The 288,358-nt window shown below is 41.1% G+C and overlaps 15 protein-coding genes across 31 annotated transcripts; 7 read left to right on the forward strand and 8 right to left on the reverse strand.

Moving 5' to 3' along the window:
• Nucleotides 1-7,197: 7,197 nt before the first annotated feature.
• Nucleotides 7,198-11,020, reverse strand: rhogd (ras homolog gene family, member Gd). Its single transcript, XM_051419610.1, has 2 exons — nucleotides 10,924-11,020; nucleotides 7,198-10,256 (listed from the first exon to the last, which is right to left on the reverse strand). Exon 2 carries the CDS (start codon nucleotides 10,225-10,227, stop codon nucleotides 9,652-9,654), a length of 576 nt encoding a protein of 191 aa, XP_051275570.1. The 5' UTR covers nucleotides 10,228-10,256; nucleotides 10,924-11,020; the 3' UTR covers nucleotides 7,198-9,651.
• Nucleotides 11,021-12,722: 1,702 nt separating this feature from the next.
• Nucleotides 12,723-22,673, reverse strand: fhdc2 (FH2 domain containing 2). The gene is made up of 12 exons (XM_051419609.1): nucleotides 22,467-22,673; nucleotides 20,708-21,304; nucleotides 20,543-20,604; nucleotides 18,498-18,600; nucleotides 18,177-18,262; nucleotides 17,826-17,926; nucleotides 17,448-17,518; nucleotides 17,122-17,229; nucleotides 16,532-16,602; nucleotides 15,905-16,022; nucleotides 15,597-15,761; nucleotides 12,723-15,475 (listed from the first exon to the last, which is right to left on the reverse strand). The coding sequence occupies exons 2-12, from the start codon at nucleotides 21,179-21,181 to the stop codon at nucleotides 13,517-13,519; spliced, it is 3,318 nt and encodes a 1,105-aa protein (XP_051275569.1). The 5' UTR covers nucleotides 21,182-21,304; nucleotides 22,467-22,673; the 3' UTR covers nucleotides 12,723-13,516.
• Nucleotides 22,674-42,670: 19,997 nt separating this feature from the next.
• On the forward strand, nucleotides 42,671-57,275 carry ogt.1 (O-linked N-acetylglucosamine (GlcNAc) transferase, tandem duplicate 1). Of its 7 annotated transcripts, none has more exons than XM_051419105.1 (22): nucleotides 42,671-43,054; nucleotides 44,893-45,073; nucleotides 45,907-46,150; nucleotides 46,517-46,585; nucleotides 50,010-50,126; nucleotides 50,230-50,309; nucleotides 50,686-50,881; nucleotides 50,970-51,122; nucleotides 51,251-51,351; nucleotides 51,539-51,692; nucleotides 51,974-52,075; nucleotides 52,190-52,369; nucleotides 52,758-52,916; nucleotides 53,062-53,151; nucleotides 53,326-53,451; nucleotides 54,031-54,201; nucleotides 54,301-54,417; nucleotides 54,625-54,795; nucleotides 55,176-55,328; nucleotides 55,430-55,682; nucleotides 55,817-55,940; nucleotides 56,020-57,275. In XM_051419105.1, the coding sequence occupies exons 1-22, from the start codon at nucleotides 43,018-43,020 to the stop codon at nucleotides 56,192-56,194; spliced, it is 3,153 nt and encodes a 1,050-aa protein (XP_051275065.1). In that variant the 5' UTR covers nucleotides 42,671-43,017; the 3' UTR covers nucleotides 56,195-57,275. The 7 variants fall into 7 exon arrangements, with proteins under 7 accessions (XP_051275065.1, XP_051275063.1, XP_051275064.1 ...); XM_051419103.1 differs by having other exon boundaries at nucleotides 42,672-43,054; nucleotides 52,190-52,387; XM_051419104.1 differs by having other exon boundaries at nucleotides 42,672-43,054; nucleotides 50,982-51,122; nucleotides 52,190-52,387.
• Nucleotides 57,276-58,097: 822 nt separating this feature from the next.
• gcna (germ cell nuclear acidic peptidase) lies at nucleotides 58,098-63,002 on the forward strand. Of its 5 annotated transcripts, none has more exons than XM_051420841.1 (13): nucleotides 58,098-58,185; nucleotides 58,534-58,639; nucleotides 59,168-59,348; nucleotides 60,053-60,125; nucleotides 60,225-60,271; nucleotides 60,417-60,489; nucleotides 60,587-60,657; nucleotides 60,745-61,140; nucleotides 61,239-61,395; nucleotides 61,533-61,677; nucleotides 61,775-61,910; nucleotides 62,059-62,263; nucleotides 62,384-63,002. In XM_051420841.1, the coding sequence occupies exons 2-13, from the start codon at nucleotides 58,547-58,549 to the stop codon at nucleotides 62,613-62,615; spliced, it is 1,809 nt and encodes a 602-aa protein (XP_051276801.1). In that variant the 5' UTR covers nucleotides 58,098-58,185; nucleotides 58,534-58,546; the 3' UTR covers nucleotides 62,616-63,002. The 5 variants fall into 5 exon arrangements, with proteins under 5 accessions (XP_051276801.1, XP_051276799.1, XP_051276800.1 ...); XM_051420839.1 differs by having other exon boundaries at nucleotides 58,105-58,280; XM_051420840.1 differs by having other exon boundaries at nucleotides 58,105-58,280; nucleotides 60,053-60,121; nucleotides 60,230-60,271.
• A 701-nt stretch (nucleotides 63,003-63,703) lies between these two features.
• Nucleotides 63,704-65,325, forward strand: LOC127375125 (olfactory receptor 4C16-like). The gene is made up of 3 exons (XM_051420960.1): nucleotides 63,704-63,919; nucleotides 64,046-64,147; nucleotides 64,738-65,325. The coding sequence occupies exons 1-3, from the start codon at nucleotides 63,704-63,706 to the stop codon at nucleotides 65,323-65,325; spliced, it is 906 nt and encodes a 301-aa protein (XP_051276920.1).
• A 348-nt stretch (nucleotides 65,326-65,673) lies between these two features.
• On the reverse strand, nucleotides 65,674-68,130 carry cetn2 (centrin, EF-hand protein, 2). Its single transcript, XM_051420811.1, has 5 exons — nucleotides 67,796-68,130; nucleotides 67,420-67,584; nucleotides 67,201-67,329; nucleotides 66,763-66,900; nucleotides 65,674-66,584 (listed from the first exon to the last, which is right to left on the reverse strand). Exons 1-5 carry the CDS (start codon nucleotides 67,796-67,798, stop codon nucleotides 66,495-66,497), a joined length of 525 nt encoding a protein of 174 aa, XP_051276771.1. The 5' UTR covers nucleotides 67,799-68,130; the 3' UTR covers nucleotides 65,674-66,494.
• Nucleotides 68,131-69,164: 1,034 nt separating this feature from the next.
• nsdhl (NAD(P) dependent steroid dehydrogenase-like) lies at nucleotides 69,165-73,116 on the forward strand. Its single transcript, XM_051418960.1, has 7 exons — nucleotides 69,165-69,387; nucleotides 69,496-69,657; nucleotides 69,961-70,107; nucleotides 70,245-70,373; nucleotides 70,813-70,955; nucleotides 71,655-71,757; nucleotides 72,387-73,116. The coding sequence occupies exons 1-7, from the start codon at nucleotides 69,367-69,369 to the stop codon at nucleotides 72,717-72,719; spliced, it is 1,038 nt and encodes a 345-aa protein (XP_051274920.1). The 5' UTR covers nucleotides 69,165-69,366; the 3' UTR covers nucleotides 72,720-73,116.
• A 2,158-nt stretch (nucleotides 73,117-75,274) lies between these two features.
• Nucleotides 75,275-88,333, forward strand: znf185 (zinc finger protein 185 with LIM domain). 3 transcript variants are annotated; one of them, XM_051418955.1, is made up of 34 exons: nucleotides 75,275-75,473; nucleotides 76,453-76,515; nucleotides 76,786-76,903; nucleotides 76,995-77,102; nucleotides 77,202-77,228; nucleotides 77,370-77,426; nucleotides 77,535-77,582; nucleotides 77,676-77,747; nucleotides 77,842-77,922; nucleotides 78,074-78,136; nucleotides 78,289-78,414; nucleotides 78,500-79,186; nucleotides 79,604-79,669; nucleotides 79,797-79,868; nucleotides 80,135-80,209; nucleotides 80,428-80,502; nucleotides 80,687-80,767; nucleotides 81,113-81,172; nucleotides 81,318-81,371; nucleotides 81,588-81,647; nucleotides 82,066-82,116; nucleotides 82,224-82,268; nucleotides 82,449-82,496; nucleotides 82,930-83,007; nucleotides 83,195-83,260; nucleotides 83,387-83,455; nucleotides 83,749-83,847; nucleotides 84,107-84,154; nucleotides 84,482-84,517; nucleotides 85,273-85,326; nucleotides 85,421-85,495; nucleotides 85,620-85,682; nucleotides 86,683-86,788; nucleotides 87,770-88,333. In XM_051418955.1, exons 2-34 carry the CDS (start codon nucleotides 76,506-76,508, stop codon nucleotides 87,869-87,871), a joined length of 2,880 nt encoding a protein of 959 aa, XP_051274915.1. In that variant the 5' UTR covers nucleotides 75,275-75,473; nucleotides 76,453-76,505; the 3' UTR covers nucleotides 87,872-88,333. The 3 variants fall into 3 exon arrangements, with proteins under 3 accessions (XP_051274915.1, XP_051274916.1, XP_051274914.1); XM_051418954.1 differs by having other exon boundaries at nucleotides 75,276-75,450; XM_051418956.1 differs by lacking the exon at nucleotides 78,074-78,136 and having other exon boundaries at nucleotides 75,275-75,450.
• Nucleotides 88,225-94,231, reverse strand: fut11 (fucosyltransferase 11 (alpha (1,3) fucosyltransferase)). 2 transcript variants are annotated; one of them, XM_051418959.1, is made up of 5 exons: nucleotides 94,085-94,231; nucleotides 91,946-92,284; nucleotides 91,454-91,834; nucleotides 89,516-90,138; nucleotides 88,225-89,349 (listed from the first exon to the last, which is right to left on the reverse strand). In XM_051418959.1, the coding sequence occupies exons 2-5, from the start codon at nucleotides 92,282-92,284 to the stop codon at nucleotides 89,199-89,201; spliced, it is 1,494 nt and encodes a 497-aa protein (XP_051274919.1). In that variant the 5' UTR covers nucleotides 94,085-94,231; the 3' UTR covers nucleotides 88,225-89,198. The 2 variants fall into 2 exon arrangements, with proteins under 2 accessions (XP_051274919.1, XP_051274918.1); XM_051418958.1 differs by lacking the exon at nucleotides 94,085-94,231 and adding an exon at nucleotides 92,586-92,743.
• Nucleotides 93,742-98,096, forward strand: rab9b (RAB9B, member RAS oncogene family). 2 transcript variants are annotated; one of them, XM_051418963.1, is made up of 2 exons: nucleotides 93,742-93,823; nucleotides 94,740-98,096. In XM_051418963.1, exon 2 carries the CDS (start codon nucleotides 94,817-94,819, stop codon nucleotides 95,426-95,428), a length of 612 nt encoding a protein of 203 aa, XP_051274923.1. In that variant the 5' UTR covers nucleotides 93,742-93,823; nucleotides 94,740-94,816; the 3' UTR covers nucleotides 95,429-98,096. The 2 variants fall into 2 exon arrangements, with proteins under 2 accessions (XP_051274923.1, XP_051274924.1); XM_051418964.1 differs by lacking the exon at nucleotides 93,742-93,823 and adding an exon at nucleotides 94,407-94,546.
• Nucleotides 98,097-99,199: 1,103 nt separating this feature from the next.
• plp1a (proteolipid protein 1a) lies at nucleotides 99,200-105,450 on the reverse strand. Its single transcript, XM_051418961.1, has 7 exons — nucleotides 105,335-105,450; nucleotides 102,976-103,162; nucleotides 102,678-102,834; nucleotides 102,150-102,318; nucleotides 101,193-101,266; nucleotides 101,019-101,084; nucleotides 99,200-100,608 (listed from the first exon to the last, which is right to left on the reverse strand). The coding sequence occupies exons 1-7, from the start codon at nucleotides 105,336-105,338 to the stop codon at nucleotides 100,528-100,530; spliced, it is 738 nt and encodes a 245-aa protein (XP_051274921.1). The 5' UTR covers nucleotides 105,339-105,450; the 3' UTR covers nucleotides 99,200-100,527.
• A 2,631-nt stretch (nucleotides 105,451-108,081) lies between these two features.
• pcdh20 (protocadherin 20) lies at nucleotides 108,082-111,318 on the reverse strand. The gene is made up of 2 exons (XM_051418957.1): nucleotides 111,209-111,318; nucleotides 108,082-110,698 (listed from the first exon to the last, which is right to left on the reverse strand). The coding sequence occupies exons 1-2, from the start codon at nucleotides 111,254-111,256 to the stop codon at nucleotides 108,167-108,169; spliced, it is 2,580 nt and encodes an 859-aa protein (XP_051274917.1). The 5' UTR covers nucleotides 111,257-111,318; the 3' UTR covers nucleotides 108,082-108,166.
• A 1,748-nt stretch (nucleotides 111,319-113,066) lies between these two features.
• On the forward strand, nucleotides 113,067-116,984 carry si:dkey-27i16.2 (regulator of cell cycle RGCC-like). The gene is made up of 5 exons (XM_051420697.1): nucleotides 113,067-113,233; nucleotides 114,235-114,399; nucleotides 115,050-115,130; nucleotides 115,753-115,815; nucleotides 116,362-116,984. The coding sequence occupies exons 1-5, from the start codon at nucleotides 113,212-113,214 to the stop codon at nucleotides 116,367-116,369; spliced, it is 339 nt and encodes a 112-aa protein (XP_051276657.1). The 5' UTR covers nucleotides 113,067-113,211; the 3' UTR covers nucleotides 116,370-116,984.
• Nucleotides 116,985-124,255: 7,271 nt separating this feature from the next.
• Nucleotides 124,256-242,695, reverse strand: nlgn3a (neuroligin 3a). 3 transcript variants are annotated; one of them, XM_051421181.1, is made up of 8 exons: nucleotides 242,363-242,695; nucleotides 219,488-220,207; nucleotides 218,360-218,419; nucleotides 209,617-209,676; nucleotides 201,710-201,859; nucleotides 170,019-170,204; nucleotides 141,921-142,710; nucleotides 124,256-130,191 (listed from the first exon to the last, which is right to left on the reverse strand). In XM_051421181.1, the coding sequence occupies exons 2-8, from the start codon at nucleotides 219,957-219,959 to the stop codon at nucleotides 129,333-129,335; spliced, it is 2,577 nt and encodes an 858-aa protein (XP_051277141.1). In that variant the 5' UTR covers nucleotides 219,960-220,207; nucleotides 242,363-242,695; the 3' UTR covers nucleotides 124,256-129,332. The 3 variants fall into 3 exon arrangements, with proteins under 3 accessions (XP_051277141.1, XP_051277143.1, XP_051277144.1); XM_051421183.1 differs by lacking the exon at nucleotides 218,360-218,419; XM_051421184.1 differs by lacking the exons at nucleotides 209,617-209,676; nucleotides 218,360-218,419.
• Nucleotides 242,696-258,665: 15,970 nt separating this feature from the next.
• On the reverse strand, nucleotides 258,666-261,282 carry LOC127375221 (uncharacterized). Its single transcript, XM_051421189.1, has 2 exons — nucleotides 260,538-261,282; nucleotides 258,666-259,148 (listed from the first exon to the last, which is right to left on the reverse strand). The coding sequence occupies exons 1-2, from the start codon at nucleotides 261,253-261,255 to the stop codon at nucleotides 258,907-258,909; spliced, it is 960 nt and encodes a 319-aa protein (XP_051277149.1). The 5' UTR covers nucleotides 261,256-261,282; the 3' UTR covers nucleotides 258,666-258,906.
• Between the last annotated feature and the right edge of the window lie 27,076 nt (nucleotides 261,283-288,358).

Below are 288,358 nucleotides of genomic sequence, written 5' to 3' on the forward strand. Positions count from 1 at the left end.
CAATGGAAGAGTTGGGTCACATGATGTTTCCTTTTGATGTATTTTGAGTCAATATTTCAAAAGATGTGCATTATATTAAATGATGCGTACATGAAGGCCTATTTGAGGGTTTATTCAGACTCCAGCTCCTGACATGTACGTGCAATATCCATGTAGTACTTTATGTTCAAAAACATGCACATTAGCAAGATATTTCAGTATTTGTGTACAGATAAAAGATCAAAGCAAATATGCTGAAGATATTAGATTTTCTCGGTTTTCATTAGGATTTTGGTAATTAAAGCACTGAAATGCTTTGGTATGGATATTAGTAGAATATTTATTCTCAAAATACATTAACAAAAGTTATATTTAGATACAATGTTTGTCAATGTTTTGTATCATGTTCTCACTTATACAACAAGTCCATATACTCTTACACCATAGTTTCCCTAGTTCACAAAGCCCATAAAGAAATGGCTTTGAGAGTTTTCTGTGGTAGAAATTGACACCTTTGGGATGACCTAAAATGACAACTGCGAGCCCAAGTCATATAAGCCAACATTAGTGGTCAACCACAGTAATGCTCTTAGGGCTGAATAGGAGCAAATCTCTGCAGCCAGTTTGTGATTATTGAAATCAATAATCATATATGGGTGTAAGGTTTGACATGAGACACATACTGTACAAAGACCTTTTGCAGGTCAGAGGTGTTTTAAAGGTCCAGTGTGTAAAACTGTGGGCAAAAATGGAATATAATATTCATAGGTAAGATTTCATTAGTGTATAATCACCTGAAAATACGTATATCTATAGGGCTTGAATTCAATCTGCCTATATTTGGAACTAGTGTCTATATTGTACAGGCCTTTAACTCCTTTTGCACAAGACTATTGCTCAACAAAGTTGGAAAATACTTTCAAATTGTTTATTTAAACCAGTAAGAAAAACATATCAAGTATACATTATTTGCTCATTTGAGACTTTGGTGCTTGAGGTTTCCTTAAACTGAACTGAACAATTAAGATGTGGAGTATCTAACCAACCTAACGATGTGCAGCATGTCAATATTGACAATGACATTTGTGTAGGCAATCTAAGCTTGATCTAAAACTTGAAACTTTCAAGTCTCAAATAGAGTAAATAAAGTCTTAGGAGGATCTATTGGCAGAAATGGAATATAATATTCATAGGTATGTTTTTATTATTAGTATAATGACCTGAATATAGGAATTGTTTTGTTTTTGTTACCTTAGAATTACCCATTTTTTGCTCACCTGTTAGAGCTGGCACCCATGTACTGAGTCCTTGCTGCAGCTGCCATGGGTTTGACTCTAATCTGTTGCCCTTTGCAGTGTGTCATCCCCTCTCCCTCTCCCCCACTTCCTGTCACTCTACAGCGTTCAATATCCATTAAAGGCAATAAAAGTCCAAAAAAGAATGAGCCGTTTATATCTACAGATGCGGGTCGCCTTCCATGCAGGCCACCATGTTGAACCACCATGTTTCTACAGTAGCCCAGGTAAACCAGTAATGGTAAAACCTTGGCTGTAGATAGGGCTTTTAGTGTTTTTCTATATGCCTGATGCCACTAAATCTTACACTCTCATCTTAATGGTCCTTTTAATTATTGAGCTTTTGATCATATCACATGATCTGCAGCAGCAGATGGATTTTGCCCAGTTGTCGTGGACTATAGATATTTTCTTTCCTTAGCGGGGAAATCTCGTCCAACTTAATAGCCGAATGTCAAAGTTCATTCATCATCTTGGAGACAACAGCTGAGAAAAAAGTCACGTCAAAATGTCCATTGGCTGTTCAGGGGCTTTCAATCAAATCTCATGATCTTTATCAGCAGATGTTTTCCATTGTCTTATATTTCTGTAAGCTGTACTCTGAGTCATTTTTGGCCTGTCTATAGTTCTTATTCCCCAAACTTGTCAAAATATGGTTTTAGATTCTACCAAGGAGGATAAAAATATCCATCCACCCATGTCTGGATCCTTCGGGTTTCCAAGTTAAAATCAGGACAAACACAATGAACAGAGCCAGCATTAACTGCATCCATTGGAGACAGAAACAAAGAGAAAAGAACAGGGGGAGAGATATAGAATATAGAAGGGGAAACAAAAAATTCTCTTTGCTTACTTTGAAAGAATCTGCTACCCCTGGGAAAGTTGTATTTTTCTTTTATGTGAATTAGTTCTCACTGGTTACCTAATTGCAGCTTAAAAAGACTCTAATGATAGTCTCATTCAAAGCACTAACTGCTGTTTCTCAACACAATGAGACAGACGTCAGATATTAGTCCTTGAGGGAAAAACTGTTTTTTTTTAAATCAGCAGATCATATTTCATTTTGTCTCTTTGTTGAAACACAGCTTCCACACTGCACTGACAGCAGGTTATGAGGTTTAGGTTTTGAGAGCCAAGTACAACAGTCTCCACGCCAATGACGTCTTCCCTGTCCAGAAGAGGCTCAACAGTGGAGGCTGACCTCTCAGTAATCCATAAACATCTCAGAGACAAACACACACACACACACACACACACACACACACACACACACAAATGCACACATAGAACCCAATCCCCTTTTCCTCACATGGGACTAAAGACAATTGGATTAACGCTTGGACTGTTAGGACTCTTTCCTTCACAGCTTACAGCACCCGAAAGTGCTGTAACAGTCTCAACCTCTATGACAACAAAACCCTGACAAATGAAACTGAACCAATAAGAGATGTGCAATTCAAGGTGCAGAGATCCGTAGTGAAAGGAGATTGCCTCTGACCACAGAAAAGGTCCAGGTGGGAAGAAAAATAGCTCCCCTCTTCTCTAGAAAGAATTTTCCACCTAGTTAAACCACACAATCTCCTTCAATGTGAGTAGAACAGTAAAACCTGCTCCTCAAAGACGAGACGGGTGAGATCAAAGCAGGCAAAGCGCTGCAGGAGAGCAGTAACCAAGGCAGCACAGGATGTTCTATCTCAACACACACGGAGGCCACAGTCCCAGAAACACCAACTTTCTCTCTCTCTCTTAATGGCAGAAATATATGCTGTTGCAGTGAAGCATCAAGACTGCAGAGAGGAACGATGTCTGATTCGTTGTATCCTCCCCTCGGGTTGCATGCTGAGTTTGCAGATGTATTCAGAGTTGGCAGCGTTTGGGTCGGTTCAGTGCTGGATGGCCTAAATTGCTGAGTGACCTTTTGCTGCTTGAATTGACAAGTTTGTGAAAAGGTTCTGCTCTCTTGCTGACAGATCCCAGGTGATAGCCAACACTAATGCACACCAGAAAGCCAAATGAAGGCAGAGAGAGGGGAAAACGAAAAAGGGGGGGGTGGAGAGGAATGTGGAAAATGTGGCTTGTTTGGACTTAACAGTGTTTGGTTTCACACTGTCTTGTCATTTTAGGGTTATGACAGCTTAGACAGAGCATAAAACCAAAGTAAGAGCTGGTAATTGGGTAGGGCAAAAGGCTCTCCCTGTGTGGTCTGTCATACGTCCCATCCAATCTTTAATGAAGAACCGTAAAGCTCAAAGTCAGCTCATCGATTGCTTTCACTTACATTTAACCACAGCTTGTCCGACAAAGTTCTCTCCTTTTCATTCTCTTTCCTTTTCTCACTTCATCACTCCAACCCCGCGGTGGTGTGAGCATGCAAACTGAAAAGTGTCAGAGTTGACTTGCTCTGGCACCCCATGCCATCTGGCCTCTCCCCGCTGTGGTGATACAGACATCAGTGAATGACAGCGTGTGAACAGCCTCTTGTGGATTTAGTGGGATTGCACATCAACAATGGGCGGCCACATAACACGGGACATCTAATCAGCCCGGTTTCATTCTGCTCTTGTTTCCTCAGCAGCACTCAGAAGAGGGGTTTGAGCAATGTGATGAGGGCACGTGAGGCCTCTATGTTCCCAGCGCTGTTACTTTAGTGATTCACAGGCAGCAGTTTCCCACCTCCAAGCTGCAAACCAACATAATTAATACTTGAGTAGACCTGGGTGCCTGTTCTTTTCTTCTCTCTGTTGTGCTCCTCTGTTCGCTCCTCTCTTTACTCTCATAACAATTCAGCGCCTACAGGTTTTCATTTGGTTCCACTCTGTCACCAGAGCTGTCGGCAGTATTAATGCAAACATTAAAATAAACTTTGGATTTGAAGTAAGTAGTCCCTTAATTTAGCACCTAACTCTAACCACAACATAACCCTAATTATCTGGCTGTTTTTTAATCCATTTTAACAAGGATACACGGAAACACAGTTACCAGATGACAGTACGCAACATGGTTAGCTTAGCTTAGTATGATAGGGAACAGGAGGAAACAGATAGCCTGGCTCTATCTAAAGGAGACAAAATCCAAAAAGTGAAGAATGAAATGAATGTAGTTTGATATGGGGTTATGTGCTACTTTTTAACTGGACAGAGTGACTTCCTGTAGTCCTGTCTTCACTGTAAGTTTGCCAGGAAGTCAAGAATAGTATATAGATAATTCATTTCTGACAATTATAATTTAATTTGTCAGGTTCAGAGATGCTAGTAGGCTTATTATGTTAACTTTGGGCAGAGCCAGGCTGGCTGTTTCCCACTGTTTCCAATCTTAAAGCAAAACTAAGCTAGATTAACAAACAATGGTATTTCCAAAAATATCAAACTATTCCTTTAAACCACCACAAGTAGAAAAGGGTCAGGTGCCCCTTCTTTCTTTATTCATCAGACTTTTCTCACCACCTACTTTCCTTCAGTTTACAATTGAAACAACTTGACTGAACTCCCCTCTATTCAATCATCATATACGCAAATTTGCTGCTTTTTCATTACTGCCTCAACACCACGCTCTTTCTCCTCGGCTCTGAGGAGTCCTATTTTGTTGCGAACACAGCCAACGGCCTTCACTCCCTTCTGTGTTCCTTTGCAATCTCATTTTCCCTCTCCCACTGCTGGAACAGTTTGATTTGAATGCAGAACCGCAGCTTTCTAAGTCTCGGTGTAGCTGCGGGCTGCCTATTAGATCAAGGCCTTTTGCTTTTTCATCTTTAGACAAGGAGAAGAAGAGGAATCTCCCCAGTTCCTTGACTGAATAGTGCCGGGAGCTGCCCGGCCTTTTGGCTTTACCCAGCACATCATCAAACGGACAGTGAGAAGGAGGAAAGGAACAAGGGAGATTGAGGAACGATAGACAGAGCTGAGATCAAGGTCCCGGCGGAGGCCAGTACTCCCACTCGCTCCACGCTGATGACTCACCGAAAGGATATCTGCTGGTGAAAATCTCACCCCCTGCTACGCTCAGACACAAGGTTCTCTGTGTGACTATGCAGCATGAAAAACTTCTGTATTTACATCATATACAGCAAACTAAACTTGTGTCTGCCACAAACAGATAAATACAAATGTGGAGCACAGGGCCTTGTCTGATTTGTTCGTCTTGGATGACGACATGATCATCTCTTTTTTGATGTTGGTGTGTATGGAAGCCTCCCCGAATACACTGGGGCAACAGACTCGTGGATATAAGTCTAATTTTATGTTCATTGTGCTTTACTTTGTGCCCAATATTGTTTCCAGTTTCCACACTTCCATTACTGTTATACAATTATTGATTGTGAGCAAATGTCATTAGGCCGTGAGTGATGTTTGTGCTTGATTGGTGAGGTTCTTCCCAGTGCAATAATCAAGATGCAGCATTATTGATTATAAAACCGAGTTCAGCTAATAATGCTTCTAAAGCTGTATTACATCACTTTTCTTCTGCCTGAGTACTCCCCAACTGAAAATTACAATCTACCTAAACGTATCACAATATACAGTTATTGTTTCAATCCAGCCTGCAAGACATTAAATATATTCATACATTTTAGCATTCAAATGACAAATTACCATCATATTACTATAGTTACATGGCATTTATGTCTTTCAGAGTATCATGTATGGTTGTTTAACTCTTTATTATTAAAAAAAAGATAATTACAAAAACAGATTTTAATGGTTTCTCAGTTCCCTACTCATTTGCATTTAAAAATCTAAATTTTCAGGAGCCATTTGTATTTGAAAATGGGTTTGTGTTTAGGTTTCAATCTAAACAGTCCCCCTCATGAACTTTATGAATGAACCTGCACTTGCTATGACAGCAGCTTCATATAATTTAATGCCCATTTTGAAGTACTGGAAAATTCAAGCTTTTGTGAAATTATCAAAAATCAATTCAAGCTCACAACAAATATACACATAAATTAAAATGAGGGGAGGGGTCTAATTTAACGACTATAAAAACAAATGAGGATGAGAGAAAGATTTTTTAAAAAACAGTTTGAAAACGACTAAATTATGTCTAATACACATCACTCAATTTGCACTCAATCACCTCAACTGACCCAAGTCTCATTAATCCACCTGCTTTAGTTAAGCTTATTCCAGACAGCAAAACTCAGTCATCCCTTCTCATCTCATTACAAACATCACACTACTCAGTTGTGCCTGTAAGCATTGTTTTCCCGAATGCCCTTACAAGTCATATGCTTGGTACCATTCACTGAAACAATATTTCAAACCCTAACACAGGCAGTAACAAAACTTTTACAGGCTGTAAACATACATTCGGCATTATCCTGGTTGTAAAACATTTAGACAGACTGCAGAGGAAATGGGCTCTAAATATTGCCGCAGTGATGTTGTAATGAGCCTCCGGTGGAGTTCAACACATCTGTCATTTGTCAGAGCCACCACCCATAAAGGTCAAGGGAATTTTTCAGAGTAAGCAGCATGCTGAGTTTTTAAGCCCCTGCAACTGATTGAACTTGTGGGTGTCTGCTAAGTTGAATGATGGCCCTGAAAACCAGATGGGTATAGACCATTAACTCCAAATGCACAGGAAAAAAAAAAAAACACAGGCTTTGAGGAATGGTACTCATTCTAGATAATGTGGAGCTGAGCTAGAGGGCTGTGTCCATCTAGTGTTCGGACATGGTAATTGTAGTATCATTAATATGACAGAAAATTAACTGGTACGTGTGCTGGTAGAACGTAGTGTGGTTTCCTGAGCTGAAAATACAAGTACCTGTTTAAAGTTGTGACTCAGTTCAGTTGTACACCTCAATGTGACTTTATTCTTCCATTAGCAGCTTACAGACTTGAAGTAATGTGCTGATGACGTGTAACACCAGAGTTTTTTGGTCACAAAATAGCAAAGAAAAACAATCTATCTTCAAACAGTGTCTGGTTTTAACCACCATTTTATTTGGCATAATTTAAAATCATCTCACTGTTAGTTCATTTATACAAATATGCTTTTGTTATATATAAAACAATTACAAACAGATTTCTACAAATCAAGTTCCCAGTGTAAAAGCGTAGTACCACGCACACGGTAGCATACAGCTCTGGGACACAGAGAGCCCACAGGTGTATGTTCCACTTCAACAGCATTATCTGAGTGAAATCAGGACACGGCAAAAAAAAACAAAAAAACAAACTCCCCACAGTTGACAGTTTGACATATTATGCACTTACATTCAACCCTCCACACACCGACCTGGGAAATTTTCACACATCCTTTGGCAGATCTCAAACCGCATTACTGTTGATACACAAAGTCTCCTGCTCGTGTTGCGTTTCGGTTACTCTAGACTTTACACAGGCCACAATCTAGGTTGACTTATAATACACCCCGCTCAAGTGAGTAAATGAAAATAACTATAGTAAAAAGGGTTGCTGGTATTTACTGGCAGCGTTAAGCACAAATTAGCAACCAGTCATTACTAAAAAAATATTTTTATAAAATGTATAAAAATCTTCAGATGTGACAAGGCACGTTCCACCAACGCATCTCTTGCTAACCGTATGTGCAAGTTGTGCTTGTGCCTTTGCCCTCACTGCAACGTGCAATGCAGGGATGCAAACCACAATCTGTTAAGAGGTGTGGGCCACGAGCACTGCCTTTCTTGTGCTCCGTTTCACAAATGCAACAGACTTGCCGTGCAAGATGTCAGTTTAGCACCTGTGTCTTACAAAGGGTGCTGCGAGAAGAGTGTGTTTACTGGCAGAAAGCTAGTGAAAAATGACAAAAATGAAGAGTTGGTTGGACCTGCATTTATATATTAAAAAAAAAAAAAAAAAAAAGGCCATGTGGCTCTCTCATCACTTTAATGAGAACCTTTGGGTTTGAAAAAGGAGCACTGCTATGGTCTTTGGTTTACATAAGGCACCGGACCAAACAAAAAAGCTCCTTCTATAATGAAGATAATCAGTCATTACTTGTCGTATTAACTAGGCAGCTATGACACAGTGCTTCTGATGAAGATGAAATGGTATTCCACTATCCAAGAAAATATAGGAAAATAAGTGTATATAGCCTAGCACAAGCCAGTTTAAACATATTCTGGTATCATTATACTGAATCAATTATGCAGTGGTCATAATCTGCTGACCTTAAATGTAAGGCAACAATGTAATTGGCATAGGGTGCATCATGGTGTTCTGGTTTATCAAATCTGAGTATTAACTATTACACACATACATCTTACTGATCAAATAAACATAAGCTATTACAAAAAATATATTCAACTTTGGCCATAACCACACTCGTCGGTTAAAAACATTTCAGGAAAAAAAGTCATTTACAGAGTAAATTCACCGTTATTAGACAAAATACAGTCTCTTTGACCCCCACCCCGTCAAAAAGTAATTCTTAGGCATGTTTTAATGGCACTCGGTGTGACCCCTCAAGAGTTAAGACGTAGACAGGGGAGAGCTGTACTACAACATTACTTCCCGATACGTCAGCTCAAGGAATCCTGTACCCATATGGGTTAATTTGGCGGAGGCCTTATGACACCTGCTCCTCTATTGCTGAAGAGGGCAAACGGTCGACTGCTTTTAATGGGTCCTGCTTATCTTCAAAGGCCTACTGGCTCTTCCATGCGTGGCAGTGAGAGAGCGGTGCAAGAGGCTGGAAGGGCAGCCTGCCAGACAGCTCTAACATGCCAGACTGGGCACAAGGAGAACCGCAGCTTGAGAGTTTAACCTCTAATCTGTGCATATAGGTTATGGGGTACTGGCATTTGTCCGAGAGTCATCACACCTTGTCTGGATTCAAGCTGCTTGAAATTAAAAACTTGTTCACCCTCTACTTGGCTGTTTATTACATGTTAATTGGCAAGTCAAAGCATCTTGATGGTGACGCTGCTTGAAACTCATGAGATGCAACCTAGGTGAGAGTATGAGGTAGTCATTATTTCTCCACCTGAACAAAGGCAGATCTCTTCTCTCCAGTCAAACAGGGTAGCTTGGTTGGTTGGTTTGGATCTTGTTATGGCTTCTGACAACCATGATCAGCATTTTAAAGGCAAAGCAGAGAAGCTATAAATCTAGAACAGATGTAAAATTGGAAAAAGTGTAAATATCAAAAGTTAAAATGTAAGAAAAATAGAGGAGATACGGTCAGTTGCCCCCATTTTGGCATTTTAGTCACTTTGGTGATGATGGCAACGGAGTGAAATCCTCCAGGAGATGAATAAGGAAGAGAGGAGTAACAGAGGTGCTGAAAACAAAGTCTAAACTGCTGGAGGTGGTATGGACGCAGCCAGATGATGACCTTCGTTCCTCAGCCTTCCTTTGCATCTGTGGATCTCCATCATCCCTCTCCACAGTCCAAATCTGGGAACCATTTATTACAACAGCACACACTTCTTCGGATTCTTTTTCGTTACTGGATACAACACTGCCCTCACAGCTTCAGCAAACACCTCCCTGACGCCATCCTGCAGCAGAGCAGAACACTCCATGTATTTAACAGCCCCAATCTGCTTGGCCAGGGCGTTGCCCTGCTGCTGGGTGGTAGGGGCCAGGCCCTGCTCCTTCAGCTTCTTCACTGTTTCTGCATCGCCCCTCAGGTCCCTCTTGGTGCCCACCAGCAGGATGGGCACGTTGGGGCAGTGGTGAGACACCTCGGGGTGCCACTTGTGCCTCACATTGGCGTGGGAGGAGGGGCTGCCAATGGAAAAGCAGATGATGAAAACGTTGGTCTGGGGATAGGAGAGAGTGCGCAGGCGGTCATATTCCTCCTGGCCTGCCGTGTCCCACAAGTTGAGGCTGACAGTGCGGCCGTCTACGCTCATCTGAGCACTGTAGTTGTCAAACACTGTGGGAATGTATTCTTCGGGGAAGGCATTGGTGGTATAAGAGATGAGTAGGCACGTTTTACCCACTGCCCCGTCACCCACCACCACACACTTTATGGTCTGCATCCTGCCTACGACCACTGGGTCTGCAGCACCTGACAACAGAAGGAGACAAAGAAAAAAACAAAGGCACCTGGGTAACTTCTAATTACAATGTCTCATCATCTGAGAAGCTAATCTAAAATGTTCAGTCAGTAAAAAAAAAAAAAAAAAAAAAAAGGTGATTATTAAACTTAACTACCAAAAAGTAAAAACACCGGTCAGTAACTTCTTTTCTTTACTATAATACAGTTTTTTTTTTTTAATCTACTTAACGTTAGCAGGAGAGCTAACCACCGCCAACGTTAGCTCATCGACGCAATTAACGTAACATGGGTTAGTTACAAGTCCACCGTCCGCTAATTAACAACATCTGGAAAGTTTACCGAACCACTCCTTTGAACGGAGGCCAACGAGTGAATCGAAAGCGTAACATTAACGTGACTTATCTGGCGTTTGTTATTTCGCACTGTTCATTTATGATACTAGGCGTTCCCCCCCGGTGGCTAGCATCAAGCTAAGGAACTAGCGCATTTGGTGGCTAACAAGCTAGCTAGTTAGCAAACAAGTTGAAACTTTATTTGCAGGCCACTTCTCGAGAAAGCTTTGTTCCTGGCCCATAACCTCCTACAAGTTACTCTAAAAATTCTATTATGTTCTAATATATGTCTCGCCAGCAGTAAGTTGCTGTAACGGTGAAATTTGAAGGGTTTTGTGACTTACCGCCACTCGGCTTTCGATCTCTTTTTGCCTGGTATAGTCAATCACAGCCGCATCCGGGGAGCTGTCCATTACGTAAAAGTCGACACGCGGAAACAATGCACGCTGGGAGTTGTAGTTTCGTTTTGTGAGCGTCGTTTGTGAGACACTAGATGGCGCTGTTAAACCGCCATGCTTTCCCATTTAGCTGTAGGTGCAGGTGTGATGACAGAAAATTGTAGTTGAAATTGTGATTTCTGCCCAGAAATATTGAGTTTTGTTTAAATGAAAGTAGCAATACTTCAACGTAAAAAAATACTCTTTTACAAGTCTTGCATTCATAATAGTACAGAAGTATATTGCAACTAGAAACAAAAGTGAAAGTACTCAACAGTGTGTTATTTCTGGATTTACTGTTGCATTAAAGTGTAAATAGCATTTCTATTTATGGTGTAGCCCGTCAAAGTGTTATTTGCTTTATGCTACTTTATATGATCTTGTATTTGGTATGTAAAATCTTAATCTACAGACGTAAAATAAATGGATGGTAAATAGTGCAATAGGCTATAAGATATTGAAGTAAGGTATTAGTATTATGTAGCAGGACTCAGCTAAAGTACATGTACCTCAAAACTATAGGAGTAGTCTATTTGAATACATTTATTTTCCCCCACTGCTCCTACCTACACAGAAAAACTCTCTAATTGTTTCCCCTCGCCAAAGTCATATTTAACTGCATTATAGATGTATGAATGTTCGGCATTATATTTTACCTGCAACAAACCATGAATGTGACTCCTTGATCACAATTATTAGCCTTTAGAAACAGAATACAACTTGTAAAAAACCATAGACCGTATAATCTGTCTCTGAAAAGTGCCAACTGCTGAAAAAGGTGTCCCTAAATCTTACTATCTAACACTTTAAATCCATTCAATCTCACTGCAGGTGAGGGAGGCTGTTCCTGGATTTCACCAGTCTGTTAACACTTGAGTCTGAGTGTGTGGCTTTCTGCTATGACTTTACCCTTTCTCTTGAACTTGCTACATTCTCACCATTAAATGCCACAGTGTCATCGTGTTTGCATACATACCTCACATACAAACAGGCCATAAAACAATCCTGTCCCCTGTCTTTTGGACTTCATCCTGTCTTTGGTCAGCACTGGTATTAAAGCCCATATATCACTTATTCACCTTCAAACAAGTCATTATTCTCACTCAGCCAGCGCTTTCAGGTCAATGCAGAATACACGAAGGCAGCTAAAAGAGGGATCACTTTAGACTACTCTGTCCTGCACCCCTGGAGACCCGTTGATGATGTCACCTCTATACACTGAGGCAGGTTAAGAGGCCAGCGCTGACCGACAACCGGACACTCAAGAACACAAAGAGGCACCGGTTTATTGCCTTTCCCAAGAGGTTCTGGCGTCACTGCGGCCTATAAAGAGAGAATTCCCACTGGGACCCTACACCCACAGTCACCCTCCACCCCAACCCTTGCACCCCGCTATTCTGCCAGGAGATTCCCCGCGACGTCTGTAGCATTTCCATGACAACAGCCACTGACAGAGATGGGGGTGACTGTGTCAAGAGATGCAGCAAGAGGGAGTTCAGATGAGAGGGAGGGAGAAAAATAAGGGTGACAAGAAGAGAGAGGACAGCAAGATGCAAGAGCAGCAATTTAAGAGGAAGAGCGGGGACCTTGAAAGTAAAAGTGCTCGTCTGAATACAAAACCGATAAACAGATGTGAACATATACCAACAACACAGACACTTTTTAATTCAACTGATGAGCACCTTTCTCAAAGACACACACTAATATTCAGATCACCGTCTTTATTCGTCTTCTCTTATTTATAAATCCACATAATACAGTGAATAACAACCAATGCTATTCAATAAAGTTATAGAATCTTTTGACATAAAATAAACATGACAGCAATCATCTCCTTGCGGCCTCTTCTTCAGTTTGTAAAGTGCATCAGAACGATGAGGCCTCTCAACAAGAGGATTAACAGTTCAATATTGTACCAAGTTCAGTTTGGACTGTAAGACCGCCAAGTGTGAGAACACAATGATCACTTAGCAGAAGGGACACAGTATTCAAAACATTTGGAAGATTTCCTAAAACAAACAAAACATATTTTTTCCCCCATGTAAGACAGATTGAAACTGTGTCCGGAATTTCAAAATTCTTTCAATGCACACTTGTACAGACTAGGCACAGAGTAATGTCACTAGGTTGTGTTTTACTGTCGTGAATTAACCTTTCCTACAAAAGTTACTTGGGTCTTCTTGTGGTGTCCTATTGCCTGCAAAGGACATGAATGAGTGTAAGAAGAGGTAGGATTTGGAGGATCTACTATTCAACTATCGGGCAACGCACGTGAGATACAGTCCCCACTGCTCCCAGTGCAGCTCACATATGTAGAACCTAAGCACTAAGTACTACATATACGAATTTCATAAAAGTTGAATGTAGACGACCTAGAGCTGATTAAGACGAGAAATCTGACTGATGACTCACACTCTTCATGAATACCCACACTGTATATATTACTGAAATGTATAAAGGCATGAAAAGACTGCACAGTACAAGGACTTATTCACTTCCATCACTTCCACAGTGGCTGGGCTGCTGCTGTGGCTCGAGGCATTTTGGGACCAGGTATCCGTGAAGCTGTGGGGATTTTAGAGCTAGCAGGAGAGGTGCTTGTGCTTGTTGTCTTGGCAGTTTTATTTCGGGCAGCAGATATGACAGCCGTGCGTATGGTCTTGGCCGTGGCGGAGGACGGGCTGTGGGCAGTGCGAGGCTGGGAGGGCACCTGAGTCTCAGAGTTAGGGGCGAGTCGTTTTGACACACGGAGAGGAGATCCTCTGATGAAGGCTGTCTGGGTGCTGCCTGAGACCTTCTCTGGTAAGGATCTGTCTGAGGTCCTGCGGGTCAAGGTGGGTTTTACTGGGGTCTGTGTCTCACTTATAGTCCTCTCACGTGTGCTATTACTGCGTTTCACCTCTGTCTGACTGATGGCAGGCCGTGAGACAGGAGACGAACGCATGGATATGCTGCGAGGAGTGGACAGCCGGGTGGGAGTGGGTGGGTTAGTAGGGGCTGGAGCTCCATTTGAAGGCTCAGTTTTGGAGCGCACCCTGGGAATGCTTGTGCTATTAGAAGGTCCCGTGCGTGACATAAGTCCCCTTTTGGCCCCTATTCCACTACGCACAGGGATCTTCATAGTTCGAGCCTCCTCCTTTGATGTAGGAGACCCTGGAGTTGTCCCCTCTCGAAGGTCAACCTCCCTCTCTTTCCTCCACTTGGAGCAGAGGCTCGGTGCGGGTCGTGGGAGTGGAGAGGTTGGGGGTGACAAGGCATCATAGCATCGGAGGCCTTTCACCAGAGTGTGGCACTCCAGTGTTTCACCCACACGCGAGTATGACCTTACTGTCTCCCTCTCAGAACTTGGCAAATCAGAATACTCCTCTGGCTGTGATTTGCTGAACTCAGGTAGACTGGAGGTCATCCAGTTCTCCTTCACAGGTGCGGAAGCTACTTCAGGGTTAGTGTGCTTTAAACCTGCCTCAGGCATCACAACACTTGTTGTTGTTGTTGTTGTGGTGGGCATCTCTCTCGCCTGTGGTTGTGACTGGACCCTCTCTGGAGCATTTACAGATGATTGTGATTGGCTCTCATATCTCTGGTACTTTAAGGACCCAGCCCTGGTGTCACTGTGGGAAAGTATTCCACTTGTATGAAGAGGTACAGACTCATCAAAACAGGAGACATTAGATTTAGTCTGAATAGAGTGAGTATTGTCTGTCACTGCCAGGCCAAACCTACGTCTATGAGTAGAGGTCTGGCTTTTAACACAAAGGGCAGTTGTATCAGCGGGTATAGCAGCAGAGTTCGTACAGGAACTTGGTGAAGATTCAGTGGTCATCGAAACCACGTGTTCATGTGAAATCTCAGCTTCTTTTTCAAGTCCTGTTGCCTTCGGATGGCCTTGCAGCACATAAGAAACGCTCTCAGGCCCGTGTTGCTTGACTGTGAAGCCACGTCCATGCTGAGAATGACTAAATGTAGCAACGTGTGAGTCCTGAACTGCGTCCATGCGCCGGTTAGTTGCTTGGCTGTCCTGAGACCTGCTCCCTCTACCCAGAACAGGATCTTGGTCGATGGGGGAACATGTGCCGTCTGTCTCTGGGGAGCTACAAAGCACAGCTGCGGTCTCATGGTCAGAGGAGCTGTTAGAGTGATAACTGGTTGATGTCGGACTGCTGCCCAGCTCAGGGAAGCTCTTGAACAGCGATGAGTTATGGAGATGGCCGTCATTGTTGAGGTGATGGGAAAGTCTGCGGGACTCGGAGCTTCTCAGGCTACGTCGGTTCCAAGTGTAGCTCAAGTTCTTCTCTAGCAGTTTCTCTAGCTCATCTTGGTTCTCCTGTCTGTGAGGCTCTCTGGCAAGGCTGAGGCCCAGGTCCAGCCCCGTACAGACAGCCAGAGAGCGGCGCTTTTCCCCCATCTCACGCTGACGCTCCAGACGTTTCTGCTCCTTCAGCTCCCGCTCCGCATTCTCCTGTAGAAAAGGAAAGGAATCATGTATTTGTCAGTGAGTCTTAGTGCTGAATTGTCTGAACTTTTTTAGTCAGTATTTATGTTTTAATCAATGGATATTTCAATTAATTTCTCAATCTAACCTGAACAGCTTTTTGGAAGCGGTGGCAAAACGAATTGAAGACCCTGCAAGCCTCCTCTAGTTTGAAGGTGCTGTCATCTTCACAGAAGAACTCCACCAGAGCCTGACTAGACATCCTCATGCCCTCCACCTCATCCTCCGCCTCCTTCAGACGCTCCTCAGCCACCTGCACACAGGCACAGTTTACACAGTCATCCTTTGAAATAAGTTCTCTGCATAATTCATTACTTTACCTAAAAACAAATGTCGGATGGACAGGTTGTAAACCATCAGATAAAGTTTTTATATATTACAGACTAGGTTTCATACCTCTAGGAAAGGTTGCGTGTGCTGTTGAATCTCTGCCTCAGTCTGGATGTTTGCCTTGAGGGCCACCACTCTGCTTTTTAACTTGGATAAGTCCTCCATCACAGACTCCTCAGACAACCTGCAGGAGATGACATATAATACAATTTTAATAAGAACTGTACAGAAAAAACTGTGTTACATGTCTTGAGAAAGGTGTCATAACCAAAAATAGGTAACAAATGAATGCAAATGACTTCATTTCTTTTACATAGACTGAAGTTCTAGACTTGAGTTCTGTCAATTTATATGCCCAGAAAGATTGCATTGCATGAGTGATATTCTTTACTTTTGAAAGTAGAATTAGGCTGGGCACTCCTTGGCACCTTGCAGAGAAACTCTCCAACAAAACTCTCCAGCAGAGCTTAAATATTGGCTTGGAGTATAAATGTTGTCATGACCCACTTTCACTCAGGGAGCGAGCTATTGCTAACAGCTGGGCGCCTTGTTCTGATACAAGAATGCAATAGATTTACAATACATTTGTTTTAGCAGCCTTGTGGGGTGTATTAATGTTATTAAGCAGGTCTTGTATATTCCCTCAGACACAGTTACTGTAGGATTTGATGGGATTTTTGGGAAGAGACTGACCTGGAGGCGGACCCAACATGGCCTAGTTGGCCGGGAAATGAAAGTAAACTCTGGTCTTTTTTCACAGCTTCCTGTGGAGACAAACACAAATGATTATTCAGCTATTGTTTCAAAAGAAGCAACACGTCATTTGTGAATGTTGACAAAATCATATGCTCTGTGGAGCAGTCTGGCTTGAGGGTTATGAGAGTATATTGTTCTCTTAAAACTTTGTGGTCAGAAAAGATAGATGGGGTTCATATCATTTTCAAAAACAGCCATTTTTATTTATTTTCCTAAATTATGTTTATATGCACCCATTGTTGCAAAAACGGTGAAAAGTATTTTACAAAAAATTTTTCAATCAACAATATTAAGGCTTTTTTACTATATAGCTTTCCACAAATACCGTTACAAACAATACATGTCCACTTCAAAAAGAAAAGTCTTTATGAACTTTAAAAAAAGGAGTTTGCTGGCACATAAACAGCTGTTTAAATAAGGAGGCGTACTTCATCTCCTTCTGTTGTCATGCGATTCCTGTGACTTACTTCAGCACCTGTTAGATTTTACAGGATACTGTCTTACTACACATACATTTCACATCTTACCATAGCTACAAAATGCAGCAAATTCATTCCCGGCTTGTTGGCTTTGGTGTCAGCCAGTTTGAGCAGCGATGAAATCCGGAAACCAGCGGCATTGCCTGCATACCCACCCTGAGAAGCCACATACAAGGTCAAAATAAAACAGACACGCACAACATGTGACAACTTTAAACAAATAATGATACAAAACCCAGGTGCACAGTCAGAGTGACGCCCCTGAACACACGCCCAGACCCCATAGCCACTGGTGTATTATACGCAGATAAAAGGACTGATTCTGCTTTGTCAGGCTGAAGAAAAGAAAATAAATAAAATAAAGAAGCACTCACAGCATTCATATAGTTTCCTGCTTTCAGCACCAAACGAAGGATGGAGTGTAATTCAGGACAGCTCAGCAGTTCTAGGAGAGTCAAAGACAGAGATTCAATATTCAGCCTCAAGGTTGAGGAATAATGAGTATGAATGTGTATGAAGCTAACATCAAGGCCTTAAAATGAGTCAGCAACTTTGTTTTGAAGAACTGACACTCAAGTTTACTGGCAAACTAAACTTAATATAACTGATACCATGTTTCTCCTCTATCAGTAAGTCACAAGAATGCATTCTGGGTCCAAACTTCTCATTCATAACAGGAGCCTTTCAAAGGGCCAACACAGACCAGGATCTTTATAGTGGTTGGGGACACGACTCCCTGCTGTTAACGTTACCTCTGGCCGCCTCCCTCAGACATCTGGCTGCCACACACAGAGAGGTCACAGCAGGGTCAAACTCTTGCTGTAGGATCATGGCGTCCAGACGAAGCCGAAAACTAATGGAAGAGAGACGGATGGATAGATGGACAGGGGTGAGTGATGACAGAGACAAAAAGGCACTCCTGACAGATCAATCATCAGTTAAACAAACACACGTCAACACAAAGTGAAGCATGTGAGCATGACCAGTGTCAGATACAAATAAACAGGAAGAAAAGCCTTTTTAAAATGCTTAAAAAACAATCAGTAGTAAAAGTACAGGGGATATTCTTGCTAATTGTATCCAATCTAGGGCTGAGGCTGTACCTGGGGACTTCCACCAACAGCAGGATGAAAAGATCAGGCTCTCCTAGCCAGCTCCGCTCCCCACTGAACCTCTTCAGGCGAGACTCCTGAGAGAGAACAGATTTTTTTTAAATCTGGAAAACTAAAACACAACATGCAGTTAACAGTCAATTCCAATATCTTTCAGCGTTGCCCTTCTCTGGAAACTGACCACATCACACGACATGGTGTAATGGCAAACTTTTGATCATCCTAACCAGAGCCAGATGATGAGTAAGAGAAGGAAGGGAGGGGGGGAGGGGGCTGTCATAGTTGTATTTGTACGCCAAAAAAAGGCTCTACCTCCTCATTGTCGGGCAGCAATTTGCAGAGCTCTGAGAGTTTCTCTGCTCCGTAACGGTCTCCGGCACCCCGCCTGATATCTTCAACTATCTCCTTAGCAGGCCTGCGGAAAAATAACACATGTTTGGTATGACATCATTGTTAACATGCAACCCAGGGTTGTCAGACTGAGAAAACTCCCGTTAAGAGCAGTATCAGCTCTTTGTTTTGCCTTGATCACACAATATTTAGGCTTATCCCACTCTTATCAGTCAGAGTGCTGAGGAGAGAGGGTTGTTTGACGCCACACTGGCGACACAAAAATGGCATATCCACTGGGCAAATATAAAGCAGACGTGCAGGGGAAATTTCCTGAGAGGCCTTGGGATGTCAAGGTGAAAGAGCAGAAACTGAACTGACTGAATGTTTGACCTCTGACTTACTTCCTCTGAGTGACACATCAGTCCTCTATTCCAGCAGTTTTCCATTATCTTCTCCCCTCCCCCTCATCTTACAGCCCATCACACATGCTCATACTCCATTATGTGCATGCTACTGTGTGTGTTTGCCTTTTAATCCCTAACCAACTCTCCTTGTTCAACATTCACATTTATACTTTAATTGTCTGACACACAGTTCCTATGAAGAAGCAGACGGTATAGAATTAATAATTTTTTATACTTCAACTTCAAAACGGAAACACAGTTTAACACTCTTATTATGCGTTGCGTTATTTGCCCAAACCAGTTCTACTGAAAACAAAATGCTGGGTGAAATAACCTATAAATAGAACCATCACATAATAATAAGATATTAATGTGACTACTCAGACACTGATGTCTGACAACACAAAACCATATTTTGTTTAAACTACACCCACATTTCAACAGAGGCTCTGTCTTTGTTTAGAACAGAGGGCAAATAAGCTCCCAACAAGACAAATGTTTGTGTACTCAATAGACGCTTTTCACATAATGGCTTCCCCTACAAGTCTTGACAAATCTAGTTTAGAAAAGAACCGCTCTTCAGTTAAGAGGCGCACAATTGAGTCTCCGTGAGCGTTTCACTCAGACACGTGGAGGCATGACAAATAGCCACTCAGCACTTCTTTCCCATGTCTTTGCTTCATTATTTCTACCGTGATTTTCACCATCAAAATGTTAATCACAATGTTTCAGACATTAAACTGAATGTAAGCATGCTTTAACGATGATTAAACAGCCTTATTCGTCACAAGAAGTGCAGCTTTGTTTGACCCAGGACAACATGCTAAACAGGCTTTAGAGGATGGATGAATATGACAGACCACCAGTGGGGTTTCTCTCGGTAGGGGGTAGCTTTAACATTAGACAGCCTTTAAGAGCATCAGCAGGTGTCATCTCTGACTCCCAAGGCTATACCCGGCCACTTCATCACCACCCTCCCCTCAAGACCCCCCCGAAACCAAGCCACTCAGGGTGCACCCTCCCCTACACCTGTCCCCTGCAATATACTTGTCTCCCCCTCCCCACCACACATCTTCACTCCTGATGAGACTTCACACTTGCACAAACAACACAGACACCCAGCCACCTTTGATATATGGCCAAACACTCCACAGTTCAACTCAAGTGAAGTACTGTTCCCCTGAGCACAGTTGCACACACTTCTGTTTCCTGCTCTTAAAACTACTTTCAGTTTTGACTGATGGCGACCTCCAGCAAGTATAGACAAAAAGACAGAAACTGTTCAAGTGTACCAGACTGTTAAGAATAGGGCTGTAACTTACGATTCTATTCATTTTGATTAGTCTGCCAATTACCATCTTCATTAATTAATTTATTAATTAATTGTTTAGTCTATGAAATGTCAAAAAATTGTAAAGAAAATGTCCGTAGCAATGTCTCAACACTCGATTGTGACTTCAAATGTCTTGTTTTGTCTAGTCAACATTTCAGCATTAACATACTACTAACAATGAAGAAGTTGGAATAACTGAAACAATCTATTATCAAAAGATTGTTGAAAATCGTCTGTTGATCAAAAGACTAATTGTTTCAGCTCTAGTTAGTAATAAAGAAGCTTACATCTTGAACTGGCGTAGAAATATTCCAATGTTCATACTGCGTTTGGAGTCCAACAGGGAGATCTGTAACGAGGCAAACGAGATAAATAAGGGGAAGAAAAGTGCAAAAGAGATCACCATCTTTATACATAACTTAAAATGAACACTGCCATTCCCATGATCTGACCTCTTCCGAGCTGTCCTGGGGGGATCTGCAGCGGAGCAGAGCAGACCTGCGTCTCAGGGTGCTGGTTCTGTCCTGAGGCTTACTGTCCTTCTGACCAAACAGCTCATCCAGAGAATGGAGGTCTATGGGGAACTCGTCCTCGCCTGGGGCTGCCCCGCTCCACACACTCTTCCTCCCCTCCACCTTCTCTTTGGGGATGCGCTCCCAGTTAAGCTTCCTTAGCCGGCTCCGACGGGCACTGTCTGTCCGGCAAAACGGCGAAGAGGAAGAGGAGGATGAGGATTCAGGCGGAGGTGGGGGTGGAGGAGGAGGGGGTGGAGGTGGAGGTGGTGGAGGTGGCGGAGGGGCGACCAGCACAGGACGCGAATCCATGGCTGTCACTTCCACAACGTCAGAGGCAGCAGCGGGAAGGGCAGACTGTGTTCCATGAAAGGCACGAGGTTCCTTGATGGCCACAGTCAGGTTGATGAGCATAGAGGCTGTCTGGGATTTAGAGGGAAGGGTAACACTGGGTGCAAAGTCTCTACTTAGTCAGTCAGTGACGTCTTTTCCAGTTCCCAGCGAGCTCTAGTTCAAAGGTCAATCAATAGCTCCAGCCTAGGAAACAAGACAACAAAAAAATCATTGTATCAGGCATTACGGAGCACAGAAAGAGACTGGATATCAGTGTTATCCCGCAGTTTTTGCAACAACAAGCCAGTGAGGTAGGCCAATGACCTCACCTGAGCTTGTCTGACACCTGGCCTTACTTCTCCTTTCATTAGCATGACTCCAGCGCATTGACTGATCTAACAAGTAGCTGGAGCTAAAAATTTAACCCCTGATTCAACTTTCTGTGGAAGTTCAAGGCGTTTTGGGGAAAGTACTACCTGAACAAGATGAGCTGCCCCCCCCTCTCTAGGCTGTTTGAACAGCTTGTCTCATCCTGTTCAGTTTCACCTCACTGCATGCACACACACCTCCGCAGTGCACCCTCTTCCTTCTAATTAGAATATATGGAGACACCACAGGCAAGGTGAGATACAGGGTTAACCACAAAGCTGGGAAATAGAGGGGTCTGCAACCTCTTGAAATCATGACTTTAAATATTCTTCCTCTCGTTAGGAAAGGGAGGTTAACATCTGAAAGCTGGTTGCACACACTTGCAGCAGCAAGTTTTAAACGGGATTAGTAATGCAATTAGGAATGACTCAGAGGTTTCAGGTGTCTGGTTTAAGGGGAAAGTCTTTAATCATGACACGGCTTTGCGCTTGGCTAAAAACACATCCTCCCTCGCGCTCCTAATATGAATCACAACTTTTGGCACAACTGTTGCAGGGATGCGCCTGATCGCCAAGCTGTACCACGGAGCGCCGCAGGAGCGCGCTGCACAGAGGAAAAAAAAAGGAAAAGAAATACCGCCCTCCATCATTTCATGCGATCTGTATCTTGACAAGCTACAAATAATTTCCAGTAAAATGCTGTTACTCAAGAACTCGTGGGAAGCATGAAAAGTATGGAGGGGGGAGTGAGCTTTCAAGCAAATAAAAAAAACACAATTAAGGTCAGTTATAATAACTTTTTCAGGAGATTAAAGAAAACTTTTTCTTTTTTAATGATGACATTTGGTTTAAGGTGACAGACTTTGTTCTAATGTCCCGGTGGTTTATTCCTGTGAAAGTTGAGCTTTAACTAACATTAAAAATTATGTCTCAATTATAGGTTGACAAAACATTGTAGGAGTTGATTCGCGACACCCCAATCAAGTTATTTAACTTACCTGCAGTCAACGACTCCACTTCTCCAGTGAGGTACCCGCACAAACACCAGCGAGAGCTTGCGGGTTAATTAATTAGGAAACGTTAATAAAAGTGCGCTCCCATCCGAGGTTTTTCTTTGCTGTATCTTCTTTATCCCGGTAACTTGCGCCGCTCCACTCGCTGCTGTCCTCTTGTCTTTCTCAACTTACAGGGAAACTTCCACACGATCCACCAGGAGCGCGCATGCGCGTACCCGCACTCTGATATGCCTTGTATCCTCCCAGTTTTCCCATGGGCGGATTTAGGGTTGTCAGGTAGCAGCGCACTTGAGTTTAACTCCACTTTTGTCCACTTTTAGACTTTGAAGATGTTGTGATGAGACTGAATTTCTGGTGTGTTAACTGTGTTGAAAAAAATCTAATAAAACTATTAAGATCCTCATCACAATCAATAACTATTGATACTATTTAAATTCTTGTATTTCTTTTAATCTTTCAGAGGAATCGTTTTAATAGCCTTGATACCTCATTTAATGCATTTACAATAATGTTTGCCAAGCCCAGATAAGATTGTACATGAAAGCTTGCTGTCAGGAGCTGTACTGACAACTTGATAAGTCTCTATTTCAGGCTAATCATCATAGTGGGCAGGACTCTGATCTGTAATTGGTGCAGAAGGCCTTGATCAGGCTAAGAAGAGTATGCTATTGAGAACCTGAGAGAGGGAGCAGATGGCTATCAGACATGGGAAATGATGTCTGCATCTCCTCCCTGAACCAAGAACGGGGAGTAGGTGAAAGCTAAGAGACTAGAAGTCCCCCTAGGGTGCTGAAATGGCCCAGGTGCTGGGACGTAGAACCATAACACCGACCTTTCATCCGAGGTGCTGGAGCGCTCCTGACCCACGTCACCTGGTGCTTCCGAGTCCGGCTCAGGTAGCCCCTTTCACAGGCCGCGCTGACAGGCCGTCGTCATCACTTCTGGGCTCTGCAGTAATTAGGGGGTTACGGCCTCAAAGATCTACCCATTGTTGTGCCTGTGCAGCAGGGCATGTTATAGTGTACCCGTGCCAGAACAAACCTCTCTCAGGAAACTTCACTTTCTATGCAGTCACTCACTTCTCAGAGTACAGTGCACTTCTCAGAATACAAGGAAATGCCACCGTTGAGAGACGGCAGCTTTATAGTCCATAAAGCCTCTGAAGAACCCTGCACATATTATGCCAGCATTCATGCAACGCGGTCATTGCGACAGTGATTAATGAAGAACAAGGAGTTAACCCTCACTTGTTTCGCCAAGACAGTTAAATTGCAAGGAGACAAAACAGTCTGTGATGTGTTTACAGGCCCACTCCCAGTCGGTTCCACTTTTGCATAACACTGAGCTTCAGAGCCTGTGCTTCACTTGGCCCATTCTCCAGTGAATGAATGTGTATGAGGGTGTTCATGTGTAAGATGTGTTTGTGTGAGCCTGTAGGAAGTGTGAGAGGGAATCCATGCATTTAAGTTAAATTGCTCTACATAGACACACAATGGTGAGAAATAGAAATTTATATCCATGACGTTTCTTTGATACCTGGAGGAAACCTACTACCTTTTCCTCTCAATGGAGAAATAAGGGTTAACACATGAGATCCCAACAGCAACAAGTCTTTAGAAGCTCCGCCCCCAGTGTGGTGGAGTGGTTGCAGCCATGCAGCAAGTGTTAGCCCTTCGCCATCTCTCCTTCTTAATCCCGCTTTGAAGTCCCAGAGGGGTTACGCAAAGGTGAAGGCTATTAGCTTCCTCCACCCCTAATTTACACACACATAATCATAGCTGTTCACACACACCAACAAAAACTCACAAAAAATAGCATTGGTTTTGCGTAGTACTTTTGCTACGGTGATCAAGTTCTTGATCGTGACCTCTGCTGCAATTGGTTTTTCACACTGCAGAAATGAATCCGGATGTAAAGAAATCAATACAATAGATTTTTTGCCCAGATGCCCCATTTATATAGCGTGTAAAAATGGCTGTAAAACTATTCCATGTGAAACTATTGATATAACCATATGGGGTCTTAGTGTTATTCTGCCTCTGGTGAGTCTGGTCTGCCTCCTGGGTCTTGGCCATTTCCATGGCGGAGTAAATAGGTCAGTGTGACTGTGGCTCTGTGGGGGTATCAAACACATGCATAGACATAGTGTGTGTATGTGTGCGTGAGAAAACCACACACACACACACACACACATACACACACCTGGGTCTGATCCCAGACTGGGACAGTAGGTCTGGGGAGGTATTCTTAATCAAACCCAGCTTCCTCAGATCTCTCCTGGTTTACCAGCTGCACTTAGATCACATGCAGTTATCCAGAACAGCCTGACAAGGATCTCTGGCTTTGGTCAGACCGCCGGCCTGATAAGGAGAGACAGCAAGAGACAGACAACACACATACACACACTTTCAGCCTCTTGCCCTCGCTTTCCCAAATTCCCTCACACATTAACTCATACATGAGTGTTTCATACATGAGAACTAAACGTATATCCACTCCCACACATACATATGTTATAAATGATAGTAAAAGACACAAAGAGGGGCTTCCACACACTGCTGCTGCACAATGTGACTTTAGGGGTTCACAGACAGGCCATTTGACGATGATACAAACATTATGGAGCCAGAAAGATGACAGTGCTGTGAGTCAGACTTGTGGAGAAAGGAAAACACGCTATGAAGAAAGAGCTTTCTGTAGAAGCTTTCACTTATTGGAGTTTTGATCACAGGCATGCATGTTTAGACATATTTTTATTTCTCTCTTTTAATGCTTCCTGTTCATTGATTGTTAAAGAATTTCCACTATGTGCTTTTGTAACAATATTGGCTACAGCTCCTGCTTTATTATCGATCAAGAGAGCAGACAAGAGAGGCATAACTGAACTCAATACCTCTTTGTTTTTGTAGACTGTCCTAAGTGCGCAGCTGACACCATGCTATGTTTACCAAGCTGCTTCTTGTCACAACAATTGGAGCACTGAATGAATGCGTGCACACGTGTGTGTCTGTTGAGATAAAGTAAATTTCCCCAGGTTGAATGGAGGGAATGCTTGTGGTCAGTTGTCCTTGCGTATTGTGTGTGTCTGTGTGTGTGAGCTATGCTTAAATTAAACTCAGCAGGGTGGAAGGGAGGCTGAGGTGCTTGTGGTCAGTTGTCCTTGGGGGTTGGGTTGACTCTGTTTGTCTTTGCACATCTGGCCACTAGAGCCACTTCCGACTCCAATTAGGATTTCCTGAGACTCAATAAAGGGGATTATTGGCTTGCAAAAACTCTAGCTCAGACTCTCCCACCCTCCATCGCCTTCCTGCCCCAGCTGCTACGGTCATTACACTAGTCAGGACTACAGTCGCACTTCACTAGAGTCTCACAATGACACAGTGACATACAGCGACACAGACAAATCAGACCTTTTCTTCCCCTTCTTCTCTTGCATCTCTTTGTCTCTTTTTGGTGAAATGTAAGTCCCCTCTCATATTTGATCCCTGTTTGAGTCTCCTCATATGTGAAATGAATCAACCGCTTCATAAATGATGTCAGCGAGGCAATGGAAACTACATTTCTCCCTTACTGGCTGATGAGAGACCACAAAAGTCTGTAGCCTATACCAAGCTTCGATTGGGCAAAAAGCCCTGGAGCAGAGTGCAGGGGAGCTGGGCTGTGAAGATAGGGGGTCCTGAGCGTCTGCTTGTGTGGCAAGAGTGATCACACAGTTAATATTCAAAGGGCCAGGTCTGTTGTAAAGAAGCCACTAAATAGAGGTTGACAAAGCGCATCGTACAGACAAAGGCTTCTCCCTAAGTAGGCTGTGTATATAGCACGATGGGCAGTGAACGGATGGGCTTTGCTGGGGTGGTCATGTATGGAGTCCATAGTGAGTTATTAAAGCAGGGCCTCCAGCTCTTTCTCCCCCAACATCACACTTAACTCCAAACCCAACCACATATACTTCATTTCATGTCTCTCTGGCTGTAAAACATTTTTGATTCACATTGTATGAGAAGTGTATGAGAAGGCTAAATGTTCAGCATTTTTTTGCTTGAAATGCATTGTTTGTTTCACCTGTTCCATAAAACCTTGCATTCACATGCATTATTTTCCCTGCACTTGAGTATTGATTGTAACGTCTACGTGCTTTGTGTTGAGTAAAGCCTTGCAAATTCCATTCTACATCACCACACACACACTCAACGTGCACGTACACACACACATGGTTGCTTCAACCATCTAAACCTAATTATTCTCCCCCTGCTTCTCTGTGCCAACCAGTGATGTCACCCACAGAGAGACAGTGGGGCTGTTGGCCCAATGCCTGAGGGCAGCCATGCTGGCAGGCAGGAGAGGAGAGAAGAGGAGAGGAGAGGAGAGGAGAGGAGAGGAGAGGAGAGGAAAAGAGAAATTAGCTGTTGAGAGGTTAGCAAAGTAAGAAAATGAGGGGCGACCCCCAGAGTTTTGGCTGGCCCTTGTGTTGGGGCTGCAGGGATTAACCAGCCTGCTCTGCTGCTGGACCCAAAGAACCCATCCTCCTCCTTTCTGCTCCCCCTCTGGGTCCGATAGACATCCAACCAACACATTTAAGGCTGAAAGGAAAACACGGAGGAGTTATGAGGGCCAGGCCCCAAGGGGACTCCCTCTGGGATTAACCTAGCTCTTACTCTCTTCCCAGCATTTCCACTGGCATTCACTGGGCCTGTGCTGAAATCCATTCATCCTTACTAAACTGTTGCATAACAATGCAGCCTGCCTTTTACTGCAGCACTGGAGCTGTTGGTAAAACAAGGGACCCTTGGGCCCCAGAACCCATGAGCCCAAAGCCCAGTTTCTTGTGTTGTGGGGAAACCTTTGGAGGCTGGAGCAGTTGTGAGAGGGACTGGACATTTAGGGCACACGTCATGGTGGAGGCAGGAATTAATGAGTGGCAAATGTTATATGTTAGCTTGAAGAAATGGTTTGACATTTTACTGAACAGATTCATTTGTTGAGAAGATCCGTACCTGTTTAATGTGAAATTAGTGCCACCAGCTTAGCTTAGCGTGATATAAAGGCAGCAAACAACCCAAGCAATTGACTGGCACCATAACCCACCATCAATTTACATATCATTTTATATACATATTAAACAAGCTTTACAGGTGTTTCCAGTCTTTATGTTAAACTGAACTAATCGGCTGCTGACTGTAGCTATATATTCAGCATAAAGACATGAGAGTGTTATCAATGTACTCATCTAACTCTGAAAGTGAATAAGCATACTGTGTTTCCCAAAAAGTCAAACTATTGCTTAAAATATGTATGAAAATATGAAATGTTCATTAATGCAATGGTCCACAGTCCTCTTAAACGTGACAGTAACAGCCATTGTCAGCGGTAACAGCAGTTATTGTCACATTTAAAATGACCAGATGATCTCGAGGCCATTAATGAAGAGGGACAGAATAGGGGAGAAATGACTTAATGTGGGTCAGATAAATGGGAAACAGCGTGAGGTTCATTCTACTCTCTGGAAATCACGTGCAAACCCTCTCTCCCTTCCTTCCTCTCTCCCTGACACAAGGAGATCTGGCATGTTTGGCAGAGGGAGAAAAGAGAGGGAACAAAAGGATGAGTGACCAATGCAAAGTTGCGATGGCCAGCTGAGTTATTTGGTCAAAACCCAGTAAAATGGAAGGACGGCTGTTGCTAGGTTGTGCTGTGAGACAGAGAGAGCACTCTGGCTGAGCTCATTGAAAAGAAGCAGGCCTCTGTTTACTCACACAGATATACCACTTTAGAAGCACTGCAATCACCACCAATTAGTATTATTACCCAATATTACCTCCTATCACTCTCTTTGAGCCTTCATTAACCACTCAACCCGCTGAAGGGGATCTAAAGGACTTACCAAGAGGCTGAGAGAGAGAGCCTAAATAGTAGTGAGTGATGGGTGGAAAAAAAACAATGCACATGGAAATTTACTATGCCATAAAAATGCAATCCATCTACACTGAGAATTTACTGTTTAAAGTATTTGTGTATCTCACTCAAATATAACAGGCCTAACTTATTCAAGCCACTCCTAATTTTCCACTTACACTAATGACAAGACTCTGAGTTTACATTGACGTGTTTGTACACTCTGTACTTTCATTGCTCTAGAAAATGTGAAAGTGGCTCAGAATTTCACTAAATTTCATAAATCAAAGGTCCAAGCAGGGTGTTAGTATAATGGCCTCTCTGTTCTTGACAACCAAAGCAATACACACCAAAACACACACAACTCATGCTTAGAACAAATCACACCCTTTATCCCTTGGATAATTCTGACTGCAGTGGAGTGTAAACATAAATGGTCACAATGGCAAGACTAATAAAATTTCAATTTGTGAATACCAAGTGGATTTTTTTCTCTTTTTTTGGGGGGTTTTGGTGACATATAGCTCAATGTTTTGAGTGAGGGACTGCTATGGTGAAACTCCTGGGAAACTACAATGATGAAAAAGTTGCAGTGATTGGACAACATTGCAATAGCCCAGAATTAATACACAGTGTTGTTTGTTTAGCTAAAGCATGATCTTATTCCTCTGTGTCATAAAGCTCTATTGTTGTCCAAAATCTATTACAAACCAAATCACAGAGCGACTATGTTGCACTGGGTTCCCTCATTACCTTGATCATTGACATTTGGGGGCTTTTTGCTTTTATTGGATAGGACAGCTCAAGATAGACTGGAAAGTGGAAACGGGGGTAGAGACAAGACATGACACGCAGCAAAGGGCCACAGGTCAGACTCGAACCCATAGTCGCTGCAGCAAGGACTCATGGTACATTAGACACCAGCTCTACCAGGTGAGCTACCAGGACGCTCCCACTGTGGTTTGTTTTTTGTTTTCTTTGCAATGAAATTGCGTGAGAGCGTGAGGATTGCAACTGTAGTTTATTTTGAATCAGACACACACGTTTTTCATTTTCCTACCTGGGCAATCATCTTGCAACCTTAATCCATGATTGATTGAAATATATATGATGGGAAGTACAGGAAATGACTAACATTTATGACTTGTTTTTACATCCTTGGATGGATAAAATGAGCTTGGGTCTGAGTGCCAGACAGACTTAAGTCAGAGAGTGTTGAGAGATGAACTAAAGACACCAGTATATTTCAGTGTGTGCACGACTACAAATGTCTTCCAGGAGAGACTGTCGGAAAATATGTAATGTTATGCCCATATTTAAATGATTATCACATCACCCTTTGTTCAATTTGGAACAGCTACAAACACTATTGCCTTTTTGTGTGGTTAGACAACACATTGGACAAACTAGTTATTTGCTAGCATAACTCAGGCCTAATGCAGAGAAATATAGAAAAATACACAGTACAACCTTAAAATGTTGTATTGTGAGAAACTGAGAAAAATAAGCAAACTTTGGGAATCTGTTTCATCGATAATTGATGTTGTGTCTGGCAAGAAATAGGGGAGGATCATGAAAGAAAATCAGATGTGTAGGTATCAGCTGTAAAACACTATACTGTGTACACAGGATAAGTATCGCCCAGCCCAGCGGAGGTTAGACAAACAGATCTATGCATTGCTGTTCGATCCTCACGTGTACACCACAGCAGCCTCTGGCTCTGCTTTGTGAAAACTGAGGATGGGCTCTAAAGGAAACAGACTCAAAGGATTATCTCAGACTGGCCCTAAACAAAAACCAGAGAGAGACGGAACAACAAGATAGAAGAGTAGAGAGAGCCCCAGAGAAGGCGAAAGCAAAACAGAGAAGGAATAAAGAAACCCATTAGGATATATGTGCCGAATCCCTAGAGGCCAATGTCTTGTTTGAAGAGCCCCGAGGTTAAGGCCAGAGGTCACAGGTTAGGCACAGAGGTTATCAGCAACCGTTTAGGGTTAACTACCATTGTCTGAGTAGATGAGCACTTCTACAGTCAAATGGATTAACTCAGTGAAGGTATTCAGGGGTTAAAACCAGAGTGCAAGCCCACATCCATCCCACAGAAAACAAACGCAGAGCATGCACACTCACACATTTAAAAAAAAAAAAAAGTAAATTGGCAGACATGCTAGGAATTGTATGCCGTGTTGCTCTGGGTGGGGTTGAATGCGGAGCTGGGGTGTGAGAGGAAGTCAGTGGAGAGCAGAGGTGTTGAACCCTGTCATCCTGTTGTTTCTGGTCACACCTGCCTGTTGTTCTCAGAGTGTAAAGAGTTAACAGGAGGTGCTGTGTTTGTGTATTGAGACCAATGAAATTCAAAGAGAGGAACCAGTTAATTATACCATAACCCAAATAGTACATGGAAATAACTCATTTTTGACTGTCCAGGGGCTTTGCAGAGTACATACACCTACAACAGACACAACAATCACCCCCATATGCACATACACACACTTATGTGAATGATAATGGCAAAGCTCTTGTTTTACGCCTCCCTCATTCAGCATGCTGGGGGACGTACTATAGTGCATTCTTAATGGTCTTCCAACTGTGACCTGAGCATGAGATGTGGAGGAACAAGAGGAGGAGGAGGAGGAGAGAGGGAGGTGTTTAGAAGAGAGGGAGAGGAGAAGAGGGAGACAGTGTCTTTAAAAACAAAAAGCTTTGGCTCAAATCTATGTCCTCCTCACTGGCCTAAGTCCAAGACACAGGATGTTTTATTCACTCGTCTGTTTATTGTCTTGGTTTTTTATCATGAATCAAAGTTGGAAAAGTTTGTTTGTGCATATACTGAATGCATTTGACTGAAGCTTGTTTTCTGTATTTTTCAAACACACTAATACTAGTCTGTGAATAGTATTTATCAGAATTGCAGTCAGACCCTCACAGCAGATCTGTCCATGTAGGACATCCCTCTCAGCTTCGTGTTGGCGTCATCATTGTTTTGATTCTTGTTGCACAGGAGACCCCACAGTGAATCCTGTGTATCTCAGGCTGATCTCAGTCATCTCCAGTGACCCGCACAGGCGTCACATATGAGACACGGCAGTCGTAATGCCCAGCTCTCGCCGGTGCTGTGATCAAGCATAAATAGAGCACGCCTGATTACTTCCATAGGACTCAATGACAATGTGGGAATCAAAGTAGAGAAGGGTGCCACTATGTGGCATATCAGAGCTGTTGGGTTCAGGGGCACAGATCTGGGCACAGAGTGGGTCTTTCACATGAAGGCCCTTTGAACCCTGACTGACATGGAAATTCCTTTGAAGTGCTGTTTGGTGAGGCCTAAACTCCAAAGCTGGTTTAGCATGTTGAAATGGATCCTTTGTATTCCCACTCAGTGATCACATATGCCCACAGATCTGACATATAGAGAAACACAGACGCCATCTCCCCCCTCTATGTTATGCCATGTTTGATTATTACTGATCAAAGTAAGATGTATAGAGGAGAGGCTTATACGAGGAGTTGTAATGACATGTTTGAGTCTCAAGGTTAATTCTTAGCCTATTTCCCACCAGGTGCTTGATGCGGGTGTAAAAACAGGGGAGGACCACAAGTGGTGCACCCACAGTGCTCCACAGGCCTTAATAACATAGTGCTCTCATAAAAATAGCAGCTAAGGGTACTTATTAGAGCTGTCAGCAATGCTAAAGTCTACTGTGCAGAGCATTGTAATGCTCTGGTCTCACTCTGTCAGATTAGATTATTAATAAAGAAACATGACCATTTGTGACGAGGCGAGCTGTTTAACATTCTTTATTATCATGTAAAAGACCACAAACATATTGTGAGAGAGTAACAATGAGACAAATCGCAATGCACTACATACTAACATGACTTCCATATAACCATTCATCCAGTAGTCCCTCTTCCACTCCCATTTCCCCAGGTGCACTGGGCAGGTCTTTGCCAAGCAATGCTAATTATGAGCTAGCTGGTTTCACCATTGTGTATCACACAAAGAGGATTTGCTTCCAACCATGCCAAAAAAACAGGCCTGTAGCCGCTGCATGTAAGCCAGGATGTTTGAATTGCTGGTTATGTCACAACATCATTTTTTTTTGTCCCCCTACTTAACAATAATAATAGCAACATAATAACAACAGCAACAGCAGGCCTAATAATAATATTGTTTAATATATTATACTATATTAAAGGTAAAACTAGCATTAAAAATAAGACAGCTAACAGATTAATGAGAGTCAAACACGTTAAACATGTCAAATGAAAACATAATTGTATGTCTATGAAAATGTTCAAAACTGATCACTGCCAGCCTCGGATCTTAATTATTCAAAAACACATCTGCTCAAGCACCTTCTGTCTTTATCCTAGCATCTATTCTCTGCCTTCTTGTGTCTTATGTGCCCGTCTTACTCCATATGAATTAATAAGTAGTTGCAGCCACCCAGTCCTGGAGCCTATCCTCGCTGTTCATCTCTACCGCCGGAGAAAGAAAGTCACTGAACCAGACTGTAGCAAACATGACAGCAGGGCTGCTACGGTCTCCATTGTCCTTCAGCTAAGTGTTTCTCTATTTTGTTTTGGCTTGCAAATTGCCACACTTCAAAGTGACTAAACATTTGGGTCAACATTTGTTATCTATCCTTTCCATGCTGTTGTTGATATATTATGTTCTCATTTGGACTTACTGGAACAGGCTACATCCTTCAAATCCTTCATATGGCTGTGTTTTTCTCTTATTTTCAGCAGAAAATTAATGGCCCTTATCTGGAACAAACATGCTCACTTGTAGTTGAGCCAGAGCTTCAGTGTGAGCCAGTATCCACTCCTTAATGTACATGCACTTCCCCTTTCGGGACTGTTTAGCTCTCTCTCACACCTCTGGGCCGTCAAAGCCTCACCCACCAGCCTGCTGTTCCAACAACAATATGAGGGCAGGCCCATGAAAATTACCCTCTGAATTGTTGCCCACATCTCACATATTGGATTCAAATAGGTAATAGATGAGACATATATACATATATACTGCATTGGCCATCAATCGTATGTCAATGTTGCTGCTATATTAGACTGGATAAGGCTTGTATACAAATACAATTAAATTGGGGATCTGCTCTTTCTGGATGAAAAGCACGAGTCATTTCTTTTAGATTGTAGACTTTTTTTTATTACTTGGATTTGTTTACAGGCCAGTCTCGCCTGGTCCAATATAACAGCAACGTTGACGACCAATGTGGCATCTGTCTATGGATGAAAACACCTCAGACACAGTGCTGGTGAAGATTGCTTGGCTAGGCTGACTGCTACATTAGCCAATTACATTATATTAGCCAAAATATTATCCACCACAATTACAATTCTCCTCTTGTCCCTAAAAACATGTGAGAAAATAGCTGCCTCTGGGGGAGGAACAGGAATCGTATTAGCTAATTAACTATCTTGCAATCTTAAGCTGTCTGTCGAGTACACACAGTCTTTAGCACATCCTCTTGATTAGATAAATTATTTGCATTGATATTTGTCTTGAAACAAAGCCTTACCTTTGTTTCTTTGGCAAGTGTCCATGTCACAGTGATAACTTAATGGAAGTCTTGACACAGGAAAACAGAAGAGCATTATTTTCCATTATCTACAGACCATTTTTGAGGCCATTTTTCATCACTAGATCATTTAGTTTTATCTGTGAGGGGAAGGTTTGATTTCTCCAGCAGTCAATGCAGCACTGCAGCAATGAGTCCTAAAACCCAGAACTGGGTTGGCTTTTTTGCACTTTACCTCACCTCAAAGTCACTGGGTTTTTTAAATTGTTTTTTAGATGCTTGAAATAAAGATCTTCACATTTTGTTCTACAACATAAAACAAAATAAAAATACGCCAGTAAATACCACCTGTGAATTTTGAAGCTTTTACGTGTCTTAAAAAGGGCTGTCAAAAAGGAGACCACAGAGGTGGATTATGGGAGCTACTCACTAGTTTGCCTTTACTGCCTGGTTGTGTTTATACTCTTGCTTTTGCAAACTACAGTTTAGTGGTGGTGTGGTTGAAGTCACGCTATCATGGTGTATTTGTTTATAGTGTGACTTCAAAATTCATAAAAGTGGTGCTCCTTTGTAAAGGTTGTCTTGCTGAACAAAACGTGTGATTATCATTAACTTTTGTTCACCACAGAGCTTATTTTCTGCAATAACCCAAAATCCAAAGGAAAAATGTGTAAAACTGACTTTTATAGAGAAAACCAGTGCAACGCTGACCATGTTGGCCTACAAAAAGACATCATCCCTGCATCACTCTAGGCCTTTTTCACATCACCCATTCGTAGGGTCAGTTCAGTTTCAGGGCTCTTGTTATGTGCATGCTAGTTCACTGACATTGCTTACTCGGACACTTAAATGGAAAAATGAAAATGGAACTGCACCTGCTAAAACAAATCTAAATGTCTGCCACAAACAGTGTCTATTAATTCTCGGTAATGGCCTGCATTATCTATGCAGTGGACAGAACATTACACATCATAAACTAGGCCCATTCACAGGTTTATTGAGTGCATGTAAACTTGGTGTATATTATTAAGTAATAAACTAGAGATTCAAACATATAATGAGTCATAGTCAAAAGGATTTGTGGTTAGATTAGACTTAGAGTCTGTGGCTGTGATGTTGAGGGTCACCACCCCATCCACTCCCTCACTGACCCTTGTTTCTGCATCAGCAACCCTTGGCCTTTCACCCGTGTGTTTCCCCCTGGTTGGTCCCATCTCCTGAAGCCTGTCTCCAGGGAGGGACCCAGAGCTGTGGACAGAGGGTTAAAGATCATTCAAGACCACAGAACTGCTGGTATGGGAGGTAAAATAGTTTTACAACACCTGAAGAACACTTCTCAACACTTTCGGATGTCAGCCACACAGAAGTACTGTATGTTCACCAGTATTCCAGTTATACTGCTTCATATAAATCTTGTGCATGCAAAATACAAAGAGAGCCTGACCTTGGACTCACTTATATCCTTATTGTTTTCACTTTTCATTCATACACTCACCAAGACAAACGTGATTCCTGTAATTGTTTTGCAAGAGATAACACAGGAAAAAGAGAGGATGTAATCCTCTGAATGTGAACAGCTTGCAGAAAAATAGAGAAATCATTCACTTATATTGTGACTTTCCAAAAAATAACTCTCTCCCTGTGGGTGTCACAAAGACAAAAGCTTTCCTTGCATGTAATATTAGAAATCTACAGTAGATTTCATTGCCCTGTGCTCTCTTGATGACCTTTGAACCTATGGGAGCCTCACCACTCCAGCTGTGTCTGAATACCATCCTTCACTGTCTCCTTTTACAAGAATAGTACAGACCCTTTTCCTAAAAAGCTTAATCTGATAAGGGCAAGTAGAAAATGAAACCAACCTATTTTGTTGCTTTGGATGAAATGTTCTTACAGGACTTCGTGTATAATTTGATTTAATTAATAGGTTATACTAAAGGGCGTGTGACTTTGAGTGGATAATGATATAATCACTTTCTTTCTAACAGCTCAATTTAAAGTCAGAACAGGGTATTATCAGTGCAAATCTGAGATGACCAGAGTGAGAGTGTTCTTGTGTTTGAACCATAGTAGCCCAGTCCCACACAGATTAGTAGTTGTACTCCAATTATCCCCTTCCCCTCCCTAGTTTTCATACCTTAAGTAAAACCCTTGCCGCACTCTGTGGATTCAGCCCAAAATTCTCTTTGTCATTTTAGCTGTGACATGACATTTTACAAGAGGAGGTCAGAACACCTCAAATAACGGTCATTATGGTTTCCATGTATATGTGTGTGCATAATTGTGTGTGTGTGTGTGTGTGTGTGTGTGTGAAATTGTCTGGCGTATGTTTTATTGCACCCTGTGGTAAGGGCAGTGGATTTGGTGGTCAACAGGCAGCAGTTACGCCTTTCCCTCCGGACTCCTTCCCTGTTCCTTCCACAGCCGCTGTGTTCCAACCCGTTTCCGACCTATGCTGTGTACACACAGAATAAACACACAAACTGGGCCAGACGTGACTGCACGTGCACACTCTTGCACATGCACACATGATTCTGTAAGTAACCTATAAGTGGCAATCTCTTTAAGATCCAAGTTGGCAAATGGAAAGACCAAATTCTGAGCAAAGTTAGGCTAAAGTGACAATATTTACAAAATCTTGTCAAAACCTTTCCTTCATATCAAGTGTGTATTGTATCTTGAAATGTGTCCCAGTTTCCGCAATATTTCTACAACTGTATGTGTCACATAAACAGGATACCTAGAGAGGAAAAGACTAGGGTGGGAAAAGACAGAGGCAGGCTGAGATTGGAGCTAAACTTTTCAAACAAGTGCATGAACAAATAATTGTACAATTACTCTATGAGAGGAAATAGTGATTCACCATGTGGGAGGAATAGCAAATAAATGAGAAGAAGACTCCAGACTAAACTGCTTTACCTGTTAATTATGGCTGGGCGCTGCAACTGGTGATGGCGAATGAGATTATATTAAACATAAACCACTCAGAGTTCAGAAACCCAGCTCTGTGCTGCTAGTGCTTATTATTATTATTATGAAGCTTATCTCCTCAAAGTTGGTCTAATCCTTTATTGTGGCATAGTGTGCGGTTACATAACTTGGAACAGCATCAATAAGACAGAGAGGGAAAAGTTCTCACACACAGAGGGAGACCATAGCGAGTTGGTCATGACGTATGAACAGTCAATCTGCAATACAAACAAGTTCAATAAGTAAAGTTCACACACGTGGGCTTCCTCTTGAGCTGCTTAAACGAAGGCAGCAAGTGGAGACCTTTGGTTTTAGGGTGAACAGTGGCGTATTGTGCCCTGAGCCTGGTGAGAGGCCGATTTCTACTCTCTGGCGATGACCTTCTTTCCAGACAAAGTGTTTCCCCCACCATGACTGACTCACAAGGTACAGCCTATTACGCAACCAAGTGGGAGTACAGGGGCTAGAAGAGGGGAGTGGGGTTAGTGATGGATGATCCATTTTTCTGGATAAAAGGTTTCACAAAGTGGATGACTTCTGCGTGAGAATGGGACACAACACGGTCCTATTTGCTCAAGGCTGGCCATAGGTCAATTATGCTGTAACTGTCACTGGTGGGGAAAAGCCATTTGAATGATGGAGAGGAACCGAGAGAGAAATCAAAAGAAGCAGAAACTGCCAGGTGAATGGCTTGCCGGAGTAATCTAAGGACCATCCATGGAATAGAACAGATGGTTGTTTTGTCTGGTAGAATCAGAGCAACATAAATCTTCCCACTTGTACATTGACTGAAATCACAGTGTTTGTAAAGCATGTACAGTAGGTAATTATAAGGTTAACCTCTTACAACAGCTTATTTGTGTTTTTCATTTTAAGGATGTAAGTTTCCACCTCCATTTGATCTTAAACAAACAAAGGGATAGGCTACAACAAGTGCTCTGTTTACAGTGGAAAAGAGGAGAGGAGGCATAGAGGAGTCGTGAGCATGTTCCCAGTGTTATATAGTGGAGACGCCTGCTTGGTGCCAAGTCAAGTTTGATTTTGATTTTGAATTAGAAGAGACAATAAAAGATTAAAAGGGTATAAAACAAATGATAAATATCTAAAAGAATGAGTTTATAACACTATAAAACAAACTGAAGATAAGACACAGAGATTAATTTTTAATGTAGACTCTGTTTTAACAAGCAAGTAAAAGTAAACATCACACTCATAAACTAGATTAAAACAAGTCTGAAGAAAAGAGCTGCAGGATGAAAAGATACAAAGTGTGTAAAACAGTAAGGGCAATAAAAGATGTGTGATTCAAACATGATTGTGGTTCTGCTAGTCTCAAACTGTCTGATCTAATGCTGAACACTGGTTCATAGAAGGTAGACTACGACAACAACACCAGAAAATCAAATGCACAACACACACCCACGCAGGAGAGCCTCTCAGATAGTCCAGGACCTCAGCCAGCCAGGGGGAGTCTCCTCTAATCATTCCCCACCCCAGACAACCCGTCTCTGGGATTGCACGCCACTCGATGCCCCTTCAGGTGGATCTAAATGAGATCTGGCAAAGCCAGGATCAGTGGGGCTTTCCATCCGATGAGACTTTTTACATGGGAGATTTAGTTTAAACCCTGGGAGAAGTCACATATCCACCATTAAAATACAGTGCAGTGTGCAATATATCCAGTGACATTACAAGAAAAAGGGTTTGAATAACAATTCACCACTTTCAGCAATAGGTGGACGTCTTGGGGAGAAAAGAGGGTCGGGTATTGGGTCACATGTAGGTGCTGTCGTAACTGGTAGAGATTCCCAGAGGGTGAATAAAAGCTAGAGTTGGAGAGGGTGTCAGTCACCAGTAATTGATTAGAGAGAGTGACAGCTGCTGTCATGAGAGGTGTCACCAGGTCCTCTGTGCTGCCTCGCAGAGAGGAGGAAGGAGGGACCCAGGAAAAGAGGAGCGGGCAGGGTGCAATGAGAGGGGGTCGGGGGGGGCTTGGGGGGTCAGAGGGACGACAGGTGATGAATACAGAGATTCAACAGAGGCACCAGACAGGCCCTGACACCTTCACTGCAAGCACCAGCCCTGACCTGTCCTGTTCCTGCTCTCTGACACTGGGTGCACACAGAAACAGACAGGGTTAAAGTATTAAGTAACCCGTTATATATGTCTGTATTTTTCCACCTGTGCTGGGTAACATTTAACAATAACCCTGGAGAGATGAGTATTAAACGTTACTTCAAACAGAAATAGTTTACAGCGGTGCATTTTTGTGCATAGTTGTGTCGTTCAGACACAACTTCCAACCACAAAATGTGTGGCTATAAAACATCAGTCTGCACCTGACAAATGTCTTAAATAAAGACCAGGAGCATGAATCAAACAGCTAGTACCTGATGATTAACCTGGCTGGCAGTTAGACGTCCGATATCTGCCTGCCACTCAGTGTTTTACACAGAGTGCATTCATTCTTAGCACACTACAATTATTTGAAAACTCATCTCTGCCAAAAATATGCAGTGTAGTGCCCTAAATCACGATGATTTTGAAGCTTAGCACATTTAAAAGTGACTCAACTTTGTCTCACTGTGTAAGTGTGTCAACAGTCACCGTAGGTATACTGATTTATGCTGCAACAGCAAAGATGCACTTGAGGAAATGCCTTTGTTCTGTGTTTCTTTTCTGTCTGTTTTACAGAGGGGACGCTTATAGTAACAAATATCTGTGCTGCTGCAGGCCATCTGGCAAAGCAATAAAGTGTTGCACTCATGCAGACATGATGGTTGTCTCCTTTTCTTACATTGATTTCATCTGAACCTTATTCCCGTTCTTTACCATTTATTAGCAGTCTTGTAAGTGTAGCCATTTAAGAGGCACATAGTCCATCTGCTGGCTCTTGCTTCTCATGCAAGTAATAATCGGGCAAGTCTAGCAGAAAGATGTAATTTTATGCAGCACTAAGTGCAACTGGTTCAGTTATCGTCATCAGTTTGATCTTGCTATGTCAGCATCATAAAGTGAAATTCAACTTCTGTGTGATTTTCCACTCCATGGCAATTTAAACAGATGGTTGTATCTAATTTTATCCAGAAAATGAAGATTATACTTTTTTAGCATCCCTGTGGGCCTGGAGTATCATATCTGAATTATAGAACCTCTGGAAAACATCAATAACTCAGCCATAAAATCAAGAGGAACTTATCGATCAATAAGCCTGAAACTGTAGATGACCAATGAGATACCATAATGGTTGTTCCAGATGTGTGCGAGCAGGAATCAAATCACTCATTACAGTAAAATATGTTTGTCAAGCACTGCACTGCACAGAGCATGAACAGCTCTCAGATATGAGTCAGGGTATGGAGCAAAAACATCTAACTAATGAACAAATAACTCTAGTTTACTGTGTGTCCCAAAGCAACCCTACTGAAGTATCTAGGAAAGTGTTCCAAAACACTGTAAATAATGTGGGTCATCACCATTGGATCTTAACCTAAAATAAATGGGCTGAAATAATTTAGGTCACTCATTTGGTTGCAGAATATTCTGGCCTAGCAATTAAACAGCACAACAAAACTCCCAATATCTCCAGGCTATGCTGAGATTTTAATAGCGACCAGTCTAAATTGACCTCTGAGTGAATGAACCTCTTGCTCTCACGTGCTTCCTAAAATAGCTTGTGTGAAAGCAGAGTCTGTTGTCACTGACCCTTTAGGCAGGAGAAGATGTGTTCGCGCTGACTGCTTGCACAAAAATAATGCATGTCAGTTGCAATTGCCATAGACACGCAGTGCCCATGACATCATTCTGTGCACAAGTGACCACTAAGCAGTGTGAAGAGTGAGAGCAAAGCAGAGGAACGTGTGGTAGAGTACACAAACCCTGCACCCTATGCATGCTTTGAGCACACAGAGAAAAGCCAACACGGGCAATGATGTCAACTACTTTCCCATAGAGGGACTATGGGAAAAAACTGGGGTGTAGCAAGCAGTAGCCCCCTTTTCAACATCTTCAGGGTAGAATGGCATGTTAATGACTTCAGGGGCCACATCCTTAAAACTGACATGTGTTAAACATGAATTAATTCAAGAGATACATCAAACCTCAGTCAGTGAATACTGACTGATTGTAATAAAACTGTGGAACTGGCCAAAACGCTTATAGGCTATATTAACAAACTGAAGAAGGAGCTCTCTCAGTGGTGTGAATAGTGCAACAACTATTTACCAGCTGAATACCATAGTCTCCAACTACAGACAGGTAAATATCATACTTATGGGACCTGCAGAAATAACAAAATCTAAGATAAAATCATGTTCAAAGCCTTTTTGCTCCAGAGATCTTTCTTTAAAATAGGCTTACAGAGGTTGCCCTCTGTTGGTGAGTATGAATCCTGCGTGCCATCTGCACTGAAGCTCACATATACTTTCACAGCTGAATTATCTGCTACTATTAGGACTATTCTGGTTAAACATTTTGGCTAAGCTACAGATCCCATAAATGCATTTAAAACATACAAAGGCAAAGTTCAGCTTAAGGCTCAAATGGACCCAGCTCAGTGTTAGGAAATCTTGCTTTTCTTGAATTAAATTAGGAAACAATATTTGATATTTGAATACTGTATGTGCCTGGATACTGGAATAGCACAACTTGTACACCAAAAAAACACAATGAAATCAAGTGATTGTATTACCTAACATAGTGCAATATGTGGAATTATGCTCTATTTATTACACTAATGCACTTTTGTAGATTTTTTAATCTTGCACATTGCAAATATCATTATATGACTCCCCACATTTCTATACAGCTCTTTACTCACTTATTTATGTATCCGGCCATTTTCTACATATTCTCTCTCGCCTTATATTTGTATATAGTGGCTCCTTTCCATTTTTATCTTTTATCTTTATTCATATTTTTCCACACTTGATTCAGATCCTTATGCTCCATATGTACCATGGCTTATCCCTTTTATGTGAAAACTTACTTGCCAACAAACCTGATTCTGATGTAATGAATTTGTCCCTGTCCTGCTTGATAAAGAAATGCATGGTTGTGCATGTTACCCAAACTGTTACACTATACAAAACGGCTCCAGTATGTCTTCCTTGTTTACTTTTGCAGTACTTGCGTCATTCCCAGAGGAGGATTAATATCTCAACTAACACAAAGCTACCTGCATTTTCTTTAGGCCTATCTTATCTATCATCAAAATGCAAGATAAATGATGGTGGAATCTGTATTCGGGTGCTGTAATGTATACAGGTTGTGTACATCATTGTGTTAAGGTAACATACATTTTATAATTTAAATGTACAGTGTGGTACATGCAGGCCTACAATATTAAATACAAGCCTACATTTTAAAGTAGGCTACTTTTAACAAACTCATTATTGTATGATATGATTAACCTGCAATGTTATTTTGATCTGTGACCTTTCAGACTGCAGACTACATATTTAGATGACATGCCAGCTTAAAATCTACAAGGAAGACATCCCTATGAATCTTTGAAGCACTGATGCTGCCTTTTTCTAGAACATTACTCATTTGCACTCTGTCTCACTGCACCAATGTGTTCTTCCGCGCGGTATCATTCATAATCGGTTTATTTTACCGGATGAAACTCATAACGCACGGTTAATAACAATACTTCAAACACGCATCCTGTGAATGATTATTTCGCTGGTACGACGTTTATTACATTTTTACACACACGTTTCCTCGTAACGGCGATGCGCGGATCTACTTTCTCTCATAAACTAGTTCCTCCCATTTCGCCATTTTATGCTCCATAGCTTAGCTGCTTTGTTGTGACGAGAAAATCAGCTCGGACCGTAAAACAACAGCACGTTTAATGCAGGTGAAAAGTTAGCTACTGTAGTGAGTTTAGTTGATGAATTATTACGCAGCTATATAGCGACCACTGGGAGCTCTTTACTGCGCGCTGTGCGAGGAAACGGTAAATCAAAGATTAGGTTAGCTTAGTTAGCTCGCCTGGCAACGTGTTTGCTGGCCGCAGCCGAGAAAGACGACGGCTCGTCGCACATTATATATTTCTCTGAAACTGTTACCTACCAGAAGACACATTGACGACCACCGTGAAAGACACGAAGACTGAGGAGATGGCGACCTCAGTGGGAAACGTGGCTGACAGCACAGGTAGGTTGATGGTGGCTAAAGTTAGCTTAGCATGATAGCTCGCGTTAACAATGCTACTTCGATCGAGCTCGCTGGTGAACAAATTATCCAGCCAGCGTTTATTAAAGCTACTGAAGTGTATTTATTCGGTTTTTTTTAAAGCTATTTAATGTTGTTTACGGTGGCTACACAGGCCCAGTTAATGTTAATGCGTGATCTATTCAGTCTCGGGCTAATGGTAATGTGGCTAGGTTAGCATGATTTGAAGCAATTCGTTTGCAAAGAACACATAAAAAAAATAGTTGACGACCCACGATTGTGTGTAAATGTTCAAACGCTGTGTTAACAATTCACAGACGTGACGTTATCACGTTTACGTAATGGGGTTTTTTTGCCTACAGACAGTTTGCATTAGCTAGCTATTTGAAGTGTAGCCCGAGTGACATCCAGATGTCGTTGTATTTCTGAGTGACCAGAGGGAAAGGAGGGGGGAAGAATAAAATAAAAATGGCTTCCACCGCCTAAAACATCCCTGCCTTTGCTTCTGATAACAGTTATAAGCGCCTGTGCTCATTATCGCCACAGACACAACCAGGGCCCTGCAGACATCACCGCTCGGCGCAGATTCCCAAGGTTAAAGGCTGCTGTTGTCTGTGCTTTCGTAGTTTATCCTGAAGCTGATATCAACGGGATTGATATCCGATCGTGGTCATTGATTGATTGATTAAACCGTGCGTTGTGAGCGGTCGGTTTATGTAATTGAAACTATCCATCCTTCTCGCACACACACACACACGCGTTATGACGTAATGGATGGATGAACCTGATCTACTGCTATTATATATGTAGGGGTTTTTTTTTTTTTCATTCGGCATTATAGCATTTGTTTGCAGGTGGGTGTGGATCCACTGTGTGTCAGCTGGAATGTCCCTAAACCATTTTTGCCACACCCAGAATAAATTCACCTCAAAGTGACTCTGCAGGATGAAAATATAATATTCAAATAAAATCCTCATTTACAGACCCAGTTTTTCTATTTTTAAGGCGGCATGCTATTGAAATGTGACTTGGCAGCTGTACTGTCAAGCTATAGATTCATCTTTTAAAATGTGAAATCCAAAGTATCACCAGCCCTTCTGATCCCTGCCAGTGTACCATTCCCCCCCTCCCGTTTGTTTTTTCATCTCATGCATCAATATTGTTGTGTTACCTTTTGCTTTATTGTGGGTGGAAACCCTGGTTTTGCTTTTATATGAAATAGAATTTGACTAAATATGTTTTACTGATATACAAAAAAAGGTTAAACTGTGCAAGAAAGCACACTGCGGTTCTGACAACCTCAAATAATTAGCTGCAACAAAGGTTTTTCCGCAAGGTGATCTTGTTTGAAATCATTCTCACACTAAAACGTTTACGATAAAGCATAAAAATTTGTGCACAAGTATGCAGTTTCTATTCTGAAAGGGAACTTAAATAATTTAAACATGTTACAGGCAGTTATGTGAGCAATTCAATTCAAAGACAGCTTTACATGTTATGCAGTAAAAAACAAACAATAATTGCTGCAATTGAAAAGAGAATTGATTTTTTTTTTTAATCCAATGGTGACCACAAGAAATAAAGTTAAAATGTAAAATTACCAAAGATTTCACATAATTGAGGCACTTGATCTCAGTGTTTCCTTTATTTTACCCAATGCCTTGTTTTCTCTTGAATTCAAATTGTTAGCCATTATCTGTCATTGACAGCATTAGCTTCATCTCTTTATTTATTTTTTGTTTTCTTTTGTCTGCTTTAATTTCTTCCATCACCTCTAACATGTTGTTTCCCCCCCTCCTTGGGCTGTGTTGGTGCTCCAGAACCGACAAAACGTATGCTTTCCTTCCAAGGGTTGGCTGAGCTGGCGCATCGGGAGTATCAGTCAGGGGACTTTGAGGCAGCTGAGCGCCACTGCATGCAGCTATGGAGGCAGGAGCCTGATAACACAGGCGTGCTGCTACTCCTGTCCTCCATCCACTTCCAGTGCCGAAGACTCGACAGGTGAGGTGTGGGGGGGCTGACTTAACGCACACTGAGCATGTGGCGTGGAAGTGGCAGAGAATAATGGGTCTGCTGTGACTTTCAATGCACACAACTGGTCTTGGGAGTCAAATGCAGCATCTGAGCTGTCACCTGGAAATCCTGTTGCTCGGTTTAATATGAACATGCTCTGTCCCTTCATGATTCTAACACTGTCTCGGTGGTGGCCATACTATTGCTTTGCAGGTGCCACGGTGAAGGTTTCGGGTCTTTCGATTTACAGGTTTAAACGTTTAATCTTGTTTGTTCTTTTACATCACACAATACCAACAGTATACTCCCAAGATAATATGAATTTAGCGTGTTTTCATATTACTGTTATTTGTACCATATAATGACACTCTGATTAGTGCGCTTTCATTGTTCATTAAGTTAAAATGTTCAACAGTAGCTAGTCAAAGCTTTGCCATATGCGACTATCAAAGCCAAATAAATATGGGGCATATTGTTGGTGATAGATGCACCGCTTGTTTGTCTCTGTTTGGAGTATACTGCCAGCATGGTAATTACTTAAAATAATGGGCACCTAAATGATAGATTTTGTTTGAACCTAAATTATGTTTTGGAAGATGGTAAAAAATGGTTGTACGGTTTGTCATGTATTAATGAATTCAACATTTTAAGGATTTTCATCACGATGTGCTGTTCAAATGTTTACCCATATGCCTTTTAAAACAGGTTTCTCTTTTTAACCACTCACACCCTGCTGCTGTCTCTTCATAATACAACGAGCCAGCACTGTCAGCCACTCTCTTCAGGATTGTGACCGTTCTGTATCCCTTCTGGCCCTACAGGTCCGCTCACTTCAGCACCTTGGCCATCAAACAGAATCCTATGTTGGCTGAAGCCTACTCCAACCTGGGGAACGTGTACAAGGAGCGTGGACAACTGCAGGAGGCCATAGAGCATTATCGCCATGCTCTGAGACTGAAGCCAGATTTCATTGATGGATACATCAACTTGGCAGCAGCTCTGGTGGCCGCAGGAGACATGGAGGGAGCAGTGCAGGCTTACGTGTCTGCATTACAGTATAACCCAGTAAGTGAAAAGCCTTATGGAAAACGCTACAGAGTAACTTAACACCAGGCTGAGAAGCAGTGCACTTCTGCCATTTCCTGTTGGAAGTCACAAGCCTGTTTCACCTCTAACCACACCCAGGATCACTAATAGGTATAGTTTGGTGTGGTCAGAAGTGTGCTCAGTTGCACCTTTTATCCACACACAACAGGGATGTTATGGCAACCTGAAATATACCTGTGCATCACTAACCCTAACCCTCAGCAGAGACAAAATTTTCAGGGGTGTCAAGTTACTCTTTAAATTGACACTTAACTCTAGAGTAATAAATTGATCTGTGGTTTATTGTAGCAGTACAATTAAAATGTTTGTTTGTTTTTTCCCCAGGATCTTTATTGTGTGCGAAGTGACTTGGGCAACTTGCTTAAAGCCCTTGGGCGTTTGGAAGAGGCTAAGGTATGTTACAGCGGGTTGGCCTTTGTATAGATGTGTTGTTTGTATTTTTGTTGTAGATTTTTATTTTTTATTTTATTTTTTTCCTTCTCTATACATTTTTGTTTTTAGTTTCCCCCCTCACTAAGGGCATAGACGACATTCCCTTTTCCCTTTTTGACAGTTTAAATCCAATTTGAGTCCTTTCCCTTCAACCCCCTTTGCTAAGTGAAGGACAGCAAAGAATAGCCTTTTCTGATTTTTCCCAGTTGCAGTGAGCCTTTCACCCATAACTTGCTAAAAGACTGGTGGGAGTATTGGACTGCATTTTCTGTAAAATAAAAAAAAAATAAAACAGTATTTTTTTATGATAGTACACACATTTGATTTGATTACTTTTTAGACAGCTTCATGTCTATTTTTTCAGTGTAGGACACTTATACATTTGTCCCCACCCTGTGTCACTGTTAGTCCCAATGTTCTTTTCTTTACCCCGACCTTTTACAAGAGGTCACCCCCTCCCCTTTCAGGAAGAAAGGCTGGAGCTCTAAAATTGAAAAAATTGAATCTGTATTGTCATTTTTGGACCTTGGCCCATGCATTTTCATATTGTTGATTTTGGAGGGAAAATGCTGGCTCGGTCTTTGAAGAATATATGAACTGATGAGAAGCTAGTATACCTTTGCAGTGCAAAAAATAAGATGGTTTCTAACCTAACCACTGTACTCCAATATAGCTTATCAAATGCCCATTGACAAGCTTTTGGTCTCAGTTTGCTGTCAGTACAGTTACTGCCAGTGGTGGGGTTGTTACACGTTCATTTGTCATTTAAAACTTGTCTATATGGGGGGGGCTGGGGGGGCCTGGGTTGGATCAAATCTGGAGATGTGGAGTTGTCCCACTGGTTACAGGCCATCTTATTTCGTGCTTGAGGGGGGTCAAGGAGTGGGGAGGAGCACCAGGGAGTCACAAGCTCCCCTGCTCTGTCGCTCCACCCCCCGCGCGCTTGCTGAGGATTGGTGGAGTGTGCGCGCTCAGAGCTGTCTTCCTGACTGTTAAGCTATACCCAGTCAGTGCTCAAGCACATCCCTTTTGCTTGTGTGCTTTTCATGCACACATGCATTAGATTTTCTTTTGTCTTTGGTGGATACTAAGAATTGAATCCAGCTGGTTATCTATTCTGATATCCACTGCTATTTAATAGTGTTTAATTGTGTGGGTTTAAGGGAGCTCATTCTCAAGTGCCTTGTCCAAATTACGTCAAGCAGACAGCTCACAATCTGTACTCCACCACCTGCGTCAGATGCTGGGTTAGAAAGACAGAAGCAAGCGCAGCAAGCGATGACTTCTTTATTTCAGAGCTGTGGAGGCTTCTAGATACAAATAATTACACCACAGATTTTTCTCCCTATCCCATTGGCCAGGATTCAAGAAAGCAGGCCAGGATAAAGAAATCAAAGTTTGAAAAATATTTCATGAACATGCAAAATGAGTAAAAGAAAAGAAATGATTAATACTTTTTCCCTTGTCCTTTTAAATATGTAATATTATTCCCAAAGAAATGGGATCAGTTCATTTGGGCAAGATCAAGCCAGTAACTGCCCTCCTGTAGTTTCATATGAAAACTGAATTGATCTACAGCTGGAAGCCTGACTATATTTCGATGTTAAACTGAACACATCAAAGCCTTTCTTCCCTCCCAGTTACCCTCAAAGCATTTCTTTTGTTTTCTTTGAAATGAAACATTCATTGCATGAATGAAAACTAAGAATAGTCTGTTATGTTTGTTGTGATTTGGAAGAACCAGTTTTATTTCCATATAAAAAAAAAAAGAAGAAGAAGAATGTATTGTTTGAAAACTTCTACTAACGATCTTGTTTTCTGATTTTGTCTCTTTTGGTTTTTCCACAACTGATATTGTTATTTAGAAGGTTTCAGGTGGGTGACACTATTCCTGCGTAGGTGCCTGGCGGAAAGGAACACTAGGGCAGCCTCAGTCCTCTCCTCTTCTTCCAGCCAGCTGCGGCCACCACTCTGACAAAGTCCAAAAATATGGTAACGGGTTTGTAACTGCCAACAAAAGAAAAACCACCTCACTTCATGCTTGAGCTCCTCTGTCTTGTGGCTTCCTTTTGAAGACCAAAAGAAAAAAAGTAACTTAACGAATTAAAGCAAGCATTTCTTAAAATATGCTTATACTAATTACCCAATTCTGTATTAAGTAAAAAGAAACTTGGATTTGGAAGCAATAATCGTGAAAATCAAGTAAGATCCCTCTAACTCTTACATGTTGTTTATTTTTCCTATTTTGTTTTGTTTTTCCTTCTTTATTTGGAGTTGCAGCGTTCTGATGATGCAGAATAGTGCGCTGTGAGTCTGCAGTAGCGCAGGGGCTGCGCAGCGATACCCTCGAAGCAACCAAAAAGGCGGCAAGCGCAAGCAGCGACCCCCACCCCCTCACTCCCTTTGGCCTGTTGGTTGCGGACCTCTCCCCACTCACAACCAGCCTCGCTCCCAAATGCCCCAAAATCTCAGACATAATTGGCTTTGAAAAACACCTAATTTGACATGTATAGGAAATCCCTACTAATCGCAAATGGCTGTTTATTTTCAAACGCCCAATGACATAACATCACAGTGCTGCTACTGGTTGATTACCCCCAAATTCCCCCAAAAATGCCCCCTTTATTCTGAGATACATTTTGGGTGCTGAGTGTGTGCCAGTCTGGTGCTGCAGGTGTTCTGCCAGGGGTTGTTGGTCTGCAGCTGTCTCACCTGGCCATTCAGCCGGCGCAGCAGCGAAGCAATGACTTTTGCCAGGTGCAAGGTCACGCAAGCAGCATTATATGGTGCATTGTGGTGGTAGTGGTGGCAAAAGACACGCACACACCGCGCGCTCGCGTTTGTTGCGCATGCATTACAGGGACCATCATTTGCACGACTTGTCCAGCATCCTAGGTTGTGAGATATTATGCCCACATACAATATACAGCGCCTATGCAGTTATTGCTGGTGTTTTTATTTGTTTTTTAAAAAATTCTATTTACTACTTTGGGTTATAACTAATCAGTGTTGATAATATTAGGGGGCTGCACACTGTACCTGATGTGGGGACCACTACATTTGGCGAGAATGTGGTCATAACTGAAGGATGAGGGCCTTTCGTGTGCTTGTTGGTTGGATCCGCGCAGCGTAGGAAAAAGCAATGCAGCTTAGCGCGGCAGACTTGTGCGCACACGAGCCCATGCTGTAGACTCACTTTTTGCCATGATGGAGAATAGTCACTAATTTTGCTTTCTCTGCCCTTTTTGTTTTTTCTTACTTTTATTCTCAATCTTCTATTCATTTTTATTTTACAACCCCCTACCCTCCCTTCTACATACTATACCTCTCCCATCCTACCTCTTCTCCTCCTTTCCTGTGGTTTTTTATTATAAACCCATTGAAGGCTTGTTACCTGAAAGCCATTGAGACTCAGCCCAACTTTGCAGTGGCTTGGAGCAACCTGGGCTGTGTGTTCAATGCCCAGGGAGAGATATGGTTGGCCATACACCATTTTGAAAAGGTCAGTTGTGTCATCTTTCGTAACGGTTTTCAATCCTACTACTTTCTGTCTTTGTTTGTTCTTGTGTCGTGCCATGTTTTTAATGTTTGTTTTCCATATTTAGGCGGTGACCCTGGACCCAAATTTCCTTGACGCATACATCAATTTGGGAAACGTCTTGAAGGAAGCCCGCATCTTTGACAGGTGTGTCAAACGTTGACATAGTAGACAGTATGATACTCCCTTTATACATTCATGTCTAATCTTTTGTCTTTAGGAACACCGCCCTTTCACACCCACGTGTAATTTTGAATGAGTCAAGAACGTTCCATTACGTCCTTGTCTGTGCTGTGATCTTTGTAGTTGTCACAGACCATGTTTAAGCCGCGCCGATTGCTTCACCCACAGATTCACCATCATGGTTAGGGCTGTAACTAAACTGCAGAAATAGTTTAGAAATACATTTGTGCTGTATACAATATGTTTTAACAGTTATGGCTTTGTTTAAAGTGTGTGCACAATTTTGCAATTACACTGTTCTTGAGCATAACACCATATCTTCCTTATCTTATGTTTATAGAGCTGTGGCTGGATACCTAAGGGCCCTGAGTCTTAGCCCAAACCATGCAGTTGTACATGGAAACCTGGCCTGTGTCTACTACGAGCAAGGCCTCATTGACCTGGCTATTGACACTTACCGTCGTGCTATCGAATTGCAGCCGCACTTCCCTGATGCCTACTGCAATCTGGCAAATGCCCTGAAGGAGAAAGGCAATGTAAGGCAGTGCTTTGTGTCCCATATCTGCACAATCCTAAGTGGCAATATCTTTAAGTTGGTAAGAATTTACTGAATTGAACCTAAAGTTTCTTTCACAGGTGTCCGAAGCAGAAGAATGCTACAACACGGCCTTGCGTTTGTGTCCAACCCACGCAGACTCCCTTAACAACTTGGCCAATATCAAGCGTGAACAGGGCAACATTGAGGAGGCAGTTCAGCTCTATAGAAAAGCACTAGAGGTGAGTTAGGAAATGTTTCTGTTTTTGATATTTTCCTATAGGTCTTTAACAAAACCATTATGATTGCTGTAAATGTGAGCATGGTATTCTTGTACTTTTCTTAGTAACCCTTTTTATTTCTCGTTCAGGTGTTCCCAGAGTTTGCAGCAGCTCACTCTAACCTGGCCAGTGTCCTGCAGCAGCAAGGAAAACTCCAGGAGGCCCTCATGCATTACAAAGAGGCCATCAGGTTTGTAAATCTATGATACAGGTACTTAGTTTGTATTAATGTGGTGGTGTATGTGAACATGTACTGTCCCCATGTTCTGTACAGTTTAACCTCAACAGAGACTAGTTTGATTTTTTTCATTCATTTCAACATAGTCAAGTAATGCTCTTGTTCATGTGTTTAAACCATTTTTCTTGTATGATTTCAGGATCAGCCCCACATTTGCTGATGCCTACTCAAATATGGGCAATACACTGAAGGAAATGCAAGATGTACAGGGAGCGCTTCAATGCTACACCCGTGCCATCCAGATCAACCCCGCCTTTGCTGATGCTCACAGCAATTTGGCCTCCATCCACAAGGTGGGACTGAAGGGCTTTATAAACTGTTGGAATTGGTCAATAATGTTGTACTGACTAATGGGGATCATGCTGGTTAAAATTGTATATGTAGGATATCACTTCCTGTCTTGGACAGTTGATAATGGATCATTGCAATATTACTGTCTTCAAATGAACAGTTTTTATAGCTTTGAGGAGTCGCATGTAGATAACGCACACTTGGACGTTACTACTCCTTTATGTGTAGTAGAATATATTGCTGTTTGTGTTGCTTGTATTCTAATATTTCTTTTGACAATTAGGATTCTGGAAACATCCCAGAGGCCATTGCTTCTTACCGCACAGCCTTGAAACTCAAGCCAGACTTCCCTGATGCTTACTGCAACTTGGCACATTGCCTACAGGTTGTTATATGCTCGTATCTTTGTCAAATATTTACAGTACATGTAAAAGCCATGTATTTATTTTTAACCCTGTTGAATTATAAATTGATTTTCTAACTTTTTTCTTCTTTCCAGATTGTGTGTGACTGGACAGATTATGATGAGCGGATGAAGAAGCTTGTGAGCATTGTGGCTGACCAGCTGGACAAGAATCGCTTGCCTTCAGTGCACCCTCATCACAGCATGCTGTACCCACTCTCACACGGCTTCCGCAAGGCCATTGCTGAACGCCACGGAAACCTTTGTCTGGACAAGGTACACGCACTGATAAAAGCAAGTAAACTTTAATTCATTTTTGGGGGGGGGCGGGCGGGGATGGAAGGTGGCTGGTGATGGCAGTGGCTGCAGGGATATGGGGGAAGGTAAGGGATGGGAGAGATACTGGATGTATTTAATGATTTTGTAGAAAAAGAGGTGAAAGCTGGTAGTGAATGGGTTGCTTGCAGGGATGAGGGTATGGTATAAGGTTGGACATAGATTTTAGATTAATGAGTGGTGGTTTTTTTATGGTGTTAGTCCATTGCTACTGTGTGTGTGTGTGTGTGTGTGTGTGTGTGTGTGTGTGTGTGTGTGTGTGACTAATTCAAACTAGAATTGTCTGTCCTGATGTAGTTGTATTCTTACACTGTTGCTTATTCCACAGATCAATGCACTGCACAAACCTGCATATGAGCATCCGAAGGATCTGAAGTCCAGCGGCGGACGTCTGCGTGTTGGTTACGTCAGCTCTGACTTTGGCAACCACCCTACTTCCCACCTGATGCAGTCCATTCCTGGCATGCACAACCCTGAGAAATTTGAAGTATGTGATATTTATTAATTCATGTTTTGCTTATTACAATCTTACCAGTAAACTATACAAGGAGTTTACTGAAATCATCAATCAAATTATGTATGAAGTATTGGTAATAGCATATGTTAATGCATGAGTCATTTTTTCCCTCAAGGTGTTCTGCTATGCGCTCAGCCCTGATGACAGTACCAACTTCCGCGTAAAAGTGGTAGCAGAGGCTCATCATTTCACAGACCTCTCACAGGTAACTTTTACAACTTGGGATTGTTTCTTCATCAGTACTTGTATATTTACTGAGCAAATATTAACCTTAAGGATGTTTTTTAACTGACTGGTCATTTCATCAAAAGTATTGTTGTGTGTAATGTGATGTCCAGAGCAAGCCATTTTTACTCAAACTGGTACCTCTGTCCTCCAGATTCCTTGCAATGGCAAGGCAGCTGATCGTATTCACCAGGATGGAATCCACATTCTGGTCAACATGAACGGATACACCAAGGGGGCCCGAAATGAGCTGTTTGCCCTCCGCCCTGCACCCATTCAGGTAAGTGCTACATACATAGCTGCAGCTATCAAATTTACAAAACAGAAGATAAGACAGATTTTTTATATTGTTTTTTTTAGCAATGGGCTGGTAACGTTAGGTTGCTGTATAATACCGTAGTTACCATGTGTTGTTTGCTGTTTTTAGCTGCTAGCTAACTGGCTTTTTGAAGCCCTGACGTTGTGCTGTTGTGCCAAGCTAGTTTGGTTTAAAAACAGACACACTTTACAGAGTTTTGGTTTTGTCCAGAGTTTGGGATCATTTCAAGCAGAAACAAAACCAAAAATGTATGTTTTCTCTGGCCTGTCTCTTTTGTGCGACAGTAATCATCCGTGCAAAACACAGTGAGCTATTTGGCTGTATGTAGTTATATGTATTAAACAAAGCCCTGATGCAAATAATTACTCAAGGAATCATTTAAGCCCTAATGATTTCTGATTTACAGTTATTTCCTTCTAATTGTCGCCTGTGCAAATAAATAACTGCACTTTTACAATCACATTAATCTGATCTCTCATGGGTGTATACAAAATATGGTTGGCATGCACAAATAATTGTTTGTTTCTGCGCCTTCGACAGTCTATGTGGCTGGGTTACCCTGGAACTAGCGGGGCGCCCTTCATGGACTACATCATCTCTGACAAGGAGACATCACCTGTTGAAGTAGCTGAGCAGTATTCTGAGAAACTGGCCTACATGCCCAATACTTTCTTCATTGGAGACCATGCCAACATGTTCCCTCACCTCAAGGTTTGTCCATCCTTACATCACTGCAGTTTCTTTGAAGTTTCTTGTTTAATAAAATCAAATCAGTGTTTGTAATGTTGGTTTTCTTTTATTGACCCACAGAAAAAGGCGGTAATTGATTTCAAGTCTAATGGACACATCTTTGACAACCGCATTGTTCTTAATGGTATTGATCTGAAGGCCTTCTTGGACAGTCTGCCTGATGTGAAAGTGATAAAGGTGAGTTTAGAGAATTTAGTTAGTATTTTGTGTTTGTATTATTACTTTGTACTTTGTCATTTCTGTCTTTGTGTTATGTTAATGAGAAAATATTATTAATATCTGCTTATTCAGGTAACATTTAAAAAAATTGAAATATGTCAATATGGATAATGCAGTTAAAAAGATAGTTTCTAATTATAAGTTGAAACTGTTCTCTGTGACTAGATGAAGTGTGACAACAACCAGGATGCTGCCGGGGACACAAATGGAGCTCTGTCCATGCCCGTTATCCCCATGAACACAGCAGCTGAAGCAATCATCAACATGATCAACCAAGGCCAAATCCAAGTCACGATCAATGGCTTCACTGTCAGCAATGGCCTGGCCACCACACAGGTATGTCTGAGTTGGACACACTTGAAACTAAATGTACAACTTAAGGGATTTCATATGGTTACAAAACCTCTACAAATGCAGAAACAAGCCAAGAGCAGCAATTTAATTTAGCTTGCCGCTTTTCCAGATCTTTTCAGCAGATGAGGTTGTAGTCTCTGAAACCTCCTTGCAGGTATGGCGTCTGCATGAACATAAGGTTAAAGCACAGAACTGTTGGTGAGGGGAATAGTTAAAATTAATATTACGGTCTTGGCTTTCCAAAAAGCATATACTCACTAGTAGGCTCATTACCATCAAGAGGCTCAAACTGTCAAAAAATCCCACTTAATAACTCTTCAGAACTCCACCTCTAAGCAACCCTGCATTATGCCCCATTTTAGATCAATAACAAAGCTGCCACTGGCGAGGAGGTTCCACGCACAATCGTTGTGACAACCCGCTCCCAGTATGGTCTGCCAGAGGACTCCATTGTCTACTGCAACTTCAACCAGCTCTACAAGATCGACCCCCCTACTCTTCAGATGTGGGCCAATGTAAGTTAGACCGGCTTTATTATAACAACTGCTTTGAAGGTTTCTTCAACTCTGCACTTAAAAATATGCTAATCTGTTTTAAAACTCACCTCTACCTGCAGATCCTGAAGCGCGTTTCCAACAGTGTGTTGTGGCTTCTTCGTTTCCCCGCCGTCGGCGAGCCCAATATCCAGCAGTACGCTCAGAACATGGGTCTGCCTGGCTCTCGCATCATCTTCTCTCCCGTGGCCCCCAAGGAGGAGCACGTGAGAAGGGGCCAGCTGGCTGATGTGTGCCTAGACACTCCACTATGCAATGGTCACACCACAGGCATGGATGTTCTCTGGGCTGGAACACCCATGGTCACCATGCCAGGTTAGAACACTAGGGACTGACTTAAAACCCTTGTTTATTACTGATACAATAAAACTATTTTAGTCATTCTAGAGAAGAAGTAAAAAAGAATTCTATTGAAGGTTGTTTTTTAATTGTTAAACCTCTTTGTAAAGGTGAGACCCTTGCCTCCCGTGTTGCCGCCTCACAACTCAACTGTCTTGGCTGCCCTGAGCTAATAGCCCACAGTCGCCAGGACTATGAGGACATAGCAGTCAAACTGGGATCTGACATGGAATAGTAAGTAAAATTTGACTTGACTATTGAAAAACATAGTAGTTTAACTGCGTAGTCTGACCGTTTTCTTTGTCTCCTTCAGCCTGAAGATGGTCAGAGCACGTGTCTGGAAGCAGCGAATCTGCAGCCCTCTTTTCAACACCAAGCTGTACACAATGGACCTGGAGAGGCTCTATCTGCAGATGTGGGAGCACTATAGCAATGGCAACAAGCCTGAACACCTGGTCCAGACAGTAGAGACCAGTGAGAATGCCTGAACTTGGAAGCACGCTGATTTCTTTTCCCTTATAACCCCAACCATGTTCAGCCCTCCCCACCATCTTTTTTTTGTTTTGTTTTTTTATACCATTATCAGCACCGTAGCTTGGAATAGGCCATTTCCACTCCAGCCTTCTCCCTGAATGACTGTCTCCATCTCTCTCATTTACTATTAATGGGACTCTTTATTTGTGAAGGAGCCTACAGATGTACACATTCATCCCCCATCACATTCGTTGTTGCATCACACATCTGCATTTCCTGAGCCAGATCGAGCCTGAGACTTTCAGGCACCTCATCTGAGACTCTTGTCCTAAAACACAGTATATTGGTGAGCATGAGAAGATTGTGAATGCCCTGCTTACCCCTTCAGTACTTGGATCAGTGGATTTTTATTTTTTTTCCTCCTGTCGGTGTGCGTACAGGACTAATTGCAGCTTGTGAAGGGAATGCCCAGCCGTCATTACTTGTTGATCTATTTATAAATGGATTAAGAGTGTTGTGTGTTTTAAAAGGACAATGTTGCACCATGAAAATTGTAACCCTGACTTAAGTTTCATCAGCTTTAACATACAATTGTAAAAAATAGGTTGCAACTGCTCTTTAGTTTGTCTTAAGCTGTTATTAAATTACTGCAATGAGTAGATGTGCGAGTCTTGAGGAATATGGTCTAGAATGAAGATTTCGTCCCCTCACCAAATGCCAACTTTTATTAATTTTGTTGTCAATCAAGGAATATGTTCAGTAGCTGTTGTCCTGTTTGATGTCACACTATGCTTGTAAAAATGATTGGACAAAGCTGGACAAAGGAGCTTCAATTCATTGGAAAGGGCCTAAATTTAAGTTTAGATGTCAGAGCTGTTCACAAATTGATCTTGTTTTTTAATCACTCAAACCAGGAACGGCCTAGGTAAGTATTTTCTAAGCAGTTTTTCTTTTTGTATTGTCCGTTAACTGTATGCTGTCAATGATGCCACGAGGCTCTAAATATAATAAAAAATAAAGAGATGGCAAAACTCTGCTGTCTTTTCCGGCTCACTTGATTTAGTTGTTGGTGAAAACAATAAAAAGTTAAAAACATCAGCCTTTGTTTCCTTGTTTTGAAAGCTATTATAGCATTAGTATTCATGTGTAGTAGCAATCTATTTTAAATGACAAATTGGTGGTTATTCCAGTAGATTTAGCCTCTATTGGTACTTGAGATCAATGGAGCAAAATGTATAAAAATGTTCAATCTGTTCCACCTAACCTTGTCAGTCACCATATCAGAATCAGAAATACTTAATTGACCCCCAGTTGGAAATTCTGTCATGTTACTGAAATTTATGTAACCATAGAGTAATTACAAGAAGGTTGAAAATGTGTGCATTACACTACAAAACAATATATATAGACAATTATGTGCATCATACTACACTTTTTAACTAAATATAAATGCAGGGAAATGGGATCTAAATGTGTTAAAATGCAAGAATAGTACAGTATGAATTCACTAGTATGTATGTATGTATGTATGAGCATGTGTGCATTCATATCTTTTACATGAGTAAATGTAGTGTACCACAGCACCAAAATTATAATGAAGTCAGCAAAATGTACTCAATTTAAAAAGTTCAAATGCTGATCATTGGAAAAGTCCCTTAGGTCTATGGTATGAACATGTTGAAGCTTGTTGAGCTAATTTTGATCATATACTGATTTAATAAACAATAATATATTATTTTTTTTTAACATAAGTTGTTTATATGTTTTCTATACAAAAGTAAAGTATAACACTGAATGAAAACAATATTACCTCTGCACCTTTTCAATCCTTCCATAAGGTGTTTGGTGGTGGGCGTGGACAGAACGTCATCCGCCGGCTCCGATTGGTCGAATCCTTCGTGATAACTTCCGGTCTAACGGAATAGAACACGATTTGAATTTCGCTTAGCTCCGTGTGCCACCGCGGTGCCTTTTATGTTAACTTACAACAACAGACGCGCGTTTGGTAATCATATCTCAAGTGAAATATGTTTTAATATATAGTCTATAGAGATTCATGCCATACATACTAACGGAAAAACCTGAATCAGTTTCAAAAAGGTAGCTAGAGCCCAAACAAAAGATAGCTGTTGACGCTAACGGTAACGCTAAGGTTTCTAGCTACAGTAAGCTAACTTAACTTATGTTGTTTGTGTGGTAAACTCTTGTTAATAGAGTAAAATGAACTGGTTAATTGAAAAGCATTTATTTTAACCACCAGCTAGCCTTACTTCGTGGTTTTATGACAGTTTGTTGTGCGCTGGACTTTAAATCTTAAACGACTGTCGTGTTTGTTTGTGTATTCTTTCCACAGAGCAAAGGGAACCATGAATGATAATACCTGCAAATTATTTGAAAGACTTGCTCAAAAGATGGGATGGACCGCGGATGAGGAAGGACTGGACGCTGCAGAAAAAAAGGTTTGTGCACACATTATTAACCTGCAGACAGTACCACGTTACAGGAAGGGTGGGGGGGTTGGCACCCTCCACCTGCCAAATGCTGGGGAAATATGAATGTGGCTGGATTTAATTCACAAAAGAATGATTTACTATTGAATGGCTGGGGAATTTGAACATTTTTCTGTCAGTGGTTGGTAGGTGTTCACATTTAAGATGATTTCCCATCCTGCTTACCACCATAGACAGTTGATATATATATATAATGTAATAACGCCTAAACTAATGGTAACACTAAGGATTGGTATGGTTTACTGGGAGAAAGACCAGCTCACAGACATATATTTAATTGCAACAATTAGATCATTAATCAATTAGTCAATTGACAGCTGCTTGATCTTCAACTATTTTGAGCATGGGTTAATCATTTTGGTCAAAGTAACTGAATTTAAAAAATGAGTATTTAAGTAAATAATAGGTAGTCTATTTAAATGTTTTGGATGTTTACATAAGTTATGATGGAAATCTGTCTGTTTTCATTGTTTCTAGCTGTTAAAAACAATTGGAAAGACTCGTCACGCTGCCACAAGTGTCCATCGATCGACCTCACCTGACCAGTTTACCCTTTCTGACGATGAGGATGATCCAGACAAGGAGAACCAATACTCCAAGGGCAACGATTACAGAAACAAGTCGTTGATCGAGTCTAGTGATGATGACTTTGACCAATGTGAGTTAAATTGTATGAATATTGTATTTTATATACGCCTGTCCCCGAACACTTGATGATTTGAGTTTCAGTTGAGAAAACCCAGAGCCGACTCGCATTTTGTCTGTCAAATCTTATCACTTTTGTTTTCTGGCTGCGTCATTGTACACAGTGCAGGAGCAACAACATGGCAGGCTGTAACCTTTACAATCCAGTCTCAAAATAACCACAAAACCAACTGTGATGGAAGCAGAGAAGAGTGAGAAGAGGGCAGCGTGACTCAGTCTTTTGGCTACTCCAACGCTCTCTGCTCTGCTGATGACTGTCAGTGAAGTCGGCTAAACCACTTTTGAACTAGACAGTGGTACAACCTCCCGTACGGACGTCCACTGTGATAGACTCTCTGACTGACAGCATTGTCAGCAGCCTGGCAGGGACACTCTGGGTGCCCAGGGATTTTACTGAACTACTGTATGAGCAGGATGCACACTTAAACTTTCTTTAACTTTGTGGAAATCTGATAGTTCCACATCACAGATGATGAAGAAAGGCATAACATGAGACTTATGGAAGCTGATATTGGAGTATAGTGTGACACTGAACTGAAAAAAAGGAGCAAATAGTCGAATCTTAGTATTGAGTCGGGTACAGCCCTAATTGTATTGTTAAATTGTGTGACTCAGCTTAAAAATATACAGATTTTCCTTCTTTTTTTTATTCCTAAGTTCTTAGGGAAAGGGCTACACCGAAAGCTAAACCTACCTCACAGAAACCATGTAGTGCTGCAAAGAAAGGCAGGTATGAAAATGGAGTTCCCTGAAAATGTCAACTTTAAGAAAAATTTAAAGTTTTATTCATGATTTACTACTAATACTTAACCATTTTTGTTCTATTTAGTTCAGATGTTCTTGTGTTGAGCTCGGATGACGACGATTTTGAGACATGTAAGTGGCCTTTTTCTGCATCTTACAGTCGTCTTTACCTCGAACCATTCACAATAAATCAAATTCCAACATCAGTTAGATGATAAGAAAATGTATATGGTTGGTAATATTTTTCTCTTGTATATCCTCTTTTTGCACATTGAAGTTCTACAACGAGTGAAAACCCCCGGTGGCAAGCCTAAGAAAATATCAGAGAGTGGGAGTGGGAGTGAAGATAGGTGAGTTTTTGATTTAATTTGTCCTCCATATGCATTGTCACTGTCTGGAAAAGTTTGTTTAAAAGAAAATCTGTTTTACCTTTTGTTTACTCTAAAGCCTCAAAAACTTCATAGTGGATGACTACTCATCAGATAATGACTTTATTGAGACAAAATCATCCTTTAAAGGTAACGTTGAATCAGTACTGACATTATATTTAAGAAAAGTAACACTGAATTGTATAACGGTGATGTTTTGCATCCACTTTTTTGCAGTGCCTACGAAGAGTACCACTCCAGCGGCCCACCGTCCACCCAGGAGACCACTGTCTCAGTGCGACTCCCCAGTCTTTGTTAGTGACAGTGATGATGAGGATAATATTGTGGTCAAGAGCACTTGGCGGACTCGTCGCTCAAAACCTAAGCCCTCGCCAAAGACTACCAAGAATACTGCTCTGCAGTGTGATAAAGAGGACAGTCCCTTCCCTTCTCCTTTTTCTCTCCTTTCCCACAAAACGCCAACATCACTGGCCTCTCCCAAACGCACTCTTTCAGCACCTTCTAAGCTGGATGAGTCGGCCAGTTCTGAGGAGGAGTTCACATCCTTGCTGGAGAGACTGAAGAAGAAAAACAACTTTACTGCCACTTCATTCTCACCAAAGAACACCCATGGTAACTGTTTTATTTGGATTGTCGCTTTCCAACAGCCCAGCTTATGTTTTCATTCTAGTTGTGAGGCTTACATCTATTGTTTTTGCTCGTAAATTTAGAATGCAATAAGGAGCCTCCTGTGTCTGTTCCTCGTGCAAAGGGACCAGCCACTAAGTCATTAAGGGAAACACCTCTGCATGTGAAGACACCAGGAAAATCCGCCATCTCGAATCCCACAGTCAGTCAGACAGAGCCCAGACACGGTCCCATCAGCAGGTACATCTGTTGACCAGATTTTATGTACAGACTTGAATGTTGGACAGACTTTTCCAAAGTTTTAATGTCTTATTGTATATTGTGCCTATCACCCACTCAGTTTGTCTGTTTAATTCACCCCGTTCTTTCCTTCCTAGGCTAACATTGTGTAAGACCCCAGGGTGCTTCTTGCAGTCCTTATCAAACCCTGGCACCAGCTATGGCCGCAATTTTAAGCAGAACAAGGAAGAACTCACTAGTAAACTCTACCTGCTGTACAATAACAGTGTGTTTGACAGTAAGGTAATGAAAAAAAAAATTCCGCTTCCATTCCATTTAAACTTTGTATCTTACATTGTTTTTAAATTCTTTGTTTTTTCTTGTGTGACATGACTTCTAGCTCCCCACCAATATGTCAGTGACTTGGAATAAGAAGATGCGGAAAACAGCTGGTTTCTGTATCACTGGGCAGGAGCGAGGTGGAGGGAGCCGCTATGCCCGCATTGAACTGTCAGACAAAGTCTGTGATTCTGCAGGTAATGCTTTAGTAGGCCAGATAAAGTAATGAACTGTGTCTGCTCAAAGGTCCCTGAATGTAAATATTTCATGCATAATAAAACTTTTCATGTCTGTTTACATTTGATTGAATCTCTTCATCACATTCTCATCGCTCCATCCTCCTAGATCGTCTCAGGGACACACTGATTCATGAGATGTGTCACGCTGCAACCTGGCTGATTAATGGTGTAAGGGATGGGCACGGGCCCTTCTGGAAACTGTACGCTCGCAAGGCCACAGTGGCGCACCCTGAATTGCCCATGGTCACTCGCTGCCACAGTTACGACATCAAGTACAAGTTCCAGTACCAGTGCACCCGCTGCCAGAACACGTACGTCTGACGGATTTCAGATGAATTAAAACCATTACACTCACATCGTTCATTATTCACCTTTTCATTCACAGACTTGTGTGTTCATCTTCCTAACACTTTACCACGATTCCCTCACAGGATTGGGCGTCATTCCAAGTCACTGGACACGCAGAGGTTCGTGTGTGCGCTCTGCACAGGACAGCTGATCTTACTGACGCCTGCCAAGCCGCGTGCCCCCACACCTTTTGCCAACTTTGTTAAAGAGAATTATAAGACTGCACGACAGGAGCTAGCAGGACAAGGCCACGCGGAAGTGATGCGTAAACTTAGTGCCGACTTTGCCTCCAAGACTAAATTGAGTCAAAGCTGAGATCTTAATGCTCACTGTACTCACAGGCATGGACTGAGCTATACAACCACAGGAGACTTATTCAAATTCTGAAATACCTCAGTCAACTAGTTTTACATTAGTGAGCAGCTATGATGATGAATATTGAATCTATTTTTTTGTGTGTTTTTCATGTCATTTCTGTATTTGTCAGTATGTGAATATGGACTCAATCTGCTGTAACTGGAAAATCTGAGCCAGCATTCCTGAGTGTGTCTGTGTGCACTTTTTGGTGTATTTGTTATCTGTTATCAGTTTAAGGAATTGGCATTGTACAGTACTGAGGTAAAGGTACGATTAGATCCATATAATTTTTATATTTGACTAGTTTTCCTGTTATGAACTCTAAATAAAGTTTTTAATGTGTGACTGTGCTTTAAATGGATATTTGACTTTTATGTATTTCTCAGTTTTTGGTTTTGGAAGTTTTAACCATGCATTACATACAACTCCATACCTTAACTAAACACTATGTATTTTTCCACACCAAGGGCTTGTTTATGTTACTTCTGATTCTGATTTAATGTAAATTACTTTTAAATGAATTGGCTACTTCCAGGTCTGAGGCATCTTTCTAAATATTTTACAGAAACATGGTAATGTGTTTGTGAGTGGGTGGCATTATGTTTTCCATGACTGTGCCTCTGCTATCAGGCAAATATTGACAGGTAGAATACAGTTCTGTGCAGATGTGTTAACATTGTCCCTGACTTTTGTATAAATAAGCAAATGTGATCCTGATAACAAACGCTAGCTGTTGACACATCACTGTCCCCGGGGATGAGGTTTTAAGGCCTGAGGTCTAACACGTTTACACGGTGAAGCTGAGTAAATGCACAGCCTTTAATGCTGGCACAGCTGGATGATTCAGTCGCAACCAGCCCTCACACCGTCACACCGGAAATGCTCAAGAGGGAAGAGCACCTTTGAAACGGATGCGAGGGTGAGTGTTTTACCATTTTCTTCCCCCCCTATTTGAGAAGAGGTCAAAGAGATTTTTTGTGGTTGAACTAGCCAGGTGTTAATGGCTTGTAATCATCTGTCGGACAGATCAGAGGGAGCTTTATGTCATGGAGATCCAATGCAATGTGACAACACTAGAGGCCCAGACACAGATCAACTCCACCATCTTCCACCTGGTTAAGATGGTCAGCATGTGTGTGAGCTGCACCTTCAACACTTTACTCAGTGTTCCTTTACTCCTGGTCATCACACGCTCCCCATCCCTGCTCAGACACACTCGCTTCCTGCTCCTCATGCACCTCCTCTTGTGTGACAACCTCCAGGTAGGTCCACACTTATTTGACTTTGGATTTTTACTAGACCATGCCACTATATCTTTTCATAATAACTGGGATGATAATATGCCTTTTGACTTTTAAGCTAAATGATGATTGTCATTACCATTTCAGCAGCTCCTCTGGACAATCAAAGCAGTTATCTTAAGATCCAGAGAAGGTATACCTGTGACCCAGTGTCTGATCTTCTGTGCTGCTACCCAGGCCTGCTCATTGGTTTGTAAAATATTGATTACATTTATGCATTTTTTTTTTTTTGGGTCAAATTGATTTACAGCTACGGTAAAGGATGAAACTAATTATACTTGTAGACCACTTGAAAAGGGCAACTTCCTCCTTTATTGGCCAAGAGGGGATCCCTTCCTAATGGGATTCCAATATACTTTAAGTGATGGGGGCGGAATCCACTGAACAACTCATATAAAATTTACCTCTCTAGTTAAACCAAAGCTAATATTCTGCTTCAGTAGTCACAGACATAGTTGATCTGAAGACCATGTCTCCTGGTTGAGCTCCAGTGGATGGATGGTGACAAAAAGAGAATATTGGACTAAAAGTACAGTGAAATTGCATTAGGAAGCAGTCTCTTCACAACCAGTATGGACAGGAGCAACATTTTTGACCTAAGGGCAGCACAGTTAGTTTATCAGTTCAATGAGTTTTTCCTTGAGCCTCTTTAAAAGATCTACTCTTTTCTGATAGCCTGCCTGCTCTGACTCACTTACTATGAACACTGCACTTCTAAGACCTTGACATAGCAAGTAACAGCCAAAACTGAGGGTTGCATCTTCACTTTTTTTGTGCAGATGGCCCTCTTCCTGAGCGCTGCCCTGGCTGTGGACCGCTTTGTAGCTGTAAAGTGGCCCCTGCGCTATGAATTTATGATGTGTCCTCAAAGGAAGGGAGCAACTGTTGCAGCCATATGGACTTTATCAGCTGTGCTCCCCAGTGTGGCTTTGTGTATCAGCCTCAACACCATCCAGGTCAATTTTCCCCTTCCCCGCTGTCGACCTCTCATTCTCACGCCCTGCCTGTCTGGGACATCGGCTCCGATACTTTATTGCACCTTGGTAAGTGCTGTCGTGGTGCCTCTGTGTTTTCTGACCATCCTCGGATGCTTCTGCCTGCTCTGCTGGGACATGAGTGCAGGACTGCTGTGCACCAAGAGAGCTTGGGTGACCCTGACCCTCCAGGTAGCTCAGACTGTTCTCTTTTCTGTTCCTGCGGTCATGGACAGCTACCTGATCCCTGGTTACCTGCACAGTGATGCTCTTGATATAGCAACCACCATCAACTATAACCTGGGGGTGTCACTCATCCCTCTGGTCTATGGCTACCGCTCAAGGGAGCTGCAGAAAAGGATACGGCAGGCTGCAGTTTGTCTTAAAGCCTGATAAACATTTATTTGTGGAGCTGCTATTAATAAAAAAAATTCTATGCCTGAATGCGAAGAGCAGTATCTTCCTGTATGGCTTTCCGCATTTATTGCATCACGCTTTGAATTTACTTGTTTGACAGTGAGGTTGAATAGATGAGTCAATATGCTGTGGTAAGGCAGCAGCATCTTCCTGTAACCCATTTGCATTTCAAAGGCAAACAATGTGTGTTTTATTAGCAGCAGTAGAATAAAATCAAGCGTTTATGATGTGAGTAAAAAAATCGAAGAGTCAAGCTGTTCAAACACTGATAACTACTCGAGGTATATGGACAGGACAATAATGACAAATAGAAGACAAAACATATCTGCTTCAATATATTTAATCTGTACCTTAAACACTTATATGCTGTATGTCTACTCATTAAAATCACTATGTATTATACAAAACATTCAAGAATACAGAGGGATAAATACTCAATGCTACGAGAAAAATACATACACAATCAATCAGATTTTAAAGATAGCGGGAAGATATGCAGGTGAGAGAGGTCGGGCAGCTTCCCTGATTGTGTTGATCACCCCTCTAAAGAGGCACAGGCACAAATCCACAGGAAGCACTGAGATGAGACAGCGCTCCCCAATCATCAGCGGTTAACCAACTGCTCACATTGTACATTTCTCTGGAAAACCAGCATACAAAAGCCAAAAACATGAAACACTGGAGTTACCAGTATAAACCAAACAATCTACATGTGAATAACGCACAAACTGTATTATTAATCAAAGCATTGGAATGTACTCTTTGTCACCATATTGACGTAGGCACTGAGAATTTTCTTGACAACAAATAACCTATATATTATCATTAATATCATGAGTGTATTCTTCATAAAAGTATGCAGCATTCCAAACAGGAAAGAGAGTTTTCTCTTTTGTTTTTGGCAAATGTGATGAAGATTATCAAGTAAATAAAAAGGAGGATAATTTGGCATTTGACCAGACTTTGTGCTCAAGTCTTAAACGGTTTCCTCTCAGTGTAGTATGTGACTGTTAAACCTCATTGTAAGTGAAAATGTATGGCACAACACAATATTAGGGAGATACAAGTAGATATATGAGCAGCATTACATGTAAAACCACCACTGGTCCCCTCCACATCACCAACCCTGATGTCATGCACTTCCTTCAGTACAGGCAGGTCTTCTTCATAATACGCAGGAACTCCTGCTGGTTCACTTCTCCATCTCCATCCCTGTCTGCTTCATCTATCATCTCCTTCACAAACACACAATAATAAGCGATAATGAAAATATGATTGGAGGGATGGAAGAGGCAAATCCACTGAGTTTTAAAGCATTCATGAGCAATAAACATTATTCAGAATTGGAGGCATGACGTTCGGCTGCATTCAGGTATCTGAATATTGTTTTATTACACAATTAAGTGCTTTTACCTGCAGCTCTTCATCTGTGAGGTTCTCTCCCAGCTCTTTGGCTACTCTTTTCAGATTCTTGAATGAGATCTTGCCCGTCTCGTCATCATCAAAGAGGCGGAAAGCTTTCAGGATCTCCTCTTTGGAGTCCTTCTCAGCCTAAAATCGGAGAAGATGGAGAGTAGTTTTACCCCAAACTGCCTTTCTGTAGGAGGTATGTGGTCATTGAAGGACAGACGAGAGGACCACCACATCATAAACTCTAAGAAATGTGGCCAGTTTGTGTGAAAGCAGGAGAGTCAGTGGGAAGTGAATAGGTGGAAAGTCCAGAATTAAAACCTGCTTTTTGCAATCTGAACAACAAGACCAGTAACTCAAATTTAAAGCTAAAAAGAAATGTGTGTTGAAGTTGCAGGCAATAGGAATGCATGTAGTATATTTCTTGACATAGATATCTACCATTTTCTGTGTCATGACAGCGAGGAAGTCAGCAAAGGAGATTTTTCCTATGCCGTCCTTGTCCACCTCACCAATCATCTTCTTGATCTCCTCCTTCTTCGGTTCAAACCCCAGAGCTCTCATCGCAACCTGGCACAGTGTGAGAAAGGAGGAGAGTGAAGCATAAGCACCCCCCAGACCGACACATGTTGATTGTGATTTGTGTTTGAGAACTTTTACCTTGAGCTCCTTGACATCGATGAATCCGGATCCATCGGTGTCAAACAGCTCAAAGGCCTCCCTGATCTCCTGCTTCTGCTCCTCGGTCAGCTCTGGTTTGGGGGTTGTCTTCTTGCGAGGAGGTGGGACAGGACCCTGCAGGGATGGTCTCTTGGCACTGGTCGCCTGGTGGGCAAACAGGAATGGAGGCAGAGGGGGGAAAAATGGTAAAAGACATGAGAGCCACTGCGTCTATGATGACATCAGAATTTCACCAGACCTATAAAAACCAAATGGTTCATATGGAATATGGAATAATGTAAATATCCATCACATATGGCTAAAATCTAACACACTAACATAGATTACTAGGTTATTCTGAATCATTTTCACTCACCATCTGTTGCTGTATATTTGATTGATAAAAAGGAACTGCAGATCTGTTAAGCAATCAATGTTTTCCCCTGTTTTCCTCTGCTATGAAGCCTCCCTATCATTTAGGGAAGAGGAGGAGGAGGAGACGATGCAACGGTTTACACTTTACATCAGTTCCTCGCATTAATCGTTTAACCACCTTGAATGAAAGATAGTCTCGTATTCCTCAAAACAGTCTATTTATTTCGCAGCAATAGTCGCTAAAATGTGCAGAAAATGAACGTTTTCTAGCTAACAGCATGCACAGGTTTCACTGCTCAGCAGCTGCTGGTGTGGAGCCCGGGCGTTTGATTTGTTCACCCTTGGTGCCAGCAGAGGAGCCAGTTGTTTCCTGGCCACTGAGGAGCTAAATCTAAAGTCACACAGGTACAAATGGGAGTGAAAATCAAACGCACCAGTCGGGCAAAAATATGATTGGTTGCTGACGACCACATGGCGCAAGACACGATCAGAGAACCCTCATCTGCTTTCCATGGAAATATAAAATACGGGAACAGAATATTGATAATGAGGAAGTCTTTGTACCATGCAAAATATATAATATTACATATACAATATATAAATTGAGCATGTTCTCCTGCTACTCTGTACCTCAATACAATAAACCCACCCTGTCAAATCAGAGCTTCTTCGAGTACAATAGAAGATGATTATCATATAGAGAATAATAAGATAATTGTGGTGAAAAGCAAGTAATAATACAATTTAAAAAAGCTAATAATCATATAATAAATGGAATAAGCCATCATCCACGGCCTCTGTGACCAAGAGGGCACTTCTGAAGAAAGCCTTTATTATTTAATAATATTATTACTGGAAAGGTCCACAGTACAGCAATGACATACATATAAATATCTGCTTGAACACTATTTTATACCAGTTTTAATGATACCATTTCTGTTAATTTTGCCATTATCCTCTTCTCAATATATAGTGTATTTGTTTTCTTCTATTACACGTTTCTCATGCAGTTGTTCCATTTGCACCGAAATAAACTGGTGTTTGTATGTTTTTTTCCTTTGTTTATCTTTTTTACTTAATAATACGTCTGACTAAACCAACAAATACTAGAACAAAATACGTTGCAGAAAAACATGAATATTGACGGTGATACATTAACCCACTGGCTCATTGGGCTGAGGCACGTCAGGGGGCGTGGTCTTCGAGCGAGGAGGCGGATGGAATCACTTTGTGGTCTCCGATTGGTTTAAATTGTGGCGTTCTTTGACGTATTCTGTACACCATTGGCTACACTCGAACGTCACATTTGTGCCGAGCGTTGGCTCGACCAATTACAGAGCACTCCTCGCTCAGCTGATTCAGACACTTCACGGTTCGTGCGCGGTTTTAGTGGCACGCGCCGACTGCAGGTAAAATAGCACAGTGTCGCGTGCTTCTTCTCACGTTAAAAGTTGTCACATTTGTTCCACCCGTGTTTTAGAGTTAGGAAACACTTTTAGTTACATTTTCACCACAGTGCCTGTTCCGGGGTCCAGGTAGTTTATCTCACCTGTAGGTCACTTCTCATTCATTATGGCCACGCGCGTTCGACCGGTGAGTTAAACCCCTTTTTATGATGCAAATCTGCTTTAACTTTTCATGATGCTAGTGTTGTTGTTTTGTTTATTATGTATTAATATTTGCTTTCTGTGTGTCATTCAGAGTAATAAACGCTGTGCAGTCATCGGGGGGTCTGGTTTCTTGGGCAGACACCTGGTGGAGAAGCTGTTGGATCGAGGCTACTCTGTCTCTGTGTTCGACATCCGTCAGAGCTACGAGCTGCCTGGTGTCACCTTCCACCAGGGAGACCTCTGCGACAAACAGGTGACACTCTCAGTCAGACTTAAAATCACAAAAATGGGGGACTTGAGACTTGACCTGACTGTTGAGAGACTTGACTCCCTAAAGACTAAACACAAAACCAAAAGCAGTCAAGTGTTGACATTTCTGGAACAATATAAAGTAAACAAGGCAGTGACATGTAGGAAAATGTTCAAATACAGTGCTGTTTTTAAGGATTTAGAGTGTCCCCAAAGACTTTAAAAAATATATTTCTGGCCTCGTCCAGTCACTGCGTCTGATGCAGTTGTCAATAGCTGTGTGGTTTTTGTCACATTCTGCCCCCAGGCTCTGCTGCCAGCTCTGAAGGACGTGTCCCTGGTCTTCCACTGCGCTTCCCCGGCCCCTGCCAGCGATGACCGTAGGCTGTTTGAGAGGGTCAACATCCAGGGCACACGCACCGTTATTCAGGCCTGCATTGAGGTCGGAGTACAGGTGAGGCAGTGGGGGGAGACGCAGCCAGGGGTTCTTTTTTGTTTTTTGTTGTTGTTGTTGTTGTTGTTTATGTCTAGGATTTACTGTTCAAGGATTAAAGATGTCATTAAAGTGGTTGATCTGTTTGCTTTTGCCAGAAACTGGTCCTGACAAGTAGTGCCAGTGTTGTGTTTGAAGGGACAGACATTAAAAATGGGAGAGAGGATCTACCGTACGCCAAGAAGCCCATCGACTATTACACAGAGACCAAGATTGAGCAAGAAAAGGTAGAGTGGTTGTTTCAATTTGAGTTTACTGGTTTCACCAGTGTAGCCCAGTGGTTGGCACTGTTGCCTCAAAACATTTGATTCATTTATTTGTGGAGTTTGCATTTTTTTCTCCACTTTGGCATGTGTTTTCTTCCTCAAATCAAAGTCAGTGATTATAATGTAATGGTGTAATAATGTTCTCCTTCCTAATGGTGAGATCAGATCACCTTATTTTATACAATTAGCACAACAACCCTATACAACAACATAAAATCATCTTCAGCAGTGGTGGGCGCATCCTTCCCCTCCAATATTTGTGTCATCTACCACGTGCTCTCCACAATCAGTCACACCAATGAGAGAGAGGGGAGCAAATGATAAGAGCGCTCTTTTGCAGCATCCTCTGTTTTGCAGTATGCAAAGTGTTGAATATTTTCTACTGCCTTTTGTGTTTTAGTTGGTCCTCGAGGCTTGTCACAAGGAGAAGGGTTTCCTCACAGTTGCCATCCGGCCTCATGGTATCTTTGGCCCTCGGGACCCACAGCTGGTTCCTATCCTTGTGGATACAGCTCGCAGGGGCAAAATGAAGTTCATCATTGGGTGAGTCGTGGGGTTTAATGATGCCAATGCCGATCCAGTTAGTTTCATATGCTTATATAAATAGAAAAGATGGCTCATTTCAGAAATATTCACTGTAAAATATAAAAAAAACATACAAATATGTATGACTTGCTGTGGTTCATGTATTGGAAGCTAAGATTCATTTTATAAATACCAACAGCAGACTGTCAGTACTCCCCAGACTCTAATGGCTGAATGTCTTCGTAAATATGAATACACAGCTCTATTAAACCTGTGCAGTGTGCAAAGTTACAAAATTGACGTGAAGTGGTGCACACTGCTAATTTAGCAATGGCCTCTGAAGGCAACACTAGCACACAGACACCAGTAGCTAGTCCTGCTAACCTTTCAAGCATCACTGTTGCTTGTCTGACACACTTCTAAGATCCTCATATGTGCATGTATTTATGGTCTTTCAGTGTTGGGGAAAATACTGAGTTCTGAAATGTTATGTCTAACCCACTTCTACTCCTACCTTTCCACTCCTAAACCACACTCACTCACTCGCTGGCCTACCCACTACTCCCCTGCCTCTTGAAAACTTTAATTTGTAGTGAGGTAGTGCCTCTGCCCACAGACTGTTGTGCTGAATGATTAACTTTTATTCTTGTTTTTTTTAGATCCTTGGTGCTTGTTTGTATATTTCTTTATTCAATTCTCTGTCTTTGTTTTCTTCAGCGATGGGACCAATCTGGTGGATTTCACATTTGTGGAGAATGTAGTTCATGGCCATATCCTGGCTGCTGAATGCCTGAGGTCAGACTCCCCCACATGTGGAAAAGTGAGTGAGAATAAAATCGAACGCAGAGCTGACCTCATGGTATCGCCGTTTTAAAGTATTCTGGGCATGAATTTATATCGCTAGTTACGCACCTTATCCTTCAGGGTCAGAATTTTTATTTGTACATGCTTTACAAACAGAATTTAAAGTAGCTATAGCAGACCTTTTGGCTGACCCTGCCAGACTGGGAGCTCCCAGTTAACAACATTGCCAGACCGGGAGCATCTGATGCCCGTTCTGTTGCATGTTAATGGCAGCTAAAGCAGCTGTGAGCGTTGAGTTGAGGCAGAGCAGCCGGAGGATGTCAGATTGAAAAGAAGACAGTATTTTCTAAATTAAATATGATCCAATTTCACTCAAATAAGTGATAGTTATATTTTTATACAGTAAAGTGAGGCCTAGACCCCAGAAACACTTTGGCAAAGAGCCGTGCTGTTGCTTACTCATGAATCTTCGGTCTGTATTGCTAAAAGTGATTGATTGATGGGTGGAAAATTGGATATTGATATATATTTTTGGCATAAATTGTTAAATTGGGGTACTATATGACTTGGGGTGTAATCTTAAAGGGATAATCTGCATTTTTTACTTAATCTCTGAAATCTTTGTATCATCTGCTTCTTTTTCAGGCATACCACATCACCAATGACGAGCCAATTAGATTCTGGGACTTCATGTCTGAAGTGTTGGTGGGTCTGGGATACGCTGCTCCCCGCTACCACCTCCCCTACACTCTTGTTTACGGATTGGCCCTGCTCCTCTGGCTGCTGGCCCTGATCCTGCGCCCTCTAGTGTCCTTTAAACCAACCTTTACACCAATGAGAGTGGCCCTGGCTGGAACCCACCACTACTATTGCTGTGACCGTGCCAAGCAGGACCTGGGCTACAAACCAATAGTCAGTCTGAAGGAGGGGGTAGCACGCACAGTGCAGAGCTACCCTCATCTCAGACAAGGTGCTTGATGGCAGAATGGAGGTGGAGACTGTTGTGACATGCAAGCCTGTGGGCGTTAGTACAGTTACACTCACAATGAGAATGAGATTATCAGCGCGCACTGAATGGACAATTCAAAATGAACAGTTTATCTTTATCCAAACCCCAGAATGTGTAGCATTTGTGTGCCTTTTCAACGTTTATGTACCATTTTCACCAGCAGATGGCAGCAGATGATCCTGGTTTCGGTCAACACACTGCAGTCTGCTATTATAAAAGTTTTAAAGCACTTAGTAAATGTTAAAAGCACCGTTTATGACAACTTACATATACTGACACTTATACTGTGAAAACTGCAAAGATGTACACACATTGAGATGCTGCTGTTTATGTCAAAATGCCTTAATACATTCTTCTAAACAACAAGTCTCCTGATACAACTTGAATGAAAATTATTGTTAAAAATGATGACTGGCTTTATATTATATGACCAAAGTATATGGACAAGGATGTGTACTTTTGGGGTGGGTTTATTTAGTTTTGGAATAATCACGAGAAAGCTACTGCAAGGCAGGCCTTTTTGCTGAAAAATATCAGTGACCAGGTCTGTCCTAAAAGTATACATCCCAATTTGTACATGAAACTGTTTTTGGTTGTTGTAATTGTTCCTGCGGTCCATACTGACCACAACAGGATCCCTTCCTAATGCTATTATAAGTCGATTATGTATATACGTCTATTAGAAGTCTTCATTATGATGGAAAGTTTGTTGAAAGTTTAACCAAAGCTAATATGAGGCTTTAGCAGTCTGAGATCAACAATTCAATGGGTATCTTCCAAAATGATTGTGCATTGTGTTTAGTGCATTATTATCACTTCGGTTAACTATCCCTCCATAATAGCTAAGCAAGGAAACACACAAAAAGAGGGAATTTAGCACTAAACACAAACTCATATTAGTATTGTATTTGGAACTCTATAATGGATATAATGGACCAGAGGAACAATTACAGCAATCAAAAGCTGTTTAAATGGTTTTAAGACAAACTTTACAAATGAGATGCTAAACAAACAGATATGTCACTAATATTTTTCAGCCATATAATGTATTTTCATATTCCTATTCACATGTTTCAAACACACCTTATACCTTCACTCTAACACTGCAGTATCTGTATATCATTAGGATGGCATGTGTTTCTATGAGTTAAGGAATCTGCTAGAATACTATTGAAGGACTGTCATCGAATACAATAATGGGATGGGCAGTGAGAATACATCATAAGGTACAATCTTTTTTTTTCCTCATTCCATCTGTCATTTTGATGATGACAAAGTCATAAAAACTTGAACTTTTAGACACTACAGTGTCTAATGTTCACAGTATTCATGATAAATTTATCAATCAGCTGCTACAGAGCTCTGCCTTTTCTAGGCAAAGCAGTTTTCATTCCTGTCTTGGTGTGGTGACAACAAAGTGAGGGTTAAGTTCAGATACTTTGCATTCTACTTTTAATTCTGCGTAAGCAGCACCCTAATGATTCACTGCGAGAGTCAGCACCAACGGGCAAGGCCGTCTGACTGGTTTGTTGTATAGGGGAAAGAGGGAGAGGGATCCATGAAGATAATAGACTTGAGCGTTTACACTTGCCAAAGTGCTCACTAGAGTGAAACTTTGGCTCTGACATGCTAATTTCCTCTTCCACTCTCTCTCTTCTTACATGTTGCAAAATCTATTCACACCCTTTTCTGATTTGAAAAAGCTTTGTAAATGTATGCACAGCATGTGTGAGAGAGCTTTTGTATAGAAACAGTGGTCGCCTAATAACCATGTTGTGTTTTCAAAGAGTGCATACTGTGGCCAGTGGCACAGAAAGTGCTTTTTGTTGCAATTTGTTGAAGAAATTGTTGTGACAATTGCAGGAGCATGGAGTTGTAATTTTCTTGTCTTTCACTTATACAAACATAGACACTCAGACAGAGTCACTCAGATTGAGCAAACACTTTGTTTATTATAGGCTTTCATCTGCCTTTACCTAGACTATGCACTACAAAAGGTTAAACTAAGTCAACTTGTTGTGTAACTATTTGCATAAAAACATGAAAAAGCAATTGTTTTTATTTCCAATCTAAAATTAGAATTCAATATATTCCATCTTTTTATGTCAAGATTGGCTTTTTATATGTGTGCACCAGTGTTTCTGTTCATCTCAGTTCAGCTGTGTGTGTTGTTCTTGATCTAATTTTAATGATGTCTGTGCTTTCTGGCTTTTCCTACCCAGTGAGCATGAGAGCAGCGTTCCCACAGGAGATGTTGCTGTGAGTCGCTTCATTTGTGTGTGCGCCGTGCTGCGCGCGCCCCTGTTGTCGCCCTCTTCCCTTCTGCCTCGCGCTCTCTCTCAGAATTGAGTGTCAGCCACCTGTACGACAGGTATGTGCTTGCTCGACTACCACGAACAAAGCACAGATGTAGTAAACAAAAAAAAAAGAGTTCTTAGCAACCTCTATTACGCACGCACACGCACACGCACACACACACACACACACACACACACACACACACACAGCTCCACCCCAAATCCACCTTCCATGACTAGCTGGGCTTGTTAGTGCTCACGCCCGTACCTGTTCTCCAGTACTGGGACCGAAACACCTGTCAGACAGAGAAAGACTTCCCCTCTGCTCACAGCAGCCACACTATCAGACTTTCGACTGAGCTGCGTGGACGACGTTGCTGTGCTGGATATCAAGTGAAAGCAGGTAGGGTTCGCTCTGGCTGGCAGGTGTGTTGATTTCAACAAGATTTAGCAAAAATGATCTGGATATATTCAGTATTTAGAGCTTCAGTAATCAGCAACTGTAAAAACAAGAATTTAAAAGTAATCAGTCATGCTACATAAACTGCTTAAAGCGTTAACCGGGGATTGTCAGTGTTTGCCCTCTCATTTGTCTGGGTGTTTCCCCCCGTCATGATTGCTTGTCAGTAGAGTTGTCTATCCTGCTCCTTGCTCGCTGAACGCTGTAGCTCTTCATCAATCATTTATCTTGCGTGGACTGATGTGTTAAACCTAAGATAAATATGCTTTCTGAGCCCTCAGTATATTTGCTCGGTCACCAATATTGAGGCCAATATCCTCAAGAGATATTATGGCGACGTGCTATAGAAGAAGTAGATTCACAGCCCCAGGAGTTCAACAAGTTATATTTGCATTCTGAATTTGGCAGTCATCCGCAATTTTGCATAAGCTGTAGTCTGCTCCTACTCTCAGATAAGGGAACACTCGTCTGTGTTTCATTAGTATTTTCCTTTTCTTATTCAGTTCCCCGGGGAAGTGGGTTTGCCTCTAAGCAGTTTGTTTTTGACCATAAATAACTGAGGGGTCAACTTATTTGGATATGTGTGAAAGGAAGCAATATTTGCCATATCACAAACATAATAATTCTGTGCTCATATATGTTTGTATCCAAACACAATATATATATATATATTTTTATCTATGTGTGTGTCTGTATGTGTGTGTCCATTCATATTTAGGCAACAGCAGTATTTTTTTTGTTTTGGAAAGTGGTAGGACAGGATCATCTACATGTCTAAAGGATGAGACTGAGGAATTCTTTACACAGCACATGTTCCGTATTGGGAGGGAACGAAGCGTGGGAAGAACTATTTCGAAACTGACTATGTTGGAAGAAATTCCTCCAAATTGCACAATTTCTTTTAACGCTGCCTCTGTCTTAATGCGGTTCCAATATATTTTTTAGGTGGCCTGTGAAGAAAACAAAAGAAAGAAGACAGCAAAACCCATAGGACAAGCATGTCAAGAGGTAAGCAGGCTGACTGATCTGATCTGAATGTGAGCAGAGGGCGTGTCTCTGTGCCAGACTGGTGACTGTAAATTCTTCGATCTTCTGTCATTGTCCTGATTGGATGCAAAAATACAAGCAGCTGACTATGTGGTGTGTGTCAGGGCCAAAGAGGACTGAATATCATCCATGCTATCAAGCAGATGCTGATTAAGATGTCATTATGATGCGGCCTAGAGTGTGTATAATATCTCAGATGGTGTGTGTGACATGCACATGTTTGTGTCTCAGAGGGGGATAAAGCAGCTGTGTTCCGCACCACCAAAGTGCGGACCAGGCTGAAGGGAGACTGCAGCTGGATGCAGCCCCGCAATGAACCTCAGGCTGAAACCACGGAGGAGAAACCATGGTAACAAACATGTTTAAATAGGGTCCTGTCAATGTTATGCAGTACTCGCTCACTTGAATAGGTAAAACCAGGTTTGTTTGCATCTATGCAGGGTAGCAGAAGTAAGGGCCAGACGTTTGAACGGAGCCCCTATTGAGACCAGTCCAGTGTCCTCACCGACAGAAACCACTCCACCACCCACCAAGACAGATACTGAAAGGTAAACACAGGTTTCTAATGTCACAGAGTTATCTACTGTTTGGAAATCTCCCAAAAAAAACACGATTGTGCTGATAACGAGTCTCTGTTTTGAATTTAGAGCACCAACATCAGGATTCCTGATCAGGTAAAGACCAGCACTTGCACATTTAGACACCCAATTTAAAATAAAATCAAAAGCAGATATCTGAACACAGAAAAATGGCAACTATGTGGTCACACCGGAGAAAGTAGTAGTATCAACTCACACTTTTTGTTTTTCTTTCAGAGGCATTTTCACTAAACTAGACAAGCCTGCTTCAACCTCAACATCTAACGGCTTAAGGTAAGAGCTTCTGTTACTTCAATAAGCAGAGTTAATCGTGTGACTAAATATGCGCCTTTTCCTCTCTGGTTCCTACATTAATGTTATCTGCTTTTTTTCTCTTCACAGCAAAACAACACAATTCACAAAAAAACCTTCAGAGACCTACAAGAAAATGTGAGCTCACACAAATCAGGTTCCCAGTTAGCTGCTGGCAGTTAAGTGAGAATTTATTTTCATGCAGCGTATGTTTGTGCTTCTGTTCCTTAGAGCTCCCTACACTGTGAGGTCCACTTTGGAGAACAAGGAGGGCCAGCTTAGCAACGAGGAGCAGGAGAAACGGTAAGACTCTTCTTGCGCAAAGAAACACAATCCAATTTGAACTCACATGCCCAGAATAGAGATTGGATTATCATCATAATGATTCATTTAACAGGACAGAGGCAGCCAGCAGTGTTCTGAAGAAATCTGCAGTCAGGCACCGGTCTTATGTACTTTCTGCTGCTAAGAAATACGAGTATGTATATCTTATGTCACTCTCCTAAAGTTAAGCTTGGCACTCAATCTGGAATTCTTAAATTTTAAAAGAAGTGAAAATCACTCATGTGAGTATAGATGGAGAGCATTTATGGAGGTATTTACAAAATCTGTGTTTTGAAAAACCTCAGGTCTCAAGAAAAAGCACTTGACACTTCACCAGTCAACAACATTCAATCATTTGTGGCTAAAAGGTAAACGCTCCCTCTAATATTTCTATACCCTCAAAAGAAAAAGTCCAAGTATGTAATCAAACGTCACTCTGTCTGTCTGTTTCTTACGTGTGTGCACACCCAAACCCCACACATGCATTCATGTGCACGTGTGCTTGGCTACAAATACGCAGGGTGGAGATTACCGATGATGATGAGAGTGCTGCGACTCCAGCACCTGCCAGCACTCCGCCCCCCTCCTTCCCCGTCGTCCCTGTCACATCTGTTGCCTCTGCGCCTCAGCCCCGACCGCGGAAAATGTGAGTCCTTTGCCATGTTTCTATTTCCAGTGCAACAAGTGACTCCTGTTCCTTCCATTTCATTCATTATCTGTGCGGTTTACAGAGTCGAAACCAGCGTTAAGACAGCTGTTGATGTCGCTGTTGATGAGCCGGTGGCACCAAAGGTGGAGGAGGAGGAGGAGGAGGAGGAGGAGGAGGAGGAGGAGGAGGCGGCGGCGGCGGCGGCGGCTGTACCACAGCCTGTGAAAGAAGACCCCCCTCTAGTGTCTGTTACAGAAAAAGACCCATTTGAAGACATGATACCAGGTTGCACCAAGGTGGCCACTCCTCTCCCTGAACTCATCCCTGAGTCTGTTAAAGCAGTTTGTAAAGAGCCAGAACCTGAAGATTCAGAAGCTGACACACCTTTGGTTGATCTCGCCCCAGCGTTACCAACCCCAGCATCACCTACTCTAGCATCCCTTGCTTCGGCTTCAGCTGTCCCACAATCACCTGCCCCAGTGTCTCTTACTCCACTGTCTCCTCTACCACTGTCTCCTGCCCCTGTGTCAGCTGTCCCACAATCACCTGCCCTGGTGTCTCTTACTCCACTGTCTCCTACACCACTGTCTCCTGCCCCTGTGTCACCTGTCCCACAATCACCTGCCCCGGTGTCTCTTACTCCACTGTCTCCTACACCACTGTCTCCTGCCCCTGTGTCACCTGTCCCACTTTCACTGGCACCAGTGGCTGCTGTAACAGAGATAGCAGTGAAGACTGAACCAGAACCAGAACCATCTCCAAAGCCAAGGTAAGATTTGCACTAACCAAATGTACATGTAATCAATTCCTATTTTTACCTATTACAACATTTTACATACAAAGATCAACAATAATATAAGCTTTTATCTAACATTATCAGAATCAGAATAAGACATACTTTAATAATCCCGTTGGGAAATTACTTATGGGGGGGATCTGAATAATTTCACCACTGCATAGTGTTAACATCAGTATAACATGTTATTTAGACTGTGATAATGAGTCTTAATCATCCACGTAATGCCCAAATGTGTTTAGAATTGAATAAATTAATTTCAAAGCTTTAAATGTGCTTTCAGCTGGTTTTCTTTGTGTATGTCTATAGTGTGTTTGTTCTCATTCTCTTCACTTGTGATTGAAAGCTGCCATGGAATTCCATTTGTTTGTTCTCTGTCAATTTTCACAGCTCCAGTGTTGACACGCTCACCACTTTGTCTGACACTCTCATTTCTTTCGACACAAGTTCAACCAGGTACTGGAAAAAGACAAAGATGAAAGCAGCAGAAACCAATCTGAAAAAAAAAAAAAAAGATTATCATGTTAGTGCCTCCAGCCTCGACAACATGCCATCTGATAATAAGACTTTATTTCCTCCCCAGCTTTAAGGATGATGAGCCAGTACTGGCAGAGGAAGAGGGGAGCTCAGCGGACAGTCGCACCACAGAGAATAGGTATAAAACCAACAACTTCCTCATTCATGTCATAGCAGTGCTGGCAGGAGAAGACATAATGGCTAACTGCCACTGTGTTCACTTCAGAGTAATCACAAAATAACCCACATCTCAATTTCAGGTGCTGAAATCTTCCTCACACAAGAGGGTGTCCCAAATTAGACTTGATTAAATGTGGTACTTAAAAATGTAATATAGAAATGAGTTCCTACGTGCCAAAGCAGGTGCAGGTGCACTGATATTTTTTTCCCGCTTACTCTCTGCAGTGTTGAACAGGAGCCAGCTCCTGAGCCCAGCAACTGTGTACCAATGACAGATGATCTCCTGGCTCTCTGTGATGGGTTTGTTAATATTACATTCTTACTGTGCAATCAAGCAATCCTCACATTTGAAATTATCCAACTATTATCCTCAAGGTGGCACTGTTGGACCTCCTATGATCCCCATCCCCTCTACCTCAAATGGCCTGTTCTTGCACTGAAATCTCCTCTGAATCCAAAATCCCCTTTGTTCATCACCTTCTCCGCTTCCTCTTCCTCTCCCGCTTCCATCTCCGCAGTCCAGAGGCGTCTGCAGAGCCGGTTCCCCCCAGCCCAGGACGCTGGAGTCAGGATCTGCTTAGCGGACTAGACAGGTATAGGAAGAGCTCTTTCCCACCCAAGCCCCAAAATGCAGAGTTATGTGAAGAATTATCCTTTAGTCAGAGGAAAATCAATAACTCCCTTGTCAGTAGTGGAGGCATTACCTTAACTTACCTTGGAGTTGGATATACAGTTTTAAACTCTGCTGTGTTTGACTTATGTGTTTGATCTCTTTAGTGAGTCAAACCCAGCAAAGACCAGTGGCACCCTGGATCTCCTAGCTAATGATGTCATCGTAATCAACACAGAGGCACGCAGGTGAGAAAGACGTGATGCCCACCCCCCCCCCGTTCCCCCATCCCTCCCTCCTTGTGTACCATTAATCCTTATCACTACAGATGAAGGGGCCAAGCATCCCAGCTCCCTGAGGTGTAAGATTTTTAATAAATCCTATCCGCCTGAAGTTTGATCCATAAATCAGGGCTCCTCTACTTCTAGCTTTCTATTTTAACCCCTGTGCTCCATGTTAGATAGAAACAAAGTCGCAGATTCCTGAAGCGACTGAGTAACAACAGAAAGCAACGTCTTATCTGCAGCACGACTGGAAATAGAAGAGAATGTTCTGTACTGATTAGTATTGCGGCTTTGTTTTGTCTCCGCCAGCCTCAGCATGCAGCGAGAGGAGGAGAAGCAGACAGATGAGACAGCCAAAGAAACACAAAGGTAGAGGGAGATGACAGGCTGCTCTTAAACAATTATCTATCTATGCAGAGCTGTTCCTGCTCAGAAATGCATTCTATTCAGATATGCCTTGTAATGATTTATACTAACTCTGCCTGTAACTATGCTGCGTCTCTCTGCCCGCCAGCCCCACAGAGACAGTCACTATAACCACCAAAACTGTGATCATTTCTGACAAAAGGTACGAAAACGCACACACGCGCACAGAAAGTCTGTTATGCACTTTATTCAGATGGTTTTTGTGCTCGTTAAATTGTTCAGTGGGTTTCAGACTGGCGTTGTAAATAGTGTATGAGAAGAACCACACTAACCTTTACTTGCCCTCTTTTTTCTTCCCATCGTGCCATTCATCCGTACCATCCGTACATCCTTACTTTTCTCTCTCGCCTCCATGCAGTGAGGAGGACATTGCAGATCCCTGGAGCTCACGTGCAACAACCACAGTCACTGAAGCAAGGTAGTTTATTTACTGCCACATCACATATGGGGCTAGTGCTTTAAGTGAAATTGTGTGCAATATGTATTCAATTGTAACATAGATTCTCATTACAGTTAAATGGGTAAGTTAGGTTTAATGTGGTTGATAAAATTAATTTTTTGTTGGTAAAATGTCTGAAAACAAGCCATCAATCAGGGTTCATTTTAGGTGAAATACACTGATTTTGGCATTCAACAGCAGAGTGGTCTTTCCATTTGTCAAAGACATCCAGATTCTGATTTTGATTGAGTTTGGCCCTGGGTTCCTCTGTGTTTCTGTTTACCATTCAAACTGCATTAAATCTTTCCATTATGAGTCAATGTGATCAGAATTCCTCCGACACAAGATGGGCCATGCTGACAATTGAGAGTGAAATCAGTGTGAAATTGTTTTTCAGCTCGGCTGATCCGTTTGATCCATATCCGATAGGGACCACATCCCCTAACAGGTAATCATATTGGTTTGGAGCTGTGACTGTTTTCCAGCCAGCCAGATAGCATCTCGGCATGCATAATGCAGCAGTTTCTGATTATGAGACACTTTTCTCTATTGCAGCTCCTCTGACCTGCTCCAGCCCCTCTCAGATATTTCCATCAACAGGTACGGGAATGATCATGCAAATTCCCTTTTTTTTTTTACATTGTAACCTCTGTTTGTAGCATAGATACTATCATGGTACAACATATGATCATAGTTACTACAACTGCTTCACCTTGTCGGTTATCACACTGCTTATTATTCATAATTCATCATTTTAATATTACATATTTATTTCTTCAGTTCGTCATATACTTACATGGAGAAAAAAGATCCAGTTCCAGCAACCAGGTAAGTTGCATCCAACACCTACTCTGTGAAATAGGGCTGCACCTATCAATCATTATCAATAATTTTGTGAGTGACTTCTTCAGGTCAATGTACAAATATAATCACATTACGATGATATAAAACAGAATAAAGAAGAAAATTCTTACATTTTAGAAACTGGAGCCAAGTCATTTATTCTTACTTGATAAATAACTGAAAATATTAATCAATCAGCAAAATTGCTGGCAGTCGAATTTTTTTTATGTTCGGTGTGAGTGACATATTCCCTGTGTGTGTCCCTATAGTTTTTGTTAAATCATTTAATGCCTTTCTTAGAGAGTTAGAGAGTCCAGGTGGATTTAAACAGGAGACATTGTGGTTCATTCTCAGTGCTTTAACACCCCAGACAACCAGGGCACACAATTTTGTTTTAACGTTTTTCCCACTTTTTCAGTGTGCGCTTCGACAGTACGAGCAATAATGCATTGGAATCCCTTGCAGACGACGTCATCCCTATAAACACTGACACAAGGTATTAAACTGAGTCTAGTGCCTACTGTGTTATTAATGTATGAGTGACAGCTGGAGGAGAAAAGAGGACTGTGGACCTGCAGAAATGAATCCCTCACACAGTGCACATTACCTTTGTCTGATATGCTTGATCTGTCATAACAACGTTTCTTCTTCCCTCCCTCCCCACTTTGGCTCTCCGGTCTCAGCACTCAGCGGTCATGGGCACACACATGGGAAACCAGAACACCTCGGCAGACTAACACAGATGAGAGGTGATGACACACTTTGATTTGCTCTTACACTTCCACACAATGTGGTCCACTGTGTTTCATTCATCTACATGCACCCATCCATGTCCATTACGTGCTAAAAGCCTTTCATTGTATGTCCCCTCTCAGTCAAGCAGCTGAACCAGAAGGCACATCTGAAGCAGCAGATCAAAATATGGTGGTCAAGTTTGAGAGAAAGTAAGTCATCTTTTTATTTAAAGCTCTGCGTGCATATCTGCTCCTTTTATTCCCATAACCTCCTTCCCTTTCACTACGGTGAAGTAACCAGGCTTTTGCAGCATCTACTCATTGAGCCAGAAAACATTGTGCACTGGTGCTGATAAAAATAGGTCAGATATATATTTGTTACAACCTCTCCTCACAACTGAAGATCCCCATTCAGCTTTTTTTTTTTTTTTTTTTTTACAACATACAAAGTGAATTTGCCATTTCCTTCATGGTACAATGTCATGTCTTTGTTTGTGCTCAAGGTCCACTGACAATGACTCCCCGTGGGACAGGTGGACATCACCCACTGTTTATACTATCACTACCAGTACAGACGAAGAGGAGGAGGGAGAGGAGGAAAGGTATGAGCTGGGCTCATTAAATGCATATTAAATCCCTTTATTTTCCAGAATTTTAGCAGGATGTGATTATTGCACCTTAAAATTCGGTGTCTGTCAACCATTTAATTGGAAGCAAGCTAAATACAAGTTGAAACTTCCTCACGGCTCAGTCTGAGAATAATCAACCTCCTCTCAACTTGTTGTTTTTACTTTAATGCTGACACTTCTTCACTTGCACTGCCAGACTTATTGTAATGCACGGATGTCCTCTGTTTTGTAGCCCCGAGGATACACAGACACAGACGGTCACAACCATCACCACTATCAGGTTGGAAAAAAAACATTGCAAATTCTTAAAACTCACATCTTAAGATCAAAAACTGGGGATATTGGAATGAGCGTAGAGTGGGAGAGGCATAGAGGTGATGTTTACAATTACAATGAATGCATGGGAGGAGGGTTCAGAATGAGGCAATTCTGCAGCAAAAACAGACCACACCTGGTCAATAAACCTCAACCCCTCTGGAGCTGTGAGTGAAAGATCAGTTTCATACACTTATAAAAACCGCAGAATTCTTGTTTACTGGATACCATCCAGGTTATTGACTGCTCCAGCCTACAGTAAAAGTCTAATACAGCTTTCTTTACTTTCCAGGGAGATGCACAGTGAGCCAGAGCCTGCTATGGATCGGTAAGTTTATGATCTTGTTAACGTCAGACAGCACAATGCAAGAATACTTTGTTCAGAATGTTATTTTCTCCTGTTTGGTCTGATGATTTTCTGATTTTGTGAAGACACTCTCCTTTAACTGGTGCTTTTAGTCCTTTTTGACTGTAAAAATATTGTAAGGATGTGGTACTGCATGGAAATAAACGTACCTGTTAATGTTTAATTTAATAAAATGTATTTAAAATCAAACACACATTTTTTAATATTTAGGTCATCTGGGCTTGCTTTACTTACCTACCTACCAAATCTGCTTTTGTCTCTGTTTGTAACAAAGCCGTCTTAGGGGGTGAGAGATTTAGGCCAAACCCTGTGGGAACACAGCTGTAGTCGCTTAATATACTGCAGTCGCGATCTAAAGTTACCTGCAACTCCAGTATGATGCCTGCTTAAACAGACTGCTGACTCAACTCTATCACTGAAGTTAAATGACAAGATCTGCTCTCCCATTGTCTTTCAATTTGCCCTCATTTCCTTCCATCTAATTATCAGTCTCCAGATGTCAGATTAATGATGTGTATTAGAGATGTCCTTTTGTCAAATCACAGCCCGTTAAACAGCATGCTATTAACAAGCGATGGCAGAAAATTATTATCTCCTGAGTTACATTTGACAGATGTGGAGTCCTTCTGTATAACCCATCACACTACTGTCATCTTTGAGTGAAAGATGAGACTAACGCTGCTGCTCTCTGTCTCCACTTATGAAACCTATTCCAGGACTGTGACGGAAGAAGACCAGCGTGTCCAAACACCAGAACTTGAGGCAAAAAAGTGAGTGATTTTACAAACATTTAAATTAAAGTGGCAGCTAATATTGTAACTATGCAGATTAACGCACTCTTTTCTTCATCTGCCTCCGCTCCAGGCCGTTTGTGTACGTGAAGGAGTATGTCAATGCAACAGAGCTGTCCTTGCATAATGCCAGAGACACGATCGATGGGTAGGAACATTACTATAATTATATTATTCACACAATGAAATAACAATATTGCTTCGAAAAAATATATAGTTGCGTATAAACCTTCTCTTTCATGATGACTTACTAACAGCTCTTTTTTTCATAGTGGGTCAGATTTGACATCAAGCTACACCAGTTACTCGTACAGCAGCCCATCCACTTACTTCAGGTAAAAAAACTATTCCCTAAACCTTTATTTATTTATTAAATAAACCTGAGCCCTTTCTTGCCTGACACTTCAGCTGCTTTCGTCTCTTGCTATTTAAACTGCATTTCAACTGCTTTCACCAATTACACCAACAATGACATTAAAACTGTATTGATCTGTTTATCAGTCTCAGCTCATTTCAATGCGTACACTTCAATTAACACTTCAAATCTGAGATCTGAACTCAGATTAACAAAAGAAAAACGTCTTCAGCTCTTCTAAATTCCTTAACTTCTGCTGTTCATACACAATTTACTTTAACTGCTTTCAGTGCTTACAGCACATCTGACACTTCAACTGATATCTTTTAGATTATACACTTGAACTGCCACTCATTTCTTTCAGGACTTTTACCTCAACTGACACTTCCAGCTCAGTTCATTACTTACACTTGAATGACATTTCAACTACTTTCAGCACTCCAACTCAGCGCTTACACTTCAATTTCAGTGTGTTTACATTTGAACTGAGACTTTTGTAATTTCAGTGTCATTTCAACTGCTTTCAGTATTTCAATTATTTCAATGTTTCATGATTCAGCTTCCTTTTTGTTCAAGCAGCTAGTACACATACATTTTCTTTAGTTTCTGAAGTGGGTCAGATTATTTGACATCAAACTCTGTCAGTTACTCTTACAGCAGCCCCTCCGCTTACTCCTGGTGACAACACAATTCCCTAAACCTGTTTTAAACAAGCTATAAGCCTGAGCCCTTTCTTCCCCTGCCTTGTTATCTTCAGTTCTGACGAAACTAGATATGTGTAAGCAGTAGGGCAGAAATTCCACCAAGCCTGCTCATTAGGAGGCTAAGCAGGGACATCAAAGGATTATTTACACTTATTAAGTTCCCTTGTGCAGGACAGAAAGGGTCACAGGTCATTGTACCAGACAGGGCTGCAATTGCACGAGAGCTGTTTGAGACATTGGCGAAACTAACTTGTCTCACTCGCTGTGTCTCCCCAGTGGCTCACTGTCATCCACATGTACATACTGCGGAGAGCTGGTGGGCAATGATGCCAAGATCTCCATTGAGCACCTCAATATCAACTGCCACCCTGCCTGCTTCAAGGTAATTAATCTGTCTTCTGAGATACAGTTCTGCTGAAGGTACAGTTTGGCATTTATTGCACTATAAATTGTTGGATATATTCACATGTCCTTGAAGGGACTGGCCAGGACAAAATGAGCATTTTTGTCATCTTAAACATAGTTTGACTTTTTAGTAAATATGTTTATTTGCTTTTCTGTTAGAGGAGAAGATTTGATATCACTCTCATCTGTATAGTAAATATGACATTATAGCCAGTTATAACTAAGCTCAGCGTGAAGACTGGAAACAGGAGAAAAGCTAGCCTGGTTCTGTCCATAGGTTAACAATCTGCACCCCAACAGCTCTAAAGCTTGATCAATAGCTTTAACATTTTATATCTTGTTTGTTTAATCTGTACAAAAACCAAAGAATAAAAACAATAACTTGTGGTTTTATGTGTGCCGGACAATTTCTTGGCCGGGAGCAGTCACTTCCACGAGTCTTGTCTTGTTGAAATAGCCACATAACCTCTTCTTAAACACAACATATTTTTTTGTAAAGATTAAACAAATGAGGTATAACGTCGGTTGAAGAGACTTTGGACAGATCCAGTTTCCACAGCCAGGCTTTTTGCTAATGATGATGCCTGTAGTTTCAGAAAACCATGAGAGTGGTATAGATTATCTTTTCTTCTTATCTTATTCTATCCAACTCTTGGAAAAACAGCCAATAAGTTTATTATCCAAAATGTCAAACTATTCCTTTACAATGTATAACTTACCTCTGTTGCTTATTAGTCATGTTAAGTCTTGAACTGCAAATTATATCTAGCTATTGCATAATGTCATTCCTCCAATCGAAGGCTTAACCACTTAATTGTGTTTTCAAAGCTTCAACTGTTTTGTATACTGTGTGTTATGGAGCAATAAATTAGTGAGAGAATTTCAAGGATAAAAACACTGCTCTTCGATGTATTTTCTCATAATTACATTTTCTAAAAACCTTCTCCCAATTTTTCAGTGTGCTGTGTGTAGTAAGCCAATGGGAGACCTTCTCGACAGTATGTTCCTACATGGTGGGAAAGTCAACTGTGAGAGCTGCTACTCCAAAGCCTTCGAGTGATTATTGAAGCTCTTCAGCAGCCTCTTATCCTCACCCCCTTCCCCTCATGCTCATTTGCATATAAAGTGAGAACTGGTCTTTCAAAAAGTTTAGACTGTATCCGGTTTGAACTGAATGATGTGGTTTAGGGTGACCAAAGAGGCATGTTTTAGTGAACAATATGACTACTTAATGTTGATCCTTGCATCAGGTTAAATTTCTAATTTCTCGAACATATTATACAAGCTTGTGTTTTTTTTTTTGGGTGGTGAAAGCTATATCTGCCTCAGTAAACTATGAAGGAAATGTCTGTAGAGCAACTGTGAACAGACTAATGGGCAGTGGGGTAAGCTATGATAATTTAGCAACAATAGTTATGCAAGAAAATGACTTTATTACAAAATGTTATTTTGCTCTTCTTGATACAAAATAGTGTGTTCACATGTATGATGATTTGTTAAGAAAATAAAATGATTTATATAATGCTGGTATAAATATGTGCTACCAAAGGCAGTGTGCTAGTAAACACACAGAACTGTCATGGAGTCTTTGTTACATGATTTAGAAAAGCATGATTAAAAAAAAAAAGATTGCACATAAACATGAACTTAGCATCATGTAACAGCAAAGAGTTATGGGCAATGTTATAAAAACAATTATATAATTAAATTATAAAGCACCTGCCACATGAATTCATTAGTTGAGCTATTCCTGAGAACTGCTTTTGCACAGGGGAGTTGTGGCTGACTTTATATTTCTCCACTCCTTGGTGAAATAATATTTCCCTTGCATTGTCACTTAAAACACCTGTGTACATAAATGTAATAACCATCAGCTACCTGCTGAGTAACTAAAGAAGCTAATGCAGTTTATTGGCTACTGGCTTGATGGTCTTCACACACAGTTAGGCAGCGCTCTCTTGGTACAGAGGACAAGTCTTTGGCTCTGCCCCAGTCTGAAAATCTGCCTCCTGTGAGAATGTGCCTCTGTGGAATAACTGCACTACATGCAGTTAATGTTAACAATGCAAGACGGAGTAAGGCCAATGATGGCACCTCAGCTATAGTAATAAAACGACTTGAAAATATTAGCATATAGCACTCTAAAACATTATTTTCCCATTACTGAGCTTGGGACAAAAGGACAAAAGTATCATGTCAGCAGAATACAATATGAAAATCTGTTATAGTATAACTAAACTGCTCATACGGGTAAATGGGTTTGGCTCAGGTGCAAAAATATAAGTAATTTCTAATTCATTCCCCCATTTAAACAGAGGGGATGCATAATATGGGACACCCCTGTAATCCTGGACGTGCTCCATCCTCTGTTTGTTTCAAGGCCTGTGTCAGTGTTTTCCTCTGGCTCTGCTCACAGCAATGTTTTGGATGTGCTTCCACAGCAGTGAAGGGTCTGACTCGTTATGTCTTATCAGAGACTCCAGCCCCTCTGCTTGGTCCAAGCTTTGCCAGTAATCCTGAGGCCATATTTGCAACCATCTGCGGACAGATATACAAACAGATTAAGCTCATCACAGAGGATATTTTAATTAGGCAATTAAAATAGGCTGATTTCTCTCCCCTCGGGACATTGTTATTCACATTAAAGTACGGAAAGTAGAAGGATTTCACACCTGGCACAGTGAATCATTAAAGGCAAACTCACCCATCATCTGCAGGTAAGTCCCGGACATGTCCGAACCCCGGGCTGGGCAGGGGGCACCCCATGTGAGCGTTGTTGGCCATTTTAGGCTGAGGAGGTTTGTTCTTCTTAGGGGCTTTCCTATACGCTCGTTCGGCTGCCAGTCGTGCATTCTCCTGGTCACACACGTAACATTCAAATCCATTCAGGTAGTTGGGCTTACTCATGTCATTAACTCCCCACTCACGGGTCTCCAGAGCCTCCAGTAAACGAGTGTTAGTAATGCGTTTGGGGTTCTTGAACTCTAAATATTTTGCATATTCACCATCGTTCCCATCAAGAAGTTTGAGGAATTCACCGAGAGCTTTCGGCGAGGGAAAGTTATCTATGATGATTACAGAGTGATCGTTGGGCATCCAGTCTGCCACCACAGAGGAGCCTCGATAGACGGGCACACAGCCCTGATGGAGAGGCCGCCACAGCTTCTCTGTCATGTAATCTGGACACAGGCCATTCTCCAGCGCCAGGTGAAACTTGTAGCGAGCAACAAAATTCATAAAGTTGTGATCTTCGCCAGTAGCTGTGGCCGTGTCCTCCAGATGTTCAGGCAGAGGTTTGTTGTTCAAGCATTTCCCATAAGAGTCCACCTACGGAGAGAGAATTAATGTGTGAGAAAGAAGAAGGATGGGGGCGTACTTGTGAAACATTTGGGAGGAAATTATTAATGTGACAGTGACACACTTTTAATGATCTACATTTTTCATAAAACCATAATTAGACATTTCCAATTGAACTCTAGCATTTCATTCCCTAATGGGAATTTACAAACATCACACTCAGGGCTATATTTACAAAACATTTACAGAGGTATTACTGCAATTGCATGCGTGAAGATGAATGACTCTCCTACCTTGTGTACACAAGTGTGTGCAAGTGGAAGCGAGGCAGACTCTAAGCTAGAGATTTTCAGTGCATGTGAGCCAGTTGATATTTAATGGAAAGAACGGCTATGGTAGGGTTCAAAATGATGGCGACAACTTAAAATGGCATTCAACACCAAGCAAAAACATGTCCTGACATCTGTACGGAACGGGAACAGAGGCAAAACAAGACAATTAAAAGAGAGCGTTCTATTTGAAGCAAATGTCAGAAGATAGACCTACTTAGATTATCGGCCTGGCAGGTTATCGGATCCGATATCCAGCATTTTTCTCATGATCTGTATCATTATTATTTTTAATCCGACTGTCAATAAAATGAATTTGATTATTAGATCCTGCTGGGTAGCTTGTTCTGTAATAATAAATGATCATTTATTAGATCTTAATAATATGAATCTGCAAAGTACTGTAACTAGTCATTTAAGTTACGAAATAAATGTAAAAAGGAAAATATTTACCTCCAAAATGTAGTGGAGTAGAAATATAAAGTAGCATAAAACGGGAAGAGAACAAGTAAAGAACAAGTACCTCAAAATTGTAGTTATGTACAGGACTTAAATGTACTTAGTTACAGTATGTTCCACCACTGGACACCAAGATTTTCATTCATACTGCAAATGTATATCGGTTCCAAATATAGGTTACTGGTTTCCTTGATTACTAATAATCAGTATCTATATCGGCCCAAAAAAACCCCATATCAAGATTGAAATAAATAGTAATCCAACAAATCACACAACAATTACCTTTACATTAAAATGTAACCTTAGATCTGTCTATGAGGTGCCTACCCACATCTGCACAGCTTGTTTTTGTTTATTTTACATACAGCAATGCTAAAGCCTGTGGATTTTAGAAGTATAATAATTTCTCATTAGTTATAATAACTGGAAAATTGCACCTCACTAAGCATACATCTTATTTAGGTCTTAATAAATGTGGCGTTAAACTAGAAACAGCTGCAGTCATCTAGCATGCCTCTTTGTAAAAATGGCCGTGAAGGAACATCTCTGTACTGTACCTGAATGTACTTCATGAGCTCCTGGACATATCTGTTTCTGTCTGATGGTACATCGCAGTGAGACTGCATGTAAAGCACAGGAGCCAGGCCCTCCCTCCTCAACCTGTTCTTCTCCTCCAGCGACACCGCCACCGGCATCAGCAAGTAGTCCAGAGAGGGCAGCCACTGCAGGGTCAGAGGATAGTCCGACTCCCTGCGAAACGTGGCAGTGTAGTTGAACAGCCTGATTCCCGGTCCATGGGAGAGGAAGTAGTTATTCATGGGTGACTCTTCATGGAACAGTGCCCAGGTCTGGTGGCGGAGACGAGGGAGCGGCGCCTCATATGCCCTGAAGTCTGTTCCATAAAAGATGATGGATGCTGTCCGTTTGTACAGCTGGACCTTTCAAGATCAAACTCAAAATTACTGGCAGAACAGCTTCAGATGATAATTATCATTAATACGAGCATGCATCTTCCCTCTGTCTGAGCCAAGGTTAAATATCTCTGGTACCTTGCGGTTGCTTGTGACCAGGCAGGAGGATGTGGCACAGTCAATGCGTTCAGTGTCACCGGGAAAATGAGGGAACAGCCCTACACTCCACCAGAGGAGAATTGGCAGCTCCTTGTTGCTGCGGCGGTCACTGTTGCCAGGTCCTGTGTATGAGCTGACGGAGGCAAACTCCATCTCTGATAGGGCACTCTGGGGCTGAAAGGCTCCACGGTCCACTGCATCCAAGGCCTCCAGGGCAAGTTGGTCGTCTGGAAAGGAGGCAAAGGAGACCCAGACCCAGCACAAGACACCAAACAGCCCCAGACACACACAGGGCACCAACCTGCCCCTACCTGCCATCTGCAAGGATGAAAAGAAAAGTCATTTTAGAGGCTTTAACTACTCAAGCAGCTCACTACTTTAAAACAAATCAACTTTCTTATCTAAAATATAAGCTAAAATGATTCTTTAGTCTCGCAAACAAAGTCACACCCTCTTTTGATGTTCATAACCCCACACGAAAGCGTCACGAACACAGTGATTTCTCATTGCAACTAACTTCGTTGAGCAAACACTAGCAATTGAGATTTTAACCATACGTGTCAGTGGTTTTCTGAGCATGCACCAATTACAATATCCAAACATTTACACAGTCTCCTACCATTGCTGCGGCAAACACATGGAGGTGCGTTTCTTAGTTCTTCAACCAAAAATATACAAAGTTTCTCCGTATAAATGGGTTTTGATGACAGGAGACTGAGTGAGAACAGCCAACGGTGCAGAGGGAATAAACACAGTCCGATTCTTCTTCTAAGTTTCTGCTTTTCATCTTGTTTGGGTCGAGAACCAACCCACGCTGCACACCGCCCCCTGCAGGTCCGGGGTGCACATTGCTCTACTAAGTGTCTGAGACCACTGCAACACTCGTTTGTTCAGTGTTCAATGTGGACGAAATGACTAGTTATAAGACTAATTTCTTGCATAAAACAAAATATGCTTAAAGTAAATCAATTATAACAAATACTTAAAAAATCTAAATGAGTCTTAAGTCAAAACAGCTTTGAAACATAGTCTCTGATACAAATGCAAAGCAGTCTCGTAGTACATACTACCAGTAGTTTGATATCTGCAGACGTAAATGGAAGAAGCCTCTATAATAAAGTATTGATTAAAAAATACCCATGTAATTCCTAATGCAATATTTTACAATTAAAGTTGTTATAATTTGTTTTTTCTTATTGCATCATTATTTCATCATCAGTATTTTAGTATGTCTGTGCTTGCTGATTGCAGTCCTTATCATTGTCAAATCTATCCAGCTTTATAGGGCAGAATTGACAGATATTTCCCTCTATTTTGGTGGATATCTAACTTAAGTAAAGTACAAAATGTATCATAAGTAAAAGTACTTATGTTATGTGGGGGTTATCCCATTATTATATATTTTATTATTGGTTGTTAATATGATTGCATTAATGTTTAGGTAGCATCCATCTACTTATACTGCTGGGTAGTTTGATCTATAGCAATGCATTGTGTGTTAGAAATTCAACATATGTTTTACATGGAGAATCTTAATCAAAGGGACTAGTGAATTGGCTAGAGCTGTCACATAATGTAAAAAGTACAATATTTCCCTCTGAAATGTTTTGGATGGATGCAGAGAATAGAAAGACCTCAAAATGTCCATTACAATAAAGTAAGCACACCCCCACAGAGACACTTTGTTGTGACTATTTATGGAGAGTGGTTAACTTTACGGGCTTTAGGACCCCGGTCGTCCTGAGCGGTGTGTGCACATGCAGCTCCTCGATGGGGGCGCGCACGTCACAACACTCAATCTCAGTCCGATGTAGAGGGGGGGGCGCAGAGCACGCAATATAAACTAATAGGAACAGGGTGAGTGACATGTTTAATCTCTACATAGTGGATGCATTAAATCACAGACACATCACCTCACTGCAGCTTTTGTTATTTCCGTCGCTTACAGTGTTTTTAATATTTGTTTTGAGCCGCATGTGCTCTGAAGCTATCGGTTAGCCTAACTGGGGAGGGGAATGTCAACAAGCCTTCAGACTAGCCGGCTAGCTTGCTAGTTGCCTGGGAGGCTTTGCCACACAACAAAACAGTTAATGTTGTTTGTTTTTAGGAATATGTTACCTTTTTTGGTTCCTAGTTAACGTCTGCTCTGGGGCGTTTCGTGAATAGCTCCGCAGAGACCTCCGACGGCAGTTTAACTGGAGTTTTAGCCGCCGGCCACAGTTGACAACAAGCTGGTACATGTTTGTGGTCTGCGCAAGTGCAGTGGTTGTTTCCAAGAGTCAGCTCATGATCCTGACTCGCCCCTGTTGTTGTGGCGTAGGACTCCTATACTCCACCCGTTATATAGCTCGTAAAGCATCATTTAATATCCTAAGCTATTGCCGGTGCATACATACTACAAACATAGTACATGTGTATATTATCCTGAGTCAGTATTTCTGTGTCTTGTAGTAAACAACAATGCTGTAATCATCATACCCAGAGTTTCAACCAGATACCTTTTGTCTGACATCTCGGTCCTTCACCCCTGTCATTGTGTCCCTGAAATTAGTCAACTATTATCCAGTTCTCATGGTTGAGGTGGGATACAAATGTTTCTTTTCCACTTGTTATCTACACTGAATTATCAGCAAAGTCAAGCCCACACACTGGTTTGAGACTTGAATGTTTTCTGAGAACTCGCCATATGTCATTTCATATTGTCTAATGGTGATTTTCATTTCCCTTTAACTGTGTAGTAAGTATCTATTCTTGCTTTTCTTCCTCTTTTTAGGTTAAATTGACCCTGGCTTGCCACCTGGTGTGGAGGCCTGTAACCTAGTGTGGAGGCCTTGCTGGGTGGGAGGAAACATGATGAGTGGGAAGAGCCTGTTGTTGAAGGTGATCCTGCTGGGGGACGGTGGAGTGGGCAAGTCCTCCCTAATGAACCGCTATGTCACAGACCGCTTTGACTCCCAATCCTTTCACACCATCGGTGTGGAGTTCCTCAACCGGGACCTGGAGGTAGACGGGCGTCTGGTTACTCTTCAGATCTGGGACACGGCAGGCCAGGAGCGCTTTAAGTCCCTGCGCACGCCCTTCTACCGAGGCGCCGACTGCTGCCTGCTCACATTTGCTGTGAACGACCTGCAGAGCTTCCAGAACCTCGGCTGCTGGAAGAAGGAGTTCATGTACTACTCAGACGTTAAAGACCCTGAGCGGTTCCCTTTTGTGGTTCTAGGCAACAAGGTAGACATGGAGCAGAGGGAGGTGGGGGAGGAGGAAGCACGGGCCTGGTGCGAAGAGAGTGGCTGTTGCCCTTACTTTGAGACCAGTGCTAAGGATGACACAAATGTCACGGCTGCATTCGAGGCAGCTGTCAGGGAGGTTCTAGCCACTGAGGACCAGATTGACCATGCACTACTGAGTAGTACTATCGATCTCCATGGCAACCGCAAAGCCTCTCGTGCATCTTGCTGCTGATTGGTCAGATGCAAATCCACCTTGTCTTAATCTCTCTGGCCGAAACTTGCCCAAGGCAGTTTTGAGAGCCATGAGATATTGTTTATGGTACACATACTGTAGGTACAAGGTACTGAGTACAGTATACGCTAAAGATAATGTGGATAAGATACAGCTGCTCAGGATGAGGGCCGTGTCAAGGATTCAGCTGGAATCTTAACTGTTGAATTATTGCTCAAGGTACAGGCACACTGTAACAGGCACACTCATGCTTTGTACTCTGTCTTCTTCCAGTCGTGTGGCACAAAACCATTTTTACCCAGCTTCCGCTTTGACTGCCTATGCAGGAACTTGTATCAAATAGTGCTTTCAGATGATTTGTTTTAATTGAAATAAGTGAAATTTTAGTTAATACAATGGAAGAGAGAATATAGCAATCCTCTCTTGAAGAGCACAGTCTACTTTCGGCACGGCAGCATAAAGTACAGTTGGTCTGGTAATTGCTCAGTCTGAGCATGAGTTGATTTTCCCAGCTTTTAGAGGGACTTTGAATACACCGTGACATTTTCTTGTTATCAGATCTTTTAGCAGAAGTGGATAGCTAATGTATTTTCTGGACACAGACAGTATAAGTGACCCAAACCAGGCAGATATTGTACTTGGGAACTCTCAACATCGGTTATGATGACCAATATGGTACGAGGAAGTTAAACGATTGCTGCACTCAAAAGGAAGATGACCTTGTTTGTCCACAGTGAGAAGGGAATTGTGAGCTTTAAATTTGAAGCTCAAACTGTAAGCATTGGGTACGAGCTATTGAAGTGCTCTTATTCATTTAACTATTATAACTGCACTATTGTGTAGCCGGAGGTGTCAGGTGTACGAGTTAGGCATATTCAGATAATTTTTATTTCCCGTGATTCACATACACGGGTCTGTTTACTAAGGTTCAGTGTTTCTTTCAGAGTAAAAAAAAATAATGCTGCTTTTGCTACTGTTGTTGATAAACTGCTGTTAATTTTTCTGTGAAACACATTTTCATCCACGGACGCGTTTTTTTTTTTACAGGCATGTGTGATATTTATATTAGGCTTCAGTGTTTGATCAAGGGCTGATTAAAGTATGTTTTCCTGATGTATAGAGGAGGTTAGAACTATTAAAATTAACAATAATTTTCATAATTATGGCATGTTTGTAGTAGTGTGATTGCGTGGCAGGCCTTAACATTCCAGTCATTTATTCTGACAGTCTCCTGCGCTTTACTGTTACATTACATACATATTGTGCTGTCAGTCTGGTCATTCATTCAATATGAAATAGCCTGAGCAAGAAAGGCTGTTGAGACCAGTAATGTGTGCAATGTGCATCACCCCGTTCATACAGTATTGTGTGAATTATATAACTTAGTATTCTCGCAACTTAATGTTTACTTGTTTTCAGCTGGATGGTACTTTACTTTTATTTCATTGTTTTTAAATACAGGTTTACTTGCATTTGAATTTGTCCCTTTGGTTTTGCTGCTATCGGCCAGAGGGCATTGTTGTTTGCCTGCACGGTTTGAGTAAATAATATGCCTGACATTCAATGCTTCAAACTGAGTTTAACATGGTCTAAATTCATTCTCATCAGTATTGTGATTGCTGCTGGAATATTATTTTATATTGCGTCTAGTCAAACAACCATACCTGTTGCAAAAATAAGATAAAATGTTTTAATCTCCTGGATACACAGAGTCCCCCATTGCGGTCCGTGTTCTCATACCGTTTTTCTGTTATGTTGAAGGTCTTGTGTATTCTCTCTGCCTGAGATCACATTATTTGCCTTTCAAGTTCAAAAATTGCATCATATTTCAGTGTGTGTGCAGACTAATGGTGAACTGTGAAAGTGAACCGGATCCAATCAGGTACATTTACTTATTACATGGTTCTTTGGTTTAATGTAGGCTTATAACAAATAGCTTGTTTGTATGATTATTGTTGACATTTTTATAAGATGTGTTGAGTACTGGTACTCACAGCTTATGAGAGAAACTTTATTAACTGTGAACTGAGTAGGGCATTTTAACAAAATCATGCCAGTAGCCTACATTAATTCAAAGTCAAAAATGAGGGCTGTTAGCTAATCATTTGTCAGTGTTAATATTTTATGGATTATACAGGATATTTTGTCACCTTACTGTACCATTTCAGTTTTTATCCTGTTCAGATAATGTAGCCTACCACAGTGTTTACCTGGAATCTAACCTACCTGAGAACCAGTGGGTACATAGAAGCTGGTAGCATAACCTTATAGTATGTTGCTCTCACGATGCAGTCTTATTTCACTGCAACCCAGTCTAATATCAGTATTTTTCTTTATATTGCTGTAATATTTATGAAAGTAAAAATACATTTCTTTGGGCTGTCCATGTTAATGGCTTATGTAAATTGCAAAGGGCATTCATTTTATAATAATGTACGAAATGACACTGAACGTCTGTTTCACCCTCAGTGCTCAACCCATGAGTGTGATTTAAGCTGCGTGAAAGTCAGACTGTTCATCTTGATTATGTGTTGATCTAATGGAGAACTTCCCTTTTTCCTCTTTATTGCACTACGGAGGATAAAACTGGGTGTGCCAACATGCTGGCAAAGTGGTGTATACTCTCCAGTGCTTGGCTACAAATAAAACATGCAACATACCAAATGGACACTATCTTGTCTGTGTTTTTTTGTTCTCATCAGGCCTTGAACATTCATGAAAGCTGCTTTAACAATGACTTTCAAGTTTTTAAAACCAAAAGATCTTAAACAATTTTTAAAACTGAAATAGGTCACTCAAATTAATCAGCATACTTCAGCTCTCCACCTTTCTGCAGTCATTTTCGGCATCAGGGGGAAAGAAAAGCCCCAATACTTGCAGCATTAAAATGAAGCATTACTCAGTTTCTCAGCAAGATAACAAGTAAAACACGGGTCTTGAATTTTTACCTCAAAAACACACCTTGTTTGAATTTCATTGCACAAGACCTTGAATGTCCTTGAATGACCAAGTATGTGTGGGAACCCAAGAGACATGAACACCGTTTATTTCCCCTTCATTAAAAAGGATATCAAGCATGCACCGCATACTGTGAAATTAGACCTGGGCAGAAGAAAAACAACCCTCTTTTTTTTCATAATTTCTGCCTTACAAACTAAGGAAATATAAAGAAAGTATAGGTTCTATATACACTGGTCAAATGCAGAACATTATTGGAAATAAGCCCAACTATAACCTATGGGTCAGTTCCCAAATTTTACAATTTTAGATGTAACACACAATAGCCTATATCTTCATGAAAACATCAAAATAATGAAGGGAATCAATTTAACAAATACCACCAAGTTGTACCAATAAAGTGGAAAACTTTACAAAACAGTATAATTTTGACGACCAGCTCAGCTGTCATTGTCATCATGGAAAACTTGAGGCTCTTGTCAGTTGATGTCAGGTGTGTTTGCAGGGTATGGAGAGCACAATGTCCCTCCTCTGTCTCTCTGTAGCCTACCATACAGGTCATAGCCTCTCCTCTCCTCTTTCGCCCTGTGCCTCAGCTTCCTCAGATACACCTGGTTCACAGCCAAGTGCAGGGAACAGTGCACCTGTGGACACAAGAGGAGAGAACACAAAACACCTTACAAAATACCTTGGCCCCCTAGGTGTGGCGGGAAGCCAAGAATGGAGCGCCAGTGAAACACTGTGACACTACACCAGACACCGCACTTTCACAGACTACAAACAAATGTTTTCAGATGCACTCTGCACAAATACTTCAAAGAATATTCTTTTATTATCAAATTTTACCAACACACACAAAAAAATCAAACAGCCAGTGGCCACTGGACAAATCCACCACTCACAGCTGGGTAAAGCTTCCACCAAATAGAATAATCTACTTATTATGTTGCAAAAGGTTTTGTTAGTAATACCCAAAGTGTAAAAGCAGTAGTAAATTGAGCTACAATAAGTAAACATGTTATACAATAACTACAATAACAAAATTCCTAAAGAATTAGAGACAAAACAAAGCTGTCCTATCTCTATAAAAGTACCTCAGTCATGCATTAACAGCGGGGGGGGGGGACTCGCACCTCAACAATGTGTTTTAGGTCAAATAACTTGAGGTCATGCGATAAGTTAGCACCTAGTGCTTTTGCAGTCTCAAAATTATGAGAACATTTCAGACCCTTCTAGATCAAACTAAACAAGTATGTCCCTTTGTCAGAAAGAAACTATTCAAAATAATCTAAAATTCCTTCAGTCCCCTCATTCTGAATCCATCATTTCCATTATTTAGAGGGGAGGTGGGGGTCATGCAGCAGCATGCAGATGGAGTTGTTTGTGTGTGGTTGCCGTCTCAGGAGAGCTGCATTGATGCTTTAGAGAGGTCTAACCCTCTCTTTGTCTGGAGGACCCCCTCCTTTGACATGTAATATAACCCTTGACAGAGACTCGTAGCGCAGGTGGCCCCCACAACTGGGTCCTCATTGGCTAGCTTTTAAAATCGGGCATGACTCCATTGTTGAGGCCTTTCTCGAGCCCGTGAGAAAAGTCCTGAGGTCAGTGTGAGACTGCAGATGCGTGCTTGTCTGCCACCATGGCAACCAGATGTGCGGGATGGTAACCATGGTAACCTATAATCCCTATTCTGTGTAACAGCTGCATTCTAGCTGCACATATGTTGCAAATTGGTGGTTATTTCTTACATATGTTAATTTATTAGTTGTGTTTTATTTGTATTTTTGAGTGCATGGGAACCAAAATTAATTTTAGACTGGCAAGTAACAAGAGCAATAATTTACAAATATTTTGGTGACATGGCATTGAAAATACTGAAATAAGACTTGCTGCATGTAAAAGCAGCAAGCAAACCTCACGCATATAAAAAAAACAAAAGGAAAAGGAAAAACCAAAATAACATTCCTCCCAATAAGAAAAGTAAAAATATAGGACATATAATGTATAAGACAACACCTAAGAGTCCGTGATCACAGGTGGTTTCTGTGCAGATGATGTAGAAGGAGAGTTGTTGCCATCCCTTTAGATCCTCATGTTGTTGGTGGTGAAGTAGTGATAGAGCAGAGAGGAAGTTGGGGAGCCTAACACCGTGCACCTATGCCCTTTCTCCCCAGATACCGTAGAACCGCAAAGTTATAGGTGGTTGACACAGTATAGGTCAGCTATGGAAGCACAAACAGAGACAGGAAGTGTCAGAACAGAAGTGAAAAGAAAAATCCACATCCTGAAACTCTACAAATAAGAAAAAAAAATATGATTGTCTGCTAATGACATTAATTTGATAGCCAATACCACCCGTATAACAGCTTCTGTAATGGAGCATGCAAGTATAATGGGTGTACCATTTGCCTGGCTGGAAAACCACTAGACATTACGGCATTATTATGATGTTTGTGTCAGCTGAGAAAGAGGAACAGAGAGCAATAGTACAGAAGTCATCAGTCATGGAGGCCTGAGATGCCTCGCCGCCCACACTTTGAACGTCACTAAGTCACATGAGCCATAACGCTATTGTTGTACCCCACAGTGGAAGCGCAGTCAAATTGGCCACAGCTGAAGCATAATCACTCACCAGAGCCAAGAGAGTGATGCCCGCACCGGCGAAGGCAGCAATGTAGAGGTCATAGGTCATTCGGAACTGATAGGAGGAGATTTGCATTAATGGTGATTACATGTCATCTTCATTTCATGTCAAGCAAACTGTAGAACATGACATCCAGAGCTCCAATTATTTGCTGGTTCTTACCTCTCTGGTCTTGCAAACAGTGGACAGAGTTATACCACAAGCTTTCCCTGGCACTGCATTCCATGGCAGGAGCCCTGTTAAAATCAAATGTCTCTATTCAATTCTCTCTCTTAAGTACAGATACAATCAAAAGTATAAAGATGGCTTTATTCTACGTTTCTGTTATTGTCCACAAATCATATAAAAAGACCAGTGTCCACATTCATGGTAATGAGGGGACATGTCACCCAGTGCAACAGTGTTGGTCACTGTGGGATAAAAATGTTTTGTTAGCCACACTCTAGGGCTCTATGGATGGGAATGTTGGTCTGTGGGTCCAGACTGAAATATCTCAACAACTATTGGCTGGATTGCTACAGAATGTTGTACAGCCATTCGTGGTCCCCAGAGGATAAATCCTAATGACTTTGGTAATCGCCTGGTAATCCTTCACTGCGACCATGAGGTTTCACCTTTCCGATTCTGGTGAAACGTCTCGACTATTGGATGGATTGGCAAAAAATATGGTACAAATATTCGCGTCCCCATCAAAAGATGAAATGTAATATTTCATATATCACTTTTCAGGTTCATGAGCTGCAAAACTAATGATATTCCCATCAGTCTCAGTTATACTTGTTGTGTTTAGTGTTCATTATTAGCAAATGTTAGCATGCTAACACACTAAAGCATGATGGTGAACATAGTAAACATACCATGCTAAACATCGGCATGTCTGTGAGCATGTAAGCATGCTGACTTTAGCATTTAGTATCTGTGCCTAGGGACAGCTTCAGAGCTACTGGGATGGCACAGAGGAATGCGTTTTGGTTGCACGGGCTGTTAGTAGGAACAATTCATTGTTGGTTTTGGTCTTCACATGGGATTTGTTAATAAGAAAAATATAGAGTATCACTAGACTTATCCCCTAAACTAAAAAACAGTCTCATAGATTGCCATTACTAGAGGTCTTCTTACCGTATTGCCTGGCATCAACACACAGCTGGTTGATACTCGCTGGGGTCTCAGTCAGAACATCAATGGTGTGGCAGGTGGCGTCCATGTTGTAGAAGAAGTAGACAGGCAGGGCCGAGAAGGCAAACACCAACAGCCACAGCACAGCTAGTACATAAGTCATCACTATAAACTGTATGAGGAAGGAGCAGAGTAAACATTAGGGTGCATCGTCATAATAGACTGATCCACACAAGTAATCTAAGAGAGTGTTTTTTATTAGCAGTGACTCACTTAGTGACCACATTTACTTTTTACGATTAGCTTTCCCTATTATCTCACCCTCTGTTCTCCTTGTCTTCCGACCACTCAGCTCCCCCCCCCAAACCCAACCGCTCAAACACACACTGTATGCTTATCTTTGCATGTCCCCAAAGGTTTTTAGCAGCTTTAAGATTTTCGGCTCAGCACCCACCAGGGAGTGATATGTGTATTAATCCTATCCAATCTCTCCAATCCCCTTTACTTGTCCCACTCTGGGCCCTCTCTCACCGAGGAGCTGAGGCAGCGGCCACACATGGTGCTCCTGAACTCTCCAAAGGTTTGCTTGGCAACGCTTGTGGTATAGAAACCCTCCGCCAACAGCACGATGCAGTAGAGGAAGAAAAAGGAGGCCAAACCATAGATGACATATTGGAAATATTGAATGCTGAGGAGATGCAGAAAAAGAAAATTCATAGTTACAAAGAAAATAAACCTTCTCAATAGAAACTACAACTTCAGAAATCCCATGGTCATGGTAAAAAGATCTCATTCGAATGATGAAAGTGTTTTAAAATTTACCACTCACATGTAGGCGAGGGTGATGTAGTCCTGAAGGTTACGGGCAAAGTAATTCTCGATGAGTCTCTCTGTCTCTGTGAGTGCCTGGTGCCCACAACCGCAAAAGAGGGCAATGCCAGAGAAACACAGCAGTGTGGCAACCAGGGAGCAGTACGGCACCCCACCCAAACAGCGCATACAGCAGTCATAGCAACCTGTTAGTTAAGGCACAGCACCGTGAAAGTCAGGGAACATAATTAACTGATTCAATATGACAGACAGCATAGAAGAAGTACTCTGTTCCAAAATACAAATTATGCACAGTATATACAGTGGGGGCTTTCTTGACTTAGTTAAGTTAATATGGACATGCTGTGCTAAACCAACAAAACGTTTGCCTTAACCAAATTATGAAAAAAAAAACCCACAAACAACAAACATTTGCTAACTTAAGTGGTGGTGGCCATGCAAATAGTTTTGGTTGTGATTTCTCTGGTTTTGAGAGTTCCCTGTGAGTTTTTCTACTGATTAATCTATTATTCTATATTCTAGAAATTTCCAGAAATAGTGATTAAAAGGACTAGTGTGTAGTATGTAGTGGCATATAGTAATGTAGTTGCAGATTGCAACTTCCCCACTCCTCCCCTTCCAAGCGCAAAGGAGAAACTTACGGTGCCCGCATAATGTGATAATGTGAGTACTGGACTACTGTAAAAACATGGCGGCCTCCATGGAAGGCAACCTGCAGCCTCTGTAAATAAAAACGGCTCATTCTAAGGTAACAATAACATAACGATTCTTTTATTTTCAGGTGATACACGAATGAAAGCAAATGATAACACAAGTCGTTGATCTACACTTTATGTACAGAGTAACAGGAACTTACAGGAAGGATTCTTTTTAATTGGTGTGAACACCACATGGAATTTCATTGGAAGCAGACATCTTGGAGATTTCTCAAAACCTGAGCACATAAAACCAAAACAACCAGCATACCTAGAAAATACTAAAGATTTTATTTAAAAATTAGAACCAACTATTTAAAGAAAATTAGCTAATTCTATTTTGTCACTACGGATCGAGCTGCAGCTGTAAACACTCCTTTATTAAAGCTGTGCATTCTCCCTAATAGTCATGTGCTGTTTGAATGGATGCCAAGGGCCAAGGGCATGGGGATGTGTCTGCTCTGACCCCAGCTCACACCCTGACTCCATTCACCACCCAGCATGGGGAGTGTGAGAAAAGGGGGAGGACGGAGAGGAGAGACAAAGTGAAAGAGAGAGAGGCTGCTTTTGTGACTGCAGAGACAACAGTCTTTGTCCCACAGCATCATGGGGGTACAAGGGCCACCAATGTCAAGCAAACAAAGACCAGAGGCACCTCTATGCTTGACACACACAGCGCACACATGCACACACTCATAGACTTCCTTCTGGAGAGACATGGGAACAAGAAAGCGATAGTGGGGTGCTGTCTGTGCTGGAAGAGGATGGAGAAGCGAATCTATAAACAAACAATGCAACTGTGTGCATGTGTGCCATTACACGCTTGCATGCGTGCATCCACACAGACACGCACAATGGAAGCAGACAGACTGTGGTTGGTACCATTACAGTAAACACAGATGGCAGGAGGGGCAAATAGATAGCTCTTTAATTGAACACATCTACATGGCTGTGTTGGCTGTGTGTGTGTGTGTGTGTGTGTGAGTGTGAGAGAGAGGCAAACTGTGATCACTGTCATTTTACTATGCTTGAAGAGTGAGTTTAAAAAGCTAAACTGTGAGAAAACTAGCAAATATTTTCAGTATTGTTACATTAGGAAGCAATTTGTGTGTGCGCTCAGAGAGTTGTTGTCATCACAAGCACAAGTAGCCCAACATTACGCACATAAACCAGAACTTCAAACATGATACACCCAACATTAACGCGCATGCCTTCAGATACACCTTGCGCCAATTAACTAATTAATGACATCAACAAAGAGCTGAAGCCCTGTCAACCAAAGCTGCCCACAGTCTCTCGATATCAAATGAAAATACAGGCCTCGTCCTAGTAAAAAAAAAAAAAAAAGAAAACATGGCCGAGGCCAAGTTCGGCTCTTTAAAAATTGAGAAAGATTGCGACCGAAAGCAAATGCGACAAGGCTCCTCTGAAAGTAGTCCTGCCATCTCAAGCATGAAATAAATCTCATCATATCAGTGGTGCATCAGCCGGTGAGTGGCCGACCTCTAAACTGACAAAAAACCTAATAACTTGTGATGCCCTCTCACAGTCCCATCCATATAAGCGTGCAATCACTTCAAATAAAATGCAGATTTGATAATGTGAAGTATTCTATCTGTTAAAAGTTAATAGAGGTAGATCCCAGTAGCTGGAGTTTCTTACCCATGTCTGGAAGGATGCGTTCAGGACTTGTTGGCTACTGCTGCTGCCTGCACTGCAGCTGGTCCGCTGATGATATGCGCAACTTGTCTTCGGCCCCCGTATATCAATCTCAACTCTCTTTCTGTTCCCCCAACAATGGACAGACCCGCTGATGACTGCGAGTGAAATCTTAAAGAAACAATGTCGCTTTTCAATGAACTTCAAGGCGGAGAATAATGAGGAGGTCAAGGTTCTTACGCTTGCAGAAAGGTCCTTAGTTCATTGTTGACGCATATTTGCATATAGAGAGAGAGCAACTTGCAATTTATGCAAATATAGAAGAAGGAAAGTTATTTGTCCATGGAAAAAAATTGAAAAACTTTCCCTTTACTGTGAGTTGGATATCCCAACTCTAGGCCATGCAGTCCCTGGTTTGCCAAGGCCTTTTGTTAAAAAACAACAAAACATGGCAACTGATGAATAAAACCAAATGAGAAACGGCTCATGAATCATGCAGATGGCCTATGATGAGATGCTGCATGCCCATGGACAGTGAAGGTGATTTGTCTGAAGTTACACCATCAACATGAGCCTGTGGACAGTCAGGTTTTGCTCACCAGTCTTTACTGTCAGCTAATGTCTGTTTGACTGCAGTGTCTGAGGTACTGAACACGAAAGATCTGATATCCCAGCTGGCTACGCTGATATGGGCTTTACTATTTATCTCTATCCATTTAGTTTTGGGATGTGCCTTTTAAAAGCAAGCTCAGAATGGCATTCACATACCATGAATATGTGGATAACACAACTTCTGATAAAGTCAAATATTCCCTTTCAAGCTGGATGGTTGAGGACCAATGAGGAGTATTTTCAGCATCACTACAGCAAGTTTCTTTGATAACAAAAACATCACTGGTATTTTAATTGGACTCAATTGTTATGTCATTTGTGATCATAAAACCCCTGATGTGTATCTCATAAATAATCTACTGGGTATTTGGTTCTGTGCCAGCTGGTTTCTTTGTCCATTTCAGCTCATGCAACCCCATAACCCACTATCAAATGTTCAGCTTGAGAAAAAAAAAGATTAAAATTAGATGTGCTGTGAATGGAGCGGAGCAGAGCAGCGTGCAGCAGGGAAACATCACTGATCTCAGGCGACCTGACTGTGGCGGAGTGAGAGACTGTCCTCTGATTCATCTCCACCCTCTGGCCAAATACCAGAAATAAAGAGCCGGATTTGGCTTCATCTGTGCCCAGTAGATGGCAGGCTTTCCCCTGCCACAGCACAGTCTTGTCCCTCAATACTGTTAATTTTTTCAGAAAAGTCAGTTTTGTTAAGAAGCATGGCTAAACATGATGCTCCAAAAAATAAATCCACCGTCAGAATGTTGTCAACCAGGTCAAAAATGGCTCTTTTCATCCACAATGATCCTGTTTATACATTAGGTTGTACATGTCCTACTGGAATCTTACAATTACAAATTAAAGCAGCATCTTTACATAAGGAATTATCCTTTTATAATTATTTTACATAAGGAATTATCCTCATCTAAAGATGCTTCTTTAATATTTAACTTTGTTATGGGGCTCTCTATTTCCTCTCAGCTAATATAGTTAGTCTCATTTTACGACCCTATTAGATTATTTATTTTTAAGCTGCTAGCTGAGAAGTCCTCAGAGAAACACCACTCATGTTATACAAGCCCTGTTCTCCACTAACCAGGTTGTTGTACCTTGTGTTTTACAGGCTCTGACTCGTGGCTTTCCTCCTTTCCTGTAACACAGGTGTATCTTAAAAGGATTGTTCAATAGTTTATGATACAAAGATATGCAAAGATAAGAAATGTTTTCCTAAGTGAAAGCTAAAACAATTAGCCTGCCCTCTTTGTGTAATTGTGTGTTCACAGATTTGTAAACACATTTTACCTTGACGCGTTCATACTTTATGCATCACTTAACCTGGTTTGATATCTCAATTGTTCCCCAGCATACAAATGTATCACTAACACATGAGAGCAACTACCTTTTGTAAAGATTTCTTTTGAACAAGGTGTGATTTCACTCCAAACATCTGTCATCAAAACAACAAGCCCGTTATTGGCTTACTGGGTGCAGCACAGTAGGTTTTCTGCTATTTAGGTGAGATGCAGCTCCGTGTGTGAGAAGCAGCATTATCAGGTAACAGGTGTGAGGCGGTGACTTGAGATGGCGGTGTGCTTTCCCTCTGCCGCCTCTCGCCTGTCCACAGCTGTGCTCCGCCCCCTGTGGTCATCTCAGAGTTGTTTCTTGAGAGACTTTCATCACCTCCCCACTGGAGGAACATTAAACCCTTTTGTGGGTCTAAATACCTTAGACCCCTCCTGTCACTCAGAGTTAGAAATCTGAGAAAGGCCCAATCAACTTAGCGGGCCATTACCTCAGTCTTCTTCACGCTGTAGAGGTCATGAAGAATGATCCCTAAAGAGGACTCTGGTATTTTAGCAATACCTTGCTGTGATATAATCTATGTTTGTGACTAATGCTGTGCACATCACCTGTGTCATTACAGTTCTACAGTTCATGCACAAGGACTCTGCTGGTAACCCAAATATTTAACTAATCAGATCACCTTTATATACTTTCCTGGTAACTTACAGGGATCTTTCTCAGAAAATGGATCAACTTTATTTCCACAGAATTGTGCAGTTTTGCTGCTGACAGAATTTTGAGTACACTATCAGAATAGTTCAATAAATTTGAGTATTAAAATACAAGAAGTCTTTGACAAATATTCAGAATGTCTTTAATTCACAGACGGATTTCATTACTTGACACAGTGTGAGTGAGGATTACATGCAATGCTTCATTCTGTTAGTCATCAGAGTAATATTTGTGTGTGATCCGGAGTGGAATCTCGTTCTCCTCAATATTCCCCCTCTTGTTCTGCTGTAGACCTCTTCTCCTCTGTTTCAGGTATAACACTGCAGTCACCACAAGTAAACATGTGGATGCCAGCATCATACTCAGGCCTAATAGCAGTATCAGCTGAGCCGATCTGGTGTCCTCCACCTCACAGATGGGGGCCTTTGAGGGGGTGTGAAACAAGTCAGATGTCCCTGTCCATGTGGGCACCCTGTCCAAATGGCAGGGCTCCATGCTCTCATTGACCAACAGATTAACCCAGACAGTGGTATAAAGCGGAGCTGGTTTCCCCCCATCTCTGACCACAATGAACAGGTGGTGCATTCCCAGGTGCTTTTGTAGAAGTTGCTGCGTTATGGTGATGTTCCCTGACCTTGAATCCACCCAGAAGGGGCTCCTGTTTTGCGCTGGCTCTGGCACCACAACAGTGTATGTAATCTCCGAATTCAGCCCTGAATCCTCGTCGATGGCATAGATCTTTGTTACAATGGTGCCTGCAATGGTTTCTGGAGAGACAGTCAGGCATGAGGAGTTGCTGCTGGGAAGGATCACTTTTGGCTGGTTGTCATTGATGTCCTCCACAAAGATAGTTATCCTGGCAGTAGAGGTAAAAGAGACTGGGTGCCCATGATCGCTGGCCAGCAGGTAGAGTTCATAGCGGTCCTCTGTTTCGCGGTCCAAGTTGGTGGTGGTGCGCAGTGTCCCCTGGGTGCTATCCACAACAAAAGGTCCACTGCTGTTTACAACATGCAACTCTGTGTTCCCATTTTCCCCTTCGTCTGGGTCTGTCACCCTTAGCCCCCCCACCTGAGCGTATGGCGGTACATTCTCAGGGATGAAAAAGATAAAGTGAGGGGTTAGAAAAACAGGTGCATTGTCATTCTGGTCCAGAACACGAATGGATACTGTGGCCACGGACTCCAAGGGGGGAGAGCCTCTATCTTGTGCAAACACAGTGAGTTTGTGTACACCCTGCTGTTCCCTATCCAGAGAGGCTGATACAGACAGTTTCCCTGTCTCAGGGTCAATGTTAAAGATGGTAGATGTGTGTTTATCCAGCCTGTAGGTCACCCTGCCATTGTATCCACTGTCTGCGTCTGAAGCTGAGACCCGCAGCAATGAAATCCCTGGTCGGTTGTTTTCCTCCACCTCCAGCTCATAGTGAGACTGGAGGAAATGTGGAGCATTATCATTGACATCTCCCACCATCACCCTGATCACATACCTGAAATGAGCGATCACAGTCCCTTCAGAAGATCTCCCGTGCACTACCACAGAAATATTATGTTCACTTTTCATCTCATAGTCTAGGGGCTTTGATGTGGAAAGAAGATATTTGCCATTCTGTAGGCTCAAAGTGAAAGGCACTTCGCCCTCAATGGCAAGAGATGAGTCTCTAAAGCTGCTGTCACCCTCAAGCTCTAAAACGGCTAAGGCAGCGGGGGGCTGGTTCTCTAGTAACACCATAGTCTGGTTTTGATGCTCCACTATGAACCCGATCTTGACAGTCAGCTCTTGGTTCGCCTTGGGGAGCACGGATACGGTTACCTGAGTGTCTGCTGGGGGGCAGTGATGGCCGCTAGCTAACACTTTCAACAGCAACTCCTCTGAGTTGTCACTCTCGAGGTCTTGTGTTAGTCTGATGTACCCAGTGAGGCTGTCGAGGCTAAAGAGCTTCTTGGCCCGCTCAGAGACTTTGGGACTGAGGGAGTAAATGATGGCAGCATTTGGGCCTAAATCTGGGTCTGTGGCTCTGACCTGAGCAACTAGCATGTTCTTCGGGGAGTCTCCGGGGATGGTGACACTGCGGGGGCTGTCAGAGCTAAAGCTTGGACAGTTGTCATTAACATCTGTCACTGTGACTATTAAAGTTGCTGTAGCACTTAAAGAGTCTGAGCCGCAGTCGGTGGCCACCAGCACTATCTGATACAGGTCCCGAGTCTCCCTATCCAAAGCTGTTTGCACCACCAACATGAGAACAGACCCGTGTTCCGCGACTTTTAAACTGAAAACTCCATCAGAATCTTGTAGGTGGTAATGCAGCTCGCCGTTAGGTCCAGCATCCCTGTCCTGAGCCTGGTCATCCAATAAGAAACTGGTCCCCACAGTCACGTCCTCAGATACCTTCAGGTGTATTTCACTGTTTTCGAAATGAGGTGCATTGTCGTTGATGTCCTCTATGATCACAGGAAACTGTATAAGGTCTCCTAAGGGCCCCACGACAGCATTGTGTAGAATAATGCATTCCTCAGCTTTTGTCTCCTCGGGGCAGAGGGCCTCGCGATCCATCTTTTGCTCAGTGGTGTAGAAATTCCCCGTGTTTTTGTCCATCCACAAATACTCCTGGGTGAGAAGCTGGTATGGAGGTGAGAAGTGTTTACTAAGTGACCCAGCCAGAATACCAGAATCCTGTTCCTCTGGGATAGAAAACCAGACAGAACCACATATGATCTGCCGGAGGTGGACCACGACCAGCAGATTCTGATGAGAGAAGAAACAAACTGTGAAAACTTTTATAAACACCATGATTTTGGTTATGACATAACAGTCTTTTTATTGCACTCGAAACTGACTGTAAGGTTTTCCCTGGTGGTGATAAGGTTTAAACTTCATGCCTCAGTGAGCTCTTTTAAAAGCAGACAACTGCACAATGAAGGTAATGTGATGCCCCTCACTTATCTTCAACCAATTACTCTCATACACAAATACCACACAAACAATAAAAAGAACATTTTTTGTGCATTTTCACAAATATATCAGTTTTTCTTTTAATATTTAAGAGGTTCTGATTGAACATCATTTTTATATAACCCCCAAACTCTCCAGTGTCTCTCCGAGTGCTCTATCACACATTCAGTGTATTTATATCTTTCAAAATCGCACACTGAAGAGTAACATTCAAGTTATACCCTTTCACTCCATAGAAACACTGAGACAGTAATTAGATACCATCAGAATGGAAAAGCCTTGAATTGCTATTGACTCACTGACCTGCAGTAGTCCAGCCCAGTTCATATTATCAGGAGTCCCATGGCCCATCGCCCTCACACATGTTACCCAAGTTCCCAGGCAGAGAGTGAGCGCTGAGGACAGAAGCAGCAACCTAAACCTGCAAGGCATAATTCATTACATGCCCCTCCTACAAACACTTACCTTGCGTGCCAGACTGACACAGGAGAGGTCAGAAGAACAACAGGTTTATCTGCATGAGATGAATACATGTATTTGCAGCAACTCATGTGAAAAAAAAAACAATGAGTAAGCATGGGGCTTATGTTATGTACATATCCTTTATTTATTCTATCTTTTAACTATATGGGACAGGATTAATGTGCTAATACCAAATGTGCTTACACACCTCTTTTTATTAGCACACCTGCCACCTTTTTTTAACTACTTCATAATGTTTTAACTGCCTCTGGATCATTTTTCTCTTCCGGTGCTGTTTTCTTCCGCCCAAATTTCCAGAAGCCTCTATAACCCTTGGGATCAAGTCTTTATAAATAACACCAATAACAGTGTTTACAATGCTTAACTGTTGCTGCATTCACATGGGAACATACTGTATATAGACATAAACTGGAAGTTTCTTCTATAGGTGAACATCAGCGGTAAAAAGTAACTACTCAAGTACAATTTTGAAGTACATTTCAGAGAGTATTATTGTAACTTTATTGCATTATATTTATCTGACACCTTTGGTTACTAGTTACTTTGTAGGTTTCCCATTGTTGAAAAATTGTTTCTTTTTTTAAACATAAAACATAAATTCTATTCGAATACATTTACCTTTTCTTATTATATGTACTGTATCTACAGTAGACTCATATCCACCTACCTCATGTACATAAAGATAGTATGTGTTTGTACATTGAGAGCAATGTGTGTGTGTGTGTGTGTGTGTGTGCGCGCACATACCTGGCCAGTAAAAGTGATTCTAATTCTGTTTCTGATTAGATTATAGATTCAAAACGTATTTTAAAATAGGATGTATTTTCATGGCATAAACTTCCCAATAGTATATTAAGCAGATACAACATTAAAATTCTACACAATAATGTATAAATTATTACACACCGATATAATATGATATATAATTGGTAATACTATTTAATATATATCAAAAGGGGTTATTCTGCATTATGGGTGCTCTAATGGAGTATTTTACACTGTGGTATTATCATTACTTTAGTAAAGGATCAAAATACTACCACTATTGACACAGCAACGCCACTTCACTGAACACTGCATATTAAGACTTGAACAGCTGTTTTGTGGGAGGAATTGCACATCAGGGGCCTCTGTCGACAGAGCAGAGTACTGCACCGCTTACAGCAGAATTATTTATTTTAAAAGTTTGGTTTTAATGCATAAACAGACCTCTCTTTTTTTAACTCTTTTTTTTAGCTCTTTATTCGCAAGTAATAAGGTAATAAGTGAGTATCCACCACAAAGAGAGAAACTCAGGTATACATTCAAACAATGAAAACTACGTAGCAAAGTAAAAAAGTCCCAAATTTTGATATCACCATGTGATCATCATCATCAGTTTATATTCCTAAATAAAGCCTCGCTCAAACTCAGAAGAACGCTTTAAGGTCCTCTGTAAAATCCTATTGAAGCAAGCTGCTTGCGCCCTAAACAGGATAAATCACTTATGAAAAACGAGTAACTTTTAAGGTCTACACAAAGTTTCCGTCTTAATGTGAAAGCACGGCGGGGGGGGGCGACTGTAAGCCTCGACCTGAGTTGCGTAACGGATTATTTCTGTCTCATTTGCTTATGCTTTTCCTTTCAACTTTCCGCCCACTTTTTCCAGTTAAGAGCAGAGCAGCTCCAGACCTTTGAGGTTTCTCTGCGACCTGATTGGCTGGTCCGGCCCGCTGGCTGAGCGGGTGTGGAGGTGCTTTATAATAAACTGCATCAGTTTGTTGTCAGCTTGTAACCGTTCAGACACACAGCAGCCCGGTGGTGTTTTATTTCACTGCTTCAACATGTCCTCAGACATTAACACAGGTGAGTCCAACGACTACTTGAGCCATTAAATAACGATGCAGTGATGTTTGTGATCATAACAAACAGCTAACACCAGGGTAATGCTCTTAGAGAGGCTGTAACCTTTATTTTAACCTCTTAAAACCCCAGACTTGCCTATCCTTTCATATTATATTGATATGAATTAAAGTTACACTGAGGGAGTGAGCAGTTTTTTTAAACAATGTAGTCTGCTATGTTTTTAATTGACATGTTTTACACTATATTCTATTTGTTGGTATGTCTTCCACAGACTACATGGCACATATCTGTATTTTTTCATTATTTTTTAAAACTTCTATTATTATTTCTTGGATGCTGTATTCTTTCACAGCTTTTTGAATATTTTTTTTCTTGCTGTGTCCTGCTACTTTTTGCCTTCCCATAGGGAACTGTTAAAGCTCTGTCATATTCATGTTAGTCTAATAAAATAACTTTGTGATGAAATGGTGGGTAAACTGAAATGCGTTCATCCCATACTGCCTCCCTTGTTTTATGACTCTGTATTTATTCAAGAAATGGCCGAAAGTGTCTCTTTATTACAGCCCAAAGCATAGAAGTTGGACTTAAAATGTAATATTTGTTTATCACAGTTTGCAGACCAGGTGTTTTACAGGCTGTTAGATGTTTTATATGCCGTATGGGCTGTTAGGTTTATTATCACACATCAAGTTATCTGATACAACCCACTGACATAAACGTCGGCTGCAGGGTTTGGCTTATAGCTTCTGTTTAATTCCATTCTCACCCAGAAGTCAAATCTTAATGATTATAATCTTATATTTGGGACATATCCAGGATCTTTGATATGTTTTTTGTTTGTTTTATATAATAAAAGATTATTCTAAATAATCAGGTCTTTAAAATGCTATTTTTTTCGCAACTCTACTCATGTACTTTTGGAAATAACCTGGGATGATCTTAACATTTCCTTTCAGTGGAGTAATGTGGTTTCTCTCCAACTGCTCTCACATTTTCCACAGACTTGGAGCTCGAGCTGGGCGAGTTGCTGCAGGAGTTCCAGGATGTGGTGGAGGAACTGAAGGCCCCTTCTCAAAGCAGACCTCATGCGTACCAACACGTTCTGCACGAGGCCAAAAGTCGCACAGGGCTGGGGGACGACAGTGGAGTGGAGGACTCTGATTACAGTGAGTGACATGATCATCACCCTAGAACAATGTTACTGTGATCAAGATAATGTTTGCTTATTGTTCAAAGTGCTAGTGCATCATTTGCTGGTGAGTGAGGTTGTATGGAGTCCCCATGGGTGCTGGTTGAGCCCCTTTATCATCCCAAACAACTGCAGCTTGACACTTTTAATTTGCATGAAATTAGTGATACAAGAGGACACCTCCCTGTACACTTCTATTAAAGTGTCTGTTTTGCTCATAACAATACTGTAGCTGTGTACTGGAAAGAATTGCAATTATGGATAACCCATCTCCTGTAATTGTCTAGGTTTTTTTCTGTTGCTGTTGTGCGTTTGTCGACGTTTATAAGATAAAAGAAGAAAGTGTGTTTTTCTGCTCCCATGCGTCGTCATTATTGAGAGTATTTTGGCCCCCTAACGGTTCGAGAGGCAGGCTGTTTTTTAAAAAGCTGACACTCGGGAGTCGCTAACAGTGAACACGTGTTTACCTTCATTTTAACTGCATGTTATCATCATTATATGCAACTCCAGCATTGTGTTAAAATTGTTGTCATTGTTGTTGTTGATCATTTGCATCGGCTGGCCTTAGTGCTTGTCTTCTTTTTATTGTCTCCACTCACTCCCTCATCGCCTCCCTCTCCCCCCCAGGCAGTGAAGCCTCTTTGGGAAACAGTTTGAACACCAGCGAGGAGGAGCTTCACACAGCAGGCATAACGCTGGCACCGAAAGGTACTAGAGTCTCCCATCAGCTCCATCTCCATCCAGATAGCCCTCAGTCTTACAGCGATCACTATCACTTTTGCTCTGATCACTATCACAGCTACAAAAAAAAACTCTCTACATTAGGCTGTGAGCTCTGTTTTTTAACACAACAAAGCCCCTGCCGCTGTGACTGCAACCCCCCCCCCCCCAAGTCTCCTGCAGGGGTTATTTGTGCTGTTATGCTATGTGGAGACTGGCTCAGGTTTGTTTAAATGACACAGAGTACTGTTAAATATCAATAGATGAAAATGAAAAGGGAGGTCTCATTCAGTCTGTCTGTGTTTACCCAGAATACCTTAACATATTTACAACAGAGATCCTGGTTGGATTCGTCAAGCTGTCCAGGTTTTATAGCGCTTAAGATCAGTTTTATTTCAGTTTGTAGAAAAGAAGCTAAAAATGTTTTTGCCTGTCCAGAAGCAGTTTGGTTCAGTACAGTAATTCTGGGACTTAGATTAGTTTTCAGCTTTTGGGTCCAAAGGAAATACCATCGAACTGAGCCGCATTTCTCCACAAAAATGTTCCACTGCTGTCTTTTTTTTCCTCTATAGCTTCTCAAATTCTTTTTCTTTCTGTCCTTTTTCTGCAGCAAAGCTGGGGGACACGAGGGAACTTGAGAGTTTTATCAACATGTTGGACAAGGAACTTGCAGGTACAAATTTAAGAGAATTACACCCCTACCCCTATCACTCAATGTTTTCTTTATTCATTTTCCACTTAAGCTGACAAGCCAGCTGGCTGACAGAGTAGTACACATTGAAAAACAGTGCGTATTAGTAGCCACTTTGTTTCTACCCTGTACTCCCCCCGCCCCCTCCCACCCCAGTTTATCTCTGAGCACCTCTTGTGTGTAAATGCCATGTCTGGGGACTCAGGTGGACTATCTACACAACCTTTAGTGATAATAGCAGACTTCACTACACAAGCATCAGGGTCCTGCTATCAGCACTAAAGCAGTGGTGTTTCAGAGGCCCGTGAACACATGCATGGCCCTGTGCAAAACACAAAAAAAACATACATCCTCTGCTATCAGTGGTCTCAGGGAGAATTAAGGGTACAAATGAATTGTAACTCCCCCTGTATCTTTACAAGGCAAACTTATTAGTCAGTGCATGTTTGTGTGTGTGTGTTAATATGCCCGTGTGCTTGTTCTCATGTTCTGAGCTTTTGTATTTTTCTCTTCCTCTCTCTTCTGCAGAAATGTGAACTGGGAGCCACGTAGACGGGGGGAGAAAGAGGCCGGGGGCGACATGGCCGGCTACTGCCGAGCAGACAGGCAGATCTACACCAGAGCAGATCTGAGGGAGCAAAATGCTCCCCTGGCTGCTCCGGGGGAAAAGGTTAACATCAGAAATTAAAAGGGCACTCTATTCCAAAATGCAAGAACACCCTCAGACCCCATGGCGACGCCGCATCCAGCCAGCAAGACGATGTCCCCGCAGCATCAGATCCAAGATGTGTGACATATTCCTGAACCTAGACAAAGCTGCCATCTGTCCAGGAAGAGAAAAACGCTGCTGAAAGTATAGGAAGCATATTTCTTGCCACATTTAAAATTCCCACAAGTATTATTCCAGTAAAGGGCCCTAAATCCTTAGTGCCATATTTTTCGATAAAGGGGGCTGATCTTTGTTTAGTTCAAAATTACTAATGGCACTTTAGTTTTAAAAAAAGTCCAAGGGGTTCAGCTCTGCTGTGTAATATCAAATGTCATTTATGTGACGACATTTCGAGTGTACAGTTCTTGTTAATATTCTTTTTTTAAATATGAATTGTTGTACAGATGAATGCACATATAAATAAAGCAACATTTTGATTGAATGTCATAATTCATTTCTTTTGTTGATATATATAAAACTAAATTTGATCTTGTTACAGATTCAGTGCAGACAGACTGCTGGCCTTGATGGCCACATCTGATTCTATATACACACACAATGTTGAAAGCCTTTCGCTTTTCTAAAAAATACTCCTGACAGCACTGACAACAAATTATATTCAATGTGCCTACACCTTCACTATCCCATAAATTGACTGTTGCTACTGTCACACCAAATGTCTCAGAAGCCCTTCACCCATTCTTCTTTGTTTGTACCTATGCTTCCTGTATGTCTGTTCTGATTGCGCTTTGAGTTTCACTTCTGCCACCAAATCAGGAAACCCACAAATTTAGCTCAGACACCATATGAAGACAGCTTAAAAAGGAAGTGCGTCAGATGTGCTGTGAGAAACAATGCTCATTTAGACTTTGTGCTGTAATTTGTATGCGGGGGCTTTGACTCTGCTATAACTTATTCCCACAAAGCCACGCTTTGAACAGAAGGAAGGAAATTGTTCTGCCTCGGTTGAGTCGCCTGTAAAAAGGCATCTTAGCAGTTTCCTTCCTGTGACTTTTCCATCATGGTTGTGTTTATACTCTGCTGTCATTTCAGTGTAGTTTAGGTCTACCATGTGTCATCCGTTCACAGGTTTCTCCTCCTTGTTGTCAAAGCAACACTGCTTAGAGAAACAGACAAGGTCGAGGTGAATGTTGTGGTTGTAAAGTGTGATTTTCACTTGTGACAAAGTGGTATAATCCAGCTGAAGTATGCAAAATTATTTTTAGTCTGTTGAACTGCCAGATTTGAGTTGAGGATGAGACAGAATGAGGAACTACAACCAACAGTCAAAAATCTCTTAAATATTTTGCTACACAACTTATTGTAATCACTTCAAACTTAGACTGGTTTCAGGGTGATGAAAAGTAAAGGAAAAGTTTTGCCCTTTTGGAAACAGAGATGTCAAGGCCCAGCAGTTTATTGAATTGTCAATTGTTTTCTCCTTAAAGATCCCCAGACAGCTGGTTGATATGACCAGTCAACTATATCACCGACCCTGGTGATATATTATGGATAGACTGTTCGGGTGGAGCTGCATGTCAGTGGCAGTGGTCAAAGGAAGGAAGGCTGGACATTTAAGATACTGTTCCTTGTCTGTTTGTGTCTCATTAAAAGACACTTTGTTCAGAAAGTTCACTGCTCTGAACTCTGGCCAACTATTTAACCCCTCTGACCGGGACCAGAGCTGGCGCTGGTCTGGGGAGAGAGGGAGAGAAGGGTGAAGTAGTGAGAGCAAATGAGCTTAAAATGTGACATTACTGTAAAGCAAAGAGGGACAGTGTGAGAAGAAAGAGATCAGAAAGTAAAATGAGAGCGTTCGGATAATAGGGAAATACACAAGGGTGGTGTAGAGTAACCTGCTCCTCCTGTGTTGTCTGTTCCACTTAGAGAAAGGCAAGGATGACTGATTGAGGCCACAGCTGTTCAGGATAGTAACAAACAAAGTTGGCTTTGACATGATGGAACTTCCTTCGCAAACGAAGGACACATCCTATTTTCAGAGACCGATGGCGAGGAATTGCAACAATGCAGGAAATGTGCCCTGTAGCACAAATGAAACTGAAAGGCATTTTATTGGAATCCTCACTTTGTGTGCCCCATATATATGTGTATATGTGTTATGTATATGTATATTGGAATTTCCCCATTGTGGGACCAATAAAGGAATATTTTATCTTATATATTACATGTTATATGGCATGTTTCCGGTCTCCCAGGGATCTGTATCCCGTCTGGTATTTGACATTGCTGCCATGATTACCTGCTCTAATCCACATTGTCATTTCATTGTACACAAAAAGTCACCAGCAGCTAATTATGGTGTATGATTTTTATTAGATGGCTCTTCACTGAGATCTGATGTAATATATCAGTTTGTCTTATGGGAACACCTCCCCATTGTTTAGCTAATTACTACGAGACTGGCATTTGATTGGCAGCACAGCAAAGTAAGAGGCCAATATGTCAGCCAGTTGCCTTGTTTAGATAACAGACAAAGTAAATGATGAATGAACTGAGTTCATTAGCTGGTAAATTAAAACGAATTGATGTTATGATGAGACAGTGAATGGTCTTGAGAGATGAAGACATAATAAATATGTTGTACCCCTTTCGTCCCTCACCTATAGACTCAGGCATCTTGGCAATAAATGTCACATAGAGTTAAAATCTCTACACACCATTCTGGTTTGTTTTAAGCTAGTTAGCAGGCTAATGAAGATGTAATTGAGTATAGCAGAAAGGAGACACTTGTTATTATCAGACAATGAGTAAATGAAGCAGAGATATGGCCTGTGCAGTGAGGCTATCATGGCCGAGATGAGTGCAGCATGCAGAGCACGCAGTCTTCTGTCATCTGCCTGATGAGAGACTGGAGCAACGCCTTTCCCCTGAGAGCTCCCCAAATGGTCCAGGCTAACAACGCTCTCCCAAGGAATTAACTGGCTCAGTCGCCCAACACACACACACCCGACCTACCCCGCGTCCCAACACACACACACACACACACACACACAATTGTCAGATTCTGACTGGGTCTTACATAACTGAGGCCAGTCCCTGAGCCTGGATAAAGGACTCAGATCACTGCTTTGTTATTCTTGCAGAACTCACCAAAGGCAGATCATGGAGCTTGAACCATAAAAGGAGTTGATGGTGTGCTGTGAAATAACATCTCTCATATGACACCACTTCAAAGGCGTGTGAGATATTCACGAAAGCCCTAAATACTGTAAAACCATATAGCAGTTATTTACATATTGTGACATAACTGGATAGTAAACATTGATCTGATCCACAGCAGCCATAACAACAGACTACTAACACCATGTTAGCAGTGTTTTCTATAGCATGTAATGTCAGTCTGTTGGTTGGTTGTTTGGTTGGTCCATTATTTTGGTTTGGAGTTAAACATCTCGACAAATATGGGATGGCTCCATGTATACAGACGATCATGGTTACCATTCCCAGTGCGTGTATCCTAATTACTTTAGTGATACCCTGACATTTCCTCTAGCACCACTCGAGGATGACATTTGTGGTTTTGAGTGAAATGTCTCAACAACTATGGGATGGATTGTCTGTTTCTTTAGAGGTCCATTCCATCCAGGATCTATTGGCAGAAATGGAATATAATATTCATGGTTAGCCTATGTTTTATAGTGTATAATGACCTGACTATAGGAATTTATGTGATTACCTTTAAATGAACCGTTTTTATCTACAGTTGCCGCAGGTTCAGCCCAGAACAGACAAACGAAACACTGGCTGTAGATAGGGGCTTTCACTTCTCACAGTCACCATGGTTTCTCCCACACACAGCCCGTTCTCATTTCTAGGTCGTCAAATACAGACGTGGGCAGTGTTTTCAGTTAGTTGTTATCTACAACTTCACTGCTAGAATCCTACACACTGGTCCTTTAAAGCCCTAAAAGACCACTTCTTTCTTAGAGGAAGCTTACCAAAGGGGAGCAACTAATTCTTGTGAGGACTGGATCTTATCCGCTTGCCTCCTCAACGACATATGACAGCTAGTAGCTTGGAAAATAGTGATTTGGGGTGCAGAATTGAAGTCAATGTTTATCGGACCATAAATTTGACGAAGAATTAAGATGGAAAAACGATAGAGGCTAATGCAGAGTGTTTCCGGGGGCCGGGCCTCATGATGACTATACAAAAACACAACTATAAAACTTTATTGTAGCAGCTAATGGCAGCTACATTTAGCAGTAGTTAGTGGTTACTTTAGCAGCGTAACAAGCTTTCTGTCCATCAGGAAACTCTGTAAATCACCAAGACTTGAGGCAGAACAGTCGGAGGACATCAAAGGGAAAACCAGAAAAATTACTTTCCTTCACAGCCGAAAAAGCTGTTTCTACAAGACAAACTGAACAACCTCCAAAAAGTAGTCTGGCGCAGGGTGGCTGAATGACTAAATTGGGTGGATGGGTGCGTCTTGGAGCAGATGACAAAATCCACAACAAGCTGACGTTGGCTCCTTGCGTAAAAGAAATTGCTCACAGGGATTACTTTTACATACGTTTCCCCCCGTTATTTGAAAATGTGGCCACGTTTATGAACATCAGACATTGTAATGTTACATATATATGACAAAGAATTTATACATAATAGGTCTCCTTTAATGATGCAAAATCAAAAGCATTTTGTTTCCTAACTTATCATAATTAAACCCATTGGCGTGTTTTTCTGCTGTGTTCACAAAAATCACTGATATAAACAAACCTTTCACAGTATCAGCATTAATAACTTAAATTTCTCTGTGGTTTCTAAAGTGAAATAGATCTACAATGCAATAAGCTACTCAACTCATTCAAGAGAAAAATCCCTAATTTTAAAGTCATTATTGCAATGGAATCATTTTAATGCCTTATTCGGATTTTTGAGGTTCCTGTGACGTAAATCCAAGTCTCTACCAATGTCCATGTAATTTCCTGTTTTGCCCTCTGACTCTGCAGACCTCATTGTATGCAACAGGAAACCAGTGCAATTATTTCTAGAGGAGTTCATTTCCAAAGAATGTGAATCTTTCAGTCTTCCCTGGACTTCAAATGAGCCATTATATCACTGCTGACTGGGGATTTCTTGATGACACTTCACGCTTCCTCTTTCAACTCAGACAGACAATTTACAAGAATTCTTAACTGAAATCCAGGCAAACAACATAAAACATATCAAAGAGCTCATATATAGTTCTAATTGCATTATTGCATTATGGCACTTAAGTGCTAGTTATATATTGAACACTAAGTAGAAACAAGCTGAGAGAAGATTTGGATGCGTGAATGGAAGTTACAGTGAACATAATTTTACCAAATGCCATGGGCTACCTAGTGGGCAGGAGAAATTATGTTCTTTATTGTAATGTACAAAGGTAGTAAGCTGTCAGTCACACAGGGAGGCCTCAGTGCATCTTTAGAGTGTTTCCAGTGTGTTAGTAGTTTCAGTAGAGCAAACAGAAACAAATGTGGATCCAGGAGTTGACTTGAGAGTTGTCCGTGGTTATTGCTCAATTTCCTATGTACGTATTTCGGTGTGGAACATTTTTGTGACTGAGATGATGCTTCTTTCTAATATATTGCTATGGACATATTTGTGCCACAGCTAATAATATCTGACCGTAAAACAGGAACTTAAAATCTATTTTAAAGTAATTCATTTGTTTACAATTTGTGTAAACACTGAAGGCAAATTAACCGACATTTTGAGATATGGTGGATTCAAATTAGATTCCCATCAGTAAAACTATTGAATCTTTAAAAATAATTTTGTAAAAGTTTTATGAGGTCAGACGTTTATCAAACTTTATGATTAAGTATTAACAATATCTTGGTCTATTTGGGTAACATTTCTATGCAAATATCTGTTCAATTTGTCAGAAAAATTGGAGAATTCACTGCACTGGACTAACATAAGGCATCACTGACAAATGAATGTCTTTGCCTCTTGGGGTAAAAATAGGCTTAACTTCAAAGGATGTTTCCAGTCTTTCACAGAAAAAAGGGTGCAGGATTTTTTTTGGGAGTAAGCTCAGATATTGAAGTCAAACTCACACTGTATTTGATCTGTAAGATCTGTGAAAAGCCTGGTAGCCTGGATTAGTACTTAAGATGAAACTAGTGCCAGTGAAAGTCATTGTAATGTGATCTAAGTGATAAGTTACTTTCGGAAGGCCTCTGGGAGTCTTCTGTAGTCTGTACCGGAGCAGCACAGGCCAGGAGTTCAGACACCAAAGGTCCACTGATGCAACCTTCCCCTGCCACCAGTAACCCACATCTGAGAAAGGCATTAGTGGACTGCCATCTGATGGTGAACTCCAGCTGATGCAACTGAGAGATAGCGCTGGGCCTGGCCTCAGCTGGAGAGGAACGACTTTGCAAAATAGCTCTGAACCTGGAAGATAATGCTGTGAATAATGAGAGGAGTTAGAGAAGAAATGAAACATCCTGGAAGTTGTGAATCTTGCCATGAAACTTGTTCCCCCATCCCGCCATCAGAACTAGACCAACTAGTAGAAAAAATATGCTGTCAAGTAGCATCTCTTGGTAACAGGGTTTTCTGGACAGGAAACAGGATAGATACCGTGTAGAGGCTTAGAATGTGCTTGTTTCCCGCTGTTGTTAGTTCCCTCACACACACTGGGAGCATACACGCTTTAGTCTCAGCAGCCTCAGTGGTATCTCCAGGCCATCCATCTTACAGAGGGCAGATCATTATGTAGTCGACAGGCAGCTTTAGGCCGGGGGCAGGTGGGACTGCTTGTGCTAGATGAACTATAGGCTGCTACTGTTCTTTACTGGACCTCCATAAAAACCAAACCAGCCTCTTTTACAGTTGAATAGTACATTACATTTGAGCTTGTTCCGTTGTTGCAATGCTGCTATAGTTTGTTCCACCCAAAGCTGCATTTAATGGATCACTCATTATTTTATCCCAACAACAAATCCTAACAAATCCCATTAAAAGACCAAAAAATGAATTTATCCTGCTAACAAGTGCTGTCTGTGTAGCCACAGCTTGTAGCTTATGCCTCTGTGCCACAGGACTCCATTGTCATCCAAAAACCATTAAAAACACATAAAACAGCCATACTATTGGATGATACTCCAGTTTATTTTGAAACAACTCGGCAGCAGCATTTTCTCTGGACAGTAGCTCCATGTTGGGCACACGTCACTGAGCATGCTGGGGGATGTAGCTCCTTGCTTTGCTGGTTTGACGAGCAATGAGGAAAGAGCTACACTCTCTGTGTTCATTGTAATTAAAGGATATGTCACCAATGCACCAGTCTGGCTCTTGTTTGGCTTTTTTCTGTCTTTTTAATGTTTTTTTGATGATGGTGAGTTCATAGCACAGAGACATATGCTACATCTGGCTGTGGCTTCATAGTCAGTACTTGTTAGAAGGATAAATTCATTGTTGGTTTTGGTCCGTTTGTGGGATTTGTTGATAATAATAAAAAAGATAAAACATGCCGTCCTTATCCTTTAATGCAAAAAGCGGTGGTTTTTTTTTTGGTAGGAACAGAGCACTCAAATACAGCCCTTACAAAGATGCTCTCTTGGATTGCGGTGCTCTCTCTATAATCATTTTATAGGATGAAAAATATACAAACACCATTATCAGCACCAAACTTCTTGGTCTCACACTCACTGAAAATGGATGTCATGTTCTATATTCATGAGAACCACAATAAGATACAGAAAGAATAGATATTTTATTTTGATTACTCCAGTTTGCGCGATTATAAATACATTCTATGGACATAAACATAGAAGTAACAGGGCATCTTTAGTAATCTGTACAATGACACTGAAAGAACAGAGATTTATCATGATGTATTTGAGCTCAAAGACCATTGGTTTTGTTGATTTCAGTCCTAGGTTCTAGTGAAAAATAAGTAACAGTATCTGGGTTTGATGCAACCATAAAAGCTGTAGTGCATGATGCTCCTTGTTATGAAACCTGAAACATATGCCAATGATGTCTTTATACTCTGTGGATACAAAAGAAAATTGTCAAGAGTGCATTTTTCACATGGAAATAATAGATTATTGATGTTTTGACAAAATGCATGATGATTTCCCTTTGGAGAAAAACAGGCTATTTAAATTTAAACTACAAGAGTTTTGGTTCAGTGACTGGTTCTACTCTGCTTCCCAATAAGTAATGTTAATTAGCTTCTTAGTCCATAGAGAAACATAGTAACTCAAGAAAATTACACCTTAAATGATTTGAAATGAGCAAGTAGTCAAGATTATGGCACTTGCCAAGGAGAAGAAAGAGAAAATGAGCAAGTCATGTCTGTGCGAGACAGAGGTAGAGCTGCTCAGATTGCGTTTTGTGCGAGGGAGGATAAAAAAACCTGCATGAAAAAAGGAAGAAGAGAGCAAAGACGGATGAGACACAGGAAGAGAGAAATGAGGGTGAGGGAAAGGGTGAGAGAAAATATAGGTAACAACACGTTCACTGTGGTAGAAATAAAATTCTCAATATCTGCACACACATACTGCACACACGGACTCTCTATCACACACACACACACACACACACACACACACACACACACACACACACACACCTGCAGCTCTCTCCCAGCGGGTGGCACTGTGTAATTTGGCACATCCATTTCCTAGGCTGGGTTTGTCTTCAGTGCTGTCGAGGCAGTCACAAACCCCATCGGGGTATTCCAGCCAATCTTTGAATGATGTCACTTTCGAAACACACTCACTGAACTGCAAACAAATCTTGTCTGTGGAAAAGTGTTTGGCTCATAACTGTCCCATCTTTCTACTGGTGGTGACTCTTGTCACAGGAAGTTTGGACTAATTTCATCGGGCCATCAGGTGTCTGATTGCTAAAGGAGTTTGACCCCGTTTTCTCTTGCTGCACAACACTACTGCACTTTCCATGGTCTTTCCCTTTGGTCCGGCACTTAATTATGTGGCTCTTCACAGAGCCATGTATCCCAAACTGTGTCCCTGAGGCCACCAGGTCTACCCCTGCCAATACTCAGTGACATCTGTTCTGCTTTACCGGCATATGGGAAAATTACATGGCAAAAAACAAGTTGCCCTCCCATGACATTTCTTCCCTTTGATAGTTCACTCTCAACTTCACCACTCAATTTTAGCCCTGTGCCACTGTATGTGTATGTGCATGTGTGTGTGTTTGTCGGAGCCAGTGGAAACTGACCTCCCACCACTGCAGACGGATCAGAAGAGGGGACAGTCTACTTTAATTCAGATCGTGTCTTAAAGGGTCAGTTCACCCAAATTACAGACAAACAAATCAGGAGGTTTCAGCCACATCGTATGGGCCTCAGCAGCGGATTGCTTTTGCTTCTAATAAATAATAAATATTTACTGCATGAAATGGGGGATGAAAAAGTTTGTGGTGCTAACAACATTAAAATTATTGGTTTGATAACACTGACATATTGTCACCTTTTCGGTTGACATGGCAAACTTATTAGCTAAACAGTAGCTTATTTACACACCCAGCAGATACAGAACAACTTTAGCATTAAAGTGAGCTGATAAAGGACTGCAGAGTCTATGAGCAACCCCTTGAACCAGTCATTTGAACCATTGTCAGAATAAAAATACTGATTAAATTAGCTTTAAAGAATTCAATAGCAACTTGTCTTTTCCACCACCTTTTTTATTGGACTACTTTCAAACAAAGAAATAGTCCCTAACAAAAGTTAGAGGAGAGTGTTCTCTGGATTGTCTGTTGTAACAAGGATGTTTTTAATTTTTCTGGAAATAGTTGTCATATTTTTGGACTTTTAAAAAAATGTGCTGTGAGCACCTCAAATGAAATTCCATTCACTTTCATTGTATTAGCGAGGCCGCAGAAAGAAACAACTTTCTCAAAACCTTGACAAATAAAACTATCTAACTAATAGAACTATCGGCATGGTTAGATGCCACAATAGGTCAGTTAATATAAAAAAACAAACAAAAAAAAAAAATATTTTTAGGTAATTTGGGTGAATCAAATTTTTAAGGACACATTCCATTAAGAACAGCTCACATGTACTTCAGGAGTGCAAAAAAAATTTGCGCTCATCTTATGCCAGAAAACAAAGCACCACTGATATTATTGCTACTGAAACAAGTCTAACTATTTGCATAGTCTACTCCTAACACAAGCACAAGCACAGAGGCATTATTAAACATTTCTGTATGTATCAGACAGCTCCAGGTAGAAACCAACTGCTTGTTTCATTCTTAGTGGCTGCGGCTCAGTTGAAGAGGGTGACTGATTAGAAGGTGAGCCCCATATAAGGCAGGATGAGCAAAAACAAGATGACTCATATAGATCAGTCTCCCAGCAATTTGCCTCAAATAACCCCTTCTCTCTTTCTTCTACTGGCAGGATCAGTGATGAGCTGACCAGACTGTGCTTCTTGCTCTGCTGCATCTCCAATCATTAAATACTAGGGGAAGTTGTAATGGAATACTTCATAAAAATGTTAAGGTCTATGTGCATGAAGTATCTAAGAATGGTAAAACACTGATCTGGGATCACTGGTCAGGTCGCATTACTGTACAGCGCTGTAACGCAATAGACAATCTGTACTATGCCAAGATACTTAATGAAAATTGTCAGTTTTACTCGCAGAATCAATAACTCCAGTTTTCTCCCCGAGAATAACATATAATAGAATGCAATGTGAGTACATCAAGGCAATCTTCTTACAATATCCCATTGCTGCAGCACTACTTTGCATGAATTACAGCAAAATCTGGAGTTACGCACGCAGATAGGCCCCAAGCTGTTAGCCTGTTTTTCTCAAAGGTTTCAGCGAGAGAAAAGGAGAGAGGGAGGAGGAGGAGGAGGGGAGAAAGGAGGAGGGGGGTAGACAGGAAGTCCTGGGGGGAGAGTGCACTTGCTGCAAGAATATTTCTTTTTTAACTCATTCAAAATGGAAATAATAAAAAGTCATAAAAAGGAGGAAAATAACTTTGATCAAGAGAGAAAAAAAGTTTTGTGAAACTTTATATTCTTCATTTTTTACAGTTTTAATTTGGCACATGGCACAATCAGCATGTATGCATCTGGTATACATAAATAAATATTAAATATTTTATACATAAATATACATATAGAGCTCTTACAAAGACACCTAGAGCGGTCTTGGCTTAGTGTGATGTTTCAAATGACAACAACAATACATAGAAATTATTTGTCTTGGTGCTTTGTAGTCTGAACAGTATTTTAATTGTTTTTTAAATGGGAGTGATATCTCCATAGAAGCCCTATACATATATGTATGTATGCCCATATTTATATATATATATTCAAAGAAATACAAGTGTGCACTGATGTAGGTTTATTCAGTGCAAACAGGCCACTGTCTGCTTTTGAAGAGGATCTCTTACAAAGTCAATGGAATCATGTCAGTTAGTTCAGTTGAATCTTTAGCTATTTTTTTTCTCTTACACGTAAAATAATAGATTTATTTTGTAATCTTTAAGCAAAATTAGACATATATAACTTTGAAAATAACAAAAGTGCTATTTCGCAAAGACAGACACCCAGAGACGCAGCAGAAACACTACTGGTGGTGAACCAAAATCAACAACATGAGAAGGTACTCAGCCCCCCCCGAAAAACCACATTATACAACCTACAAACAAAAAAACAGGTGCACGGACACACACACACACACACACACACACACACACACATACATACATTCTTTCACACACTCTCTCACTCACACATACAGACTCATTCCCTCACCGCTCTTGCTTTTGCAAGTTCCGACAATGTGTCTCTTCCTCTTAACCACGCTTGCACACAAGAAACGATAGATCATTTTCACATGCACACAAACACACAGGTGCTCTAAGCAGCATGTGTACGTGCACACTTTGTGGAGATAATATCAGATAGCTTAACAGATAAATTGGCTGTAAAAGATGCACTTTTTTCTTAACAAAACAATCACAGTAACATAGTATTTATCTCTGCCTTCTCATCTTCCGGCAAGAGCTGTCCCAGACAAATTATTTCTATACGAGATAAAAAAAGATAACACCATTTGTGTGGTTGTTGTGTTGGTACGCAACGAAAAGAAAAAATGAGTTGCCCAAAATGGGTTTAAAATCTCTACATCTGCATATCCTCTAGGTTCCCATCCTGGATTCAGTCTCTCATCTTTGAGTCTCATCGGCTTGTAACACACTCCACTTGGAATAGTCTCAGGGAATAGAAATAAAGACAAAAAGAACAAGCTTTGTAAGGCATTGAAACGTAAAACAAAACAAAGAAGCAATTAAAAACATTTTGCGAATATTGACGTAGAGGCCATTGTTCGAGATGTGTCTCCCGCAGGAGGAAGGGATGGGAAATAAAAAGCACTTCTCTTTGTTTTTGTTATGAATTCAAGAAAAAAAGTGTTGATATCTCCTCAGTCTGCTTAAAAAGGCTTTTAAAATGATTATTTTAGAAAAAAACACTGCAGAAAGACCCCCTCCCCCGATCAGGAGAAGGGAAGCAGTTTGATTTTGGCAGCTCTGCACAACTTGACATCCATAGAGAGCTCTCAGCAACTCTCCTCGTAGTAAAAGTCTAGTTAAATCTCTTCACGTTTTAATCCGACTCATGCCCTTCCCCTCCCCTCCCCCTTGCAGCCCTCCCTCTCCCTGTGATATTTATAAAACACAATCCTCTCCTCCGTTCGTTCATCCTCCTGCTCCTCCTCCTCCACCACCACCGCCTCCTCCCCCGCCTGCGCTGGCTGCCCCTGGCCTCCTTAAAGCTATACGCGGGTGGTTGAGTGGGAGTGCGGCAGGCCGGTAGAGTTGAAGCCGGTTGTGAAAGTGTTGTATGGGTGCAGGTTGGGCATGCCCACCAGGGAATTGGGAATCATGGTGATGGTGTTTGGGGTCATGAGGGGAATGTCGTCCGGAGAGCGCCGTAGAGTGAGCGTGTAGTCGGGCAGCGAGGCCAAGCGCAGTGCCCCCTCGTTGCTGTTCCCTGCCTCGCACTCATGGTGTGTCTGGTTCATCTGCAACGACATGATCTCCTCCTCCGGCGCGTGGTGGCCAATGTCGTTGGAGGTGGTCTGGCGCTGCGGGCTGGGCTGCCCATGGCCGGAGTCCTGCCGCCGCTTGTCCTTGCGGTAGTAGAGGGCTGCGAAAGCCAGCACATTGAGGAACAGCAGTGAGGCTCCCACAGCAATAGTGACACTCAACTCTGTGGAGTAATCCCGCGGGTTCTCCACCACCAGTGGCCCCGTCTCCTCGTCGTCGTTCCAAGAGTCTTTGTCCTCACTGTTGTAAGCCGGAGACATGGGAGGCCGCTTGGTGTTGAATGGCCAGGAGGTTTTTCCGTTGGGCCTCTTGGTGGACAAGGTGTTCTGGGTGGTCTCTGGCGGGGGCACTTTGGTGGTGGTGGAGGTGTAGTGGAACATGTCATGGAGGTTGTATAGGTGGGGCACTAGGTGTTTCCAAAAGGCCACTTTGGTGGCGCGGTAGTGGTCACGGACACGTGGCTTCAGGCCGATATGCAGGTAGAGCTGGTCCTGGGGGTTGTACTTGGACCAGGCTACCTCTTCAAAACGGTTGGCCTTGGTGTGGATGAACTTGGTGTCTTGGGGAACCGGTTTGTTGGGATCGCTACAGACAGAGAAGAAACAGACGTGAGTGTTTAATGAGATTCTGACAGTACATTTAATTATTCATGCTCTCACATTCATGTGGGAATAGGAAGTACATATAAACACTAAAAACAAAACATAACAGTATCAGTCACAGATTATATTTTTGCGTGAAAGGGTTTTAGCCACTACTGTAGAATTCATTAATCTTGCTTGGCAATACCCACAACAGCAAAAGTACAAACCCACAGCAGCAACCAACTGACTGCAGTTAATAATTGATCCAGGTGTGTATGGTGTGGTGTGTATCTATAGCTGCACTGACTGGCACTGATATCTCCTATCAATTTATTTTCCCAATCAACTTCCATTTTTATTTGTACCACAAGATCCCCATGCAGCATGACCCCCTCCCTCTCCTCTGTCAGCCACCTCTTTGTGGGCCTGTCTGTCTCTCCTTTCTCCCCAGATGTTGTTCTTAATTCAGTTCTGATGCAGCCCACCCACAAAAACCAGGGCAGAGGCTTTTAAAGTAAACACATATGAATAAGTCAGCAGGCTTTAGGGCTCGCGTCAGGAGGCATCTTGTTGTTGATAATCCAACGCTGGTGGAGCCCCTCCGCTAATTGCTCTGGGAAGGCAGCACAGTGTGCATTGGCATCCAGTGTACTGATGTAAAGTGGACCATATTAATCAAGACACTAAGAGGAAACTGCAGAGCCACGCGCATGTTTGTGTGTGCTTGCATATAAGGATGTTTGTGTGTGTGAGACTGAAAGCGAGAGTCAAAAGGGAAACGTGAGAGTGTGTGAGACAGATATGTGTATACATATGTATATATGTTATGTATATATATATATTATGGATGCAGTACCTCTTTTTAACTATAGAGTTCACTGTTCGACTTTTCAGTTCTCAACACGTTGCCTCAACACCGGATGGCCAACCATTTCAATTACAGTGAAGCTATTGATTTATTGAATGAATTAACATATAGCAATCTCCCACAATCACACAACTCCTTGTTGCTGTACAATGTCAGGAATGGGAGTTGTGTTGGTTCATGCTGTTGCTTTTTGTACTGATGAAATGACTTTCTGTGGAAAAACCTGAAGAATAGCACTGCAGCCTTGAAAACACAATAATTGATGTTGGAGTAGAGCAGTTAAAACTGTATTGTTGCAAGGAGGCAAGGCTCTGCACGACATTTCTCTAAATGTCATGAAATATCCCTTTGTGGGTCTGATTGCGATGTCAGTGGCAAGCAAAGTTCAAAGCTAGGGATATAGCGGCTCCAGTGTTTTTTTGGCAGAGGCTGAAAAACTTCCAAACACAGCCAAGAGAATTAAAAGCCATGCCAGAAGAATTCACCCTCCATCCTCTCTCCTGTTCGTTTCTCTGCTGTCAATTTTTCTTTTTCAGGTCAGTGCTTATGGGAGAGGTGAGAGAGAGAGAGAGAGAGAGAGAGAGAGAGAGAGAGAGAGAGAGAGAATGAGGTGAAGCAAATTGAGATGGCTAGAGCTGAATCCCTGGACCTGGGCCGGTGTCAGCAGAGCAGCCCGTAAATAACCTCTTTTATTAGGCCCTTAATGATCCCCAATGAATATTGACAGCCAGGCTATGATGACTTTGTAGCTGAATATCAGTAATTAAGTTTCAAAGGAGTGGGTGGTGGAGGTAAGGTCATATTGATCTCCCCGTGCGCAACATGCCAGAGAACAGGACGTCAATGGAGCAGCCTGAGACGTGGTTGTCTGCAGCCTGCATGCTTCATGAATTCTCACAGCATTCTTGTGCTTGCCGTCACACACACGTGCAAGCAAATTTTCTCCCTCACTCTTTCTCTCACACACACATATCCATACACGTACATGACAACAATGATAGAGCTCAGAGCAATCTCAGTTAATGGGAATTCCGGGCACTTCCATAACACTGCAAATGCTCTCTTTTCAGATGGGTCAATTTGTTCAATTGTGATGGCAAAAATATTGAAAAGGTACTTGGCTAAATCTCACAAAACAATCAGTGTGTGCAGGGAGAAAGGGAGCAGTGGCATAGAGGAGCTAGAAAAGCTCTTTGGTGGCTGGCTGGCTGGTTCACTGCAAGTGAAGATGAATAATTTAAGGAACACAAAGAAATCAATGTGGCATCTTTAGTTAATTTGATTTGCCGCATTAGAGAACAACTGGCTGCCTTATCTAATTACACACACATATGCTTGGGTAATTGTTGCAAAGTCAATAGTAAACAGGCTACATTCCTTTGAACAATTTCTACCACTGCTGCTCAACTTTGGGCTGCATGTTGGCTTTGAAGTCCTGCCCTGAGCTGTAGAGTCAGAGGTAGTGATCCAAGTCTGGTGTGTGCCCCTCAATGCGGTGAGGACTACTAGAATTCTCTGCTCTATTTGTACTGAGGAGCACTGGCGCTATGTGATGCAATGTAGTCTTTTTTTTATTTATTATTTATTGGGCTTATTTTAAATTTCCTTTATTGATAGGAGCAGCTGATCAGAGTGACAGGAAAGTGGGGAGAGAGAAAGAGGGAATTATATTCAGCAAAGTGGGTTGGAATTGACCTGCTGCAGTAAGGACTAAGCATTTGTACATAATTTTGCTACCAGGGCAACCCCAGATCCACGTTAGTCCTGCTGTGTTAGCCATCTGAACGTGCTAATATAGTTTCTGCAGGCGGTTCGCCTCATAACACCTGTACAATATAATCCAACACAATTGTCTGATTATGTGAAGCTGATGATATAGACTTTTGTTGAAAATCTTACAGATATCTCACAGGTGTTATTTTCTGTTCCATATTTGCAAGGACCAATAACATGAAAAACTTAATTAACAATTTAGGCAAAGCTGACACACAAAAAGCTTCACAAGATATATTTTTTCCTACCCTTTGTAGAGACTAAATAAATAAATAAATAAGGTTTTAAGTTCTTCTACCTACACACTGAGAAATCAAGTAGCAGGAATGGACCTAAAAGGATACAAATGCTTTGTCGCTCCAGCTGTACCCTTGCAGGGTACAATCACTGTACCTTTGAAAATGGTACATTTTGTACCTTCTTTTCTGTACCTCTAACAAAACATTTCTGTACCTCCAGTAACAAAAATGTACCTTTATGTCTGGGTACAAAAATGTTCCCATTGGAAAGGTACAGAATTGGTACCTAATGAAGTACAGCTGGAGCGACACACCATTTTGTACCTTTATGTGGCATAACCAAACTTCAAACTTAAAGACAATGAAAACTACTTTTTTTTTTTTTTACCTTTATTTATTAAGGGAAGGTTCACTGAGAGGAAGCATTTTGCAGGAACACCCTGATCACATTCGCACTGTTACACATTCATACCTGGAAGCTGCCCTGTACAACCGGATGGGGTTAAGGGCAAGGGCACCTCAGTGGTGCAGGTGATGTCACTTTTCCCATCCAGATTTATCCTGCCTGTTCTGGGACTGAACCGACGACCTTCCGCTCACAAGCTTAGGCCACCACTGCCCCTTTACATCTTTTAACACTTTTCAGTACCTTTTCTTTGTATTGTTCAGCTAGAACTGAGGGCGGCCTAAATCTAGTTTTAAACTCGTTAAGCTTCAGCAATGCCGACTTAATGCAGACTGCAGGGGAAAGAATGGGCTGCACTACCTCAGCAGGGAGGGCCACAGTATACAATAAAGTGAAATAAATACAGAAAAACGAGTCCCCATGGAGCAATGCAAAGAATAAGATAATAGATTAACAATAAAACAGTGATAATACTTAAATTAAATAAAATTGGGAGTAATGGTAATGGCTAGTGGAAACATTTCACTCTGCTACAGTGACAATTAACTACTTGATTTAATGGAAACTATAACTCAAATAGATCCATTGTGAACTCGCCAATACATGCTGAAGAACGGTGTCTTGCCCGAAACGTCCGTGTGGCAAAATTAAAAAAGCTGACTGGAAGTACCGCCCTAGTTCTGTGCTCATGAAATTATTCCCAGGCCACACAGACCAAGAATTGAATGGAAATTTACTAGTAGCCTATTTTATTTCAATAAATCTAACTCTCTATTTCTCTCGCTCTCTCTCTATTTGTGCTAACATTTTCCTGTACCTTAAGCTTGTGAAAAGTACAATTATGTACCCCTTTCTGTCAGCCATGATTTTGTACCTTTTTCTTACCTTACAGGGTACTTTTCAGACAAACGTACCTCTGGATACAGAAATGATACCCCTATTTCTCTGCGTGTATACTGTGCAGAGTGTCTTAATCTCTGCAGTGAGCTCCATGAGTGTGTGAACAGAGACGCTTTGTTTTGGCTCTGTGCTCTTAATAGTTTGTATGTGGAACAATGTAATGGCCATGAAGTCAGCTGAGACTAGTCACAGCTGAACACTCCGAGATACAAACAGAACAAAATCGAACTGAATAGGCTGGAAAGAAATACTTGATGATAAGATATCAACAGTCGGCTGATCTTGATGGGCTGAAGACTTTTAGAAGTTGCCGCACAGTAAGGAATTTTCATTTGAGATAAAAACAAAAAAGGAAAACACTTATTGAACATTATCTTTAGTCATAAAAGATTTTGGCAAGCTGAAATAAAGGGTGTGTGGGGGAAGTAAAACAAAAAGGCTGGACTTCTTTGCTTGTTCATTTGATATGCCTGAATAGCCTGAAATTAGAGCTGACACTCTAACCTCTTGGTCATCGTATCGTTTCACATTCAAATATTATAACAGTCTGGTGATAAAACACTGAACAGTGCGTCGTTGTCCAAACACTTCCTGAGCTGGCTGTATGTGTTCAGCTCTATAGCAAACGCCTCATTGTGACTTGTATGAACAGCCCTGGCATAATGTGGTGTTTGTGGTCCTGTTGGGCTCTCAGAGCTCCCCCTGCATTAGCTGATAGCCTGCCTCCTGTCAGACCTCCCTCTTAATCCGGATGGTCATTGGAGCTGTGGCTGGACTCCCAGGCAGAGGAGAGGGATTATTACACCCATAAAAGCAGGCGTTTTAATGGCCTTTCAGATTTCCTCTGATGTGTTCATATGGCTGTGGTACTATAAACCAAACTGCGTTCATCTCCTCCTCCGCCACCCCTCCTTCTCGTCTCATGATGACCTGCTGACCCCTGCTAACCTTGGCCCGCCATGCGTGTTTAAGTGCTCCCAAGTGTTTGTATCTGTGATTGACTGGGAGTATGTATGTGTGTGTGCTTCATCTCCAGTCTTTCAGCTAGTGTACCTGTGTGTGTGTGAATTCGGAGTGATGACCTCTGGGGCCACACAAGTGCAACACTTGAACACAAGACATGTCACATTTCACAAAGCAATACATGCTTTGTAGTGGTGATGACGTGCCTCTCCAGGCTGATAAAAGACAAAGCCTTCAGTAAGTGTTAAACTGCTCTTCTATACAATGCAGCAGCACCTGCATGACAGACATGACTCCCAGCCCTACACATGTGGCAGAACAGGGACTGAGCTCATTACCTATTCCAAGCCCTATCTGCAAGCACTGATGTAAAAGGTAGATAAGGGGGAAGAATGAATATCATTTTCTTTCTTTTTTTCATTTCTCATGTACCTCCTTACCTTTTTCATCCTGATGTAATTTGAAGCGCTTGAATGATCATAGACCTAGCCATCACCAAATCTGAAAAGACACGTTTAGGTGCCCTAAGGCAGAAGACAAGAATCTATTTTCACTCCACTCAAGGTCTTTGGATCCTGAGATGAGTATAGCTTCTTGATATAAAACAAGGAAGATGCATTAATTCAGTGGCACTGATACTCATTTTGCTAAGCCGCTAAAATATGCAAAGTTGAAGCCTGTTTTTTTCCAGTTATTGTTGTTACTGTTGTGTAACAAATTCATCCCCTGCAGTTGTTTATCTACTTACCAGGTAACACAAAGTAAGCAGCTAATTGTAATTTTGAACTCCAACGGAAGGTTCCTAACACCTTTCCCCTGCATTCTGTGTAAATGTTTTATAAACGCACTCAATCTAATGTTGGTAGACTTAGTCTTGGTGTGGCGTAGGGGTGCAACTTCTGCACTGAGCGGGCAAATTATCAGGCTGTGCTCTTTTACCCTTCATGTAGTCTCATGCTGGGGCAGAAGGCTGAGTAATGCGTGGTTCATATCTAATGGCAGCCTTCGGTTCAGCAGGCTAAGTGATGCAGGGCGAGGAGCTGTGACTTTGGGGCGTGCAGAAGTGCTGGAGGACACAGCTCGCGAACCACTCCTTATTATGGATGCTATTGATTTGTTTGATTAGATGAGTGGCAGGAAACAAAACACCTTCTCCTCCCCCAACACCTTCCCCACATTCCCCTTCACCTTCTTTTAATAAATTAGCAGTTTTTTAACACCTCTGAATTTCTATTTTTTAGCCTTGAACATTTTTAGTATGTATCGTAGTTTTAATTATACAACCACTTACTTATGGATGTACACATGCAGATCTGCTTCCTTTTCTCCCCCTCTCCCTCCGTCCTCCTCTCATTACATTCAGCACACAGCATGGACACCGATCAATTGCAGCCAGCCCCCTTAACAAGCCACACCACTTCCTTACCTTCTCTAATGCAAATCAGGATATTGGCTACAAATCTCCTATCAAGTGAGTGCCTATTTAATGGAGTAGGTAGGTTGCTGTTCAGGGCTGTGCTGTTCCACAATGCCGAGCATTCACAGGCTCCTGGTACAGGTTGAGTTGGCCCTAACGAAGGAAACTGAAGGGAACGGGGGATAATCCGGAGAAAGGACAAGGCGGGGGGGTAAGGGATGAGTGATGTAACTACTAGACAGCTGGGGTGAAAAAAGGGCTGAAGCAGTGCATGAATGAGGTCAGACGGGAGAAGCAGTTGATGTATACGTGTTGTTAAACCTAAAGAGGAGAGCCGTTCGATTGACAAGCGGGAGGAAGACAAAAAAATAAAAAATGCAGTAAATCAAAGTGTTAAACTGCACTATAGACTCACTGTAGTTACTCCTATCTACATTTGTTTGGTCGGCAGCCCTTGTCAGTAAAGACAAAGCAATCAATACTGCATATTTTAGCTCATGTTGTGAATGTAAAACATGAGTAGACTTTCTTTTTTTGTATAGAATAATGAGAGAGGGGGGGATGGAGGAGCAGTGGAGGAGAATGAGGAAAGACACATGACAGCGCTCTGCTCTTTAACTACCTAGCAAGGCCCTGCACAGCATGTGGCACAGTTCACACGCAGAACAGGGGAAATGAGCACCAGCCAGCAGGAAAAAAACAAGAAGTGGGAAGATGGACCAACATATTTATAGCACTAATGATATATGATGATTGATCTTTTCTAGGCTTTTCATCATTCTGTCTTTACTGAAGGGTTCTGCCAGTTTTTTGTGTATTGCCGCGTTGCTGTGTTTGCATTTGTGTTTGAGAAGTGTGGAAGTCACAGTATGTGGACTTGCTGCAAAAGTTTTAGAGAAACTGCTTGGAAGACGTTGTTGTGGCAATAAAGCGCAGGACAATTTTGCCTGTCAATAGTAAAACAAGTGTTGCAGCCAGAAAAATAACTCTGAGCTGAGTAAATCCCCGGCTTCTGAAACATCCCTAACTCTCAGGAAAGAACAGCCTCATAGTGTAAACACACACTCTCACAATCGCACTCATACACATGCGCACACACACACTAAGAAGATTTGACAGCGTGCACTCTCTGTATGCTTTTATGCTTCACTGACACTGATGGAGGAGAAAAAAAAGTGCATGGGCAGGGATTTGCCCTGTAAAGATGACACATAAGAGCCAGGGACAGGAAGAGCTTTGGGGGGGAACGCTGCTATGATACACACTGTTGACATGTAGCCCAAGTGTCTCACACATGTTTCTACAGCTGATTTAGAGAGGGGGCAGGAAGTGCAATCTGGGTCAGTTCATTACGAACATCTGGAATGGGGAGCAAGAGCTGCTTTACAGATATAGGGAAGACGGCTGTTGGATGGGCCAAAAAGGCAAAGAGAATTCAGCTGCGCCTTAATTAAAAGGATGTTCTCTAGAGCCAGATTGGGTTGGGTGGTGTTGGAGGAGAGATCTATATCCTCTAGGGCGGTCTAAATGAGGAGGATGAACTTGAGAATCTATGGGAAGTATCTCACATCCCCCCCCTCCCCCCCGCAAGTTGATGGTAGAGTCCTTTACATGGGATTGGGTAAAATTAACCTTTGGAACAGCACACTGAGTTTTATATTATCCGGGCATCTAATCCCAGGCTTTTTACCATCTGAGTGACTAATTGTGGTCTGCATGTAATCCCCAAGTCTGGAGTTATGCCAAGGTGACACACCATAGGGTGGATGCTACCCGTAACATGGCGAGCGTGGATCTAGAACAGTTTACTCTAGTCCTAGTCTCAATCAATAAGTGATGCAGAAATCTACAAAACTGACATGGGGTTGGAAGCAATTTGTTATTTCAACTTTTGCTGCTTGCCAGGGTGAAGGCCAGGTTAGAGTTACGGGCCAGCTTACTGCCCATGGCACTGTGTTGAATCTGAGTGGTTGTAGGTAAGACAGACAGGCTGTCATCATCTTATCAGAAATAATTTCTCTGACATCGAAAGTGCATAAGCACTGTGCAGTTTTACCTTGAGGCCTCAAACATTCCTCATTAAAATAAAACACACCTTTTCGCCTTATAGCAGCAGATAATATTCTTGAAAGCACAAGAAAATCCATCTGTATCCACAAATTGCAGCTTTGTATGTGTTGACACAAGATGTCTGCCAGGCAGAGGAGACAGCTGTTCAGTCCGAGCATCACTGATGGACCTCAATGCTTTCCTTGAGGAGCCAAAACGGCCGACATCAGTCCATCTGCACTAGTCTGCCATTAGCAGTTCAAGGATCTAGCCGAGCTGGCGGCCTGGGGTGCAGCCTATCAGCCAGACGACTGGATGTAAATGCCACCTGATTGGACAGCCGATGATATAGAGACAGATAAAAACAGAACAAGATTTCAGACTGCATCCCATTCAGGATGGGATCAATACCTCTCTGGTAACAGGGATTGTCAAATTAAATTTCAGTTGTTAGAAATGATTACTAGTAGTCATACAAAATGGGCAGGCTTAGTGATGGGTGGGGATGAAATTGAGCATTGTGGGGAGAGGGAGTCACCCGGGGCACGAGTGATCGACTCGGTCCAAGCTGAGGGAATCGATACCGCCGAGGGCAAGAGTTTGATATGTCTCCCTGATAAGTCTCTGTGTCTTTTGGGCCTCCGTATAATAGAGCATAGATAGTATTTCCAGCCAAACACACACAAACACACACACACACACACACACACACACACACACACAGACACACAGACACACACACACACACATTAACACAGAAGTATACAGAAAGGCAGGCAAGCCATACACACATACTCTACCCAAACAGTCAGCCAAGCACAAAAAGCACAGCACACACTCTGGAGGAACATTTAATCTTCCTCAGATTCAATATGTCTCAGGTTTTCAGACTGGGACCCAGGAAGTCCAGGCAAAAAACACCTCTGAAAAAATGTCTTTGTTGAAAAATGCCTTTTCTGTCCTATACTATCCATTGTAGAGCTTCCTTTTTTCCTTTATCTGTAGCACACAAGTCCTTTTAATAGGACTAAAATAGGATTTCTCTCTGTGATTTTCTATTAATAAGAAATGTGTAATTTTTTTTGCTGGTTTTACTAATTTGCAAGTACTGTTTTTCAACTGTGTGAATATGTTATGTTGTTACTATTATTAGATATTAACCCTTTATAGGGCACTCATTGAAATACTTGGAAATTTAAAATTTCAACCCTGGAGTGTTATTGGTGGATATAAGAAGACATTTTTTCTGTTTTGATTTTTTTTTAAAAAGTCAGTTTTAGTCTGAAAATCAAAGTCAATGATATCTACGTGGGCTGGCACAACAACAATCGGTGGCACAGCAGGCCTCCTCTTCCCATAGAAGGACTGAGCAGACAGAAATATGCCACATCAATATACTATGAAAATATGTAATAAATAAGCCATAAGCAAATCAAGATCAAGCCCACTTTGAATTATTTGTGAAAGAAAGCCGTAACATTGAAGTGTATATTAGTATATCACTCATAAAAAAACCCCACCAAAATATGCCATAGAAGTGTAATTAAAACTGTCATAATGAAGTGACCATATATGGTTCCTCGCCCGATAAAGGGTTAAATTATATCTGATCTGAATTGGCATTAGAGAGAGATACTGAGGACTGGTGTTAAATTGGTACTGACTGGTTCCTGATTAGTCCAAATCATAACATTGTCCTGATCAGAGCCGGTCCTGACCTCCCTGGGTCAGTCTCAAAATATCTGCAACAAGCCCTTCAAACTAAGTATCCCAGAGTTCCTTTTATACATTTTCAAATATAAACTACTACTAATACTATTTATACTATGGCTTGACTGAATAATTGATGGTTACCATTTACTTAGAGATGTGCAACCCTATTGTCCACTATGCCCTGCTAGTCAACATTTTAAATTCAATATCTAATCAATAGTCAATGTCAGTAGATTGCTTTACATCTCACATTACAGAGTTGTAACTAAACCTTGACTGAGAGACCAGATAATCATTGTCTTGTTTAGAAATGATGTGCGTCTGTGAGGAGACCATCATGTATAGTATAATAGCTGTTGTGTGTAACAGGGATGAAATGTCATATTCACAGTATTTGACTTTCTGACCAAAGTGGCTGCAGCTCCATCATCACTGCATCTGTTCCACACAATTATTAACACTGTCAACTTTAACAAAATGTTTAAAGACTATGTTAACTTTAGCTAGCATGATTAAAATCATGCAACTTTCAACTCTTCAATGTATGCCATACATTTTTAAATGTTTCCTTACTTCTGATGTGTTTTTGTAGCAACCTGCATTTATTGAGTCCCTGAGTCAACACATAAAATGGTTTGTTGTTTTTTTTCTTCTTCAACGAGTTAAGTATACAATATGGAGGCGTATTGCATTCACTTGAAAAAAAAATATATTTTCCTGTTTTTCTGAGAATTTTTTTCTGTTTTTCATGGTAATTTTTCCCCCCTGTTGTTCGGAGTAATTTTTTTTCTGAATTATCGAGATACTCCCGCGAGAACCTCTAACCTGAAAGTGACTCCCATGGACCTGTGGTGACTCCTGCCCGCACATACATGCCCCATCTTCAACTATCTACCATACCGGGTCAATGATAATACTATCTATATGACTTAAAGACAGGACTATCTCCCAGTGTCTTAAACCTGATCGAGCTCTATATAAAGGAATGAATGCCTCTATTGTTTCAAATGCTCTCTAAACTCAGAAAAAAATGACTCTGAAAAACTGAAAGAAATACTCCTAAAAACAGACAAAAAAAATGACTCAATTGTTCAATTAATTAATTTTCAAGTGAATGCAATATGCTTCTGTAATACAACCAGCCATTGATCCATATCTTATTCACAAATTTTCTCTTCCTCCAGATGAACAACAGTGTATCATGATCGCGCTATGAAAAAATGAAAAAACAGTGGTGCACCTAGTTATAAATTTCAAGCCCATTAATACTAAGGAGGAGTACTGATAAGAGTAACAATAAGTATCAGTACGGATAAGTAACACTTGTGTTGATAAAATCTTAACAATATGCATCCCTAATTGGGATAACTGCTGATAATCGAGATAGAGTCATTTTACTCACCCAGTCTTGGCAAAGTTGGTCCAGTAGGTCATGACCACAGCACTGAGCATGACATCGTTCTTTGAGAAGTTACAGGGGAAAAGGTCAGTGGGACCAATCATAGGAATTCCAAAAACATAGGGCACCTCGTCCCCGTGGGCGGCATCTGACCAGGCTGGCTTCATCAGACTCTGGCAGTGGTGGTAGAAGGCGTAGAAGTAGGTGGGTGAGCCGTAGCGAGCATGGAGATCAGCCGTCACCACTGATGGCTCCACCCACTGGTGGTCAGTAAAAAGAGCCACCAGCGTCTTGCGCCTGGTCTCTGGATTGTCTCTGTCTGCCCAGTCTGTGTACATGAACTTAATGGTCTCCCTCAGGGTGTCCTTGCCCTCTGGGTACCCATATAGACTATCCACAAAGTCTGACACAGAGAAGTCAAAGTCATTTCCAGACACACCGTCCTCTGAATCCACCACGTTTTCCACAAACCGCAGCCCCTCGCCCTGGTTAACCCCCAGCATGATGTCGTAGTTGAGGAACTCGCCCTGCTCCATCAGGATCTCGGGGTCATCAGGGATGACATCACCATCAATTACAGGTCCAAAGGCCACGTGGTACCTCGCTGGTTGTATGTCCTGCTCCACCAGCTCCCTGGAGCTCTTCTTCCTCAGACAGTCCACCATGTCTAAGGTGTCTAGGACATTACAGCCCACCTTCTCCGCCAAGAGACGTGTATACTTTACCGGCTGGTAGTTTACCGCCCAGCTGGAGAGAGCTGACCCGCTCTGAATGATGGCTCTGTGGAACAGACCTGCACAAGGACACAGGAAGAAGAGACAGGATGATGTTTAGTGTGTCACTATTACAGAGGATAATTCAGTTATGTGCTATACTACATGATCATTTTTAATTTTGTTTCTGCCATGACCAAAAGGGGGCTGTCAGCTACATAGCTGATAAGAATAACAAAGGCCAGACAGAACAAGTCCTTGTTGCCACACAGAACAATAATGGAATCATGGCTGCGATAATGAATGTGCAGATGGCCCGGTCTCACAGACAGCTCACAGACAGAGGAGGGAATCAGCACTCTGTCTGTCATCTTCTTTTCTTCCATCCATCTCTATATACTCTTTTGGTAATCATCTCTGTATGTTTGTCAGGAGCAGAGACTACCAATATGGCTCTATAGGCTTTTTTGAAAATAGAGGATACATTTAGGATGCTAAAACGGACTATACCATACCAAGAATTCCTTTGCTTGTATGAAATGCAGGAGTCAGATTTAAGTGTTCTTGAATATATGAACCCTGTGCATATGCCCTCCCTCTGGTAATGTACTTTTCAAGGTAGCTTACATTGGATGAACCTCAAACACTGCAATTATAGACACAGATGCTCCTTTTTGCAGTCATTACACACTCTCACACAGTGCCTCTGCATCAGTTATGCCATGTGTGAGTTAAAAGTCATTTTTTTTACCTGAAAGATCACTAAATTCTACAGGAGTTTGTGGGTGGATTGCTATAAATAAAACTAGACTCCTACTCCCTACATTTGCAGAAGAAATGGAGCTGCACATATTCACCCAGCATACAATGCAACATGGTGGCACACAATGAAAGAAGACCAAGCTGAACCGAACACCATGGTCTCCTGCTTGTAATATACAGAAATAGAGACTAAGAGTCAACAGACCATCTATTATGTGAATCTACATAGGAGTTTGGCATTTGTGTGTGTGTGGGCTTTAGAGGGGGTGGAGGGGGTTCAGAAACCAAGGCGAACAAATCTACAGTCTCATGGGGTGCTCGCACAAATTAAATTACATTTTGGTTGCAGTGCAGTATGAAGGGAATCTAAAATGACTTTTCACCACAAGGAACAGATCCCAAATAACAAACATAATTTCCTCAGAAATAATTGAATTGCGTCCCCTTTGAAAAATGTCTCCTTACAGACAGAAGAGTGAAGGTGACGTGACATCCTCTCTGTCTCGGGTAGGCCTCCGTCACATCATCTTGCAGTCTCGGACAGCACCACTCATCCTCCTGATATGGTTTTCAAAATCACAAGTGCTGTTTTATCAATCTCAGAGAAAATCAGAGGTGAAGCTCCCACCACTTGACCGTGCCGCTTTGTTGCTCATGGCAGTTTCTCTGCCAGAGTCAAGGAATATCACTGAACTCATGATATTGAAAGCAACAGCAGATAAAACGCTCATGAAATGGCACGCATACAAAAAAAGTCATTAGATGAATCCACATTTAAGCCACGAAGACTTGCAGAGAAATATACAGGCATGCAGACTCAGTTTGTGATATTTCAGCGTCAGTGTGGGTGGCTGTGTTGAAGTCTTTGTGTTTATGAGGTAAACAGCAGACTTAAGTGCCAGATATATCACTTTGGTAGTCTTAATCAGAGGCAGCGGGGGGCTTATTTCTTCTTGGCGAAGATGAAGTGTTTATTTACAGAGCTATTTACATTTATTTGTTCGCAAGTAGTAAGTAGAATTAATGTGTCTGGGTGAGTGAACTGTGAAATGTTTCTGTGGTGAGTGTGTTTAGTCTAAGCCACAATTTGTGTATTTGAACAATGATTTGGGGTCTGAATGTGGCTGTTTCAACAGATGTCTGAATATAAGGTTTTGATTTAACAATTTTGATTTCTGATTTTAAAAATTATTTTGTTTTTCTGCATCTCATTCTACGTAGATGGAGCCATCAGCTTTCTGCGGCCTTGCCCTGCTGCTGCTCTTTCGAGTTGTCCTGTGGTTATGCGTCTCTGCAGGACGATGGCCTGTGCCGTGTCCCAGCGAGCAGAAGCAGATGTCGAGGGTTTCACCCACTTGAAAGCATTAGAGGGGCAGCCGCAAGATGAAAGATGGCCACTCGGAGGCAGAGAGGGGGGCTGGGGCTTAATCCTGCCATCCCTCCCTTCTCCTCCTCCCCCTCCCTCCCTTCCCCTCCCCTCACTCTTTAGTGGTATTGCCTCTCTTCACATTTCAACTCAGATTGCGCTGTGCAAACAGAGCCAGTCATGGTGCAGGGAGTCTGTCCTGAATCCCAATGCTGCCAGCCATGCCACAGCCACTTTCTAAATGTCTTTGATCAGAAGTTGCTGTAGGAAAACGTTTGCCAGCAGAGCAGCTCCTCTGATTGCCAAGGCGATTTGACAGACATACCTATATCAAATCCGTTTGCCGTAATTGAGGAGAGCAGCTTGAATGCAACTAGGCTTGGTCCCCTGTCCGTTTGCACCCAAACGCACACATGTCCAACTGCTGAGGAGGCTGCATCCAGGTTGACACTTCTAGATTTATTTCCCGCTTTGGTTGATGAAAGGAAGGAAGAGTGACTGAGGCTTTACTATTGTTTGTGGAGAAACATATAAATCCAGCGCACATGGGCTGTCACCAGGCCGATAAATATGTATTAGAGCTGTGTGTGATGAGCCCCGCTGTGGTAGGAAGCTCACTGGGGAAGGTCAGAGAGAGAGGAGAGAAGAGCACAGGGTCCATCACCCACTGAGGGAATCCACTAATTATCCACACTGGGAGGTGTACGTGCGTGCCTGAGTGCATGTGTGTGTGCATGCACGTGTATTTGTGCTGACTTTGATTGATAAGATACAGAGATGATGAATAGACCGACAGACGACAGGCATCATCATGATGGGGGTTAACCATTTTTGACACTGTTTTGTCTTCAGCATCTACTCTAATGTCTATGTAGTGAAAAATTACTCAACATCCCGTCGAATTAAAAAGAAAGAGCGTGATGCAAAGGCATCAAACACGTGTGTCACATTCATATCTAGCATGTTTTACTTTGTAAAAGCAACAGATAGCCCTGAAATTATCTGCCTGTGTTTGACATCCGAGGACCTGACATCCAAACTGTGAGCAGATCCATCAAACCATAGCGTTGCTGGCAGATTGAGGTCACACTGAATTATGACTGGAGCTCAGAGGTAATCACTCATTGGGTCCCTGCTAAAATGCTGCCGCGACGCTCTGCAGCCGCCTCTGCGCTGCGGTTTGTCGACCTCGACCGCGATGCCCCCTCACTAGATACCCGTTAAATGGGCATGCGGTTCAGGCCCAGGATTGGTGGAGTGGCTTGTAGAGATAATTCACCGCTGATAGGAAAAAAAAAAACTTGACCTTGGGGGTATGATGACCACCGAATAGGTTAGAGAGCCACAGTCGACACACACTTAAACATTCCAGCAGGCTCAAACAGACAAACACACACACACACACACACACACACACACAAATTGAGGCTATGCTTTGACAACAGCAATATGGATGAAATGCTGATATTAACAGGCCAATGCTGCTTCACTGGAGAGAGAGTAACATGACTTGGCTGTGCTTTGGATCACTGCTGATGAATTACGTGGCAACTCTGGGAATGTGCCTGTTTAGTCCGTGTTAATGGACAAGGATGCTCTGCTGGTGATGATGCCAGTAAGCGCCATAAATGACTGTACTTTGTAATCTGGAACAGCTGGCGAAAATCACTGAAGCATCAGCGGTGAGTTTTATCAGTCTGGCCCTGAGATAAATGTGACTGTAAAGTGCATCCTGCAAAACCACTACAACCTTAACAATGTCATCCAAAAAAAAAAAGGAAAAACTTAACAAAGACAACAGCGGCGTTAATGCGACGACTGTCAGATGACCTTGAAAGTTTGGATTGGCTAAGTCCCATTTTACAGGTCAATGATTCATTTTCTGAACAATATTCCACATGACTTTAAGAGCTAATAGGGGTGAAAATATGTAAAGCAGAAAAATCTTATCAAAATTCTTCTCATACACATAAAAGCCATCGCAAGAGAGGAATAACGTGGCCACAGGGACATGTCTTTCTTTTTTTTCTTTCCCATAACTCCTACCAGATCTTGTACTTTTTTCTCGCCTTCAATCCTTCTGCTCTGTTTTTCTGTCTCTTTCTATCTCACTCTCCCTGTCTCTTTTTCTGAGGGACCATGCTGATTCCCTCCCTGCTGATTATTAGACATAAGCCTGCGTTCAGCGGAGCCTGAATCCTCTGAGTCATCTTACCTCCACCATCTCTTCACTGTAAGCAAATCTCCACAGACCCGAGGACTATGCAGAGCCCCCTCTGTTGCAAACATTTCTCTCCGTCTACAATCAAACTAGGCTAGCACTCAGTTGGACATACTCAATAAATGTTGCTCTGCCTCTCTTGCTGCATTTATACACTGACTCTTTTCTTTCTCTGTCTCAGAGATCCACAGTGTTAATGTTTTTCTATATTATATAGATATATGAAGTGGTTTAATGCCACCTGAAATATTTAAATCCATCTGGGTAATGAATACTTAAAACACTTGCCTAATTGTATATCCTTGGCCACTTCATAACACAGGGTTAAAGCTGCTGTCTCCATGGCTACAGCCTACAGTACCACAGGCTGCATCCACTTAAACACAAGTGCCTCTGGTCTGATCATGCATTAGTCCATGGATAATTTCACATTGGTCTGGCAGCACTGAAACAACACCTACATTGTTTTTCTGTTCCATTAAAATTTCTGCCCAACATCGAACTCGTCAACTCCAAAATGAACAGTGGTGTCGGAATCCGGAAAAGGGCAAGGTGAAGCTTTCTGAGACAGTAGTAGTGTCATTGAATACACTTCCTGGATTCCTTCAGGCTACAGGGAGACACTGTAAGTTAAAGCACAAAAACATCCATGCAGTGTGTGCGCGTGTGTGAGCATTAATCCAAGCAAGACTGTTATTTGCAGTACTTGTTTGCTTAAACATCAGAAATGAAACATGACATAAAAGACTCAAATAGAACGTACTACTTATGATTCATAGCATTCATGCATGATTTGTTTTCTTGCTATTTTATGGCTGCAACTATTCTTGTTACCTGGCTTCACATTTCCTCTAAACCAGATTTACTCTGGAATGATTTCATAACAGATGATCCAACAGGATAGCTGCCAAAGAAAATGCATCTTCCTCCCAAAAACCGACTGTTTTGTTTTGCATGGATCAGGACACAAAAGCAAACGGTTGCCTAATTCCTACAAAACTTAAGTCTGTCTTACATCCCGGGAGGTGTTGTAGCAATACTCAAGTGAAGAGCAGTGGGCTTTGAAAACAGAAGGACTGCCCTGCTCTTGTTTCATCATGTCCATATAGAGGCAGTGTTTGAGGGGCCAGTGTTTTCATCTATCAGTGTGAGACATGCTTCATGCCAGCCCTATATAATGTTGTTTGAAGCTGTTGGTCTTCTGCTCCAGCCTCTGTAGAGACTGCCTGCTTGCCTGCAGGCTGTGGCTTAGGCCAGATAAAGAGTTTGATCCATGAGGGTGGATGGAGGGATGAGGGAGGGAATGGGAAAGCAGAGCAGAGAAGAGACAGAAAAGAGGGAAAAAAAGTTTAAAAAAAAGGATGTGAGGGGAGAAGAGAGGAAGGAAGAGGAAAGAGGAAGGTGTGAATGAAGGAGAGAGTGTGAAATAGTAGGAGGCTAAAGGGGAGGAGGCAAGAGTAGGAGAAGAGAGGAGGATAAAAATGACCCCATTGACAGGCCTAACCCAGGTTCCAGGATCGATGTGCATCTGAGCCCAGAGAGTGTGATATCTCCTACTAATCACAATGTGACATCCACTGGTCAATACCACACACTCCAGGCCTCATCATCACACGCACCCTGGCCTCCCTCGGTCTGCACGCACAGCACAACAGGGCCACTGCTCCTCCTTGAACTCATCAATCTGGCTGCTAATCACAGGCATGCACACCACACCTGAGTCAAACAGTAATTGCAGACTAATTCACTGAATTATCTCAGGCTAGAAATAGGCGTGGGTGAGGGTTTTACTACAACAGGACATTTCAGATTAGTGCATGTTGTCATTCGCAGTAAAGCAGATTAAGCTGCTGTTTCAAATACTTCTCTGTGATTGTCTAAACTTTTTGGTGCATCTGTGTTGTATTGTCCAATACGGCAAATTGGATCTGGCACTCTTAGTAGGATAACATTGCTATTTATTTAAAAATCCTATGTGATCCAGTTATGGTGCCCACAGACAGAAGCACAAGCATAAACAGGCATGTCCCCACACACTTACTACTGGCTAGAAAACATTTTATGACACAATAAAATTTTGGGCAGATTTGAAGTACTTTGCTATAGTAGTTAGTAAAGTGTGTGATGAGTATTTGATGAATGCAATAATCACAGGGTGCAGGTAGGCTCTATTTCCTTTAGTTATTTATTCTATATTTTCTTTTATTTTCCTTATGTTCTTGTAAAAGAAAATATTTTTCATGCATAATCTATGAATAGAAACATTGTTATCAAGGAAAAAGATATAAAAGTTTCAACAAAGCAAGATCAATCAATAATGTTCTATTATTATTGATCTAATTTGCACTTCAACCATGGCAAGAACATACCCTTTATTGCACTCACTATTCATTCAGCTTATTCCTGTATCTTTTGGGAAGTTATCGGTGCATTCTCCCAACAACACATGCATGTACGCATACACACTGAATTGATTTTTGTCCTGCTCTTTCCTCGCAGCGTCCCTGCCAAACCAAGAGAAACAGAGAGCCTGCACGGTGAATTTTTCCATTTGCACTCATGCATGTGTCACTAATGCTGCAGCCTCTGAAAAGCAGAGAATGCTATCTCCGTGTCCTTCTATTGCAGCTCTCTTTGTGCTGTGGCATTCGGGGGGTGGGGGGCTGTGGTGTTTCACCAAGCTCACTCCACACTGCTGCAGTGCCTAGATTGGCCTGATAGCTGTGTATGCACAACAACAACACGCACTGTCAGCGAGCCTTGACTAGGCGTCGATGTGGAAATGGGAAGAATAATGAGTTATTACAGGGTTATCTGTGTGTATCTCCATGTCATGACTGTGTAAGCGGCTCTGCTAATCTCATTAGATGGGACAAGTTGTTAAAGATGTTTTCTGATTTCCTCTCTCTTCTCCTACTGTGTCCACAAATAGATTTCAGATCAGTGTGCTGAGAGGAAATGATTAGTGCCTTTAGCTCCCGCAGAAACCGGTTTTCATGGGAGAATTGTGCAAGTGGCTGCTGCGTAGAAACAGTGCAAACATCTGACTCCTGTTGTTTCTAAATATATGCACCATGTTTTACACCCCATCTGCATTGTATAGCAGCCCCAAAGCCGGCTTCATTTTTATATATGCAGCAAGCAGTGACAGGCAAAGACAAAGAGTGCACTCACTTCAAGGGAACGATGCTCCATAAGTACAAATCAGATGTAAAATGTGTCTACCATGGGAGGGTCAAAGACATAAGTCACACACAAATATGACAATTCAGCCATGAAATGTGGAAGGATGGGAAGCTTCTATTCTTGGCGACATCTTGCCTGTGACAGCCAGATGGGATGGCTGAAACTCATTTTTGGGCCAAGGAAAGCCACGGAGAGGGCGCAGTTGCATTTGTGACAAATTATCGCAAGGGGTGTACACCCCCCTGAGGGGAATCAGAGGGATTCAGAGCAAAGAAGGAAAGAAAGAGTGACAGCAAGAGAGTGAGTGAGTGAGAGAGAGAGAGAGATAGAGAGAGAGAGAGAGAGAGAGAGAGAGAGAGAGAAAGAAAGAGAGAGAGAGAGAGAGAAAGAAAGAGAGAGACCTCGGTCTAAGTGCCTTAGTCTTGCAGAAACAAATTAGCTGTGAGCTGTAGGGGTATGGGAGGTGAAACTGAGATGGATACGCACATGCTGGCTAAAAGCAGGAGGTGGGTGGAAGCTTACTGCTTACCCTGGCCCTTTTCACAGTCTTCCAGTACAGCAGATCACTAGCTTACAAGCTTTTGAGTGTGGTTCAGAAAAGGATATGTCCCGATTACATCTGATTGTAGCTTACATACAAAGGCAAACAATGTGCATGGTGTTCTTGCACACACACAGTGTGAACATGTTGGCTTAGCTGCACATGTGCATCACCTAAATATCAATTCATTGAAGTCCAAATCCTACTCTAGCTACACAGAAAATACCTACAGGCAACATGGTATATAAGTATCCTATAAAACTAGGGCTTCACAATACGGTAAAAAAAATCATATTGTGATTATTTTGACAGATATTACAATTGTGATATGATTACAAGTATAAACCTATTGTGAGTCCCATTTTGAAGCCAAGAGTTTGGCATTACGGGTGTCGCCATGTTGGGTTTTTTTGCAGCCAGTAGCAGTGACATACTGAGAGTTGAGCTGTGCTCATTCGCTGGGCAGTTTTAACAATGATGGCTTGCCTGATCATACACATTCTCTTATTACGGATAAACTGTACTCTAAAATGTGTTTTCTAACATTTTAATCAAGGAATACACAATGGAGTGACAGAATCTTGATTTATATTTTATCAGTACTGCCTTGTTTGACCATTTGATCTGAGTTTGGTGCGTTGTACAGGGCGGGCTCACTGAGAATGGCTACGTCAATCACAAAGTAGCCACATCCTAAAGCATACCCTGCTTTATTGCCTGTTTTACTATAAATTGGACCATAATTGACAAAATGAATATCAGGTTGTGTGGGAGAAGACTTGAAACTAGCAACTAAGACCATAAACTCCTTAGGAAACTGTTTACTGACCTATTATATCAACTGAGAAATTGGGTCATTTCTCTGTAAGACTCCATATTATCAGACCATTTTTTTTGCAGAAAATGAAGCTGCCCCCTACTGGCCATTAAATAGAATGCATGTTTAAGACTTCCACGTTGGCTTCATTTCACAGACCCGGAAGCTCTGTCCACTATATATACAGTCAATGCATGACTCAAAATTAGTGGGAGTGATACATTTTTGCATGCCAATTTTCATTTGACAAAAAAAATATTAAAATTATGATTATGGGACATTTTTTGGGATCTGTACCAAACAACGTGTTTTCTTGCATCAGGAGAACAACATTGGTAGGCCAGATTTTACCTTTATCAAAAAACTGCAGCTTCTGCAGTTTGGATATTGCATATTGGCCATATTGCGATTATGATAGTATTTCTGTTAATTGTGCAGCCCTATATACAACCCACCCATATAAATGGTATCAGCATGCATGCACGCACGCGCGCGCACACACACACACACACACACACACACACACACACACACACACACACACACACACACACACACACATATAATTCAGGAAGCTCATTAGGCACCACACACAGAGCACCTAGTAGGCAGCAACCTTTTTTCTCTGACCAAGAACATCAACAACTCTTTTAATCTAAACCACCATTAATGAAGCAGAACCAGAGGAGACGTTAGAAAAAAAATACTCCCCTGGATGCGCTGTAATTCCTGCGCCCCACTTGTAATTATAGTGCTCTTCCTATTAGGAAGAGTCTCCCTGTTACCGATACCTTTTAGGGTCAGTGGTCACACCAGCAGTAGCGTCCGAGCCGATTAACTATTGTACCAGGCATGAACGTGTCAGGCTGGGCGTGGGCTCCAACAGCGTAAACATATTCTTCTAGCTGTGTCTATGTCACTCTGTGTGTTCCTCTCTCACAGTGTCTGACACCACTGTTCCCTACTCTGCCCATTGTGCTAGTAGCCCTGCAGCCAGAAGCCACACAAGCTCTGCCTAATTCAAGGCGGCACACCATGCAAACAGCGGACAAAAATAGGATGGATATGTGTCGCCCTTGCTCGCCCTCATTCTTGGGCACACATTAAAGATTGAGAGCAAGAGAAACTCAGGGGTCTGGGAATGGGACGGCACTCCAAACGTGATCCTGGTACCTGACTGTGGAATTACCTGCTCAGAGGAGAGGCTGCTGTGTTTGTGCATTTACTTAGTGTGTGCGCATCTGCTTGTGTGTGTATGACTGTCCCGTATAACACTGTGGAGATAAAGCAGCACTGTCACAAAAGCCCATCCCAGGAGAGCACTATGTCTGCCTTCCCTGCCTCATGCTTCATACTGTAAACTCCCATTGAGTCAATTACTGTGGCAGACTCTTTAGCCACCATAGCCACTTACTGTAAGTGAACGTTGAGACAATTGGGTTATGACATGTCCTGCTGTATGTCCATTGGCAGCAGCAGCTCCCTGAAATTCTACTCCAACAAATCAAGTCAACTGGAAATCCCAACAATTAAGAGCTATTTGTGCAGCCTATCTGAACTCAGCATTTGGCCACTGAGCATCGATCTGCTGCAAAACAAATCTGAATCAATCCATTCAAATGTTTTTATTTTGATTAGGACATACACTGAGTTGCTGAGATGTTGACTTTAGTAATAGAGATTAAAAATGTGTTGACCAAAGAGTTCATCAATCTGAGATCCGTCATTTCTGCCTCCTCTGAACAAAAGCGTGCTGACTACACATTTATCTGCGCTACAACCTAGAAAATATGTCTTAGCAAACAAACAGACAGACATATGGATGAACTAGGCTGCCGACATCTATTTTCATTGTGTCACAGACGGAGAGCGGAGGGAGGAAAAAAGGGAAGGTCAGGGGAGGATAAGAGAATTCGGGAAAGAAAAGAAATGAAAGAAAAAAGCGAGAGGACTCTTAAAATTCCTCAGTGGGTGCTATTGTCCCTGGAGAGTATTCACGGCAGGAAAAGGCTCTCTGCATAGGAAAATGGCACTCTGCATGCTAACTGTGACTTTGCATTCATTGTGAGGAAGACACAGGCATCTCAATGCATTGGGTGACTCATGCAAACCATTTCATCTCCAATATGCGGTGTTCTCGGGCTCAATACAAAGGCTCTGAAATGATTTCAGAGTGTGATTTGGTTGAATTAAATTTCAAAACACCAATATGGGTTAGAAATATACCTCAAATTTATCCCTTGAATTGAAGACATCTATTTCCCCCCTGATGTAAATTTGTCAGACCTATTCAACAACAATTTGATTTCTATTGAATCTAAGACAATGAGAAAACCTAAAATGTTGTTTTATTTTTATTTTTTTTATGGGCTTTGGGCTGTTTTATTTCTTATGACAGTTTAAGCCCATGCAGTGAAGAAACAACTACACTCTGAGCTAGTCCATAGCTAAGTAGCTTCAGCTGGCCTTTCGGAACAGTTTGCTCAAAGCATTTTCATTTAACTGTATTTTGCGCAGATCTGCCACCTCTCTATAGGGTCATATTGGCTTATGATGCTCTGCAACTGTGAGTAAATATAAGGCTGTGTATTAGATTTGGGGCCTGAGATGAAATCTAATTTCTGTGAGCTATGTGAAAGAGATTGCTTGCTGATACACATCCACACATCCAAGGCCACATCTGGCAGGCCCTATCAAATATACATGAACCTCGGGACATCATGATATGGCTGCACTCCCATTATTTCCTCAAGTTCAAAACACGTTATTGTTCCGCGTAAGGTGTCTGATACCGACAGTGACATTTACTTTGATATTTACCAACTTTGTACAGATAAACATGCCGTGACATCTATCTTTTCTACGTCTTGGTTACTGTCCGATCTCATGAGGATACAATTTAAGAACTGAATATTGTAATGAAGGCAATAAAGCATGGAGATGACTTGGCTGATATTGAGAAGTGACAGTTAATTTGAGTCATTGGTGTAGCCAGCTGATAACAGATTGATAGTGTCACAAACCGTAATGGACAAGTAATTAATATCTATTGCACAGACTCCATTTGGAACACTAATGTATCATATTGAATTTCAGTTGAAACAAAAAAACAGAGTGACAGAAAACATCTCAATGTCTGGCGCTGTGTCAAACTCATTTCAGACCAGCCGGCCTAATAACAAGGACTATATACATTCTCTTTTCAGTGGCACTCCAGCCATTTTAAATTTTGGCAAGTACAGAATGCAGTGTATTTTTACCTCCAGTCCCTTCTGTCAAGCTCTGAAAAGGCCAAATGGGTAGTGGTGGACAGTTTCTTCACCACCTCAATACCCAAAATTGTGTTGGCTGCTTACAGTGAAGTGGTGGTGCAGGGAGTAAAACGCAGAGTGACAGGCCGAGGTCCCGGCACAAGGGCAGAGAGCTGTGAGCTGAGCTAGGGCGAGGAGCAGTGCGTCCCCGCCCTGGCAGCCTCATTCACTATTTATTTGTGTGTCTGTGTATGTGTGTGTGTGTAAGAGCATACTGCTGGCTACAGTTATTCTATTTGCTTATGTTGTGTGGGTCCTTGTGCGTATACACGCGTCTGCATTCTGGTGAACTTTGTGGAGCTGTGTGACTGCCTCACTGAGGTAAGAAAGGCATTCAATAGTTGCCTTTCTGCCTCAGCGGTCACACTTCAGATTATCAGTCTTTTACATTCAAACCAGGCTGTAGGCAGCAGAGGAGAGAATAGAAAAAAGAAAAGAAAAAATATCACGCTCATTCGAGAGAGTGCACAGGTTCCCTTCTAATGTTTTTGTCCTCTTTTCCATGGTAACATGCCTTTCACTGCAATCTGTCCGTTTCCATATCTTCCCCCTATATTCTCTTCTCTCTGTTGTGTCTCCTGCTGCCAGTGCCAGTAGGCACACAGCTGTAGCCACATGAAATCCCCTAGAGTGGGAGAGTATGTGGACTTACATGTACACATGGACTCTGTGTGTGTGTGTGTGTGTGTGTGTGTGTGTGTGTGTTTGCATGTGTGCGGAGCTGAGCTGAGCATGGAGGAGAATGTTTGTGCAGGCCATCCTTTAATGACAGTCAATCCCACAGGCCAGGGACCTGCCATAGTCAGAGCAATGTGTATGTGTTGTGTGTCAGAACGTGTATAGCAGTGTTTGTGCACGTATGTACATGTTTGTGCAGTATCGATGTGAGTCTGTGGAGATGAGTTATGTGTGTGTGAGACTGAGTGTGCTCGTCTATCAGTTAGGCTGCATGCTGGCACGCTCCACTTTCTCAGTGTCAAGCTAACACATATTCAACAGCAACTAACGTCACAACACTTGACACATATCTCACCCACAGACATTCTTTTCCAGCACACATTCAGAGTGGCATTGGTAAGCCTATTGCCATTACTATAGAATGTGTCATTGTCAGCTTCCATCACCACATAAAGAAGTGACGCACAGGTCTAGTCTGTAGCACACAGATTAGAAATGTACACTTCTTTCTGTGGCTCTCAAGTTTGAAATTTTGAATGTAACACATTATCATGATTACAAGGTCCTCAGCATGTTGGAAATATGTATCTTTATTGCCCTTCAAACACCAACTCAATGTTGGTTTTAAAGGTCAAATATTACTTTTTCATTTAAGAAAAATACATTAATTTACATGATATTTTATATATTTAGATGATCTGATTGTTATTTTTTCATTTCTGTAGTCACAGGATTATGTATACAAGGCTTATGAGGTAAGGTACTGACATGGGTCTGGATTTGTGTTGACAATTTCTGCAACAGGCATTTTTCATAGCAGACATGTTGACATGTGACAGTAGGAAAAACCCAGGGGTAAATAATCAAATTAATGCTGACTAAAATCTATTCAGCTCCAGGGTCCTGGTATTGTTAATGCCGACTCACTGTCACAACTTACTGGGCCACTTAAAATGGAAAGAGCTGTCGTTAAAGTTATGAGAAACACCTGCGCTTTTCCTACTAAAAAGGAAGTCAAAATGTCTGCTATGAAAAATGTCTATTGTAGGCTGTTGATTTTCATGTACCAAAGATATAGCACATTTTGTCTCATTTCTATTTCCATTTTGTACATGAGCATTGAACATAAATACTTAAAAATCTCTTCAACATCTATTTTACTTCACCAAAACGTAACCTATAGGTATTTAGGCCACTGATGATGAACTCAACACTCAGCTCTACTTGGTAAACAGTAACAAGGTCATGTTGCTTGGAACTGCAAGGTGGTATAATATTGATTTGCTATTAATGGACTAACCTACATATAAGACAATGTCTTCTCAGAGTAAAATCATTTTAAACACAAAATGTGTGGATGACACATCATGCCTTCAAACTCTGTGTCTCTGTGCTATCTGTGTCTCTCCCTCCCTCCCTCTCATTGGTAGAACAGAAATAGTAAGGAGGGAAAATATCTGGATCAACTCCATTTGCTGCTTTTTTTAGAGTGCTGATGATGGTCAATACACAAATACACTGGTTAATGCTGACTGGTTAAATGGTAAAATTGAATCGGATGGATACCGTTACTCTACTCTTCTTTCACAGCTGGACGAGAAGTCCTTAAAGTGCTGTGGAGAAAATCTTAACAGCTACTGAGCTCACATGTCAATAGAACCATCTCCATGACAACCGAGCAAACTCCATCTGCTGATGAAATTGGTTGAAAGCTCCAGGAAAAGGTAGTATGCAGACCTTGAGTTGTGATAGTTTTGTCAAACCAGTAGACTATAGTTTTTTCTACTCCATTAAAAATATAATCACTCTGTTTTAATGTATTTTAATTGCTTTAAATGTGAACATGCATTTAAAAAAGAAGAGAGCAATATGGACAAAATCCACTATCGCTGTCATATTGATGTTTATCATGAAGCAGTACAGACAAATCAACTGAGAAACCTTTAAGGAATAAAGTATCCAGACAGGAGTGTCTGTTTTTGGCACATCTAGCAGATTAAGTACCTGACAAATCAGGACACTTCATCACATTGATGCAAGAATCATATAAAAATCTAGTTTTACAGAAAACATTGATGCTTATTGATTTGCAACAGTGCCCACAGTCAAATAACATTATGTCTCACAGTATAAATCATTATGTTCCCCAACCTTAATTTGATGTTTTTAAGATATCTGCCTACCTTGCTCATTCAGAGTGCATCTTATCTGAAACAAGTATTTATCAACAATCAGGTTTGTGCAAAAGGGAGCATTGTCTTATTCAGTCTTAGATTTGGCCAATATGGTATTATTATTCATGGTATTATGTATTCTGTGTATTCCTCAGTACATTTCCACATGACTGTAGAGTCTTCAGTTGCTGTCACTGTAAATAGCTTGGAGCATATCAGTTCTACCACACATTGTCTCCCCCATGTCGCTCTGCACTTTGTTTTCCTGCATTTCTGCAGGGGGAATGTCAGCAACTGGCCTGTGTTAATTCAATGAAGTAGTTCCATGGTAACATGTTTTCCTGTTTGAATTTTAATCAAACATTGGCCACCCTTTTTCAGCCAGGGATGTGTTTTGGCTGTGACAGGGGGGGGGGCAGTGTTTTTGGCTCTGATCTGTAGCTGTTCCAGTGAACACCATCAGATATTCACAGTGCCATCTCTAATGTCGGAGCTTTCCCTCCTCCACGCCAGCTTCATCAGTTCTGACACAGAGAAAAAGACGTGTGCTTTTGGGTTCCTGACAAATTACGGCAGCACAATCTACAGTGTTTGAATAATTTAACACCACACCACTTGGGGGGAATTTGCAAAAAAAAAAAAAGAAAATAGATAAAAAGAAAACCTACACAAAACTAACCTCTTCTCTCTTCATCGCTCAAAGCAGAAGGCATCATCTGACTGTCCTCTGGGATTTTCAAATCTTGTATCTTTTAGTATCTCTTCCAAGCGACAAGCATGTTTTGGTATCACAAAGGCTGGTGGACGTCTCAGAGGAGAACTCAGATACCCATACACCCCCTGTCTTTCCCAGGATTTCAGGGTGAGAGGTCAAGATGGGCTAGATAGGTAGTTGTTCCACAGAGGGAAGCTTTATTCCACACAGCTTTTTAATAGAGACCAGAGGGAAAGGAGGAGTAGCGAATGCTGGTAGGGCTGCAGCAGAGTGGCGCTGTTTCCCATCGAGTCTCCCTCCCCTCTCCTAATGAGCATTCTATTAGCAGCTAGGGGACGGATTTAGGCAGTTAGGCATACGGAGAAGGCTGGCTAACAATGCAAGTGGTTAGCTAAACAGCTGTTCTCTCTCTGCTGCCACCTCCCATCCACCGCTAATGAAGCCCTCACCGATGTGCAGGAGTCCCGGGACATGCCTGAGAACAGCCACAGACATCCAGACAGGGGATCTCAGTCACTCACAGGCCTCATAAAAAAGGTGTGTATGTGGAGGATAGCTTAACCGATAAGACAACCAAGGCTCCAATTAGATAGTGGCTCTAAGGGGAACCCTAAGAATAGCACATTGGGTGAGCGCAGACATTTTTATGAGCACTCTGTGCCACTCTGTGTTTGGAAAGTAAACACTCCTTTGCATTGTTTTTCTGAGTGGAAAACGGGAGAGGCCATGATGCCTTTCATAATGGATAATAAACAGATCAGAGTGATGATTTTTCTGAAATGTTGCATTGCTACATTTCATTATCCTCTACAGTGTAAGTAGTGTTCACAGTGTGGGCATCGATCAAGATTAGTGGCATACCATATGGGTTTGTCAACATCTGAAATACTGCGGAGGATGCATGCTCTCCAAACAGCCTTCACTTAAACAAGGAGAAATGTTTCAGGAGTGATGCCTATTTTTCATTTTAGAAAAACTTGTTACAACATTATGTTTGGCTGGCAAAAAGCAGTATTTGTTTTCGTTAAATAATGAGTCTGTCAAAGGCTTGATTGTCTGTCGCTGGCCCAGGTCACCTTCAAATGATACATGGGTTAAGATTTACTTTGCAGGTATTGTTTTTGCCTTTGTTGAGCAGTCAGTTTAGCTGTCAAGGTTGCTGTATGCTTGAAATGAAGGGCTGTTCTGAATGTGGGGCTGTATCAGAGCTCAACCAAGAGATTCTGAAAGTCTACACTTATATTTTGCAGCAATTAGCCAGGTGTGCCTAGTTATGAAAATAGGCAGAGCTGCCAGTACTCTGCAATTTCTTTTTTGTTCCTTCTTCATACAACTACGCCACTGTGTTGAATACTAAACAGCTTATCATGGACAGCTTTGAGGAACTTTGCTTTTAGTGTTTCCTTTAATCTGCAAGTGTTAGCTCACGGTTATATCATAGGAGTCACATTGGGAGTTTTGTTTTACTCCTAAATTTGTGTTCTTACTTTTCTTTTTAACAGATAGGAGCCTCACTGGTTTCTGATTCTGACTGCTGTGCTTTGTCAGAAAACAGTTCCTCAGCACTTCCTGCAGCTGTTTCACAATAAAAGCCTTCGGGGGCATAATCAGTTTTGTTGGTAAAAGCATTTTTCTTGTTGCTTAATTGTGGTATCCCTATCATTCTGTTTTTTTAAAATGCTAAAGGGCCTAAACAGACCAAAAGTTTTAAACATTGAAACCTGTGTAGATGTTTTATTTGTGTATAAGATAAGATGTTCCTTTATTGATCCCCATAGAAGTAATTCAAATTAGACACAGCAGCATAGGGGAATGTAGTGCAAAAAGTACAGAAGTGCAGTACAATCACAAAATAAGTATATTATAAAATATAGCAGAAAATATAAGACTATAAGGAAAAATATATACACTATATGCAATATGCAGTAAAATGGTGTGCAAAATATTTTACCTGCAGTAACTTGTAACATGCAGATGCTAATCTGAAATAAAGTCTAAGTGTCTATCTGCATTTTTGTCTTTTTACTCTTCAATCTGCAGCGACGAGTAGCCTCTCAGTGTAGATGTTAAGCAAATATGAACATTGTAACTTGACGTAGCATTTCCTGTCCAGGTGAAGAAAATTGTCTACAGGTTGTGAAATAGCACATTAGTAATATTGTTCTCTGACAGTTGCATTCGATTTGGTGGGTCACTCTCTTTTACCACAGAAAAGGATCTTTAGCTTATGTTACCTCTCTCTAAGCTAAAAATCTATTAAAGCCTTGCGGGTCTGAGAGCAAAAGATTTAGTCTTTTTGTCAGGTTGCACGATGTTGGCCCTTTATAGGAGAGGTTTCTGCTCGTCAGCATGTTTGCTGAAGTTCCTCTCATTGGGGATTTCATTGTGCTCAGACTATGCAAATTTCACAGCTAAGGCTAATGCATTTGCACTGCCCAGAATTGAACGTCTTGGTAGGCAGGCTACAGCTTGTGACTGCACATGCACATGCACACACACACACACACACACACACACACACACACACACACACACACACACACACACACACACACACACAGAGGACAGTTAAACACAGTATATTATGTCAGCGATAGGGATCCAGGTGGCATACATGAATTCCATTCACTATATCACATTGTTATAGGCTCCTACCAAGCAAATCACACCAGCTTAGTCCTATAGCAAAGTAATTGGACTGATGTTTTCCCTATGCAACACTTCTTATCACACATTGAAAAAACAATTTTCCTTCCAAATCATTCTGTCTGTAAGCACAGACTGTAGCAAGCAGGCTCTGTGTAAACAGAATGATATATTTCTGGATGCCTATAATCATGCAGTAAACAAGTATTTTTCCTCTCAGTGCAGATGAAGCGGTTATATCAGAATTAAGTGAGCACAAAGTCATACATTCCCTATGTCAAAATAATTTAGAAGTTTCAAAAACATCGCCGGAAACAGTTTGACACACCTGGTAATGTCCCCTTTCCCATGCAGAAGATGTATATAAATCACATATTATGCAAGCCTGTGAAATTGATGAGGAATGCGATGGAGCTCTCGAGCATAGCGTTGCTTCATAGCAGCTCCACAGTACTCTTTTGTTATGTATGCAGAGGCATTGAGCACTTTTCTCTCAGCAGAGTTAAACAGATGTATAGACACCGAAGAACTGACCTAGCTAGCCGCAGAGGTGAGCTGTCAGCAACAACAAGCAAACACAGAGTGCTCATGGTCATCGCTAAAGGGCAAAGTTCAGCTAATTACATCGTAGTTGTTCATCTGGCAGACAAACAAGGAAACAACAGTCTATTTAACAACCTATTCAGTCAGCCGTGTTGCCTAGTGTGGAATGCCTAATGAATAAACACGTATACAATCATGAGTAAAAAAAACAAACAAATAAAAATGCAGTAAAGAAGACAAAAAGAGAGAACAGACAGTGTAAAAAAAAGATGGATCGACATAATGAAATAGTGTAAGGGAAACTAGTGAGTGGTGGGAGAAATTGGGCCAATATGTGTGGAACAACAGGGAATAAAGGGAGGGAGAGGGAGAAAGCGAGAGATAGAGAAGGTGTTAGAGGAGGAGGGAGGTCAGTAGAGATGTGGAGATGGGCGGGGGAGGAGGGGGAGAGATGAACCCCCAGTGCTCAGCTGTCAGTGCTTCCTCTGCAGGTGGGGCAGGAGGAGTGCCAAGTCCCTCTCTCCCACTCACACAGACACCCATGCATCACTCTATAATGGATGCTTTACACTGGTGCCAGAGAGAGAAAGACTGAGGCAGAGAGAGGGAGACATGGTGAGAAGACGAAAGAGAGACATGGGGGAGGGTGGGTACTGGAAAAAGAAAGAAACTGCTATGAGGTACAGGGGGAAAAGGAGCTGAAGAAAATGCCTCAGAGATTAAGGCAGTGGAGTCGAGGCAAGTCTAGTGGGGAAATGGATTGACAGACAGACAGAAAAACAGACAGTCAGACAGACAGACAGACAGACAGACAGACAGAGACCTCCATCAAGTCATTAGACCAATCAAGAGAGGAAGCAGACGAGACAGTGTGGGAACAATATGATGCAGCTATTGGTTTAATTGATCTAAAAGAGGTTCAAAGAATGGCAGGGTACAGACAGGAGCTGCAGCCACCGTTCCCCCATCCACCACGACTGTCACTGTCCATTAGGAAGTGTATGAATGCGCCCTTGACAATGATTTATCAAGAATGATTCATAGATGGCATCTACCTGAACTAATGACTTGCCAGTATCTTCACAGGGGATTGCAGGTCATCAACAGATGACATATTCTGTAGTCACCTCGTTCATCAGCTGCGATTAGATTCCAAAAGCAATCTCGGCGATACATCACCAGATGGGTCTCATTGTATTGTCTTGGAGGATATTGCTGAGACAGCCCATGTGTGCCACATGTCGCTCAGGCTGTTGAAGCCCATTCGTACAGTTGTGGATCTGGGGCTACAGGTATATGCAATGCTGTGAGCTATTACCTTGGTTGATGGAGGCATGGATTTACTAAAGTACTCAATTATCCCCTGCTTCTTTCTCTGACCTGCTGCTCGGCTCTTTAACACCTATAACTCCATGCTTTATAGGCTCAACTACCTGCTGCAAGCCGAGACAGACTGATGGCTGGACTACCTGAATGAACTGCCTTCACCGTTTTCAGGCCATTTGTCAATTCTTCATTCCCCTGCTCTCTTCTGGCTAGGAATAGGTAAAGCTGCCTCCTTCTGATGGACAGCACAACTGGATATTATTTTCTAGAGTGTTACCACAAATTGGCTATCTGACCTCAGTGGAGTCATCTTTACCCCTAATACACCCCTCCCACCACACTTTACTCTGCAGGGCCTCCTTTTTTTCTTCTGCTCAATACAACTTTGGCTTAATTTCTCTTTGCAACGGTGAGTAGTTAAAAGAAGAAACCTATTTGCTGCCTGAATAAGGTCATTTCCAATTTATTTCGAGTTCAAAAGAGAGAAAGTATTACCTCTTAGCTGGTGAATAATCCACCATCTTTGTTGTTTAAAAATAAAGCAATTTTGCTCCGCTGTACAAAGTCAAAGACATTGCCGTTCAAAGAGTGACTGAAAAATGCCACATAGGCCACTTGTTAAAAGCAGTTTACTTTTTCCACACAATGATGGCCACACTATATGGCAGACAATAAAGCCGAGTAGTCAGCGTAAATAAATACAAGCATTCTTGCTCCGCAGAGATGGCATCCCCCTGGTTTAATTATCGCTCTTGTCAATCGAGGTGGAAGAATACGACACCTGACAAGGCGCGTCCCCATTCTCTCATCTCGCATAGGCCTTTTTCACACCCTGAGATGCACAGACACCCTTCAGCAAACAGCCAAATCAAACCTTTAGATGGAGGCATTCTGTTGCCCCAAACACCCAGGTAACTTTACAGTGTCGATTTGCTGAATGCCTTTGACACCTCAGAAATGGGGTCTATTCAACTTCGACAATTGTCCCTGGTTTTTCTCAAGCACAAGGCATTTGCACAACAATGGCAGCTGCATCGTGTATGAATAACATCCCAGGGATGTGGTTATGCAGCTATCTTTCCTGGTGACTCCAATTCACATTCCTGCTCTTGCAAGGTGCCTTTATTTGATGCTTTAACTCCACAAGCGATGGATGGCTGCTACAGGATGCCTGAGCCCACAGAAATTAAGTCAACACTGAGTTTGGATGGATCGCACCTCTAGATCTGTACGGTGAGATCTCAGCACAGGGACATTATGAAGTGGGGGTGTACAGGCCTGTAGGGCATTCCACAAGGAGAACCTCCCAGGGGTCTCGTTTCAGAGAGGAAACCCACACGTGTTATTTTCAAAGGTCAAAGCCAGATGTAACATTACAGTTAAAGCAGTGATGTAGTGTAACACTCACACACTCTTCATCTATATGGCCTGCTGGCCTTCTTCTTCACTCTGTAAGATAGGGTAATTCAGAGCAGCATTTCTATTAGCCTTAGATAATGTGTCGATATCTCAAGATTCAGCAATGAATGAGTGTACAAGTTCTCAAAGCTTAACACAGCCTCACAATTCCCAGCAGCCGTACTACAACAGTGTTTGTGTTGTTCCCTCTAAGGACAACTACAAGCCTGCATGTACATGGTAAATGATTGTCAGAGCAGAGGTTAGGTGCTCATGGCAACGCCTGCTTTGAATCCCACAACGGCAGCACTGTATCAGCAAGATTGACACAGGCAGATTGATTCGAGGTCCAATAAACATTGTTGTCAGTCTTGTTTCCTTCCTCTATAAGTCCACAAGTTAAATACATGCCAGAAACAGCACAGCAGTCATTTACACTCATTTGTGCACTGAAATCACAGAAGGGCCCTGACAAGGCCTTGTTCCCTAACCTTCTATTTGCACTAATATGTATTCAAACTACTATGAAACTATGCATAAATAATTACTATGTATGAAACTATACATGCATACAAAGAGCTCATGTTGAATCTAGTGCATCTATACTATGAATGGAAGAAAAAGACTACTCAAATAAACAAAATAAAAATAGACTAAAATGAATAAAAATGACCAATTTAGTCATCGCCCCACGAATCAGCTCCATCAGACTGTGTTGTATTTGAACACTGCTTGTCTGGCATTTTTACACAAATATGTAAAGCCAGTCAATCTCATAGTGAAGCATAATTTAGACTAATGAAGCAATTATACGATTAATATGAAAAAAAATATATTTTGCAAACTAATCAATATGATTTTGTTTAGGGTCCATATTCATACTAAATATCCAGCCTTAACCCATAATTTAATATTACATTATCATTATTATTCATTATACAACTTTGACTTATTTGTTATTTGCTTCTGTATCAGTATCATTTCTACATGAAATATTTGTTTTGTTTAAACTACAGGGGGAATACGGGGAGGGTGGTGGTGGGGAGAAAAATGTGTTTTAACAGAAATGACAAAACTGTGTTACTGGGTGTAAACACCGAACACTGTAGATGTTTAGAGAGAAAGAGATGTCAGACAAATGCAAACTCAGTGACAAATGTTTATGTATTTGTAATGAATATCACAAAGTAAAATATTCAGTTTTCATTAAACTAAGTCTTTATCAAGTTGAAATGTGAGACAAAATGTATTCACTGTATACATTTATGATGATTTACATGATTTATACATTAATCTACTTTGTTTTATCATTTAACCTAATAATCCTAAAAAAGTACAATTCTAAATTTCCGCCATATAACAGACAGTAATAACAGTGACAGCGTATTACGAGCAAACTGTCACATTCACTACGATGTGTGTGTAATTTTAGTTGTTTTCTTGACAGCCATTTTGCTCTCAGATGATTCACTGACTGCACACACTTGACCATTCAGGACATGGCAGCTTGTGTCTCACTGTAATCATTACATCACAATCAAGTCACTGGAACTAGTTTCTCACCCAATCAGCTGAAGGAGATTGTACAGTAATACATCAGTTCCTATGACTTCCAAGTCACATCCTTTCCAAGACAGCATGAGTCATAAATTCTAGTCAGAAAATCCACAGCAAGTAGTTCACTATGTAGAGCAGCAATTAATAAAGTTAATATTTCAGATTTGATTGGAAAGAAATGTCCTGCCACGCCATTAGATTTTTTCAATCTCTCTGATCCTCAATATTCACATACGCCATGATGCATTCCTTCACTTAATCACCTTCTATGCTATCCTTCACTCTAAATGGATTCAAAAACTTGTTGCCCTTTGCTGAAAACTGAGTACCTGTCACACTGCCCTCTTAATACTCATGGTTCATGGGGTTTCAGTGTTTGCAGGTGGTGTCTTGCATTAAAAAGCCTTGGTAGTCATTGCACTACTGTAATAAAAACCCAAGCATTTAACATGCACATTTATGGTCCTCAATAACCCAGAAGTCTTAATAAAAATGAAAGCTGACATTGGCATGAAGGATCCTCCACACTAGCTGTCTTTAATGTCCAAGACGTTCCATTAAAAGGGGAGCACTTCCTCAGAAGCGGAGCTTTTATCCTGATTGCTTACAGGAAGAGAAGAAAAAAAAAAAGAGAAACCAAACGACCTTCAGCGGCTCCACAACCAGCCCTTCCCTCATGTGTGCTCCGTGGATAGATACGCCTGTGTGCACATATGTGGACAGCTGGGATACGCACAGTGATGCACACATGTGAGTAAGAATAGAGAATCTTCTCTGTCTCTGAGAAGGGAGAAAGATATATATCCACTCTCTTAGATATATATGTAGAAATACACATGTCTGAGTCACTGGCTACTTGGTATTCTGTTCCTGTGCAGAGAAGCCATCTCACTTTTTATATCATAATGATTATTAGGAGATAGGGAAAAAGCCAAATCTGCATGTTCAATTAGTGCCTGCGCGATGCCAGATAGATAATACATGGGACTGGCTAATGTCCTTGCTTCTGAACTTCTTCAGCTGTTTTCTGTTTGAAGCCAGAGAAAAAGAAGATGGGGACGGAGATTTCCCTCTGTGGGACCACAACTGTTGAGCTACATTTAATAAGCTGGTCAAAAACACTCTCCTGCCGAGAGAGACTGCGCTTTTAATGACCATTCTGGTTCCAAAGTCTCAGATGTGCAGCTAGATTGCTTGCCACAAAGCAGACAAGGCAGCCATCTTATTAATAGCAACACACCACACATGCTGCAGACTAGGGAGCAGAAACCCAGAGAGAGAGAACGACACGCTGGCACATGGAGAGAAAGCGTGTGTCCCTCGCATGCTTTTACTGTCTGTGAAGGCAGGGAGACAGATGGGTGCAGTGAGGAGGAGATTAGATGGAGGAGGCAGGGCAGAGACCGGGGTCTAAAAAATCCAGCCCTCACGAGAGGACGTCCAGGCCAGCCTCCATGCAGGCCAGAAGGGGGAGGGGGGGTTGTGTGATGGATGTACCCTGTGACTGGAGCCCTCGGCACGCCCACATGGAGACGACACCAAGGCCAGGCCAGAGGAGCAGGCAATCAAAGAGAGAGGCCGTAGGGCTAGGATGATATAGGAGGATCCAGCTTATTAAATAGGCTTCAGGAGGAACATGGAGCATCTGAAGTAAGTTGTCACTCTGCCTCCAACAGGCATAAAAGGAGTCTCTGTTAGATGGAAAGTCTATGCACTGTAGGCAGTGATGACAGACTGTGTACAGTAAGAGTGGGAATACTGTCATTAAACACACCGACACACCAGGGAGCTCCGGAACAGTGTGTCATTGCTGATTTACTTTTTCTTTTTGTCTTTTCTTTTTTACCTGGGCTTAGGTGAAGGAAGATGTTTGTGTACAATTGTGTGCACGTGCGCGCTTGTAGACATGTGTACTCTATGTTATAATATCATATCTTATGCTACTCCTGAGTTCAAACACGCCTGATTCAATGTGACACCACTACTTCTATTTCTACAGATTGAGTATGAATTTTTATTCGCAGGCAAGTCGAAATAAAAAGTCAAATCAAGAGATGGCAGTGGGACCACGATACATTGTTTATAATCTTGTTTCCTGACTTAATTTCCATTCATTCAGAGTGCAAACTAGGAAACTCAATATAAGATGCTCTTCCTGAGATGCTACAGTAGAAAATGATTACAGAAATCCATTACTAAAGGCCACCTGAAACCAGGTGTGCTCATGCCACAGTGTATAATTCATTTGATTATAGATTTTTACTTCAATTTTCACCTCTATTCGGATCCAGTCACTTTGATTCCTTTCTTGTTTATTGCGTTGTCCTGGCAACAAAGACATACTACCAGTTTTTCACTTAAACTGGTAAGACTATAGGAGAGGAGGAGGAGGATGAGAAGAGCAGGGGTAGAGTACAGCGGAGATTGTGAAAGCAGGTGCAAAAAGACATTTCTTCACTTGGATTTCCTGTCACATCCTGCAGCCCACTCCAGTCCTAAACTTTATATAATTACAACAATCTGTGCTCCGAGAGAGACTGTGTGAAATCTGATTGCCATTGGTAACATTCGCAGCAAGAGTCCTGGCGTGATAGAAGGCTTCCTGTTTCAATTTCCTAGGATCCCTCAAGTTTTACTGGCTCTTTTTTTTATCCCATCAGTGGGGCATACATTTCCATTCAGGGGAAAAAACAGACCCGGTAATATCCAATTTACTAGGAGGCAGAGGAGATGGTTTCACTGGCAGTATAATAACATGCTACATGGAGCGTAGCATTATGGAGTATGAATAAAAAAGGCATTTATGGTAAAAATTCAATCCAAAAGCAGTCATCATTCATCGGAGGAAATCAAGGCAATTAGTAACACTTTAATGCAAATTGGAGAACGCAAAACACATCACAAATCCCTGGCACTGTAATGGGGACCAAAGAAGAGCAGCTCAAATGACCTCTTTCAAATGCACATTGGAGATTTCACTCTGCCTAGTGACAAGAAAAAGAATTGTGTGTGTGTGTGTGTGTGTGTGTGTGTGTGTGTGTGTGTGTGTGTGTGTGTGTGTAAGAGTATGTGTGGTGGATAGCTTTCTGACCACAGTACTGCCTAAAACCTATCCTCTATTTAATGCAAGAGTGATTTCTTTAATGCAATTCACTTCCATGTAATGTACAGCAAAAGCCCCGTGTTACATTTCTAACCCTGTGTGTCCAAAGCAGCATGTTTGTGGCTTGTTAACATGTTCCCAACCAGGCTGTATGCGTGGCTGAATGTAAAGATTTCTCATTTAGAATATTACCACCACATAAACAGTTCAGGAAAACATACACATTGCTCCAGAACAACACCTCCATATCATGATAGCCTGTCATGTACACAACACCGCTATCAATTAAACGCAAAACAAACAGCCAGCTTTTAAACGGATGGACAAGTACGTGACTGAGTGTAAAAATTCCGGGTTAAGGATGATGTGGCTCTGCAGGGTTAACAACAGTTAAGCCAAAGCACTTCCTGCAAGAACTTACTTATAAGCAGTAAGGCTCTATCTTAATTCAGTGATGCATTAGGAGGAGCAGGAGAATGAGGGATGTTTATCGCATGTCCAGGTTAAACGCGCATGCTGCATTTAGTATTAAAGACATGGCCAACATGGGCAGTAAATCATCATGAAGTAGCATTAAGGTAGCCAGCAGATAAACAACATCGCCTACAAAGAGAACAGTGTGAGTGTGTGTGTGTGTGTGTGTGTGTGACATTTATCATGACTGTGGATGCCACTAAAAAGCTCTCCCTGGTACACCATGTCCTTTTGTATCTTGCTTACCAAGATGCATTATACCTACATGTTTATTTCTGACACAGAAAGGGATACTAGCAAACCAGCAGAGTACATCAAGTCCCACTTGAAATCTGCCGTAGAGTTTCAATTTCTGGATGGGAATGAACATCGCAATCATTTAAATGCAAACACCTGCTTCTTAAAGCATTTGTTATGCTGCATAGTACAGTAGAACACATTACTCAATAACTCGCTAGCTGCATCGCCAGTTTCTAATATCAAGCAGCCTACACACCGGCAGGCATGAGCTCCACAGCTGTATCCCCCCACCCCCCCCAGCCCACTCCCTCGCTCTCTGCTGTACTGTACCTTCAGAGTGGTGGGAGAGGGTGAGCAGGCTGACGCAGGAAGCTCCAATCCCAGAACCAAACACAGTGATGCGGTTGGAGTCTCCGCCGAAGAAGCCAATGTTCTCGCTGATCCACCTTAAAGCCTGGATCTGGTCCAGGAGCCCGTAGTTTCCTTTAGCAGCCTGGTCGCCAGTGCTGAGGAAGCCTGCAGCACACACAGAAATGATGAGATTAAAAACTCAGACAGAGACAGCTAATTAAATAAATCACATGGTTATGCATACTGAAATGTGCACTTGACCAACATAAAAAAAGGAAGGTAGTCTGAAACTTGCACATGCAATATGGAATTTATTTTCCATGGATAAAAGGTTTTCTCCAATGGCTAACCCAATCCCGACTTTGTCAAAGAAACCATCATGTCAGGTGACAGCAGCGGTGAAATCATGACTTATTGGATGACACGGCTGTTGGTAAAATAGGAGTGCGTGTGACCACATGTCATCTGCACCTTATGGGAAATCAATGCCATGTCTCCCCGGGTGAACACCCATCATCAGATATATTGAGTAGTCCAGATGAAAACCTTACAAATCTATGAAAACTCTGCAGACAGAGAGAGAGAAAAAGACCTGATAATAAGATTTAAATTAATTTTGATGCTTTAAAACCCTCAATATGGACAGCAACTGCATTATATATGCAACCAGTTGCCACCTTCCTCTGACATATTTTGATTCTCTCTTACATTCTAAACATTCACAACAGGCACTGTCTGTGTAATCTGCTATATGATGTCTGAGTTGGACAGTGGGTTTCTCTTGGGTACATCAGAGCTCATGTTAACACACCACCCTCTCCCAGCTGCTCTCCGGGGCCTAAGCCCTGCTGAATGATGGGTAATCGAGAGTCGTGGGAGAAGATCAAAGGCAAGCAATCCCTGAAGTCCCCATGGTGGACTCAGTGTCCGTCAAAGCCCAGAGCATGCATGTGAGGTGACAGCTAGGAGACTTGTGTGGAAACCAAGACCCCCCCCCCCTTTTAGTGGCAACACCGCCAAACATTTCACAAGCAATAAATGTGTTGGTGGTGAATCCTCGCAAGCCTGCATTGATGGTCCTTCAGCATCTCAGCATTGTTTATATGGAGGCATAGACTATTTCATGGTGTATGCCTCCATATAATGATTAGCTCTGTGTTTAAGTCCTAAGGGGGGGAAAGGGGAATAGCTTCTATATCAGCAATGCAAAAAAAACCAAACAAAACAAAGATCAAATGTGTTTTTGGACTCAGGTCAGTACAGAGATGCTCACTTTAGATAAACACAGATTAGAAAGCAGCTGCTCCGGGCTCATTAGCTGTTTATGGTATGTATGTACAAAAGTGAAGCATGTCTGCCAATTCCTATTTTCTTTTTTAATGTGAATCAGAGACCAGAGGGCACAACCTCCTGCCCCATCCCCAACAGCACACCCGTCTTGCCCAGAGTGCCTGTTGGCAGCAACAAAGAGGCTGGGCAAAGGAAAGCCCAGGCCTGATCATCGATAGGAGAGAGGCAGAGGCACAGGAAGCAAAGCAGGAGACAAATGGATCAACAGATGGTCTCCTTCAGACGCATCCCTGAGGATGACAGAGCAGCAGGGCACATGCAGAGAGAGAGTGAAAGAGACAGGCAGAGGAACAGAGACGGACACAGACAGAGAGAGAGGAGAGAGGAGGACTCCAATTGAAGAGCTTTTCCTTTTCTATTTCTCTTGCGGCTCCTCCTCGCGTTCTGTCCTAACTAAAGGACAACAGCTTTTACAACCCTCTCCCGGGTGCTGCGGCAAGAGAGAGACGAGACGTGAGTCTCCCAGAATAACCCTCATTTGCGAAATGGTTCGCACTTCACCAAGTGTATGTCAGATGGGTTACGAAATGTCAGGAGACTGGCACGTGAAAAGGATTCTGTGCAACTGTTAGCCTAATTGAAAAGATATAGTAAACATTATCCATTTGGCATTGTAATATGAGGAATTACTAAATGACAAAATGCAAATCATTAGAGTTGGATCCCCAGCTGGCAGAATAAAGCACTGCTCCAGTCTCTAGTCTTTTGTGACTTTTTGTTTAGCCTTGTTGATTTCTCTGCATCTATAAATGAAACTGGTCATTAAAATGTAGAGGTGGAATCCAATATCTTAGACAACAAGACATGCTGCAGGCACCATTTAAAAATATATCAAATGTAGCTGCTGGTTATGTTTTAATTGGAAAGGTGACAGAAAGTATTTTCTTCGGAAAACAATTAAGATAGCAAAGTAATTGTTTTTATGCATGGCTATTTCTATTTTTTACATTTATAGCAGATTGTTGTGTTTATACTTGTGCTCTGGAGGTGTTTTTTGTTTGATGGCAACTTCTTTACGTCCATCACCTATGCATTACCTCTGGACATTCAGTCTACTGAATAATGAGGCACAGGAACTGACTATTTCAATAATGACAAACAATACAGTTTCTCATAGTCTCTACTACGAGTTTCCTAAATTTCCTTACTCACCAAGGATTTGGTTATAGATTTCCAGATCTAGCAGATGATCCCTGTCTCATCAGCACTGCGTGGGCTTTGGCTGCACATGAACCGTGATATGCAGTGCACTATCTGTTCACAGCTCACTCCTACACAGGACCTTGGGATTCTGGGCTGCAGCTCAGTGCTACTGAACTATTTGGTCAGACTGGTTATGTGCTTGACTGTGCTACTCAACCTGACATTTAATTGAGATTTTTACTACACACTAGGTGCCGCTTTACAATAAGCATTTCATTATAAAGTGCAATCATATTATATCCATCTTTGTTAGCTGCATGAATTCAAATTAATATGCAAATTCTCTTTTAAATGATCTGACCAATTAACTTTGGCACAAACAGTACACACAATTACAGTGTCCCAAGTCAAGTTGATTCAACAAACATAAAACAACCATTAAACTGTAAATAGTTCTAGTTGATCTGATACTTTGAAAGTAAAGTACATACAAATTAATTTGTACTAATTTATTTTTCTCTGTGAAATTATTAATCTTGCCTGTTGTGAGTTTTGTAACAAACTGTAGATTGAATTCGGAATGTTTTTTCCATCCACTCTCAATAACCAAAGCAAAGCCCAAGCCTTCAGGCTGAACACCAACATCATATGGATTGTCTAATGTTTTTTTCTCTTAAAAAACAAGATATTGTTATGTATATCAAGCACAAATGTTTTGTTTGGATAAAGGAAATAGGCACATCAAGAAAGGGAAAATGCCCTGAAGTTGAAATACACTGGAGAAAAGGAATCTGGAATATAACTGATCTTCATTTAAATCAACCTATGCCAAATCCATAATGTATTTAATAAGATCTGCTGACAGAACAGGTTATATAAGCACCACTTGCAAAAGGTCATGTCAACAAATAACATCTCAAATAGTCTTGAAACAAAGATTTCCAAAAACGGAATCTAACCTGTCTACACATGTCAGCTGTATTAGACATGAAATTTGCATGAGACTTCCTTATTCACCGCAAACAAACTGTATGAGTTAATAACAGTGATTCTGTGCTCTTTCTCTGCATGTTAGAACTGTAATTTGTCCTGACTGATTACATGATGTGTTTTTGTACCGTGTCTCAAAGCTGTTCTTCCTTGACAGTGATGTGGTGCACTTCAGCTGTATGAAGAACTGATATTTTCTCCTTGTGGCAGCACAGAGTCAGAGATTCAGTCCTGATCTCAGCCGGAGTGGCAGCGGTGACCATGGTCTGGTCGCAGCCAGGTCAGGTCGCACCTGTCACCTTGCATCGTCCTTGCCGGACAAAACACTGTGTGTATGTAGTACAGCTCCCCCTACTAGGAACTTAGCTGGCCTTGTCACCTTAACATGACCAGAGGGTCAGTGAATGTATACGGCATGACAGCGTCCACTCTCTGCAGGGTTTGAGCTTCAAGCCACTGTGCCGAAAGCAATACATGAGTTGCAGACACCGATGTTCAGAGACCACGAGATCACTGCTCAAATCCAACACCTTTCTATTTCCACACATTTTCACACACCAGCCACAATCATTGCATCACCTGAGTATCTGAGAAAGTGAGTTTATTTTTCCAAAAAAGCCAGCGCCGAGCGTGATGCCACATAATGCATTTTGCGCCTGGATCATATTTTATCAATAAGCACGCGCCACTATCTTGGTCCATACTAAGCGTCTTCGTTTCCTCCTGAGCAGCGGCAGTGATTTCCTTTAGCCATGCCTCTCAGCATTGATATTACTCTATTGATTATGATTTAAATGTCTGTTTCCTATACGGTGGGCTATAACTCACAGTGTAGCGGAAAGAGGTGATGATAATGATCGCTCCGACCCCAGACATCTCTCTTAGCCTGGTCTCTCAGATAATGGAATGTGTGTAAAGTAATGGCGGAGGGTGAGAAGGGGGTGAGGAAGGGTGAGGGGGAGGGCAAAAGCTTGTTATTGAGCTAAAGAGTGGGCTTACATAGGGACAGATGGAGGGAACGGATAGGGAGGAGAAGAGGAAAAGAGAGGAGGAGGAGAAGGAGGATGGGAATAACAGCGGTGACGTAACTGAGGGAATGTTTTTTGGCTTTTTGCTAGATTCATTCTCACTTTTACTTTGCCTGTTCCCTGTTTCTTTCTCCCTCTCATCCTCTCCCTCTTTGGGGGTGCCGGTTAACAAGGCCGTCTGTGTCCAAACTCTCCTTTGGTACTCCCCCCCTCCGTCTCCCTCTTGCCCTCTCCCTCTATCTTTTCTCCCCCCTTCTCTTCTCTGGGGAAATAAAGGCCCACACAGTCGCAGCCTTGACAGCCTCCCCTAAGAATCCCCCACTACAAAAGAGCTCCAACTTCCCCCCAGCCAGGCCTGGGCTGAATGGGAGCCTCTGGGGTGTGGATGAGAAGCTGAGGAGGGAAGGGGCCACCCTCCACACAGCCACATAAAGGGCCTGTGTGTTAGGCTCACGATGAGCAAGGGACATACCCAGCGGTTCATCCTCAGCACAGGGAGTCATTCCCACAAGATTTTTCATCGTCTTTTTTTAGGGCGAAGATTTCAGCACGCCTACAAGACTTGGAAAAAAAAAAGGAAAAAAAAGGTGGGAGGGTGAAGGGAAGGGGGCAGAAGGGGGGCGTGGGCCTGAATGAAGGTGATTGCCACTTGGATCAGTGTACAGCTCCTGTTTACAGCTCGCTGCCCAATAGCATGGCTGGAGCGCAGTCTGATCTGAGAGCAAGAGGGCGAGAGGGATAGAGAAACAGAGAGAGAAAGAGAGAGGGGAAGAGAGAAAGAGAGAGAGGGAGAGAGAAAGAGAGAAGGGCAGGCAAGCACAAGAAAGCCTCTTTATGGCAGCCTGAACACTGAAGGCCATTTACCCAACACCACATCCTTGTTTCCGGTGGAAGAGAAAATAAAGACTTTAAAAAACATACTTTTTGATTGTCACTCCTACAAATTACTAGTTCCAAATGAATGAATACTACATGACAGTGGAATAAAACAAAAAAATGGTGAAAAAGAATTTATGTATGAGCCCCTGATTCCTGCTGGCCTCATTACGAATCAATAATTAAAGAAAATATCAGACCGCCTTGAATGGCAACAAAGTCATCTAATGTGTCAAGGACCTGCCCCTCTAACCTGGGCAAGTTGAAACTGAATGATAACACGCCCGCTAAATTGCAGGTCTTTGCTAAAGTGAACAAACCGATGAATAACAGAAACCTAAATGGTTCAGCTTTAATATTAGTCTCAGTTGCACCCTATGACACAGATAGATGCAGCATATGAAGCATGAACAAACACTGCAACTCTACTATGCGCTGAAATGTAGTTAGATAGATGCTGAAGATAGAGCATCATACATACTGTGCTACTGTATACAGACTGAGCCACTCAAATGGAAAATATGGTTTGTGTGCAACAAAGCACAAAAAAAAAAAAAACCTCCAACAAAATGTCAAAAAAGAAAATCTGCGCCACACAAACGCAAAAGCTCATCTGACACATATCTGAGCCCCTAAAACCCAGATCTCTTACAGACAGACAAGAGCCTGTTGTAGCAGACAGGGATGAAAAACAGATACTGTAAGTCAGCACTGGTGATGCACGTGGCAGCTGTTGGTCGTCCTGCATGTGACTTCGGGGCCGCTTAATCTGATTGTGTGATGTGTCCCGGTGGTCAGGCAACACAATTCAAGGGCTCTGGTGAACAGCAGCCCTGGCAGCAACTACAAATGAGCAGTTTGCATATGTATGACCCCTGGCATCTGAACGCCACTCAATCAATCACACATCGGCTATAGCGGCTGTCGGCTTTCAGTTTTGTTGTTCCCCTTTGCTTTCTCTCTCACTCTCCCTTCGCTATCTCTCCCTTGCTCGATCTCCCTGTCATGTTTCCTGTCTTCCTCTGCTCTCAGTGTCTTTCTCTGTTCTCCATCTGTGCCTCCACCCCCCTCCCCACTACCTATCACCTTCCCTCTTCTCCGTATCTCTCAACATCTTTCCTTTCAGTGAATAGCGCAGACAGTGGATTCTCAAAGACAGCGAAATGCTTTTACATTAAGCGGAGCTTTGCATCTCACAGCTGGTGCGGAGGCGGGCCTGCATGCTCCCACAGAGGGAGAGAGAGAGAGACTGGTGTTGGAGAGTCACAACTGTGAGGTTAAGCAGTGCTTTGGTTCTACTTGGAAGAACATGCATCGTAGGAAGATATTTCATAACAATTTCTCTTACTTAAGTCCGACGTTTAAAAGAAATATTACAGCATACTCACCGTCCTTTGTTCAAACAAAACAACATTGTATGCAGGATGCTCTGTCTCACTTTTTGCCCTGTGGTTGCACAAGTTCAAAGGCATAGTGTGAAACATGACATCAAGTCTGGGTGATGTAATTTGAGGGCGTGGTGAGAAAGTTTAGCACCACCCAGCTCCAAAAGGACAGGGGAGTGTGCAGTGATGCGCTGCGATGCCACAGACGAGATCAGAGCCTGGCTTATCAAAGCACATCAGTGGAGCAGAGTAGGAGAGAAAGGTCATCATTTAGAATATCTTCAAAGCCCAACTCCTCAGGTTGGAGTAGCTCTGATAGCTGGTCATAATGAGCTTAGTTTGGGTTGACCCTTCCTCGCGAGAACTTGTGAAATAAGCCTAGGCAGCTCATTCTACAGCTTTTATTCCTGATACTGTATATCCTGTCTTCTCTTATATTTGTTCATTTCCAAAACCCTGCCAACTTCAGTTGTAAATCAACAGCAGCAGTTTAAATGAACATCTGTTTTCTTGAGGTTTAGTACTGTGGTGTGTACTGTATGAGTGATGTTTTATTTGTCTTCAGAAGGGTGTAATATTTTTGGCTACAAAAAGTAGTGCTGCTGCCAGTGAGGTTGTGTTCTGATTTGGAACTGGTTCCAAATTTATAAGAAGGAAGAATTTGTTAGGAAACATGCTTTTTGATTGTGCTTGTGATATATAGAAAAAAATAAGTTTGGGCCTGCACTGCTTTCATCTAGATTTCTGATTATACATATGCCAATGTAGTACAGTATGTGTACAGTGTTTACAAGATGCCAGAGAATAATGAGCAATAAAAAAGTAAAAAGGATAGGTCTGGTAATGTTCTATATTTTTCTCACTGTCAACAGATGTCATGAAAAGACAAAAACTAACAATGAATTGATCACACTAAAATACTGTCTGTGCAGTCAATATAGCTAGTTTCACCCAGATGTACAAAAATTGGTGGGCACATGTTCAGACGTACAAAAACACCTCTTCGGCCATTTTGAATTTAGTGGTCTTTTTTGGGCAAGTTGCACATGTTGTATTTAAACAAACTCCTCCTGGGGAACCAATCGGATCGCCTTCAGATTTGGTCAGTGCATCACGATTAAAAGTGTGTGTGCTCTTTATTGACTGTGTGTCCGTGGCATGGCATCACAATTCGACATATCGTATTTGATGACAACTGCAAGTCTCATCCTTTAAACTTCTCAGAAGACGGTTATTATTAATATGGGGATGAAACAATTAGTAGATCAACAGATAAATAACGAGTAACTACTTGATAATTGATTAAAAATCCATTTTTGTTTGCAATTTCATGCAAGAATGCTACACATTCCCCCTAGCATTTCTCATTTGTGATGATGATTTGCTTCTTTTCTTTCTCTTATCAAATAGTAAACTGACCATTTTATATTTCAGATTTAGAGATTTTTGACTTGACCTTGACCTTATGAAACTGTGATGTGATCACAATTTTTGTTTTTTAGACTAAGAGATTAATCGATTAATCAATCATTAATAATGAAAACAATCGTTAGTTGCAGCTCTAAATTATTGCACTGATTTCTCGGGGGAAAGTCTGTCATGGCAAAGTGTTCCTTGCCTCATCATATAAGAAAATAAGGTTTTCCTTTCCCATCTTAGTGATTATGAATCAGCTAATGCTAACATGTGCAGTATAATATTAGCAATTGCCTAATATTTACTTTTTTACCAGAAATAATCACAAAATACCTGAATTAAATTGAAATAAACCTATAAATGTTTGGCTGTACCAATAGAAGAATAAAGAAGAAATAAGACCAGGACCAGGATTCAATAAAAACTGGAATAAAATAAATTTGCTACCGAATCACATATAGCAAGGACAGTTTGTGTTTGGAACAATTAGGAAGTTTATGTGTGTGACTGGTTGGGGCCCTGGGCTCCAGCCATGTGTGTATGAGAGAGTAAATGGGAGTGCCATGGCACTGAGTGTGGGTGAGTGCGCAGCCACTGTGTGCATAAGTGAAGAGGAGGGCTTCCAGCAGAGTGTGTGTGAGTATTTGTTTGTTTGTGGGTGTGCATGTGTGGAGCAGCAGCAGTGTGCAAGTACTCGGAGGGGGGGAGTGTATGCAGTGCAGTGAGGGAGGTATGGATATTAATCACCAGGAGGAGCATGGTTCTGTGGCGCCGGGCGGAGATGGATGGGGTGTGAGTGCAGTGATGTCACCCTGACAAATGGACCAGCCATGTTGGCTGAGACTTGCACATCGCCTCTCATTTCAATTAGTTCTTCACACAACAACCCACCTAACCCACAATCTGCAGGTTACACACGCAAAAACACATACAATTTGGCCACAAACACACCCCCTCCAGTGCCCCAACCCATAGCACAGCCCTAACAAGATGCACTGATCTGTAAGAATACAGTGGAGCTCCTTTAATTAATCTAACTCAATTATGACAGCACTTTTGCATTCAATCCCAGCAGCCAGTCACTCATTACCATTCATATTATCAGCCAAGCGCACTGACTAGGTCTACGGCCAGCACACTAGCCAGTGGGAACTGGCAGAGAGTCTGGGTGTGTTTACGAACTAAAGACTGGGCACTGCCCGTGTGTTTTCCCACAATATCAATTTGATGAAGTGCCGGAACGATGGCAATGTGAGCATTCGCTTGGGCCAATGGTAATAGCATGCATTTACTCTCTGATGTGGAAAAAGGTATAAGGTCTGTACCAGCCCATCACACTGAGCAGCAGTACTGACAAACTGAGTTCAGGTATAAAAGGTCTAACCACCTCACTAACTGTTTATAGCCTTGTTCTTAAAAGCCTGACACCACTAACTAACAGAGCCAGGGGTTATTTTGAAGTGTCTGTCACATAGAAAAGAAGTGTTAAGCCCTGATTTCAAAGGTCTGATGCCATTAACCAGAGGCAGTAAGCCTTGTTTCAAACTCCTGCATGTCTTTAGTGAACTTTGACATTGGAGAACTTCACTATACTGTGGACTTTTCTCTTCCTAGTCCTCCATGTTAGAGAACCTCTCAATCACCATCTTACTTCTTCCACACCTTCTTGCTTTCTGCTTCCTCCCTCTTCCTCCTCCATCTGATCTCTGTCTCTCTCTGCTGCAATCCACCTCTTCTTCACACCAGGAAGATGGTGCAAGAGGATCACTGTGGTACAAGCTAGGGCAGGCTGGGCCATGTGAGGCTGAACTAGGCTACGCAGTGCACAGTGGAGCGCTAAGTTGTGGATTTGACCAGAGCCTCATGGGGCTCCAGCTCCAGTTCCAGCTTAACATCAGTCGAGGGTATCTCTTCATCTACCCATGAAAGCATCAGGAGGTTAATACCAACCCGAGAGAGGAGTGAGAGGGGGGAGGACTTTCATTGTGCCATAGATTTAATCAGGCCCCTCCACATCTGCATTTAGCACATTAAAGCCACTTTAAAGCTTTAAAAAACAAAACACGTTTAAAAGGTAATTTCCATTATTGCAGATGTTGTATGACACAAATGCATATACCCTCCTGTGAACTGTGATTTCTTTCATTACATCAAAAAAGGGTAAAGAACTGAAGTGCAACGAACTAAAAAAAAAAGCAATCAAGGTGGGTGACATGGGAGTAAGAATCTGGGGTTACATGGTTTGTCAACTAACACTCACCAACACTGAACATATTTGACATGTCGATATTAGCAGTTGGCCATCTCATAGAAAGTGAAACCACTAGGTTTGTACATATGCAGAATTTATTACCTTCTACCTTGTGAAGGTGCTTGGCTTCACATATTCCTTTGTTGATGAAACATGCCTGTTCTCTCACCCCGAGAACAGTGGGAAATGAAAAATGGATGAAAAGCTTTTGAAATAGTGTGTATGATTACCATAACACTTCTACAATAGAGGGAGTGTGCCTGTCATGTATTGTTGCATGTAGCACAAGGGCCACGCACTATACAAAAGACACTTGTACCGATGTCCTACAAAGGATTACAATATTTGCTTTATTTTCTTCCCTTTTCAATTGATATTGAAGTCCTGTTTCCAGTAAGGGCCTCCCATATTCCAACAGCTGAAGTGATTCCTTTTTCATTTCACTTCACCATTCTTCCTTTTAATCTAGCAACACTAAAGAACTAGGTTCTAGCAACAACAAAAAGGTTAGATCTCGCTTTCTGTTTCATCTCGGCCTCCTGCGATCCCCAGGGACGTCTCTCTGAGCTCGTCTGCACTGCTTGGCGATGGGAGATTGTGCCAGGGCTCTGTTTGTTTGGCTTTCTTCCCCCTCCTCATCGCGCTGAAATCTGCCTGACAGTTCGGCAGCATGGCTCAGGCCCCACAGGAGCTACCGTCAGATAAAATGTCACCGTAGCTTTGTTCCACGCGCCCTGTAGGCTGGCCAGATGCACTGTACACCTGAGAACCTGGTGGCCAAAGCACAGAGCATGAGCTTGGTGAAAGGTGCGATGTGGAGACGGAACAGGATCAAGTCTTGTTAATTTTGCTGCACGTGCCATAGCCACATTTTGTTAACTGCCTGCCTTTTATCTTCATTGACTAAATCAACTTTGATAGACAATTAGATTAGAGGATTTAACCTAAGAGCTATATTATTAAACCACAAATAAATCATATATGGTTGACTGACAGCAATAATTCAGCTTCTACGTTGCAGGGAGATGTGATTGGATAAGAGCCCACTATGCTCACCATCGCTTAACATAACAGCTTCTGAGCCTCAAACTCTTGACATGTACAGTCAAACCTGATCCATTTTTCTCTGAACGGCAGCAGCACCAGACCCAGCTCCTGTCTCTGAGCCTCAGATGACTCTTCTCACTGTTTCCCTAACGAGGCTCGAGCGTAAAAGCCGACTGGTCCTCTCACAGCCGAGCACTAGGGCGGTTGCCACTGTCAGCTCCTGTTAGCTCAGTCCTCTCTGGTTCACGTTTCAGAGAGCACAAACACACTCATCCCAAAGGAGCTCATCCGTGCTCCTTCGCCCACCCCGACTCCCCTCACCCCGCCTCAATAAATTAATAAAAGAAGGAGCAGCTCTCACAGGTAATTTGATTAAATACGACATCCCTGCTTTAAAGAGTGAGCTGACAAAGCAAAAATAAGACGGGACATTGTCAGAAGAAATTGTCACTGTACTTGCACATGACCCCCGCCCAGGCAGCTACGCTCTCCTCCCTCTCTATCAGCTGAGCATCACCACATACTCCATTTTCCAAGGACATCTCTGAGTGTTATTAGATGAAAAATGCTATATGCTCCAGATTACTGGGCTTGTCAGTCACCTAATTTGATGCTATCCCCACCAGATCTCTTCCCTTAATTGAGTTTCTTTTGCTTTATTTGATAGCAGATGTTTATGAGTTAATGTGTTCGAACCGTGGCTGCATGCTGCATGAGCCTATGGGCTTATCTAGGGCACATGCTCAGACTTTTCAAAACAGACATAGTGTAAACAGCAACATGAGCGCAGACATTTGCTATACACAGGACATAAATAAGTGTAGCCAATTTCTGCCAAATGTGCTGAGGGAATTGTATTAGCATTTTGGAAAAAAAGAATTAAAATGGTAAATTCTCATATTTTAGTTAACATGGTTACTGTAATTGCAATGTTATTATCAAAGAGACTGAATCAATGTGATAATTAATTTCATTTATTCTATGGTGTATATTCCCTTTTCCTCTAGTGAGCATGTTATCTTTTTCCGTGTTTATGTCATCCCCACTTTCTTCTCCTCTCCCCTCAGGCTTGAGAGGGCTGACTAGAGTTGGGAAGGATGTATCGAGATATGACGTATGAATGGAATGACAAGCCATCTCAGTAAGAGGGGAAACCACTCATTATACAGATTGCTTTATGGTGTTTCTAGGTAGTCAAGGCCAATGTCGCCTCTCCTCAGTCTGGCCACAGCCTCAACTGGCATCACTGCCCCCCACTCGCAATCTCCAAGTTGACACACTTTGTTGTTAACTCTGTATCCTTCATAGTCCGTTTGCCTTGAGGTTACCAGGGTGGATTACTGACCCAACAACAATGCCGATAATGGTAGAGAAACAGACATGTCCTAATGGGAGGAAGGATACTGAATCTTATTAGCAGGACATCTTGTTTCAGTCAGTGCTCCAGTTGCCCCCTCTGGCTCTACGATAGCATCAGCAGCAAACAGCTAGCAGGTGCAGAACAGAAATAAAGCCAATTGTGTTGATTGAATCATCCCCCGTTTTACCACCCCTCATCTATTCCTTCACTTGAGTGTCCGCTAACTGGCTGTGCTATGGATCATGCTCTCTAATGCCTATTAATGCTCTCCGTTGTGCTATCAAGACATATGCTGATGACAATACTTACCTCTTGTCTTTGATAGGTAAACTATGCTGCAATAGCTCCCATGTTGGGAGACAGGTGGTTAACAGCTCTTCCTGTCTCTAGTCTAGGAGAACTGGAGTGTGTTGTGGCTCACTGTCAGTAACATCCCTACCTGTGGCTAAAAATCCAGCAGCCTTGCTACCTGTAGCAGTCGTGCAATGGTGGCAGGTTTGTACCATCCTGAGTTGAGCCTTATCTTCCCCCCAGCCTGACAGCCCACGGTTCTGTCCTCGGGATTGGCATGGGGAGCAGCCTTGGAGTGGCAGGCTCCTGCTCTAATTAAACCAGCAGAAGCATTAGTCCCGCTTGTGAGCGGTGTGAGAGTTTTCATAATTACCCGTGCAATTCATTCATTATTTAACTTAACGAGGTAGCTCAGTGGCCAAACATACAGAGGATTGGAGGCCTAATTTGGGAAAATGCCATAAAGATATTGGATAACTGAGGTTTTTTGCCCCAGTCACCTGTAAAGCTTCTGGATGACAGGGGATCGGGAATAATGACTGAATATTTGGTCTTATTAATTTTCAAAGTGTCTGCTGGTGATGTAGGCAAACACGGAAAAGTACTCTTATTGCAATGTCTATTAAGTTCAAATGAAATGTAAGTATGACCTTTCTAAGCTCCTTAATTCAGCTAAATTGGCTCCAGAGGAGGCTAATTTAGCCTTTTACAACATGGGGGGAAATGGGCATTAGAGCAGTGGTGCCACCAGCAAATGGCACTGGACCCTGACTTGTTTGCACAGAAAAAATGTGTTAGCTCTGTCTCAAAAAGATAGGACTTTCACTGTTCTTAAAAGCCTTTTTTTTTCTCCTTCAGACTATTTATTCTATCCCAATTGTGGGTATTACTATTATAATTTTGACCACAGTGGTATTGTTAGTAAATGTAAATGGGGGTTTACATTAAAATGCAAATGCAGCAGATAAAAGCATGCAGTCAGCATTTTATAATCCTGCATGAAAAATGTTACCTTAGGACGGCCATGCATTTAGATGCCAGAACTAGGATACCAAATCATACCGGGCTGTTCTGTCTCTAGCTGGGGAGATAATTGATACACAATTCATGTCTAAAATGACAGGGGCAGATGATCAAGTTAGACTGGTGTGATACAACCCTGCAAAATTATTGAGTCAAGAGATAATCTGTTTTGATGCAGCCTTTATACCACTTATGATAATTCATATCGTTCCATATTCTCACTCATACATAGCAGCTGGATCCACTGATCACAGGCACAGCTTGAGTCATCCTGGCTATGTGCGTTCATATTTCATGAAGAAAAATATTAAGGTGAAACATCCTCCATATATTGTTGTTGTCGGGTGAAAACTTGTAAATCCCGTTCTGGTGATTTTAACGTTTCCTGTCAAAGAATGACATGGTTCCTGTGTGAGTCAGGAAGAACAGTGACACGCAACTTTAACTGTGAATTCAACTTGCATGGTCTGACACTTTTAACAGTAAGTATGATCTGTGTCATTGAATTTCTGCCACTCAGGAATCCATATCCATTTTAATCCCTGTCAAGCATTGTTAAGTTGTTTACTGCTATATTAAGCACCTGATATGCTGCCTCAGAGAGGTACTGTATATAGCCTGTGGCAAGTTACTTCCAATGAAAGCATTAGGCTCACAGCAGTGTTACAAAAAGAATGAATTAAATTACACATGTGTTTTTGTGTAGTCTGTAGACCCTGTACTTTTGATTGCATTAAATATTTATGGAATACTGAGGTCTATTTTCTTGGAAATATTACTTGAATTGGTACACGATGTACTGTGCATATGGGAAATGATGGCCATGTTTACATTAGGCTTAGCTTCCTTGTAGCTGGGTTACTGCTCAGGCATTTGTATTGTCAGTGCTGTGTTTGCAGCACAGCTTGCTGTTGACTTAAGGACTACTGACTTTGGGAGAGCAAGATTAGAATATACAGTATAAAGTAAAAGCCTGAAAATCTATGGCATTGTTGCAAGTGTAAACCAATTCAAACAAAGCAGCATGCATGGTGTTTCCAGCACAGAGATATCACATCACAAATCAGTTAAAAGCCAGAGTAAAGCCACTTCCTTACCCTCGACTGTTGGGAAATAGAATAGTATTACCAGACTTGTAGCTGTGCTCCAGTGACCCAGAAACACATATTTCTAATTGTTCTAGCTGGCCTCTGGGGCTTCCTTTACAAAGCTATGACCTCTTTACAATCAGACCACAGCGCACAGCCCATCAGGACCCAAAGGAGAGCCCGACTGCATATGATCCCCTCAGGCATGGGAGTTCTCCCCTGAGCAGACGACTCCAAATGCCACCTCCTCGTCTGTCTGCAAGTATATGTGGCTGCACAGACACAAGTGCTTGTACATCAAACACGCAAACACACATTCGCACCCACACGCACAAAAAGTCAAACACCCTCAGACAGCTCTATTTGTTCTCCCTATCCCCTTGAAAGTGCACCGAAGACCAAACGAAGGCGAGATGGACTGTGTATGCTTTTTCAACCTTTCTCCTTCCTGGGCAATCTAATAACATCAGACTGCGGTGATGCAGCAAGGTCGGCTCTGGTCCAAGGTCACTCACAGCTGGGTCCATGGCTGAGGAGGTGTGCTCAGAGGAAGGGAGGGTAGCGGAAAGCACACGGCCAGTTCGATGAGATCTGATCCCAGAACCAAGAGCCCCTCCAATTACAGTATAATACATTTATAATTGAGAGTGATAAGGTCTGTGCCATTTCGAATGTTTCTAGTGTGCTGCTGATAATTAGTGACCCTGGAGAACAGGTGGTCTGTTTTTCACAGTACAGCGAGAAGCGCGTGCTTGTGATCAGATCCTTGCTGATGTTGACAAAATAAAAGCTACCTAAACAGCTGAGAGATGAAGAATTAAGCACTTATCAACAATGATCTTATCAGCGTGCAAAGTACAATTTGAAAAGAGAGCTGCAACGTCTTTTGCAATGCTGCTTGGGGCTTGGAAACAATAATCTCTATACTTTGGAAAATATTATCCACCAGAGTCCTCTCTATCTGTTTTCTGGGGGACATGTCAGGGGCTAATTGTTAAGAATTGAGTTATTGAGCTGTATGCCCTTCTTCAGCCCCTGAAGGACTAACACCAATACAAATAGCTTCCAAACACTATTGGAATTCCACTGGAGTGCCCCTGACTTTCCCCAGCCATAATATTGTTCTAATAATTGGAGCTCACAGGCCATCAAATATCATGCCGGTTTGTTCAATTGATTCAGACAGGGTAAAGGAGGGAGGAAAATAACGTGCATTTGCAAAATTCCCATTTGTAATCCAAATAGCATTCCTCCGTTCTGTTTTCTAATGATGGAAAATTCTGCGAGGCGAAAGCATTTTGTAATTTGTCCTCTGGCTAACTTTTTGACTGGACTACAAACAAGTACACATGCAAACAGTATGCACAGCTAAGCTGTATCATTTGGCTCCAAGTACAAAGTTGACATTCCTCCTCCCTTACAAATGACAATGCATTGATGATAGCTGCACCAAAACACTGTAATTGGATGAATAACATAATCAGGTATTTTGATAGGATTCATTTTGATAGTGTTCTGTTCAAATTTCAGTTCTGACAAAGCAGGAGTGGGGTGCAAACAGCCTGTTCGCCACATTCTGCAGCTGTCGCTGCGGCGCTGAAATGATGAGAGCTATATCACAGTCCATCAGTAAAGGCAGTGGATTACTTTTTGCGGGAGACTGCTGACTTGACACGCAGCAGAATGAGGTTGAGTGAAGGCAAGTGGCAGAGCCGGGTGATAATGAAAATAGTTGTGATAAAGATGTAATGGGTGTGGGATCGGGGTAAAAAACATTCATGCATAGTATCATAGGGATGGCGTGTGACGTGGATTGACTTGGTTTGATTACACACAGACAATCTGCACTTTAAAATACATCCCTGCCGACTCCTTTTGCACACACTGCTCTTATCATCTGCAAACAGGACGGAAGCAGCAATGTGTGCTATCAAACAGTTGTCGTTCATAAGTGTTTGAACATGTTTTAAAGAATTTCAAGTGCAAACCGAGTTTAATTAGAATGGTTGCTGATTAGCACTGCTGTGGATAAAGACGAATGTCCAAAGAATATCAACAGTCGGTGCCACAGCCACAGTGTGTGTGTGTGTGTGTGTGTGTGTGTGTGTGTGTGTGTGTGTGTGTGTGCCTCTCGTCTAGCTGGGGCTCTAAACATCAAAGTCAAAAAAATGGAACAAATGCTGTTGTATGAAAGAAACTGTGACTATAGTGAAGAGATGAGACTAATCAATAACACAAAAAATGTGCATTTGATGGTTTGGTTTGTTTGCACTTTTGTATGCTTTTCAAACTATGGCACAATATAGTGCTAAAGCCAATTCATGTGGGTGTATGTAGTGGTAAAGAGGGATATGTGTGCCTGTGAGATAAAGCAAAGCGAGCATGTTTTTTCTGCTGGTGTGTTGCTGCATGCATAAGAGACGGTTGTAACTGGGTAGAATATGCACCATTTTTATATTTCACATTTTTGTGTTCCTAAAATGTCTTTGCTGCTTTCTCTCAGCAGCAGCTAAGTGCTATAATTGTGGAGAGTAAATGTGCTAACTAGCTCTGCATCCCTGCTCCCCGGTATACAATATACCCAAAGGGAAGCGTGAATAATAAAGACTTCAAATGACAGGCACGCAGCAGGGTTAATGATAAAGGTCAACTTGCCAGCATGCAACCAGTGAGTGTAAAGGACAAGTGGCATGGGGTCACAACTCACATGGGCTCCTGGCCAATATATGGGAGCAGGACCCACAATTCTCCAGAACCAGATGAGAGCTGCTACTCTGCGGCAACCATTCCCTGAGCGACTGCCATGTGCTGCGCACTTCACTGATGCTTTTATTAGCCCACTACGTCGTGTTAGTGATGACAGAAACTAATACAGTTTGATATGTGAAAACACAGCAAGGCTCATATCTGTGTAAACAAAACAAGAACAGATGAAACCTTGAAATATGAGGGAGGGAACCATGGTATAGTATGCTCCTAGTGAGGTTGTGGATTTTCAGTATTAGAATCACATTGCAGAAGAGAAGCAGGATATTCAAGTGCAGAGACTGTGCTATAGAAAAATATCACGGAAAGAGACAGAGACGGCGCTCCAGAGGCCCAGCACCGGTTTGACTGGCAGCTCAACAGAGAGAATGTCAGCCAACACCTGAAGCGACGCAACTCCAACAAGACATTCAGGATTTATCAACACATTTCACTGCTATTATTCATGAGGAAACTGGCATTCTGCAGCACCTGACGCTCACATCAGTCCCGCATGATATTTACAAGAATCCCTTGAACTTTTTTTGCCTGTGAGGAACAAAGCCTCTTTCTGTTCTATGGACTAATCTCAATTAAGCCCTGCTGTTGATTAGGTACCTTGTGCACAGTTTTTGAAAATCAGTACAGAATGGACACTGTAAAGATGAAAAATAAAAGAATCCAACAGTGTTAGTCTGAATTAAATATTTTTTGTCTGTCCTTTTTCCATTAAATTTAATTATACTTCTGTAACTTACTGTTTTAAATTGCTTTGTGCATTTTGTTTTTATTTCAAATTGAATACCTGGTTCAATATGCAGCATTTCATCACCCATCATCACACAGTCTTTTCTTGTGATACTGTGATTTACAAAAGTTGTCTTTGTGGTGAACAACCCTTTAAGCTCTTTTACTGGGGAACCAACCCCTTGAAAAACATATTTAATCCTCTGATAAACATAACAAATCAAATTAAGTGATACAAGCTAAAAAAGCAGAACTGTGCAACATGTGTGTAGTATCAATAGTCGCACATTTTCATTGTATTTAAGCCATGTCTTGACTCACACACACATGCACACACTCTCATGTGCACGCAAAACCGCTTCCTTTGTTAAATTTGATTCCCTTTGCATGATATGAAGCCATTTTAATTTGTTTCCCTTTATTTTTTTCCAGGTTATATACAAGCAAACCATGTCAGACTTACTCTGTAAATATGTAATTTTCAAATGAATTGTTAGATATCAACCATCTGGTCTACTCCCCTTCCTTTGTAAGCCGCTTTGTCATGCTGTAATTTCATTTCCCCCCTTCAGGCTGCTGTTAAGACATAACTTTTTTGTTTTTATTGTTTGCTTACATTAGAATAAAAACAAATCAATCTTTAGAAATACACTGATGATAAGTTTGTAATTCTGGTGATGAAGCACCAACGGCAGGTCCGGATGAGATTCAGGTGTGCAGCTGTGAGCTACTCAAGTGCTTTGTGCTGAGGTGCTGAACGTGGATACTGATGCAGTTTATTTTTTTTTCAATAAATGCTCTTATGCATGATTATTTCACATTTAAAATTTAAAATATTTTAAACTACATCAAAACCATTTAACACTGACTGAGTTCAAATCATCAAATGCGTCTTCTGTCTGTCTGTCTCTTTCACCATATCTGTAATGATAATTCATACAAAAGTGTAGCCACAATTTCAATAAGTTAAATCATTGAACGTCACGGCCGCTGTCCAGGGTGCTGAATCCAGGGCTGCCCAGCGTGTTCGCTAACTTTCGCTAATCCTGCTGGCAGGGACTGATACCTAATAGTTTGCTTTGACTGATCAGCCTCATTATTTGCTTCACCTGCCGAGCTCACTATACATACCTTGTTGATTCAGATCCTAGTTACTAAGTCCTGGAGAAACCCTTGCCAAGCTCCCTCCAATCCAGTCAGTTCTGCCTCATTAATAGAGTGTTTTAGTTTGTGCCTGCCCATTCTGGCAGTCTTGCTTTGTGTGTGCCCGAGCAAAGAAAATAAATATAAAGTTTGAAGTTTGATTTAGAAGTTTAGTTAGTTAGAAAATGACGTTTGTGGTGTGTTCTCTGCACTCCGATCCAGTTTGGCAAAACTGCACTAAAACATACAGTATGTTATTGTTCAATTTTTAATGCCTACAGACATAGTAGCTACATTCACATTGTAATTTTGAAGTGGAAGAAATAACGTAAAAAATAATTCAACACATTTTGGGGATTTGGGGTAATTTTTCATGGTAATTTTGAATTGCACCTGAAAATTTGTAATTGCTTTTTTGTTTTTACATGGTCTCAGTTCAATATGAATGGTTGGGTTCCAAAACATCTGACTTTTACTTTACCAACACTGGTCTCTCTTTAACCATGAGTATCTTTCACTAACCTTAAGTAGTAGATTTAGTTGCCTAAAGATAACCATATATTAACCATAATGTATCAGCCATAACCACAATCTGTCCCTAAACTAAACATTGCAGTTTAATGTGGCTTTATCCTATCAATAGGGGTGCCAAGTCACTAACATGCTCATATGGGTCATGTTTTGCACTGACTGAAGTAACTTTAGGTTTGAGTAATTGTTCTGATGCCAGATTGTGTGTTTCTATCCACATTTCCACAAATGATACAACTAATCAAGCAAATAATGATGCCTATAGGCAGACACAGAAATGGGAAATGACTACCTGAAATGACTGCAAAAGTTACATAAGCAGAAGGCAGTCAGGCAAAGGTAGTGCCCACAGAATTCCTTGTACGCTGGCTTACTACAACAAAGTCCTTCCAATGTGTTCTAATTCTCTACATTTCCCTCCAGAGTATCTCCTCCTTCATGGGGTTGAAAAGACTGGTTGGGCAAAAGAGATGGTGGAAAATCCCACTTGGATCAATTTTATACCAATCAAGGCTCCTAAATAGTGAAGGAGATGAAGTTGGACTAAGTTGGACTGTAGCCACAGCTCCATTCACTGCATACTATAAAGATATATTGCACCTCTGTTTCACACCGCAGCAGAAAATTACTGTATTTTCTCCATAGCGGTTCAGGGGAAATGCCCTCCCACAATGTTTATAGACCTCCTTGGGGTCACAACACATTCAAAATCACATATGACCCTATAAAATTATCTCTCATAGGAGAAAGATGGTACTAGCTTGATGTGTAATATAACCTGTCATGGATATATTGCCTCCAATTTGTTCACTATCGGCCTTCTGTGAATACTTTGTTTTAAGTATAAGCACTACACTGGATATCTGGCTCTGTATTCTGCAAAATTAACAGTACCTTACTCAAAGCTCCAAGCAGTCACGATTCTCCCTGAACAAGCATAATTCTCACCTCTGTCCTATTTTAATAATACCAAACTCCTACTCAAGAGGTGTGATTAAAAGCATTGTGACCATACCCTGTTCACACGCTGTCCTTCCCAACCCTCTTCCCTTTGATTGGTTCAGTTCCACCCACTGTACCAGTACATCACATGCTATTATTTTGCACCCCCCCCCACACCCTAAAGCTGTGCTGCCCACTTCAATCCATTATCCCAAAATGTCCACCTACCTTTGCTTAGCAATCTCCTTCACTACCACCTCAAGTGTCACTCTTTACCGACCACACCCCCGGGGTCGTCACTAATCCAACCTTATTCTCCTCCCCGTTTTCCTCCTCCTCCCACTTTCACCTTGTCAATTCAACATCCTGCTCCTCACCCTCTCCAGACTCCTGCCTCCCGCCTCTGTTAGCCCCTCTGCAGCAGTGCTTCGTGGTGGCAGCTGTGGAGAGTGCCTCCCACACATGCGAGGACTGCTGACCTTGGCGGTTAGGCTTGGCCACTGCTATGATTAATGCCTCTACAAGACACGAAGCAAGTACTTCTACCTGCCTGGCCAATATATATCTTCTTACACACATCATTCCTGTCTCAGGACACACCTGATGATGGGCAAATCTTAACCTCTGTCCTTCCTCTCACTGCACCTCTTGCTCTAATCCTCCTCCTTCCTACACTTCACAATGCTGCTGAGAAGGAGTAAAAAACTGAAAAGGAGGGAGTTTTAGATTCACACACTTTTTTTTTCTTGTCTGAATGATCAAACATGCTGCACTGGGCTCATCTGGAAGGTGTACATGCTGGCTTCCGTTCGATAAGGCTGTTACCTGTATGTATTTTGCCCTGAGGAAGAAGAAGCGCCTGTGTGTTTTTTGGTTGTGAAGTTAAAAATCCCTCAAGGACAAATGCACTAAGAAGAAAAGCTGTGCTGCCATTAGGAGCCCCATACTCCCTCCTAGAGCAGAGTATGAAGCAAAACAAAGCATTCAAGCAATGAATCACCACAGATAGATCTTTCAGGAGGCATAAACAAGAAGCCCAATACGAGTTGGGAATAGACTAAAGTTATAAAAAGTCTCAGAAATACAAATATTCACCTTCGGGTATACAATATATCTTGCTTGTGCCATCTTCTGACAGAGTGATATTTGTTCAAAGACCTCATACAATGATATGTACTGTTTTCATTTAATTGATTTTCAGTCCCTGTGTCAATATTTCAGTGGAGAAACAAAACAGTCATTTGCAGTTCTTATTGCCTAGACTGCATTGTTTATTCTATTTCTTTTTCTGTCTTTTAGTGCACTTTAGTTTGGTAATACTAATGATTTAGCATTATTTAGTTCTACAGTCTGATCCATTTACCGTTTTATTAGCATCTACAGATATGTTCAGAAATGTTGAGTTCATTATTTATTTTGTTTAGTAAGACCTAGGGAGTACCATAATACATCAATTACAGTTTCACATTCCACAGTCAGGATGTTATATGTTATATGCTATGCAATGACACATTAAAGGTTGTGGGGACCTTCAATTTATATCCATGAGAAACCAAGGTCATTTTGAAATTACTGAGCAATAAACCAGTCCAAACACGACTAAGCAGGTCACACAAAAGCCCATGTTGGTGTGAATATATTTTGGGATTTACTGGTGTGGCTATTAAAAGGGCATCTGGCTCTGAAAGAAAAGGCAAAGGCCAGCTGGGGATTCACACAAAACTCTGAAACGTCTATTTGTGCAAGTTAATAGCCTCTGCCACAAAAACCAAAGGTGAAAGAATAGCTTAATCACTGCATTGGCAACACCTGCCACTGTGCATGCATTGCATTATGAATTGCCTATTGGGTACTTTATTTGAGTCTCACACTCAAATACACTCAATTTAAGGACCACTTGAAAATATGAAAAAAGTTCTGGCAGCGAGTGGCATACCTGGAAATAGCAGCGCTACCCCTGAATCAGTATTAGGTCAGATTGTGCTGAGGTGGAAATGGAAATGCCATCTCTTGTTGCTCTGCCATGCCATGTCACTGTGAGCAAAATAGCTGCTTGGTAAATATTAGTCTTCTCTGTTTGTGGAGCCACTCAAACCTCTACCCACAAAACTCTAATTTTAGTGTGGCACTAGACTGAATAGGAATACTGAATGTTTAGGATGCAAATGAAAGCTTCGCAAGAAGCGCATCTTCCATCCCTAACAGTAAAGGTCAAACATCCATCAATAAAGCATCTCAACCACAAACACTGACACTAGGTTGACATTTTCCTTCAGTGAACCGCCGTTCCATCTGTGCTCTTCATATTGCCATCTTTGGGTGAAGTGTTCCATTTTTACATGAGACACAGCAGAGGACCCCTTGACCAGATGAAAGCAATTGTCGGGTTAGCTCTTTGATGTCTTTGTAATGCATATTTACTGTTTTGGTGAAAGTACTGCGATCATCTAAACATGTTTTCATCTCAGGGCAGTGCTACAGCAAAGCTTGTTTTGAATAGCGAAAAGCACTACTGTACCGTAGAAATTGATTTCTTAATGTCAGTTTTCTGAAATGTCATGCTTATGAAATATAACGAGCTTTGTTCCTGTTCCCATTTGTTGTAAGATGAAAAAGAAGGACAAATTCTCATTAAAAATACATCAGCAAACTGAGTTCAAGTCACAACAGTGAGAGGAAATTCATTGTTCATTCAGTGTAGAACATATTTATACAACGCTGCTATGATGATTGCAGGTAGTTAGGCTTAAAGAGTTTCTAAAAAACATCTTGAAGGTATTTCATATACCAACCGCATGCGTCATAGCAACTGGATATATCTGAAAACACAAAACATTTCTGATTTAAAATTGAGCAGAATCTAAAAGTTGGAGGCAATCAAAATGGAAAAATTAAGCCCAAATAAGCCCAAATACTTGTTTTTGTGCGATAAAAGGTGAAAAAAACAAGTTACCTAATATACTGCTTTAATTCCACTGCCTCACTCTGTCCATATTTCACTTTTTAATTAGGTAACTGTGATTTAAAAATTTTTTTTTAGCAGATGTAGCCAGTGAGACCAAATGAAAACAAATGAATTCGCCACAGCTGTGAGCTCAAAATGATCAGATGGTAATTGTTTTGGGGAAAATAAACCAATGATATGCAATTTGCAGATTGTCATGTTACTGTGTTAGTGAACATGATCATGTTTGCTAGTTAGACACTTTGAATGTGAGCTAGTGGCCGTATGAAACGTACATACACCTCTGATATGACTGCGGGAGAGTGAACAGTAAACAGTGAGGCTGATATCGATAAAACTAAAAACATTAAAACTGGATTATATGCATGCATCATTTCCAGTGAATTTCATTGTGTGGGTGACTAATTTGAATGGTGGACCCTGCCACTAACAATGAAAACTACTATATAGCGAGGTAATTACGGAATGTAAATACATTAAATAGCTATTACTGATAAAATGACAGCTATAAATAGTTTCAAAAACAGGGAATGATTTCATGAAAATAGAATGGATTATAACTATATACTATATATGGAAAGTGACCCAAGGCATCTGTAGATATTAACGGCTCATTCTAAGGTAACAAAACATAACGCTTCCTATATTCAGGTGATTGTACACTACTGAAAACATACCTATGAATATTATATTCCATTTCTGCCAGTAGAGCCTCCTAAATGTTATACACTAACAGCTTCAAAATGTCAGTTTATGGATACTGTTTCATGTCTTTCTGGGTTTAAAAAATACAGCATGAAGGCAACGCTGCAAGGAAACCCAGTTGGAGGTTCCAGATTTTGGTCTTTCCCATCAGTGTGTGAAAACACAATTAGTCTTGATTGGTTCCCCTCCCTCCATAACTGACTAAATTCTTTCAATCAGTGAGGTCTCCAGCATTTGAAATGACACACTCTCTGGATGTGGTGGAGGTTGCTCTGTCTGCCAATCAAAGCTCAGCGCCACGACTGAAAACTTTTCAAATGAAATGAATAAATACAGGAATAATAATTGAAAATAATGTAATAGTTTTTCAGAAACAATATAATCAAAAGTAATTTCAAGAAAAGTAAATGACACAGAACCTTTAATAGTTTGAGTCATGCTACATTTAAAAATCATCATACATGAAGAAGAGTTCTAGGTCCTGCTGCGAAAGTGCTGTTGGACATCAATTGCTCCGTTATTGCTAGGGACTCAGCCCTACTCAGCATTATTCCCTCTCAGTTTTAATCAATACTTTTTCAAAAATTTTAAACTAGAAAGGAAACATCTTCTTGGGGACAGTGACAAGCAGCGCAATAAGAAACAATAGGTCCCATCTTGGCCCTGTCTTGCTGAGCCAGACGTTTGTTGCAGTGTTTCTGGCAAGAGCGGCTTAAGAGTTAATTTCCTGGCAGTGATTTGTAGGAGAGCAGCATCAACAAGCTGCTGCAGACTGGAGCATGAAAACCATTACTTCAATCCCTCACTCCCTGACATTAATAGGATGAATAAATGTTTTTGTTCTCTGCTTAATTTGGATGAATTCATCCAAATGGCAATGAAAACAAGTAAATATCCATCTCAGCTCCCCTCCTGATAAAAGAAGACAAAGAGAACTCACTCTGCCTTCGCTTTTCCTTCCACCTACTGTTTGAAAATTCCTCTGCTCGGCGCCAAGCTCATATATCAGATGATAACCGAAATGACTGAGACTGGGAACACTTACTGAGGGAGGCTCTTTATTTTAAGTCGATTCACCCTCGCCACACAGGAGGTTGTCATGTCGAATTTTATTCCGTAGTAACTCACAGAGTGATTTTTGTGATCCCCGACATCGGATGTGACAAATGAGACGCACCCAGACAGATTATATCCTGCACATGGACTTGTAGTAAAAGAAAGTCATTTTCACAGTCATCATTTTATAAAAACGGTACAATAAAATCATGGAGGCAGGGTAAGTATTACTTATAACAGTTTTCTTTAATTGCAGTATGGCCACTTTTACTTAAGTAAAAGATCTTAATACTTTATCCACCACTGATGAGCATACAGAAGGTACACTGTGTTTTTGTAGTGTTTATCACCATTAAATGATCTGTGTGGGTGATTTTTGACAGCCTGTAAAAACAATCAAACTTTCATCCATATCCATATGATTGTGTTAGTGGTTATTAGATAGCTAACTAACTGTTCATTTTTGTACCTAAGCATTACCACAACCCTCTGAACTTCAGGAGGACCAGCCTTGATTTGCATGTAACCAAGGCAGATTGCAACCAGATTTGTGATCTGGCCAAAGGGGAGGTGTATACTTGTGGTTAAGTGTAAATGGAAGTATATTCAATTGCATCTAGACTTTATCAGGATATAAGGCACTTGAAATGACAAGAGCAGATGTTTTAGACCGCAGAAAGGAAGTTTTCAGATGACATCCTAGATGACCTGCATTACTACTTAACTAACATCCAGCAGAGTACAGTGTCTGAGTCAGAAAGTCACAAGCCCACTGGGTGCTGTCCAGCTCTCAGTGGAGCTCGGCAGTACTTCTGTATGAAAAACAACTATACAAACTTGTGTGATGGACTGTCTGTTGCTCTACAATATTGTTCACACACAGCCACAAAGATCCCCCGCTCCCCAAATCCTTGGTTGAATTACCAACAGTCACCATCTTTAGTTTAGGAGAGGAACATAACAGAAAGAAGCAGAGTCACTTACCACGCACAAAATAACTCTGGCAATTGAACAAATCAATGCTAAATCACCTGCGCTGATGCTTCAGTGCTGAGAGCGCCGCTTTCACGCACACTCATACAGTAGGTTGAGGTTATTTTGATTGGATCTGAAATCTTTTGAAGGCCTGAATAACTTGGGTAGACTAAGGTGACAGTCCATAGCGGCGACGGTCCCACCATAAAATGGCTGTGATCAAAGAGATATGGGAGATAGACATCAAAGGTCACAAATAAACCCTGTCAGAGGTGAAAACTTCTCAAGTACAGACTGTACTTGACCATTCTCCTTTTTAGAGCAGCTTTTTAGAGTCTCACCTTGGGTTTTGGCAAGAGATGCAGCCTTTGTTAATTTTTAATGCATTTGGAAACTAGTAATTAAGTCCCCCCCCCCCAATGGACTGGGAAATTGACATGCTCTGGAGAGCCAGTGAGTAATTATATTTGTAAAGAGCAGTGATACAAGATACTCCCCTCTGACTGGGACTCATTACACATCATTAGAGAGGCGCGGCAACTAAGCACGCGCACCACGTGCACGGACCACACACATCCACCCCTCCACATGCACGTGTCACACACTTTGAGACACACACAATGTCTCTTTCTAACACACACACGGATCAATGAGCAGAAATCCAAACACTGTTTCTCTTTGGTAAACAAACTCTTGCTCTTCAGGTCCCTGACCAGAGCAGAGTGTGACGAGTCCTAACAGGACAGTCTGGACTGTGTAAAACTCTATTCTCCATATCTCATCTGGTGATACTCATACTGCGGTGGGTCAATAAGTAATTAAAGATTAAATCTGATATGAATTCTCATTCATCTAAATAGTGAAAGGTTGAGATATGAAAGTTTCCAAATGGGGCCTCAGGAGAATTGTGGTCCATCCTTTGAAGCAATAATTACCATTACAGCTGCGTAGGGCTAAGAGCTGCAGGGGGATGATAGAACAGCACTAGAAACTTAGTGGACTCCTCTTTAATTGGAACGGGAGTGGCAGCGACTCGACACATCAGAGTCTCCGAATAGGATTTGTACAACTCTTCTCCATGTTACCTCTTTTTATAGTATTTCTACTTTCTCTTTTTATCCTCTGTCTATTTCTATTTCTCTCTGCAAGTGTATTTTCAACTTGTGTTGTAGTTACTGTAGAATCTGCAGCGGCCATGCACGTATTATAAAAACATACTGAAATATAGAGCCAAATCTACTGTGGCCTGTGCTTCGGAAAACACCAAACAACTGCTACATCTATATTGCACAAACACACTCAGCACTATATATGCACAATAATTTCACTCCTTTTAAGTAAAATCTTGAAAAACCCTGTAAAGCTGGAAATAATATTACCACAAAAATGATTTAACACAAATTTAATTAATACAGTAGGTAAATAAAACATTAATTGCTGACATTTACTAAGGTTCGGTGCTGTTCAATTTGTTGAAATTTGCTGGTGAAAATGTTTAATGTGTTCTCCACATTAAAAATGCTTTCAGTACAGATCTGTTAGTGAGCGCTGTTGTTGCCTAATAGTTTAGCCCTATTATTTCTGTGAAAGGAGTTAAATATTCAGATTGTTGTGTGTATTTCAAAGGTGTTTACTGCATTATTAATGCCATATTCAGATTGCACAGGGATGGTGGGAGAGCTATATTAGTGTCAGAATGCGCAGTTTGAGTTGCCTTGTCTGCTTTCACTTTAAACTCATTATCTTGTCTAATTCTCTCTGCCTCCATTATTCCCTCATCCCTTTAAGCAGCCTAATTAAAAGAGCTTTCATTTTTTCATTAATATTCATTTATTTATTTATTTATTCAGCATTTCAACAAGAAACTGCTTCACCCTGCGTAGAATCAAAATTACTGAAGTCTTTTTTTTTATTATTCAAATGAAGGGAGTCCTGCTGCACAGTACTTGAGTTGAAGCCATAGAAGAAGTAAAAATTGGAGTATTTGCTCTCATCCAGCTGTCAGATGCCACAATATTACACTGCAAGTGTATAGCTTTCAACTGTGTGTGCTGTGGCTAATGTACAGTGTCCAGTACAAACAGTTAGTCTACTCCACTTAAAACTGTCTAGACTAGATTAATGAACAAACTGGTAGCAACACTCGTTTTCAATAAAAAAGAACCCACTGCAAACAGAAATAAAATAAAGACATGTAATTATGATTTCTCATGTTCTGAGTATTGCAAATCACACTTTATGGCTGAAAATGTTCAGACAGCTTAGTGTTAATTGGCCCATCATGGTCTGATTTCTCTCTGGCCTTGGTTTTTATTTGGTTTATACGAGTGTGTCTGTAATAACAGTTTAAAGCCGTACCATGGGGAGATTATCAGACCATGCTACAGCAATGGACATTATCGCTCAACTACATGCATCACTTCTTCTTTGCTCATTTCTCAGAATGGCTGCTGGGGAGCTCACCAAGAGAGCTGCTTTGTGGACTGTATGTGTATGTATGTCTGTGCGTGTTTTTGAGAGTGTGTGTTTTTGCGTGTTGGCAAACTGCATCTGTATGTGTAGATTGCTTTTGCTCGTGTCTTAGTGTTTGTGCTCACTGCGTGCTTGTGCCAGCGTGCACACGTATTCGTATGTGGTGTTGGAGGGTGTGTGTGCATGCATGTAGAATGACATTTAGCGAAATGTGGCAGCGAGGGGAGAAACATCTGACTCATAATTGAAGTGCCATAAAGAAATATGATCATGAATCTGTATTAGGCTTACGTGCTCAGCTTTAAACCAGAGGCAGGAGCACGAGGTAGCATGCTCAGCCAGTACTCCAACTACCTTACCACCCTGAAGGCTGATTACAACGCTCAAAATGATACTCCACAAAAATGACAGAGCAAAACACAGCGCATTTAAGGTGAGTGATCCTGATGACAAAATCGATAGGCCGTAGCGCTCTCATCTCCATCAAAAAGAGAGTCTGGATGAATGTAGTTGTGCCTGTGTGATTCAACCACACCAGTCATCTCAGTGTCCTAGAGGATAAAGCAGCAGTGCTTCTCAGTCACCCTCCTGCTTTTGACGTGGAGTTCTCTGAGCAGCAAGGTGAGGCAGACCATTCCTTTAAGGATAAGGTTGGTGATATTCTTTTTTTTTGTTGTTGTTGTCAACAAATGCCAAAAAAGACCAAAGCAAATATGGGACTAACAAGGAGCCAAAGTCTGATGCAGCTCAGTGGTCCCTAACCTTTTTGCCTTTTAAAACCTGTTCAAATTAAGCCACGTCTAGTTATGAGAATCAGATTGTTTACTTGAGTCAATGCTGCATACACTGTCCTGCTGCTGTAAATATTCACTAGCACAACAAATGTGTACTGAAGCAAAACTATGTAACTTTTGAAAGAAGAAATTCATTATTTTACAAATAAGTGGCTTATAGCTAATACAAGCAGGTGTTAGAAAACTTTAGATAGATATTGCTTTGCAGATAGTAGCCTGCAGAGTCAGTTTGCTGACTTTATGACTCTTCTCTGCTGGTGTTGCACTACATTTTCGCTTTTACCATTATTCCATAATTACCACTAGCGGTAGCAAATATTCACTTATATCTGTGTGTGTCTGTCCCCAACAAAAGCAATAGAAACTTCTTTTTGTGTGTGAACTATAGTGTCCATCTGTTTCAGAAAATGACTGTATTGGAACTTAAAAACTGAACTACATAACTGTTTTTTAAAGATTTAACTTTTTTAGTAAGAACCAACAGGCTTGTTGCTGTGTGTGAGTCACATACAGACTTTGAGGGACACATTTATGAACGGTTGGTTTTGGCTTTGTTGACCAAAGGATGTACCATAGTGGCCTTATTCTTTATGCAGGAACAGGAGCCAACAATAGTCCAAATCTTAGGGAATACTTTCAACAAATGCAAAAATAAATTATTTTATATTCAAAGCGTTTGTAGCCAGTATAGAACCACTCTAAATGTAAAAAATGTGAGAGGAGGCAAATCCGCTGTGTCAGAGAGATGGATGGAAAAGGTACAAAGCTTGGGTAGTGTGCTAACAAACTCCATTTTGTGTTGCTGCAGCTGTTTCCATGGAGCTCTCTCTCCCTCTCTTTTGCTCTCTCTCTCTTTCTCTGCCTCTCCATTGCCTCTCTCCCTCTCTCTCTCTCTCACACACACACACACACACACAAGTGTCTGAAAGAGGATTCAGCTGTGTGAGTCAATCTACAACCATCCACAACTCAGAGAGAGAACCCCTCGCTCTCTCCGACAGACTCTTCTCTTCTCCTCTATCTCTCCGGCATCACGCCCATCTCATCATTTTTTTTCAACCTCATTACAATAATTTCTTAATTTATTCTAAACCCCAGTCACAACAACAAACCCACATTCAGCACACTCAATTACTGTGATTTTGATACACGAGCACCACATCAACAAGAAGCACGGGAACCGGTCTGTGTATTTACAGTGCTGTGCTTTTTCCCTCGGCCATATTTGGAGTGTATGTGGCAATCAGCGGTGCTCATTACACCTAGCTGCCCTACAAAGATGGCCCAGAAAAATGTCCTTGAAGAAGGAGGTGAAGTTAAAAAAAAAAAAAGGGAAAAGATGCTTACCGAGGACTCCGACACGGTAGTTGAGAGTGATAACGATGACATTTCCGTAGCTGGCCAGGACGCTCCCATCGATCATGTTGCCCGTCCCCTCCATGTAGGATCCTCCGTGGATGTAGACCATCACAGGCTTGGCCCCAGTATCTCGTATGTCTGCAAGAGTGGCCATCATTAACACATTCACATTGTGGTCCACCCACTCCAATCAAGGGGTCAGCTCAGATTCAGATACAACAGATATAGCACATGGTGGCCACAAACAGACAAGCTGACGGTCACCTCTCAGATACCAGCTGTAAGGATACAGTCTGCTGGCCTACTAATGGAAATGGAGGCAATATTCTATCATATCTGCTCTATGAGAAACAAATTAATGTCCACTCATTATGCTGAGTTCAACTCTATTACAGTAATTGGCCATCTCAGCTGAAAATGCGCCTTGTCATTTACCAAAGAAAATATTTATCATATAAACCAAACTATTAGGGTTGTATTTGGTTTTGCGTTGCCTTCCAGGAGGCAGACCCACTTCCCAATATAGACATGCAGGAAGCCATTAGGGAGAATAAAGAGAGAGGTACTCTGACACATCTCCTAACCAGGGAGAAGGCTAATCTGGCTTGACAGCGATAGGGAAAACGCATCGGCTAATTACACAATGCTACCATGCAGCTCCTTTTTACCCAGGCCTATCTCTGTGCAACAATTTATTTGCACGGTCTTGCTTGGCATTGCAGGCAGTTAAATTTGTGCTTCAGTTTTGGTAAAATGTTGTTTATTCTATTCCCGAATCGGGGCTTGATACCCAGCTGGAGCGACACTCCAGCCAGATAAAGCACATCCAGAGGTAGAGGGAAGAAAAAAGCCTCTGTCTGAGGAATAGACTGAATTACTGGCTGGCTAGCTAGAGCTGGGAGACAAGACAAGAAACTCTCTCTCATTTTCACTCCTGCTCCCCCCGCGTTCTGTGTAGCTTCTCGCCTTCCCCTCCCTCACTTTGTATCGCTTTCACTCACAGACCCTCCCCTGTCTCTCCCTGTTTCTCTCCCGCCTTCCCTCAATCTCTGTCCAACTCCCTGCTTCTCTCCCCCCCCCCCGAAGCCCTGAGAGTGGTGAGAATGAGAGGAGGTGGGAGGGCAAAGAGTGAGGAAGACAGAGAGAGAGAGCGAGCGAGAGAGAAAGAGAGAAACACAAAGACAGACCGGAAGGAAGGAAGATAGAAAGACAGAAAGAAAGGGAGAAAATAAGAAAGGAAAGACAAGAATAAAAACATAAAAAAAAGAAAGAAAAAAGAAAGAAAGAAAGCAATGGGTTCAGATTTAAAAGGGTGGTATTGTATTCTGGTTGCTATGGTGACTGAGAGCCAAAATTCAAAATCCTCAAGAACAGCTAATCGCAGACCACATCCTGCACAGCCCAATCTGCATCCATCTGCAGGCACTGCTCGTCGTTATGCACCCCATCACATTAGCATGCTCAACACCAAGGACAACTACTTAAATGCATTTTGTAGGGACACGATTTTTCTGCAACCCCTATAGCAGAGCGAAGCCTTGATTCACAGGTTTTTTCTTTCATTCCCTTGGTTATTCATGGCCCTGTTAGGTTTAAAAGCAAAGCAATAACTTGTATATGATGTGGCCTTATTTATGGCTTTCTTTATCTTGCTGGTATCTGAGAAGGCTACACAGTGAAATGTGATTTATAGCTGACACTTCTCTATGCACACACTTATCTTAGACAAGAGGAGGAGGGGATGCATGGGGTGAGAAAGCATGAAAGATACAGTCAGAGAGGGAAAAAGAGGGGGAGAGAGGGAGAAAAACAGCAAAACGATATCCTACACAAGCTACTCAAACAAATGGGCCACAGATACAAAGAGAATGGCAAAGACGAAGAAGGAACAGGGGGCAGAAATAAGAAAAAAGAGATTAGTCATGTCAATGTTATCAGTCACCTCTTTTGTTGATTCACATCGGGTCTCCATGACAACAGTTAAATCCCTTTGAGAGAGCGATAGAAGACATTGACGCTCCACTTGTTCTAATCTATTTATTGACTTGATCTGATGTGGGAGGTGTCACACAGATGTGATATACAGTTCTCACTGACACAGCGATTTGTGTCAGAGGAAAATATACATGCAACAGATCCCACTTGGACTTTTGGTTCACAGCGAGAAATAATAATCCTGTCTAGATACATCCACATCTGGGCCGCAGCACGGCATGATGTGGAGGTAATGAGGGGAGTAGCTCTTCTTAACCAATCAGATCAGAGTTTTTTCGGCTGCTGTGGACGGTCTAATCTGGCGAAACAGGTGACTAAGTGGCTACCTTGAAAAAGCTGCTTCCTGATTCACTACTTCTCCAAGGCAAACACATCACTGCATCAACACACACATAATCATAGCATCAAAACTGCAGCACAGTAGCTCTGTGCTAGAAAGGAAACAGAGAAAGTTTCATTAATGCACAGACTGGTATATTTTCAATAAAAATCCATGCACAATGAGTTGAATATAAAAAAAAGAAAGAGAAATAAAATGTATGTTTTGGAGATGAACAAAAAAATGTGCGTGAGAGAAATGTAGATGGAAGCCGATGTGCAATGAAGAGTGAGCTGAAGAGAAAATAATTTATATAACACAATATTTTCTCACATTTCTCTCAATCACACAAGTGGGATCATGCAGCATTTATTATACAGTGGCATATACTCCCTGCACATTATACAAACAGCAAATAATTGTATCACAGTAAAGAATACAAATTAAATATTGCCAAAGAATGAATAAATAAATCAAAGGTCTTCAGTTCACTGCACTTCAGTTCAGCTAAAAAGTAAAAATCTGGGGACTGAACCCGAGGAGCACAACCTTTCATAGGTGCATCACAGTGGCCTTGGACTGATTGGAGTGTCAGTGGGAGGCAAACCACAGGCCTGAGCTGAGCCTCTAAGTGTTGCTGCTCCAAGTAAAACCATCCCCTGTACCTCCACCTTTTTGTCTTTTGCCACTTCATTGAAAACAGTCAGTCATATATCTGACGTTAAGCGCCCCCAGAAGCGGCCTTGACACTACGGAGTGGGACAGGACAAAGGCGAGTGGAGATAAGTGTCGTGGCATTCACTGTGTCAACACTTGGTGAAACATGGTGCCTGTCAACGGCTATCAGTGAGGTCTGAGGTGGGGGGAAACGGGTGACAATGTCCTGATGTGGCAGGACATGACATGCACCCTACTGTAGTGCTCTTGTCAGGCCAAGCTTCACGCTTCACTCATGACAAGTCCATTACAGGCCATGTTCACGTTTAAGAACGGCATTTAGTTTAACTGGGGAGCTCCTTGCAAAACAGGCAGTGTAATTACACCGAATTATACAGCAGCTTGTGCCGCTGTACAAGTCACTGACAGTATTCTGAATGTCACTGAATGTCCGCTTAATATTCCCTTTATACTGAATCAAATGAAGTAGCACTGTGTGAGACTAGGCCTTGGAGGGGGAAAAAATGAAGGAACCCAGTAACAAATTGTCTATTTTGGACTCACAGAAGACAGTGGAAGGAGGACCATGAAAAAAAGCTGTTGCATAGCTGTTGCTATTTTAAGCAAGTGGACCTTCAGAGCCTGCGCATCTTGAGGAGTGATGGGATGGGCAGGAAAAGAGTACCTTATAGTTGGAGTGTGTGACTCCATTGTGTTCTCCACAGTACTTGACATTTCTGAGAGCAACTAAGATATGACTTATGTATATAAAGTAAATCTGAACATGGCATTGGGTATATGAAAAGAAGATGTACGTGAGAGTGTGTGCCTCTGAATATGAATCTTGACATCGCTACAGTAAATGTAATGAGAAGAATGACCTTTGTGTGAAGGTGACTTCTTGCTCCCTGGCTGGTGTGTTTGTGTGTTAAATGTGATGTTGGCAACAGGGCAGACAGAGAGCAGTGTGTTTGAGGATAGAGAATAAAGAGAGACGGGGATAGACGCTGGCTGAGTAAAATAAAAGGGAAGACACAGCGAGAAGTCTACAAGGCTATTAGCCAAAGCCCCCTACAGCTGGCCTGGATCGAGATGAGAGGCGTAAACTGTAGAGGTGCTGTCATCCCTAAGACTCACAGACAGCGGTTTGCTCCTCGAGTGAACGGAGACTAACCCTTTAGTCTTTTGGGGAAGCCTGTTGTTCTTGGTGCGAGCCCCAAAATCTGACGTTATACTGTACAAATCCACTGAAGGGCTGACGACAGCATTTCAATACACACATTGCAGACGTGTACACAGCACAAACAGAAATAAGGCATATGCAAAGTGCCTCAGTGAACTAATTCAAAGCCTGTCTCTATTCTTGTTCTATTCTCTAGATTTTTAAAGTGTTTTAACATGTTTTTGCCTTGCCAATTATTTTGTGCCACTGAAGAGTAAAGGACAAAGAGAAAAAAAATAGATGACACTAACAGTCTGTCCTCCCCATCCTTTGAAATGGCTCAAATGATGCCCTTGTGGGTCAGCCATTAGCAGCAATGCTTATCTTGGAAAGAAGCATGAGCAGCTGCATTCCAAATATCTCTGCATAAATGGGCTTCAAGGGGCATGATTCCTCATCCCTGCCTCATCAGAGAGAATAGGATAGTGGCAGAATGGAGAGAATGGTGTGTGAATTGCCCCACTGTCGATTCACCAGTCTCCAGCCTGCCTGAGCTGAGCTGAGGGCTTTGCTGGATGGGGATCCAGTCAGGCCTGTGCAATGGAATTAATGGTAATACCCAGGCAGGTGGAGCTCAGCTCTGCTCACTGGCACAGCAACGATAGAGAGCATCTCTGGGGTTGGGGGTATGTGTGTTGTCTTCTTCGGTGCTTGCTTCTAGATCTTGGAAGCAAGCAATTGTGTGTGTGTACAAGTGCGTGCGTGTGTGCATGCTTCACTGATTTAATGGATGTGGGTGTACATGTTTGAGTGTGTGCACTCTCACGCTGGGAGGCATTCCTCCTGATTGGAGCTAGAGTCTCAAAGTGCCAAATCACACACACACACACACACACACACACACACACACACACACACACACATCTATTTTTCATCAGTGGGAGAGGGCCGAGGCAGCAGTGGCGCGAGACACTCTAGAGGTGGAGTGGGGACGGCTGCCTCTCTCTGCCTAACACTGGGCACAGTACCTTGGCACCACTGCCATGTTCCACCTAGGAGATTTAGCTCCTACACAGCCACACTTCCTCTATTTACATGCCCACCTTTATCTAACAACAGCAGGTAGGTGATTGAAAGCTTCCTTTTACAGTGCAATAACAGCCTCTGTAAAATTGAGTCTTGATTGTGGACCGATGTAAATCACAGCAACTTGGCCTGCACACTCATGTTGCTGGAGGGAGTGTTGCATAGAATTTGAATGCACTTTGGGGTATGCCAGGGGGTTGACTGTTGCTCAGACAGCCAGCCAAACACACAAAGGGACAGATAGAAAGACACAGGAAGAGACAAACAGACAGAAGGGCTAAGAGGGAGACAGCCAGTGGACAGAAAGAGATATACAATATAAAAAACTGCATTATATTCCTTGCTACATATTTAATTTTGCTTATCTCCTCGTCTCAGTTGACTGTTTTTATTGGCTGTTCCACTTCCTTTTTATTGTAAATGTATATATTACTATTCCATTACATGTGTTACTTACATTTCTTTGGCAATGTGAGAAATCCTTTATTCTTCTTATATTGTTCTAATAAAACTTATTTGAATTAGAATTTAAGAGCGTGTCTGGAGGGTTATAACAAGCAGGAGGGCGGCTCAAATATGGTGGAGGGAGGAGGGAATTAGCCCACGATAGACAGACTGCCAACTGAGACAGCATGGTAATGTTGGGATGAACAGACTGAGAGATGGAGGGGGTTAGACAGAGACACCAGAAAACACAGCAGCTCTCTGGACTGAATGAGAATATGTGGATAAGAGGTGCATCAGCTAAAGAGTGAGAGAGTGGGAGTTCGGCTTGTGTTCTGATTCTACTTGCCCTTTAACTTGAATACAAATGTTTGATTTTCATTGGTAATGCATGCAATACATTCACTGTAGACAAGGGGATTGCTATTACCCACAATAATAGTACAGCCACTTGTGAGAGCAGTAGTATGTAAGACAGCTTACAAGGACTTTGTGGTTTGTGCAGTGTACTCGGCCATCCTTCATTGAAGCCTTTTTATCACAGAGGTAACAGTTCTCTTTGGGAGGAATTACAGAGAAATAGAGGGGTGTCTCTGAACAGTGGTTTCATATATCGGACCTTGACACCTTAAAACAGACACATTCACAAGAACAATGAAAATCTTCCGGATCATGTTTAGGGATTGATGGCCAGCTCTGTCACACATGCATTAGTTACAGCGCAGTGGCAGAGATACTGCTGGGACCGTACTGTGCTTCTACGGTGATGCTCTGTAAATAGCATTAGTTGCGCTCAGTAAAGAATAGACTTGTCACATTTTCAGTGAGGCTAGTCTTGCACAACAGCTTGGAGACCAAGCCACTGTGTATGCATGCAGAGACTTGCCAGACAAAGGGATCGGCACTTGTCAGCAATTTTTAACGGACTTAGGGCTACATACACTGACGCATGTGGGCTTGCTTGAGGGAAGACAAACATACACATGCGCACACGTATACACACAGTCAAGCTGAAAACTGAAGGCAATTTGGCTCCGGTTGCAACAGCTCGCCCTGGGCTTGAATGAGAAACACCTGTGTGTCAAAGTGGTGCCATGGCAACGCTTCCTGTTCTGTGATTAAGGCCAGCGTGAGGCTCCTTTCTGAAAGAAGTGCCCACTGGCAAAGAGGAAGGAGCTTAACTACAAACCCTTAAACATCTGGAAAGAACCCTGGTCTGCCAGCCTCAGCTGGGTTAAAAACCCAAACACAGGTCCCACAGCAAAGCATTCATTGTGCAAACATTCAAGACAAATAAGTGGAAGGATATGGCAACTTGGTGTGTCATCTCAGTTTTCCTGCCAAATAGCAGGTCCATATGCCCTAAACATGTGCTAAGGTCCTAAACAGCTTCGCTCTAGACATACAGATTTTTCACCAAATGTACACATGATGTGCAAAAATCCAATCTGTCCATAACAAACAAATGGGGCAAAAATCAAGGGCTTAATCTCGATACCCAACATCATGCTTGCATCACCTGCCTTACTGTGGCAAAAAAAAGACAAGGGCGGGGCAATACCAAAGGTTTGATTTAGATTCAGAGACTTAAGCCGTTTCTGTTGCAGCACAAGAATCGTCTCTCATTCTAATCTCGGCAGAGATCCACCCTGAGCCAGGAATATCCCAAGATAAATATGGAAAGTGAACAATGCGATTGCTGAGCAGCAACTTCCCATTTTCTACACCTCTCGCCTCTAATCCTCTCCAGCAGCACTCCTGAACTGCCTCTCCTCATCTAAATCTGCTGGCAGACCTGGTGAACAGTCTGATATTACACTGCTGCTTCACTTTCCCTCTGCCATTATCGCCACACCTTAAGAAGGGGCTCTCACCACTGCCTCTGCCCTTGTAATATGTTTCTTCAATCACTATGTAAGATATTAAAATAACTCAACCCAGCCTTGGTTATCTAGACAGCTACTAGATCCCATCTGACTCTAAAGCAAAACACTTTACTCATTGACAGAATTCAGATGCTTAGGAACAGGAGATCGCACTTTCACTCGCACAGACACACACTCACATTTGATCAAACACAACAATGTTCCACAGACTGCAATGTGACAGGGGTGCTTGATGATTGCATTTGCAATTAGAAACAAAAAAAAACAACAATATAAATGATCAGAAAATTGTGACATTTTTTAGGAAAAAAACTCATGCACCATCTTTGTTCACCATGAAAAATACCTTCATCTTCATCACCGTCGTTATCCGATAAATCCTCGCCCTGTTTTTTTGCATGGGCCCCTGTTATTGAAGCAGGGAGAGACATAGAGAGGCACAGGGAAATTCAAAATAGCATGTTTGGCAACATACAGATGAAAAAAGAAGCAATTCAATATAAAAGCAGTATTTTAGACCAAATGTGAATAACACAGTTAATTCAAATACACAGTTCACATTAGATCATTTGTCAAGGGCTTTTCTTGTTAATACTCACAGCGCATACAATAAGAGAAAAATAAAACATATTTAATAGTATACAAATTTCAAAAAGACAAAAAACACAAATTTAAAAAATCAAAACACAAATTGCAGAAGGTAATTTAAACAAATCTCCACTGTTATCAGAGCATATTTGAAGTAGAGTCATACACCACTGGCAGTTTCAGAAAAATCCTCTTAGATTTAACAGGAAAACACTCTCAATCCAGTCCCAGAATTTTGAGTAACACACTATTAGCTCAAAGAACTGTAAAAATGCAAACAGCTACAACATGTAATTCTGATTGGTTTCAATTGCATTTTGTAAGTGACTTATTCAGCAGGGCTTTAGTGTGTTTAAACAAGAACCAAGTGACTTTCTGTTATCTCTGGAATAGGCACCTAACATCAATTTCTAACTTGGCTGTTGAGTTTAAGAGACCATAAAGAGGCAAATAAAATGATATTAACAGAAAATGCGGTTACTACAAGCTAAAGAATATAAAAATCAGGATGCAGTAAACTGCTGAAAGAACAAGGTTTACACTACAAGCAAAAGCATGTGCAGGACTGTAAATTCCCTAGAGGTGGTGAGATTTGAATAAATCACATGATTGCATGTATCATGTATACTCAGTGATGTGTGCAGATACTTCAGCTTGCTTCTTTGCCCTAAACAGTAGGTAATATGCTGTTGTCTTTGTGCTACATGTTAGTACGAATATGTAGCCCCCCAGGGCACCTGCACACAATGTATAAATGTAGTGTACATGCCCTATCTTGACCTATCACTAACACGCTGGTATTTCAAACTAGTTAGAGTTTGACATCTATGTATGATAATTTTTTGTTTGTTTGGACTACAGATGTCAATGGTGGTTAGTCAGTTGATCAATCCATCAGTCCATGCATTCAATAGTCCATTATTGACTGACAACATCTTAGAATAAATATTTTTGTAGAATTTTGCAGTTTTGGTGATACCCTGACCTTTCATCTAGCACCACTGTCAGTACAGATTTTCCTTCAGAGCACTGCTTGACACAGTAAATCTGAATGTTTTTGATGACCTTGGACTTTTCCTCTATTGCAATCACTAGGCCAGTATAAATATGAATTAATATCAAAATCTAATGGACTGATTGTCATGCTATTTACTGAACCATTCATGATTCCCAGAAGATGTCTTGCGACTATAAACAGAAATAATTTTGGTGTAGTGGCCAAATTCAGAATTGCAAGTCACATGATGCACTCAGACGCAGATACTCTTTGAATGATCACAATGTAAACGTCTGCATTTACTATAATATTTGCTTGAAAGTCACAAGAGAACTATTATTTCTGTCAGTCCTGTGGGCAAGCCAGTCAGTTAGGTGGAGTTAGAGAAAGACGCTATAGGACGCATAAAGTATGGACATGGAAGTCAGAAACAACATAAACCTCTTTTGGCCAGTTCTTGTTTGAATGAACGCGCCACCGTGTCTGAAAACTTCATCCATTGTTAATTGATAGATGCAATGTATTGCATAATGTAACAGCCTAAGTGTCATGACATTTACTGAGTACATTCAAGCTCTCAGAGCGGAGAAGCCTTTTGAATTACTTGATTCCACAGTTCCACAGATTTGTACAGTATAATGGGGAGTGTGATGAATAATACAGTCTGTATGGGCTGTTATATGATCTGCTATCTTTAGACAGGCAAACATAATCACATGGCTACAACCACTTAAAGTTCATATGCATAACTTTTGTGTCATCCTGTTTGGCAGTAACAGCAAGTGTTGGAAATTGTTATGGGAGGTTGTGCAGAATCAAGAACAGGCTTTTAAACTGTATAAGATTAATGGCTTGCCAGGTGTGGTAGGCTGTATTGCAAAGTCATTGGCTAATATAATCAAAATGTATAATCCATTAACAACATACAGTATAAACTTTGTTTGCACATGTTCTCTTGACTTAAATGCAGTGAAGCCACAAAATAGTGGATGTCCATCATGTGGATATTGGTGGTTGAACTGATGAGTTGTCCACTTCAATACTTCAATTCGAAAACAACCCCGCTTAATAGAACTCAAGGGGCTGCATTGATGCGGGCGTGTTGTTTCAGGTATTGGTGAGACCATAGAATACAATCCAGAGAGGCTAGTTTCAGTACCAGTAGAAACAACAGACATATGGCATTCACATTACAAAGTAATCTACCTGGAAAATGTCTCATTTCCTGAATGTTATATTACGTTGCTGCAAAAGTCTAGCCAGATTACACTTTTTCACCAGACAACCCAGCATATATTTCTGAAGCCCTGCACCTCAGCACACCTGCTATGCCAACACAGTGATCTCATTGAAGTGAATAAGGGGGCTGTGTTGTTCTCACAAAGTAATAACTAAATGGCCTTAGTCTTAGAGTTTGGCAGTTAGAAGAATAGAAAATAGAAAAACACTTTATGGTCTACCTCTCGCATGCAGAAAGTACTCAATGACTGAAATGAATCGGGGTTAGGAAAGAAAAGAAGAGGAGAGAAAAGGTTGCAGTCTGGCTATAGCACATAAAAGCTGAACAAATTTCATAGCAGCATCAGTTCTCAGTCAGAGGCATCTTCCTTGTGTAGGAAGTGTCTGCCATTAAGATCAGATCAGGAGATCAGATGCAGTCTCTTGTGTAGTCTTCAGGGAACCTACCAAAAATATTTTAGCAGAATAAAAGCAAGCACCCAAACAAAAGGGTTTCACCTGCTTCAACAGCCTTCTTTATGGCTTGTTAGTGATTACGGTTATTCTAGCGTTCACTGTGCCGCTGACATAGTAAAACAGTGAGCTTATTGAGTGATAGTGCTTTAGACAGGCATAGATTGGATGGCAGGTGTCGACAGGGAAGCTCTGTCACTTTGAATCGTGTTGTCTGTGAGCCTGTGTGTGTCAAATACTGGATCTATAATAGGAACTGCAAACATGTGACATCTGCAGTGACTCAGCAAGTGAGCCTATATTTGACCTTGAATCTTTTATAAGTGATGCCGCAGTGAAATTAAAATAAAACTTAAATGAGTTGACAAGTTTCTTTGCATAGCCGGCCTCCAGGAGCCGACATTTGCATCACCTCAAAACAGGCGGCATCTAGAATAACAGCTATTATTCATGTTCCTTGACAAGCAAAATAGAAACCTGTCGCATTTATCAAATCAGGTTCAAAGAAACTGCATTTGATAGGCTTACTTGTTACATAAAGGGTACTGAAATTTTACATTTCAGCAGGATGAAATTGCAAACAAAAGACACTAATAGTTGGCTGTAGCGTTTTATATGAATAAACTTGAGCGTGTGCACACATGCACAGACACACACACACACATACAGATATAGAGAGTGCATTCAGACTCTAGAGACTTCTTGACTGAAACCAGAATACACTCAATACATCGTGGAAGGGCTAAATGTTAACTGCCGTTCCTTTGCTGGAAAAAGGTTTGGTGACAATAGATGGGCCTTGGAGTTAAATATCAGAAAGGTCAGAATGTGGAAAGGGACTTAGTGAAATGTGAAATGTTGCAGCCTTGACAATTTAGAGCAGTTATATTCAGTCTCTAATCCTCAGGTGGCCATTTTTCTCTTTCAGAGTGCCTGGATCTGTGTCTCCTCCTGTCTTTCTGCTCTTCCTGTCTCTCTCTCTCTCTCTCTCTCTCTCTCTCTCTCTCTCTCTCTCTCTCTCTCTGTCTATGTCCATCTCTCTCAATCTGTCTCCCAGTGTAGAGGTTAAGGAACAGCTTGGGAGGGACACATAAGAGAGAATGATGGAGAATGCAGCTAAAAGGTTAAGGAGGCTGTAATCCTGCAGTAAAGGACAGCCAAAACTCACACTGCGCTTCAGCTGTTCCCAAAATAAAAAAACAAATAAAAGGCAGCCAAGTTGTCTTTCTGCCTGTCTACAGCTTGATAATGGAAAGAGACGCAGACCACAGGACTCTGAGTATGGTGGCAAGCTAACACACTTGGGCCTCCTATCTATACTCTTGATCCCTGATGAACCATTTATTTCTCATATTAGGGGAAAACACTACACTGCACAAATATCTTACAGTGAAAATCAAGACCAGGCTTAAAGCTTCTTTATCATCTGTCAGACACAACAGTCACTTGTGTTGCAAGTGCTGCACCACAGTTGAATATGCATCATTACATCATCATGCATCATTGTTCAGAAAGCAAAGACAATATAGGTATGCAGCCTTTAACACTTTTTACGAATGGATCCCAATTTTGTTTGAATGTGTGATTCACATCTCACTGTTGGTTTCACGCTGTTCTACTGATTAACATTTGGTGATCGTAACACAATCAGAAATCTGGCAGGGCATGAACAAAGGCCCTGAAGAAGACTGAAAGCAAGCAAACACGGATGTATGAAGAATTCACAATTAAAGAAAATCACCTTTGCAAAGGTTTTATGAGGAAAGAAATTCACTCAAAATGTGTGGCAAAGCATTCTTCAAAAGTGCGGATTCAAATTCCCAAAGTTTACAAAGACAACAAATATGTCAGCCTGAATTTTAAGACAATGTGTATGAAATGATGCATGTTACAGTGCAGCCATAAAATCATGTCTATATAATTGCGTCCACATAAAGGAGAAAGTTAAGGGGTAATCAGGGTTCAAGAGCCAGTGTCTAAGCTAACAAAGATACCAGAAGCAACAAAAAAATAGTGTTTTCCCCTTTAACAGAGCTTTAAGACTCCACAGGCTGTGTCCTCTGTTCCTCTCTAGTTTGGGATAAACAAAGAACAGAACAGCGATATTGAGCCTTGGATTGACTGTGGAAGCTGGACAGCAAAGCAGCAGGGGGCCTCTGAATAGGAACTTCCTGTTTAGGTCGCGTCTTGCATCTCAAGTCAGTGTGACTCTGCCACTGGCTGGTTACAGCCTTTACTCACTGGGGTCATCAACTGTCCCAGATAGATGATCGATTATAAAAGTAATTTTCTGTCAAGCAAAATTGGACATCTGCTCTGTTTTCAAACGGCACAAGCCAATATTTGTTCTTGTCTTCTTAGAAAGTTTGTGTGCTGTCTGCTTGGCTTACAGATTTCCTCGGCAGCACTCAGGGAGTAGCCCCTCCTTCCCTGAGGCAGGGTTGAGTCGGCCAACCAAAGGGATTACCATGGTGTGTTACTGTCTGCCATGGCCCAGACGCAGTCTAACCAGGATTGGGGCCTCTTTCGCAGTTTTCACAGCTCTCTAGTGTCTGGAGGTCATCTGGTAAGAGGAAAAATTGTCCAGTGTTTCTGCTGGGGTAGTTAATCTACAGGTTTGGCAACTGATCGGGCTGTTCAGTACTGGCACCGGGCTGCGTAACACATGGCAGCCTGCTGCCTGTGAGGGCTGCATAAGAATGATAGTTGAGTGGTCCAAATCAAGCCAAAACGTACAACAGATTTCGCTGCACTTATCTTAAATAGACTCATGATGAGGGATGAAGTTAGAAGTCAGGAAGGTTGATCTCAGAGTGTCTCTCAGAAGTGATGTTATTCAGAGAGACCAGTGTGAAGGACTCTAAGGACAGGTTTTACAAGCGGGTTACAAGCAGTGAAAGAGACATGCTGTAAAACCATGTAGAAAATAATGTGCATATTGTATAAACAGGCAGCAGGCAGCACAGTGAGTGCACCTTATCACCAGAACTCTGCCTCAATGAGAATCTCATCAAAAGGATGTGATTTTACAGATCTCTTTTAAAGTTTGTCAATCAATTTAACAATGTAAACCTCTTTTAAAGATAAAGATTGACCTCATCAGGTCTTGTCCTTGCAAAATTGACCCATCTTGAGCCAATCTAGCTCTCTGAGGCTGAATACTGCTTAGCTGTGTCCCCGCACATCATTACCCCTCTCCTCACTCCATTCACTCTGACTCAGAGCAGAGAAAATGACTGAGTGATATAACCGAGGCTCCAAAGTCTGCGCCTCTGTCACTGCTCTGTGCCCTGTGTGCACGCGCTATAAAGCCACTTCAGAGTGAGCAGTAGGCTACGGTGCTGATCTTGCACATTTGACCACCTCCACATGACCCCATGACTACCTGCTTGGATTTGTGTTGCTGCACTAGTCGAGCAAAAGATAGGACAGCCATTTTATAAATTACATTTTAGTCAAAGTAAACATCAAATTGTTTCTGAACAAAGAGCGACGCTGTGTTGATTTTGTAAAAATTAGCCGTACAACAACAAAAGATGTAATCAACCGCAATTTTTGTCTTGAGCCTTCCATTATTTTCTGAATGAGTCTGTCTTTGATCTTTTGTCAGGGCACTACTGTGTGGTTTAAGGGCTTTCCTTCTGTTTAATGGAGGAAGATGAGCCACATCTTTGATATGAGCGAATCACTTCTTACACTATGATTAGTGGGATGCTAATAGTAAAAGATCCATACGGTAGACCTTCTTAGCAATTCTCAATCTCTGGTAATTCTCTATTCTTACCACCACTCTTCAAAACTAATACTGAAAATTGTATTTACACAAGCTCCACACTGTTCAAATCATCATATACTAACCTCTTGTCTCATAAAACAGAAGAATATAACTAAGATCACGTGTGATGTATTTAACTTGGTTCATGGGCAATGTATTTTTCTCTCTTAATAGGCATCCCCATTGCAACAAAGGTGCTTCACGCTAGGTAAAAGGGCCATTTACTCTGCTTCTGTCACAACTGCATACTGTTGCTTGGCAACAATCACACAACCATTTCATCAAGAGTCAAATACCATTCTTTTTTCTGAGTATTAATCACTGTTTCCTCCAGAGGAACCACATTCACGGAGATACAGATTGTAAAATTGGTAGTGGAGGTGTTAGTACTGAATGTGCACAGTGTGTATGACTCTACTGTATTGTACAGGTCTCTATTGAAAGCTTTGCAAACATTTAAAAAGAAAACTTAAAACCCTATTATTATTAACCATTTTATGGAACAGATCTAACTATTGAAATAACACTAATTGAATTCTTTAATGAGGGAACTAATTAACTATTTTCAAATTCACTCTGAATTTCTCAGACTAACTTTGGAAACATTTAACCAAAACCAAAGTATGCTTCATAGGTTGCTTTCTACATTGCCTAAGAAGGATAAATTATGCTTCATTTACACTGCTAATTCAACATAAGCCAAGATTAGTAGAAGCATATTTTAAAAAAGTGCAATTGACATAAAGAGAGAGTTTCCAGCAAGACTGAAAATTAGGACCTTTGTGTTTATAGCAGAGGAATAACAGAGGAACTATGCAACAATCATCTTTCTGCACAATAATGTGTCACAAAACCAACATATGAAACTTATGATAAACCATTTTCTCATTACCAAACATGGGGAAGATAATTGAAAAATTCCAAGTGGAAGGGGAATATTAAAGAGATATTTCTGTGTATATTCCACAACTGGGACTAATTCAGAGGCAGAAGTGCCTGGAGGGCCAGTCTGTCTCTAACAAAATTGGTTTACCAAACCAGAATGTACGAGTGCGCAGAGTCAGGCCAATAGCTGCCTGCTGCCTCTATGGAAATCAACAGCAGAGGTCTCCCAGCTGAAACTGAATCTTTACTGTGTAGCAAGATATGCTCAGTCTTTAGGCTACTCGTAAGGTCTTAGTGTCTTCAGGCAGGCTTAGAAAATTAGCCCTCTGTTGTTACCAACAGTGAGATTTTAACTGTTGTTAATGAAATTGGACTGTGTTTCCCAGTGGCTGTGTGTTTAAGCATTTGCCATATGGATAGATGAAAGCTGTTGCACCAATAAAATACCCCACCACCCGCTATTTGAACAATTGGGAATAATAAATTTAAGAGCAAGGTGGGCCTCCACTTTTTAGTGTAAATTTAATCAACGACTGAGGCTCTGACGCTTTCAGGTGTCGCGTTTGACAAATACTTCCAATAAGCTGGTGTCTTAAGTGCTGTCAGAGCAGCCTGAAACATGACTAAAGTTCTTTGCATACCAAGTCACATTTTATCTTATAGTATTTCAAAGTAGCACTCATGCCTCTGATTTAATCAACAGTTGTATTTAAATGAAAGAATATTACACTTTAAACACGAACAAGCCATACAGTCATGTAAAAAAGAAATATATATATATATACATACATAAATACAAGTTATTCTTAGACATCATGATCTATAGCTTGGCAAAGCATCATTATTTATTTAAGGACCTGCATTTTTACTCCTTGACACTTATTATTACATAGTAAAGCGAGAGCGCACACACACACACACACACCCACACACAACACAGCACAACCACTCACTCATCTCTCACACTCATGTCAAGGTTGATCTGAGTCACAAGTCCCACGTTCATCCCAATTAGCACTTTGATTTGGGAGTTGTTAGGTGGTGATTTTGGCAGCTTTGGAAGGATGCACCCATCACTCTCCTCTCTCTTTCACTCTTTCAATTCCTCTCTTTCGTTCCATGTTGGCTTTTTTTTTTTTTTTTTTTACATACCTCCTTTTCTACACATTTTCTTGTTGGGTTTCCTGGCACATTCCTTGGATATTCTTTTGACTGTAAAATGAATGGAAAAACTACAAAATAACAGCGAGATCTGGAAAAGATCGCATGTGACATGCAACAACTCATACTGAGTCAGACACCCTTCTTCACCCTCTTTCCCTTCGCCTCCCACCCTCCCAGTCATCATCAACAACAAGAACAACAGAGGACCTGTTGAGAAAGTAACTGGGGTGTTGCTGCAGAAATATTCCAAAATGGTGGAATGAATTTGCTGCATCATGGGACACAGGAAGCCCATATTCACATGCACTTCTATTTAAGACCCATTACAACCACACAGAAGGCAGAGTGGCTAAATTTCCAAAGTTTTGCAATTCACATTGTAATCTGATAAGTGAGAGTGTTTTTTGACATTGCCCATTTGATTCTCAGAGCACTTAACATTTCAAGCCCATTTTCCTGTGTGGGTCTCCTTCAAGTGGTAAAATAATGGCGGCCATTTAAAAGAGTCAACATCCAGAAATCTAAAACTTGGTGAAGCCCAATCTATGTTTGCCTTTTGCACAAAATGTGCTCTAGCTTTAAGCTTTGTGCAAGGACAAACTGGATGAAGCAAGGAGAGTAAAGGGTCTTACATAGGTCAGGCTGATGCCACAGGCCTCTCGTGTACCAGACAGAATATTTCACCAACCCTACAGTAGTAGATCATTCACTTATGAGGCAGGCTACTAATCACTAATAGTTTATATTCCCAGAACAGTCAAGACAGTGAGGGTAGGAAGGTGCACCAAGTATTTCCAATCTGCTCCTTGTATGATTAGATTTCTTTTTTCTTTTTTTATTCAGTCATATTAATAAGTCATTTAGTCATCAAAAGAGGAACCTCTAACAGTGGCATGGAAGGGGAGAGTTGATGAAAAGACTAAATGAAAGATCAAGTCAAAATGGGAGGTTGAGATGATGGACACGGACACAGCATGCGCCAGACAACAGGTCATGCTCCGCGCAAAATACAGAGGTGACACAAAATTTTAGAGGAAAAGACAGAGCAAGAAGGAAGGTAGGGACAGAACAGAGGAGGAGAGGTTTGGTTTTACCCTGTTTACTCGACACACTCACCATCCTCAGTTGGAACATAGATGTTTAGATAAAGACAATCCTCGTGTTGATCCTGTATGTATGTAGTAACTATATCCAGGTTGAAGGTGAACCATATTGGCATCATGATCTCTGGCACAGCGTTGTGTATATTTTGGGGGCAGACAGGAGCAAAGTGAGTGGCATTCTTGATCCCTGACCAAGACGAAGGAGGCTCCGGCGGCATGAAGCGTTTTTCTCCCACCGGGGAGGCAGCGTACGGAACCCCAAGATACTGGTCCACTGGCCCCAGAATCTCACTAGGCAGGGGCACCCTCACCCCTCGGAGTTTCCCATACTGTGTATTCACAGTAGGGTGGTAGTTCTGACCTCTCACGGCCGCAAAGCACCAACAAAAACTTAATACCCACAAGGACACGCTGAAATTGGTGCAACTGTAGGCACCATGCCAGTTCTGCGAGGGGAGACGACTTCTCCTTGGAGAAAACCACATGGTCCTTGTGAGCGAGTGCAACTGCAAGTGACCAACATACAAGCCGGGGCACCCCCACAGCAAACACACAGGCTTCCTGCTCAGCCCTGCAGTCCAACCACCTGAGGGACAGTCATCAGCTGTGATACTGAAGCCTGCCGGCTTACAGACGAGGAGAAACAGTCACAGTTACGCAGTTTTCCCGCTCTCTCAGCAGTGAGGTCCTTATTCACTGTCCTCTCTCCGCTCGTCTGATCTTCTATCCCGTGCTGAGAGAGAGAAAAAGACAGGAAAATTAATGACATTTCCCTGACAACCCACCAGTTTGCTCCCATTTTTAGTCAGTCATTTTTATTGACTTGTGGAGCCCTTTTCTGTCATGACATAAAACAGCTCACATAAACATGACAGAGCTCTTAGTGCCATCATCAATCCACATAATCAAGAACCTGCCTATGACTTGAATATTGCAATTAAGTGTTAGGCAACTTGTCAAGATATACCTAATAATGCTAATAGGACAAGTGAAGTGTGAAAGGCATCAACTGTTGGTATGTAATTATTCTCTACTTCAAAGGCCAACATTTACAGTAATAGTTATAGTGAGGTGCTCATATTTACATTAAAACAGTTTCTGTATGCTGTAATCATTCCTCCTGTTCATACTGGCAATCCCTTCCTTATATGCTTCAAATGTAAGTGATTGGGCACAAAATCCACAGCCTTCGTTCTGTGAAAAAATTCATTCAAAAGTTTATATGAAGCTAATATAAGCTTTCTGCACTCTGATGTAGATAAATCAAGTGGGACTCTTCTAAAGTCACTGTCTTTTTAGTAGGGATGTAATGATATAATTACATCTCACGATTTAATAAAATTGACGATATTTGGTTCACGATATGATTTTCTCACAATGTTTTATTTTAAAAAAGAGATTGAATTGAAATTCATGACTGAAAAAGATCTTTTTTTCAGTCAAAAACTGAAAAAGAACCTTATTTTCTTATCAAATTATAAAATATTTTTTTAACGTATATATACATTTCTGACGTATATATATTATATACGTATACAATTTACAAATGTTTCCTTTTGTGAAGTGCAACTTATGTCTTTGCACCTTTATACCACAACTGATACCACGATTCATTTTTAATTTCACCAATTACAATCTTTGTTTTGCGATTTAACTCTCTCATGATGTATCTTTACATTCATACTTTTTAGTTCCCTCTATGAACAGGAGGGATTATTACAGAAAGTAAAACCTGTAATGCACATATGGACACCTGACTACTATATGAAGACAGACTTGAGAAATGGTGAACCTATTCTTTAAGGAATAGCCATATTTACAATTGTTAAAACCCAATAGCAACAGTCATACACAAGAAGATAATAACATGATAAAACATGTTTAATGTCATGCAGCATTTTCCCCAGATCTCCCTTTGGTATAGATATGAACAAGGTACAATTTAAATTTCATCTCCCTTGTTTGCTCTTACAAGAAATCATTTTTTGGGATGAACAGAAAAAGAGCCAGAGGAGGATGTACTGTAGCTACAGGCAGCATGGGGGCCTCCAGTGACAGCGCTGTAAATGCTAATCTACAGTCCCAGGGTAAACCACTGGTACCGGTGACAACACCTTCCCACACTGCCTGATCAATTTTCAATTTCTGTGGCTTAGGGTCCCCCTCAGCCTTGTGTGCCTACTGCAGTGTTCGCTCTAATAACAATGGAGAAGAAAAGCCAGCATTTAGAGGAGGATATTGCATTCCAAAATGACTGTGTAAATGATTTATAATGTATCAGCAGCCGTTGGAGGGCCACTAACCACTGAGAGAAAGCAATCCTGACATTCCTGGAGGTGCTGTTATCGCTAGGCAGCTATTCCCATTTTCTGTAGCTGTGGATCAGCGTAAAGTGTGCCAGTCCAAGATGCACATGTAAACCCTCACTGCATATCAAAAACACGTACATACAGAACATTTTGTACATACTGCAGATGAGTCCACCTTCACTCATACTTGGGTAAATGAAATGTGTATGATGGACAATTCTGCTAAGATACGCCAGCACACCGAGCACCTGCTAAGTGATAATACATGAATAGCCATCCATATCCAATCTGGGGACTAAAAGGCATGCATTGCTGGGGGGCCAAGGGTGGGCAAAGGCTTTAAAATGCTAGAAAAGTCACACTGACACAGTCCCTGACCTGCTCACTATGGTTCACTGGTTCCAGCCTATTTTCAGTATATCAGTGACTAAATATTTGAAGCACCTTTCAGTGTAATGCAATACAATTCAGCAGAAACATAAAATATAGCTCACAAAATGATCAGGTTGTATCATTATACAGTTTCAACCAAAATCTGAATGTTATGGCGTTGTGAAATGGGAGGAGCTATTTAAAGTATCCCTCATTCTGGCAGTAAAAGTTTTGTTAATTTTTCCCGTAGACAGTGTTCCATGGCTCCCAATTGGAGCTCCTATTCTGGACTACTGTAGAAACATGGTGGTTTAACATACAAGTCTTATTTTCAGGTCATTATACACTAATGTACATGTACTTAATATTATATCCAATTCCTGCATTATTATCAATTGTAGTTCAATTCAGCAACTCTGGTGCCACGTTTTGTTCTCAACTGAAGCGACAAAACATTTCAAATTCACTATTGCTTTGATTTGTGCCTCCGAATTGCCTCTTCTCTATGACCACTGCAGCCAAGGCTCTTGGTGTTGTAGTATTTAGACCCCTTCATCATGCCAAACTGACATGAAATCAGGATTTCTCCTTTCAAAGTCGAAGGAATTAAAACTGGTGGTGGTCCTGTGTCCTCCTCCTGAGTCCTGCGTTTCTACGTTCAGTAACACTAAACAAAAAATTAAAATGGGAATATGGAACAAGGAAAAACATGTTGACAACTCTATAACTTTCATGAACATATGATTTATTACAGAGCTGTTCTACTGGAGTGCATTAGTTTTAACTAGGTGTACCTATTAAACTGGCAACTGAGTTTTAAAGTACCATAAAAACTAAAAAAGGCACCTGATGACCCATTACTACATTTCTGATCCCTTTCCAAAAACTGGAACAACTCAAGTTTAAATTGATCACATTTATGATCCATTATGTGTCCGGTGGGTAAAGAGTTCCACATATTGATCCCCTGAATGGAGAAAGATGTCAGCCCAAAGGAGGTTTTCAAAAAGGCAACTTTCCCCGTAGACACAGATGCATTGATACAAGATTTTCAATTTAAAACTTAACTGAAGCCATTTCTGTTTAGATCTGCACACACAGCAGCAGAATAAGTGTGATAACACTAATTCTAGTCGGGATAAAATACATCCGGTCAAACTTTTTAATCAGGACATAGCAAGGACATAGGACAGTGTGATGGAGTGTGTGTGTTTAGAGGACACACGGCACAGAGGACTTCATCAGTCTACCCTCCAACAGCATCTCAGAGGTCCTCTCGGCTTTGATCTCTCTACCTGCTGAAGCACTGCCAAGGGAGGAACAGAGAGGGAGAGAGAGATTGCATGAGTTCTCCCTCATCATCCCAGAAATATTGATCGTCTCATCACCGTGGCCTTGCAGCCCATAATAAATACAACTGGGGTGATGGAGGCGGGGGGAGGTGAGGTAGAGGAGGAGAGGGGGTGCTGTGCTGAGTCTAAAGGAGGTTATTAGCCCTTAATGCAAGACGGCACTCCACCAAGTACATGCCGTTAAACACTCTCCTCCCCAATTCTCCGGTCCCTGATTAATAGGACATGTTAAATTCTGTCGGTCCAATCCCTATTCATCAATATTCAAAAGCACCCCAACGGTACAACACGCAAGTTGTCCCCATACATATCCCAAATTTAGAAGAAAAATACATAGACTATATTCCTCTTTATTTTGGTCCGAGCCCAGTCGGGTACACTTACTGTAGAAGACCCTTTGTTCTCCTACAGCGGAGAGATCTCTGCATTGCAATAAAAGTCTGAGCACAGAGCCAAATGTACTCCTACGCCCGACATCCCTTAGAGAGAGGCTGAATGGACTCTGATAAAAAAGGAACCAATAAGAGTTCTGAGTAGATGGAGCTTCTGACTCTCCCCACTCTGTTATTATAGTAGCTAGTCTGCAACAAAGGCATTCACAAAGCTGCATTAGTCCTCTGGAACATCGAACTTCAAATGAAGTGAGCCGTCCTGACCTGAGAGTGTGTAATCACTGATTACAAATGCTTCTGGTGCTGTTACATTATAACTAAGGCTGAATATGCCATTATAGAAACAATAAGAGACAGGCAACAAGACAGGAACCAGAAGACAGAAACCTATGTACCCGGACGGTTACCTCAGTTGAACTCATTAAAATGTGAGAGGCAACGGCAAAAACCTAATTTAGCGTCTTCACCTTCCCAATCTACATCAGTGCAAAGGCGCCATTTTGAGACAAGCTCCGCTTATGATAGGATTGCTCTCTGGCCTCTGTGTGTCAATAATGTGGAAAATATATCTGTAAGTTGTCTGCTCACACGTGTTTATTTCAAATAGGCAAACATGGATTTCAACACAGCAAAATCAATAATGAATGTACACACATACCACCAGTCTACTCACACGCATAGGCTTTATATAAGCTCCTGGGCTTCACGAACAACAGCACGCCATATTAAATCAAGGAGATTGGCATGTTTCAGAAACAACATTCATGAAATGTCAAAACCAAACTGCGGCTTCATAAGGCTCCTGCTGGGAACTAGTGCCACTATAACAGTGAGGGATGAGGGCCCACTCTTCCTTTCCTTTGCTTTTTTCGTCAGATACAGAGCCTGTGCAGTCATTATTACTTAGGAGATTTGGCATTAAATCAAGGACAAAGACGCAGCACATTCTGACTGCTAATCACGACGGTGATGCTGACATATTTTTTTTAAAGAAGTAAAAGGGAGATGGTGAGGAATGACAGCACTGCTGCTGTGGCCGCCTGCTTAGCTTCGCGTCTCCACCCCTTCTTCTGGCTGCTGGATAAATGCTGCTGTGAGTATCATTACCAGCCAAACGGCCAAGGAAACATGGAGAGGTGAGCTTGGCAGGCCAAATAAAGACAGATTCCAGGTGAGTCCGTGTTGAGATGAATTCTGTGGCTGCACAGCAAATAAATAATGGCCATTCTGTTAACTGCTGACGGTGCTTGAAACAACTGTTTGTTCTTCGTGACTAAAATGATAGGGACAGATTTGATCTAGAAGTCTTAGAGCTGCAAGTCGAGGCAGTGGACCCATTCCTAAATCTATATTGCCTCTCTTTCTCTTGACTCTGTGTGCATGTCAGATAGAGTTTAGGGAGTAATACGATATGTGAAACAATATGTGGGGCTACAGGTATATTAATCAAAGCTAACTGATTCAATTAGTTGGAAAACGACTGAGGAGGTTACATTTAAAAAAATGATAAATAAAGAAATTTTCCCCAACAGTTCATCATCCTAACTCCTATTGATCCACTGAGTCCCACTAGACACTCCTACTGAAAAAACTCAAAGTAGCTAATCACTCAAGTAGCCCACAGGGATTCTTTGAGAAACCGCAGGGGCAAGTATTGGGTCCGTCTCTAATCTAGCCGTATGTAAACACATTAAGGCTTTACACATGGCATACTCATTATCCATCCTCCCACAGATGCCGTTTGCAGGGTGGGATCTGTTCTTGTGACGACGTGTTTTGTGTGCAATTTCTATCACCCTGCCAACGCAGCTCCAAAGTGCTGCTAACGAAAGAGCACAAGACGAGGGCGGCTTCTGTCATTTCTTCAGAAATGATCAAATCATTGACCATAAATGAGGAAAATCTCATTAAAACTGGAAAGTTTTGTTTATTCTACACATCTCACATCATCCATTAGAGACCATTTCATATTTGATGTCTATGTTGTTACGTTAGGTGGGCTCTCAGCCACAGTATTACACATACATATACTATGGATTTTGGGAAGTGTTTATCCATTCTGTGTAATTCTACGGGTGACAATGTCAGTCCAGACACTCACATTGTCAGTAAAATATCCTCACACCTATTTTTTGAATTTATTTTTTAACCTTTATTTAACCAGGAAGTCTCTTGAGATTGAAATCTCTTTTTGGAGGGAGACATGGACAGGACAGCAATCCAGTTACAATTCAAATAGAAATAAAAACAGGGAAACAGGGACAGGGAAAAACATCAGACACATGAGGAAGGATTGTCCACCGAAAAATGAGGTTGACATTTTTTGGTTTTAATTTAAATATGTCAATAATTAGTAGACTAATTACTGTGAAATTTGATAAATAAATTTGTCTTTGCCTGTACTTTGGTCCCAATACTTGCAAAACTAATGACATTTCCCTCAGACTCAGCCGTACATGCCGAACTAAGATAGTGAAATAAAAATAGTAATAAATAGTAGACATGGCAAAAATCTGTGTTATTATTGTTATTGATAGCATCTTAGCATGCTGCCTTTCACATTAAGCTAAAAGCACTGCTGTGCCTAAGAACAACCTTAAATAGCTGCTACCATAGATAGATAGATACTTGATTCATCCCGAGGGAAATTCAAGATTCAAGCATGAATGTAGACTCTTAGTCTTATTTTCATTTCCTTTGCTTTTCATCTTTGACACCACTTTTACAAGGCCATTGCTCATAAGAAAAAAAGAGCAAAAGAAAAGAATAGTAGTCCAGATTTCCTTCGGCCTCTGCGTGTTTCATATTCAGCATCATGACTGGGTAAATATCAAAGTGGGCATTTTCATCAGGCATATTATCACAAGTGTCGTTGATCAGCTGAATCCCTTATTTGATGTATGGATAACACAGATACATTTCTAAATGTTGTGTTTCCTAGTCGTTGGTCAAATTATCCTACATCTGTGAAGTGGCAACACATTTGATTGGACTTGGTGAGCATATGTGGAACATGATTGAATTCCTAGAGAGGATACACTCGAGCATACCAAGGAGAATTCAGCAGATATTTCAAGCAGCTCCTCTCATCTCCTCCACTGTGAGGACAGCACGTATAACATGGCAGCACTAACATCAATTTCTGGCTTACAGTGGAAAGGAGGATGGATTTTTAGCCTTCTGGGATGCATCCCTAATAAAATTCAGGCAAGTGCAAGGAACCTGAACAGTGCTGGCATGACACAACGTATATAAAGCAAATCAAACTTTATGACAATCACTTCAAATGTGAACTGCTATGTATTACTCCTGCTGCACTCGTTGGTCTAAATGCTACTTCTCATAGAGCTCCCCGCCAGATAAAAGAGCTACTGCCTGAGAATAAAACTTGCTTACATTTACAATGATTGATTACGGTGAGATTAATGAGGGTATCATTTGGGATAAATTGGTTATTTCCTATTTAAACTGTGCATTGAATGTATGTATGTCATTTTAAGTAATGTATTTAACAATATGCAGTGCATTTAACATTGATCCAAGTGGATGAGTGCTACCAAAGAATTGACAGGCATGGGAGTGGGGGAAACATTTTTCTTAAAGCAGCTATTAACACTTAACAAACATATAGAGTTGAACTGAGGGTTGATTCTGAGTTAATTGAGGTCTGGCTGATAATTACAACAGGGAGTTGATCTCGCACAATCAGGGTCCCAAGTTCATTGGCACTGCATTATAAAATCTTAGATGGATCAGCTCCTATGGCTAGTATTGACTCTTCTACTCTGGGTTTAAGAGGCCATGCAGTTGTCCTTGGCCTGAATAACCATTTGCAGAGCTAGTATTAAAAGCAGATATGCAACTAGGAGTACCCCACAGTGCTGAGCAATTATTTAAAAGGAACAAAACAGTTCCTCTGGCCCAGAGGAATGGTTCTCATGATAACATGATTTAGATTGTCTCTACAATGAATAGCACACAACATACATCTTAAACTGGGATGATGTGGGTAATTTACGATGTGGTAATTTCTACAATTTGGTGGACAATTCCTGCTAGGGATAGAGAAAATTAATTCTTGCGGTTGTGATGTCCCTGCCACCCACCAAACCCCATTACAGGAACTAAAACACAAACAGAAGTATCCTCATAAACCGTGCAAAGCCAGGCCTTTGAAGAGCTGATCATCCTGAGGACAACACTTAGCTATGCACCATTTCAAAAAGCAGTGAAGCCTTGCACTGAGTGCATGTAATTCACCACTTTCATCCACTGCATTTTGAATCATGGCAGACAAAGATGAAAAATTCAGATCAACTTGTCCAGAAGAATGTGACATTCATTTTTTTTTTTCACAATAAAAGGAAAGCTGTTGGGGCTTCACTGTGAAATGTTACAGCATGGTGCATTTGTATGTGTGTGTGCACCATCATTTACAATACTGTAAGTATGCTGAGAAAATGAATCTTCCTGTGGCCTAATAAGCTAAATAACAGCTTTAATTTAAGGTAAGTAGGCTGCAGTTCTCAGTGAAAACTGAAAGGTCAGCTTTATCATTCAGTGTGAAAGGGCTCCACAGAATCATACATATACCAAGAGCAGACATGACCCAGATGGTGCCTGTAAAATTAATGAGCTAATAATACATTAGGTGCTTTAGCATTTGCAGCAGTTACAGTAATGTGCAAACATAGAGATGGTCCACATTCAGGTGAAATATGGTGTCAGACTGCTAGACTTAACATAAGAACAGGAAGTAATTAATTTATTCTGATCTAAATGTATCACAGTGTGCCTTTTCTGTAACTCTGTTGCATCATATACAGCAGTTTTGTAGCTTCACCTTTTCCCTTGAGGCGTGTGCATGTTCTTTTAAAACTGTTCTGAATCATACGCCTAAGAGTCCTTAATTGTGATTGATGATGAATTAAGCCAAGATGAATTTTGAGAAAATAACGTCTTAATGAACGCAGCAACGCCCAACACATTATTCTGATGTTTCTTTTCAAAGACCTTGACTCTCCTGGCTTCCTTGCAGAGTATTCACAAATGCCCAAAGCACAGTGGTAGAATGATGCTATTGACATGCAAATGCATGGTAGTTGCAGAGAAGTGAGAGGTGCCAAAGTGTATTGTTGTGTGACAAGCAGGATTTCTGAATACATAGCTGAGAGCCGAGATGTACGCAAGCAAAACCCGCAGCATCTATTTTATACACAAAAAAAGGGATAATGGATTTGTAAGCATTTTGGTGTGAGACCTATTTATAGAGGGGGCACAGGGTTACTGTAGCCTAATGACAACAGATTAAATGTGGTCTGTCCACTGTACAATGATGCCTGGAGTTTTATGGGAGCATAATTAAGTTTCAAACCGACCCGACAGTGATGTGCTTTTAACTAAAGGTCAACAGTAAACAGCAATGTGGGCCACACTTGATTACTATGTATATCACAACATCAAAAAAAGATGCTGCTGCACTAATGAGGGGGCGACCTTCATCTTCAGCGTAAACAAAGACCAAACAAACACATGCTGCACCACATGGCCTCTATCAGACATTAATAAGAGGCTTTTAAGTAATAATTCAGAGGGACAATATGACATACAATCTTTGACATTTTAGAGGAAAGTTTGCTGTGTAATGTATTCTGGTCTTGAACATGAGATGTATTGTAGTTCATTTATAGTATCAGGGAAGCCTGAATGAAGATCTGTGAATGTAAATAAAATGCTAAAAAATATCAGAAAAATATAATCCTGACTGCTTTCATTTCGGTCCAATAATAAATAATCTACATTTAAAAACATGACAATCGGAAATGTAAATGTGGTTTGAGCATCTTAATTCATCACATTACAGGCTCTTTCAGAGCTACAGCCAGGTGGATTTAGAGGAGATGTAGAGGGATTAGTGAGGTGATATCAATCACCACAGCTGAACCATCCCCTTATCCAGCACCATCACAGTCCCTGGCTGCTTTCCCCATTGATCCTGCTTGGACTATAAGGTTGGAGCTAAGGGCTAACCTAGCCCTGTCCCTCAGGGAATCCTGAAGGTTTAGGAAATAGCTCATTTCATTTCAAAATTTGAGGATAGAGTCAGATTTTCCTTAGATTTTGACAAGTATTGTGGTGTACAGTTATTTAACATGTTTACATTAGATAAACATGCTTGAAAGGTGTAGCTAGGAAGTAAAAAAAAACTCAAGAAAGACATCCTGCAGCTGTTTTTTATTATTCTCCCAGTTGTCTGTTTAGAAAAGCAGCCGTCTTTCTCTGCTCATTACACGTTCACATTGATATGCTAGATATTATTAGTCAGGTCAGAGAATCCAGATGATGATGAGCTCCGAGGGACATTTTAAATGACAGTGCCCTTTCTTGAAGGGAGAGAGTAAACAACAGAGGCGACCAACACTGCCTTGTTACTAATACTCATCTGCATCCGCTGAAAAAAACAAAACAAGTGTAACTGAGGGGCAAGGCCAGGAAGACAGAATGTGACTTTCCAAATATAAAGGAGGGTGGGAGTGGTTGTGCGAGGGGTGAGGCAGAGACATGCCTCAATATCACACATGGAGGAGGGAACAATGTCTCCTGACAACAGTCCTTTCGGCTCGCCCTGGCAGATATGTCTACTCTCCATTCACTATTTCTAATCCTGTCTGAAAGCCTATCTTGAATGTCAGGCTTCTTCTGAAATTGGCTCATGTTCTTAGTGATTGATTAAAGTACTGTAACCCAGCTTTATCAGACCGCCCTGAACTCTGTATTTCTGCCAAATCTATTAGGTAATGCATCCTATGTTATTGCACCGGTTGGTCTTTTCTCTTTTTTTTTCTTCCTCCACTGTCTTTGGGAAACGCATAGATCCATTTACTATGATACAGAATACTGAGTCGTACCTTGTCTGTGATAGCACAGCAGCCTCAGACCAAACAGGGGAGCAGCCTTAAGCTCACAACAGTTTGTGACAAATGTGGCACCCTAATTCAATATAGTATTATTCAGCAAAATAGGCTTAAATTTTTCACTAGAGCCCAAAACAGTGTGCACAGGGATATACTTAAAACACACTTAATAATCCCCATTTCTCCTTTTCTAGCTTTTGACTGATGCCATGCCATGGTACCAGAAACACGTTGGTGTCCCCTGACATTGAGCTAACAATATGGCTATAATTCATGCGTTCTAATGCTGTAATATTTCCCATGCCATTGCACACAGAGGAGTGAAGAGAGGAGAGGTTGCCCTGATATTACTGCTGACGCCTGAGTCCTAGACGTTGCACTTAGAGTGTCTCCTGCAGGACATTATTCAAACACACACAGGCACTAAAAGTCCACGAGACAAGAGTAGGCCACTATGGTACCGAACACACACATCCTCAGACACCGCAGCTTGCCGAGGTTACTCAAGGTCATACAGCAAGGCGCCACACATACAGGATGTCACCACTTTCTAAAATCCATGACATTTTATCCCGATCATATCTATATACACACTGTTGTAACTACAGCACTGGATGTAGTGGAATGAAAAGACACAGTACAGACACTCTGCATACGGAACTGTGGGTATGATTTAAAATCCCATTTGTGTACTTTAAACCGAGTAGAAGACCACATTAATGACTGCATGCTTAGAAGTAGGCCATGTCCAAACACTGCAGGCAAATTTGGCCTCGGGTTGTCTGCACTTCCTCAAAATCTGCACACAACACGCACTGAGAGCTACTACTGTATCTCCCTTCCTTTTCTGTGCATATTTGCAGCAAATAGGCCCAGAGCAATGACGACACATACTGTAGATACTGTATCTGCGCTCATATGCATCTGCTATCGTGAATCCAGACTTACACACAACACTACAACATTTCCAAATCAATTTTGCTCTTAAAACAACTTATTTTTTATCTTCCTTTAATTTCGACCTTCTTCCTAATGTTCTTGGCGGTGTAGCGACTGTAAACATCCTTCCTGTTCCGTGTTTCATTAGCAACCTGAGGGAGAAAATCTAACATCCAACATCTGGATGTTAGCTAGCTTTAGTGAAAAGTCATATCGGATCAGATCCTGCTACATCAAATGCAACTAGAGGGCACATTATTTATTCATTTAGCTGCTGACATCCAAACCATGCCCTAAACGGTGACACTTTGAAAACTATTCCTCTGTGCCTGAACTGCGCCGATACGAGTGCAACTAGCAGGGGCTCGCAGAGGGAAGAGAGTTTTATGTTCCTTTTACCAGGCATGAACGCAGATGAGACGGAACAACGAGGCCATTGTTGTTTTCTAGCTGGAGAGCCTTGGAGCTTCTGCAAGGAGCAAACACAACAATGAAATGCCTCCACGCCTGCTGTAAAATTTCATGTGACTACAAGGCCTTCCCGTAATTTTCATAGACACTAAAAGCAAAGCCCCAGGAGCCAAAATGGCATGTCACCTATTGCCAATATTTACCCCTGTGGTGAACAGAAAGCTTGGCTAGCATAAAATACTGGCCTGTGTAGGTGTGTCTCCGTTTGTGTTTATGTGTGTGTGGGTGATTGGTATTGTCCTTTTCATGTTTTATGAGTTGGCAGTGAAAAAATGGTGCGATAAATCAAGAGAAAATTTTCACTCAGCAGGAATAAAATCCTGCTTTTATTCCAAGCTTGATAGTATGACAGTAGCAAACTGCAATGCTTTAAGTTTTAAGGAACAAGTGCATTTGTTATAACAATGAATGTTCTTTTCTATCTGACTCCAAGACTTCTTTTCACCGTTGTAATCCGTAAATCACTTTTTTTATCTTGTGAATACTTACAAAAGTATCTGTAGCCACAGATTTAATATTACCTAAATAGGGGCGTGATGGCAAAGATTGCCCTGTAAGTCCTGAGGATCAGCATCAGAAAACTTGGTATGCAGACATACTCCAAGAAGGAAATCCATATGTGATGGATACAAAGAAAAGGTTTTCAGTGGAAGAGGAGAGCCGCCTCTGTGCAGGATTAAGTGCTTTAGATGTAATGATGAGAGAGGGCCTGTTTTTATTTGTTTTCAAACAGGCATTTTGCTCTTGATGGAATAGCGGCTATGTTCTGTCTCCGGAGGGTACAAATGCTCATCAAAGACCTGGCTTTGTCAAACAATCCATCAACTCTTAATGCCACATAGCACGAGAAACTTGCAAGACAAGTTCAGACAAAGAGCAAAAATCAATGAAAAACAATTTATCCCAATTTACAATGTGATTATAATACATAATACTTTATATCATACACTTTAGGTGTTCCGGATCTTTAAGGGACAAGTCATGTTTTGGGAAGTTAGCCCCCTTCAGCTCAGAATTCCTTGGTGGGATTTCCGCTCTTCCTATCAATATCTGCGGCAGGGGCTGCCAGAAGATTTGGTAGCTCTGGATGCCCCGGGCTGTAAATCTGGGCCAGGGGTTGTGTGGGATGCTCAGATAAATGGGATGGGCTTTGTTTTATTGCAACACTGCATGTCTTAACTTTCTGTGTCTACCAGGGATTTAGAAAATTTGCTACTGTCCTTGGGCCTCTCTCTGCAACACTGGCTCTGAGTCTGGTTTGAGTCAGCCCTGGTGCCCCAAGATTACATAAATATCCTCTATGAGCCATTCACCACTATATCCATGCTCTACTGTTTTGGTCGCTTTTTATCTGTAGCAGTGTTTTGTTTTTGCGTGGGTATGGGGTGCAAGTTTCAGATTAAAAGGGGAACTGAGGATCTTCATTTAACCCAATTTGACAAGTCCTTTCACACTGTGCTCAAAAATTAAACGCAAAGAGTAAACATTTTTCTCAATGGAGGATATCCTGCTCTCAAGCTCCCTGCACGGCACCCCTGCTAATGGATTTGACTGAAAAGACCTTTACATGTGATGCAGCTGTTTGTCATTCGTGTGCACCAAAGCATCAATATGAAGGAAAAGTGGGCCACTGAGACACAAAGCACAATTATCCCTGAGGAAATATGTCACATTTCCCAACATCTTTTGTGATAAGGTTTCTTCATTTCTGCTTCCTAGTGTCTTCTTTAAAAAAGCACAGTGGGAAACAAAGGCAGAGATATGGCTTATTAGGTCAGTTCTGGATTCCTTTTTACACACTGATCATGGATCTGCTGGATAAATCACATGGGTATCATTAGAATCAACCCTGAGGAGTCTTCTGGTGCAGCGAGTAAGTGTGTGTGTGTGTGTGTGTGTGTGTGTGTGTGTGTGTGTGTGTGTGTGTGTGTGTAGGTGTGTGAGTGTGTGTGTGTGCTGGCTAATGACTTTCCTTTAGGTACTTTTTTCAACAGCTAATCAAGTAAAATAATGTGTAGATAGCTTGGTCATACAAGTCACGAAGAGGCTCAAAAATGTAAATGTAGTATCCTGTTTGGTGAATTGTTATTCTTCAGCAGCAATAGCAAATAACTCCATTCGACATCCCATTAGTTAACATATTACTTGGCGCCAGGCTACCAAAAAGCTTCAACAATAAATGCTTATTGTCACTGTTTGCTTTGGAGTTGGGGCTTCTGTGGAATTTTAAATGCATGAAATGTGTGTGAAGCAGGTTTGGATAGAAAGAGGATGTGATTAAAGAGAATAAGAGATGAGAATGCCAGTAAATTCTGGGGTGTCAGAAAACGTTGAATCATTTAGTAATTTTCAACATGGCAGGGAGATCTGCCTCAATCAAAAATCTTCACATAAAAGAGGGAGTGCAGAAAAACTCCAGGATACAATTCAGTAGCATTTGTATTCTTCTTGTTGTTTGTGTATCGCTGTAACAAAACAAAACAAAAAAAAAAACAACATAAAAGCCGTAGTTGTCCACAGCATGAATAAAACAAACTTGGCTGATTTTTGTTTGACTGGCTTTCCCCAGCCCAGAGCTCACTTGTCAAAAGGCTTATCCAGGCTTACCTTTCTCCAACCTAACCATTTTCCTCTTGTTTCTTTTCAATCTCACCTCTTCCTTCTGTCCTTGCTTTTATCCTCTCTGATCCCCTCTCCATTCCTGCTACTCTCGGAGAACCATTTCTATCCAACAGTATCATTTCACTCTTCAGCTTTAGGACTGAACTGCCCACCACTATTATGTCATTCACCACCTGTACTTAAACCTGGTTGAAATTCACAGCTGGCGCAGGCCAAAAGGACTTATGAGAGAAACTACAACTTTGGAGTCTCTTGTCCCAAATCTACCTTCCGGTTGTAGTGACTTGAGAGACAAGACGCATCATGTGTCATGTTCGGGGATTCTACTGAACAGAAAATGTACCTTTTAGCCCATGGGAATTTAGTACAGTATATTAATAATCATGGTTCAAATTGCATCCCACATAGTCCACAGCATTCTACAAATAATATACGATTACGGATTTTAGAGCACATCATTTGGGCAGTTGTAGCAAAACCCTCAAATCTGTGCTACTTAAAGGATCAGAAAAGCGCCTCGAAGATCCTTCTAGTCTTATGTGCTCGCCCACATCACCAAACTCCTCAGAAACAAAACTTTTTCTAGATTCAAAACCAACAAGAACTCATCAAAAATCTTGAGATCCTCCCCTCATCGTCACTTTTTTTTCAATCTAACCATTGTCATAGTGACCTACAGCCACCAATTCATCAGAGCTGCCATCTTGGGAGAGTAAGCCACAAGGCTATTTCTGTAATGACCCAGATTTTCAGGTGAATCTGGATCCGTATCAATTTAATGAGCTCCAGCAAGTCAAAGAGAGCATATTAGGTCAAATAAACTCTATTTAGCATGGATTTTAAAGCTCGATGTGTGCTGTCACAGAATATTTCAAACAATCAATAACCTAAATGCTCTATTGTTTAAGCTCTGAGAGCCATGCAAAGTGTGCATCTTGCCTTTAAAACACAATCAATTCCAGAGAAAATTCCCCACTCTAATTTCCTTTCTTGGTAATTTTGTCAGATTAATATCAAGTCAATTTCCTGGAGCCTGTTCTTACATCGAGTGATGGCATGATGATGGTATCATTGGAAGAAAGCTATAATTGTGGAGGATGGCTCCTTTTGGGAGGAATATGGGCACAGATGGGCCCTGAGTTTGATGGAGGAATTTCTCTGTCCTCAAAGGCTATCAGGAAGCATTGCCAAGCTGGCAAGAGATATAAATAGACCACAGTCAAAAGCAGGTCTACATGTAAGCACCAAAATAAACCAATCCCAAAGCAGGTAGTATCTTATTAAGGTAGAGGGTTTACAATGTCATGAAGCACATTTAAATAGCTTCCACACTGTAAAATGCAGTACTATTAAGAAAATCGTATTAGATGTGGTTGCTCACTATCTACTGATCCATATAGTGTTTTAATCTTGTATGATTTGAGACTATAACTTAGGCAGGACACAGTGGACATTCATCAGTGAGTTACCAGACAGACATCCACTCACACTCACACTCACAGTTCATACCTACGGGCAATTCAGAGTCTTCAGTCTAATTTGCATTTATGTGGAATGTGGGAGTAAATGTGAGCATCAGTGAAGATAGACGCGTAGCTGCCCCTGAAGACACCAAGGACCAAGTCCTCACTATTGTTTGGAAGAATTTGGGGGTTTCAAAGACACCTCCTCAGGTCATTAAAAGCTTAGTTTAAATTCTACAATTACAAGTTTTTAAGGCTGAATATGGTGTATAGTGTTTACTACAAAAATTGACTGTTTATAAGACAAACATTCCTGGCACTGGGGAGGATAATTTGAAACAAAATTTAAAGATAAAATAATTTAAAACAAGTAAAAAAGTAGAAGAGAAAATTAGATTTGTAAAAATGAAATATACAAAGAAAGAGAATTCAGAAAATAATCTTTGCTTTTTAGGGGGTTGCAGTGAGAGAATCATTACCTCAGTATTTCTACATTCTGGCAACGGTATAGTAAAAAAGCAACATAATCCACACAGGGAAAAACTAAAAGCCCTTTTTCTATGAGACAAAAATGACATAACCGTCACAATCCTACATTTATGATACACATAATATTTTATTTGGTCTCCAGAATACTCAGTAGCCAGAATAGTCAGACAAAAAAAAGAAAAGCTAAATAAGAAATACCTTAGTCAGCCAGAGCTTTTGAACGATTCACATTTGTGCCTAATGCCTTATTTGTGTATTATGACAAATACATGTGAAAAGTGTAGTGGAGAGTGCCTTACAACAGATATGAAAAAGCATACAAATAAATGCATCTACATAATTTACAACTTGCCTTGAGAAAGAAAGACAAAGCAAGAAAGATGAAGCAAGCATGAAACTGACACTGGACTCAATGTCAGCACTGATTTGGCAAAAATAAAAGAGGAGACTGTACAAAAGAATATAAATCAACTGAAATACAAGAAAAGGTTCTACTTGTGGCGCAGGGGTCTGTGAATACAGGATGGCCAACCAGTGGTAGAGAGTCTGTGTGTGTGTTTGAGTTTGTGTGTGTGAGGGAGAGAGGAAGGATCTCAATTAATCTCTTGCATTACTGCAGTCATTTCCACTCTCTTCATCACCAGAAGCATGTGCTCTGTGAGATTTAAAATATTTAAATCTGTAATCTGTCAGCATTATGAGGTTAACGCACACTCGCTAGACTGGTGTCCTATCCGTCACCACACTTTCCACTTCGCATGCCCCCACATATATCACAAGGACCCGACGTGGCCTTTTGTGGATCTGGCTGGAAAAGACTTTGCGGCCGGCGTCTGTAATTTCTCAACAGCGGTACAGACATGCTGCTGGACCCTGGAGAAAAATTAAGGGAAATGCGCGCGGCTGAAAAAAAAAAAAAAAGCTGCGGCACAGTGAAGCGCGAGGAAGCCTCTAATTGTTTCCCCAGTGTATGTGACCCAGTGACTTTGGAGGAGTTCTTCCTTGTTCTTTTACTACGGGTAAACCAGCATTCATTATTGATTAGGTGGCACAGACTCTTATACAACATGGTCTTATGAGTGGGCCTAAGTGTTTTGCCACTTTGGTTTGCAGCTGCATTAGAGCCCCACTAATATACCCTTATTCACCTTTCTTAAACATAGTGCCATATTTTCCTAAAACTCTGAATTAATAACCAAGAATGAATAAATTGAATGGGATTAAAGCTTGAACGACAGTAACCCATAAAGTATATGAATATTAGGTTGATGGAAGACACTCCAACGTAGCCCATTTAGCCAGCTCCATGTCATGTCTTCATACGACAGGCTTTTACTAAGCTCCTTAAGAGCCTGCCCCAGGGGATCTATGGTAGGCTGGAGGTACTGACTCAGGCCTTATCTCCACCAATTTACCCCATGAATTAGACGGGGCCCTTGCTTCTGTGTCCTGCCAGACCCACACAATACTCACTCCATGTTAAGAAAATGAGGAGAGAAAGGGGCTTAGTGATTGCTTAGTTGGATAAGAAGCTGGGGAATTGACAGGGGAAAGGCACACTGCCACGTCAACTTTACCTGGACAGTAACGTTCATCCCCTGGATTTAAAAGCGTTGATTTGCTGTCACTTGTCTGTATATTTTCAGGGTGGATTAAGTGGAATAAAATGAAATTTGAATCATACGGATTAAGGTGAACTTCTCAAAAAACAAACAGCCAGGGCTTCACCCCTGTCAGCCACAAAGTAAGGACAGACTGACTGTTCTTTTGTTCATTTCGCACTTAACTTTGATATTTTTTTGACAGGCATTTTAAAATTCAAATGAGTTGGCAAGCTACAGATGTGGACTTTTAGAGGACAGAAAAGTGCAGGACCACAGAAATCTATACATAAATTGGAGAGCTAGTTGTTTGTCACATCATACTGCATGTGCTAGTGGAAAACAAATCATTATTCATAGTCATAGTCTGCAAATAACTGTGACACACAAACTTCCACATACTGGATACTGATTCCTGTATTCCTGTATGACTTAAAAATGTCATTCATGTTGTTTGCATGTTCAACAAGAATGAAATTGACATCATCCTCCCAATCAAAGCCTATGTATGTCTTAAATACAGCTTTGCATCCGAGAGCCTCTTTCCCTATCATGACAGTCTCCCACCCCCACCTCTCCTTGTGATGCATTTTTAAAAAGTCTCCTTTAAAAAAAAGGGAAGCAATCAAAAATAGCTCCTCGCTGCTGCCGCATATTTGGTCACATCCCTGATTTTAACTCAGTAGGTTTCATCCTCTCTCTGTATTATTGAATGTAAATTGTCTAATTAATAAATAAATAATAAATAGATAACTTCTGGCAGACAGTGAGTGGCGACATACTGTGTGACATCTGCTTTGTAGTTAGAATGGCGATGTCCAAAAGAATCTTGTTTACTAAGCAGACATTGGTCTTTGGCAGGGAAACCTGTTAGTCAAGGGAGATGTTTTTGGGCCATGAACAATGTAAAATCTCTGTTAAATATGTTATGTGCAGTAGTCTTGAGGCGTATCTTTGAGCCTCAGGCCAAAACTATTTTGTTAGTCAAACAAAGACGCTTTCATCTTTTTACAGATTTAACAAATACGTCTTATTCATTATTAAAACGAATATGACACAAGTGTATCTTGTGAATTGCAGCTTGTTTCGAGCAATACTTAAAAACAATCTTGGTATTTTTCTGCAATTCTGTCACAAAAGGTGTGATTTAATGAATGTGAAAGCGCATCCTCCTGAGCAAATATGAAGAGACAAGTTTATCCTCCTTCATTAGTCACTGTACATCTATGTCTGTGGATAGCCAGATTATGAAAGAGCTCAGTTGTCACGTCATGATACACAGTTTGACTAGTGTTTTAATTTATTAATTAATTATGTGTTTTCACTGCACTACACACTGTTGTGTGAAAACCTGAATGACTTTGAATCATTTACATTTTAAGTGGTAATAACATAAAGACTAAATTATCTCTCTAAATGAACCCTTTGCACCAACAGAAGAGGTGACAGTTCAAATGAAGTCTGTAAACTATATGTCCATTTGGTAAGACATTTCTAAACTGTGTGTCTTCATGAGCATCAGCCATCCAAGCCAATACAATCCTCTTGTTTAATTGGTAACTTGGTGCAAAAACTAATCTGCATTAAATCCAAATTCTGCCTTTTTCTGTTTGTGCATATGACATTGCAAAGTTGTGAAAACAGTGCTAGAACAATGACAATTTTTTCTCGGTTGTGAGATAGGCAGTGATAGGACATATTTTTCAGAAGGTCAGAGGTATCCATTTGGGAAATTATTCAGCTCCTGCTCCTGCTGCTTCAAGACAACACGTCAAACACAATGAAGAATATTAGAAAACACAAATAACCTTCCACAGCCTCTCTCATATGTGCAGCAACACACCTCTGCATATACACAGAGGAACACACGCGCTCTCACACCTCCGGCCACGCGTCTGGATGTGAGAGCAATAACGAGAGCATGCTGAAAGAGAAACTGAAGGCTAAAGAACACAAGGCCTCTTGGGCCAGAGACCAATGAGTGGCTCATCCATGTTAAGTCAGGCCAAGACATACTCAGGTGAATTCACTTTAGGTCAGGACGAAGCCTTGCTGACCTTTGCAGCAAACAGGAAGCCGCATGGAGCTTTTCTTGAGCAGTCCTGAGACTTACAGGGTAAACAACAGACTCAATGCTGCACTTTGAAATGCTGCATCAAATGTGTGCTTGTGAGTGATTACATGTTGGCCCCAATCTTTCCAGCCTTGCATGTCTAGTTAATGAACACATTCAGCATTCTTGGTAATTTTTCTCCAACAACTGAAACATAAAGCTTAAGAAAAGGAGTGAAGAATGGATATTAAAACAGCAGGGAGGCTTGAAAAATAGCACTTTGCTGGACTAGAATACAAACAGTGAAGGGCCAGAGAGAGAATTCACAAGCAGCAGCAGCAGCATGCATAATCCTTCACATGATATTGAAGACACACATACAATATAAATGAACACAATTTCCCTGCAAATCAAATCAAAATCCAAAGGGTCCTAATCAAATTTTATAGGGTGGTTTTAAAATGCGCTCAACAAAAACTAGGGATTCTATGTGTCTGTGTTATTATTACCCATTAAGGGCTTCTTTCATCAATAGTGTGGTATGCATGCCAAATAAAAGGCTGGAGCATTTCCTAAAAGCTTACGTTTCAGACAGGGACACATTGCTTATTCAACCAATCACCATGACAACTCTTGCTAGACATGTTCACTTCCTTATCCCCCCCTTTTTTTGGTATTCAACTCTCACAGTTAATTATTCTTTCTACCATAGACTACAATGCGGCTATTTATCTCTGCGCTTCTGCCATGTGTCCAGGAATTCCAGATTGTAAGAAAGTAGAGGCATGAGGCCTGCAGGATCATTATAGTGGTTTAAATTTAGCACTATACTGTCTTCCTCAAGCAATTTGTGCGTAGTTTATAGCTTCCGGAGGAATTATAAAGATTGAAAAGTGAGGATGTTTACTAGGTAAATTTAGCACAGTCATAAAATTAGATCATAGACTGAAAAGATGAAGATTTATAGGCTGCTACATCAAAAACATGAAAGAAAAGAATGAAAATAATACATGTATGCACCACATTAATAAAAGATATCAATTTAAGTTCACTCTCTGTGTCACTCTAAGTGGCAGAAAGCAACATCCTTAATTTCATTGAACCTTATGCGTTACAATTAAGCATTAAGAGCAGAGCAAGCTATGTATTTATCCTACAAAACTTCCAATCAAATCATGCGCAAAACTTAAGAAAAAGGAGAGGAAAATGGGTATCCCCACGCATGTGGCAGATTATCCTGCCCCTCACCTCAACAGATGAAGGTATATAGCTGGCTACAAACTGGTGGCAGACCACACTCGCATTAGAAAATATTTGATCTGATGTCATTGGCGTTTTCATTAAGTAATGCTTCGTTTTATTTACATTCAACTTCAGAGCTTGCAATTGCATTTGCCTAAAGCAAGTCACTTGGATATTTCCATTTTTTGTTATACGGAGAGCAGAATGAGAGAGAGAGCCGGCGCGTCACTGCTCCATCACGCACACAGTATTTTTATACCCAAGTAACAAGTGCCCTGAACAATCACCACCAGCATTTATTTTCTGCACTGGCGTTTGTAGTGCAGATGTATTGTAACATGTAACATATGCCACTGTGGGCAAAACACACGCACAGTTATATCCAGCATCCAAATCCCTGCCTCTAAAGAGGGAGATTCGGGACTCACAAAATCCAAATGCGTTTTGGAAGTATACGTGCTTCGTGCCGGTTGACTGCGTCGATGTAGCGTCCCTAAATACCACTCTTTATATTTACAGTATAAAACAGGAAGATAAGTCGTATAATTTGAGTCCAAGTAGCCCGATGTGCCCATTCCCCCCCCGCATCCCACCCCCAATTCACTCCCCGCTTTGACTGCCTCAAGATTCCCCCCCCGGCAGCTCATCAAGTATCATGAAATGACTCACCTGCCTTGTCGAGACGTAAATCCCCCCATGCCTTGCTTTGCTGGAAATAAAAAAGCCGGGACAATGTTTCACTGTTTCGGGGTCTTCACTTGCAGTCGGGTATGCATGTACTCCAAATATCCGTATAGTCTGCGCACTGCTTCTGTTTTCTCGTTAATGACCTTCCTGTGAAGCGATAACGGCTCTCATTATCCTCACTCCGCTGTCATTTTAAGGAATTTCTCCCGTGTTGTTGGGTTTTTTTTTCCCAGAGGAAAGCTCTCCTCCTAGTCCTGGTGCGTTTTGATGCTTTTGCCTTGACTCTTCGGCTCAACACGAGCTTCTCGGGAGCGCGCAGCGCGGTCCCGGCTGGATATTCGGGAGCGTCCGATTGGAAATGGAGAGGAGAGTTACTAGGTAACCAAGGGCACACGCATCATACATGAAAAGGAGCAGAGGATTTATGCCTTCCAACTATGCTCTGCCTGTCTTTGACAAGTCATCAAAAACTGCCTTTTTTTTTATCATGTTTCACTGATGGCCACACTTCAGCGTCTCACAAAAAGCACACTATCACCCTGCTAAGGCATCACCCTTCCCAGGGCGAGCTGGTGTTGTAGGGGAATTCTTACATTCTCAGAGTTATTACGTTTTCTAGGAAATTACTTTTTAAATCAAGATTAAATCCTACTAAAGATAAGGTATTTACAAAGATAGCAAGCGGTTAAGAGCAGGGAATAGGACTTTTATGAGGCTGGAGAAAATTAATGAATGAAGAGGAGGCAATGCAAAAGTTCCTTAAATGCTGAATAGGCTGGTTAGAAGCCTAATAAAGTACAGAATAGTTCTTTGCAGGGATGTGGTTGATCTTGCATTTCTCACTCAATAACTCTAGGCTATTAAAGCTGCTTTATTTGATTTCCATGGTCATGATTGCGAGCCAATAACGTAATAGAAAAAATATAAGGGGGGGGACTATCATTAACAGTCCTCTTAAAAATATCCTTCTTATGGAGGTGAGATGAAACAAATCAGTTAAATTGACAAGCAAGTTCACTTGACAAAAAAGGATCACTTTTGCTTAATTTATCAAAATCATTATCATCATCATGTATGTACAAGAGGGCTTTACCTGTGTGTATCCTGAGTCATTAAAACAGGTGCTGAGCATCATTTTGATCTGATCCACAGTAAACCTTATTACTACATTTTCTAAGACGCTTCCTATAATCACAGCTGAAACTCCTTCATGGATTTTGTTTTATGCAAACAGCTCTCAAATGTCTGTGACTGTAGATTTATAGTGTGTTTATTGTTATATTATTATAATGCTCTGGAGAGATAACCGTCTCTATGATATGACTCTACGTGGTTGTAGAGCCACAGTAGCCATATGATGCTATGGAACAGTTTATCCCTCCACATGCAGTAAGTCTGCTCCCTCTGTTGACATTTTTCAAATCTTGGTTGAAAACCCATCTCTTCTCCTTGGCCTTTAAATCCAATTGAGATCAATACAGCATCATCAGTGCTTTGACTTTATGTGTCATTCCTCTATTGCCCTTGTGTCTCTGCTGTTATGTTTATATGCGTTTATCTGTTGACTGAATTTGTGCTACACTTTGGTCAACATTACTTGTTATTTAAATGTCCTCTATAAATGCAGTGAATTTGAATTTTAAATGTCCCTTATCATTAGAAGGTGTACTCTATCAAGATCAAGCTAAAATAAAGCTCTTTATACAAGCTAAAATAAAGTACCAAATTCATTTTAGGACGGTTTAAAATGTAAATAACAACATTGCTTTAATGTTTAACAGACACAATTCAACTACTTAACTGAATATAAAAAGATCTCACAGACAATAATTGATAAGAAGTGACCAGTGCAGGTCTAAATAGAAGTAGGGTCACTATAAAAGTACAGTCATCAGTTAAATCAGATGTAGTGTTGGAGCAGAAGCCATGCCTGCATGACAGTTCATGGCACTCTGTGTAGAAACCACTTAATAATACAAAATGAAGTATCCAATGTTAACAAGTATCACAACTTAAGAGCAAGGGGTTGGTGCTACAGCTGCCATTTTTTAGCTTACATTCAACACTCATAATGCAGGAGAACATATATGATTGAAGAGGCGAGAGATAACCCAAACTCAAAAGCAAAATAACAAACCAGCATTGTATATAGAAGTGATCTCAATGTTGAGGGGAACAGAAGCAACACATGGGGTGTGTTGAAGTTTTACAGGTGAGTACAGACAAGTCATTCATACTCACAAGGGCAATTTGTCTCTCAAGGAGAGTGTCAACTCAGTCGCAAACAGATGAATGCTTTGCCTGAGGCGACTGGATGGGTTAGTTCAAAAGCATGCTGGAGAATAATATTTACGCCTTAGGAGTCAGCGTGAGCATCACAATGTCAAAATGTAGGCTTGTCAGGTCTCCATTCACTGTCCCACAACCTTTCTCCGACAAATATTGAAATCTAGTATTTTAAAATAGCAGCAGGTTTGAAACACAGAATGGTGTCTAAATTCGATATGTCCAAAGTTGAAATTTGTGCACATTTGGGAAATTAATCCATAGAAAAATACCACCATCCACAATATTTTTCAAGGCAACAATCTGAGGATCAGAAAACTATTACATCCAAAGTGACAACAGGGAAATCCTAAAAATAGCCTGCTTGATCATTTATTGATTGTTCAGTCAATCAAAATTACTGCACACAACACCCATGTGAGTAGAACATTTAAAACCCAATTGACTACACAAAATACTTTTCATGGTGCAATACTGAGTATATTTGAAATTGATTTGGTCTCTTGGTAGGTGGATGTAGAGCTGCTCTTATTTTTAAGTACTTTTATCCCATGATAATTTACAAATAGTGTAAAAAAAACAACAATGATAGACTGCCAAGAAAACAATTTTGTTTTGCCATGTCCCATATGTGTTATATAATTTATTTGAATTTTTCTTAGCTTGTTTTTTTAGGACAATAGTGATTATAAACAATAAAAATGAAAATGGATTACCTCAATCTTTTCAGTTGTCTGTTGGAAAGTACATAAAAACAACGTGTATTAACAATTATAACAGCACTTGTCAGAAAACATAAAGGTACACAGCAACACTGACTTAAGGATGCACAGAACAGTAGAAAAACTGAACGCAGAGGACAAAAAGCATACATGGAACAACAAAGCTCCGATCTGTCAAACACTGTACAGTCAAGATTAAGGACAAAATGTCAAGCAGGAGACGCAAGAAGGAAAATATAAATAAACAAGACAAGCCAGTAGGACAAGAGAGTCAGCAGAACAGCGAAAACTGACATTGTGATGACCACAACTGTATGTCATTAATCATTTCAGCTGCACTGTAAAGGAAGTTTTTGTTGTTCTAGTACTAATAAGATTATTCAGCTCACCTTGATAGGGGACCATCCGCTTACATTATCCTCTGAAGACAAAATAAAGAATACCCTGGCAACAACCTGATGGTGTTACTCGAGTCTGAACCAGCCTTGTCTTGTTTTGTTTTAGATATATATTTTAAGAATCTCCACAGAAATCCTCAATAAAAGTATCTAATTGTGATATAAATGCATAATAAATTGAGCTTTCAAACCTTTTATTGACACATTTACCCAAACATTACTGTTTCAGTAATGTTACCAATTTCACCTGCTACTGTCATAATGTGTCTTTGTCTTTGTGTATCTTTTGCTCCAACTCAATCATAATTTCTTTAGCTGCTGAAATAACAATATTTTTCACAAGATCTGAATATCCAGATGGTGTGTTAGGATTACACTGTTGGGATTAAGGAAACCAGATAACTCAAAGAGAGTCTGGCTATGTCGAACTCAGAGGGAAAAGTGGACATCTGGTGGGAAAACCCAGGAATAACAAAACAAAAAAAGAAAAGTGTATGTTCATCAAAACTTTGTGTTGCTAATATTTCATCCTGCAGATTATTTTTCTCTTTATTACTGCCCATTATTAGGGCGCAGTGGGCATAACTCATATCATCAGTGAACCACTCACTGTTGAGAAAATTATTAAAAAAAACCCAAGTACAATTATCACAGGCTGTGGTCAAGTATCTGCTGTTTGTTAGAAACATGTTTTATAGTAAGAGTGGGCCTGTTCCTCTGACATTTATTACATTCCTGATGAATTATCATGGAAAGCAAAGTGATTCCGATGCTGTATTTTACAATGCTCAGTGCATTAAGATTCTTGTCAGGGCGTTGCCTTCATCTATATTGGAGTCCTGAAGGAATTATTAAGTATTATTTATGAATAATAACTATTAGAGAACTGGTTGGTGAGAAAGCAGGTTTCTCCTTTATTTTATTACTCCAAAATAAAATTTGAGATGAATCCAGTTGTCTGGCTAACTAATCTTTATAATTTCAGTTTATTAGACCACTATCTGGTTGATCTATTTTCTTTCAAATTATGCTTGTTATTCTTTCGTACTTGTTTTTAGACTTTGTCATAGAATCTCTGCTATGGTTAGGACTACCCTCGTGTTATTGTGTTGCATTTATAGGACCGTAGGGACTTTATGCTGAGTTTAACCTGCTAATCTAGCAATAGAGTTTATTGTTTCACTCTGCCTTGTGCCTTGGTCTTGTGATCCTGTGGCTTTCAGTAAACTTTGTACTTTCAAATATCTATTTGCCTCTCAGTGCTGGTGTCCTCACTTCACATTCCTGGCATTTATTAGAATTGTTAATAGTGACATGCTTGCCTTGATAGGACTAATAAATGTATCAATTTCCATGCACAACTCAAACATGGCATTGTGAAAAATTACAGTAAAAAATGAATGGTAGCCTCTGGTGTGTCTGTGGTTTCAATTCTGTGAAACTCATTTTTCCCAGGAGCTCATAATTTACTTCAGCTTGTAATAAAATCATTAAAACCGATATCTTGTGTGAAATGATTAATATGTTTGATAAGTAGCCACATAATGAGAAGGATAATGCAGCTTCAAATTGCTAGTGATCACAGATAAAGCCCTTGGCTCATGCTGTTGTGTGGTCAGGTGCTCTCAAAGGATTTGGACAAATGCATTCTGTAAAATACAGTAATATATTTAGGATCCCCAAAGAGTGTGGATGAAAGCGCTGAAGAAACAGAGGACGTATTTACAGACTGTACACACTTTTATTGCGAAAACAAGTGATGATAATTTGATCATGGCTTTTCATAGCTGTATGTAAAGTCCATTTGTTGTCACTTTTGTAGCCTGTAGTTTATAAAGGAAAAAGGATCCAAAGCTCAATACGTCCTCATCGGGGTGTAGTCACACTGCCTTGTATTATCCACACATGATTTCTATGATCAGAGATGTAGGCCAGAAATGATCAGATAACAGTTATAGACCAAAACAAGTCAAGACAAGCCTAGTGCAGACACACCACAGACAGAGCCTGTGGGGCACCGTGTCAGACACAGAAAGGTTCCACAATATACAGCAACAATTTTGGGGTACAGAGGCACAGCTAAGTTCTCTGCCCTAAACCAGATGCTGTTGGGTAACTTATATATAACCCTCAGCCCCTTGTGTTAACGCTTTACACCCATGACAGCATCCCCCAACATAGAGACAACTTTGCTGTAAAGTTTGCAAATGACACCACCATCATTGGCCAGATTTTAAACAATTATGATACTGGGGAGAAAATCAACAGTCTTACAGAGTGGTGAACAGACAACAACCTACTGCTCAACGTCAGCAGTAGAAAGCACTGTGACTGCAAACATCACAGACTGACATTGGATGTGCACGGCCAAAACCACCCAGAAGATCATTGGTACTCAGCTACCCAGTGATATTGGTGAGGTGAGGTGCCTGCACAGAGACTAGAATACAATACCCACCCCAGTCACAGCCTGTTCACCCTGCTGCCATCTGGGAAGCGGTACAGAAGCTTCCGCTGCCGTATCACCAAACTTAAAAAGACAGCTCCTTCCCTCAGGCCTTGTGACTGTTCACTTTTTCCTCAACACTTCATCACACAAATTATTATTAACTGTTTTATTTTTTATGACTGGTTAATCCTTTTCTTTTCTTTTTTGTTTTTAAAATAAAACTACATCTAAGTTTGGAATAACCTTATTAATTATGTCCTTCCTTTCTTTAATAATGGCTATTTTAACATAAAAACAGTTCAGTTCAACTCAATTCAACTCAGACACCCAAGGGATGTACTACGAAGCAAGACTAATGAGTTAGTGAGGTATGTTGAGCCTAAAATCTGAGTTTTCAATGTCTTTTTTAACCTGGCTTGATCACCGTGGTAACTTGCAGTGCACCTGTTCCAGAGGAGGTTATGTTCCGAGTTTTCGGATTTAAATCGGCTGTCAAATAGCACCACCCTTTCACTAATTATTTTCATGACGATATTGTCTGTGAGTGATATGAATTCTCAGCTGAGAGACCTTCCATTCACAGTGTTGCATGACATGGGAGATTACTGTTGTAACCATTCCCCCCCAAATTGAATTGGTTTTCCTGTCTAGAAAAATTACCCTTAATCAGGCAAATCTGCACAGATTTTGATTCCAAGCTTCCAAATTCTTTTACCAATGACTGTTGATTTCTTATATTCTTATTTAAATGTTGCTCCGAGGTATCTTTGTCTCTTTCTGCCCTTTCAATTGTTAGTCTGGTTGAACCTGTAGAACTTTTTGTTCTCAATGTATAAAACATTACTTTCTTCTGGAAACCCTTCCTACAGAATAACATCTATTTGTAATGATTTGAGGACTTTCTACAACCTAAAAGAATTACCGACCATTAAAAATATAGAGTAGTTAGGCTTTTGTGGCAGGAAGCCCTACTAGTAATCGGTGTACCGACTCCCAAAGTGAGATCTGCTTTCACTTTGATATAACTATTATCTGTTGATCAGCGACCAAAAAGCCACATAAAATCTACTTTGATTAAATGATTAAAACAATAAAACATGAAGACTCCAAGGAGAGTGAGTACTTTTTACAGGCATTATATACGGCAGTATCATAAACTTCTCCTGTATGTACAAATAAATAATCAGGAACAATGGTTATGTATGCTATTATACATTCAAGAAAGATGCTATTAACCACTATGATACTCAAAACGAATAAAACACACACAATTGCACACACCGTATGTAATTTTACAGGATCAAGCACTGCACAGAATTTGACTTTTGGGGTACAACAGAATGTATTTTTAGTTGAACCTTACAATTAATCAGGATCTCCTGACCTGTTCTGAGTGCTTCTGTCAGTTAACTGTAACAGATGTCCAGAGCAGTCTGTTTATTGTAGCATTACTCCAGAGAGCAACATTGTAATCTCTGTCAGAGCTTGACCAACTTACTCAGCACCTTTCATGCCCTACAACCTTTGGTTTGCAGCTCGAATATTAAAAATAGAAAGTGAAGAGGGGAGCAGATGTAACCGTGGCATGAATTTGAACCCATAGAACTCATATTCATATTACATCTTATCTCACTGTGAAATTATGCCAGCTGTATATAAAGACAACCATAAAAATAAGATTTCTACTTCAGCTGACAATATTCTCATACTCTCAGTAGGGCTGAAAATGTAATGAAACGATGACCTTGTAATTCTTTTTCCCATTTAGTTTGTTGTTTTCCTGTTTATTTACCTCAATGGCCATCAATAGACCAGAAAACCCACAGACACAGACACACAAAGCCCCATAGTTTTTGAAAAAAGGGATGTATTAACAGTCACCAGGAGAAGTGCATCTTTCAAAATATTGTGATGGTGGGGACAAACCTCCACCCCAAATAACCTTAAAGACAGCAAGGTCAAAAAGAGGAATACAAATTAAGCTGAAGTGGCTTTTCCCCCCTTCCAAAGCACATAAAGAGTCTGTTTTGCAAGTCAGAAAATTCAGCATTTCAGTCTTTAGACTTTCAGGGAATCTTGATGGTGGTGTAATACTTTCATGCTTTTACTCACAGTTCATGTCCACAGTCAACTCAAATTAATCCCCCTGTAAATTGTACATATACCCTTTCATCAATTCTCCTCGTAAACATCCATTTTCAGCTTGGTTGAACTCCTTTTTGTGGTTTCAGAACATGATGATATTTTGAGCCAGTCTCCTCTGTAGTGATTGGGTCTCAGGCAGAGGCTGATTACAGCATCCCACATCAGGCACTTTCTCAGGTAGCCTCAAAAATCAGGAATTCTCCCCGGGACTCCAATAGTCAAGGAAACAAAGAGTTTTAATCAAGCTTTTGATGCATGTTCTTAATACTAATGTTTACATCAGACACACTTTTTACTGGTTTACTACCACACAGTATTTATTAGGACACGCTTTTCTGTACAATAATCTTAACAGCATTATCATGGAAAAGGGTTAGTCACAGCATGTGTCACTGCCCAGGGTGGGAGAAGGGATTTAGGGATATTTTTGTGCCAAGCGCCCAGGGCTCTGGTCTTTCCCTTACACAAGTCTTTTAAAACGTTAAATCTAACAAGCAAAATCTCTGCACAGATGATTTCACTTTCTCTTGTGCCCATTATTATATCTGCTACATATAATTACTGAAAAATAAAGTAGTGGAGGTAACCAGGACTGTGCAAATTGGAAATATTAATCTTTTATGTGTAAAATGTTCTCTGAGTGATCATGTTGAAGTAAATAGTTGCCAGTTATGAAAGCTCCAATCTTACTGTTTGCCATCAGTCTGTTTATGCTAAAGTGATACTTGACTAAACTGTGCAATAGGCAAAAAGCAGCTAGACAAGAGCTTGGCTCTCATGCTCAGATTTCCATATTTATTGCCTGAAATCCTGCGGGGAGTTCAACTGAATGCCAATCGTAGAGCTGACTCACTGAAACAAATATGCATCTGCAGCCTGCATACTACAACACAGACCCCATACTGTTGATTGATTAAAATCTACCTTTTCAAGCCAAATGTTATGGTATAAGTAGCTCACTGTGTCAGCACTGAAACTGTGATAAACGTTGGCTGCTGTTGTGTCTGTGTTATGACAGCAACAACAGCAATAATAATAATAATCTCTACAAAGCACTTTTTGAAACCTACATCAAAAACTACTTCCAACGCGGCATCCTGATTGTTCACCTGGCAGAGCTGGTGTCCCATGTATCAAGGCTGAGTCCTTTCTGAAGCGGCCACGGGTTCGACTCCAACCTGTGGCCGTCTGCTGCGTGTCATCCCTGCTCTCTCTTTGTCTTCCCCCTTTCCTGTCACTCTTCAGCTGTCAATTAAAGGGAATAAAAAAACTGCTTCATATGAGGCAACAAATTAAAATAAAATTATAAATCATTAGATTTTATAATTAAACAGATCGAATCAAATGTAACTAATCTAAGACAAAATAAATAGAAGAACTCTATTAAAAGGAGAAGACATTCTCAGATAAAAGTATGTCTCAGGAAGAGATTTAAAATATAGTATACACTTATTTACTGTATATACACAGAGCCAAGCTTATACTTGTTGACTTCCTTCTAATCTTTGATTTTTGTTTGTGTAAATTACTGAGTAAATTGCTTTTTTCAGGAAAAAAGTAAGTCTTTGGTTAAACTGGTAAGAAATGGTAGACATGTGCAACTGCTGATAATGGGGAATCACTGAAATTGTCCAGAATGTATGTGGTTTTTTTTTCTGTGTTTGGTTTCATTTAATACATAGCCCTTTATCTTGTCTCAAGAAAAACACAGACAGGGGCGGAAGGAAAAGTGGGAAAAACCTGCTGACAAGATCTGCTGAATCTTTTTCATGGTTGGCATTGCCACCACACTTACAGTAGATTCTCAAAGAAAACTTAGTTAACACTGCATGAAGGATATGTCAAGACCTTTTTTTTTCTCCATACCTGCAGACACAGGCCAGTGCAGTGCAGACACACCTTAGAGCATAGAAATGTCTAATTCTATCTGATGCAAATGTATGCATTGCTATTGTGAACTACGAGTCAATTACAGTATAATGCCATGGTTATTCTGAACGGGCTGAAGGTGGAGGCACCTCAAGACATTAGTATGCTGATGTGTTTAAATGCCAATTTCACCCTGCATGCCTCTGGAACAAAACCCTCAAAGAATTTGCATTTCAACAGAATATCACTTTTCACTGCCTGTTTTTGAATCTGTGTCCCGTTGGTGCTCCTATTTCACATTTCCTAGCCTGGATGCATAATCACTTTTGTGTCAAATTGTCTTCATTGAGTTGTAATAAGCAGAAAAAGATGCCATTGGAAAACAGATTTTTTTTTTCAATCATACTTCCTAGAATTCTGCTGAGAGTTGGTGTTCTTGTTTCTTGTGGGGGTTTCCTTGAGTGTACCATGTGTTTTCTTATGCCTTATATTCCTCATTAAACACAAGATAACAGGAAAGAACAGACAGTATTCATCACTCTACGGACTTAAATGTAGGTCTCCTCATGCTGCACAAGGAATTATTGTAAAACTCAATCATAATTCTCACATCATTCAAAATGGATTCTCAACTCTTCTCATATGAAAAGACAAATTAGAGCATCATATCCCCTGTGCAGTCCTCCATCTCCCCCCTTTATTATTGGTAGTAATGACAGCTTTACAGAGAGAACTAATTAGCAGGTTTTCTCCTGTCAGTGCTGCCACCAGATAGCGTAAGCAAGGTCTCACAGGTGGAAAGGGAAGAAAAAAGGAAAAAAATCTTTCGTTTTCTTTATTGGTCTCTCACACTTTTGCTTTCTCAACTACTTTGCTTTTTTCAATTGTTTTCTCATTTGAATGGCCTGCTGGGCAAAAAAAGAGAGGTGTTACTACCCGTTGAGCATTTAAATACAATTAACGGCAAAATAAACATGTATAAAGGCTGATGCCTGTGTGTATAGATGGACAACTGAAGGACTGCAGTGCACTGCAGTGAGATATTCGGATCGGATTCTTCCACAGCCTTTAAAACGTTGATGTGATTTTAAAATGAGAAAATCTAAACATTTCAAAGGCTGCAGTCAAGAACATTTTGAAATTGTATGCTGTGTGTATGTCAAGCAATTCTGCTGAAAATACAGCACTTGCCAGAGCAAAAAACGTTTCTGAAAGACAATTTCTCACTTTGAAATGTTTCCTGCCTGAAGCATACAATAAATGAGGCTCTGGTGAGCAGGCAATAACTTTTGTCAACAGTACACTAAATGTTATGAGCTGTAGATGTGCAGTATGTAGTTTAACAATATCCTACGAAACAACCACATGAAACACCTTTGTACTGACAATAATGCAATGTACATGGTACAAAAAGAAGTTAAGAGAAAGGCACTTATCCACTATTGTTTTTGCAAATTACCAATACTTGTGTCACACCAGGCATGCAATTTGTGTTTTCATGTCTATCTTCATTTCCTTTTCTTTCTGAAAACAAAAAAACTGATTGAACTATATGTGAATATTAAATTAAAGCGGCTGTCACCATGAAATCAGTGACTGTGCTGAGGTGCACTCTAAACTCAGCAGGATAGGAGCACTATGAGTGCAGACTTTTACAAGGTTGGTGAAAAAAGCATTAAAGTACATATCAAAGAAGAAGAGCATGTCAATTATTTATCAAAGTGAGGAAAAACCACAAGGGCAGATGCGTAAACAAAGGTAAGGTTCTTAAGCATGGTGGTGGAAACAGAAAAGGACAGGACAAATAGAGGCCAGCAAAAGCAATGTCCAGCACTCACAACCACACAATAATGGCACAAAACTATAGAATATATTAGATATTCTGACACAAAATCATACTTCAAGTCATTCCATAACTGAGTTAATATTATTCATCTTTCTTTCTTGTTTAACCACACATTCCTGCCAAAAGCATTAGTGTTTCTACATGTGTATACAGATTTAAGTGTTCTTTGTGACCCATAAAAGCTGCAGGGTGTAGAGAACCGGCAGCATCAGAAGCATTGTTTATTTGTAGGAAAAGGTCAGCATCTGCACATTTACAAAGTCTCTGGTATTTACCTCAATTTGCAAACATGTAAGCATATGTGCAGGAGCAGTCAAACTTGATTGCATTTACTGTCGTACGTTATACGTGTTTGCATCCATAAAAAACACATTTGTTGAAAAATTGTGAGCTTGAATTTGAAAAGGATCCCTGTATGAACTATTACCTATTCTGTTTAAATGTGTACAAGAGGGAGAAAAAAAACAGTGACCAAATCGTTGAACCATGAACTTGGTTAGTGTCGCCTTTGCAGGTCCATTTATCACCCTCGATACTGTGATATTAAGAACCCTGGAGAGGCTAGATATAAGCAGCAGACATACAGCTCCTCCTCTCCCTGCTTCTACTAAGAACAGAAGCCTGATTCTCCCACCTGCAAAGTCTCCATCTGCTCCCTCTACACGGCACAACAACAAAAAGCTCCATAACCCAATACACAGTCAAGCCAACCTTGACTGTAATACCCTATGACAGTTTGTATTTGACACAGGCATATCCGCTTGATGCTTTGCAGTTATTTTCAGCGGCTACAATTGTCTCTAGAATAAATGCATTCGATGATGCTCTAAGATATTTTTCTGTCTTTGCAAATTACATTCTGGCCATGCTTTATATTGTGTCTCAACTCTTCAAGCCGGTGGTCTGCAGTGCATCAGGAAGAGATGGTGCAGCACACCAAGAGCTGGAGAGGAGAGAGGGTGAGTGTAGGTTTTGATACTGCATTAGTTATTCATGTGTGTCTGCCCTAAAGACCAAAAAACCTTCCCCAAACTCCCACAATAAAGCAAATGTGTAGTAAAAAGGAGCAACATAGACCCCAACAACCTCCAGAGAGGAGATTTATGGGACCTCCATGAAGTGAATCTTCCAGAGGTGATGGAGGAATGAGGGCACTTTAAATCCCATTACTATGTGATCAAAAGTTGTTTCTCACTCTAGATTATCCAGTGAAGGCACAGTAGGATCCTGTAAAGACGAACCTGAACTCCTGAGAGGTAAAGTATTGGCCGGTAACAATGGTGGGAGCGTGTGGAGCACATATTTCTCTTCATTAAGCGATAAATAATGCAGGGGAATCATATGAATAATTTTCTCCCTAATGGATATTGCATGCTGAGAAAGGATTTCCAGTTCCAGTTTTTAAAAATTTAGCATGTGAAATGATGCGTCGCTATGTGACAAAGTGATTTTTCGGGGCAAGAGGAGAGTAGCGCAAATGCATCAGAAAGCTTTCCGGGAAAAAAAGCAAGACAGAGAATAGAGAGAGAAAAAGACAGAGACAGGGACCTTTCCCACTGAGTTCGACAGCATCAAATTACTTACACTGACAGGCCTTGCCTCAGATATGGCAGTAAACACCAATATATTTGATCTAATTGTTAAACATTAGGGGTGCTATAAATCATTTCTATACTGCTCTACTTTTCCTTTACACTGGAGTTTGTGGTGATTTTATCTTTTGTATTAATTTGTTTTGTGTTGTTGATAATTTACATCAATAGCACAGAACAAATGGATATAAAAGAATACAGCTGTAACTAAAAGCCAAAGCTGCTGGGTGTGGGTGGTGACCATTAAAGAAAGTTTAAAGAGATGGTAATCCAGTTATGTCTTTGATTAGAAATCAATACAGACAACGCTGAACATATGGTTGTCAAGTGTGGAAATTACATTTCCCATCTGTCTGAATATAGGATTCCTCACACTTTATTCTCCTCATCAAAACTCTGAGATGACATATCCCAGATTGCATGTACATTGGGAATGCAGCCTGTCATCACTGGATAGGATAGGAAGCCTGACAACCTATAGAAATTCAAATAGTATACCCGATAAAGCATGCAGACTTTTTCATAACGGTGCGTTCGGTTGGATGGATGAGTTTTTACATCACAATAAAATGTCTCTTCTTGTTGTCAAAGTGGTTCATGACTTGCAGTGACACATCTGTGAAGATATGGAGGAAACAGCAAAAGCATATGACAGATTACAAAGCCTGGGTATGAAGGATATGGACTTCTTTCATACTTTTTCAACCCCTGTGATGCTACCTGCATCCAGCAGCATGACATACAATATGCATATGTTATCAAAGTAAAAATCTGGCATGAAAGTTTAATGAACAGAGGAATAGAGGGAGCAGGGAAAAAGAGAAGCTGATTTGCTGAAGGCAATGTGGAATTGTTTTAGCGAAGCGTAGCGGACAAGAAGCAGGAAACCTGGGAGAAGAACAATCGCTATAGGCATTTGCATTTCACGTGTGAATGTAAGAGCCACCACTGCAATTATACATACCACTGAGTAAGGACATGGCTGCAATCCACAAAGCAAATTTCCATGCTTTGAACAGAGCCACAGCTTGCCTGGGGACTTTGCAGCTCAGGTGGCAAGCATGGTTAATCCACCATTTGTGATGACTTGTAAGCTTTAGCCTACATGGTCAGCAGCTAAACGTTACTTTCCCATCACTGAATGCTATCTGATTTGTTGTCCTTGGTCTATAGTTTCTTAATCTTCCTTTAATTGCAGCACACTTTCCCTGGTGAGCTACATTCCTCTTCTTTTTTTAAGACAAACAACACAACAAGAATCCAGCTCCGATTGGGAAAACTGTCCTAGAGCATCAGCAAAGTTTGACCCCCGCCTACATGCAACCTATTTTGAAATCAGATTGCCCCCCGATTTACCTCCACACACCAGACAGCATTAGTCCGCACCAGGGCTGGAGTTGCTAGGCAACTGAAGACACTTGCTGCAGACTGAAATGTTTCTTTGATTCAAGGAAAGATCTTATATAATGCCTTACAGGGGAGAAATTTTATATAATTGCATAAAAATTGTAATTAGAATTAATGTGATATTACACACGGAATGACAGCAGGAGTTGAATCCACACGAAACACTCTTCAGTGAAATATATTTCCCTTCAAGTTACTTTCTTCACATAAAGTAGTCAGAAATTGGAATTGTAAAAAAATCACATGGTACACACCCACACACTTCATAATGATTTACTGAATCGTATTTTAACCACCAAGAGCAATTAACAAATAACTGAAATATGCTATGTTACTAGAAGCAAAGGAAAATGCATAATATTGAGTTAATGTGTGTGGATGGTGCCGTCATTTAATGTCAGAGAAAAATCTGAGAATTGTGAGGATGCAACCCAAGAGTTAAGAACTATTTCAAATATTTCCATACAGTAAAAAGGATTTCATTCATAAGCCGTCACTCATTGTCACATTAGTTTGCTTGTGTCCAAAAAATGCTGCAGTGCTGCACTGCAGCAGCTATCCACTGTGCAAAACATGAGACTATTTCAGTAATATGTTAATTGTGGTTCATCTAGTTAACATAATATGTGGGTAGTCTGAGACACCAGTAATTACCATTTCTATATGCTTCTACGTGCTTCAGAGGCTCCTGGGAAATTACTGAGGTTAAAGGTCGAGTGGTGGGCGCACCATGCTGTGGGTGACCTAGAGAGGCTTCCTGCAAATTAAGTAAAAACTGGCTGTAGGGAAATACGTAACATGTATGTGCCTGGATTATCTAAGTCATGAGTGAAGAAGCTCATAAATATGAATATTTATTATCCAGTGCTGCATCCCTCTCACTGAATCTATCATGAAGATTAATGAATATTATTCAGTCATTCATGACTTACTCTTAGCGCCAGTTTCAAATATGAGTAGACAGCTCCACCTACTGACTATAAGCAGTACTCAACAGCAGGTATGTCATTTGTAGCTTATTCTATGAATTGTTTAAAGCCCATTTTGCAGTTGCAGCAATACTAGTTTTAGCTTCCATCTCAATATTTAAGAATATTTATGGCCTCAGAGTAATAAAATCCATTCTGATAACAGGTTGAAAGTAGTTTGATTCAAATTAATGGTGCTGCAAACTCTGCAGATACTAGAAATATGTATGAAATTGATGTGTGAAAAAACAAGATAGATGAACAAAGTGGATATTCTGAACTATTTAACCCTAATATTTATAATCAAACACCTTCAGCGTTAAAGTGAATGGAGTCTAGTACATCACCACTAGATGTCACTGCATAACCAAGCATGAGCAGAGTTTCCGTTGAATGATGTAAATCAGTAAATATTAATGTTTTCCTGCTGCATATGAAGACATATTGATCCCAGACACACAGGCAGTACAGCTGGTCTCACTGTGACTTTGAAGGAGTTTAATTTACAGTCTGACCTACATTCACCCTGCAGCAAACACTTGTATGTACATCCATAAAAAAAAACTGACACTACCAAAGTTTTGTGTACTTGTTCTTTGAACTATTTATTTACTGTTTGTTTGTCTTTTATAATTAAACATGTATCCACCTCAATGACAAATTGGAGGTCAAGTTATTGGGGAGCAAGGAAATATATATTTTTTTTAATCAGTTCACGTCATCCTGACAGTCTGAAATATACTGCAGTCTAAGTTCTTTGAGGTTGCACATATAAACGTACAGTCTAGGCATATAATGGCCTAAAACTGGTAAAGTTTTACTTCATAAATGTATACATCACGATCTAGAGGTCAATAGTTTCTCTAGTAGTCAAGTTCTTTTGCTGCTCGTCTGTCTTGCTGATAGATTCTTTTCCCATAAAGCGATTGGCATGGCTGCGCTGCAGCAGTAGCAGACACTGGTTCCTCAGCTCTTTATTCATACAGAGCAGGATTATGGGACTGGAGAGTAAAGGCAGGTCCAGCAGCAAATCTCTGACCATCTCCTGACACACAGACGAGTGCTCCATCAATGCAAACACAGCACCTACACACACATTAAAAATGATATAATAATGGTTAGCAAATTCTGCAATGCCTTTGAATTATATTTATATCTATTTTGTGATACAGACCAAATAAGTCTTTTACAACCATTTTTATCTTAAAATGTATATTTATACACTGTAAATGCCTGTATCACCTTTCCCAATACAGGGCAATTTAGTCCTCTATGATAAAGAAAGAAAACAAATAGAAGTCAGGTATTTGTTTTAGCCAAAATGTATGTTCAGTTTAGCTTTACACAACCAGCAAAAAGAGGTAAACATTTTTTAAATATTTTATATATCATAATTGTGTACTATATGCATCAGTAATCTTGTTTTGAATCAGATATTCCTAAGTAGTACTAATGACTTTGACTACAGCTAATCAAATTATGTGTTCTGTGAAGCGTAAAATAGAACTTATAGCAGTATTAAGAAAGTTTGTTAAAATGCTAAGAACTGTTTTTTTTTTATTAATTTGTCACAGGTTTCATCAAACAAATAAATAAATAAATATAAAAGACACATTTTAAATAAATAAAAATATAAACTCATGTCTCAAACTGAAGTTCACAACTCTACTTGACAAGCTAATAACTCAGAAAATAGCATTTATACTTTTGAAATGGTTTAGTTACTTCATACAACACTGGTCGGTTACATAATGCTTTATTTGGGGAGTTCTGCTGATATCAATGGGCACTGTACTGTGTGCTGTAACGTTTCAGTTATTTCACTCACAATATGTAATAGCTTCATGTAGTTTCAAACTACTAAGGATCTTTTTCAGTAAGAAAATTGTCACAATAAAATTAATTTCACATGAAGTGGATACTTAAAACAATATTCACATTGACAGTACACTGAAGGAGTTATTGGTTGCAGTAATTGTTCTTTTTGTCCAGCTGGCTTTAAAGAGACTCACTCAGAGTGATTTCACTGCAAGTAATAAGAGGGGGAAATACACAGTTGTTCTGTGCAAAAATACATTTACTGCAGCCAATATGAGGTTTCACCAGACTGAGATAGTAAAATTAGTAAATTTAGTATTAGTAAAATTAGTAGAATTACAGAAATTTGGCACCAGATTTCCTCCTTATGCTTTCATGGCTGGCTTGCTGAGCTACAGCGGTGGGATTGTAGCACAAACAGGTTATTTTGTAATTTAGAAGAGACTTTAGATACCTACATTTAAAAACTACTAACTGCTGAAGCCTCTTATGAGATTAGGCTGAATTTAGGGGACAAATCCACAGTGCTTTCCCATCACTTTGGAATCAAACTAGGAAGGGTTTTTTTTTAACAGACACACAGGCATATCAATAGTCTTTTACTGTAAGACAAACTAGTGATTCAAGGTCCCCCAAAACCAAGAAACATTTACTTACCAGGTATATGTGCTGTGAAGGTAATAAGAGATATGAGGCTGAACACTTTGGCCAGGTGCACATTGACTCTCTGGCTCCTGTGCATCAGCTTAGCACTCTGGACGATGGTGTGTAGAACGTGAGCATAGAAATACAGGCTTAATGGCAGAAAGACGACAGTCTTGACCAACATGAGGACCCTCATGACTTTGTCATTAATGAAGGAGAAGCAAGTGAGGTTGACAAGATCCAGGTGATCCACATGGCTGCCCAGGATCCACAGGGTCAGCTCCTTTAGCCCCACAGGAAGGAGAGGGAACAGAAGCTGCATGGCCAAGAAAACCCTGCTGTTTACTAGATGCCTGCAGCCACACACCACTGTCAGGTAAATAGAGAAGGTAATGAAGGAGACGTAGTGAAAGGAAGCAGAGCTTGTCAGGTGTTTGGCGCTCACCATGACTTCACATAAACGAGAGCCCAGCAGCCAGCGGCCATGCTGCCTCCAGTGAATGGTCATGGGCCACAGACTCAGGTTGACGAGGTTGCAGCCGGTGCTTCCGAGGATGAACATCGCCACATTGCTCCTTATCTTGCTTCGCTTGCTGAGCAGACTGGCCACCAGGGAGACCAAGATGAAGATGTTCAAGCCAAAGCCAGGGACCAGAAGTAGGACTTTAGAGGAGGCACAAAGGTTCAGGTAGACGGAGACAGCGCACAGGGAGGAAGCCGTCTCATTCATGGCAAACAGGTAATAAAGACAACGGTGTCTGCAAAGGTAGAAGGGATGACTGATTTTCATCTGCGCTACAATTTACTATAAAAGATAAGCCAGTAATACTCTTGGGTAACAAGAGGGGACAGAGAGACAGCTTGTGCAACATGTGAAACGCAGACTCATCCCTCCATCATGTAAACATGTTTTCTTCCTCTGTCTTACCTCTATGTCCAGTCACCTTGACTTTTGCTTCCTCTGAAGTTTATTGTTTCTAAGACTTTCACCCAGTGGACCTAATTACAGAGGATTCAGTTCATAATCCCCTTCCTCTAGTTATAAGCCTCTAATAAAACTGAAAATCTCTGGTTACAGCACACCAACTTGATAAATGGACGCAACCTTTTATTCCTCTTCTTTCCCACTGATTTTAGAGTGCTCCTCTGCTTCCGTCTGATGTTGATTACAAACACAAAACACAATTATTTGTTATATTTTATATTTATGCTCAGAGGGCATTTATGTTTTTACTAGTGATTATTCATCATTACCCCCTCCCTCCCAGCCCTTATCACCATTCTTCTTATTCATTCCTTACTACATACAAGGGGTGCTTCTGCTTAAGTACCGTGATAAGACTTGGATATGCATTCACACTTCAGTCATAATATTGTGTCCATGAAATATCGAGGTTTGTTAATTCTAGGCTGTGTCTAATTTATTACCTTGTGATCTACACGTCATTACCCAGCAGCTTCCTCCAGCTCTACCAGTGCGGAAATAGTCCTAATGAGAGTGGAAAACGTATTTGTTTACTTCTCTGGGGCTTTATTAATGTGACACAGAGTCTGGCTGATTAAGTAGCTAACTACTCTGACATTACCTAAAAGCAACATATAAAAATGGCCTCCATTTCATGAGCACAGTGCTATTTAAATGGAGTGCCCCAGCTACGTAAGCTGTGTGTAGGGGGCACCACCAACAGCCAAATGATCATTAATCATAATAATCAGAATGTTATATAGGCTACAGGACGCTGTGCCTTAGTATTATCATGTTTTGCTGTCATTACGATCAAGCTTGCTTCTCTGTCGTCTCCTCTGCAGGACACACACGGTCACACAGTTTAATGGAGTCGGCGACAACTCAAGTACAAAGCAGAAAAAGTGACATTTCCACCTGCTTTGTCTGCAGTTAATGTGGTTACAAACACAGCACGGACAGCACAGTGGCTCAGTGGTTAGAACTGTTGCTGTGTGTGGAGTTTCTGTGTGGACATGTTCTCTCCATGTCTGCATGGGTTTTCTCCAGGTGCTCAAGGTAGTTTCCCCCACCATCAAAACTTGTAAGTTAGGGTTTCTCCAGTCAGTGCCCTTGGCCAAGGCACTGGCTTAGATCTGGAGTTGGTCCCCGGGCGCTGTACAGTGACTGCCCACTGCTAGGATATGTTAAATGCAAAGGACACATTTCACTATGTGTTGTACTGTGTATGACTGTATATGTGACAAGAAAGTCAATTCTATTTTGATTCTATTCTTCTTTCTGTGTTTATTTTAATTTGTCACAAATATGAGAGGACAGGAGGAAGGACTGATACTGAGTCAGTGTGTTTGATGTCAGGAATATTATTTATTTTACTGATTTGTTTCCAGTGAGATATTATTGAGTTTATATGCTAACTTTGCTATGTATTTAATATTAAAATAAATGCTAATCCTGCTCAGGAGTGTAATGTTAAAAACTACAACTTGTGTGAGTTTATTTAAATAATGATAATGTCTAAAATTATGTGAAAATAGTTTTTAGTCAAATAACATCAACATTTCTTGGGGAGGACCCCGCAAGCACCCCCCGTTGCACCACCACAGCACCTAACCATCCAGGAACCTAAGGAACCCTGATATTGCCCTTTTTAAATAGGCTATGTAATTCAATGTTGGACATGCATTTGCACTGCATGACGTTATTGTCTTGTGTGAGCAAGTGTGTATTTACTAATCATTATGCATGCTCTTGCAGACTCTCACACAGGAGGAGAGGGTAATCCATAATACATATTCACATTCAAATTCAGATTAGTTTAGTGTCCATTAAATTTACATAAAATAGAAATTAGTCTTCGGCACTGGCCTGTGGGACTATGAACACCATACTCAACAACACATAAATTGCAACAAAAGTTCTGGTCAAAATCTGCACTTTCTACACTTTTCAGTTCAGTACCTGGATGTCGAATTAGGCCTTTTTAGCCATGATGATAATGCCAGTCTGTGGCCAGGTTGGTCCGCCACTTTGGTTGGAATATATAATTTATTGGATGAATAAATAATTTCTACAGACATTCATGGTCACCAGAAGATGAATCCTTCCAAGTTTGCTGATCTCATGACTTACATCGCAGCAGTTCAAAACATCAGTGTTTCCAATACTTTGGTTTATGACCCAATACACGACAACAGTGACATTAAACTAACAACTACATCCACGGACAGCAAACAAACAAAAAACTTATTACAAATTATTAGCATCTTCAGAGAGTTGGTGCTAACTGAAGTGCATTTATAAAAGCCCAGACTTTTCAGTGATCATGGCACCAGTAATTGTAGCCATGTGAAGCAATAATGCATCACAGTACCATCCCCGCGACATACCACAGACAGTACAAAACCTGACATTACTATGAGGGCATGAAACTGAAATAAAACCGACAGGCACTGTAACACTCCAGCAGAGAGCAGACTAGTTGAGAAAACAGCTCTCTATACACTGAGAGGCATGAAGGAGAGCACACAGTTAAAGTACCCCAAATAAGAATCACTCTTCATGGTGCTATCACCTCCCTCAATCCATTCTTTGTGAATTATTCCTGATGTAAAGGGTTTTTCCAAAATATACAAGCTCAAAAATAAATAATGAACTGTTGAAGTTACACAGAATATTTTAGAGAATTGATTCTTTGCACACTAATCATTAATACATGTACAATTTGTGGACCTAATAAACACAAGGTGCTTTTTCTATTTTAAATTCTCAACGCTTTTTTGGTCTCATCAGGGTTTGTTTGTTTGTTTGTTTGTTTGTTTGGCATTGCTGCCTGAGCGATTCCAGCAGGCAATCTGGTATAATTGGTCAGCACGAACAGGCCTGTCTAATGCATCAAAGGCCACTGTGCTGTTCACATGGCATCTAATCAGGCAACAGGAGAGATGTGATCACTGAGCAGACAGTGCTGGACACTGCTGCAACTTCGTTGACATGCAGTGATATGTGGATACATGCTGAATCCCTCTTATAAAATGAACACTCTGATATAACTTGCTTTGCTGTTTAGTTGTTTTTTTTCAACCTTACAACCAAGTTGGATATACAGGATACTTAAAATAGTATTGAGGGGGAGGAGGGATGGCAGTGGTCCTGGAGTGTTATTCAGACGTGTATGTAAATGGTGAAAGCTCTCACTTTATGTCCCTGATGGATTCAGCTTCCTCTCCCCCCCTAGCAGTGGGTGCTCTGAAGACTGACAGACAGGCAGACAACAGTGAGAGGTGCTGTTCCTGAAATTGATTGAAAATCAGAGTTGCTTGCAGGAGCATTTTGATCCAAACAGACTGCAGAGCAAGGGGTTGGAGTGATAGAAAAGGGAGATAGAGGAATAGAGACAAACAGAGAGGGAGGGAGACAAGAGAGAGGGAGCACTGTCAGTCAGTCGTGAGAACAGATCGGCCTCAAGGTGACAACTCCTTCCATGAGATGGTTTTCCACCGAGGGTAATGGAGCTTGGGTCTTGTCTCACAAAAAGCAATTTATAGCTAAGCCAACTGAGGTCTGAGAGATACAGAGTGTCAAATATTTTCTGCTACAAATTGTGCTGTGTCAGGCCTGTAGATTTCTACCTGAGGCCCATAACACTCTGCTTGAAACATGCCGCTTGCATGAGAAGTTCAGGTTGTTAGAAACTCAGAAGCAGGCAAACAGTAATAAACAGCTACTTGCCAACATTCCTCTTACATTCAATATACCCCACAGGCTTTATTAATTACTCTTCTCCAGGAAAATCATTTTAGATAGCCTACCACAAGTTCATTAATCACAAGAAGATCGGTTGCTATCATACAGTATTACTGCGGTGTCCTATAGGAGCAGTAAACTCAACATTGCAGTTAATATAACCAGAGTGCTGTTAAGTATCTCATGAATTAATCTTTACCCTAAATCAACCCAAAAGACTCAGATCCCAAAATGCAAAACAGGCTGTAGGAAGAAGAAAAAAAACCCTTTCTAAACCTGCTCTAAACTAGCACTGTATGCATGTAGTGCCATCTGGGGTGGCTGGAACGAGGAATCTAATTTTGATGAGAAGATTATCATCTTGCACCTTAAAACTGACTGGCACTGAGCCAATAAATCCTGACGAGGGTTACAACTGGGCTCTTTCCAAATTCTTGTTTGGACTAAAATCCCAAAAATACGGCTGGCCTGGCTGAATAGGATTTAATGCTGCTTCCAGGGAAATTAAGAGACTTGTGCGGAAATCTCTCAAGCATACACACCACTTTCCAAATCACAGTCTTCTTTCTTTGATCGTCTTGCCAATTTCCTAAGCTTTTGTTTTGAAAACAGACAATGTTGTATGAAATCTCACTCAAGCAGAAGATGGTAGTAAACTCTAAAGAGAGCTCTGATAAACAAAAAAAGTTGACTGCATCTAATGACCGAGTTTTTAAGTATGCGGACAGTATGATATGATTCTATATAGATTGTTATGACTGAGAAACCCAAAGCACTGAATTGTGCTGTATAGTATATACATTATGATCCTGTAGTTTTTTTTTCCATGCCAAACCAGATCCCACGGCTTTTATCTCCTGTCCCAATGGAAGAACTAATTATCAGACAGAAGACTCTTTGCTTTGTCTGACAGCAATTACCAGACTCAGTAATGTGTATTGGTGCTGTTGCAAACTGTAGATTTTGCTGTTGGCTGAAATGTTTGGAGCTATCGGGTAACAAAAGCAGATTCGCCGCAGCACAGTTTCTCATTTGACCTTCAGTCTCTTTTCATCACCGTCTCTATAGTCGCCTAAGCCTGGCAGGTCTTATAGATTCAGGCTCTGAGGGGTTTGCGGGTGCGGGCTGGCGTTAAAAACCTGCCAGTCAAGGACAAAGGGTAGGTAGAAGAAATCAAGACCTCTCACACATTTAAATAATCATCGCTAATGCGTAGCAAGTGTGGATAGAGAATTTGTGCAGCGTGAAGATCAAGTCGAAGTCGAACGAGGAGCATCAGGCTAAACTCTCCTCTGATTAAACCATCATCTCTGATTAGAAATGGCCACCCAGCGATTGTTATGGTTACTGTACACTATGAGACCAGAATGGTGTGTGGTTAATGGCACTTAATGCAGCTGTGATAGGAAAACAATCATACTGAGCTTGTCATGGTGTTCAGCCTCCTTTCAAAGCAAGGGAGAGATCAGGGGTCATTTGTCCTAGGACCAGAAGCACACACTGTGGAGGTAAGGGGTAAATTCATGTTTTTTTATAAGCCTTTATCAGAATGAACACAGAGTTGTCATAGTTTTGCATTTTGTTTGTCATTTCTTTCTAAAAATTTGTTTTCAATTCAGTTTATTTTCAGTCAGTTTCCAGAGTGTTTGCTTGTTTTTGTTTAATTTGGTATTGTTTAAAAATGTTTAGTTTTAGTTCATTATAACAACATGGAGGGAATTTGTCAGAGCAAGACTTAAGAAGTTCAGAATATGTGTTACAATACAAACACATTGCCTCACATCCCAGTCTCAATAAACATATGCACCGATGCCTTCTCATGCTTGTTGTGTTGACACATTTGACCACATTGACACGGACTAAAACAAAAGGAATCTTCTGCATATTTTTGTATTTAAGTTTAGTAGTTTAGTTAGTGTTGTGAGTACACAATATTGTTTCAGTTAGATTTCTAGTTTTTATTTTTATTTCAGTTGACTAAAATGTTTTTTCACACTTCATTTGAGTTTTTCGTTTCGCTATAACCTTGAGAGACTGCTAAAAACATGGGAAATCCATGATTATAACAAGATAAAACTTGTAGAGAGAAAAGAAAGAGAAAATGCTCTCAGACCTCCGCCAACAAGGCAAGTCACTGAGGAGTTAATTAATCCAATTTTATTTTAATTTTTTTGACTGAGAAGTTTTGGTTGTTATTATGAGTCATCATTATTGAACAGGGCAGTTAACTCTCACACACTGATCACAGGACTCACCCAAGTGACTGATTTTGGCTCTCCCACCTCCATACCCATAATTACACATCCCTGTAGCTGTTGTAACTCTCTCTCACTTCAATGGTAAAGGTTAATACAATATTCTCTTGGTATACCGTTTGTTAACAGTTGGTAGGAAATGGGATGTAAAAGCGCAGTCTAATTGAATTCACACAAATTGTTGACTAAACCATCAACCCTGACCAATAATTTTCTGGTGGTGTACCAATGTCATGCCACTTCTGCCTTTGCTACTGAATTTAAATACATGTCAATAATTCAGTTGCTGGTTTTCTGGAGAGGTCACTTTGCATTGAAAATTCAATCTTTGTGGTTTAAAGCATTTGAATGAAGAACTCTGCAACATGAAAATCTTGTTTTTGCTGATATCGAGTGGATTAACTTCTCACCTTGCTGCAGTCATGTACAGGTGTTTTCTAGGACCCTGTGACACCACTGTTTGGTGTGATTACAGGTGTTCAAAAGCACACACAGCTGTGATGCTGGCTGTTGTCTGAGGTGAGGTGTGTTAAGTGAATATCTAAATGTATACTGTATGGACAGTAGTGAAACTGCTGCCCTGGTTCCAAACCTGAATTGACATGTCTCCGATTTGTTTGGTGATTCGAGGTCTGGTGTGGAGAAACAATTGACTAATCAGAGCTTTATGGGCACAATTAAGAATCTTATCTTCCAACATAGCTTGCTAGCTACCTGGCTACATCCATGGAAAATAGTAGCAGAAAAATGGCAACAAGAGTAGCTGAGTTCGACCCAGTAGTACTGGTGGTGGTCAGGGAATCTGCCGACAATGAAATTGGCAAGCTCATAGAGACACTGGGAGTGCACTTACAGTCCAATACATACAATCAAGCAGAGTTAATTATGCTTCACTAAGCATGCGAGAGGAAAAACAATATAGACTTGAAATGTAAAAAATGCAGGGGCCCCCAAGCTGACATGTCTTACGCATGTGTCTCGGAGTGAGGGTGAATTAATACGTCAAAAACGCTTCTAAAAACTCCTCCTATGTGGACTGGCCTTTAAACTCCAGAATTTTGTTGACTGTCATGAAAAACGTTCCTGCTCTTTCTCAATGCACCGCTGTGTCAACTGAAAATTATGTTGGGGGAATGGATACGTCAAACGAAATGGCTATTTAAATTTGACCCCCTAGTGAAATGGAATGCTGTGATTTCTGAGTGATGGAAAACTGAATTGTATTTGCTTCCGCCTCAAAAATTTGTTTTAATTCTAAAGAAAAAGAAAAAAAGCCATATCTTAAGAACAATACTTCCTCTACAAGCTCTGATTTCAAACTAAGATTTAGATTTGTAGCTGATTGCAGATAAAATAAATTTGCATTTACTTTTTATCTGACTAGTGACTTTCTCTTTCTTCTTTCTCTTCATTTTCATTTTTTGTATACAAAGCAAATGTTGTTTGGTAGAATAATGAAAGTATGAATTATATAACATGTATGGGCAGAATTCCCAATTTAGTAACACATTAATAATGTAATAACATTTTTTTTCAAACACACTGACCTCTCAAGCCTTTTACTGATGTATCTGCCCTCATCATGTTTCTCCACTCATTTATTCTTTCCTTAATTTGTCACCTGTCTGTCTGCAAATACAGAGCATGTCAAATTAAAGTGACATCAAGCTGGACGAGGCCACAGATGCAATGTAGTTGTGGTTTGTTCCTCAAATTTTAGGGGATAACATGTGGAATACTCGAACTATAATGCTCAAATATGTGCAGAACAGACGTCAGACCTCTCAGTAATTCTATTCAGGGGTAATAATTGACATATTGAATCTATCTTGACAGATTTGTTTTTCAGTAAATACAACATGTCAATGATAAATTGTAACTATAACAAAGCAATTTTTCGAGTGGATCCAGCAGCCGTGATTTGTGTCTCGTGTAAACAGCTTTGATAAATGCACTTCGCTGTGTTTGTCATCCTTTTGCTCAATCATTTTCATGCTTAAATGAAGCAATTTGTTTCTCAGAGTGCAATCTGTTGGAGTTGATTATCCAAGCTGGTGATGTCCACCTCGATAAAAATAGAAAACCAGTCTAGCCACCCACTTCTAATGCCAATAGAACTACAGCAGGCTTTGTTTCTGTTGAGAATCTGGAATGATTGCAAGGAGTGACTTCTGTGGAAAAATGTGAGAAAACAGAACTTAATTACTGTAATGAATCTTTCTGGAGAGGTATTGAAAGTGTGGCATTCGTGTGGTCTCGGCGAGAGCTCATTCTGGCTTCCAGCACCATGGTCATTCATCATCAGCTGAACAATACAGTGCGTGGTGGAGAGTATGATAAGAAACATGGGAAGAGAAAGGAGAGGCATCAGAGAGGGAGATACTGTATAGTTTCTGTATGAACTAAGGATTCTCAGATGTTCATAAAATCTGCTGTTCCCTGAATAAAAAATAGAAATTACCACAATAACTACTGTAACAAATACTAATAATTCCAAAATATGTCTTTGGAAGCTCTAGAGGCTAAGGTACTGCCAGAGAGAAAAAAAAATGGTTCTTTAATAAACTTTTTGGCCACTCAGAAACACAATTCAATCTTTCATGTATTTGGAAATAACTGATGGATTCAATTAGTGTGTAATTCAATCTTGTAGCTACACTGGTTTGAATTCTGCCCAAGCTACTTATATCTTGAAGCTTTTGTAATATATATGCAAATGTATTTTCTGACACATTTCTACAAGCAAATTAAGAGTGCTAGTTTCTCATAATGGCCAATCAATTCCTCATTTAGTATATTCATTTCAGCAACAAGCAAAAGCCTTTCCCTGACTCACAGTAGAAACTCTTCCGCTGAGTGATGCTTTTGCACCTTTAATTTCTCAGTACCAGAAACAAAATGTACAAAACTTTTAGTTTCTAATTCGCTGCTTCTGTTTATTAAGCTTTTGCTGACAAATATTTTTGTGCTATTGAGCAGATGCACTTTACTGAACAATGTTCAATAGTCAGAAATGTAATCACCGAACAGATTTGCACTCCAAGACAATTTGTATTTGAGAACTGAAGCATTTTCGTTACCAGCCACTGAACCAACTCATTGCTACTGTACCTTGTGAAGTGCCAACAAAGTAGTTAAAATATAAAAGGAAATAACATGTCATGTATAATTTATGAGATGTGTCTTTGCAAAACTGTATTGCTTCTTGTTTTCTTTGAGTGGATGCCTCAGTGACTGAAAGGATTTCTGTGTGTGTTTTGTACTGTATTGTTTTTAGACACTTTTATTATTTCCTTACTATATAGAAGTACTGCATTTGCTGTGCCTTCCTCATTTCTAGAAGGCCCTGATCTGTTATCTGATTTTAACTTTTGACCAGAACTTCAGATTTCTAAACCAAGATGAATGAGGATCAACAAATATGAACTTTTGAGTCAGTTTCTCCATACTTCTTAACTTTCATTTCCATTAGCACTTTGAGCTTGTTAATGGTTTCTACACTTAGTTTGACCTGATATCATTTGGATGGAGCACAGATGTGCACGTCTGTTTTGTGTCTGCCTGTGTGCCCGAATTTTGCAACAACACATGCAGCTGTTCTTTTGTGAGTCACTTCTGTGGGCACAACAAAACATAATTACTCTGATGAACACTGAATGGCTGAGTGGTTTCCTGAGTTCACAAATCTGGAGAATCATGAACCCACACCAAGCTATTTATTTCACGTCTACGCAGAGATAAAGGCGGAAGGAGAGACCTGAAGCACTGACCCCAAACATTATTGCTCATGGCTCTATACCCTATTATAAAACCTGTTCTGTCTTGCATTATGAAATGGTCATATTACTGCAGTAGCAGGGCTGTTTTTAGAAATCAACTTACAGAGGTTGGATACACTCTAGTGTAGATGCAAAATACTGTATTAAACCAACGCATTGTCTAGTTTTAAACAGACTGCTTTAATAATGTGATGATGATCTATCAACTGAGCTTTAATCAACTGAACCACTCATGCTGATAAACACAAGTTGGACTTTTGCTCTGAACAAGACCACTAGGTGGCACTGGTCTCCTAATCTGGAGTGTGTGCAGCTTCTAGAGAGGCAGAAAAGCATAACCACCTACCTGCAATTTACATTTACATGGCTAATAGCACAGGGATGTCTTGCCTCACAGTGAAACTGCTTGGAAGAGAAGCTGCATCTCACACCCACAGAGCTGTAAAACCAGTGTGCCTAATATACATTTTACATCAAGCAGCATCTCTTCAGCAAAATGATGGAATATAGCATTACCACAGCTGCTTCCATCTAAATGTATATCCCTGCATACGTAATTGAACAATTTTAGTGCTCTCCAGTAAGTGTGAGTGTGTAAGTGTGTATGTACTGCCCTTTACACTGCTGAAACCACAGTATGAAAAGCGAAACCTCATGACACACTTTTTTTAAAAGGAAAAGTGAGAAAGGTCACGTGCTGGTGGTGAAAGATATCTGTGTTTCATTGATGTCAGCTGGCAATTCATTCTCGTGATAATGCCCATGTCCTTGATTCAGACAGCAGCTATACTTGAATGATAATGCGCTGATGGGTTTGAGCCTCAGTCTGCCATGAAACGAGCATGACAGAGTGAAGTGAATGGAAACGTGCATGAAGCCGCCCTGTGCCTACCCCATTACACACCTACCAATCTGTCCTATTTAGACGTAAATGAAAATAACAGGGCCTATTCTGAAATGGATGCCCCCTTTGTAAACCCTGTTATTCCTGAGACCCTTTCCTCAATTTCACCATTTTTGACTCATATTCGTCTTTCATTTTCTCCTTGATAGAATGCTTCCCTTTCATTGGATTACAAATAAAAGTCATTGAGATGGACACAGCTCTGCATTCTGGTGTATGCTAGTCAGCTTCACTGTATCCTCACACACACACTGAAAGTCCACTTGAGTTTGCTGGAGAATAGTGACTAAGGCAGAGTACGTAAGATTGTCCTTCAGTCTAAATGGTCAAGAACAAAGCAATGTCCTTTTACATTTGTTGTCCTGACAACTGCTTATACCTGAAAGCATTAGCCACCACCAAGGATATTTTAAATCAGCTGTATTAAACAGGCACTCCAGCAATTTTACACATGAAGATCAGTTTACGTCATTTTTAGTAAAACACAAACCTGTGAAGACAGAATAATATCTTCTGTGGCTCTGGAGGAGCTTTGTCAAGTCAAGTAGGGCTTAGAGACTACAAATTATAACATATGTGTAACAAACAGTGAAATATGAGTTTGAAGGATGTAGACAATTACCAAGCAGAGAGGGTTTAATGAAAAGACTGTATGCATGAAGTGTAATGTTTCTGCTGTGCAACTTCAATTTTGACTCACAAGTCCCCTAACTTTAAGTTCTATATCAAAATTCTGAACTACTTGTTCAACTCTGCTTGACATAAGCTAGTATGAGTTAGTGAAAGTATCTTATCCTCACATCAAATATTATATTTTTTGACACCAGTTGTTTACAGTAACGTGTTTCATGTGACAAAACATGTAAAGGCATCGATTTTTCAAAGTGGTGACATTATTAAACTCTGGCCATGCTTCTCGCTCGACTTGTTTGAATCTTAGCAGTACCTCCAATAGGCTCTATTGTGTGTGTGCTGCAGATGTGTGATTGATTTATAACTACAGGGACACAGATTGATGGGCAGACAGGTACCAGGCTACCAGCTCTCTCTGAGGAGCAATATACATGGAGGATGTGGCTTATTATGGCAACATGGCTGTTAGCAGTGTCATTCAGGAGAGCAGTCAAGCCCAACCAAAACAAGCCTGAATACGACACACTACAGTGGCAAGGTTAAGGAGTGCCCCACCCCTTAATACATGTGATGATATAATTTAGAGAGTACTTGACCTGAGATTTGGTACACAAACATCTGGGCAAATGTTGAGGCAGTCTACAATACACTAAAATGATTCCTATATTATGTAATGAAACCCAAGTGTGCAATACAGTATGATTGCAATAACAATGTCCTTTACCCATATAGAAGAGTATGAAAAATGGAAGCAGAGAGAGCACCGACTGATTTACATGCAATGACAATATGAGCAATCACACAGACTTAATTGAACTTCAAGAAGAGCACATCAAGGTTAGGATTGTCATTACTGACAAATTCTCACTAACAAATTAGGCTAACCTTAGCCTATGCAATGATCAACTGATGGTTGTATTCTAATAGACTATTTTAATTATATTTCTAGATTTATTGTGTTAATGATATACTTAATTATTGAGTCAGTGGTTTTCATCATCATGTGGACTGACCTCGCCAAGGAGACATTTTCCATTGTGCTCCCTGGCTTACCGTAATGTATTATTAGTATTCAAATAATATCCACTTATGTAGATTGTTCATGCAAATACATATTATTATAACTTCATATCCTCTTGCTTGGCTCAGTATCACAACTGGTTTTATGATTTCCTTCAGAAGAAATATTTTGCCTTTGAAAAGCAGCAGAAATTACTTTTGGCATTGACGTAAACAATGGTGTACGTACCATATGAGACTCCATGATTTCACGTGAAATAGGGCCAGTTTAATTTGGATTCAGGTGAAGGTAGTTCAAGGACTTGAGTTGGCACAGATTTACCTGGACCTCCAGGCAAGGCAAAATCACAGAGTAACTAACATTTGTTGATGCATTTCCAAAGTAAAGAAAGTAATATACAGCACCACTGCAAAAAATGAGCGATGACTGGACCCTTCAGCTCCTGCAGGCCCTCTTCATCTGCAGTTTAATGGACCACCTGACAATTTCAACCTTCTGTAGTTTGGAATACACTGCCGATGTCTGATAGGAAAGTGATTCATTGTTTACCTTTATGTCACGCAGGTTAACACTATAATGCAATGCAACATTATGGAAATGCACAAACCCCAGATAATAAAAATTCTGAATGGCATCACCAATCATTTTCTGATTATATATATTCTTGAGCTGACAATAACAAGTCTGGGAAGCAGTCGGTCAACAGTTGAATACCACTTCATAGATTATAAGTCTTATGTCCACTGAGAACGAAAAAGGCCAGGTTGTAATGGAGGCGACATCCAATCAATTCTTGTTTAATGAAAGAATTTTCTTACAAAGCACAACAGACATTTACAGAACAGAAATGTTATGGTCAATAAATAATTTTTTGTATTATTGAAGGAACATCCAGCAAAGTCAGTACGTTTACTGACACATCATATTGTTTCTGCTGAGGGTCTGTTTTGTTTTACTTGGGTATGGAAAGACACTGAAGAGATGCTAAAAGCCTTTACATAAACTGACCTTGATGTGCTTTAGGCTGAAGTTAGTGTTGTTGTGTGGGTTTTGGTAGGTGAAATGCAAAAAGAGTGCTTGAATTGTAGCTTGGATCCAGGAGGACAGAGGCGGGGGAGTTAACTCTGCTCGGTTTGGAGAAAAGGCTGCAGGGCAACAGTGATTAATCCTCCCTCATCTCTTCCTTTCCGCCTTTGTCACTCTGCTTGTTTGCAGTAATTCCCCTTATGGATCCATTCTTTCTCATTGTTTGATCATGTTTTTTTTTTTTAAATGACCACATTTCTACAATTTTCTGACCACAAGAAGGTTTGCAAAGAGTGGGTGGGGATTCCCAAAGAAACTGTGTCTAAAAACTTCTAGTTTATCAGAGCTACGGGTAACAGTTTCTGTGCTATTACAAAGGCATTTCAGGTGCCCTACTTGCTATTTTTGTAGTGATACAGGAAATTAAAGACAAACATTTGCTCCATCAAGCTGCTGTTGTGGGTAAATAGGTGGGATGGAAATAACTTACTCACTTAATAACATGGTTGCTTCAGAAGACTTTGGAAGAGTTTATGACCCACACATGTGGAGCTTTGCCTATGGCTACTTGTGGCATATAAAAACACATAACAGATGTTAAACATATAGACATCGTATTCATAACACATAACAGACGTAAATCACATGGGCATCAGACATATCAGTCTACACTCACTACACATGAAAATACAACTAAATAAAAAAAAAACTGGAATTGTCCAGCTAGGATGTGCATATGTATTACACATTGCATTCCAAGTTTTGGGAATTTAAAAACAGCACTGCATATTGGACAAAACCCTTGATTTCCTTCGTGTCTCTTGACAAACCATATTACCTGCCTGAGGGGAACTATAAAAACTGAGAAAAAGGATATGCCATAATTTTTTCTCCTGATTTACACTGGATGTGGGCTGCATACAAATTTGTGAACTGGGAGACAGAAAAGTGATCAAAGGGGATGTTTTATTAGGCATCCATATTTCAAGAGACACTGTACTGTATCATCATTTCGACTGATAGTAGATCCAAAAATGTTTAATCTGCGTGAGAGGTACCAGCAACTTACTGTTCAATAAAAGTATACAGTAAATTACACTGACATGGTTACAGTAATTCTTGTAATATATTACACTGTATTATCTCTCCACTGTATGTTGAACAGCCTCTTTAAATTCTAAAGAGGAAATAAAAGCTCTGTCGCCGGCAGGGAATGAGCATAGTCTCTCACCACGCTAGGCTTTTCTGGTCTAAACACAGCATCATGGCTGACTGCCCATTGCCTTTTCACCGGGCACGCCATCGGAGAGGTACGCCCATGTGTGGACGGTTGCAAGTGGGGCGTAGGTTGGTGGGAGTGTTGGGGGTTGGTAGATGGAGGATGTCCCTTGAACCTATTAATAGCTCTCTGACAAAACACCTCGGGGAGATATCACACGCTCTGCTGGACTCCTGCACATAGAATCCTCCGAGTAGCTCTCCAGAGATGGGCATTCCTTACGGACACACAGGAAACACAACCCAGAAGAAGGGCCTCATATGGTCTTTGAGGACAGAGAGTTAAGTGCGGACGACTTTGTAGGAATAAACTGTAAGCGCATACCTGTGAGGAGGCTTCAGATATGAAAAACATCTCACTGTAAGACTAAGAAGTAAGGACCACTTTTGTCAAAATAAAAAAACTTATTTCCAAATGCAGAATGTTATATTTGGTGGTTTGGCTCTGTTTTGGGACCTCCTTGTCCTTCCACAAGCATACGTGGGAAGCTTAAGGAGACAGAACAGAGCAGGCATCAATGATAACAGAAATTACACATTGATTCATTCACATACAGCATAAAAAGGAGGAGGTGGGTTGCAAAGCGGCTTGCAGAGGAAGCAGCAAAGGTAGGCAGCCTAAAGCAGTTTAAATAAGGCACCCTGAATGGCATTTGCAATTGGAACCTTGAAGGGAATCAGCTGAGCTATCAGCTGATTGTATGTAATTTTCCAATTGGAAGCTAAGGAGGGAATCAGCTGAGCCATCAGCTGATGTGTGTTTACGATCATCTGTGATGATCACATGTCGCTGGAATTGTGAGCTGAGCTTAACTTCGTGGCCTACCTGAACTTACACATGGCTCAATTCTACAGTCATGCTGGAGGCTGTGCAGTGCTTTGAGCTAAATGCGAATATCAGCATGCTAACATGCTCACAATGACAATGCTAATATGCTAATATTTGGCAAGTTAAATGTTTAGCATGTTAGTATGGTAATGTTTGCTGAATAGCGCAAAACAGAAAGTACGCTGAGGCTGATGTTATTAGTTTTGTAGGTATCTGGTCATACCCCAAGGCATTTGGACAAACTGAAAATTTTGACCTGATGATCCGGCTAAAAGAAAAGTCAGAGGATCGCCAAAGTTCTCACAAAACAAAACATTTAATTCAATCCAATAGTTGTATGTCATTTTGAATCTTAACCTCTTGGTTGTGTCCATGGAAAAATCTGGGGAGCACTAAATTCACTATGGGAACCATTAATGTACAGATTTGTTTGTCAGTCCATGAAGTAGATGTCCAGATATTTTATAGAGCACATGAAAACTTTTACCTGTTTTAAGTCAGGGGATCAGAGTCATCCCTGGGCTGTTGGACTGAAATTGCCATCCAAAACACTACTCTATGGTCAGATACAAGCCAGTTTGAATACATGTACTGTATGAAGCTGCTTCAATCATTAGGAATGTAAAGATATATCGCAACACAGTTAATTCATGATACAATTATGTGAAGATTCAAATCAGTGAAATGAAAAATGACTTGTGATATCAGCCATGGTATCAAGGCAAGAGTTCAGTTTCACTTTTACAAAGAAAAGAAAATATACATTGTTTTGCACAGTTTATACTCTACCTCAGAAATAAAAAAGGATTCTATTTAATTTGGTCAAAAAAATATATTTTATTTAATTTGATCAAGAAAATATATTTTGTAGATTTTTGTCTGAGAAATAAAGGAATCTTTTTCAGTCATAATTTGTCTTCAATCTCTTTTTTGTTAAAAAAAACAAAATCAGGAGAAAATTGTATCATGAACCCAGTATCGTAAATTGTATTGAATTAAGTGTGGAGTGTATCTTTACATCCCTATCAACCTTGTGTTATTGAACATCACATTGCAATTGTGGGGCTAAAACATTAGGGAAGAGTGTTCTGTATGATCCATGATCTTAGCATAAAACAAAAAGGGAAATTAGTGAAATTTAGTAAAAGAGTGAAAAGCAAGGCAGTAGAAATGCTTTACAAACAAAGCTGCATAGAATTTGCAAGTGGGCTGTCAAAATGATCTCAAATGATCTTAGGACAGATAACCTAACTAGATGTGAGTGAGTCAAGGACACCTTCATTAGCATTCAGATCCGCCTTCATCAATGTAGGACGTGTTGATGAGTTTGACCCGGGGCTGGTAGATGCCAATGATTTCCTGCATTTCTCAAGGAAAGCAGTCTCTAGTCTCTGGATTCAAGAAAAGGGAGTTTCTGGATGGTTCTTCCATTATTAATACATCTAAGAGGAAAATTCTGTTTCCAAGCTTGTATAGTGAGGTGAAGTTTGCCAAATTATGCTCACTTGAAATGCAATGAATAACTTATGGCTCCATCAATATCCTAACGACTGAGCACCTTCTATTTTTTACTAAGTAAGAGTTATTAAAGCAAATAAAACACATGAGCCATTCACTATGTTTAAAATATTTAAAAGGGAAATTATGATAATTGAACAGATACTTTTTCTATGGTGTATCACATGGGATGTTTTTGTGGAGAGAAGAAACGATTATTAGATGGGCACGGCGATAGGATGTCGATGGAGGACTCAACCTTTAACTGCTTTTTAATGAACTGGTTATAACTTGAACTCTGTGATGACCCCCATTTAATACTACCATTAATCTGACAGTATTACAACCATATTTTCCCATTATGAGCCATTAGAAAAGTTTACTGCGGCAGAGTCACGAGAGACCAGAATAACAGCTCAACTTGATGCTAATAAACAGCTAACTATATTTATCTAATCCAATATATCTGCAACAAACTTGTGCGCCCATGCCTGTAACAATGGGCTTAACAATAAAAACTCCTTATAGTTTTACGAGACTATCAATATAGGTTAGTAATGTTGACGGTATTAAGGATAGAACATTTTGCAGTGTCGTTCCAAGTGTTTGGGACTGATTGAACACTCATTTGATGCAATATGGACAGCTTCTAATAAATCATCCATTTTATTATCATTGTAAAGTAGCTCTGGAAGTGGCCTTGTAAACTCTAAGCCCTGATTTGAGGCCCTGACCATCTGGCCTGTATGTCTTGCCTGTCAGCTCAGCAGAAACCTGGGGATAACTAGGAGCAATCAGAGGGCACAGAGCCACGGACTGCCACTGTGGCTTACACCATGCATGTGACTTTTAGCTAGACAGGTGTACATGCTAGCAGGCAGCAGCTGGTGATCATGGAAATTGTTCGATGTGCTGGTAAAGATATGCTAATTGCCCATATTCTTCCTTTTCTTGTGGTGCCATCACCAGTCATGATCTGTTACTGTGCATGATGTCAGTAGCTTTCAAGCTATCAACATGATTTTGTGTAAACACAAATGCAGCGGAATAAAGAGAAGCACAACAAAACATGTCAACGAAGTGATGAATACAGATCTCAAAGTGAAGCCATTACGTAGTTGAGATTGCTCAAATCACTGCATAGCATACACTGTAGGACTCCAATCAGCCTGATTGGTTCTCACAATTATTTAGCAGAGGCCAGTGCTTTTCTCTTTGCATTAACTAAGGATCTTAACAGAGAAAATTGTGCTTTGCTTTTATAAAATTATTCCCTTCAAATTTCTGATGACAAACGCTGACATCTGCTGTTTTCTGTGATGATGATTGGACCAGGTTATATTTGGCAACAAAACACTTGCTACTGAACATAATGTTGAGTAGATGTTTTGCTGCACACTATATAAAAAAAAACAACCTGTCATCCTTACAGTAAAGATGTTTTAAGCCAAAAATAAATGCAGAGGTTGAAAAAGCTAGGTTTTCTAAGTCAAGTATGTCATTTTACAGACTGTGCTCTCTGCTTGCATGACCTCAAATTTAAACATGAATAATTCAAAACTGCTCAAGTAGAAGTAACAATGCAGATGTCACTTTTCAAAGAACCAATGCTGTCTCTTTTTCATGTGTTAATACAATCTTGGTGATCAAAATTGATTTCTCGTTATGGAAACATGGCACTAGTTGTTGGCTTCAATAATGAAAAATGATCCAATTTTGTCCATCTCCTGAAGTTGCTGAAGCATCAGCTCCTGTACATGCTGTGGTTGAGTATAAATACAATCTGTACTCAATCAGTCACCCCCCACAGCTCCAACCAACACTGCTCAGGTTGTGCTGAGCATCTCTGGGCCTGGAGCCAGAGCTCTCTAGACACAACATTGACAGACAGCTCCAAACAATGCCACCCTGCACGGCAGCTGCCATACACTTGCCAAAATCCCTGTATAGTGAAGTCAAAGCCCATTAGATTTTATTCTCAGCACCTAGAGGATATGAAAAATATGCACAAAATCTTTGGTCTACAGTGTATCAGAGCAGTTTTTAATTCTTTTGGACCAAGTTAAGTCTAAAGTTATGCAAGACTCAAGTCTTCATTGCCTGTTATGATGCACAAAATAACTATTATATGTTATATTAACATGCAAATGATGGATGAATGAATGAATTAATGTATTTGAATTTCACACTGAAAGCAAATGTTTAAATATATTTAATGGTGCCAAAAGCCCTGTGGTGTGTTACTGTTTGGAACATGGCCGTGTGTATACGTTCGTGCTCCTGGGTTTATACCCCAACACATCCCCGCCTGGTCTGTCCTGCACACCATTTAAAATAAACAAGCATGAAACCCATCTAGCCCTACGGCGCGTGTGGCCATATTATGGTCATGGCTCATTTCCAGCTCAATACAACACACTGGTAGAGCTTGGCTGAACATGACTAAAATAAACGATATGTTAATATTTGTAAGCCTTGATGGCATAAAGGTTTGGAAATATAGCCATTATATTTTGGTAGAATCAGCTCATTGTTTATTTTGTCCTTTTTGTAAGATTTGTTGACATAAGAAAAAATACAGAATATATAGAAATATAGAGCCTTATTATTTAAAGTAAATTAAACACATAATATTTCATTTCTACAGCTATCACATCAAAACTATAACAAAAGACGTAGTTTGATGACGTCGTGAAGTAGTGATGGATTATTGGAGTTGATATAATGTAGACCAAGTCGTTTATAGACATTTTAATAAGGAAACATTACATATTATATGTTTAATGACATACATCATTAAATATACATTATCTCTTATAAACCCTGGTACCAGAGTTTGGCAATTTGACAACATACAGTAACTTGTCAATTGGCAGATTTTGATATACCATTTATATTACCATTTTATACTTGATTTCCCTTTATGGATGTTTGACTGAATTATGATGCAAAACAATGAGCAGAAATAAATAATTTTCAAGAATTTTCCTTCAATGTGATGGCAGTAACTTGATTTTTCTTTATAGAATAAACCAAAAGAAGACACTCCTATCAAAAACCTCACAATACAATTTTTATTATTATTGCTTTTACCAAGTTTGGTTCAATGTAAAAAGTGATAAGACATCAATAATAGATCATGTTTAATGGTATAAAAACCCATCATTTAAGACAAACAATAACAAAAAACAACTAAAAGTACGGAGTAGGAGCAAGCGACATTCATCTGTTATGTATACAAGAGGGGGAAACTATTAAGCTACTCATTTTATGTAATCAATTTTATAGTGATAGGCTAATTTCTCTAATCTGAATGTAGAGTTTATGCCAGCTGGTGCACGTGATGTGATTGTGTGTCACATGTGTTATTTTTAGGCTATGGAAGCACTGGCATGCCCATTCTCATTACAGTATCAATTTTTCATGCACTGTTCATAACGGCAAAACTGCATGTGCAGCACTTTTTGATATTTACTGCTCTGGGCTACCAAATCTGATCAACTTTGTGGCTTCAAGTCTTAAGTAAAGTCTTTCGGACTGTCAGGTCTTATGTAAGTCACGCATCAAAGCCAATTCAGGTTCGACAAGTCCAAGTCCCTATTCTCCAGCTCTGGTCTGAATCATATTATACGTAGATGCAAAGACAGAAGAGACAACAGCAGATCTGAAGAACTGACTAAGAGATGGACTGGCTGACTGATTGCAGGTTTCTGTTCATGCCCTGGCTGTAGCTGTCTTTCCTCTTATAATGGAGATTATGCAGGGATTTCTTACCATCTCAGACCTATAAGTCGTCCCTACACTCTGAATTATCATGGTAATAAAGCAATTAAAATGTAAAATAGTGGAATTTAATCATAGATGTGTGAGGCAATGTAGACTGTAGTGTCAGAAGTAATGTCTGTAGATTAACCACGCGACAGCCCTCAGGTCACAAGTTAAAATCAGACTCACTTTTCTTCAACTCTCTCCCCCTGCCTCTCTTTCTCTCTCTATTTTGTTTTTCAGTAATGTTTGAAACATAGTGAATTGATGAAGATCTTCAAAGCCAGGGGCTTCAATTGTGCCCATAGATTATTCTTCCTTACTCCTGGTCAATATGTAGTTAATCCAGCATGAAATTATATTTTGTTAAAGATGAAAAAAAGAGAGCGCTTGTCATCATTTTTGAATGTTTGTGCCATCAAAATGTAAGGCTTTATAGATAAATGCTTGCTCGCAGCAGGGTTGGGTTTACTTTATTTCATAGCTGTCACAAGGCATTATGCACCCTTCCATCACCAAAGTGGATATGCTAAAGCTAATGGATCAACGCTATCTAACATTTGGGGCACTACGCCATCCAGAACTCTTATCTATTTAACTGACTTGGCAACATCTTATAGAAATGGTTTAATCCTTATTATTGTTATAAATGCTGGAAGTAGTAGTAATCACAGAACTAGTTCTACAGAAAGGTGTACATCACAGTATCTATCAAAATATTCCAGAAAAACTTTGATCACAATCAAAGGTGGAAAAGCCATGCATATTATTATCTTTTATTTAAATGAAAGCAACAAGTTGCTCGTAATTTTGTTGAAACAAACAGCCGTAATTTACAAGATCTATTCATTGACAATCTGATGAGCGTTTCTCTGCAGGTTCAGTTCATGAGTTCACTCCAGGGGATTATGTTATCCTTTTTACCCACCATGTTGCAGTCATTGGTAATTTTTGCAAGAATATTCATTTTTCTAGAGTATCTGATATGAGTAAAATAAAACAATGCAGCTTATTAAGTCTGTCCCCAGATTCGGACAGTTTTTAACTTTTTAGGTTTCGCCATCTGTACAAGCCATCTGACACGCTTCTGCAAACATCCCAGAGAAACCCTACGTGCCATTCTTCTGTATTATCAGTCTGTCCACCACAACAAACAAACTGGCCAGAGACAGGAGAACAAAAAGGGCTTTTCAGTGCTTATTGTAACCCCTTGCCTTTTAATAACTAACAACCAAAGTCTGCACACCCAGTCCAGTGTCCTCTAGCAATCTGGATGGTGACACAGCCGCAATCGTGAAGTGGCAAGTGATAAATGGCTGGACTTTGCTGGACCCTACAGTATATATCATCTCTCCAGGTAAAGCTCATACAGACCAGAGGCGCTGTATGTTCTTATTTATTTTATTTTCTAGGGTTGAAATGAATGTTAATAAACACCTCACCTGAGCACACTCACCAATCCTGTTTAACATGTAGTGATTAGGCAAGCTTAGCTGGTTAAGCCTAATCCTCAGCGTTGTAATCCTTGCTGTATTTCAACATATCAAACATTTAATTTCCAGCATAGTGCAAGATGTTGTGCAGCAACAGAATATGCACAGGAAATTACATTTAAAAGAGGGAATGTATATTATTTTCTGCTGATGTTGGTACAATACGCTTGTATTCAGTAAAGTCTGCATGTGCTATGTGTTTAGTCCTCTTAACAATCCCATAAATTTGTATGTATGGACTGCATTTATTGAACTTTTTCACTGTCCTCTCTCCTGTTACGGTAAAAAACAATGTAAAAACAAATTTAGCCACATCAATAAGTAATTACAGTGTTTCTTCGCCTTCACTACAGGGTCCCTAAAGAACAATGAACAAGAAGAAACACTTGAGTGGATGGTTGTGAATATCTTAAGAGGTACATTAAAATAGTAGAAAATACACTTAAAAATGACCATTACATAGAATGTTCTTTAACCATTCATTTCCCCTTTAATCAAGTGTAAGAAACAGTTGGCTTTGCTGAGAGAAGCAAGGACAGGAGTGTTCAGGCGGCTCAACATGAAGCCCTTGAAATCTCATACCCACAGCTTCTATACCTGCTTCGGGCACTGATCAAACCAATACTTAAAGCACCTACAGCACATCACAAAAGTGTTTATAGCTAGAGTTTCACTCAGTCCATATGACTGTGATTCAAATGTTCAAACACAATGATAATATATGGTTGATCCTGCTGCTTTTCAGGTTTCCATTCTGCAGTTCCAAAAACTCCATTGTAGTAAACTAGCAATCACAGTTTAATGGGTCGGCCGACCCTCCTGGCTTGAAGTCAAAACTTCAGAAACAGTTTTTTTACTGCCAATCACACATTAATGGAACAGATGGCATGTTCTGAAATAAAACAGCCATTCAATAGTTCAAAAACAAAATTAACTGAGGCTGGGGGAATATTTTGCATTAAGTGACCTTAGCAGCATGGAAAGTCATAGAAAACTATCAGGAGGGGTATACAATATTTCATTAGACCATTCTGCTTTGAGAAAAACGTTCTATTTTGAACATGTATTGGTATGTAAGCAAGTAAGTATGAAGGACATCTGGGGTTTTCAGCATGCTATTATTTGAACTGCAATACCAAGGAATTTAATCCTGCATTTCCTCATTTTTTTTCAACTAGACATCTTTGTTTTCGCTCCTTCCCACTTCATCCATTGTCCCCACTTAGCTTAGGAAGCTGTTTTGGCACATCTTACTGTTTCTTCCACTGTACTGGAATCACTGCCAATTTCCTTTTCTGTGTGGATGTTCCTTTGTTCTATTCTGGTTTGCTTATGCCAAAACCAAGACCCCCATGACCTTGCGGCACATGCCCTATGATATACCATATCTTCATGCCAATTGTGCTTGCTGAGGCTGTGTTAATTTCCCACTCTGTTAAAAGAATAGCTGCTATTCTTTGTGGCCTTATGCAGTACATGCAGTGCTGAGAAGATCTTTTTCTGCAGCTGCACATCTGTTTATAAAAGCTACATGGCTGTCCCTTCAAGCAGAAACTGAAAGTCAGCCCAATAAATCAAATGAGAATGACTTAGCACTCATTAATGTGTCCTGGAAATGCAAAGCAGTTAAAAAGTGTATGCCAACATACATGTCATAAAGTATTACCAATCTTTTTTGTCAAAGCAGATTAGTTCAACTCACGTCCCACGCTATCAAGGGAGGCCATCTTTCATTGTCTTTGATTCTGCAATCTGAGCTTTGAAGATAGACATCAGTAATAGACCAACACGCAATCATTTTACACCACGTTCTTGAACTCTTATCAGAGGAAGAGTGTGTCATAATAAATCTTAAATTACATCCCTCAGTATTACCTGTTAAGAAATTAAGTCGTGCTAAGTGGGGGATGGTATTCAAAGAGTGTATCCAACCTTGGTTTAAATGTATCCTGGATTTATAGGGATGAATATTAAGTCTGAACTGACTTCTGTGTCCAGATAATGAAGGGATGCTTATAGTGGGAGGAAGTAAAGTAGCCGACAGACACACAGTGATAGATGTGAGATCAATGAAGTAAACTCTAAGGGACTGTGATACTCAGTTAATGTTAATAAAAGGGAGGAGGGGATGCTGAAACATTGTAATCACGAACAACAGTATGCTGACTGCAGCACTCTGTGCTTAGTATGGTTACTGACATTATGATTGCTATTTTTGGTTCTAGTAAAGGGTTGAGGTGAGGGGCTATAGTGATTAGCGGACAGTAAGAAGAATGGTGTTCTGTGGCTTGATTTTGGGAGAGATGGAAACACAGCATGAAAGCTTATCTCCACTGAAAGTGCCAAAGCAATATGTGTCTTCAGCAGCTAAACCTAAGACGTTAACAGTCAATTTGAGATGATGACAGAAAAATATATTAAAAATCAAAGTTATCAATATTTTTCACACTAATACAGGGGTTTCTGATTTCAGCTTGAATGCTTTTAAGTTGAAACAATGAAATCCCATTCTTCCTTGATGTGAACATGCCAGAATGCAGGTAGTCAAAGCAGATAATGAAGTTGGTGTGCAACACTTAAAACCATTCTAACTTAAATGCGATAGCAGTTCAATCACAGCCATTCAAAGCAGTGGAACTCCAAAGTGAGTGTTTCACCGTGTTCAAAGAACATGCTTTAATTACTTAATCGGTCAGTGTTTGAAGATTGCCTCAGCTTTCAGTGTTTGAGAGCATTGCACCTAGCAAACTGGAGCTACATAAAGCCGATGCAATTCAGAACAACCACTGTGATGGAAAAGCCGATGAAAATTAGGTCTTGAAAATAACTGAAATCAACCTTCTGCTTCCTGCTCATGTAAACAAACAAAGGTTAAGTTTACATTCAGTGTCGCTGACCAAAATGCATTGTGTGTTTATCCTTGAGTTGTAACAATTGTGTCAAGAGCATTAGCTTCCTCATAAAACATTTGCAGAGCAGATTTTGTAACTCCATCCATCCATTATCTATACCTGCTTATCCTTTGGAGGGTTGTACGGGGCTGCAGCCAATCCCAGCTGACATTGGACGAGAGGCGGGGTACATACTGTACAGGTGACAACCATTCACACTCACATTCTCACCTACAGGCAATTTAGAATCACCGGTTGGCCTTTTAACCTGCATGTCTTTGGACTATGGGAGAATAGCCAGAACACCTGGAGAAAACTCATGCAGCCATGGGGGAGAACGTGCAAACTCCACACAGAAAGGTCAGCTTTGGCATTTGAAGCCTAAAGCACCTGGGTTGTCAATTTGTCCCCAACAAGCTTGCCTTGGTTTTCTTCCTCAACAAGATAGTGTTTGCAATACTAAAAAATACTAAAAAATTAAAAAGAAAGAAAAATTGTGTGGTCAGAAAAAGATGGTATTTCTGCTTAGCCTGTTCAACTCCTAGTATGGTGTAACAGAACCAGTCTGGCTGCTGGACATATAGCACAGGTGGTTAACTTCATGTTTAAATTCTCTCCTACTGAGTTTGTGACAATTGTCTTCATACAGGGATGATGTATAGGGCTGCAACACCAGAGGAAGACTGTTTGTGGTTTAAACATTGTCCATGTACAATAAAGGTTGGGACAAGATAGTAGTGTGCAGGTTATCTTTTCATTTATCAACTCCATCAGACAAGACAGATTCAGCCCAGAATGTGACGATAAATAGCCCTTCAGAGTCTGTGAGGGTAGACTGAGGAGCAGAGGCAGCTGATGATACACAACTGCTCAGCAACTGGGCCACTCAGAGTTCATATCACAGATTTATAATGAATTCCAAAACTAAATCACATTTTAAAGTTTCCCATGCCCTGGGTTGAGGAAGTGGCTGTTGTGATGAAGACGCCAAGTCTTTCAAGGAGAACCCTTCATTCACCAAACTGTAATTTCTTCAAATAAACCCTCCTAGCCATTGTCCAGAGAGAAACTTTCATCTGCCAGCTTCGTGTTTTTGATTATTGTATTGCACTTCTCTCACCACCTACCCACACACGCACACACACAAACACACAAACACACACACACACACACACACACACACACACACACACACACACACACACTCTTTCAGCGAGATTGCAGCCTGTTGATTCACAGAAGATATGATGCAATTTCCTGAGCCATGCCTCAACGTGTTTCCAAGATATGGCTAAAAAACCTGTCTAACCAGCTCTGCAACTTCATGAGTAGTGCCAAAATCTACACCACCACACTGTGCATGCCTGCCTTGGCATGTTGATAACACTGTATAATAATAAAAAATGTCAAACCATTGTGTCAATAGTCCTGATGTTTGTGCATCATAGGGGTCTGTTTTCAACTTAGATTATATATGATTTTTAAAGCATTTTAAGGAAAATTAATTACAAAGGCAGAATAGCTCATGCAAGGGGATCTGCTGAATGTGTTTTACTTTTATGCCTGCTAATTCCTAAAAACTTAATTGACCACTTTTGCTTGGTTTATTTTTGGAAAAAGGATAGAAACTGATACCACTGGGCGGCACACACGGGCTTGCAGCTGAACACTCCCCCCCCAACTGCCAGTCCTCCTCCACCCCACTATGGCTTAATACTCATTCTTACAGGAACACTGCGGCTCTTAGTGCC

This window comes from Dicentrarchus labrax, unplaced genomic scaffold (assembly GCF_905237075.1).
Source record: "Dicentrarchus labrax unplaced genomic scaffold, dlabrax2021, whole genome shotgun sequence".
Taxonomy (NCBI): Eukaryota; Metazoa; Chordata; class Actinopteri; family Moronidae; genus Dicentrarchus; species Dicentrarchus labrax.

What these genes read in the sequence shown, in the direction of transcription:
- rhogd (XM_051419610.1), bottom strand. Translation starts at nt 10,227, where the DNA reads ATGCAGACCATAAAGTGTGTGGTGGTGGGTGACGGGGCAGTGGGTAAA.
- fhdc2 (XM_051419609.1), bottom strand. Translation starts at nt 21,181, where the DNA reads ATGCTCATCAACCTGACTGTGGCCATCAAGGAACCTCGTGCCTTTCAT. An exon ending in TGCTGCCCGACAATGAGGAG is followed by an intron (nt 18,263 to 18,497) that starts GTAGAGCCTTTT and finishes GTTCTCTCTCAG; the next exon opens with GAGTCTCGCCTGAAGAGGTT. An exon ending in CAGGAAACTATATGAATGCT is followed by an intron (nt 17,230 to 17,447) that starts GTGAGTGCTTCT and finishes GTGGCTTCTCAG; the next exon opens with GGTGGGTATGCAGGCAATGC.
- ogt.1 (XM_051419103.1), top strand. Translation starts at nt 43,018, where the DNA reads ATGGCGACCTCAGTGGGAAACGTGGCTGACAGCACAG. An exon ending in AGGTACACGCACTGATAAAA is followed by an intron (nt 52,388 to 52,757) that starts GCAAGTAAACTT and finishes CTTATTCCACAG; the next exon opens with ATCAATGCACTGCACAAACC. An exon ending in ACATGTTCCCTCACCTCAAG is followed by an intron (nt 54,202 to 54,300) that starts GTTTGTCCATCC and finishes ATTGACCCACAG; the next exon opens with AAAAAGGCGGTAATTGATTT.
- gcna (XM_051420839.1), top strand. Translation starts at nt 58,237, where the DNA reads ATGCCATACATACTAACGGAAAAACCTGAATCAGTTTCAAAAAG. An exon ending in TGATGATGACTTTGACCAAT is followed by an intron (nt 59,349 to 60,052) that starts GTGAGTTAAATT and finishes TTTATTCCTAAG; the next exon opens with TTCTTAGGGAAAGGGCTACA. An exon ending in ACAGTGTGTTTGACAGTAAG is followed by an intron (nt 61,678 to 61,774) that starts GTAATGAAAAAA and finishes CATGACTTCTAG; the next exon opens with CTCCCCACCAATATGTCAGT.
- LOC127375125 (XM_051420960.1), top strand. Translation starts at nt 63,704, where the DNA reads ATGGAGATCCAATGCAATGTGACAACACTAGAGGCCCAGACACAGATC. An exon ending in TCTTGTGTGACAACCTCCAG is followed by an intron (nt 63,920 to 64,045) that starts GTAGGTCCACAC and finishes TTACCATTTCAG; the next exon opens with CAGCTCCTCTGGACAATCAA. An exon ending in CTACCCAGGCCTGCTCATTG is followed by an intron (nt 64,148 to 64,737) that starts GTTTGTAAAATA and finishes TTTTTTGTGCAG; the next exon opens with ATGGCCCTCTTCCTGAGCGC.
- cetn2 (XM_051420811.1), bottom strand. An exon ending in CTGTCATGACACAGAAAATG is followed by an intron (nt 66,901 to 67,200) that starts GTAGATATCTAT and finishes CTCCGATTTTAG; the next exon opens with GCTGAGAAGGACTCCAAAGA. An exon ending in TCACAGATGAAGAGCTGCAG is followed by an intron (nt 66,585 to 66,762) that starts GTAAAAGCACTT and finishes GTGTTTGTGAAG; the next exon opens with GAGATGATAGATGAAGCAGA.
- nsdhl (XM_051418960.1), top strand. Translation starts at nt 69,367, where the DNA reads ATGGCCACGCGCGTTCGACCG. An exon ending in TGGCCACGCGCGTTCGACCG is followed by an intron (nt 69,388 to 69,495) that starts GTGAGTTAAACC and finishes TGTGTCATTCAG; the next exon opens with AGTAATAAACGCTGTGCAGT. An exon ending in ACTCCCCCACATGTGGAAAA is followed by an intron (nt 71,758 to 72,386) that starts GTGAGTGAGAAT and finishes CTTCTTTTTCAG; the next exon opens with GCATACCACATCACCAATGA.
- znf185 (XM_051418955.1), top strand. An exon ending in TCAGATATTTCCATCAACAG is followed by an intron (nt 82,269 to 82,448) that starts GTACGGGAATGA and finishes TTATTTCTTCAG; the next exon opens with TTCGTCATATACTTACATGG. An exon ending in ACAACCATCACCACTATCAG is followed by an intron (nt 84,155 to 84,481) that starts GTTGGAAAAAAA and finishes TTTACTTTCCAG; the next exon opens with GGAGATGCACAGTGAGCCAG.
- fut11 (XM_051418958.1), bottom strand. An exon ending in TGGTCACAAGCAACCGCAAG is followed by an intron (nt 91,835 to 91,945) that starts GTACCAGAGATA and finishes TGATCTTGAAAG; the next exon opens with GTCCAGCTGTACAAACGGAC. An exon ending in AGCTCATGAAGTACATTCAG is followed by an intron (nt 90,139 to 91,453) that starts GTACAGTACAGA and finishes CTCTCTCCGTAG; the next exon opens with GTGGACTCTTATGGGAAATG.
- rab9b (XM_051418963.1), top strand. Translation starts at nt 94,817, where the DNA reads ATGATGAGTGGGAAGAGCCTGTTGTTGAAGGTGATCCTGCTGGGGGAC.
- plp1a (XM_051418961.1), bottom strand. An exon ending in TACATCACCCTCGCCTACAT is followed by an intron (nt 102,835 to 102,975) that starts GTGAGTGGTAAA and finishes GCATCTCCTCAG; the next exon opens with CATTCAATATTTCCAATATG. An exon ending in CTGTTTGCAAGACCAGAGAG is followed by an intron (nt 101,085 to 101,192) that starts GTAAGAACCAGC and finishes TCCTCCTATCAG; the next exon opens with TTCCGAATGACCTATGACCT.
- pcdh20 (XM_051418957.1), bottom strand. Translation starts at nt 111,256, where the DNA reads ATGGGCCATGGGACTCCTGATAATATGAACTGGGCTGGACTACTGCAG. An exon ending in ACTGGGCTGGACTACTGCAG is followed by an intron (nt 110,699 to 111,208) that starts GTCAGTGAGTCA and finishes TTCTCTCATCAG; the next exon opens with AATCTGCTGGTCGTGGTCCA.
- si:dkey-27i16.2 (XM_051420697.1), top strand. Translation starts at nt 113,212, where the DNA reads ATGTCCTCAGACATTAACACAG. An exon ending in AGTGGAGGACTCTGATTACA is followed by an intron (nt 114,400 to 115,049) that starts GTGAGTGACATG and finishes TCTCCCCCCCAG; the next exon opens with GCAGTGAAGCCTCTTTGGGA. An exon ending in CATAACGCTGGCACCGAAAG is followed by an intron (nt 115,131 to 115,752) that starts GTACTAGAGTCT and finishes CTTTTTCTGCAG; the next exon opens with CAAAGCTGGGGGACACGAGG.
- nlgn3a (XM_051421181.1), bottom strand. Translation starts at nt 219,959, where the DNA reads ATGTGGTTTTCTCCAAGGAGAAGTCGTCTCCCCTCGCAGAACTGGCAT. An exon ending in CGACGGTGATGAAGATGAAG is followed by an intron (nt 201,860 to 209,616) that starts GTATTTTTCATG and finishes CCACTCTTGCAG; the next exon opens with ACATACGAGATACTGGGGCC. An exon ending in ACCAACTTTGCCAAGACTGG is followed by an intron (nt 130,192 to 141,920) that starts GTGAGTAAAATG and finishes CTCTGTCTGTAG; the next exon opens with CGATCCCAACAAACCGGTTC.
- LOC127375221 (XM_051421189.1), bottom strand. Translation starts at nt 261,255, where the DNA reads ATGAATGAGACGGCTTCCTCCCTGTGCGCTGTCTCCGTCTACCTGAAC. An exon ending in CTTCACAGCACATATACCTG is followed by an intron (nt 259,149 to 260,537) that starts GTAAGTAAATGT and finishes ATGTGTGTGTAG; the next exon opens with GTGCTGTGTTTGCATTGATG.